Raw genomic sequence first — 218327 nt, forward strand, 5'->3', positions numbered from 1 at the left:
TTACGGTGAGCGCACATCCTTTGGGGAACCAACCTAGGAACCCTCATCCCTCCAGTGCTCAGCAGCCAGCTGAGCAACTGAGAGAGCATGCTGGACCATCCACAAGGTGTGTACCATCTTTCGCCGCTCCTCCCGATGACCGGATGTCGATCGCTGTATTAGAGGGTGAATCAGACTTCTCCAGGGATGATGATTCGGCTGCATTGCCTCCTTCGGAAACGGCAGGTTCTCAGACACCCACCCCGGTTCCTTTCTTCCCGTAGGTGCATGAGGAGCTCACTGCTTCATGGACGGCACCTTTCACTGCCAGAAACCATTTCAGTGGCTCCTCCTTCCTCACCACCCCCGATGGCAGGCTGTCTAAGGGTTACACGCACATCCCTCCAGTGGAACGGGCTGTTGCTATGCAACTGTGGCCTAACTCCACCTGGCTGGGGGGGCCGTGTCTCCCTTCCCGGGCCTGTAAGCACTCGCCTGACTTAACCGGCAATGCTTACCAGGCCTGTGGGGAAGCCACCTCTTCCTTACACACCATGGCGTTGTTGCAGGTCCATCAGGCCAAGCCACTGAAGGACCTGCACGAGGGTGGTCATGATCCCCAAGTTCTCCAAGAACTTTGTGCCACGACGGACCTCGCACTTCGAGCGACGAAGGTGCCTGCACGGTCGGTGGGTCGTGCGATGTGCACGATGGTGGTCCAGGAATGCCATCTCTGGCTGTGTTTGCGGACATGAGGGAGACCGACAAAGTCAGGTTCCTTAACTCCCCCGTGTCCCAGACCGGCCTCTTCGGCGACATGGTCGAGAACTTCGCCCAGCAGTTCTTGGCAGTACAGAAGCAGACTGAGGCCATCAAACACATTTGCTGCCTCCACCCATCCGCCGCCCACAGCACCTCAGTCTGCTCGTCGCCGAGGGTGTCCTCCTGCGTCTGCCCTTACTCCCGTGCCACAGCAGCAGCCTCCACCCAAGCGGCGCCAAGGAGCCAGCCACAGGCTGGCCGCCCAGCCTGTCCAGGCCCCCGCCAAAAGGGGCAGCAAAGTCAAAGGCAAGAGCAAAAGGCGTGCCCTGCCCGTTCAGGTTGCGTGCTCACACTACGAAAGGCATTGCATCTTCCTAGGTGCTGGAATGTGGCGCCTCACTAACAGATATCTGTAGAGCTGTGGCACCTAACACGTTCACTAGGTTCTACAGCCTACATGTAGAGCCAGTCTCCTCCCGTGTTCTCACCCTAAACTGGTAGAAGCAATGAGAGGCTGGCTCTGTCGGCTTGCTGCGCCCTACTGTGCGCTTTTATTGCTTCAGAGTGAAAAACCTGTCGAGTCCTCCACCACCCTCGGAACCGGACGTGGGAGAGTGTCTGGCGCCAGGCCTTTATCTGTTGAACCAGGTTTAGACTGGGTTCCATATGTGCGACCCTGCGGGGATCCCATATGTTTATTCTTCCACGGTTGCTCCTAAATGGAAGCCTGTGTCTTTCCTAAGTCACCCCGTATCTCATATGCAGTACAACATTCGGGTGCGTCCATATGTATATCTCCACATAATTCCTTCGGGGAAGAATGTGGCTTCTGCAGCGTTCTCCTAATGGAAAGGGCATGCTTTCTCAGTGTTATCCAAAGTCTCGCTGTATGGGTTACCATGGAAAAACAGTGACAGACACTATCTGTGTAAGCCCTCTACTATTGTCCTTCCAGGCAAGAAGGGGTAGGAGGCTTGCATAGGGCACTGGAAATTGACAGCAGCTGTGGCACTTTGGTAGGGACTCCGACGTTGCGACGAACGTGACTGACTAAAAGGGAACTTCTCGATTACGTATGGTAACCCTGGTTCCCTGAAGGAGGGAATGGAGACTCACATTTCGTTGCCACAGCTCCTGTACCCCGCTGCGCCGCCGGGCCAACTGCTCGGCTCTTCAGCGAAAAACTAAAGTGCAATCGCACCTCCTGCTCATTATATACCCATGCTGCATGGCAGAGCAGCTGCTTCAAATGATTGCACACCAATGTGCATTGGCTCTTTTATTTACACTCGAAGTAGATTTGCTCTCTAGCGAGATTCCTATCAGTTGGATCACTCTGACGTGGCGTCTCCATTCCCTCTGTTGTAAACTCAGAATCGAAGACCAGGAGACTTTTGGGATCACGTTGAAGAAGTTATTCTTTATTGAGGACTTCGCGTTGACGTGGCTGCAGTTCATCAAAAGTCTAAACTCAAGACAGTTGCCTTGCAAATTTATAGACATTTAGGGGGAGGGATTTACATTGAGGTTGAACAAAGCATGCAAATTAAGTATACAGGTTAAGGAACCCCCCCGACTCCAGCGGGTTACCAGTCTCAATCCAATCATCATAACCATTCAAAAGCATATGTGCTAATCCAATCAGCCTAACGATTCATCGTATAGGGCTGGGGCTCGAGCCATTAAAGACAAAAGGTGCGTCTGGGGCTACGGGCTCGAGCCATTAAAGACAAAAGGTGACTTACAATAGAGAAAAACAGGACTGGCAGAAACTGTTGTTACTATTATCCTAACCTAACCTTAAAATGCTAACTTCAATGTACTCAATTTTTACTGTTGCAAACTAAATTAAACATTTAATAAATTTGTAATCCAACACCTCCTTCAGGGAACGAGGGTTACCATACGAGAAGTTTTCCTCAGACCCAAATAGAATTATTTCAATTTTATTTTCATTTACAGAAAATTACTTGAAAGCCAAAGCTTGAGTACTTTTAAACAGGCCAACAGTGGTTGTAAAACAATTTTATCATTATATTTTAAGGAAAAATAGACACCACAATCAAGAGGTATACTAGAGGAGGACTGATGACCAATTCGAACACTGAACCATCTGTTGGTCAGATAAGAACGGAACCACTGTAAGATTTCGCCACAAAGGCACAAAGATATCTCCAGGCATCTCAACAGGACCTCATGGTCGACCAAATCAAATACAGCACTCAGATCTAATAAAACTAAAGCTATGGATTTCCCAGAAACAGTTTCTGTAAAAATTTCACTTGAAACTCTTAAAAAGAGCAGATTCAGTACTGTGTAAAACATTAAAACCAGATCGAAACGTTTGAGGAGAATTTATAGCCAAATAATATTGTAATTTAGTCAGTACAAACCTCTCAGTTATCTTTGAGATAAATAAAGAATGAATTAAAAATTATAATTATAAATTAGAATTAGAATTATAAATAGAATGAAAGTTAGAAAGAGAGGAAAGATCCATGTTTTGTTTTTTAAGATATGGCGTGATCACAGCCAATTTAAGACTGTTAGGGAGCAGACAAGCATTTGTTAATAATCAATAACAGGCCAGAGCCAACTGTGTCCATGATTTCTCTCAGGAAAAGAGGTAAAATATTATCCTGAGGACAAATAGTAGGTTTTAGGTGACCAACCATTTCATTACATGAAACCAGGAGGTTTCCATGATGGTAGTTGAACAAACTCAGGGTTACAGGATTTCGAGGTTACGACGAGTTCATAAAACCAAACTGATGCAATCGGTTGTTGGCACCATGAAGCTGATCATCAACTTTTTCTGTCAACTCATGCTTTGATCCTGAGTTTAGGAGTTTAGGTGTGATATCAGTAGCGAACAGCCAATCACATGCTGTGGAGCAAGGAGACTGCGATTCAATTCTCGCAAGAGAAGCGCGTTGCGGATTTTAAATACGTAGCAGGGCCGATCTGACGGCGATACCCCCACGTTTGCAGTGCCTTCTCCGGCGAGGTAAATCCACTTGAAACCGACACAGATATGTGGGGGAAGAGATGAACAAGATGAACAAGATGGAAGCCCGAGACGCGGTCCACAATCATCGCACCTAAGCTGGGCAGTGACCGCACTACGAATGTTAAGTAGTGTTAAACAGTCATACACCAATGTAGCATTGCAATTTAAAACTAAATGAGACATATATAAAAGCATAGCAAGTGCGTGAGATAACAACAGGGAGGACCGCAGACGGCATGCCACAGACATTGGCGCCATCTTCCAATCATACATCTATATGTCTCTAACCGGCAGATGGCAGAATTCTGCCTCTAACACCTAGATCAATATCCAGAAACATTTGTTCATTAAATATTTTAAATTTTGATCATCAGTAAAGTGTTTTCTGTTTTCTGCTTGACTGTATGTGACGTGAATTGATATTCAGCGGCCGGAAAATCTCATAAAGATAATCTGCGGGAAGAGGACCATTTACATCCAAATAATAATTAATTTACACAGAACAAAACATAGATTTTAAAACGGATTAATCTGCCATTTTCAGTAAAATTTACTCAATATGAAGTGTTTGTGTGCCTGCTATTATGCATTTAACTTTAATCATGCCCAAAAGATATCTGTTTTATAGGAGTAGGTGAGTTATTCACTCCTTGATTTACTTAATAAAAGCCTACTTTGAGATTCTGTTGACAAATGTGTTTTTAGTGCATTATTTTCAACATTTATTGCTAGCCCTGCAAAAATAGAAGCTAGCAGCTTGCTGCTGCTCTATACAGAAACCTCCATCCATCTTGGGCACTTGCACTACTGGAGCCTGCCCATGGGGATGTAGTATACCTTTACTCAGCATGGTCAATTAAGTTTTGCTTATTGACTGGAATAAGCAGTGCACAGTGTATGTTGACTGAGGGTGGTTGGTCATAGCAAGAAAAAGACACATTGAAAGGTTTCCTTTTCAATGTGTCCGATTCAACGTTTTTCAAAAAATGCTTACTGCACCTTTAATTGATATACAGAGATTTTATTAAATTATTTTGATCAAAGCTGAATTTTCAGCAGCCATTTCTCCAGTCTTCAGTGTCAATCTTTCAGAAATCATTCTAATATGCTGATTTGATGCTCAAAATACATTTCTGAAAGTTCATTTATTTGAAATAGAAATTTTATGTAACATTATCAATGTGTTTACTGTCACTTTTGATAAATTTGTGTCCATGCTGAATATAAGTATTATTGAAAAAAAAACAGTAGTGTATATTGGGAACACTGTAATGCTGCTGAGCTGTTGTTTGTTTCAACTTCAAAGTCCAAACAGGACTTTATTTGGCAGATAAGGTTGATTTTCTACTTCATCTTTTCAATAAAACATGGCTATTTGCTATTTGTGTAAAGTTTCCTTAATTCAATTGCAATATGACAGATATCTTTGTGATATGTCATGATCTTACTGTAATTAAAAATGATTATTACCAAAGCATAAAAAAATACTTATTTATAATAATAATAATAATAATAATAATAATGTAATGAAACAATTCCCTGGTTTCACAGACAAGGCTTAAACTAGTCCCAGACTAAAATGCATGTTTGAGTAGGTTTAACTGAAAGCAACTTGCACTGACAATCTTAAAATATGTCAGTGGCAATGATTTGTCTCAAGATGCACACCAGTAATGTTTTTTATATTTTATTTTTATGGCACTTTTATAAAAACTATTTAAATGCCCTAATTGAACTAAGGCCTAATCCTGGCTTAATCTAACCCATCTATGAAACCAGGCCTATATGTATTTGTATCAGTGTTTCAAAATAATTTGTGAAATGAATCATTAACATATTGCTCCACCCTCCTCTGTTCACTAAAATACATGCAGGCATAGTGATTTTGGTCTCATATAATCGGATCGCTGTATGAAGAAACATGGTAAACTCCCATTATAATATTGCTTATGTATATATATTTTAGGATTTTCAATAGATATTTTTCACAATTACAGGATTCATTAAATGTGTCAGTTGCATGTGATATTTTATACTTTTTTATACCTGTCAATTCGCCATACAATTCCTCTAAATTACTTTTGTAAAGCAAATATGCTTTTATTATACATTATTGTAAAATTTAATTCAACCCAATTCTGCAGCTTCAGGAAAAACTATTTAAAGTTTAACATTGGATCAATTGCTTTATTTGCTTGTGTTTGTTGACTGTGAAGAGGTCTGTGGTTTTGGGTTTGTTTCTGTGCACTGTCCTTCCTCTGGTCAATGCTGCATGCTCCAGTGTGGGACGCAAAAGTACAGGTACATACACACATAAACTTTCCTTTGCTTTTAATGCATAACTAAAGAGTATGATACAATTCTCTTATCCTTTATAGATAAGTTTTGCCAGGACTCAACAGATAAGACATGGCATCCTGTTGGATCCACTTGGAGAAACAGTAAATGTGTGGACTGTACTTGTTCTGCTGAATCCATGGGATGCTGTGATCAGTAAGTATATTAAAATTAGTAACTAGTGACATTACCTATTGATTTCCTCCATCAATACAACAGAATTGAGTTACTAAGGCCCTGTCCACACGAACACGAGTATTTTCAAAACCAGTTAGGCAGTTCGTCCACACGCAAACGCAATATTCGGTCACTGAAAGCAAACTTTTTTGAAAACTCCTGCCAGGGTGAAGATTTTTAGAAATTCTGGTTGCAATTCTGGTTCTGCTGGTCTGAAGTGTTGTCATGTAGATGGTGAAACCGGAGATTTTGGCTTGTGACGTCGGAGTGTGTGCTATCTCCTTTGTTTGACGTCAGATTGTGTGCCGCTATCTCCTTTGTTTACATGAGGCGAGTCTGTGCTAACAGGGCTTATAACATGTACTGTATACAAATACATGCACAGTTCTCCCATTATATTGTGGAACAGAGGCGTCAGAATGCAATACTATGCAGGTCTCTGCTTATGGCAACATGTTGTTAGCTACCTGAACCAGTAATAACCTTTTTTTCTGGCTTCTGATTGGCCAACATGGCTTTACGGTTAGGGTTATATCGCCATCTGTTGGTTTTGCATGCTCTTGACAGAGCTTCATAACTTGTTTTTGTGTTTTCATGTGGACAGAGATTTTTTTTAAACTGTGCTTGTGTGCTTTTTTTTTAACGAAGGAGGAAAAACTCAGTTTATAAAAATACCCGTGTACGTGTGGACTTGGCCTAAAGTAAATGAGACCATTTTGGAAGCTTGAAGCTTGTTTTTATAAAAAAAGCACTTATAACAATTTTTTTAAAATTGTGTATTACTTGAGCTGTAAAGTTCATGGTTCATTTTACGGATGATTTTGAGTTTTAGGTGTTACATTTCATGGCAAGAAATAAAAAAATTTTAATCCATGTGGAGAAATTTTATTGAAAAATACTTTAAGACCCAAAGCCACAGTGGGGGATCACTATTGCCCTCTATTACAAAAGCATTAGGTTAACTAATTCATTTTGGTTCCCTTTTGAGGAAACGTTGCGTCTGTTGCTGACACTATGGGAATGCCTTCAGTGTGTCTGAAGCACGTGTGTAATCACGCCAATTCTATTGGCAGAGGAAATCATGACGTCTCAACGCGCTGGCATGGCGTCTCCTGAGCCTTCTGTTTCTTCCTAATCTCCATGACGAGTTGTCGCCTCGCATAGTCACTGGTTCACCATCGAATTATTTTAATGTGCAAGGGCTACGCAAGCAAGATATATGAAGATGCCTCAAATAGAAAAGCTTGTGAGCTACCTCTCACCTGGTGTGGCGTCTTTGCTGAAAGCTCCAATCTTGCCACCCAAGCCGTGTCAGACCACCTCGCGGCTGGTGGGCAAGGCCCACGCAGCGGTGGGTAAGGCTGGTGCAGCCCTACACACCATGGCACTGTTGCAGGTGTACTAGGCCAACCTTCTCAAAGACCTGGATCAGGTGAGGGATTGGCACCTGAGGCAGTCCTGGAACTCTGTGTCATGAAGAAGATGGCCCATGCAATCACCATATCCAGGGTCCATCTGCACCCGTAGCTCCCTCTTTCCTGCTCCCTGAAACTAGTTCCTGGCAGAAGGGTCAGAAGGGGAGGGTGGCAGTCCGCGCTTCCCTGCAAGGAGTTGGGGATCAAGGCAGCATGACTGGAGGAGGCTAAAGCGGGACCTTGGGGAGATCATTTCAGCTTGTAGGTCTGAGGACCCAAAGCCGTGAGGTCCTGCACCAGGTCTCCTCAAACACACCCCTCCCCCTCTCTGTCTCATAACCCTTAGTGAGGGTGTTGTTTTACAAGTGGTTGTTGGGTCATTGGCCTTACAAGGCCAGTGGTAAGGTAGATTCTTCTCAAGCCTCAAGGGGGTCGAGCAAGCTCTCCCAAAGAAGGTAAAGAGCTCAGAGGAAGAATAATTAAAAGACAGAAGAGGTAAAGAAAGTTTGAAACAGTGGATGTGGTTAAAAATTGCTATTTTGCGATTCACTCTCTGGTTTGTTTTGCCTAGTGGTAGAGGCACATAGTGCTTTCCAGAGGGTGTAGTAGGTGTTAGACCAGGGTTAGACAACTGGAGATCCATGAAGGGGTACATAAGTGGCTAGTTGAACAGAGATAGTACAGAACAAAACTTTCTGAACCGACACCCCCCTGTAGCAAGGGAACTGGACATGGTGTTGGCCTCTCATGAGATTTTTTTTGGGCAGGCATTCTCCTATGGAGGAGCCAAGTGGCAGATTTACGGATGGGCCAGACCGTATTTATGGTACTTGTAGTTTATTGCTTTCTTCAACTTGAAGTGGAGATAAGAAATAGACATACTGTCTGTTCACTCCTCTAGGGAAATGCCACTCATTAAAGATATCCTTTTGGCATATTAGATCTCCTCCATATTCATAGGAGGTGATGTGAAAACTCTTCCCTGATGCAGGGAAACTATGTGGGCAGTACTGACCATTAGCATCCCACTTTCTCATCTGTCGCCCACCTCCAGTACACTGTTGTATGGCGGTATATCAACCCGCTTCCCTAAAGGTCTGCAGGTTAGGCAATCGATATACTGTAGTATAGAGTGCATCACTGTTACCATTCTACTATCTCATCTGTTGCCCCCTCCAGAGTCTTTCTTGAGCCGCCAGTAGGAGGGCGAGTATACTCTCCAGAGGACATAAAGAGCTCAGGAATATTCTAAAGACCATCAGCCTATAGGTCATCACATGTGACCAGTCTCTCTGTGGCTCCCTCTGGTTTATGTAATCAGAGGTAGAAGCAAGGCACCACGCTTCCCCTGTGATTCGGCTGTATACCAGAGAAGGGCTACTCCCGGGCTTACCACCCCCTAACCTGTCGCCTTCCCTCAGTTAATTAACTAGAGGTTGAAGTGTAATCAGGACTGCATTCCCTCCGCTTGGGTTGCTTTTTAGAAACTTTTATGATGCTTGTGAGGGTGGAATAAAATTGGTTGATTGCCACAGGCACTTGGTCTAGTTACGCTCTTTCACATTTGAAATATGTAAATGGCCGTGGCTGATGCTACATCCACAGCTTTCCTTGCTACCTCTGTTCCCATGGGTTATAGAAGTTCTATTGGAAGGGGCATTGAGTTGAGGTGAGTGTTCATGCCTCTGATATCTGTGCTTCAGACACCAGTGCATTCTAAAGGCGTTCCAATAGCATAAGCGACTGACGCAACGTCTGGTTCCCTTTTCAGGGAACCGGGTTACATGCGTAATCCAGAGACATTTTAACATAACACACATACATTTTGTGGCACAGTGTTGTAATAATATGATACATAATAATTTATTTTATTTTGTTTAATTTCTGTAGAATGGCGAAGCCCACGGGTTATGCTGACAAGTGCACAGTGGAGTACGATTACACTACATGCACATTTGAAGTTTTTGAGAAAGTTCCATGTGCTCATGGTGCTGTTGGTAAATGACGGCCATGAATTAGGGAAAGAAATCAATCATAATTTTTCAGTTTTATCTGCTGATTTAAAGGGCAATTACAGAAATGTCCAAATTAACATGAAATTTGTATTTGAATATTTTAGATTTAATGTTTTTGAAAGAAGTTTCTTGCTCACGAAGTGCATCTATATAAAATGTATAATAATTGAGGATTAAATCAGCATATTTGAATGATTTCTGAAGGATCGTGTGACACTGAAGACTGGAGTAATGATGCTGAAAATTCAGCTTTGCCTTCAAAGTAATAGATTTCATTTAAAAATATATTCAGATAGAAAACAGTACTGTTTTCACTGTATTTTGGGCTGGTAGTGTAAGTTAACATGATTTGAGGTATTTAGGCAACCTTATTAACTGCATTTAACAATAAAACTGTAACTGAAATTAAGGGTGTACAGACATAAATTTAAATAATAAATTATATAAATTAAAAGATGTAAATAAATGTACACCTGTGTTTATATAAATAAAGCTGAATCAATACAATGTGTTTGCTAGCATTTATTTATTTTTTATTTTTTTTATTTTATTTTTATTTTTACAGCAGCATAGACCAGTAGGCCTACTATTCTGACACCTTTTCAACTCCATGCCTAAACTGTTAATGGTTGAAATTTGGTGGATAATATGGTTAATGTGATGCGGTCAATGAACATCAACATTTTCACTAACATTTCCTACCACTAGATGGCAAAATAACAACCTTAATCACGCCTTGGCTTTCTTTATTGCTTTAAAAAAAAAAAAGGATGGAAAGTTGTTTTGGAGTCAAGGGGCTGAGAGAGACAATGATTTTGCACTGTCTAGCAAAATCACGCTCACACACACATTCTCAAACATAAACACACACAACCACACTCCCTCCCACACTCCATCAATCTAGCAGCAACTGGGGCAGCGAGCAGAAGTGTGTCAGACTTTTGGGTACATGTACACATTTACATTTGTGCATTTGGGCTCTAGAAACTTATTTCTATCCAGAGACATTTTCTTATTTTTTTTCTGTAAAACATTCACTCTGCCACCACAGGACCCTAGAAGAACAAAGAAGACAAATTCAGTCTTTTGGAGAATGCTTTCTCCAAATTAGGTCTCCACATAAGGATTACGGATTGTTAAGGACCCTGTGAAACCTTATTTCTCTCTCATGGTCACTTTTATATTTTTCCTGTAGTCCTGACATTTGCTTGACTCAAACAGTGCTTTACAACATGTGCAGACTTTGGAGGATAGCAGTTTTGCTCTGTGTCAAATTGGTGGGCACTGCGAATGGAAATACAGGACTTGTGCCGGAAAGAGGGACTGCAGCTTCCTCCTGCTATGGGGGTTTTGACCTCTATTTTGTTCTTGACAAGTAAGTTATCCAGTTATTTACCACTTCCATGCATGGTCAAGCATGACAACACTCCATAAATGCTGTGTTGGCGTCTGCATACCATTTAAGACTCACGATGAGTGAACCGATTAACCTGATTTAGTTATAATAGACAGTGGAATACACATATATAAATTACAAATGCACATTAGAGAATTAGGCTTATTTAAATGCAATGCATATCTATCTTAAAGCTCTTTAGGTTCTGTTACAGTGAGGAATGCTAAATTAAGTGATGCTTTCATGTTGTAACCCATTGTTTTAATGGAAACTAACTCCAAGAGTCACAGCCATCTCTTTAGGATACTTTGAAGATCATTTTAAAATGAATGCCTATGCCATTTAAACACTCACTGACTGAACTTCATTACATTAGATGCAAAATAAGTGGCATCTGCTGACAAATGCTGCATTCTTTTCTGAGAAGACTTTTCTTCATAATTTTTACTCAGTGACTTTTATTGAAGTCAGTTCTCCTCAAGTTCACACAGGTGTCCTATCAGAGGATCCACAGATGTAGATCACAGTAAATATTATCCACTAACGTTCAGCAACAGCAAAGTGCCAAAATAGCCTATATTTTGTCTTCAATATATCTATTGTTTTATACTTATATTGCTGATTTTTTTTTTTGGGTGAAATATTTTGCTTTAGTTTTATATTATATCAGTTAGTGCAGAATGGCATTGACATATAAGAGTTAATGAGAGAGAGAGAGAGAATGATGATAAAGATAATTGTTTTCCTCTATAACATATGTCTCATCTAACATGAGGTGAGAAAATTGCATGTTTGGGGTCAATGCGGACACATTGGCTGGATGCAAGTAGTGCCCTCTGAGGGCAGTTTACAAATATGCAGCTCTGAGCCAAAAGCCTGCAAGGGAATGATAGATTAAACAGCTGGTTTAAGAGGCTATTTGCCATATTAGTTCCACAGGCAGTTGAATAGAAAAGTAATGTTCTTTTATGCATTTTGACTACAAATTAAGGTTGTTTTAGTTTTGTTTGATAGTATGCATGGCAAATCACAAGCTATCTTGACCTAATTTTGGCATGTATTGTGGCGAAAGCCCTAGGACCTATAAGAACACATGGAAAATCAATTACATACGGCTCTGAACTCAATCATCATGTTTGCCTGCGTGCTGTACACAATATAAATACACACACATGGACATACATTAGATTGGATGTGGGTCACAGTTTCCAACTATTTTGATTCTGCCAGTCTAAACTTTGGCTCTACTTGGCAACTTTTCCCCAGAGTGTTATGTTCATGTTCGACGAATGTGTTTTAAGTAAAAAATAACACAGCTGTGTTTCCGAATACATGTAAATCATTCACCATGGATAGCCTGGCAGTTCAGCTGTGAATGTGATGTATTTGTTGGACAGATTCATATTGTTTTACAGTGACATACAGCTGTATCTCAACTCATTTCCCCTTTACTCCACTGCCTTGGATCCTGTGTGTAAATCGAATTCTGTCGGATCTAATTCATTTTCTCTTCGTTCGTTCGCTTTTTTGTATTCAGAAATAACATTTTCATGAATATAACAATGTTGATTTGATTATGGTATTGCATATTGGTGCAAAGAACATGTCGTCATTTTCAGCACCCAATGGCCAAGACACTCACTCTTTCAAGGGTTCCTGTAGACTCTTTCCATGTCTTTCATCATCTACAAGACTTGTGAAGTCAAAATATTATTGTGAGACACAAAATTAATTCTAGAAATGCTATGGGAGAATAAAGTTAATGAATGCACTGATGACAGAACATGCCACCAAAGCAAATAGCTAAATTACATTCATTTCAGGATTTTATTTGCTATGTATACTTTCACTTTAATAACAGCAGCACTCAAGATGACTTAAAAGAAAAACGGATGGCGTGTTCTTCAGAATGATTTGAAATGTGCATCTTGTGCTTCAGTTGAATCAAGGACATCTGTAACTAATTTATTTAACATCATACATTTTCTTTGAATTAAAATTTCAAACTTTGTTCAAAATTTCTAAACGTTTCTCTTTATTTCATAATAATGTTAATAACACCTCTTTTATTATGGCATCAAAGGTAGGGTAGGCATTAGGCAATCTGAGAGGCTAACATTAGCAAGCTAGCTTTGAAAGCATGATTTCCCACCCTCCCTCCAGAAGCCATGCTCTTAAAAGCCACGCCTCCTTCAAAACACATGAACGCAGTCTGCATAGTGTTATGAGAGACGGCGTTAAATTACCTCATGTCTCAAGCCACATAACATTCCAATCATAATGAACATAAACAACTTACAGAGCTCTAGTTGCACCACCTGACTGCTGCAGATTCATTTCGGTGTTGATAGTGTTGACATAGAACACATAAATCTGAGTCTGAGGACGCGACGGGTAGAACGTCAAGGGTTGCCATCTCGTAGTTACTGTAACAATTGACATGGCGTGAACGCAGCATAAGCTCGTTGTTTTGGTTCAGGAGGAACTATAAAAAGCAGCTGCTGTTTGTTTGTGGAGCTCAGTGACTGTCTGTCTACAACTCTGGATAGCCTTACAGAACGCGCTGATGACGTGTGATGTCTGCGTGAGGAGGTATGGACATGCTGACAGGCAGGTAGGACATTCTATTGGACCGAATGCAATTGATTGGACGAAAATATTTGGTCCTGTGACTTCCACAGAATATATTTCTTTAATATAGACCACTTCTATTGATTGCTATCAGGATGTGTAGAGTTTTAACCAGTAGCCTATAACAAAAAGTGTTTATAAAAAAATTGCAGCTACCTTTAAGGCTATTCTGTGCCTGCACAAAATTCAGTGTAAAGATGCAATTACACATAAAAGCCAGACTAAATCATGCATGCTCTGACACACTTCAGCCCCTAGTAATAGACAGTTGTAATTTGATTGTAAATACATACTGTATGCCACCTCTGAGCAGCATTAAATAGTCGATGTAAAGACACCTATATGCCACTGCAAAGTGCCTCTGTGGCACTTTTGTAGTATAAATTTGGCAAGATACAATCAAATCTGACTATTGCAATAGTTTCAGCATTATTTTGCAAATCAGATTCATGCATTTTAAATGCTATATACAAACACAACTTGTCATAATCAGTCAGTCTATTTATAATGCAATGGAATTAATTTAGCATATTATAAAACATGAGCATTGAAGCTATCATGGGACCATTAAGTTCTGGTTATGTTTACACGGGTTAATTTATCAACACAAATCAATCAGCTTTGCCTTGTATCCGAGTTATGGGAAAGTCAGGGTTTGGTTGTTCTACTGATGGGCCATCTCTGTGGCTCCACTTTATAGCTGTGGGCTTGATGGTTTGGCTCCTGTGCTCAGGAGGGTCTGTGAAGGACATTTACTGTTCTCCTCCTTTCATTCAGCTCAATCACTTCTGCAGAGAGTGCAACAAGAGAACAGTTTAGAAGCAGTGCTGGGAATAAAGGCACATGTGTTATGAAACTAATAATATAACTCATAACACTAATGAGCAGGAAGGACTGTTATTGTCTCTGGAATAGTTCTGGAACTTCTGGTCAGTCACATCATTCTTTCAACTAAATATTTGTCCATTGTCCCAAATTTTCAGCATACCGGCCCTTTTTTGTGTCTTCATGGACAAGTTATTATAACTAATTGATACCATTTTGGTACATGTGACACCTGTGAACTCTGACCTGTGAATTGGATCATTGAGGGTCACCAGCAAAGACATTGGTTAATAAAGTGAGATTAAATGCATAAAGTAGGCTGTATTGGTGTAATTTAATATATTTAATAATTGCAGGTTTGTGTTATATACTGAATTTGCATTTTACTGTTTTATTCATTTTGCAGAATACTGAATCTGTTTTTGTGCAAGTGAGATGAGTAAATGCCTGCTCACATTTAGTCTAGATAGAACTACAATAACCATCATTCACACAGCACACACACAACGCCTCTGCACTTACTCCTGATTTTTCTCAACATGAATGAAAATGGGTCAGTCGATAAGTGTCAGTCGATAAGTGGGAAAACAGTAAATTGTGTTACTTATTTAAAGATATCTTGTTGTAAATTTAAAAGTAATGCATTACTTTACTAGTTTCTTGAAAAAAGTAATCTGATTACGTAACTTGCGTTACTTGATTTGCATTACCCTCAACACTGGCCATGACACAACGAAAGTATTTCTTGTGTTTGTGACAATTATATAGCAAAAAAGAATAAAATAATAGCATAAAATGGCATTCATTTTGAAAATAGGTGACGTGATGCAAAAATGAAGGTATTATATAAACTTAATGTTTATGTTAAAGTTTGGTTTTACGTTTGACATAGCTCCATGCTATGCTCGTTGGAAGCAGGACTTGCCTCTATATTGGAACTGACGTCAAATGACGCGTCTCGCTGATGTTGGGGTTGATAGATCTACCTCGAGTTCTCAGGTCGGATGTCCGACTTTGAGTGGCGTTCCAGATGTTATTTCCTAGTAGAGGGTTGAGTGATCTGGAACGCAACATTCTTCGCACAAGGTTGTTTTTGTAAAGAAAAGTTTAGTAAACATCCGAGCTTCCTTGCGAGAAATGTTTCTGAAATCCGTTTTTAATCTTCACTCGACTGTCGAAGTTGGGTAAGTGTTTAGCAGGGGGCACCCTAGATCATTTCCAAAAAAAGAAGCACCTACACTCTTTACACTTCAGATTTCACATGTCTCATACGACAAAGTACCAAAATGTACCACAGTTTTACCATGGTGTTTTGGACATGATCCAGAGGACCATTTTTGTAAGGGGTATTATATTCATTATGTAATTGCAGCTTATATTCATATTAGTGTGTATTTCTTTGATTTAGTGCATTTGTGTGATGCCAAAGCTCTATATATCTTCAGAGACATGATCATGAAGTGAATAATCATTATTCTGGCCGTGGACTGAATTTTGTCATAAGCTGATTATTATTAGCAGTTTCTCTAGTAATGATATTATACTTTTACTTTCTCATGCAAATAATGCAATTTACGTTAATAAAAGACACATAAATTTATGTTTAATATCAGTATTGTAGATTAGGGGCCGGTTTCACAAAGATAGACTTCGACTATGACTTAGATATAGTAGATAGTCATACTTCAGATAGACATCTAAATCAGACCGTTGCACAAAGCACTTAAGACTCTGACTATCTTAAGTAGGACTACACTGCAATGCATTCTGGGTAAAATAAGACACTTTTCGAAACAACAAACATGGCGGATCGAGTAAGCGCACTCAACCGCTCAGTGCAGTTTACCCCAGCGGAAAATATGTGTTTGTATAAAAGTATAACAGTTACAAGGACATTTTACTTGGGAAATTTAGCGGAGAATGTAGCCTGGTTAAAACCAGACCATTCTCAGTAGTAACTGAGTTATGGCCTGGCAAAGCTTCATTAATAACTCATTTCCAAAGGGGCGTCGGACGTCGCTCAAATGCCTCTGGGCACAATTGGATAGACCTAAAACCAATCAGAGCGATCGTCATCGTGTAAAGCCATATGCTGCGTCCCAATTCGCCTAAGTTACACTACGCCATAAAGTATGTACTCTTTTTGTGAAGAAAAGGTTTTTACTTTTGAATGTGTAGCAAAAAAGTAGGCAAGCTTTGGGACATACTACTTCGTCATCTTTATCGGACGGATCTGTCGCGTGCATCCTGTCACGTAAACTGCCCTGTCAATCATCTTGTCACAGTTAAAATCCTCTATTAAATCTAATTTAATTTCCTACCGTTTCGGAGAGAAATGTAGTAGCACGTTCATCTGCCAGTGGGTCTTTCATGGAGACCGTCCTCATGTGTTTGCAATTTGAATATAATAATGCATTGCATTTAAAAGTTGGTGCGCTTCACCAACGGACGTCGCTCAAATGCCTCTGGGCGCAATTGGATAGACCTAAAACCAATCAGAGCGATCGTCATTGTGTAAAGCCCGCCCCAACGTTTCTGATTGGTGCCGCGATTTCGACGGATTAGAAATGGGCTTGAATGAGCTCTTTGCCAGACTACTTGCAGAGCAAATCTAAATTTGCCGGAAGTTGTCTGGGTTTTCCCAGGCTACGGAGAATGTAGTAACAAGAAGAAATGTTTAATTTGGAAAAAGATTGCTACGACAGTTAACAGCGTTAATACGATCGTTGAGTGGAACGTTAAAGACGTACAGAAAAGATACAAAAACATGGTACAAGATACCCTGTATACCACCCGTGACACAGAAGCTTTGCTAAGCCACTGTGTCACCAACAGCATTCAGAAAAGTGAGAAACTGAGAAAATGCACGTCCAGTGTGTGATACCTCGAGTTGTCCTAGACGCGACGTGGCATGGCGCTGCGCTTCTCGTCCGGTCTGCGACCCCCTTTAGACCTAAGACTGTATGGATACTAAAATAGGCATGATTGATACCATGCCATAGATATTTATAAACATTTACTGTACTTTTTTGATACTTAAGTATTTTTTAATATAATTTACTTTAGTATTTTAATATTCTAATAAAATTAAGGATCTTTTTAATTAGCTACTTTAACTTTATTTGAGTCAGTTTATGGTGTTTTTAATTAAATAAGTATTGGATACTTTATGATTTTTTGTGACTGGCTGCCTATACATTATCCATGGCTTACTTTTGCAGTAAGACCTTTAATACTTCGGTAACACTTTACAATAAGTTTCCTTTATTAAACATTAGTTAATGTATTAACTAACATGAACTAACAATGAGCAATACATTTATTACTGTTTTTGTTAATCTTTGTTAATGTTAGTTAATAAAAATAAAGCTGTTCATTGTTTGTTCATGTTAGTTCACAGTGCATTAACTAATGTTAACAAGATTTTAATAAAGTATTAGTAAATGTTGAAATTAACATTAACAAAGATGAACAAATGCTGTATAAGTGCAGTTCATTATTAGTTAATGTTAACTAATGTAGTTAACTAATGAACCTTATTGTAAAGTGTTACCAATACTTCTATAACAGTTTATGACCAAGCATTAATCTGAGCACATTTACTGATTTTGAAATAATATTTTAGGTTTTCTTTTCTAGTTATCTGGCTCTGAACACTAAATTATTATTGAGCAAAGGTTAAATATAATACAAAACATAATTTACCTAATGGTTGCTTGGCTAACTGCTATTGTTTTGAGCCAATAGAAGTGAAATGTCCTCGTTGACCTGTTCTAGGACTGAAATAAAAGCTGAGTGATGTGGTTTGGGGTGGGTTTTGCGCTCTCATCCATTCCCAGAGATTATCTAAACCTTTGGGTTAGGGAGGAACTGAATAATGTGACAATCCAGTCCAATTTCAGTGAAAATGAATAGGCAATATTGGGCCGCTGTAGAAGGCTAGTTCATTAGGAGTTATAGCTATTTAAATAAATCCTTCTCTTTTACACACTCACACACACATACCATTTGCCTCTTGTTAAACCATTTCACCATCAGCTCCAGATGTTCCGAACCCTGCCTGCTTTGGCTGCTTTAGAGCCCTGGATCCCACTAACAATGGAAAAATAATGAGAGAGGGATAAAGACAAGCATAGAGGAGAGCGAGAGGAGGACAGAGGCAGTGCCTAATATCTCACATCATTTCACTGCATTTAATAATTCTAAACATATACAGTAATGAGGTACAGTAGTTGGAGTTGCACCTTTAAAGGGATAGTTCAACCAAAAATGAAAATCATAATTTACTCACCTTCCTGTTGCTCCTAACTTGTATGAGTTTCTTTCAACACAAAGAAGATATTTTGAATAATGTTGGTAACCAAACGTCTCGGTCACATATGGTAACCCTCGTTCCCTGAAGGAGGGAACGAGGACGCCACGTCAAGACCGGCAAATAGGAATGTCGCTAGAGAGGCCAGTCTACTTCGAGTGAAACTAAAACAAGCCAATACACACTGGCGTGCAATCATTTGCATCAGCTGTTCAGCCTCGCAGCGTGGGTATATAATGAGCAGAAGTTTCGATTGCACTTCAATATTTTGCTGAGGAGCCAAGCCTGAAAAGCTGGCCGCACCGGCGGGCAGCAGCAGATGTGGCAACGGGACATGGCGTCTCCGTTCCCTCCTTCAGGGAACGAGGGTTACTATATGTAACCGAGATGTTCCTCTTCAGTCGGTCAGTCGACGCCACGTCGAGACAGTGAGGCTATTGAATAACACTGGGAAAGCGTGCCCTTTCTGTTTAGGAAGGAGAACGCTGCGGAAGCCACTTCTTCAAAGAGTTATGTGGGAAATACATATGGACTAGCCTGAAGGTTGTACTACATATGAATAGTGGGTGACTTAGCCCAAGGGAAAGACACGGGCTTCCGTTAAGAGCAGCCGTGGAGAATATATGCTCTCCACTTGGACGCTCTACCATGTCCGGGCCGAGGGTGTTGGAGGTTTTTCACTCTGGAGCAATAAGGGTGCACATTAGGGTGCAGCAAGCCGACAGAGCCGGGCCTCTCAGTGCTTCTACCCATTTAGGGTGAGAACACGGGAGGCTCTACACGTAGGCTATAGTATCTAGCGAACGTGTTAGGTGTTGCCTAGCCCGCAGCTCTACAGATATCTGTTAGCGAGGAGCCACATGCCAATGCCCAGGAGGATGCAATGCCTCTCGTGGAGTGTGCATGCAACCTGAGCGGGCAGGGCACCCTTGTGCTTGGTAAGCCAAGGCGATGGAATCCACTTTCCAGTGGGCCATCCTCTGCTTGGAGACAGCCTTTCCCTTCTTCTGGCCTCCGTAACAGACAAAGAGTTGGTCTGAGTTCTGTCCACGTACAAACACAGTGCGCGAACGGGACAGAGCAAAGCCTGGGCTGGGTCTGCCTCCTCCGAGGGCAGAGCTTGCAGGTTCACTACCTGGTCCCTGAAGGGAGTGGTAGGAACCTTGGGCACATAGCCAGGCCGGGGTCTCAGTACAATTTGGTTGTCACCCGGCACGGTTGGTTGTCACCCTACTTTTTAGGGTGGAGGGAGACAGTCTACGCTCCAACCCTTGCTGCAAGAAGGAAAGCACGGACCCTATCGAACATCTTCGGGGGTCTTCTCGGCGAGAAGAACACCACTCGACAAACAGGTTCCACTTCAGGGCGTACACTAGGGCTGTCACTTTTTATTCGATATTCGAATATGCATTCGAACATGGCGTGAAATATCCGTAATCGAACTATGAATAAACTATTCGGTTTTTAAAGTGCCATAGTAGCGCATTTTTTACAGTCTATGATTAGACCGTTTTTTTTTTTTTTTTTATTGTTTGCCATCTCATCCAGTAGCGGGCGCTCTAAACGTATTGTAGCGTAGGCCCATGACCAAATCAAGTGAATAATAGCCACCCTGTTTTGAAAATGAAAGATAACACACAGAACGGCCGGCCTGAGCAGACAATTACGACCCCAACTCATCTAAAAAGTAGTGTCTTGAAATATTGTGGGTTGTACACCGTAGATGGTAAAGTAATCGTTAAGCTTTCCTGCACAACCGGTCGGCACCTTTTTTTCCATGTAACGTTAGCCTATTTTTGTGATTGGCTATGCATAGTGCATAGTGACACTTCATATAGATTAAGTTGACAACCAGCTGTTTCAAACATTAAGTTAAAAATTATTTTTCAGACAAGCTATGGCTTGAGTCCTGTTTATGACTGTCAGACTGTTAATAAATTTGTGATTGAATCTCCGTTACGGTGTTTTTTTTTTGTTTTTTTGTTTTTTTGGGGGGAGGGGGATATATTTGAATACATTGCTTGATATTTGATGCCCATTCGAATGAGATTTTTCTCAAAAGTGACAGCCCTAGTGTACACACGTCTCGTGGACAGCGCCCGTGCAGAAGTGATGGTGTTAAGTACCTCTGGGGGTAAGTCACCTAGAACCTCCACGTCCCATTCAGGGACCAGACATGGAGTTTCCAGAGGTCTGGACGCGGGTGCCATAGGGTGAGATGGGGAGACAGGGACAGCCCGAAGGGCAGGACCTTGTACTGATATGCTCGACCCTCGAACGCAAAGCGCAGAAACGGCCTGTGTCGAGGAAGAATCAAGACATGAAAGTACGCGTCCTTCACCAATCTCGGGGACGGATGCATTCGAAAATGCGTTTCTGCGTGAGCATTTTGAATGGTAGCTTCTGGAGGCTCCGATTCAAAACTCGCAGGTCCAAGATCGGTCGTAACCCACCACCTTTCTTGGGTACAATGAAGTAGGGACTGTAGTGCCCTGACCTCATATCATCTGGAGGGACCGGCTCTATCGTGTCCTTCGCCAGTAGGGGCCGTAGGCGTACCCGGAGTGGGGCAGCAAGGTGGAACACAGGGACTCGGCTCGGAAGGCTCTCTCTGGGAGGCGGCCCATAGCGGAGTCTGAGTGTGCTGTGTAACACTTACCTGGTTCCACGGGGCAGGAGGGGCAGGAGGCGGCTTGGTTGCGTTCCCGAACCGCACACTGCTGCCCGCTGGCGATAGAAGAGGCGGATGAGAGTGGTGAGGATTCTCTCCCCCCACTGCTCTCTGGGCCCTCTTTGGACCCAGAGATGAAGTAACAGCCCTTTTATTGAAAATTTGGGTACTGCTGGTTTTGAGGCCAGCGGCGGAACACAAATAAAATGGAACAGAAGATTTTCCGCTTACACTCCTGCACACCTACCAGCTGTGAAAAAACAGCTTTTGTTTGCTCTTAGACAAAACAAAAAATACAGAAAACAAAGATAGAGAAAAAAGCTGCTGTCCTGTAACGCCCGCACCAAAGTGGAGAGGTCCTGAAGAGGCTGGAAGTTTCACAGAGCTGATTTGTCAGGTTTGAAGAGAGCATCGAAGTGCTTGGCTCCGAAGCAAAAAGCTGAAGTGCAATCGCACCTTCTGCTCATTATATACCTGTGCTGCGAGGCTGAACAGCTGATGCAAATGATTGCATGCCAATGTGTATTGGCTTGTTTTAGTTTCCCTTGAAGTAGATTGGCCTCTCTAGCGAGATTCCTATTTGTCGTTCTCAACGTGGCATCGACTGACCGACTGAAGAGGAACAGTTTTTCACCCTCCATACTATGGAAGTCAGGGGCTACTATTAACTGTTTGGTTACCACCATTCTTCAAAATATCTTCTTTTGTTTCAGCTTTATTATTTGGACACTGTTAAAATATGTACGTTTTTCTTCAACTACAGGAATTTTTATGTCCCAGAGGTCGGCTTTTATTTAAACAAACATATTTTAATGTTAAATGTAATGTTGAAAAAATTTACTGTACTATCCCATCACCAATTATTTTGTTGCTTTTCAAATGCCTTTTATGTGTATATGTATTATTTTACTCTTGTTCCAGAGCAATACCTAGTCAGTAGAAAGACATAGTGCCATAACAAAATATTGCTATGCAACAAAAATATCCATATGCTATGAGTACTACTGTGTAGGTGTTATACGCTGTGAATATATTGTGGATTTTATAGCACAAATAAAAAAATAAAATAATATAATAATAATGCAGTACACCCTCTTTTAAATCAAAATGTAACAAAGTTCATTTGGTTTTAAATAGTACAAAAATGTTATACACTTCATACATTTACTAAAATCACATTGCAGATGCTACTTAATTTGATATTTTGTTATCCATGAAATTTACACATTTCAAACAGTATTAAAGTGTAGCAAAACACATTTCTCCAATGTACTTGACATACATGTACTCTAACAAATAAGTAAAATATGGCAACAATGATGACGTCTATTTAATAACTAATATAATGTGCACATCTGAGTAAACCACTATCACTTTGAGATAGGTTTGAGGGCAGGGCCTGGATTTTTAAACAGCATGTTTAAAAACTATGCAAAAACATGATCATCTGGAAGCAATTTAATCTTTGGCAGATTTACACATTATAACAACATGTACATCATTTGAATGAATCAATGGTCGTAGCTCTGCACTAGACATGGCATCATTGAAATAACATCTGGCACATTGACAACTGCATTAAGCAGAATGCCTTCATGAGGTAGTTATACTGGAACTAAAACATTAAATGGCATCTATCATGCTTTTATTTTATTTTTAACCTTTCATTTAGTGTGTAATATAGCTATTTATGCATATAAATGTTCTAAACGTATGGAAACATGGAACAGCAACTTCAATACATGACAAGACAAGGCAAACATGAGAGCTTAAATCCATGCCCATTCATGTATTGAAGCCCTCATGTTTGCCTTGTCTTGAGTAAAATGACAAAAACAACCAATGAACAGACAGAACTAATGAAGCAAGAACCAATGAGGACACGACACATGAATCAAAGTAAACAATTAAAACAATACACATGTACAAAGGAACCAAATGACAAGGGGCCTGTCCAAATACACACACTTGTGGTCTTTGCATTTGACCACTTGTCTACTTACATGACATATTAGCTGTATTTGGCCCAAGTGTTCAAGTGAGCATGAAGATCGCAAGTGTGTTGAGAACTTTTGATTATCCAATGGGACACACTTTAACACAAGTTTAGTCCCAGACTAAAATGCATGTTTCAGCTGTTTTAACTGAAAGCAACTTGCACTGAAATATCTGAAATATGTCAGTGCCATTGATGTGTCTCAATATACACACCAGTAATGTTTTTTTCTAAGACACGTTGTTGTAAAAATGCAATTGTTTACAGAGTTTTATTTTGATTTTCAATACTTTGCATTTTAAAATAAACCGTCCGTTCAGTACTTCCTATGTAACAAACAACAATTTAGTAATTGTGGTGCTTCTAATTAAGTGATAAAAAGCAGTTGCAAATGCACCAATAAAATGTGCAACATTTTTCTGTTCCCTTTCAAGGGAACTCCCGTTGCGTCGAGAATGACGCTATGGGGAACGCTTTGCGTGATGACGTCTTGAAGCACATGTAAAATCAGTCCAATGGTGTGGCGGAACGTCAGAGGCGGGTGACGTCACGTACCAGGAAGCTATAAAAGCCGGCCTGAAACAGAAAACGAAAGCTTTCTGAGTCTTCAGTCGCGCTCTGTGTTGAAATCTGTCCTTGTTATTTGGTGTTGTCTGTCTATATATATATATATTCAGTATGGCGAGCAAGCAGCAGTTTAGAGTGTGTGTTCATCCTTGCCCGCGTTATATAACGGGAGGTGATACTCACACTCTTTGAGTTGTTTGTTTGGGAGAGGAGCATGCCCAGTCAGCACTCGAGGGTGGTGACTGTGAGCATTGCTGTGCGCTTCCATTGCGTACGCTCCGATCCCGCTTGGCTCGGTTCAATCCCGACCACGTTCCCCAGGGCTCGGGTCCCGCCGCGGCTGAGGCTCGGCGGCAATCTCAGACCTGGGGTTCGCAAATGGATCTGTCAGTGGATGTTGAGACGGGCTCTGCCTTATCTCAGCCTCCTTCTGACAGATCCAGTGCCTCTCATCAGGGTGTGGAAGCACGCGTTGCGGTTTCTTCCCCCCCGATGGAGGTACCAGTACTGCAACTATCCAGCTCTGAGGAGTTGGATGTTGTGAGTATTGACGCTGATTCTGAGGATTCGCCACCTCAGTCTCATGCGTTTGAAGAATTGCTCGATGTGGTAACTAGAGCTGTTGACAGACTTTCAATTGAGTGGCCAGAGGATAGGCAGGACGTTCGTTCGAAAAGAATCAGAATCAGAAAGAATCAGAAAGAGCTTTATTGCCAAGTGTGCTTGCACCCACAAGGAATTTTTCTTGGTACTGAAGCTTCCAGTGCACATATACAAATACAAATACAACAAGAAACATAGTAATACAAATTCTAAGAATAAAAATATATAAAAAATAAATAAAAATTGTATAAAAGTAAAAAAGTAGGGTCACAGTTGGGTTTAGTCCGAATAAACATTTACAGATTATGAACATATTTACAGTATTTTGAGTAGTATGAATAATATAAATATAAATATCACCTGAGTTAGAGAATATTGCACCAGACAGTGGGAGTCTAGCGCATGTTACAGATTATAAACATATTTACAGTATTTTGAGTAGTATGAATAATATAGATATAAATATCACCTGAGTTAGAGAATATTGCACTAGACAGTGGGAGTATTGCACTTACAGGCATATGCCTTGGGGGCATGTTAAGTGTTCAGAAGGGAAATGGCCTGTGGAAAGAAACTGTTCCTGTGCCTGGATGTTCTTGTGGCCAGTGATCTGTGTCGCCGTCCTGACGGTAACAGTTCAAACAGGTGGTGTCCAGGGTGAGTGGAGTCTGTGATGATTTTACCTGCTCTCTTCCTCACTCTGGAAGAGTACAGGTCCTGGAGGGTTGGCAGGGGGGCACCAATAATCCTCTCTGCAGTCCGGACTGTCCGCTGCAGTCTCCTGATGTCCAATTTGGAAGCTGAACCAAACCAGACAGTGATGGAAGTGCTTAAAACAGACTCAATGATGGCTGAGTAGAACTGGATCAGCAGCTCCTGTGGCAGATTGAACTTCTTCAGCTGGCGAAGGAAGTACAGTCTCTGCTGGGCCTTTTTCACAATGGAGTCAATGTGATTTGCCCACTTCAGGTCCTGAGAGATGGTAGAGCCCAGGAACCTGAATGACTCCACTGCTTCCACAGTGCTGTTCATGATGGTGAGAGGGGGGAGTGCTGGGGTGTTTCTCCTGAAGTCCACAATCATCTCCACTGTTTTGAGTGTGTTCAGCTCAAGGTTGTTATAACTGCACCAGACAGCCAGCTGTTCAACCCCCAGTCTGTAAGCAGACTCGTCACCATTTTGGATGAGACCGATGACAGTGGTGTCGTCTGCAAATTTCAGGAGCTTGACAGAGGGGTCTTTAGAAGTGCAGTCATTAGTGTAAAGGGAGAAGAGCAGTGGGGAGAGAACGCACCCTTGGGGGGCGCCAGTGCTGATGGTGAGGGTCCTGGATGTGAGTTTCCCCAGTCTCACTAGCTGCTGCCGGTCCGTCAGGAAGCTGGAGATCCACTGACAGATTGAGGATGGCATGGAGAGCTGAGTCAGTTTGGCTGTGAGAAGATCAGGGATGATGGTATTGAAGGCCGAACTGAAGTCCACGAATAAGATCCGTGCATAAGTCCCAGGTCTGTCAAGATGTTGCAGGATATAGTGCAGTCCCATGTTGACTGCATCATCCACAGACCTGTTTGCTCTGTAAGCAAACTGAAAGGGATCCAGCAGGGGTCCAGTGATGTCCTTCAGATAGGCCAACACCAGTCTTTCAAACGACTTCATGACCACAGACGTGAGAGCGACAGGTCTGTAGTCATTAAGTCCAGTGATTTTAGTTTTTTTGGGAACCGGGATGATAGTGGAGCGTTTGAAGCAGCAGGGAACTTCACACTGCTCCAATGATCTGTTGAAGATCTGCGTGAAGACTGGGGCCAGTTGGTCAGCACAGGCTTTTAGACAAGCAGATGAGATGCCGTCTGGGCCTGAAGCTTTCCTAGTCTTCTGTTTTTTGAAGACTCTGCTCACGTCCTCCACGCAGACCTTAAGCTCAGGTTGGATGGCAGAAGGGGGGGGGAGAGGGGTTGCAGGAGGTGATGGTGGATGTGTGAAGTGCACATCAGAGCGGGTGTGAGGTGTGAGTCTGGGCTTCTCAAACCTGCAATAGAATGCATTGAGAGTGTCAGCCAGTTGTTGATTCTCCACAGATGGGGGGGATGGTGATTTGTAGTTGGTGATGTTCCTCAGGCCTCTCCAGACTGATGCGGGGTCGTTGGCTGAAAACTGGTTTTTCAGCTTTTCAGAGTAGCTTTTTTTAGCAACTCTGATCTCCTTTGTCAGTCTGTTTCTGGCCTGGTTATACAAGATTTTATCCCCACTTCTGTAAGCATCTTCTTTGGCATGACGAAGCTGTTTGAGTTTCCCAGTAAACCATGGTTTATCATTAGTGAATGATAAGAATGTCCTGGTAGGAATGCATGTATCCTCACAGAAACTGATATATGATGTTACAGTATCTGTGAGCTCATCCAGATCGGTGGCTGCAGCTTCAAAAACAGTCCAATCAGTGCAATCGAAGCAGGCCTGTAGATCCTGCTCTGCTTCATTGGTCCATCTTTTTACAGTCCTTATTACAGGTTTAGCTGATTTCAGTTTCTGCCTGTAGGTCGGTATAAGATGAACCAAACAGTGATCAGAGAGCCCCAAAGCTGCCCGTGGGACGGAGTGATACGCATTCTTTATCGTGGTGTAACAGTGGTCCAATATATTACTGTCTCTGGTAGGACATGTAACATGCTGTCTGTATTTTGGCAGTTCACGGGAGAGATTTGCTTTGTTAAAATCCCCAAGAATGATTAAAAGAGAGTCTGGGTACCTTTGTTCCATTTCAGCTATATGTTCAGCCAGCTGTTGTAGCGCTGCGCTCACACACGCGTCTGGAGGAATGTAAACATTCGCGAGAATGAATGAGGAAAACTCCCGCGGCGAGTAGAAAGGTTTACAGTTTATGAAATGCGCCTCTAAATTAGGAGAGCACATCTTCTTCAGTGTTGTTACATCTGAACACCAACTTTCGTTAATGAAGAAACACAATCCACCACCTCTCGTTTTCCCCGTTAGTTCCGCGATGCGATCCGCTCGGAACAGCTGGAAGCCCGGCAGATGTAGTGCGTTGTCCGGTATGGCTTCACTCAGCCAGGTTTCAGTGAAGCACAGAGCAGCGGAGTTTAAAAAATCCTTGATAGTGCGGGTGAGGAGAAGAAGTTCGTCCATTTTGTTAGGAAGAGATCGGAGATTCGCAAGATGAATACTGGGTAGTGCAGTGCGGAGGCCGCGCTCGCGGAGTTTAACCAGCGCGCCCGCGCGCTTCCCGCGTTTGCGTCTGACCGCGCGTTTGAACAACACCGCTGCCCCTCCAACGAGAATGTCCAGTAAAACGTCTGAGTTATCAAAATCTGTAAAAAACTTGTCTGGTGTGTGTTTCCTAATGTCCAGAAGTTCGTCTTTGGTGAAACTGATAGGAAAAGAATGACTAAACGCAGAACAAACGAACAAAAACAACACAATGACTGGAGAGCTCCACACCGAGGCAGCCATGTCCAGTAATGTCCAGTATGTCCAGAATGTCCAGTAAAACGTCTGAGTTATCAAAATCTGTAAAAAACTTGTCTGGTGTGTGTTTCCTAATGTCCAGAAGTTCGTCTTTGGTGAAACTGATAGGAAAAGAATGACTAAACGCAGAACAAACGAACAAAAACAACACAATGACTGGAGAGCTCCACACCGAGGCAGCCATCCGCGGCGCCATCTTGGTTTCTTGCAAGCAAGCTCGACGAACGCTTCCTGCCATCTCGTGCACAGCCTCAGCGCAGGAGCCTTCCGTTTTTCCCCGATCTCCACACCGAGGTGTCGAGATCGTGGGGGAAACCCATGTCATATAGAGTGTACACACCACAGACATCACACTACTCCTCCATTTATAAATATAAAGAGTATGGTTATGGGGAGATGCCGAAGGTGGAGGAGACGCTTGCGAGCTATCTCTCTCCAGCAATGGCATCTTCCTTGAAGGCTCCTTCACTTCCCTCTAAGCCAGTTAAATTGACATCATCACTGGTTCATAAATCGTATGCAGCCGCTGGTCAAGCTGCAGCGTGTCTGCATACGATGTCCCTTATGCAGGCTTATCAGGCTGAATTATTGGGTGATTTAGAGGAGGGCGGGGGAATTGGTCCTGACACGGTGGCCGAACTACGCAGAGCCACAGATCTGTCTCTCAGGGCCACCAAGGAGACCGCTAAATCTATCGGGCGGTCTATGGCAGCCCTGGTGGCCACTGAGAGGCATCTGTGGCTCAATCTGAGCGATATAAAAGATAAAGAAAAACACGTTCTCTTAGATGCTCCGGTCTCCACCGTTGGTTTGTTTGGTGATGCAGTCAACAGTGCGGTAGCTAAATCTCAAGAAGCTTCTAAACAGGCAGCTGCACTTCAAAAGCTTCTCCCCCGCCGTTCTTTCTTTGAGGCTGCTGAGCGGGAGCAGCCTCACTCCTCTAAAAAGAGTGCTGAGCACCGTGCCACTCAAAAACAGAGTGTGTCCTCCCGTGCTCCCCCACAAAAATCACGGGGACACGGAGGACGCTCTCAAACCCAGCAGTCTCCGAGGGGTAAGACGGATCTGCGGACCGTCATTACCGCCAAGAAGGCTGCTGGGAAAAAGTCCTGATGTCCGAGGGCTCAGGACAAATGAGGGTAGTCCCCCCCGAAGCAGAGCGGTTAACACCTCTTTTTACGGTGCCCGTCTCTCTTCGGTACCCTCAGGGGACCGTTCTGCCAACCCTGCCGCCTCCGGTGTTACAGGGCGCAGCGGTCTCCGGCGAGCACATATCTCAAGGACCACCCGGAAACGTAGTGGCCTCGGGATGCCCGCCCCCTCCGAGGAGGGTGTTAGAGCAGTCTGTTCGGTTGTTCCCTGCCGGTGCGCCGTTACAGGGCGACGAATTGACTACTCAACAGCAACAAAATCCAGAAACCAGTCTCGAGAGGCTGGTACCTCTAGTAGAATCTTTGACAGCGTGGAAGCTACTGTCAAATGTTTCTCGTTGGGTCCTGCAGACCGTGGAAAAAGGGTATCAGATACAATTCAAGAAACGCCCACCTCGGTTTATGGGGGTCCTGCCCACAGTGGTGGCCCCCGAGCAGGTTCTGGTTATGGAACAGGAAGTAAACACTCTGTTAGAGAAAGGGGCCATAGAATGTGTACCCCCCTCCAACAGGGAAACCGGGTTTTACAGCCGGTACTTCATAGTTCCGAAGAAGGACGGGGGATTGCGTCCCATTTTAGATCTTCGAGTTCTGAACGAGTCAGTCATGCAGCTCAAGTTCAAAATGTTAACATTGAGACAGATCGTGCCACAGATCAGGTCCGAGGACTGGTTTGTCACGATAGACCTCAAGGACGCATATTTCCATATTTCCATCCGTCCGTGTCATTGGAAGTTCCTGAGGTTTGCTTTCGGGGGCAAAGCATACCAATATCGTGTTCTTCCATTCGGCCTAGCTTTATCACCCCGCACTTTCACCAAATGCATGGATGCAGCTCTGGCGCCGCTGCGCCTCCAGGGTATTCGCATCATGAACTACATCGACGATTGGTTGATTTTAGCTCAGTCGCATCAGTTGGCGGTTCAACATCGGGATGTTGTTCTCGCCCACATGAAAGAGTTGGGGTTACGGCTGAACGCCAAGAAGAGTGTGCTTTCTCCACTCCAGAGGACCACTTTTTTAGGCGTGGTTTGGGACTCAGTGTCGATGCAGGCGCGCCTGTCACCGCCACGTATAGAGTCCATCCTTGCAGCTGTGAAAAGTGTAAAGCTAGGCCAGCTACTCACTGTCAAACAGTTCCAGAGACTGTTGGGTCTCATGGCAGCAGCTTCCAACGTGATACCTTTTGGACTGCTGCACATGAGGCCCCTGCAGTGGTGGCTCAGGACCAGGGGGTTTTCCCCGAGGGGCAACCCATTTCGCACAATCAAGGTCACGCGGCGATGCTTACGTGCCCTGGTTATGTGGAAGAAACCTTGGTTCCTGTCCCAGGGCCCAGTGTTGGGAGCTCCTTGTCGTCGCAAACTGCTAACGACGGATGCTTCCCTCACGGGTTGGGGAGCGATCCTGGAGGGTCGCTCATCTCAAGGTCTGTGGGAAGACCATCATCATTCCTGGCATATCAATCGCCTAGAGATGTTAGCTGTCTTCCGGGCTCTGAGGAGCTTTATTACAGATCTCAGGGGACACCATGTGTTAGTACACACGGACAACACGTCGGTAGTCGCCTATATCAACCACCAAGGGGGTTTGCGCTCGCGCCCGTTATCCAACTTGGCACGCCATATCCTCTTGTGGTCCCAGGGGAAGTTACTGTCACTCAGGGCAGCTTACATCCCCGGGGTCCAGAATATAGGAGCAGACACTCTGTCGAGACAGGGGCCGAGGCCCGGGGAATGGAGGCTCCACCCCGAGGTGGTGGAGCTGATATGGAGGGAGTTTGGCCAAGCTCAAGTGGATCTGTTTGCGTCTCGAGAGACGTCTCACTGTCCACTTTGGTTCTCCCTCACGCATCCAGCTCCTCTGGGACTGGATGCTATGGTGCAGACGTGGCCGAGGCTACGTCTGTACGCTTTTCCCCCAGTTGCTCTGCTCCCGGGAGTTCTGGAGAGAGTTCGCAGGGACCGGGTTTGCCTGCTTCTTATAGCCCCGCGCTGGCCGGGCAGAGTATGGTTTCCCGATCTTGTGTCCCTCCTCGACGGGCATCCTCTGGAGCTTCCTGTCAGGAGGGACCTTCTGTCCCAAGCAGGGGGCTCAATATTTCACCCCCGCCCAGAACTGTGGAACCTGTGGGCTTGGCCTCTGAGGGGGCCCAGCTCATAGAGTCAGGTCTCTCAACTGAGGTTGTTGAGACCATTCTACAGTCCAGAGCTCCCTCCACGAGGAAACTTTATGCCCTGAAGTGGAGAGTCTTCACTTCTTGGTGTAGTGACCGTCGGTTGGATCCAGTCAACTGCCCAATTGGTACAGTTCTGGAGTTCCTGCAGGACCGGTTCACTGCAGGTCTGACCCCGTCCACCTTAAAGGTTTATGTGGCGGCCATAGGTGCTTACCACATTCCTTTGGGTGGAATGTCTGTGGGGAAAGACCCTTTGGTATCTCGTTTCCTTCGTGGCACTTGGAGGCTGAGGCCTGCAGTTCGCTCTAGGGTGCCACCTTGGGATTTGTCCGTTGCGCTGCAAGGCCTTTCCCTGGCCCCCTTTGAGCCCATTGAGGAGGTTCCTGAGAAGTTTTTAACTCTGAAAGCTCTTTTCCTTCTCGCTATTTCTTCTCTCAAGAGGATAGGGGATCTTCAAGCATTGTCGGTTGCTCCGTCATGCTTAGAGTTTGCTCCGGGTATGGTTAAAGCGTTTCTTCATCCAAGACCGGGTTATATCCCCAAGGTCCCCACTAATGTGGTCAGACCTATTGTTCTGCAGGCCTTCTGTCCTCCTCCCTTTCAAAATGCTGACCAGGAGGCTAATAATTTGCTTTGCCCGGTGCGGGCGTTAGACGCGTATGTCCACAGAGCTGCCCTGTGGCGTAAAAGTGATCAATTATTTGTGTGCTTTGGGTCCCCTAACAAAGGAGGTCCAGTGTCTAAGCAAAGGATGAGCAAGTGGGTGGTCGAGGCTATCTCACTTGCTTATGAGGCGGCTGGGCAGCCTTCTCCTTTGGCTGTCCGGTCGCACTCGACGAGGAGTATGGCGGCCTCTAAGGCCCTTATTTCAGGAGTTTCTTTACAGGACGTCTGTGATGCGGCAGGCTGGTCCTCACCGCACACTTTCGTCAGGTTTTACTCTCTGGATCTAGACTCTGCTCCAGGGTCTCATGTTTTGTCTTCCTAGTGCTGCCCTCCAGATTACACACAGGACAGACATTCGTAGCTATGGAGGCGTTGGTATAGACGTTCCCCATAGCGTCATTCTCGACGCAACGGGAGTTCCCTTGAAAGGGAACGCCTCGGTTACAACTGTAACCTCGGTTCCCTGAAGAGGGAACGAGCGTTGCGTCGCCCTGCCATATCTCCTTCATGCCTGTCAGCCCGACTTCAGACTATACGAAGCTTTCGTTTTCTGTTTCAGGCCGGCTTTTATAGCTTCCTGGTACGTGACGTCACCCGCCTCTGACGTTCCGCCACACCATTGGACTGATTTTACATGTGCTTCAAGACGTCATCACGCAAAGCGTTCCCCATAGCGTAATTCTCGACGCAACGCTCGTTCCCTCTTCAGGGAACCGAGGTTACAGTCGTAACCGAGGCGTTTTGCTACCAAATTATATGTAATATCTAATTAATGTAACTTATTTGTAAATAGATTGGTGCATGTATGACATCACATTGAAGGCCGTCCGACAGTTCGCATCTGGTTCCCTCGACAAAAACCAAATAGGATTTTTCCATTGGCTTTTGGATTATCACAAAAAACAAATTCTGTGATCAACACAAGTTTATGATACTTACACATTTTGTCCATCAAGATAATTTTCACATATGAACACAACTTTTACAACTATAAACGAACTACACCACAGTGCCACAACTTCAACGTCACTGTCACTAAGCTTCTGACAACTCTTTCAGTTTTTATCTAAAAACATTTTCCCAGAACGTTTGAGTTAGACTAGTTTATAAGAACTAAATAAATAAATAAACAAAATACAAAAAAAAAAACGAAAGTAAAGACGGCAGTTTCTCGCGGTTGACTGCCGCTACACATAATAAAACAAAACAGCAAATAAAATAGTCTATCTCGTCCTTCACGATCGTCGCTCCTCCTTTTATGCTTCCGCTCCTCCGTGAGAGATACGATACAATAAAAAAAGTGTGTTTTGCTAGTTTCAGCCCAACGCAGTTATCTTTTTCTCGTCCTGCGCCACGTTGTTTAAATAGCAAATGCATTTGCACCCATTTGTGCACCCATGGGCGCTGGTCTGAAAACGAGGTGTGTTCAGGCGCATTGTTGGTGCGTTGCTATTTTGAGGCAAACAAATAGAATGCGCAGTATCAATGACGCAGTATTTTTTTTGTTATTTAAAAAGCGCGTCAGTAATATGCGCGTATAGGGGGGTCCACAACGTGCATACACTTACAGATCCATTTCCTCGCTAGAGAAGCGTTCAGTCTTTCCGCTTGCAAATACCGCCATGTAAATAGCGAATCTGCCATGGCACGAGCACAACTGGCTTTTGAAGGGAATGGGAGATGAGACACTGATTGGTTTATTGCACGTTACACCCAAAACACACCCATTACTCATTAAGATAACAGGGACAACCCTTTTAGACCATGCGCGGGGTGCGCCGACCATTTTTCCCGTCATTAAACTAGTGCGCTTGCGTTGTGCGCTTTGGTCTTGTGGACATACAATGGGTGCCACGTACGCCTGTCCGTTAAGTCCATGAGACCGTAGGGTGTACCATTTGTCACTTTAGGCGAGCACCCCTTTTCACGGTCGATATGCACCCTCGATGCACACATTTGCCGAGCCCACACTGAAGCGAGCTCCACAGCAGTCAAAGCATCATTACGTCACGAAAGTGCACATTCGTAGGAAGACCGTGAGTGTTTAGGGTGTCATTTGGGACAGGGCATGAACAGACCCAAGATCACATGAGGGGAACAGGGAATCACATGACATGAGCAAGAAACATGACTATGAAAAATTTCAAAATAAAAGACAAGAAAACTTGAACATGAAATCAAACCCAAACACAGACTTGCACTCTTTTAAAAGGATTCTGCTTTGTCTGTCATCGGTTGTTCAATTATTCAACTAAAATATCAAAAGACAATTTTAAATAGAATATTTGATACAGTATTATAGTTACATTAATGACATATATTAATAAGAATGATATCAAAAGTAATGTATACATTTTGTAAAATGTCTGCCTGTTGGGGGCTTCTTGACCCAGGTAGGAAGTCATCTTACCCTAGTAGCAAATGTTTCGATTTCCATTAATAACACATTAGTTGATGCATCATCATCCTGTACATTCTTAAGTTATATATAAATATGTCACAATTTAAAAGTAAATGCACATTGTTCTTAAGGGGGGCATCCTCCCCTATCTTACCCTACTTCATTTAATTTAATTTAATTTCAAAGTCAGATTCTAATGTGAGGTTTCAGTGCATTACTACTGTAATATTTAAGGATCACAAGTGTTGATCTTTGGCTTAATTCAAAGTCAATGGAATATTAGCAGCTGGCATCACATCATTCAGACAGCTGCTCTGTACTTGAACGATTTCCCTCTGAGGAGGATAAAAATGTGTCGATGTAGTTTTTGAACTGCTGCTTTTAGAAAAAAAAAAACTGTCTTATTCACACAGCTGTAAATCTCAAACTTTGGCTATTCTTCCCAGCTTGTGAATCTTTATTGCCCCCTTGGTGTTCAACTGTAAGTGTCCAATTTGTCTGTTTCACCCTGCAGATCAGGAAGTGTGCAGCATCACTGGAATGAAATATATAACTTCGTGGAACATCTGGCCCATAAGTTCATAAGGTAGGCAAAGACAGAGTCTTACAAAAATGTGTGTGTGTACGTCACTTTATGTAATCTTTTCTGCTATACTGTATGTGGATGAAAAATTCCCTGCACAAACACCACCTCTCTAAAACATGTTTAACTGAAAATATTTAGTGACTAGTTGCATCTTTAACTTCTAGTTGGCTTAATAAACGTGGTCCACTTTAGACATTCTACTAACAATAAGTATTTTTACAACTACATGTCAACTAACTCTCATTAGACTATTAGTAGACTGTTAGTTTAGGGTTTGTAGAATTTAGTCAGTTGGGGTTCCATCAAAATAAAGTGTTAGCAGACAGTCTACCAGTCGACTGGTAGTTTGCATGTAGTTGCAAAGTTACTTAGTAGAATTTTTAAGTGTTGCCAAATATGATTTTAAAACTACTGTATAACACACCATTTCAGTTAATTCAGTCAAGCTACAGTGCACATGAAATTTACATTGAAATAATAATTGAAGTCAAATATACATGATTATACATTATAATTTGTTATTGCATATAGCCCACAGTTGCGGATGTCCTTCATTGTATTCTCCGATCAGGGCAAGATTTTGATGCAGCTTACAGAAGACAGGTGAGTAAACTTTATCTTCATTATTTACCTGTTTAACTCCGGCCGTTTGCACAAATGCATTGTGATAACTTTTGCAGTCTTGAAGTGTTTTGACCATAGTATGAGTTTGTGCCAACAGAAGTTTCTTACCAAAAAAGAAAAAAAGAGCCAAATCTGTGAGAATCGATTATGTGACAGTTAATGACCCATAAAGAACGACACATCTGCTGTGAACATTCCCTGGTCTTGGCGATCGTCTCCAATCTTTAAAACAGCACTTCTACGACTTCAGCATGTGGCTTACAATTTCTAAATAAAAGTCACTTTTGTGGGCTGCCAATGCCAAAATTCATTGTGACTAAGGCTTTTCCATGTGTCCAGAGAAGTGTTGATTTGTCAATGATTGATTTTCAGTGCCAATGAATATTATTCATGGTATCATATCAGTGGGCGGCACTGATGCTACTTACATCTGATTGGTCAAAACGGCCCCATATTCTGTACTTCAGTAATTCATAAAGAGTCAGAACGGTTTAAAGTTTTTTCAACTTTAAAAAAATATTTTGCAAGCCATCACACTACCCATACTATTATAAGCAAAAATATGCTTTTAATGTACCACGCGCAGCCATTTTGAATTTTGTCGGAAAATGCTATATTTTACGAAAGCATTGGTGTATTGTTACCAAACTCAGCATGTGTCTTTGGCACCATGCCCAGAAGGTTCTCAGAACGTTGTGGGGCAGCGTCACCTTGTGGTCAAAAGTTATGAGGATATAAAAAATAAAAAAATGCAAATAACTTTTTATTAGATTTGCCTATTGTAAGGAAACTGTTCTTAATTAGATCCATTGGATCATGCTGAGAACATAGATGCCAATTTTGCCATAGTTTGCCATAATTTTGCCAAACTTCTTGTCCACCATTTTGATTTTCTTTCAAAACCTACTTTTTGAACTCCTCCTAGACCGTTTGTCCGATTTTCACCAAAATCGAATTGTATCATTTTCATACCATGCCGGCAAAAAGTGTTGGATTTTGTGTCGATAGACAAAAAATGAGATAGACAACGTTTTCGTATGATAAGTTGATGGCATGATGCCAAAACAACTCTGAGGCTGTATCTCTGCAATGCTTTGTCATATTGACACCAAACCTTGTACATGTCATTAGGCTTGTTTGAGATGAGCAAAATCTGCGCAGAATCGATCACCGGTGATCAGCGCGAGATGCATGCCGGTTAGAAATGTGTCCGCGTGCGGTCCGCCTTGCTCTGATGTCATGCTGACGTATGTCAAAAATCTCTCGCGATCGCAAGGCGGATGTGTCGGATTCTGCAGGCGAGCGCAGTTGCTCTCCACTGACTGCGCTGATCAAAAGCATGATGGGAAACGACTTGCTGACGACACAGCTTAATGCTCATTGGTTTAAACAACTGTGATGTATTGTTCTCTTTTAAAATGTTTGATTTTAAAACTCTAATATCATGTTTTATGTGTGAATATTCCCAAACTATCTGACAGTGCGATCTCTTTGGGTTATGCAATTAAATTTTTATAAATAAAAAAAATATGTCTGTATTAAAGAAAAAAATATTGATAAACATGTATTTGGAATGGAATTAAATAACAAGTACTTTGGGTGTCTTGTTCATTTTATTTATTTTAATATAAAAGCAACAGAACTTAAATTACATCCAGTTTATTAGCAACACCATGCACGAGCGTGAATATCGTGAATCCCGCGATATCCATCTTTGATCTCACAGGTGTCAGATCCATTGCGAGAAGAGAGATCTGTCCGGCTTGCCTGCGCTTTTTTCACTCCTCTCCTCACTGCAGCCGCCTACTCTCGCACACATTTCAGGCGAGGCTAGGCGCATCTCAAACAAGCCTATTATCACCTTCCTCTGACCACTCCAGATCAATTTTGTAACATCGCCACCTATTGGTCACAGGAGATAAACCATTTCATATTACTAGTGATTGTATTTATGATTTTTCAGCCATTTTGCCTGAAATAATATGTCTTTAATTGCTTGTTGTTGCAATTAGTCTGATGTTCCCAGCCAATGGTGGCATGACTTATTGTGCCTTCTTTGTGCTTGGCCCTGATAATTGCTGCTTGCAGCTATAGTTATGAATTATTATTGTTGTTCTAATAATGGTTCTTATTATTTATTTTGCTGCTTAATATTTTTATGGAAACTGTAATACATTTTTTCAAGATTCTTTGATAAACAGAAAGTTCAATGAACAGCATTTATTTGAAATAGAAATCTTTTGCAACATTATAAATGTATATTGTCACTTTAGAGCAATTTAATGTATCCTTGTTGAATGAAAGTATTAATGAATGAATGAATAAAATAAAAAAATTCTCACCCCAAACTTTTGAATGGTAGTGCATCACGATTTTCACAAAAATATTTAGCAGCAAAAACTGTTTTGATTTCAACATTGATAATAATAATTAAAAAAAAAATCTTGATCAGCGAATCAGCATATTAGAATGATTTCTGAAGGATCATGTGACACTGAAGACTGGAGTTATAATGCATAAAATTCAGCTTTGATCACAGTAATAAATTACATTTAAAATTTATAAAAAAAGAAGAAAAAAAAAGTTTTGCAATATTACTATCTTCATTATTAAAAACTTTTGGCTGATCAAACGTACACTCCATGTCCTCCAGAATTATGTAATTATTATTTAATTATTGTTATTATTATTGGTCATGATGTATTTTTCTCTCTTTTTCATTGTGTGCAAATGTCAGGGACCAGATTCGTAAAGGTTTGGAGGAACTCAAGAATGTCCGGCCAGGTGGAGACACTTTTATGCATGAAGGCATTCAGAGGGTGAGTGAGCCAGTAGTAATCATTTTGGCTCAGCTGTACTTCCCACAGAGCTATGACATACAGTATAGCTCTAAATAGTCTTCAACAAGGTAATGTTTGGCCTCTACTCAGACTGATGAACCTAAAAAAATAATTAAAAAAAACTGTTCAGTGAAATAACCAGTCACGTTGAATGCTGTTTGATCTGCTTGAGATTACAATATTTATGATGTTTTTCTTTGTTTGTTTCTATTTTTTGTTTTGTTTTTACTACTAGGCAAGTGAACAGATTTACTATGGTAACTCTGAAGGTAGGTCAATTTAACTACTATTTTGCTTAAAGAAAAAACTGTTCAGACCAGTTTAAACAATCTTAATTTTTTTCTAATTGGTTTTATATTACTGACAGAAGATAAACTGGCTATAAACTAGTTAACCATTAACCCCTAACAGGTACAGTAGACCAGTTTAACCAGTGTTTCCATGCTAAAACCAGTGAAAGTACCCAAAACACACCTTGTACTGGTAACCAGCAACAAGATGGTCTTAATTGGTTATTTAAGCTGGTTATGAGCTTAACCAATTTAGCTGGTTTAGGCTGTTTCGATTTAGTATAATTACTGTTTATTCCCCTCATATTGTTCTTTTAGATATCAAAATTACTTGCTTGCTAGTTTTAGCATGTTGCATGTTTCTCTTAAAAAAAATTCTATAAAAAAAATCTATCACAATCTGTAATCAAGTTACAAACGTGATAGAAATGTTGTGTCTCTGTGAAGGATACCGCACAGCCAGTGTCATCATCGGCCTCACAGACGGGGAGCTGCATGAAGATCTCTTCTATTACGCTGAGAGAGAGGTAAGAATGATGAAAGACAGGAGAAGGGAAAGTGGTTGACAGTACACTTTATTATGATTTTAAAAATAGTATTTAGTGCTCTCAAATGGATTAAATCGCAATTAATTGCATCAAACATAAAAGTTTGTTAACATATAACATGTGTGTGTGTGTGTGTGTGTGTACATATATATGTGTGTATATCATGATTAATCGCATTTAACAGAAATGTTTGTGTATATATATATATATGCCAATTAATCGATTTGACAGCACTAATAGTATTGTTACAGAAGTAATACTTTAAAAGAATAGACAACTGAATGTAATGTTTTTCGGACAGTTTATTGCATGTAAATGCAATTAAATATTGCACAATTTTTAATTGTTAGTGCTTAAGTGCTTAATTATGTTTGTCAACATAAGTGCACTTTTGAAGCATGACAATAGTTTAAGCAATTAACAATTAAGGGCACTTTTTCACAAGGGGTGTCTTCACTGCAAGCAACAATGTGACGCTTTGTTTTACACAAGGTCAAGATGGAGTCATCGGTGTCCCATTTTAACTCATTCACATACTGGGAATTAGATCACACATTTCTTTTTTGTTCATCATCCTATAACAAGAGGGTAACAATATTACAACCTATTGACCAATATGAACCATATATTTGGGTAAACAAATGAATAAGAAGTAACATCAATTTGAATTAGCATAAATCATCAACATACAATTTTTACATACAAAATGTCAGCCACACTCACTGAAATAAGTGTACTGTACATCAATTTTTCCCATCCCCGTGTTTTGACCCAATTTTCCTCTCAGCTTCAACCAACAAAGACATTATTCAGCATCTCTAATGATTAAAATTACCCAGTGTCCTCTTCATTGATGTTCAGCCAGTGCCAAAGGCAGTTTATGGCTAATAGATTACAGGTGTCTGAAGTGTTTCTGCTCTTGTGTTTCCCTTAGGCCAATCGCTCTCGCAGCCTGGGTGCCTCTGTGTACTGCGTAGGGGTAAAGGATTTCAATGAGACTCAGGTGTGTGTGCTGTGCACAAAAATAGATCTTGGCACTTATGCCATTTAAGTGTTTACAAGGTTTCTGTAAATGATGCTTGGGTGTTTTTGAATTTGCACTTGTTTAAGTAAATACTGTATTTTGTAATATATTTGTACACTTTTCATAGCTGGCCAAGATTGCTGACAGCAAAGATCATGTCTTCCCAGTAAATGACGGCTTTGAAGCTCTACAAGGTGTCATTGATTCGGTGAGTTTTATTGTATGTGGTTTAATACAGTAAATTGTATTCTTTATGAAATATTTAAGTAATGTGAGAAAAGTCACACTGTATTTTTTTATGATTATATAAAATAAAAACTATTATTATGATAAAATATAGCCTTTTAAATAACATCTTTGTTTCCATCCATTTAAAGCTACAGTCCGTAACTTTTGGTGCTCTAGCAGTTTATAAACAGAACTGCATTTGTCTTGTGGAAGAACATTGTAGCCGGAGCTCCTTCTCTGTGTTTGTCTATGACGAGTCACGCAGGTACTTGGATACTCCACAGTGGTTTGACCCGTACCAGTCTAAAATAGTCAGAATATAAACACTTATTATAGGTGTACCGTAGTGATTCAGGATACGACAAAAACACAGTTTAGTTTAGATTCATGATGTACTCGCTTATTATATACATTTTGTACATTTTGAACACAAAAAAAGTCATGGACTGCAGCTTTAACTTGATTTTATTATTTGTCAGAATTTCAGCTTAAAAAAAAAATCCAGCATTAATATAATTCAAAGTGGTTCAAAAATGATTCATCGCTGAAGTTTGTAATTTTGGTAACCACTTAAATATTTTTGATTTTTATCACATATATATATATATATATATATATGTAAGTTTAAAATTTTAATGAGGTGATTTTTTTTTCCATTAATGCACTTTCTATGAATTACTTTTTGCCGAATACAATCAATACTAATTGGACTATTTTCATAAATATCTGCCAAAACCTTTGGTAGTATATGATTAAAAATATATTTAAAGGCAGGGGAGGCAATTTGTTCCAGAAACATTTTTTGTTATGCTGGTTGAAAGTCTCTTCACATCCTGATAGCAATCACTAAGTTAAGCGGTCATAATGTATATATATATATATATATATATATATATATATATATATATATATATATATATATATATATATATATCGTCTGTTAAAGGCGTAGGACCATAAAATGTTTGTCCAATCATTGCATTCAGTCAGAACGTGTCTCTCGTAACTCTTTTGTTCATGTGTTTTGGAGGAGGCATGGCTTTGTAGACGTTCTGAAGGGATGGTGGGATCTTATACTTTCAAAGCTAACTCGCTGTTGCTAACCTTTCGGAAAATTACCTACCCTACTGTATCTTTCATGGCCATCACTGAAGAAAGATGCTTTTCAGATGATTTAGTTACAGCATTTACCAGCAGGGGCTAACAGGGCCATGCCAACAAGCCAATCCTTGACCCCTTGGATAAAATTACCATAAGAAACAGCCTCTTGATGAAAAAACAACAAAAGAAATAAAGAAAAACCAAAGAATAACAAACAAGAATAATCATTGAGTCCCGACTGAAGATGACGGATTGTCTACAGTATCTGAATTGTAACAAAGACCTGCCATGCCCTGCCTGGACCGCTTTGATCCCACGGTCCGCTGGAGTCTGCCCAAACACGATCAAAGCCATGTCCTTTCTTTTTGCAATGAAAGCTAATGATTTATATTTCTTAAGCTCTGAAGGTGGAAGAAAAGAGGAGATATTTGGGTAAAGACTCGTCTCGCCCATGCAGAGGTTGTCTGTTTCATGAGCTGAGACTGGGGTCAGTCCAGCTGGCCTCCATCTGCTCTCAGTTAGCTGCATGCTGAAAGCTCTTGGCTGTGGCTCAGGAGAAGAGTGTCGTAAATCAGCAGGGATCTTGGGATCTGAAGGCATACTTCCATAGATGACAGAGGAAGGCGGCAGTCATGTAGATCAAAACAATCTCGCCACACATAGGTGCTGGTATGGCTGATGAAGGCTATTTCCAGGACGAGAGGAAAGAGACGGAGAAAGCAGATGTACATTTCAAAACACAAGCACCACATGAGGATTGTCCTGTTGAGGCACTCGCAGGAGAGGTGTTGCTTCATTTGATTGGTGGACCCTTCAAGATAAAATAAACTTATTCTGAAAAAAACTGTTTGTTTTATGAATTTAAGGGAATGGAATTGAGTTAGTTTTACTAGGTCAGCTAACCCAGTTGTTTACCTGCTAAATATCTTTGTACTCACCAGATCTTGAAGAAATCATGCATTGAGATTCTTGCTGCAGAACCTTCCAGTATTTGTGCTGGAGGTGAGTACAATTCTGTTCTGCTCAATAGACAAAATGTTTTTTTCAACAGTAGCGAACAATCCTCCAGACTAGTAGGTTTGATAGTTTGATCAAAAGCCTAGAAGTGAGGTTTGTTTGTGTCTGAAAACATTTTAACATCTAAAATAAAAAATTACACACCTTACAGAATTACACACCTTTAACAAAGTGGATTTATATAATACATTACTTGGTAATACTTTATTTTGATAGTCCAACATTCTACTTACTATAAGTAACTTTGGAACTACGTCGGCTAACTCTCTTTAGAGTATTAAATCTGCTTAATATCTGCTAAAACTTTACTTTGCTGCTCCCCAACTGACTTGCAAGTACTTACATAACACCATTTTCATCTAAAACGGAAAACTTTTTATGCACTTTTTAATTACACAACAGTTTCAATTTGTGAAAGCCATATTGCATGTTCGGTTTATAGGTGCGTAGTGTTTTTGTACAAGGTGGCATTGCCAATTACTGGCCTGGCAGCAGAATACAACGATTTAAGTGGTTTTCCCAGAACCCTGTGAATGGGGATCGTATTAACAACAATGTCGTCTGTATGCGAAAAGCGCAAAGGAAAGCCTTCCATTTTTAGTACATCTTTATCAAGTAAACGTACACTTTACTAATACTCTAAATGAGAGTTAGTTGACATCTAGTTGAAAAGTTACTTATCATCAGTAGAATGTCTGTTGGGGAGCATCAAAATAAAGTAGAATGTCTAAAGTGGACTATCGAAATAAATTGTAAACCATTACTTAAATATGCTCATAAGGAGGCTGAAAAGGCACTTAAATTCAATTAAAAACAAAATGTAATAATATTTAAATGCATAATATTTAGTAGTAAGAGCAAAGAATTTCCCCATACAGACCTTTTTTGCTTGTGAAATTTTGCTAATGTGACCACACCTTAAAGCAAAATATTGATGATGTTATCATATATTATGCTTTGCACCATAACATTTCTTCCTCCTTTAGAAAATAAATCTTAAAATAAAAATTGATAAGTGCTTTTCAAAATTTGCTACATAATTTAACATTGTTATATGTTACCTTCCTGTTTTAAAGAGGCATTCCAAGTTGTTGTTAGAGGAAATGGATTTCTTCATGCTAGAAATGTGGACAAGGTTCTTTGCAGCTTCCGAATAAATGACACCCTTACCAGAAGTAAGTACAAATAAAATTCTAGCAATTATTTAATCACCCTCACATCGTTTTAAACCTGTATGCTGTTATTTTTTCTATGGAACACAATTTATTTATTTATTTTTTATATAAGTACAGTTCATAGTGACCATCGACTGTCAATCTACTAAAATACACCAAATAAGCACCGTGAAGTGTACCATAGTGCCTCATAGTGTAAAAAATGTGACTTGTGTGCTTAAGTCTTATGCAGGCATGCAGTAGCTTTGTGCGATGAACAGACCTGAAACAGACCTTCTGAAGCTCTCAAATAAAATGTGGACTTCGGGTTGCACATCAATAATTTCAAACGTTATTGGTTTTCGATGGTCTTGTAACTTGTGGCATATTTGAGTAAAGAGTTGATGAAGACTAATAGGGATTTAAGTTTCAGTCTGTTCCTCACTTTGGTAGTTTTGGACTTTGAACTGGAAAAAATGTTTTGTTTTCCACAGAAAAAAGAAAGTCATACAGGCATGTAACGATGTGATTTTTGATTTTTGGATGAACTATCCCTTTAAGCCCACAATGCTGAATCGGTTGCTTGGTTACAAGATGTATTACAAAGATCATGTATGCTGAACACATCACTGGCTAGAAAAAGTCTACTTAAAAGGGGGTTAAATGTTATGTGGGATGACAGCAGTCTTATATAAGACATTTCCGTGACTTCCTTGCGTAATTACCATATGGTTGGAATGATTTGAGTCAGAATCTTTAAACCCTTCTGATTAGCTATCATTTTTCCACCGAATGTCCCAGCAGACTCGTTTTCATAGAAACCCTGGATCGACCGACCATGCCAAAACAAATGCCAGTCCCATTTGTTTTTTTGCTAATAGCAGTTTTTAAAGGCTACATTAGGAGTTTTACAGGATGGATTCCTGCCAAATGAAGGAGATATAAGAAAGATTCACTGCCACACAAGAGGCTAAGTTTGCAAAGCCCGTCAGGCAAATGTCAGCTCAACCCCTTGCAGTTTTTACTGTAGGTCTCGTCTTCAAACAGGATATGCATCCTTTCCTGTTCACTATAGTATTGCAGAGCTTGGCGGATGAGCCATAGGCATGATGAAATTAACTCTTCGCGCCGGCATTTTTGAAAAAAAGTTGCCAGTCAGTGCCAGCATTTTTGATGCATTTCACAAAAGTTTCCCCCCTGAATATTTTGTTGTATGAATATCTGAACATGCAATATATCAAAAGAAAGAACATACCCTCTGCTTTTACTCTAGCTTTTACTTCTTTTTTATCAACACTTGAATGAGGGTAAGATTCATAAAAAAAAGCAACATTTAGAGCAAAAAGCTGAGAAAATCACATTTTGTCAAAGACTACATCTGGATGGGATTCAGAACGATGATCAAAACACAGATGGAGTGGATCGAGTCCTCACAGTCCTGTAGCTCATTCTGGATCAACATTTCATTCAGTATCATTAGGCAGTTTTGAATTATATGCTGTTTGATGTTGATGATCACATCATTTTACATATGCATATGCTTACATATGCTATTGCTTGTTTCTGTTTCTTCTTCACATGTCTTTTGATCCAGAGGGCCCTATCATACACCCGGCGCAATGCAGCACCAAGCGTGACGCAAGTGTGTTTTGCTAGTTTCAGTCCGACGCAGTTATCATTTTCAAGTCATGCGCCACGTTGTTTAAATGGCAAATGCATTTGCCCCCATTTGTGCGCCCATGGGCTGCTGGTCTGAAAACGAGGTGTGTTCGGGCATATTATTGATGCGTTGCTATCTGAGAGGCAACTGAAACCTGGTCTAAAGTCAATGGTGCAATTTTTTAAATATTTAAAGAGCACGTTAGTAATGTGCGCCAATAGGCGGGTCCACAACGTGCGTACACTCTGCTTATTACACACACAGGGACGCAGCAACACACAAACATGCCAAATATTAAAAAATAAAAGGATTACAATGTAAAAGATTAATATTGTGTACGTAAAGATCCGGCTTGTCCCATAGATGGTCTGCTTGAGCTTTGAACTCGTGCACGAGCGCTCTGGGGAAGCATTCAGTCTTTCCGCTTGCAAATTCCGCCATGTAAATAGTGAATCCGCCATGGCGTGAGCGCAACTATCTTTTAAAGGGAATGGGAGATGAGACTCTGATTGGTCTATTGCACGTTACGCCCAAAACACACCCATTACTCATTAAGAGAATAGGGACAACCCTTTTCGACCATGCGCCGCGCGCCAACCATTTTTCCCATCGTTAAACTAGCAAAAGTGGATTCAGTGCACTTGCGCCCTGCGCTTTAGACCATGCGCTTAGATCGTTAAAATAGGGCCCAGAGATTCAGTACTTTTTCAGAAGATGTCTAATAGCGCCCCCTACCGTATAACAGTGAAAACACGGAAAGCCAGAAAATTCCGGTGGGGAAAGAGTTAAACTAGTACGCAAGCAGAACTACTCAATCTCAATTGATTTTTGCCTCAAGCAATTTCGCATGAATTTGTACGATTTGTATCATTTGATTTTTAGAAAAAGCAACCTCCCCTAACCCCAGCCCTAAACATTACCGTCTCTGGGGTTTAAGCGGATTATAAAAAAATTGCCGTGAGATTGTATTGGTGGCAACATATTTTACAGACCTGTGACACATCTTGGTGTCACTACTTGAGAACCTTTACAATAAGCTTTGCCTTTACAAAAACAAAGAGATGTTTTTTGCCCATCAATGATGGCACAAATTAATTACTAAGGCAGTTATGCAAAAGATGTGCAAGCATTGTATATTTAACAAAATCTGCCTTTTGAAGTTAAACTATTGAAGTGCAAGTGATTCAAATGTTGGCATTTCAAATGCTGCGATTGTGTAATGGTATTAAGCCTTCAGGGAGTGTCTTATTTGATCCAAACAATTGTAATTTCATTAAAATTGGCATTGGATGTGAGATCAAAGCCGAGTCATCTGCTTGCAATTCTATTTTACAGTATCAGTAATAGGTACCAGCTTTGGTGCTTCACTTCTTGCCTATCTTTGCTTTGATTAAAGCTGGACATTTCAAACTAGCACCATGCTAATTGTTTGTGTCCGATAAAGACCAGAACATCCGGTTGATGAGTGTAGCTGTGTGATGAAAGTAATTTGAAAAAAACAAAAAACAAAAAAACAAGAAAAAACATTCAGCAAACCCATCCACTTTCCCATCCTAAAGGCAAATTTTCAGACCTGCAACAAATTTACTCTGACTTTGCGGAGGCCTGCTGTTTATTTACTCTTGACCACTGTAAACACTAGAGAGAATATCCTGTCAATGAATAATAATGTCCATCATGCACAACCTGTTCCACTTACTTTGAGCCCAAGGCTGATTGCAGGCTGTCGGAAAAGAACCCTGCGTGGTTACAGCGTGTTTAGCTTCTGACTTTCAGTCGGAATATGTACTGCAGCTCTTTAAGTTGCCAAATTTGCATAATATGTCTCCTAATTAGAATAGAAGATTAGTATTAATGCATAAAATTTTTGTACTTTTTAAATAGTATGATATAGGTATTTTAACTAGAGTGCCAGTGGTACAGTATGTATCTCTGAACCCCCTCACCCAAGTGTTTGTCAATGTTGGTATCTGTTGTTGTTGCATCTCCAGTAGTCTTTTGTTGTTGTTCTGTCTTATGCGTCTCTTTTATGGCTGTGAAATGGGCCAAGACAGTGTTGCCACCTTCTGGACAAATGAACTAGTGCAAAAAAAAAAAAAATGAAGGTGCATGTGCAAGCTGAGCATACAGACTATGCATGGTTATAAAAAAATGTTTTATGTGTGTCTACCGTACACATACTATGAAGATGTTGATGAAATTTACACAACGTGCATCCTAGCGCATGAAGTATACTCTACTCTGCAGTTTATTCTGGCCATATAAGAGACTGTCTTACCAACATTTAAAGCCACCAACCACAATAGACAAAACACAGGATCAAAGACTGTGATGATGCATTTGCAGTTATTAACATTGTAAATCTTGTTTCATTTTTAAAATATGTAATGGCCATTTTTAACACTGTTGCTTGTGTTGTATTACCTTGGCATTAAATTACAGAAAACTGGTTAAAGGATTAGTTCACCTCAAAATGAAAATTTCCTGATAATTTACTCACCCCAATGCCATCCAAGATGTTAATGTCTTTCTTTCTTCAGTGGAAAATAAATGAAGTATTTTGAGGAAAAAATTTCAGGATTTTTCTCCACACAATGGACTTCAATGGCAACCAGAATGTTGAAGTTCAAATCAATGCAGTTTCAAAGGGCTTTGAAGTGCTTCAAAGGGCTCTGCACAATCCCAGTCGAGAAATAAGGGTCTTATATCTAGTGAAACAATCAGTCATTTTCTAAAAAAAAGTAAAAATTTATATACTTTTTAACCACAATTGTTCGTCTTGTGCTGGTCTGCGACGCGCCATGTATTACGTCATCACGTTGGAAAGGTCAGGAAAAAAAAGAAGAAAATAATAATACTAAATTAAAACAAAGATGTCAGATGATTTTGAAGTTGGAAGAGAAAATGAGATGGAATTTGGAGTACACAGACAATAATAATTAATAATTATATTAATATTTTTACTATTATTAATAATAATTTAGAAAGATGACATGACTCGGGACCTTTCCAACATGATGATGCAATGCGTGGCGTGTCGCAGACCAGCACAAGATGAACAATTGTGGTTAAAAAGTATATACATTTTTATTTTTTTAGAAAATGACCAATCGTTTCACTAGATAAGACCCTATTCCTCAGCTGGGATCGTGCAGAGCCCTTTGAAGCACTTCAGAGCCCTTTGAAACTGCATTGATTTGAACTTCAACATTCTGGTTGCCATTGAAGTCCATTGTGTGGAGAAAAATCCTGAAATGTTTTCCTCAAAAAACTTAATTTCTTTTCCACTGAAGAAAGAAAGACATGGACATCTTGGATGGCATTGGGTTGAGTAAATTATCAGGAAATTTTCATTTTGAGGTGAACTAATCCTTTAAGGGCCGGTTCACACAGGTTGAACTTCTTTTAACTTGAATGCTGCATTTTCCAAATGCCATGTCATGCACCAGACGCTGCAAAAGACGTGAGACGCGAGTGCAATGGTTAAAGACGTTCGTCTAGCACGTGTTTACATTGGAAAACAATGGAAAAGTATCACAATGGAATGGAAAAAATGTGTTTCGTGTGAACAGCCCCTTACACTGCTGTGTTTCAAAAAGCACCCACACACTACAAGATAATCGGCCCCAATTCTACCCTTCTGACAATCCTAGGCAAAGTCCCAATTATCTTGATGGTTCTACAGATTATCTTATCCGATTTTCCTGTGGTGTGAGGTGTGTTAAAGCCCAGGACACACCAAGACGCTGTCAAAGAACTAGCAGCGACGAAAGCTGATTTTGTTGTCGCCTCTCGTCGACATGCTGAATCGGCCCAATAACCCAAACGGCGTCTGACATGAGCCAACAGTGAAAGTGACATGTGAAGGCCAAGTATGGTAACCCATAGTCGGAATTTGTCCTCTGCATGCAACCCATCCAAGTTAGAGCACACACATTAGGAGTAGTGAGTAGTGTGTCCCGGCCTTAAGAGTAATTGAATCTGCTTGGGGCCACACCGATCTCAAATCAGAAATCTTGCTGTGTGGGGGGAACCCCAAGGACAAACGCCCATGCACACTGTACTTTGTCACGTGGAACGAAACGATACCCAATCAGAAAGCGAGCTAACGGAAGCATAACACGACTTCGTGCAAACCTTTTTTTCCACCCCAAATTTTCTGAAAAAAAGCAGTCCAAACACCATTATCGCCATTTATTCTTGTCCGTTGTCCGCCTTGTTTATTTAAAATATTTTCCATGTTCACAGTCGGGACTCTGATTGTTTGTGAATGGAATCTGTTAGTGTGTGGTGTCTTGTTCAGATTGCAGCACGACACAGACTATAGGAACAAAAATGTTAAATATATGATTTTTTTATCCTCTATGGTCTCACATTTCGATAATCTTAAAAGATTTAAAAAATATTTTAGTGTCTTAAGACAACAGCTGAGAGAGTCACAGCAAATTTGACATATTTCTCTCTTCTGACCAGTGTAATCAATCTCTCAATATTCTCAATAACTCTAAAATGTGAAAAGGGTCCATACATTTTTTTTTTATGTGCCATTTAGCAGTGAATAAATCTTAATTAGCTGAAATCACATAAATAGAACAGTGTGGAAAAAAGTGAACAGATGCACAAGAAATGAATGAAAATGTATGTGAACAATTAGGATAGACTTCATAGGATTTACAGGCCAGTTCACTAAATTTCCGGTCAATGCTGCTCATACATCAGTTTTTATGCACCGAAATCTGAACATCTTTTGAAGATTTGATACCATTTACTTTGCAAACTTGGCAAATCCAGAAACGGCTTCTTCTTCAATGGTTTTTGCTTGTGTGTAGCATGAAACTGACGGTCAGTGAATGGACTGGGGGAGGTTTGCGGGTGTCTAGTGTAGCTGTCCTTGACTTGCATTTCCTTTCTTTAACCTCAAGAAAATTCTCAAGCAATTAGATATTTGCAGAATAAGCACATGAGCTGTTGAATTCACCCCTTAGGCTTGAGCCCAGTGCAGGCCATTTCCCTCTCTAAAGGCTCAGATGCAATTTGGTACCAACAATAATTCTTATTGATTTATCACGCAAGTGGAAACCATGTGCACATGTCTTTACTTAGTAGTAAAACATGACTTTCCCTCATGTGCTATGGGTAAACAGCCCATTAAAGCACTCTGCCAGAATTCGGATTCTTTGGGATTTGAGCCAACCGCCTGCACCAACAAACAGCTTCCTACAGGATAAAGTGAAAAGCAGTAGTGCCATATTTGTCTCTTGCTTTGGCTGTGTCAGGTGCTAAAGCACCAATCGACCTCTTGTCCATTTGATTTCTTGCAGTGCAGCAATGGCAAGATACAAAATCACAAAGTTGCAATTACAAGAATGTACCTTTACATCTTCAGTCATTCATTGTTTTTGGCCTCCACTGGCTTCTCAGTTGGAGGCCTTTGACAGTCAGAGGCTCTGGAGCTCTGATCCCATTTCTCCTGTTTTGTAATCCGTGGCCCACTTCCACTCTTCCATTCGGATACTTTAGGGTCACTAGTCTGCATTTCTGTCAGGACCACTATCGTCAAATATGATTGACAAATAGCATACAGTTAGGATTGGCGGTATAGTTCTGTTCTGGGCAAGAACTCCCTGCTCATCCATGCAGCCTAGCATGGATAAGAGCAGGGAGAGCAGCAATAACCCCCCTTAGGGGAAACAGAACAAAACAAACATGAATGTATTGCAGATATCCATAATTCAAGATTTTAAAGTACAACATCATTCGAGAATTTATTCTGATTCAAGGGGAATCAGAATGCCAAATCCTGACTGGGCGACAGGAGGAGCTGGGGATGGAGGAGGGAATTTCCTCCTGAGAAACGCAATAGCTGCTGATAATACTGAAGGAGCTTATATACGTATACAGTGATAGGCGTCGTTTTCCTATAGGTAGACGTGTATCAGCTGAGAATCATGCAAGCTTGACTAACGTGACCTGCCTGAACTGACGCTACTCTAAATTTTTCTTTTTTATTAGTGGTGAAGCCATTGATAGTGGAGGACACGTATCTACTGTGCCCAGCTCCTGTTCTTCGAGAGGAGGGAACGTAAGTGTCCCAGATACACCTTTTTGAATTCTTTGCAGAATTTTAACTTTGGCTTCACTTATGACGGAACGTAATATACTGTTTTCAAAATACTTCAGTAATTATTTCCATGTGAATTGCAGGGCAGCCTCCCTTTACGTTAGCATGAATGAAGGCCTGAGTTTTATCTCTAGTTCTGTTACTATCACCACTGTAAGCTGTGTAAGTATTATTCTAAATTATCTTTCTTTATTTTTTGTGTTTTTGTGTTTGACAACCTATGTTGGTACAGCTGCACTACTGTTGAAAGGTTTGTAGCCATTTTTATTTTTTTTGAAAGAAGAGTCTTATGGTCAACAAGGCTGCATTTATTTAATAGAAATTAAAGTAAAAACAGTAATATTGTGAAATATTATTACAGTTTAAAATGACTATTTTTATTTTATTTTAAAATATAATTTATTTCTTTGATGCCAAGCTGAATTTTCAGCATCATTACTCCAGTCTTCAGTGTCACATGATTATTCAGAAATCATTCTAATTTGGTGATTTGCTGCTCAAGAAACATTTCGGATTATTGTTATTTGAAAATGGTTATGCTGCTTGAAGTGTGGAGGTGCAACAGTTTTTCTTTGGTTACATTATATTTTAAGGTGTCCATAGAGTGTAATTATACATTTAAGTACTGAGTAATATTGATTAACTATATGTACTTGGGTTATATGGTTGGGAATAGGGGTTGGTTTAGTGTTAGTTGCATGTAATTATGCATCATTTAGTTATTAATACAGTAACTATATGTAATGTGTAACAAGGACAGTGTAAAATAAAGAAAGTTTGGAGAACAGCATTTATTTGAAATAGAAATGTGTAATGTAACATTATAAATGTCTTCACTGTCATTTTTGATCATTTAATGCGCCCTTGTTGTATAAAATTAGCACTTTCTTAAAAACAAAAAAGACTTTTGATCGGTAGTGTACCTTTAAAATGTAGCTTGCCCAGTGTATGAAAAGTAGCTAACTACATCAAAACTATGTTAAAGGGACAATATCTTTTAAAATATAACTTTCAGATTATATAAAACAGTTTAGGAAAGTGTATTTTACATAAAATGTCAATGTGACATAAAAAAGTGATGATAATCAAACTGTACTGATATAAGTTGGAAGAAGTTTTAGTTGTTTCAGTTACTCCGCACCACTGGTAATCACAATGGATTCTCTTGCTAACAGTCATTATTGCAGCATTTTAGCTTTTGAAAATGCAGCCAGATTGCTCAGTAAAATATGTGTAAAAGGAAAATAACAGTGTCCAACTACAGTCTGCAGGCTGGGAACTTTTGTGCAAACAAAGGAAAAAAGAAAATTCATTAAAAGGATTGCTGGAATGTCTGATGCCTGTAAAGTGGTGCCAGTTAAAGCTCTTAAGAAGTGCACTATACGTTTCCCACCAGCCAGAGAGGCAATGCGTTATGAGATCTCCCAGTGAGATCACTTGTAACGTGGTTCAATCCCCTCGTTTATTAACCATCTCTGTCGTCATGCATCATCTGTTATTTTCACAGCTAGCACCCTTATATGGAGCCATTGTTTGAACTGGAGGTTGAAGGACTGACTTCATCGTTTTGTTTCATTGCATTTTCCAAATGTTTTTCTGCATGTCATTTGGATCTGATGTGATAACAAAAAAACGGTCCCAGTCAGAGTGGTGTTCATCTGCTCCTCCCTGCAGTCTGATGGTACGATCCTGGCCATAGCGCTACTGATAGTGATGCTACTGCTGATTCTGGCTCTCCTGTGGTGGTTCTGGCCTCTCTGCTGCACTGTGGTGAGTCCTCTGCGTGAAACAGCTCAACTTCTGTGCTAGTTTACTCAGATAGAAGTGCTGCTACAAATTAGGACTTACACCCAAATCTGCATCTGCAGAATTACACAGAAAACTCATGAAAACTTAAATAGATGAATGTGCATGTGCTCAAGTCCGCAGGGGAGGTTTGAAGGAGTATAACGTAAGAGAGAACCCACGATGGAATCAAACATCTGGAAATAAAAAAACAATGATAGAACAAAAATTGCTAAGTATTCCTCAGATGCCATGTTCGTTATTTACAGAGATGATCCTCAATAATAATCTCGAAATGATTAACTAGCAGAATTATTACTCTAAAACCTGCCTGGCGTCATTAAAGACAGTTCTATATTGTTGAACCAAAAGAATTTCGACAAATTTTCTAAGGTTTCGGGAAACAATTGCGACTAGCTTGCTAATTTCTCCAGTGATGTATAATTCTATGGTAGTTAATCAGTTGTTGTATAGGAAATGCACCCCTTGTCTCATGGAACGTGACTACACACATTTCTGCTAAATCTGAGAAAGGTTACACAGTCTCAAATCAGTAATAATAAGCTATTCATCAACTTGTTTTTCCCATCAGTTTTATTCACATTCCTCTCCCTTTGTTTGCTCAGTTACTAAATATTTTGAGTAATTTGTTAATAATAAACAATAATCAGCTAGCAATAGGGGGCCGTTCACATAGAATGCATTTTTGCATTTAATGTGAGATGCAGGACAGTGGAATGAAAAAATAGCAAGGTCTAGAGACAAGTTTTTAAAAAAAATAATATTCTAAGTCCTTTTAACTTGAACGTCATGTTTTTTTAGGATGCTGTGTCATGCACAAGAGACGGTGCAAAAGATGCGATATGTGAGTGTACTCATCCATCTAGCAAGTTTACATAGAAAAACAATGAAAAGTAGCATATTGGACTGCTATTCTGTGAACAGGACTAAGTGTTTAGTACTTTAGTACTAAGAGTTTAGTACCTAATAAGAGTTTAGTATTCTTAATTGTGTTTTTTACCATATTTACAACCTCACAGATTTGATACAACCTTAGATTCTCACAGATTCTGTATGGGTCTATTTATTGGTTGGAAAACAATATAATTTTTTTTTTTAATCTCATTATTTTGCACATAAGTGCACAGCCATGGTTCTTATGTTATGAGGTGACTGAGAATGAACCAATAACAATTTGAGAAGATTTAATTGAAGATTTGGTAATTGCATTAAATGTGGAGAGGACTACTCGTATTCAAAAATGAATATCTATTACAAAGATGAATTACACAGAAAGTTGCCCAATTATAGAAAACCACCCAATGCTTGGAACATATATGTCCCCCTATATGTCCAGATGATTTGCTGACATTGGGGTAAACCCCTTATATGAAGCATACAAGATGCATGTGTTTGTTGAAGATTCATATTTGACAAACCTGTTGGATTCCTCTATTTCCAATAATTAAACAAATATAGAGAGATGACTTGAGCAAAACACAATTACCTAAAGAGACATTTTAGATACCCTAGGCCTAGGGATGTATGGGCAAAGCTAGGTAGGGTTGTGGACAAAATGTACGCCATTATTCTGAATTAGCTTTGGTTGTTGCCATCCTTCAGATTTGTTTGTTTTGACCATGTAATGAGCCTTTCTGTTGCTAGCCTCAATTCCAGTGGTGTGCAGGTTGTGTTAAGTCAGTTTGCATGCCTTATTTGTTCTGTAATGACTTGTTAAGACCTGACTGAGTATATTAGACCCACACAGGGTCAAGGCCACCTGGGATTTATGAACAGATTGGCCCGACAACTCTTGGATCTAATGTCACCTTTGAACTATCAAGGTCAAATGTCAAAAGTGACTTTCCTCATTACGATTCCAGCAGAGGTGCAGATGTGGAACCTTTTTTACAATGAAGAAAGTTTCAATATAAGAATTTAGAGAAAAAAAATAATAGTGTGAATTAGTGGGGTGGGTCAGAATGGTTGATTATGTGGCTAGACATCCAAAAACCAATCAGTGTTGATTAGTGAGATTTATTTCTTATTGTGACCAGACCTAGATCAGAAGAGGCTTGAGTTTGAGTCAAGACAGAGTCCACATGCAACCAAGTCCATGTGCCAGCAATTGCTGGTGTTATCTTGATCTTGTCATGGAACCAGGAGCATGTGGACTCGGTCCTGACTCAGACTTGATGCTTTTCTGGTCTTGGTTTTGACTCAAATGAGCTGGTCTCAACCACTGGGTAATGCTGCTCTTCTACTAGTGTAACTGGTCCTATCACTCAGGGGTGTGTTTCCCGTACAGCGATGTAACTCGCTGCTTTACCATAGTACGAGCGAGTCAGGACTGTTTCTCAAAACCGCATTGTCGCAAATTGGTCGTTCAACGTTGGTTAATGTTGTCACGCACCTGGTGGAGTAATAGCTACTTTTAATGAATCTGTTAGTGATCGAATTAATGCTAGATGTTTTTCTATAAATTACGGACATGGCATCTGAGGACGATTTCTCAGTTATTTTACTTTATTTCCAGATTCATTCATAGGCTCGTCCTTACGTACTAGAGCATGTACGCACTTGCGCACTCTTCAAAAACGGTGCTTTAAATCTCTTGACAAACTAATCGACATAAATTACATTTGTATGTATTCCAAATAAAAGATACAGATTGTACTGAATGTCAGCTTGCTTATTTTGCTCAAAATAAGGATTTAGCAAGTCCACATGTCATGCAAACAAGAAACTATGCTTCTAACCACAGGTGGAGAGCTGTTGTCCCAACCACACAACTTTGCAATGCTGTTTGTGGATGTTCGTTAAAACTATGGTTTCGGGAAACACAGACTCATTAAACTATGCTGATAACGACAGAACTTGCGACCATCGTTGGCTAACAATGCTTTTGGGAAACGCACCCCAGAGCGGGAATCAAACCAGCGTTAACCGGTATGGGAGGTGGGTGCACTAACAAGGGTGCAGCCTCTAGTGTCAGTTGCTAGCGTGCCTCTTAAGTTTGCCTGCACAGCTTTTACCAGCTGGCCTTCGTTGCACTCACACTGTTTACAACAGACGTGAGCGGCGCAAAGTAACAAAAAAACAACAACTAAAGAACCCATTATAGTAAGTGATGCTGTCAACACTGGGCAGAGCGCCATGCAACACGACAAATCCCCGACTGTATACTGATGCTCCATTATATTTCTGACATACTCAAAGCATTTGCAGTACTTGTGATACAAAGGACAAATTCATTTGCAATGGTTGCTTTGTTGCGTCCAGCATAGACACAGTGTCACCCTCTTAAACCTCACTCCCATCCGTGTCACAGTGCCATTGCATCTGGTCAAAGGCAGACGCACTAACAATGGTGCTAAAAAGCTTACCTGTATACTAGTTGGCCTTTTTGTACACTAGCACAAGCTGGTCAGAAGGTCATTGTTGCAGGTAAACTAGCTTGACCAATGTAGCCATAATGGTGACAAGTCAAAACCAGCATGAATAAAATACTGGTCAATAAAATGATTTTGACTGGTAATTTCAGATAATCAACAGCAGAACCTGCGATAGTCTTGGCCCGAGGTGTCAAATTCTGCTCCTTGAAGGCCACCTCTCTGCAGAGTTTAGCTCCAACCCTATTTAAACACACTTGAACCAGAAAATAAAGGTGTTGGCTTAATTAGAACCTTCCAGGCAGATGTGTTGATATTCTGCAGGATAGCATCAGACACCCCTGGTCTAGGCAGGTTTTCCGCAGGGTACAATTTGACCTTTAGATCTTACAGAGATTGAACATTTTCCACAGGACATTGTGCTTCCACTGCTTGAGACCCTAGCCTGGCCTTTTTCTTGATTTCTGAGGGACATATAATAATTCAGACTGTCAGTGAGATACAACTGAGGAATATCAGAAGAACTAGACATGTCTGGAATTTGTCTGGAAAGTTACAACAGGAAAAGAGAACAAATGAGTCATTGCCATGTTAGAAGAGTGTGGAGCTCTGGAGTGAAGTTCATGGAAGGTTGAATCAGCTAAACCAACTAAAATCTTGCTCAGCCACAATCAGTTTCCATGGAGACCAACTGTTGGCTATCATGGACCAAATTAACTTTAGCTTATTGCTATGTTTAAATAGCTTGGCTTTATTTATTAACACAAGTCTTTTAGATTTTAAAAAAACATGTGTGCTAGTCAAGTTCAAACCTGCTCAGCAAAATGCCTTATGAAATGAATATTTTTACAAGTCTTGACCAAAAAAATGGAAAAAGACTTGTCTGTCTGCCACCTGAAATCTCTCCGGGAACTTCCAGGGGGTACGGCTCTGTTTGGGAAATGTTATCCTGTGTTACCATGGGAAATAAAATTATAATTTGACCTTTGAAATAACAAGGAGGAATAGTGTCCATTCTCAATTGCATTAAGATCGATTGCCAAGTAGCCCAATGCTAGCATTTTACTGGAGGTACAGAACTATATTTGCAATGCGACACAACTGGAATGCCTCCTCTTTAATAAATAAAGCTGTTTTCACTGTAGGATAGCCAGCATATGAAACATACTCTATATGCCAATGCTGTGTTCAAGTCTTTCTGCGCAGTTTCAACCAATAAATTCGAAATTTTCGAAAAGTGAATTTGCATGTAATAAAATGGTTAATTTAGTCTTTTTTTAATATCTCAACAAAGACAGGAAACTTTGTAGCAGTACAAAATGAAGAGTATCTTTTACTTTATCTGTATTTAATCCTTCTCAGCCAACAACAATTTTGGGCAGATTTGTTGCACAAGCTTGTCTTAAACTACTGTAGCTAAATGAGCAGTTTTATAGCTGATCTTCATCAGCAGAATATATGTGTATAAAACTAAATGGTACATCAACATTCATGACAACATTTTCAATAACAGTTTCCTTCTACCATTAATTCTTTAATTGACACCCTATACCCTAACTCGGAAACTGGGGGCTTAAAAAAAACGTTTCTCACTGGTAATTACAACTTTATGAACAATAAACAAGTCCAACAGAGGAGGGAAAGAGCGGGCTTAGGAGGTGGGCGCAGGCACAAGGGACAAGCACAGGGGCCATGGTAGTGCAAACAACGGGAGGAACCAGGGCAGAGATCATGGTTGGAGAAAATAGGGTGGAATCCCTAGCAGGTACCCCAGGACTAAAGCCCAAGGCAGAGTCGAGGGAGTGAGGAGTCATGGTGGAGACTTGGCAGATGGAACCAGGTGGACTACCGACCAAGATGAAGCCGATGATGATGGAGACTCAGGCAGAACCAAAGAGTCCGGGCGACACTGAAGGTCCTGGAGACCCAGTCGAAGCCGGGGGGACGAGAAGCCAAGGCGAAGCCAGGGTGCCGGAGGACTGAGGCGGTGCCGGTGCACCCAAGGGCTGAGGTGGTGCCGGAGGGAAGACGGAGCCAAAGGTGTGGAGGGACGAATCGCAGCTGAAGGCCCGGAAGTCCATGGTGAAGGCAGAGCGACGACTGACCAATATGAGGCCGTAGGGACGAGGAAGTCTCGTGGAGCAATAGGGACGACGATCCCTGGTGGAGCTGAGGGAGCGAGGAGCCACAGTGGAGCCAACAGGTCAACGGCCCGAGGTGGAGTGACAGGTACGGAGTTTCTAGGCGGAACAAACAGATCGACAGTCCAAGGCTGAGCTGGCAAACTATCAGCACAAGGCAGATCCACGAAGCACGAGCTGGTAACATAGGACCAGCCGAAGGGCTGATGAGAGGCAGTGCAGGCAGGGGTTTCACAAACATGGGGTTTTCCTGACTGATGCGGGACAGACAGAAATCTCAGGAATGACCCTCGTGGTGGACGTGGAACAGGCAGACATTTCAGGAACGGCTCTGTTGGCCGACTCGGAACAGGCAGAGGAGGTTGGAGTGGGAGGCGGGGCAGGAACACCGACATCAATAACTCGGTACTGGGTGAAGCTATTATCCTCCATATCCTCAAACACAATCTGGGGCTCAGAGTTCAGGTCATCCACACCTGCCTTAGCTAATGGGATGGGGCTCCACTCCCTCCCCTCATACTCCACCAGTATTTCCTCAATGACAGACAATGTGGTGGCAGGTGGCACAAAGTGCACAGCGTGGGCTGTAGTGTGGTGATCCTCCTCCATCTCACCCATGGTAAAGACCCACATTACAAAGCTTCCTGGAGGAAATACAAATACAGGCTGTCGTCGTCATAGTGGACAAGGTGGCATAAATCCAGGAAGGCCTGCGTGTTTCTCTCGAGGGTGCTGTCCCCCTGGGAGAGGAGGAGGAGGATACGAACTGCCGCTAGATGGTCTGTCCTTCTGTCTACTATGGTTGCAAAATAAATATGAATGAACGGATCTAATAGCAGCAGTTTTAATTTTATCAAAGAACTCAAGACTAGAAACATGAACAGAACAACCATGTAAAAAGAGACGAGAACTGAAAGAAACACACACAACACTAAATCACAGAAAGAGACCACAAACACTCAATTAATCAAATAATTTTCCCTTCAGTCCAAAGAGAAAGCAAAGAGTTGGAATTATTACTACACTCTTTTTCAATTTTTAATGTCTCTATCCTTGAAATGTTTTTCACATGATTCCCAGAATTCCAGATGAGTTTCAAAACAATAACAACATGTGCTCTTTTGCATGTGGATAAATACTAGATGTGTAGCACTATTAATATTAGTTTTCCAAAGATCTTCTTTTGGTTACTTGGTGCCTGACTTGGAATTCCACAATATTTTTTTAACTGATGCTGTCTTAAACTTCAATTCATGTCTTTTAAATTATATATTGCATGTCACGTCATATAACTAAAGCTGTAAATGGTCTACCTTTTTTGTGTGTTTTCAGTTTTCCAATTAGCTGATAGCTTAGAATACACTAACCGGTTAGTCTGCTAACCTCATACTACACAAAGTTTTGCAAAAAGATAACAAGTAATGTCATAATGCAACAAGCTATTTCATTTTCAGAATTTTCAAACTTTTTTTTTTCCAGAATTTATTGAGGTCTAAGGAGGGTAGGATTTCTGAAAAACTGTTTATCTTATTTATTACTAAATCAATATAACAGTATAATAACACAATGATATATTATAAAACTATTATTATTACTATTATTATTATTAATTATAATGATCAGTGATCCATACCCAGAGGAACATTAATTTGGGCTGGAAAACATAACTTTTTTTTCACATGGCAATACTGAATGGTCAGCTGAATTATGCATAATTAACGGATTATATGGTTGACTTTATATTCCTGGTGGTATTTTTGTACTGTATTGTTAAGATGTTGTTGTACAAGTGACTTCTGGACAAGTAAACAATCAGTTTTATTATTCTGAAAGACACGTACCTGGAAAAGCTTAATGTTGAGCTCTGCCTTTAAGCATTTAGATATGGGCTCCAGATTTTTAGGTCATTTAAACTTGCTTGTAAACACACTGAAAACGAGGAGGGGAGGGGTGCAATTCCTTAGCCATGTGTTTTTGTGTAACCTGATTTTCTGGCACACATTGAACACATTACTTGGGTCCTTTGACTTGTCAGTGGAAGAAAAAAGGTTTTTGTTTTGTTTTTGTTTTTTACTTTGGAGAGCATGTGGTCTGACATGCCAGCATGAGTGGGCTCATGTGAGATTGTTTATCTCTTTGTCTCTGCAGATTATCCATGAACCTCCACCACCAATAGTGGAAGATAGTACGGTAAGAACTTTTGTTTAATGGTTATTGCCACACAATTGTGACAATCTAATTAAGCAACATCTTATTCTAAACTGGCTAGTTAAGTCATTTATTTCTTCCCTGCCAACAAAAAATAATACCAGAAGAAGCCAAAGCATCAAGGTTTGCCTTCCACGAAGCAGCACACAGAATGAAAGCTGGTCTGGAACAGAATATAAGTGGACCAGCATGAAAGAGATTTCCCCTTTCTGCTCAAAGCATAATCATGCCACCGCTCAAATACTCTGGAACGCAATGAGCACAGACAAGTGGTGTGATAAAAACTGAAATTCTAGTGCTGTTGTACTAAATATCAGCACTTTATCATGGCATTCTGGAATACTTGATTCTGATTGGTCAATTATAGAACTGAGCAGTCAAGTATTTTTGTTTATTTACTTTTTTTTTTTAAAGGAATTTAGAATGGTTCTAATAGAAACTCTAATAGAAATTGCCTCAAAGGACCGTATATATCAAACTTGAATATCCTTTAATATGCATTTTTAAATTTTAATATACTATATACGGTCAGCATAAAAAAAAAATGAAAATTTTGTCTGACCAACAAGGTCCCGATTAGTTGCAGTGTTCATGCCCTGTAATTATGGTATTTCTGTCATAAAGACACAAAGAGCTGGAAAAGAGAGAACTTAAAACAGAGAAAGACAAGTACCTTGGATTGCAGATTACTATTAATACATTATTACTGAGAAAATTCATCTGTAGGTTATCTGCAAGTAAGATGACAAGTATCCTGGTAAGTAGCCGTGTAATAAGTGGGATAACGCATAGCCAGCTGGTCATTATCGTTTAAATAAACTCAGACCAGACCATGAAGTAAACGGAGGGGCGTTATATCACCCTAAACTGCAGAGTTTATGGTGATTGTCTTATTTAACTCTTATTTTTCTTGGATTATATGATTAATCCCTAGGGGTCTCAATGTACAAATCCACACCATAAAAAGTTTCTAATTTTGATGTTATTTTGTAACAATGTTATTTTGACAAACTCTTTCTGAAGGCCAGAGTGATTCAGCTATTTAACAGGGACTTTGGGAGAGACTTTCGACTCTATAAAACTATCCAGATCTTTGTAGACTGTTGTTTAACCATGCTGGCTCTGCTGTGCTAAAATAAATTAGTTCAGTCTGTCCTTATTAAAGACCTGTAATATGATAGCTTTTTATTTTTTTATTTTTTAAAAAAATCTTTCATTAGTGATGTCACTTTTGTAAGACCGTAGGAATGTTAAATGTGGAATGGCTGTGGGTTGGGGAATTTTCCCCAAAGGTTTCTTTAAATTACACTAAACTTTCAGGATATAAAATGTTATGGGGAATCAAGTGGGTGGTCGGAAATATGAAGGGAGGGGACGGCTGTTAAACTTTTTGATTAAGTATAGAGGCATTGATAAAAGATGGCTGTTCAAATCCCGCGGACTGATTGTTAAACAGGGTTAAATTTCTTCAGAGCTGGAAAAATAAACTCATAACTTGAGTGAGCCAAGTTGAACTTATTTTACTGGATCAGGAAGAGCTAGGGAGGGCGTAAGGCATTGCTCGTGCCTTTCTGAGAGGCAATAAATGAAAAAGTCATGTTTTAAAAGAGTGAGTCACACCTCATTTAGGAAAATGCTGTGCCATTTGAATAAGACTACAAAAATATGTTCGTGGAACAAACAAAAAAATCTTTACAATAGTGTTTTTGTTTCATTCAAAACAAGATGTGTATATCAGTTCTCAATGTAGAGAGAACTGAGAACCAGATTTAGTATGAAACCGGTAACCCCTACGTAATATGGTCTGGGTTGTATTTTATTTTTACCTTGTGTAATTTTGTTCTTGGTTTTCGAAGATGAGGATTTTGGCATCTTCTTAATTTGGCTACCTTAGTAATTTGCACCAAAAAAAACAATTCTTTACCTGTTGTCCTTGACTAGAATAGCTTTGCAGTCTGCCGGTTGAGAACCATTGAGCTCTATTTTTGTTCATTGTCTCGTTTGCTGTGTAAGGATGATGAAGAGGATGGAACTCCGAAGAAGAAGTGGCCCACAGTCGACGCGTCCTACTATGGAGGAAGAGGAGTTGGTGGCATTAAAAGAATGGAGGTAAACAACAGTTTTATTACTCACTAGAGGACACCAGCCACTAAATTAGCGCACACTCAGTCACTTAACAGATGTTTTTCATCCAGATGAAGAGGACCGTGTCTCTTGAGGAACCTAGGGTTAAGTCTCTTTCTTAACGGTGATAGATTCTGTCTGTAAATCTCCAGTTGACAGTTTGCCTCTACTTGGAATGAAACCACTGTTGTTTACATTACTTGCCAAGAGACTTCACCACGTCATAATTGAAGTCAGCAATGCTGCTGAAAGTGAATATAAAAGCCTACAACTGTGGAGAAAAACAGGAAATACAGAAGGGAAAGTGAAATGTTTGTCAGATGCATTCACAAAAAGTAAGCTTGAAATAAACAATGTAGCCTACTATGCAAACCTCATTAATAACACCTTACAAATGCCATGATAAAAACAAGGGAAAACAGTTTAATCCAGCCTACTGTTTGGTGGTAAGACTGGTCTAGTTTGCTGGTTTTAGATGGGTTTTGGAGCTAAACCACCTTAAGCCCGGGACACACCAAGCCGACGTCAAAGAACTACACTGTAAAAAATGATAGTAATTTTAACGGTAAAATGCTACAGTGAAAAACTGTTAATTGGTTAACAGAAAGTTTCCGTACTATATACGGTAAATAACTGTGATAGATCTAATGGTACATTTAATGTAATTTTACTGTAAAATACCGTTAAATTTACAGTTTTTGAAAGTGAAAAAGAACAACTCATTGTATAATTTACAGTGAAAAAACGTAAATTGACATTCCCACAATTCCCTGTGTGACACTTCACATTTGATGTATTTTTGTTGAAATAACTATGTTTCTTCATAGTTTTTTTTTCCGTTTTTTCTAATCAGTTATGTACATTAGGGTTTTATGTTACATTTAATGTTGTTAAATTAATGTTTATTGCATTTTTAAAATTTCATGTGTGTTACCATGATGGTGTTTAATGTTTGTGTGAATGACACTGTGCAGCTTCTATAGTATTAACTTTCTTGTGGAAGAGCTGCTTGTGATGAGCTTTGATTGATCATGTGACTATCATCACTGCTGTGATTGGTGGTTATCAGTGTATTACAATGGTACAAAACAGATATTAATACTTCAATAGGACGGTAAATTCACATTACATCAGATAATAAAATATGGTTTATTACTGTAAATTTTAAGTTAAGTCTGTAAAACCAATAACGGGTTGCTACCATATTTTTGACGGTAAAGTTCTGGCAACCACAGCTGCCGTTTTTTTACCGTAAAAATCACGGTTACATTTTTTACAGTGTAGCATTGCCTCTCGTCAGCTGCGTCTCTGTAAAAAACTGCGCTTGAACACACCAAAAGGACTAAAGGCGACTGTTAACTAGCACGTGTTCTGCGCCTGCATGTAAGTAAATATCTGTCTATATCAGCAGGTATCAATAGTCTATTTTCATCATTGAAAAAGGGAAACCGAAACTAGGGCTGCAGATGTAAAAACCGTAAACAAAGAAGCGCTTGCTTACCATTTTGAATATCAATCACGCTGATCACTTTCTTCATTCCAGTCGGCTCATGTTATAATGAAAATATCTGTGGATTTGAGTGCTCAGGTAAGATGTGTTGTGGATTTTTCCCTAAACCTGACTATCTAGCGTCTGCAAATCGACACTTAATAAATAAATCTGTCACGTCTACTGATCGACACCGAGCGTCTACAAATCGACACTTAATAACTTTTATACTCTAGCTCTTTGCGTCTTCCGTCGACAACTGGCTGTCTCTTACTCTAACTTACTTGCTTCCCTAACTAGCTTTCTTCCTGCGCAGGAATAATTGACAAACAGACCTTCAGCAAATGTCCTTTAAATGCCTTTATTAACGGCCGGGAGAGTGTTCGAGCAGTTCTCAGAGAAACTCTCCCAAGAAGAATCAAGGCCGGAGGATCTCAGACAAATTCCATTGAGACAATCCCACAGTGCACAAGAATACAACAGTTTTTATAGTATAGAGGTATGGCATAAATGTCAGGTTGCATTACATAATTTCCCCACTATTTGATTGGTTCTTCATATGCAAACCCCTCTGTTACTAGGTAAAGCAAACTTTGTTTTAATGATGACTTCATTTGTTAATCACAAGATTCTAACAGACTGTCTAGTTTAATTTCCCAAACTATGTTATTTATACACATACACGCACACACTCAAAGACACAAGTTTTCCATTGGTTTCGTACAGTACATCCTGTTCAAATGTTAGATGTTAAATAAGGTTAGATGTTAGAAACATGGTTAGTTTAATATACAGTTTAAAATTTCTACGACAGATGACATAAAATTATAACACACTTCTGTCTGTACTGTCTTGACTTCTTTACTCGCTTTCATCACTTTCGCTTTTATTCTCGTGCATTGACTCGTTAGCTAAACAGCCAATCAGAGTTCTCTCTCTCACCGACGGCCCAACGCTGATTCAACATGCTGAATCGGCCCAAAAAACCCTGACGGCGTCTGACTAGAGCCAACAGTGTGGAACACACCAAAAAATTTGGTGTGTCCCAGCCTTTAGGCTGGTTAAAGGATTTTTTTTTTTTTTTTTTACAAATAGCTGCCGGTAAAGTATCAGAGTTTACAATCACAGCAGGACTTAAATTGAGGACAACAAACGTGTGCACTTTATACAGCTCATCTGCTGTTTGGAATCCTTCCTTCCATCAAACATTCTCCCTAAATTACCAGCACTGCAGAGTAGGCGATGTAAAGGAGCAGTAACCAATTTCTGGTTCGCTGTTGATATTTAAAATCACCAAAACAAAAACGCCCCTACCCAAAAGGATCACACCCCTATCTTGATGCCACAGGCAACGACTATGTTGAACCTGCTGTGCCTGCTGCTATGATTGTCACAGTGTTGGGTTTGTGTTCCCGGGTGTCCACTAGAGGTCCTCCTTCCCCACGGTGTCATTCACATTATGAACTGCATTCCCCACAATCCTTGTCTGTACCCATCACTGTATCATTGCACTCAGCTGTTCCCCATCATCATTGCACTCAGCTGTTCCCCATTATCATTTAGGTTCTGTGTATAAATACCCTGTCTGTTTTAGTGTTTGTTACGGAGTCCTTGTATGTATCACACCACTTCTTAGGTCTGTGTCTTGTCTGTGTCTTGTCTGTGTCTTGTCTGTGTCTTGTCTGTGTCTTGTCTGTGTCTTGTCTGTGTCTTGTCTGTGTCTTGTCTGTGTCTTGTCTGTGTCTTGTCTGTGTCTTGTCTGTGTCTTGTCTGTGTCTTGTCTCATTGGATTTTGACCTCTGCATGGACTGGATTATGATGTAATGGATTGGCCCTTAATAAATATACTGCAATTTGGATCCTACCCTTGTTTTTGTGTGTGGATCGTGACAGAAGGACTCCATCAAGATCCAGCAGTATGGGTTTCCGTATCCTTCCCCCTACTGGGAGGAAAGGAACCCAGCACGGTGGGGTTTCTCGAGCCGGAGAGACGGAACCGCGTTTGAACATTTTTCAGTGTTTTGCGCTGTGGGCCCGTCAGACTGAGGAGGCCATGACGGTCAATTCCCCCGAGTCCCCTTCCATCAGACACAGACAATCATTTGAGGGAACTCGTCTGGCCAGGTTTTCTGGGACCCGTGGAGGTCGTGGGGGGGAAGGTGCTATAGATGTGAGCCTCGGCACCACTCTCCGCTTCAGTCTCTCTTTGACCCTGGGCTGGTGATGCCCAACCCAGAGCTACCTTCACCACTGGTTCTGTCCAGCCCAGAGCCTGCTATTCGCCATCAAAGATGGCGGAGGAGAAGGAGGACTTCCTGCCTCCCCAATGTACCAGAAGCCGTTCCCGAACAGCCCGCTGTCATCTCGGAGGCCGTCCCCGTGCAGCCCGCTGTCATCTCGGAGACCGTCCCTGTGCAGCCTGCTGTCGTCCCGGAGATCATCCCAGAACTGCCCATCATCAGTCCTGCCATGGCCAAGAAGGTGGTCTTCCTTTTCTATACTTTGACTGTTCTGAGTGCATGGAGGAAGCGCATGAGTTCCAGAGACTGTTCACGTCTCGCCTGCCGAGCCTGAGCTTCACGTCACACCTGCCGAGCCTGAGCTTCACGTCACGCCTGCCGAGCCTGAGCTTCACGTCACGCCTGCCGAGCCTGAGCTTCACGTCACGCCTGCCGATCCAGCGTTTCCAAACCAGATAGCCGCCGCCGAGCCTGTGTCCCCTGACAAGATGGCCGCCGCCGAGCCTGTGTCCCCTGACAAGACGGCCGCCGCCGAGCCGGTGTCCGTTCCTGTTCCTGAGCCGGTGTCCGTTCCTGTTCCTGTTCCTGAGCCGGTGTCCTTTCCTGTTCCTGAGTGGGTGCCGCCCGAAGGGTCGTATTCGCCATGGCCGCCCGAAGGATCGTCTGCGCCCTGGCCGCCCGATGGACTATCTGCTCCGCCCTGGTCGCCTGAAGGGTCATCTCCGCCCTGGCCGCCCGATGGACTGTCTGAGCCGCCCTGGCTGTCTGATGAACTGTCTGCTCCGCCCGATGGGTCGTCTGTTTCGCCCTGGCCACCCGACAGACTATCTGCTTCGCTCTGGCCCTCCATCCCTCCCCCTGATCCTCCACCGTTCCACCTCCCTCCTGGACTTTTGTTGGTTTTTGTTTCGTGTCGTGGAGCGTCTGGTAGCCGCTCCGTAGAGGGGGGGTTATGTCACAGTGTCTGGTTTGTGTTTCCCCGGGTGTCCACTAGAGGTCTCTTTCCCTTCCTGTCACCATTCACTCTGGAACCGCAATTCCCATAATCCTTTGTCTGTTCCCATCACTCGTGATTGCACTCAGCTGTTCCCCATTACCTTGTTTGTATCTGTCTATTTATACCCTGTCTGTTTCAGTGTTTGTCATGGAGTCCTTGTTTTATGTCACAGCACTTCCGAAGTTTGTATCTGCCCTGTTCATGTTTGTTTCTTGTGTTTTGGATTGCCTTACCGGATATTTGACCCTTGCCTGGACTAGTTGTGAGTACGGATTACCCAATAAATACTGCTCTTGGAACTTATCTTTACCCTTGTGTGTACCGTGACAATGATGTCATCAATAATTGAAAGCAATCAGGGTTGGAGAGTAACAGAATCCATGCAACAGTGTTACGTAATCAGGATAAGAAAATGTGGTAATCAAAAAACAAAGTAATCAGATTATAGTTACATTTTGTTTAAAAAAAATAAAATAAATGGGAATACTATCAGGATTACAATGGTTTCACTTAAAACTAAATAAATTAGTATTTTGACACAATAACGCTATATTGGCAGTAGTGATGAGCAGATTGAATTATATCCGTGGAGAAAACAGATAATCCGGGTGGGCGGGCCAAGTAATAAAAAAATAACGTTCCAATTAATTGCTGGTGGTTGAGAGATAAATCATCAATGTGTTGATTTTAAAAAAGACATGGAACTCTCATTTCACAGTAAAACACAATGTGATGACCGGGTGCAGATATCTAAATCATAGAAAATCATAGGTTCGAGTGGGCGGCGGGTGGATGATTTATATTAACAGTGAATACGGTTGATGTTAGAACTGATCTGCATATCTCTAATTGACAGCTGGTTCTGTTGCCAGTCATGACTCATGTTTGCATGTGCAATCATTCTCCTGACTATTGCTTTTTACTTGACATTTTTTATGTATGTGACTTTGAAGGAATCCAAAAGTAATCAGATTACATTACTTTCATATTGTGGTTGCTTGGATTATGTTACTGAATAACTTTTTTATGAAGTAAGTTGTAACTATAACGGAATACATTTTAAAGGTATCCCTCCCAACTCTGAAAGCAATTTGTGTTACTATTATAAATCAGGTTGAATGTCTAATTGATATTTAGCTCCTCTTCTCCTTCGATGGCAAAGTCATCCGTTCCATCCCAAAAAACACGATAGTCAAAGTAACTAATATAATACAAATAAAATAAAATAAGAATAAAATAAAATTTGTCATGTGAACTCCTCTTTGGAGAAGGTCAGATGTTCTTGCTCTTCAGATCATTGTTATATCATGCTGGATAACATGATCATCACCATCCTTTCAGGTTCGCTGGGGTGAGAAAGGTTCGACCGAAGAGGGTGCTAAACTGGAAAAGGCGAAGAACGCAAGGGTAAAGATGCCTGAACAAGAGTTTGAAGCTCCACCTTCTCGCATCCTAAATAATGGCATGCGGAAACCACCAGGCCCTCGCAAATGGTACTCCCCTATAAAGGTGAGAACAATTGCGTGTTCTCAGGGTACACATGATAACTTAAAAGCATTTTGTGTTGAGAAATGGCGTTGAGAATTGTGCTGAGAAAAAAAAAATGTTTTATAGGTGCTTTAAAGGGACATTTGGATAGTCAATATGAAAAACTCAAGGGAAGTTAACATGTTGTGCAGTGTTACATGCTAAACTCATTCAATTATTATTTTTTACTATATATAATTATTGTGCATGCTGCTTTTATGAGATCATATTAATTGGAATATTTGTATCTTAAAAAAAATACTTTTGTCATACTGCAAAATTAACTAATGAAGGTAAAAGAGTGACTAAAAACTGTTTTAAAAAAAGTCAAGAAATGTATTTTTGCCCAAACATTCACATGAATTTTAACCTTTAAAGTCCCCCTGTGGTGAAAAGTTTTCTATGGTTTTCTATGTTATGGGCATGTAGATAATGTATTGATTTCTTCTGTAAAGCACAAAAGAAGATATTTTGAAGAACAACAAAATTGGCCCAAATCACTTTCAATGAATGGACAAAAAAACTGAATGTTTGTAAAAAATAGTTTATTTGTGTTCCATTGAACACTAAGACTATGAGACTCTGCTGACAGCTATACATGAGCAGCCCCCCACCATGCAGCTCTCCTGCTGAATTAATATGTTGAGATGTCAATGCTTATAATCAAGTGTCTATGAATCATAACTTGGGGATTTGTAATACAGACCAGAAACTGTGGTGACCTCCAAGAAACTGGGCCTGTGGAGTCAGCATTTCATTACACTCAAAACCAGGTTTCCCTCATTTCACCTCTCTCAGTTCCCTCACTCTCATAGACCCTGCCGTCCAAGAGCACTGAGCATTGCCAAAGCTCTCTTTTTTTTTTACATTTATCCTCTTTTTATTTGTTCATCTCTATCTCATGTGTCTGCCTGTTATTTGTTTATTTGGAGAGAGGCAACGTGATCAGATTTTTGTGACCAAACTTTACATTTAAATACTCCTAGACATTCTTCTGTTCTTCTCTTTCCTTCACCCATTAATTTTCTCTGTTACATCTTTCCCCCCCCCCCCTTTTTTTTGATGAAGACAGCAGCTCTTGTGCAATGAGAGTTGGCTGACTTTATTGGGAAGTTGGGTCAAGGCTGAGGGACATTAGAATGCGGTTTCATATTAATAACCCTGGGGCAGATAGTGAAGCATTGATTCAGTCTAAACTATGGCTTTGAGCTTTATCCGTCTTATCTGAGAGTCCACATGTGGGGTGTTAAGTTCAGGAAATCTCTTTGTTAATAAAACCCATTTCCCAGAGTTTAGTGACTGATCAATGTGAGGAACAAGTTATTAAACACCTGAGGATAAAAAAAAAAACCTGAATTGCACAGCAGAAGCACACTTGCTTTTTCGAACTTAATTTTCATGTCTTTGATGTGTGTGTGTGTGTGTGTGTGTGTGTGCGAATGTGCAGGGAAAACTGGATGCATTGTGGGTACTTCTGAAGAAAGGGTATGATCGAGTGTCCATCATGCGACCACAACCAGGAGACAAGGTAAGACACTTAGTTCATTGTTTATTGTATCATAGAACAATTTGTTTCTTTATCAGGTTATCAGAGACCATTTCTTTGCGAGTATTTTATTTTACACAGTAAGTAAAATACGAAAATTAAAAAATTCTGTGTTATTAGAAGCCAAGAATTACTGTTGTTTTCCCGTTCCCGTGGCTCAGCTGGTAAAGAATAGCATTATAATTGACAAGGTCATGGGTTCAGTTCCCTATTAACATATATATCTTGAATGTACTGTATGTAACTTTTGGGGGAAAAATTTGGTCAAATGCATTATTGGTTTTTGTTTGCACAAATTAGCCTTTGCCCAAGGAGCAACATTAGAAGGGTGTGAGAACGTTGTTTCCTTTGTGAACAGGAATGGAATGATACAAGGTTTTGAGCAGTTGGGATTAGACATGATTTGGATACACAGATATACAGTACTGTATACGCTTTATGAGTTGTTGGTAATATGAGTGAGTAGGATGCGGTTGTTGGGAATATGTGTGAAAAACGGATGGAAGTTGGGGAGTTTAGACCTGAACAGGGTAATTATCTGCAAAGAGTTTGCTGTTTCCACTTAATTTCTTTTTAAACATGAACACACACTCAATGACTCCGAAGCTTCAAAAAAGATATTTACTGACTTTTCTTGATCCATTTTTCACAGTCCAACAGAGCAATCTGTTAAATCGCTATTATAACTGTCAGTTAATTCAATATGACTTGGCTTTACTTAGGTGATGAAAAGCAGAAATAAAAAGATGAATATGGCTTTATTCTACAGCTTGATAGGAAATGAAAACCAGGCTCACACTGACAGAGCTTTACACAGCATGGATATAGACATCCTAGATCTTTGTTCAGTTCGGTTTCAAAGAGCTTTTTTTGGAGCTTGTGTCATTTTTGGAGCTTGTGCTCACTATCCATTTTTGTTTATTAAAAAATCTCCTTTTGTGTCATATGTAGAAATAAAAACATACGGTTTGGAACAGCTTGAGGGTTCAATAAATTATGATAATGTTTGAATAAACTATCCATATAAGTGTGCATATTTTCATATAGTAATGTTTAGTAAAACAAAGGTCAGCTTTGCTAAAACATTTATCATGAACGTTAATGACAAATGTTGAAGTTAGACTTGGCTTCGTCTCTATAGCATGTATTTGCTTTCACTCTGTGCTTCTTTCAAACATTCTTCTATCCTCGTCTGGACGGAGAACAACTACAGACCGAGTCAAAGCCCACCTGTTGCATGCTGGGTCTCCTGGGCTAAGCAAATAAACAGAGTAAATGCATAGCTTATATCCCAGTTGGGGATGTGCATGAAATTAAATATTAAGTTCTTTAGGGTGGACTTGTATGTTATTATGCTACTTATGAAGAGGATGATTTGACTATACAGTTGACTGCAGGTCAAATCCACAGAGAAAAAGAGTTCATCTAAGAACAGGATCCCATACACAATGCTGTTCATAGACTTTTAAATACGGTTTGGACTGTTGGAGATATGATGAACTTTTTCAGGTCACAGTCAGGTCTCGTTGTTCAGAAAATATACAATACACTGGTTCCTGATACTACGATTTTTTTAAACTGATACTAAGAATTTGTTTTAAAGAAATAAATCCAGCAAGGATGCATTACATTAATCAAAATTAATGTTGTTATATTGAAATTTCTTCACTTCAGTTCAAAGTTCCCCTTCAGTCGGTCAGTCGACGCCACGTTGAGACCGTAATCTCGCTAGAGAGGCCAATATACTTCGAGTGAAACTAAAACAAGCCAATACACATTGGCGTGCAATCATTTGCATCAGCTGTTCAGCCTCGCAGCGCAGGTATATAATGAGCAGCAGGTGCGATTGCACTCCAGCTTTTTGCTTTGGAGCCAAGCACTTCGATGCTCTCTTCAAACCTAACAAATCAGCTTTGTGAAACTTCAAGCCTCTTCAGGACCTCACCACTTTGGTGCGGGCGTTACAGCACAGCAGCACGTGCAGTCTTTTTTCTCTCTCTTTGTTTTCTGTTTTTTGTTTTGTCTAAGAGCAAACAAGCTGTTTTCACAGCTGGTAGGTGTGCAGGTGTGAGTGCTCAAAGGCTGTTTTCACAGCTGGTACCAGCGAGAAAGAGACAGCGCGCAGACAGGTGCACATTCCTGTCCGTGTTTGCGGTGACCGTTTCCCTGCGTGCTTCAGCACCAACGAGAGCAGTCCCTAAAAGAGCTTACACAGATAGAACGCATCTTTTTAAAGATGACTTTCTATCTGTCTGTTTCTGGATGTGGTCGTTACCTGGGGTTACGGGATGGCCACGATCGCTGCCTCGTGTGTCTGGGCCTCGAACATGCTGAGGCAGCTTTTGTGGAGTCATGTACCCATTGTGGAAAGATGACCATTGCGGAGCTGCGGTCAAGACTCTCGTTCCTGCGCCTCTGCCTCGATCCAACCCTACCCAGAGGGCATCACGTGGCATCACGGCACACACCGGGTGGCAATCACACCGGCGTGCCGCCAGACCTTCAGCCCGTTGTCAGACCCCTCGTTCCTGTGGGCAGGAGTCCCCTTGGAACAGGTGTCCAGGCATGTTGTCGTATTCACAGATGCCTCTGCCACCGGCTGGGGTGACACGTACAACGGGCATGTAGTGTCAGGGGTGTGGACGGGCCCTCAACTGCATTGGCACATCAACTGCCTAGAGTTGCTAGCAGTACGTCTCGCTCTGAGCCACTTGAAAAGGCCGCTTCAGGGCCGGGACGTGCTGGTCCGTACGGACAACACTGCGACCGTTGCGTACATCAACCGACAAGGTGGTCTACGCTCCTGTCGCATGTCACAACTCACCCGCCATCTCTTCCTCTGGAGTCAGAAGCATCTGAGGTCGCTTCGAGCCATGTATGTCCCCGTCCACGAGACGTGTGTACACCCTGAAGTGGAACCTGTTCGTCGAATGGTGTTCTTCTCGCTGACGTGTATATTCTCCATGGCTGCTCCTAACGGAAGCCTGAGTCTTTCCCTTGGGCTAAGTCACCCACTATTCATATGTAGTACAACCTTCAGGCTAGTCCATATGTATTTCCCACATAACTCTTTGAAAAAGTGGCTTCCGCAGCGTTCTCCTTCCTAAACAGAAAGGGCACGCTTTCCCAGTGTTATCCAATAGCCTCACTGTATGGGTTATCACGGAACAACAGTGACAGATACACTCTGTGTAAGACTCCTCCTATCGTCCTTCCAGGCAAGAAGGGGTAGAGGCTTGCACAGTGCACTGGATGGGGTGCAGAAGCTGTGGCCCTTTGGTAGGGATTCCTATATTCCTATTCAATCGAAGTAGATTGGCCTGTCTAGCGAGATTCCTATTCGTCGATCTCGACAAGGCGTCTCCGTTCCCTCCTTCAGGGATCGAGAGTTACCATATGTAACCGAGACGTTTCCAACAAAAAAAAAAAATCAATCAGCAAAACTATTGTTAACTTTTATAAAAAATATAAGATTTGTTTCGAATCAACCTATTAGAATGATTTCTGAAGGATCATGTGATCATAAAAATTGTATTACCGACCCCAAACCTTTGAATGGAATGGAACCACATTGCAACAGCCTAGCAGCCTAGCAACCTTGGCAGCAACTTTTGCATACGCAACCATGACTCACAATTTCTTCACAAAGTTAGAAAATCCAAATACATCAAATCTAGATTGTATGAACAAGATAAAATCACATTCAACAAAGCACTACCAATAACTTGACGACTCCTGCAAGCCTGTACTACGTGCTGCTAAACCAGGCTTTCATTTTCTCCGCTAAGAAACATGTGCAGCTTTATTTTACCAAAGTAAAAAGATGGGGTCCAAAGTCAACAGAACCATTTGGACTTAACAGCATGTGCAGAGGGTGTTGTCATTTATAAATGTGAAGCACAGTGCAAAACTCAACACCCACACCCTAATTATCTCTGAGGAGCTTGCTTAGTAGCTCTACATGCCATATCCCCACTGTGAGTCACATTTGACTTCAACTTTGGACCTAATCCTCTTAAAGAGATGTTTCACAAAATCACCAACAAATCACTTCCTCACTGTCTTGTGCTATCCTGCTCCACGTATCTGCAGGAAAGATGAAGTTGATCAGATGTTTGCTGAGCGATGTCAAGAATTTGCATCAATTTTTTTTTTTTGCTCGCTTGCATCATAGAATTATTTTTATTAAAAGGACATGCACAGTGATACTCAACATAACCGACTACTCAACAAAGCAATCAGATTTCAAGAAAGAAGCTTAAAAGAGATATGGGCCTAAAAGATCCAACAGAAAAACAGAATGAATAGAGTCTAGACTTGTATAGCATGAAAATTATACAACTGCTTTACAAGAGGACAGCCAAACATAGTACAGTGATTAACACCATCAGGGAGGCGACACCCTCAGAGATTATAGAGTATGATGACATCACAGTATGAGGTTGAAAACATCACCATTTCACCACAATGGATGAAGCCACTTGGACGCATGCCGATACCTAATGGAAAAACACATCCAGATGCTCCAAAACGAAACAGTAAAAGATTTTCAGTGATAACCTGGATGACTGAGTGTTCATATGTAAGTCTTGCATATGTAAAATGACATGATCATCAAAATTAAACCGCATATAATTCAAAACTGCCAAATGTTGACCCAGGACGAGCTGTAGAAGCTTAAGTGAAGTTCAAGGAGTGTTGATGGACTCGATCTACTCCATCTGTGTTTTGATCATCATTCTGAATCCCATCCAGATGTAGTCTTTGACAAAAATGGGATTTTCTCAGCTTTTTGCTCAAAATGTTGCTTTTTTTTTATAAAACTTACCCACATTCAAGTGTTGATTAAAAAAAAGTAATACATGAAGTATGCATGCATTTTAAATCAGAGGCTCTGTTCTTTCTATTGATATATTGCATATTCAGATATTCATCCAACAAATTAATCTGGGGGCCATAAAGCTTTTGTGAAAATGATAGCAAATGCTGGTGGTGACTGGCAACTTTTTTCAAAAACAATGGCGGGGAAAGAGTTAATTACCTAGATTATGGCGGCCTGTCACAGTCTAATCCAGGGGTGTCCAATCCAATCCACGTGTACCAGATGTGGGCCGGATCTGGGCCGACACTGTGTTGCTGTCTGGGTGTACACTTCTCATAATAACATTATTGAAACATGTTTGTAAACCTGTTTTCACAGAAACTTCAGTTTTTTACCAAAATAAAAGCTTGAGGAAGCAACTGCAAGTGAAGAAATTAAGACCAAAGTGTTGTAATATACTGTAGTGTAAAGTATTATGAAACATTATTTTTTAATTTACATTTATTTTACAGTTCAGTTCTATTAAAATAGTAATATATTAGTAGTAGTATATTGTGAATTTAATGAAGACTGAGACACTATATCACAACTAAAAAGAGGTTTGAGTCCACTTTAAAGGTGCTGTATGTGATATTTTTTTTGACTGTACTAAAGCACAAAAAAAAAAAATATATATATGTTTGCAGAGATTTAGGAAACATGCTAAGTTCACATACTCATTTCTCTAAATAACAATGCCACAGCCAGTTATTCTACTTTGAAATGTGCGTTCCGTGTCGGAATGTCTGTTTTTGTTTTGATCTGTGTGATCCCACCCACTGCCAATTTAACCAATCATATTTTGACACCTCAGGGTTGCCTCAGTTGGCACAATTAAAAACACAGCGTATTGTAGCCATTTCAACCACTAGCTGTCAATATTACATACTGCACCTTTAAAGTCCAGGTACAAGTCAATGCAAAGACTTTTTACTCTGTTCAATTTGGACACTGAAAACAAGTTGGAGCTCTTAGTTTTCAACTCTCAAAGTGCACCAGACTGATGCATTTAACTTTAAAATATACAAAACATTTTCCCTCTAGAGGGACCAAGGTCCAACCCCCATAGTCTCACAAAATCCTGTGGGAAGCACTGCTTTGATACCATAGTACTGTATGATTAACATAATATTTAGAATATGCTATTTGAATATGAAAGAATATGGCATAACTTCAAAGAAGACCTTGGTACATATCTCCAAAAAACAAAATAACTGTCTGGAACACTTGGTGTTCCCATGCCATTATGTCCAAAAAATGAATATTATGTAGCTTAAATCCCTAAAATGCTAAATGTTGTTAAGTTAACAACATTTAGTTGGTAACTTAGTAGTTAAATTGATGATAAAGGCGCATATGCAGAACATTACACCGGATAAACAGCTGTGAGCCGTAAAGCAAACACAGACAGTTATGGTGCCGGATAGGGATGTTGTTGTCTGGCAAACTCATCGGAAGATTTCAGTGTCTGAAGCCAGCTTTAAAATATGCTGCTTATATAACGGTGCACAGGAGACAGAGGAATTCTGAGCTAACTTTTTAATGGACTTTGCAAGCTATTGTAATCTTTCATTTAAGTAAACATTCACTTCACCCACCTCACCTAAACACTTGTATTCACATCCTGACTGATTCCTTTGAAAACTGTATGTTCTTTTATCATATATCCACATTAACAAAATTACTGATGAAAATGTTTGGTTGATGACGATTAGAGAAGACACAATGAAAAATATGCATCATGAAGTGAGAGATCAAAATCACAATTTCAGTCAATGACTAAATTGATAGTGATGTTAATTTGCATGCAGTGTCTGCATTTTTAGCACCCAATATCTAAAACAATTATGCAAATTGAGTAACATCGCAAATGCACCCACAAAATCTGTACTGACCCCAATTTGTAAGGTGCAGTTCTACAATTCAGCAGCAATCTGACACACTCTAGAAGCACGATTTGATATACCTGTATATGCACACAGGTTTTTTATGCTGAAAATTTTGTATGTAAAAGTTGCACAACTGTTTAGTGAAACACTGGCTATAGGCTTTAGCTAACATTAACAATAAGCAATGCTATGGTATTTTTTAATATTTGTTAACGTTAGTTTCATTGTTAGTTAATGGTAGCTCAGTTCCATTAAATAATATTAACAGATACTATTGTTTATTTTAATAATGTATTAGTAAATGTTGAAATTAACATTAACTAAGATTAATAAATGTGAATACTATTTTAAGGTGTCCTTGTTACAGTCTAATTATGCATTTAGATACTGTTTAATATTAACAACGTACTTTCTATAGGGTTAGGATTAGGGTTTGGTTTAGTTGCATGTAATTATACATAATTTACTGTTATTACTACAGTAACATGTAACACGCAACAAAGACGTGTTATCATGAATGCTTTAGAAGTATTTTTAATTGTTAGTTCATGTTAACAAATGTACCCAGTAAATGTAGCCACTTACCAAAAACTGCATAGTCAGCACTCTAGGGGATGTGTGTCAGTTGATGGATATGCATTGGAATTTTTTGCAGTGTTGGGTCTGATTCAGATACTTGACATTGTCATGATGTGAGTTCTGTGGTTGTGTCTTCTGGGTAACATAGCAACTGTGGTCATACATGTCTGCCGAGCTTTGATTGAATCAAGACATCTGTCATTTTCAAAAAAGAAACAAAAATAAAATGGGAAATTAACCCGTTTTAATGTAAGTTGCAGCCAAATGCTTCTGTCCAGTGGTCAAGTTGATGCTATATACAAAATCATCGAACAACATGATCTGTTGCTAATTAGAAACAGACATTTATTGAGCCGTCCAGTGATTCATGATATCTTCTATATAATGTTCTCTGAGGTCTACTTATGTTATCAAGACTGTTATCAAAACATCCTAATTTAGAAGCTATTTTCTATCCTATTTTTGACCCTCTCTTTCGATCACTCTCTTTTGATGGGTGTGTCTCATTCAAGACTAAACGTCCACTGCTATGACTGGGTAACAGTTTAGCATAATAAAATAATTTTCAATGTAGTTGAAACATTTGCCAACAATGTGAAACATTTATGCATTATATGTAGTCGTTACTGCATCATTCTTTTATTTTCTCTCCTGCGTCAAACTTTGTCTTGTTTAAAATGAATTTGCAGTGAAATGTAGCGAACAAATGAACAGGATCCTACTGATGTGATCTGTTAAATTCTAATGTCAGATGTTGTCTGGTACAAAATAAAAATCTGCAAGTTCTGCTTACTTAAACTTAAAAAAATTGATGTAACTGATTGATGAACAACTCTTTTTTGAGTTTTGCCAACTTATTTGGTGGAAATGCGGCTTGGTGGCTTTGTTTGGAACTATTTTCATTGGCGAAATAGAGCAAAAATTAGACAAGGGTCTTAAAAATATAAATCACTTAATATGAACTTGTTTATTGAATTGTTGTATAAATCAGCATCACATCTGCAATTGTTCTGATATTGAGGAATATGCTTGTGTAATGTCATTTTTGCTTCAGGTCCCCGCTAATTTATGATCCTGTTTTTGATAATCCAAATGTAATATTTTCAGTTAATTTACCGGCAAAGAAACAACAGCAGCGCAACACACAACTTTTTCACAGTTGCTCTGTTGACTGACGGCAGGAAAACCATCCGATCGCAGTAAACTACTGCACTGTATAGATGCATTATGGAAGTTGTGTTTTTATATTCTGATTGTATTATACTACTATTAATGAGATTTGATCGGGTCACTCCCATCAGTCGCACACAGTCATTTTCAGTCACAAGCGGTCGCAATGTAGAGCCCTTTCATAGCTACTCATTTTTTAATTGATTAGTCCCACCTTCCCCTTGAGTCACTTAACGGCACTTAAGTCATTCTTAAAAAAGGAAGATGTGTTCGTAGTTTTGCCGAACAGATACGGCAAAAGTTTAATCTATCAACTAGCTCCGCTGGTTGGAAAACGCTCTGGTTGGTTGTAGCGCTATCCTATTGCGTGCAGAGGGAATTTGAAAGACAACCGTTTATCCCGCCCCTCGGATTGAGCCGTGCCAATGGTGAGTTGCCAGACCTAACATCTTGATGTAGGTTTGGCTTGCCAGGCTAAGACCATCCAGCATTAACTGAAAATACAATAACACAATTATTGTTATTCCATTTAGCTTTTGTTTGTACATTATTGTTGTGCATGTTTATCATTTTAAGTTTTGTTCTTTGTAAACTAGTCTGAAAGTTAACGATAACAATCTTGCTTCAGTCTGTTAATGCACCATGGTATACTGTACTGTAGCCTATGTCACTTCAGATGTGGCATCTGCGCCACCATTGCAGTGTAAAGATGCATGCATATAATTACATAAAATGTAATTATCCTGTTGGCTGCACATATGCCTAACATGTGCACTGGTTAAATAACATCAGTACTTCCTTTTCAACAGGAAGGTATCGTTATGTTTTTGATTTGTTGTGTGATAATTTTTCTATTCACTCAAGTGGTGTCAGTAAGGGCAGTTTAAGCAGAGCAGATGACAAAAGTCTGGGAAGGAAGACCAGACATTAACAGAGGAAGGCATGTAGGCATGTTGTTATTTAGCAAAAAACTGTAGGGTCTGGCGACTGTAAAATTAAAAAGAAACTACAGCTGGCTGCTGTCCCGGCTACTTCTTAGAGAGACAGCGTGGAGACAGAGAGAAACTCTGCAGATGAACGTTCTGAAATGAAGGCAACAGTGTTCAGATGGAGTACAGAGGGCTGCTTCTCATCTGGTTTTGCTTCAGGACCTAGATTTCAGAGTGCGATGCCAATGTACAATGCCAAACCTGGTTTGCATACAAAAGCAATCAAAAAGTCTAAACTACAATCTACTAAAATCATAAAGGACTGCAAAAGCAAAACTATATGCAAAATTTTAATAAAAAGCCTATTTTGGTCTATAAATGTGTATTAAATTTCAATTTAGTGCACAAAACACAATTCTTGAAAATTCTGATAATTGAACAGAACCATAAAAAAATTAAATACTTTTTTAAGAGTTGACAAGTTGCCAATTTATTATAACTATGGACACTTATATTGTTTTAATAAGTATGCTGAAAGTTTGTCTGGTTGTCTACTTACTGCCAAAGTCCCTTCAAAATTTACCCCAGCTATTTGGGAAACACTGAAATCTCTGTAACTGTTTGTCAAGATATTAATAACGTGTCAAATCACAAATAAAATCTGACAATAAAATTATGAATAAAGCTTATTTGGCTCAAATCACACAGATTTTTTTTTTTTTTCTGTCAGGACCAGATATTATGCATGCACATTCCAAGGTAACCAAACACATGATTGGTTATTTTATTAAAAGGCGGGACTTCTGTTCCTCGACATTTACTATTATGATTTCTTCCATTATTTTTTTCTATGAGAGGTTGGTCTCCTCGACTATATATTGTTGACCTTATATAGTTTCCATACTGGTGCGGAGACCTGGAGGGAAAAATATCCATAAAACTGCATCACAGGCCTGTCAATTTCCCATCTGTTTCAAGAATATTTAAATCACCTAAAAGAAGGAAAACAATGATATGTGAACAAAACTGCAATCCAAGTACAGAACCTGTCACAGTAATTGAATCACTAAAAACATCGGGACATTCTAAAACACCTTACGTGGCTTACCAGAGATATTACAATATCAAATTCAATGTACACCTTATTGATGATGAATACTATATACAGGCAAGCAAATGAGCCCACAATATAAAGGCATCACACTAAATTGTGCAGAATATGAACATAACTCACAAAGTTTCACGTTAAGCGTTTTCCAATAGAAACCCATTATAAAGAAAACACTTAAAGGGTTATTTCACCCAAAATTGGAAATTATGTCATTGATTTCTCACCCTCATGTCGTTCCAAACCCGTAAGACCTTCGTTAATTTTTGGGTGAACTAATACTTTAACGTGAAACTTTGTGAGTTATGTTCACATTCTGCTTCATCTGCTTGCCTATATTAGGTTTTATTAATAAGGTGTTTACTGAATGTGGTCTTTTAATATATCAATGTCTTGTTACATTAGTACTTATTACAAACCTGGTAAAAATAACTGGCAGGCAGCAGAAGAAAGCTTTGTTTTGTCCTCTAAGTGGGCGTTCATAGAGGTTTTATGTCACGTGAAAACTAGTGCTATACATACCAAATGCTTTCAGTCTTTGATGTGCTTAATTACAGTATATAGTACATACCATAAGCTCTTAACTGCATGAACAGTGTGTGTGTGTGTGTGTGTGTGTGTGTGTGTGTGCGCCTTTATGGGGCCAGCGGGGGACTTCTTCATTAGTTGACAGGAAATTGGGACAGAGTGCACTAATTTTCCATAAGCGTTTCTAGTAAACCATCAACAACTAGCTTTTTCCTCTGTTTATAATTAAAACTGGTCTGGCATTTATAACTTCCCTACAGCAGACAGAAAAAGAGGGGAAAGACACCTCTTAGTCTTTCTTAGGAAAGACGCCTCTTAGAGTGTGTTAGTCATGTTGACGGTAAAGTCCATCATTGCAGACACATGCATTTGGAGACTTGAGATGAATGTCCCTGGCTTATTCACTTCATCTGAAGTGAAATCAAATAATGTAATACATTTCTCTTCTGCCACGTTGTCCTACACGATGACATCAAAACAAGCTTTTTACGATCGTCTTCTGAAGCTGAGGCTGCAAAATGACAAATTCAATGGAAGGCGTTTTGCCAGTCAATGCTATGGTTATTTTGAGATCTCTGATGTTCATCTCAACACAAAGCCGTAGTGTTTTCAGCATGAGGGAAGCAACATGCCTGTTTATTATTTGTGCCACATTTTGTAATGAAATATCAATGATCTGATTTACTAATTCCCAGCAAAATTTTACTCAAATCGGTTTAGTTTTTTGCAACACTTTAGTTTAGGATCCAATCTCACTATTAACTAGTTGCTTATTAGCATGCATATTACTAGGATACTGGCTTTTTATTAATACTTATAAAGCACATATTAATGCCTTATTCTGCATGATCATATTCTACATCCCTTATTCCTACCAATACCTAAACTTAACAACTACCTTACTAACTATTAATAAACAGTAATTAGGAGTTTATTGAGGCAAAAGTCGAAGTTAATAGCTATTTGATAGTGAGAATTGGACCCTAAAAACTAAAGTGTGACCTTTTTACAAACCCATCAAAGGGTTTACAGCCATAATTGGTCTGAAATCCAAGTAAACAGAATTTGTTTTGGAATGTCTCAATCTAAATAGTCATATTGGATCTCAAGCTTGAGATACGTCATGATACGCAAAATCTAATTTTCCAATTTTCTGTCCTCTCTCTCCACATGCTACTTTGTGTATTGTATGGAAAAATCTCTTTGCATTGTGCTGATGCTCACACACTGTTACTATAGCAACCCATGCAGATCACCTCATATTGACAACACTGTCTGAAGAAACAGATCCAGTTTCATTACTTTCAAAATGACGGTGAGGCAGTAAGTCCTTAAAACCAAATTGAAAAACTGCTGTGTGCAGGGTGAACAAAGCCATAGAGAATCAAAAAATAATTGCCACCACATAGCAACGCCCTGGAAACTTCCCAGAGCACCCTAGCAACTGCATGTTCTAAAACCCCACAAGAACATGTGAACCCCGCTTAGCAACGCCCTGGCAACTACTCAGAGCACCCTAGCAACTGCAAATGCTAAAACCTCACAAGAACATGTTAACCCCGCTTGTCAACGCCCTGGCAACTACCCAGAGCACCCTAGCAACTGCATATGCTAAAAACCCACAAGAACATGTGAACCCCGCTTAGCAATGCCCTGGCAACTACCCAGAGCACCATAGCAACTGCATATGCTAAAACCCCACAATAGCATGTTAACCCCGCTTAGCAATGCCCTGGCAACTACCAAGAGATCCATTGCAACTTCATATGCTAAAACCCCACAAGAACATGTTAACCCCGCTTAGCAACACCCTGGCAACTACCTAGAGATCCCTAGCAACTGCATATGCTAAAACCCCACAAGAACATGTTAACCCTGCTTAGCAACACCCTGGCAACTACGTAGAGATCCCTAGCAAACTGCAAATGCAAAAAACCCCAAGAACATGTTAACACTGCATTGCAATGCCCTGGCAACCACATAGCAACCGCATAGCAAGTACTAAAAACTGTTTAGAACATTTTAGTACCGAATAGCAATACCCTGGTAAGCACTGACAACACCTTAACAACACTCAAAACATGTTATTCACTGTATAACTACGCCTTGACAACCACTCAGAACACACAAGCAACCGCATAACAAAATATGCGCCACATATTAATACCCTGGCAACCTCCATGAACATCCTAACATCCTATCCACTACATAGCAACACTCTGACAATCACCCATAACATGTAAGCTGCTTCATAGCAACACCTTGACAACAGGAAAAACCATACCACAGCACATTTTCTTCAGAAAAATGTTATGTTTAAAATTCTAAAATACTTTTTTTCTGTCCTATCTTTCTCTCTCAGGGTCGCTGTATGAACTTCACCCGCGTCAAGTCTAATCCTCCTCCACGGTATCCATCCTACAACCAACATTCTTCACCCATCTACACCCCCACACGGACCCTCAACCCACCCCCTCCTCAGGGCCAGCTGCCCCCTCCTCCACGCAGTCCACCGGACTCCCTATCCTCCAGTTTTCCTCCGGTACCTTCCACCCCTCCTCCTCACACCATCAACCCATCTCCACCCATTACTCCTCCTCCATCCTATTCTCCACCCCCCATCTGGTCTTCATTCCCTACCACCATTTTCTTTTCTCCACCCAACTCTCTGCCCTCTCTTCCGCCATCACCTACTTCTTCCCTGCCCCCACCCCCTCAAGCCCCGCCTCCAGGCAGAGCTCCTCCTCCAGATCGTCCACCTCCACGGCCCTGTGTTTAATGTGAGTGGACTACTATGAGGGCCTAAAGATGAAGACTGGAAGCAAACAGGAAATATACATTTTCCACACCCTCAAGATTCCGTTGCTGTGTGGCCAAACACAATAAAATATGGCTCACCTGTGGCATCAAGGGCATTTGCTCCCGTGAAAAGAACAATGAAATGGAGCACAATCCTCCATTAAACTCTAAAGGGAGCAACACAAAGAATCACACACTAGGCATTGCAAAGAAACAGAAAATTCACGTACGAAGCTCCTGTTTCTCAGCAAGAGTGATTTGAGAGTTTAACCAAGCTTTGAGAATGGATGTGGCTGGTTCCATTAATGGATTCATGGATGTTTCACAATTGCATGCACATGGGATCATCTCATAAAGGAGGTTTCCACAAATGAGGAAAGCTGAAACAAAGTAACCTTTCAGGAGCTTTCTTGTTCAGAACAGTTGAGAAAATATATGCACGTTTTTAACTAGTGTCACTATATACTGGTCAACTCATTCGCTAAAAATTATGAGGATTATGCATACTTAAACACACAGGACAACTTTGCACAAAAACATCAGCCAGATTCACAGTAGGTGTGTATACTATGCACACGGATTGTTTTTTAACGTTCCAATGTTAATGATTTGAAGTACTCTAAATGAAAGACTGCATGCCCCAACTGTAATTTGCATAGACACACCCATCTCCATATAAGGGTTTTATGTACGATGTAAGCGTGTAGCGTACATGTGACTTCAGTTGGTAAATTTAGAATAATTTTTAATGCCAACATATTCATGATTTCTATGTGAAAATTTCCATACACTGATTTTACGTGCAGTTATGCACATATCTAGATATGACCCATTGTGGCTGAATCATTCTTGATGTGTTTTTGTTCTAGCGATGGTGAAAAAAAATAAAAAATTAATCAATTTCTTTCAAACTAAATGCAGTTGCAAAATTCAACCACTTTACAAACATTTTTTTTTTTTATGAAATGCTTTACCATAGGAAGGCAAAAAACTGTTGCTCATTCAGGTAATTGACATTTATTATTTTGTGCAATAGTGTTTTTTAGTGGCTTTGATTGGGTTGGGGGGTTTAGGGTGGGAGGGTGGGCATGTTGCTTTTTGGTCTTTGAATTAAGTACCAGACCATGATGAATTAAAGGGATAGTTTACTCAAAAATGTAAATTCTGTCATAATTTTTGGGTGAACTATTACCTTTAGGATGATGTTGAAGAGACTAAGATGTTTATGGGGACGGACTTGAAACATCGAAGAAAAATCTGAAATGTATGTAAACTATAAACATCACCACCTTACTTTTTGCACATGTCACAGTTGTAATGGTGTATGGGTACATCATTTAAAAAATAGTTCAAATTATCATACTTTACACATGCTGTATGTATAAATCTCTGTAGCCCTGTGTAGATTTTTTTTATACAAGGTTTTCTTTTTTTGTGTGTTTTTTTTTGTGTGATTTTTTTAGTTATTATTATTGTGGCATGATTGCAATTTTAAATAATGTAGAAGCAAAACAAAATAAGAAGTAAGAGTTCTAAAGCCTCTGCGTTGTATCCACCATGAATAACCACAGGGGAAGATTAGCTTTTGGCATTGGAAATTATTTTTGCCAAAGAAACTATTTACAACCCAGAGCCCAATGCATTTGATATATGAGTTTGATTTTGTTTCATAATTACATGCTGTATATATTATTGTCATAATGCACCACAGTGTCATTTTTCACAATCATTTGCTTCTAAATAGTTCTTGTCATTTTCCGTTGTACACCGAGTCTAAGTTATTGCGGTCCCACTATGATGCCAGTGTTGTTTATATAACTCCAAAACCCTGTTATGATGATGGTTTTATGGGTAATTAACATAAAATAAATCACATATGTCCATGTTAAATCATATATGCTTTTCAAAGAAATCATGTAAATGAATCTTTCTCCAAATGACTTGGATCATGACTACATTATTATTATTATTTTTTATTTTATTTTTAAGTTCTATTGTTTTGAAATAAAATGTTGTCATAAAAGTCATATACTGGTCCTCCTGTTTGCATGCGTTTCATGGATGGTGTGCCTGGAGTTTTCATCAAGAGAAGAATCGTTGCCTTAAAATCTTTTTGTTCAATCCTGTTCTACAGTGACCTTTAAAAATAATGGCTTGATCATTCTGAAGTCATATTTAAGGGAGTGACATCATAAAAATGGTTTTACCACATGGTTAAAAAGAGGTAAGAGGTATGTTTAATACTATAATGTGAAGAGTTCAACTCTGTTATAGGAAAAACACATCACATTTACAGAAAAAAAAAAGATGTTCTTGGCATAAAGCACCAGAAGCTGACTATAAATCATGTGGTCATTGGATGATGTTTTAAAAGGACATTGGTTGCACTTTATTTTACAGTACATGCACTTTCAATGTATTTACAGTTTACTTACCCACAAAAATACTGTCATTACTACAATAAATACATAGTATGTACAAGCGAAACAGGACTGTAAAATAAAGCGCTACCAGGACATTCTTGGACTGATTTTCAACATGGTTGACAACATGCTTTGAAAGAGTCATAGGTTACTTGGATTTCTGCATAATTTGGTTATAAAATATAATCTGATCTTTAGGTGATCTTAAGTCTGCTCAAAGAAATAAACAAAAAATGATACAAATGATTTCTTCTTTTTCCTGTGTTGTTTTGAATCTGACATTTCCGGCAGCTCGGCCTCCTCTCCTGAACTGGTTCCCTTTAGACCAGGTAAAATTGAGTCCAGAGTCCGCTCTGTCAACATTTGCACAGAGAGCTGGCGTCTCATGAGACAGAGACTATAAACCACTCTCGCCATCAAAAGCCAGTTTTATTCAGTGAAATAAGCACAAGCCCAGCAAGGTTTGGCATGACATGTTTCAAGAGCAGCCAAAGATAAGCAAATGAAATTATTCTGGAAAAATAAATTGGGATTAGTATGCATTTTCTCCAGCAGTGCAGTGGGACCTGTGTAACCTGTTTTGTTCAGATCTATTACAAAAATATAATGTGATGTTCTGTATAGATGGTGTTAATTCACGTCTTTGACCCTGATATCTGTTTAACTTTTTTTTCACCATTATCCCATCCTTCCCTCTCCCTGGAATTTAAGTATGAGTCATGGATATAATTGTCATATTTTATTGCATTCATTTTTATCCCATCATTTATTGAACAAAATTAACATGTCAAAATGACACGCCTAGTTTATTGTAGGCCTGATTGCGATAGCTGCAATAGTCGAGTGAAACGGCTTCTTGAACAAGAAATGCACAGTAGGGTGGGACTTGATTTTAAAATGATGTGCACAGATAAATCGTTTAAATAAACATTCCATAAACATAAGAACTGTTATATTTTGATCATTATGAACAGGAAGGCCACATCTGAATTGTTGCTTCTTAATGCCATAGTAGGCAGAAAACAGTAGGCCTATGTGAAAATAGTATCTGAATTCTTAATATTTTTGTAACAGTAAACGAAAAGTGTCTGGATCACCTACTATTTCTGACGAGATTCTGAAGTGTGCATTCAATAGACACTTTACTATCCCATGAGGCCACGGAAGTGGATTTGTGAATGGCAGTGAAGCGTGACTATTCAAGTCACATGACAATGACAACATGGTGAATGTAGTATGCCCAGATTACATTCATACTACACACATTCATACACTCTAAAAACTGCTGGGTTGTGTTAACCCAATTTTGGGTCAAATATGGTCTCACCCAACGTTGGGTTAAAAATTAAATTTAAAAATGGACAAACCCAGCCGTTGGTTTACATTTTTAGTGTAACCAATGCAATTTGTCCATTTTTAAATTGCATTTTTGTCCATTTTTGATTTTGTCCAAAATGCAATTTGTCCATTTTTAAATTGCATTTTTTAACCCAACGTTGGGTGAGACCATATTTGACCCAAAATTGGGTTAACACAACCCAGCAGTTTTTAGAGTGTACTATTGAGAACATCCCTTTTTAATGGTCGCGAAGTAAGTATTTAATTAAAAGAGAATCCAACTCAGGAAGTATGACTTTGGACACAGCCCTGTAAAACAGATGGTATTAAGAAGTGTTTTGGTCGATCAGATCACTAGTAGACGAGGGAGACGCATTCCTGTTTACACCTGGTGTTTTAATCTGTCTCTTTTCTCCACTTTCAACCGCTTCTGTTATATGGGCAGGTAAATCTATGTTTTTTTTTCCAGATCTTTCGATCTAATGGACAAAACAAGCTCATGCAATTTACATATGAGCACACCCGGGGACGACGGAAAAACAGAGAGCAGCTTTTTGTTTCTGCTCTGGAATTATTAATTTCTGCATCTTTTGCGGCTGTACGAACACATTCGATCACATGAGCGTTTACACTCAAAAAGCAATGCGTTTTCGACTACCTCCGGAAGTGGTCAAAAGTGGCATTTTAGACCCATTTACACCTGTATTTAGTGTCATTCACTTGTGATCTAATCGACTAAGATAAATCTTAATTCCAGGTTTAAACAGGGCCATACACATATAGGGCCCTATTTTAACGATATAAGCACATGGTCTAAAGTTCACTCAAGGCATGTCTGAATCCACTTTTGCTAGTTTAACGACGGGAAAAATAGTCGGCGCACGGCGCATGGTCTAAAAGGGTTGTCTCTATTATCTTAATGAGTAATGGGTGTGTTTTGGGAGTAACGTGCAAAAATCCAATCAGAGTCTCATCTCCCATTCCCTTAAAAATATTAACAATAATCCAGACCGGCTTTCAGTCAGTAGGCCTAGTCTGCTTAATCACACACAAAGATTGATGATTTGGCTTGTTTTGGAACTATTGGCAGAGAAAAAAATATACAAACTAACTGGCCAAATATGGTCTGAAACTCAAGTCATTAACCTCCTGTTTGTAGAACTGGTGTATAAAAACATTACCACAGTCGATCACACTATGAATCTGAATATCAGCACAAGAGCAATCTTGCTTGTGATAATGTTGGTGTTACTGTATAGAAAGATGGCTGAACACAATTTCAGAAATGTTTTGATAGGCCAAATTTGTATTCTCACAGGAAAACTTTTCAATTATTATCTTTTTTTATTATCTATTATTATTATTATTATTATAACTTAAAAGGCAGCAAGGCCACTATACTATTTACATTTATGTTCCTGGCAGACGCTGCACCCAAAAGAAAAATAGTTGTGGCTGGATAAACAGTGAATTTAAACACACAATGGAGTTAAAGTGAGCTCAGGCTTGGCAGTAAACTGACATTTCACCCAAACTGACAAAGTGACCATATACAAAGTGGGTGGCATGCCAGTGATGTGTTACTGTGAGTGACAGGCCATTGTTGGTTGGCTTTCTTTCTTCACTCATTCGGTGAAGTTTGAGTTTAGTATCACACTCCCTGACCCACTTTCTGCTCTAGCCAATAAAGCAATCCAGTCATCAACAACAACGACGACGACACACGGTTTCAATCTATCCACACCGCCAAGATCCTTTGAGTCAGAGCTTAAACATTTCTCTGCTCTTAAAGAACTATATTTTCAAAGGACAAACAGGTCATATCATCAAAATGTCTCGGTTACGTATGTAACCCTCGTTCCCTGAGTAGGGAGCGGAGATGTTACGTTGTGACAACGAATGGGGTTCGCTTAGAAAGCCTCTCACCTTCGAGTATTTCAAAACGAGCCAATGGCAAGGAAATGTCATGGGTCTGCAAGAATACACATATGACCCGAGAGGGGGCTGCATATGGAGAAACACTGGGGTGTCCAGCCTGCAGGGTGGAATGTTTCAACCCCTAGGGGTGGCAAGGTGGCTTGCCAAGGGAAAGACACATGCTTAGAGAGGCTTACAGTGGAAATACACATGTGGGGGTCGCCCAAGGGGGGAGCCATGCACATAGAGGCACGTAGCCAACGCGAAAGCTGCTGGTGGCATAACTCTGGCGTTGATGTCAACAGCGCTGGAGGAACTCAGGGCTTCTCGGGGAAGCTCACCTGAGGAGAATATCGCACGTATCCAGTCCGAGGAGTGGAATGGCGAGCAAGCGAAGACACCTGAGCAGATCCAAAACATTTAACGACTTAATCTCCTAAAATAGTTAAATTAAAATATCAAATTATGTAAAGAAAACTTTACTAGGAGGAACACATTGCGTTCATATTCTAGGTTAATTTGCTTATCTGCACATAGTATGGTTTCTTAATAAAGTGTGTACTGTGTACATAAATTAAGCCACGTTAAAGTGCCTTAAAAGCGTTTTAAAAGCTTTTTTCACGTTAAGCATTTTAGAATGTCCCGTGGAAAACCAACTTGTTAACGTTGGCCGGCAGAAGTGCGATCATGGTTTTCCTGATGCTAAATCCAGCCTTGGAGAATATCCTTTCTGATGGTGTACATTCACACTTTAGATTTTCTTATCCCAGACATTGTTAAAGATTTAAATCCTTGCCGCCAAGATGCTCCTCTGTCGGTCACGGATTGAAAGTGAAACTTAAATCTGTCACGGGGTGTTTTGATTTATTCACGCACGTTAAAAAATATTTATTAAAAGCTTCTTTCTTTGCACATTTTTATATACAGCATTATCATAATAGGCTGAATATTAACGTATTGACAGAAAACCGGTAGTTCTATGTGAAATCAGACATTGAGCGCCCTCATATAGCCAAAGTGGCATGATCCTCGTTTCATAACACCTCTGCGAAGATTCGACCATGAGATCGGTAGTCAAATCAGGCTCCTCCAATCGAAGCATCGAATCTTCGACTATTCGGGGTCACCCCTAGAACTTAAGCTCCACTGATTGCAGAGGCTCAAAGAGAGCACTCTGCAGGGCATTCAGAATCACTGAGATGTCCCAAGAGGGTACGTCGGGGCAAAATGTGCTTTATAGCCTCAGTCTGCTTCTGGGCGGTCGAGAACTTTTGGGCGTAGTCCTCGGCCGCGCAGCCAAAGAGGCCAGCCTGGGATATGGGAGTGTCGAGGAAACGGGTTCGCTTGGCATCTCTCATATTGGCCAGGTTGAGCCAGAGGTGTCTCTCCTGGACCACATTCGTGGACATCACCTGGCCCAGGGAGCGTGCAGTCACCTTCGTCGCTTGGAGAGCGAGGTCGGTGGCGGCACGCAGCTCATCAAAGAGCCCTGGGTCAGTCCTACCCTCTTGCATGTTCCTGAGCATCCGTGCCTGATAGACCTGCAGGATGGCCATGGCATGCAAAGAGGCGGCTGCCTACCCCGCAGCTCTATAGGACTTCGTGACAAGAGTCGATGAAAACCTACAGGCTTTGGAGGGGTGCTTAGGGTCACCACGGGAGGAAGCGCTTTGAGGACGCAGATGCATCACAACAGAACGTTCCACTGGGGGAACCCCAGTGTACCCTTTGGCAGCAGCCCCGTCGAGGGGAGGAAAGGCATAGAAGGTCGCCAAGCGATCGCGGGAAGACAATGGTGCCTTCCAGGACCTCCTCATGCACTTCCGGGAAGAAAGGTATTGGTATACCCAAAAACCAATCGTCCAGCCATAAGCGCTCAGGACAGGGTGGAGGGTTCTACTCGAGCCCGATGGTGTGGAGTGTGGAGCGTGAAATAGTTGGCGCTTTGTTCCACACCGTCACCCTCAGGTCACCCTGTCCACCAGCCAAAGTACCACCTCTCGAGGAGGGGGTAGATCGGGGTGTGGATGTGGGGACTCTACCTCTCCCTCAAAAAACAATATGCTCTCTCAATAAAACAACTCTTGGCTTCAGTTTGTATATTTTATCAGTGTAACTTATCTGCTAGTTGCAAAGCTTACTCATAAAATAAATAAAAAAATTCCTGTTGAATTTATGAATTCTTTAATTTTTTGGTCTATTCTGCCATTTGCAGTGTGATTATTTTAAGACCTCTAAGAAGTTCTTTGATGATGTTTGTGTAAAATTCTCAGCAAAGTCACTAAGGACAAGAATATATATAAATATATATATATATATATATATATATATATATATATATATATATATATATATATATATATATATATTAATCATAAATCTACTTTAAAGATCATTTTGATAGTTGATAGTTTTAACAATATTGCAAAACAATAACAATGTACCCAACATACTGTAGTTGACGGGTAATTATTACACTCCTTGACAATAGGTCATTGGAGATAAACTATAGAAAATTAAGAGGATTTTTCCACGTTCAAAATACCGCAGAAAATGACATCACATGATGCTGGTCATTTGTTTTTGGGATAAACACTTTTTTGTCTTTTTCTTTTTTTCAGGGGGATGTTTGGTTAGTAACATAGTTTGACAAAATATTTGCGGAAATGGATAAAATGAAACATTTTATTATTTATAATTTGGAAAAATTTAAGTCTTGAAATATACCCTAAATTATAGAATGGCCCATCTAAAAAAAATAATAATCATTGAATACATTTAATGTGTATTGCCTGTTTTGTTATATCATGTGAAAAATTAAAACAGCTCACCTCCCTGAAAAAGAGTTGCATGCCCTGTTTTTTTACCCTATTCCTGGAAAGTATTTTTTCCCACTGCACGACTCTGTAAAAGCCAAAGTTGAATGAATGCAGCCAGAGAGTTACAAAGTCTGAACGTTTTATTAACTATTTTGATCATAATTTTAAATCTTGTACACACTGCCCAAACACATTATTTATGACATGCTTTAACCAAAAATAAAAAAGGCTGGACAACTTTTTGTACTACACAAAAATGTGTGTGGATGGCAGAACTGATCTGGAACAAATAATCTACCGCACAATCCTTTCAGGTGAAAAGATAAAGCTACACATATTTAAGATGCTCTTGCAAAAGCAATGCAAAGAGCAATGCTAGTATTTTAGCCTGTGAAATACTTAAAACCATTTCTATGAGCTGGCATAACTTATATGTTTAGTTTTAGAATGTAATAAAAATATAAGCACAGAACTGTAATCGTACCTTCATAGTTATTGCCCCATATGACCCTTCTTCATCCTTTTGTTACATGACATTAATAGAAGATATTGGTTGCACTTTATTTTACAGTGCGTGCACTTACAGTGTACTTACCTAAGAAAGTACTGGTAATATAAGGCAACTACATGGGTTAAGGTTTGGTTTAGGGGTAGGTTCAGGGTTAATACCTAGTTATTGTAATTAATAAGTAAATAGTATGTATATGGGGAACAGGACTGTAAAATAAAGTGCTACCAAGAAATTTTTGGTTAATGCTTTGAACGGAAGTTTCAGATGATATAATCTTTATTCATGTTTATGCATAACATAATAATGTAATCATGAAATTTAAAAATCACAATATTTGAATCAAAGGAAGTACATAAGCATTTTAATCCCAAATAAAGTAGTATATAAAATATAACCCTTTTATACCCAATAAAAACAAAAAACATAAGTGAAAGACAGAAGACAACAAAATGGTCCCATGGAAACGATCAAAACTGACGGTGGCGTTGTATGGGGCAGGCGCTATGAAACGCATCATACTTCATGTTCTCGCTTTCTCCTCTGCGTCCTTTGGTAATACTACTGTAAACCGGAGACACACTCACAGTCTCCTTTGTAACAAGACCTCTGAATCTCCCAAAATAAAGGAATCAAAGAATAGAAGCCATGCACATATTTCAAGCACATGACTAAAGTGTTGATCTCAGTAACTGATTATAAATATTACACTCATACAGTAACTACAGATACCGTGTTGAGTCACCAAATGCAGTGATTCACAATCAATATCTGGGTTTAAAACATCCTTAAGAACGGACTTTTTTTGTGAGAACCAATAGGTCTATTAGTATTTGGTACTTCAAATACTACAATATTCAAACAATTCATTCTCTTCATCAAGGCCAGTAGATTCCCTTGTGCGAAATCAAACCTAACATGACCAAAATCACATAGAAACTTCATTAAAATGTCACCATATACTGTAAATCAGATCATACATTCACGTCATATTTGACCCTTTGTGTTGTAGTCATTTTACCTTCCTTTCCAGCAGGGATTTCATTCATTTCTTTGCAACCAGAATGAAGAAACCACTAAAGATAATAAACATGTATTTTAGGGTAACAGTAAGTCTCCATTTGCTATCATTAGATCTTTCAGTAAGCATCATGAACATTTTTTACAGCATTTATTAATCTAGGTTCATTTTAAGATATAAATATACTATTCATTGTTAATTCATATTTGTTCATAATACATTAATGTTAATTTATACATCATTAAATTGTAAACAATTGTATTAGTATACATAGAAATAAACATGAACCAAGATTAATGAATGCTAATAAAAGTACTGAACCTTATTATAAAGTATTAGCCTACTATTTTACAAACCATGAAAGTTATGTTTTAAATCACTGGATTGAGAAGACGTGATCTCTAGATCGAACTCTAGTGGACATCAGCATTGGTTTAATATCAAATTCAGATAAAAGCACAAATGTATCAAAGCTCCTAAATGCCGCTTTATGCTCTGAGCAAAGGAGGTTATCTATGGAAATCCCTGTGGATATGAAATCAGTAACAAGTGCATCCCCTTAAATAGCAGCAAACCGGATAAACTTAATAGTATGCAAACTACCACTAAGCACTGATTCACAGTTGTTGTTTTCAGTGCCACATATCACTAGAAACATGGGTTTTTTCTTAGAGAAAAGCCTCTCGTGTAACTAAACGCAAACTGGAACGCCATCTTTGCTACACAAATACATGTGTATTTGATGAGAAGCATCTAGATGTTTTTCTGGGACAAACAAAAATGATGAATACAGCAATAAACAGCCGTAAGAGCAACGTGTTATTAGCCACACAGTGTGTGACATCAAGTGTCGCCACCCCATACCACGCCACCACTAAAAGACAAAAATAAAAATAAATCACATTCCAGTCAAGAGCAATGATATGAAGCCAGAATCATGCTCTGAGACAAGATACAGGTATAGGAGGTACACTTCAGGTTCTTTACGATCGTTCAATGAAAGCTGGCATGTATAAAACTCATTGTCTTCATGTTTTGATGTTCTGTACTTGCGCATATATGCGTGTGTGTGTGTGTGTGTGTGTGTGTGTGGCATTGATCAGGAAGTGTTTACTCAACAGTCACAGACTTGGCCAGGTTTCTTGGGCAATCAACCTGTGTGGGACAAAAAGAAAGAAAAAAAAGAAAAAAGAAAGAAAAGAAGAAATATTATTACATTTTAAAACATTTTTAAGATGTAATTCATTCCTGTGACGCAAAGCTGAATTTTCAGCATCATTACTCCAGTCTTCAGTGTCACATGATCCTTCAGAAATCAGTCTAATATGATGATTTGCCACTCAAGAAACATTTCTTCTAATTATCAATGTTGAAACAGTTGTGCTGCTTAATATTTTTGTGGAAATCATGAATGTTTTTTTCAGGATTCTTTGATAAAACATTCAAAATAACAGCATTTATTTGAAATAGATTTTTTGGTCACACTTTAGTTTAGGCCCAATTCTCATTATTAACTACGACTTTTGCCTCAATAAACTCCTAATTACTCCTTATTAATAGTGAAGGTAGTTGTTAAGTTTAGGTATTGTGTGGATTAAGGGATGTAGAATATGTTCATGCAGAATAAGACATTAATATGTGCTTTATAAGTACTAATAAACAGCCAATATCCTTGTACGGTAATGTAATACGCATGCTAATAAGCAACTAGTTAATAGTGAGAATTGGACCCTAAACTAAAGTGTTACCGTTTTTAAAAAAAATGAAAAGCCTTTACGGTCACTATTAAAAATGGCCTCCACAATCACCAGACCTCAATCCAATTGAGCACCTTTGGGATGTGGTGGAACGGGTAATTCGCATAATGGATGTGCAGCCGACAAATCTGCAGAAACTGTGTGATGCTATCACGTCAATATGGATCAAAATCTCTGAGGAATGTTTCCAGCCCATTGTTGAATCTATACCACCAGGATTAAGGCAGTTCTGAAGGCAAATGGGGGTCCAACCCGGTACTGGCAAGGTGTACAGTGAATTCAGGGTGATTAGGACACTTTTTGTATTTGAGATGACTTGGAAAAAGTGTCCCAATCAGCCTGACTTCACCCTACATAATAAAGTGGCTGGTGAGTGTATATCAGTGAGAGGAAAGCGAGCGCTCGAGACTCACGTCGAATCCGCGCAGCACAGCGAGGTGGAAGGAGAGCAGCTGTAGAGGAATGACACAGAGGATTCCCTGCAGGCAGTCCAAACAGTGAGGCACTTTAATGGTGCGACTGGAGTTGTTGATGGTCTCATAGTCCTCCTTATCGCAGATTACGATTGGACGGCCCTACAACAGCAACAACCATTTCATATTAAACAGCAAAAACTGCAGAGATAACTAGGGTTGTACAAAAATAGCAAGCTTTTTAATGATATTCAATCTATTCTTTCTTAAGCCACGGGCATAGTAGACGCCTTATGTGCTTTTGTGTACTGAAACTTGGTTAACAACATATTTAATCACTATTTTCTATTAGTGCAAGCTGTTGCAGGACAAGCAAATCTAGTAATGATAAATCTGAATGGCTCTTACCTGTCTCGCCACCACCTGCTGCAGTGCGTTTTGGCATTTGTTGTACGTATGGTCTCTCATGATGATCATTATGACAGGCATGAGTTTGTCCACTAGAGCCAGCGGCCCATGCTTCAGCTCTCCAGCTAAAATCCCCTCTGAATGCATGTACGTGATCTCCTTGATTTTCTAAATGACACACAAACAAGAGCAATATCATGCTACCTGAGAAGACTGACTAGACAGGAACAATTAAAACAAACTAAAACAAAGACAAAACCCAAAACACAACTGTACATTATCCTAATTAGGGAAAAAATAGCTGCATCACATCTTAGGTTCAAATGCACATTTTTGTGGTCAGAGCTGGCTAATGCCTCAATGACAGTTTCCCCATCCTCACTTCCAGAGTAAGTGGGGGGTTTTTCTTAACCAACACAGTCAAATTGCTTCCTGTGTTTATCTGCGGTTAAAATAAATCAGGCCAAACTTCTGGTAAAGTCCATCAGTTAGGACTCTTATTTTCTTCCTTGTTCTTCCTTTCCTAGTAAGACTTAAATGTACAGGTCTAATTATTCTTGAATGCGTAAATTACTCTCCAAACAGAACTAAAGCTAATCACCTTCATGTCTTTCCAAACCTGTACTTTTACTTTATTCTGCAGAACATAAAAAATATTTTGAAGAATGTTGGTAACCAATTTTGGTGAACATGTATGGATGAAAAAAAAAAAAAACTGAGACATTTCTCATAATATTTTCATTTATGTTCAGCAGAAGAAAGAAAATGACGATGTAAATGATGACAACATTTTCATTTTTGGGTGAACTATCGCTTTTGTCCCCTTTTTCCCACTTGCACACTGACACACACACACAGCTGATCGCATGTGAACTGAACAAGCACAAATTAAATGTGAGAGCTATGGAGGAGGAAAATTAAAAGCTTTCTGTGAAGAACAGACCCAAATTAAAGTCATTATTCACTACCATATGGCTTCAGGAGACTTGAAACAGAAGTAAGAGGGGAGTGAGTGATAGATGAGAGGAGGAGAAGAAGAGGGATTGTGGTCTAACCAAAGCTCCCTCCAGACAGGTGGCGTAGTGGTAGCCTCGGCCCATGATGAGAACACTCTTCTGTTGATACAGCTCAGTTGCCAACTTCTGAATCTCATCGTCCAGACTCAACACCTCCTTGATCAGATCTAGAAAAAGAGACACAGTGTAGCTTGTAAATTGTGCAAAAATTTGTCCTTTTGCACATTCACACATGAAATATTTAGTAAAGGTGGGAATCACAGGGTACCTCACAATACAGCAATTCTGTGATAATCAATATATTTCTAGACAATAATGATACATCACTATAGCTGTCTATGAAAGCAACATGCCCGTGAAAAGGTTAAGTGCAGGTTTAAATTAGATTGAAAATTTTAAGTAAATTAAACATTTTCAATGAAATCAGGATGATGCCGTTGCAAGTGGCTTTGCGTGTTCATGGTATTACCTGTGCACTTTACTTTTACCAGGCAGTTCTTGTATGCCGCGTACTCTGTCAATTTTGTTTGTCCCATCAATGGTATAAAAGCCTTTAAGTATAAAAGTGGGTGCAGACTTTGGACTTAAGTGGCTGGGGCACCTATTTTAATTAATCATTAATGTAATTTTATGTTTTATTTTTTCCCTTTAAAGGTAGGGTAGGTAGGAATTGTCTAAAAAACTTCTTTTCCAAATTTGTTTAAACTTTATTTATATATCAATACATAATTAAAATGTAAGTACTCTGAAAAATAAAGTATAAAAATCGAGTGTCTGTAGACCTCTAACGACTGTTTTAAAGACAGCTCATTATTTCCATTCACTCCACCCCCTTCCCTTCTGAGCTCCATCCAAAGCCACGCCCCCAAAACACATGAACGCGCGATGCCGACCGCTGAGCTGAAGAGGCATTATTTACCCGAGACGAGCGGAGAGGAAGGAGCACAGTGCATGTAGTGACATCATGTCAGAATCACATGTAATAAAAAAATCTAACTTTATCATTATGAATATAAACAAATAAGATGTATTTTAGTACTCACTATCAAGCTAGCATATTGATATTGGTAAAGTTTAAAATATATATTTTTTGATTCGCTAACGAGCTAGTTATATCTATAAGGCAAAGCTAAAAACAGGTTGCATTGCATACACGTTTTTCCATTACCATCATTTACACTGTGATGAAGATGAATTTCGTGTAAGATTCATAACATATACGGTGTTCTGCATGTAAGAGCTTCCACGATGAAAGCATTGTTGACTGATGAGGACTAACGTTACACTCCAGAGACAAGTACCGCATCGTCAGCTCGAGGACATGGTCCGGGGTCGAGGGCGAAGCAGAGGAGGTCGTGCAAGAGGCCGTGCAACTAGGGTCCGAGGATATTGACACGCGTTTTATTCAAAGACTTTTTGTTCATTACCTTTTCTAGTACTGTCTTCCTTTTTTGCCTTGTTTGCCTTCGCTAACTGCATATGCCGGTAATGTGATTTTTTGATTGCTCTTTCTCTGCCATTGTTTTGCTATTCCTAGGTTCCGTGCCTCTTGAATTCCTCAAATCAAACGGGTGCGCGCGCATATGGGCAGATCCTGTGTGGCAAAAGAGTGGTTGCCATGGTTGCGAGAGAGTGACAGTCGCCTAAGCCAATCCTTTGTTTCGTCCCGAATGGAAATAATGAGCTGTGTTTAATGCAGATTAAACGGTCTAGAGTCACTCGATTTTTATACTCTTTTTTTTCAGAGTACTTACATTTTAATTATGTATTGATATATATAGAAAGTTTAAACAAATTTGGAAAAAAGTTTTTTATAAAATTCCTACCTACCCTACCTTTAACTGTTTGTGGTTTAAAACTGGATGCTAGCTATAAACATGTGCACAGTTTAACTAACTTGCAAGGATCTTTCCAAACTGCTGCTCTACCACGACAATAGTTGAACTTAAAAGGAAACAACAGATATAATACCTGCTGCAGCACCCCTTGTGGCAAGACTGAGAATACAATACATACATGTGTACACATTTCAGAATATAAATATCCTGTACTTGCATGCAAATGTTTTGGGCTGTAAATACAGTGACCAAAACATGCAAGCATTAATGACAGAATCAGCAGTTTTTAGCATGAATAGTAAGCTGGAGTGCAGGGGGATCTTTAGTAACTGGTTGCCAACACATTCCCGACCTCATTGGCTTGGAAGCAGAACGAAAAATCCACAGAGGGAGAACGAAAGAACTGGAGAAAGGAGAGGGAGGGGCGCCCCAGCAGACACTTGTGGTCCAATAAAGACTTCCAACAATGACTGAAAGAGCTGGCCGAGGCCATCTGCTCCTCCCTGCACACCAATCCGTGAACACACTTAAACACACACAGCTCTATGACATCAGCAACTCGCCAACATAAATGTACACAAAGAGCACATGTGTACAAAAAAAGAGGTCTAGAATTCATATATTGTGAATTATGACTGGGACCACATTAGAAGCCATTCTTGCAGAATTCCAGACAATACTAAAACATTCATTCATTCACACACACACACACACACACAGCTGTATTTGAGTTTACCTGGCAGCACTTTGAGGCCTTGTATGATTTCTCGTCTGCGTGGCTGCACTGAGATTCTGTCATCACACATCAACAGGGCGAACATGATGAGGGCCACAAACTGACTTGTGTACGCCTGCAACAGACAAAACAAACAGAGCAAAACAGACTTCATATGAGCTCAACATGCAATTGGTTTGTATTGTCACATATGGTTGTCATTGTGTATTGACCCACAGTGGCCTGCAGTGCCGGAGACAGATCAGACATGAAATTATTTGTTATATTTATTGAATAATCCACAATACCGCGCACCAAACAAGCAAACTATGAATTAGACTTTCTGTGTAACTCTCAAAATGCAACTAACAACCATATGCAGCAGCAGCAGCCAAAAGACACATCAGCAACATGAGACTTCCACTCTCACTTCATTCTCTTTGAAACAGAAAAAAAAAGAATTTTTTTTTTTTTAAATCTCATAGATTCTATATATAACCATTTGAGAAATGTATACACGTTTATACATTTCCCAGCTCATGATTTTTCTTTTATATCGTTTTGCCTATATATTGATTCGAACACTAGTAGTATAGTAGTATTTTAGTATTGCATAATGTAGTTAAAATAATACACAGTTTTTTGTAATTGTTTGCAGATCTGTGTGAAAGGGGACCGTTGTCGTCTGTACGTGAAACTTTTCAAAAACTTACTGTACATTGTTGTCATGTAAATGTACCCTCACACATTTTGAATAGTGGCTTGAGTGTCCCAAGATGCATATTTGATATATACGGCCTCTATCATTTAGAACGTTATGATCCACATTCTACACCTGGTCAAATGATAAATTGAGAGAAATTGGGTTGCCAAAGACACTAAAGAGGTGTTATAAAAAAATACAACAAAAAAAAGAATTCTGACATTCTATCAGCTTCTTGTTTGTCTCCTTGCCCCCATCTCTTACACGCGCCTGTGATCCCAAAGCCTCCGTGGTTATAAATCACTTTAACAGCATTCCTCAGTGCATACGTTGTCACATTACATGTCTAACTGTAATCCAGCGCAATGCCATCATCGTTCAGAGCATATTAAAGCCACTCTCAGTCAAATATGAAGCACATTTATAAAGCATTCAGGATGTCTGACAACATGCTCTGGCTCACTTAAGGTTCTGTGAGTTCACGCAAGATATTTCCAGTGACGGTGGAGGAGCCATGGACAATAAACCCACCCTGACAAATCACTAACACATGAGAGCTGATCCATGGACATTACTGTGTCTCTTATTGTTTGCAGATGCTTTTCATCTGTGAAGGTTCACTACCTGCACTAAATCTGAAGTTAAGTAGCTTGGTCAAAGGTGTGATAGTAATTAGGGTTGACAGATTGATCTTGGTAAGTTGCTATAACTCATTAAACCAATTTAACCAATTTACCAGCACCCCAATCCATAGTAATCCAAACCCTCTGCGAGTTTTGTTGAATCTAAACAAACCCAAACATGTAAAAGAAAACTTACACATAAAAAAAAAAAAAGACAAACTCAAAACCAATCATTTTGTTTTGGTCCCAGTGGATTCAGGTCAAGTAACAGAGCTCTACTACCTTGCAGTTTGTTTCCTCCAGTTGTCTCCAATGCAAACAAACATTCTGGCTTTTACAATGCTATGTGCAGAGCTAAATGCGCTCACTGTATGTGCATGCATATGATGTTATATGATGGAGCTGACAACTCGTGAAGAGCTTATTAAATGTGTAAAGTATTCAAAACAGCAGCCGTAATCCCTCAGTCACAGGCACAAACGAAGATCTGTCCTTTTTATGGTCGCATCTTGTGACATCATGTCCTGTTTTTAGTGCATTTACATGTAGGTATTGGTCCGTGTTGTGTTCATATTTCAGTCAAACCAGACTTCGTTTGAAAGCAGACCAAGACCCATCTGTTCAGTGGTCTCGGTCCACTTGTTTGGTGCACACCAGGGTTCAGATGGCTACGTTCACACTTATTCAAATGAACCGCACAGACCAATCGCTCCAGAGTTTGTTTTAATCTAATCAAACCTGCCAAATGTGAACACACCCTAAAAGAGGGGTTGACACTGACAGTGATTTGCCGTGACAAAGCGAACAGACACCAAAAAGGACAACCGTTTGGCAATGAAAAAAATTAGTGTTCAACTTTACGCACATGAGCAGCAATGTAAAGCAGGACTAGTGTAGGAAGTAATCCGCCCATTACTGATACAGTTGGATACCATTGCAAAGTTCAAGTTCTACTTATTTCAGTAGTAGCTGAATATGAAGAGGCAGAAAAGGATTCAGCGAGGGACAAGCAGAGCATCAATAAACTTGGTTTTGAGGGGGGAGGGGGGTGGCGGGCTTTGAAAACGGTGACATTCCAAAGAAAAGTAAAAAATTTAGGGGAACACTGATGTTAAGTATGGAATCTTGAACGAAATCAAAGCTTGCCACAGCAGGAATATTCTGGAAGAAAAGTGGCCTCGTGGAAGAGAGAGTACTGCAATCACAGCAAAATCAGGCAAACCAAGTAATAAGTCACATCTACATCAAATACAGTGGCTCACAAGATGGGCCAGGCATGAGCTTACAGGCTGCAAGCTGTGCTGCAAAATGGTGCATTTGGAAGTGTGTGCATGTGGAAAAAAACAGTTGGAGGGTATTGCCTGGAAAAAAGATGACTGCAAAGTGCAAACACGTTTGACCTGCAGCTCAACATTACCTATAGGATGTTTTGAAAATGAGGTCAAAAGAGTCAGGAAAAGAGAACTGCCGTGTACTAGACACTCCTATTTTTCAGTCAGCAGAGAGTTGTCTTCTCCCCCAAACTTAAACTTCCCAATTATTACAGCTGAAATCTGGAAACCCAGGAGCGCAACACTCCAAAGTAGTTGTGGGTGTGTGTTTAGAGATTGCCCTGAGGGACTGCTCTGGTGCTGTGTAGACATGGGTGGATAGAGCAACTGCATGCATCTGTGGAGCAATCCCACAATTCTCATGACATTTAAAAAATGTGGTTTAAGGGTAATTTAGACAAGCAAGAAGGCCAGATAACTTTCGACTTGAGAGAGCATGATTGTGCATGTTTGGTGGGTGTTCTGTAAAAACACCCACTAAAGTCCTGTGCTGACACTTAATGCCCCTGATCTGGAAAAACATGAATCTGGAACCAAATGGTAGGAGGATAAAAGAATGGAAGGATGGATTTCTACTTTCATTGATGGATAGATGTGAAAGTCAGAGTGTCATTCTCTTTGTGATGAGAGTTCCAGTTGGGAAACAGCTTCCCGAATGATCATGGTGTTCTGTAATCCCTCCGAAGGGAATTCATTTGAGACTCTTGAGAAATTATTACAATGACAATGCACCACAGGAAAGAGACCACCATTTTACAGAGCAACAAAAGCCACTTTTCCACCATCCGGCCAAACCGTTCTCATTGATTAAACCGCTCCATTCTGTGCCGATCCGGTCCAGCCGGTACGGATATGGTTTCATTTTCCACAGTGGGGCTGATACCAGAGCTCTTTGGAATGTAATACAAATGTGTCAGTCATTGCCCTGGTACAGCAAGGATTTACAGATGATATGAGATGAGAATGATCAGATATTTTATTTTATTTTTTTATAAAATTGCGTTAACTTCGCTCAAATAGCGCACTTGGCCAGCTACAGAGAAACTGGTAGCCAGGCAACAGACAAGTGACCAATCCTGAGTGGTAACATCACGGTTTGTAATCGTGCCGTGCCGAACTTTGCTTAATTGGAAATATAACTGGAACTGTTCCTTACTGATCTTAGAAAAAGTGCCTAAGTGTCAAATTACATTACATTAAATACAGTAACAAAACACAACAGAATCTTAATTTATCACCACATGACCAGGGCCGGTGGAACTGATTTCCAGTCATTTTACTTCCTGTCACCTTAGACTGGCATCATGAACCTTTCACCAGGACAGACAACCCCGGGAACCTCACTCAAGGAGACAGAGGTGATGGTTCATCATGGATCACTTCTTGGAAGTAGCAAAAACCCAATTACCAGGTTTTCACCTTAATCACAACATGATTGTATGTTTATCATTAACATAACCAGTAATCTTGGATCTGCAAAAGTGGGCATCAATGCCAGAATGGAACGAAATAAGATTTTGCAGCTGACTGTGCAAACACCATCTGTGTAGTAATATGAAAAGGGCCCATTTTGATTTCATACTGACTTTAATATAACTTAACGAACAATTGGTTATATGATCAATGCATATATTCACTGCTATGTGACTATAAATCCAATATAATACATATAAATAAATTGTTATGGTAAGAAGGGGTCCTTTTACAACTATGTAACACCTGGTCTTTAACAACCTTTGGGAGTTTCTTAAATCACAACCTCATTATAATTGTTTTTGAAAACAGAAACAATTAAACCACAGATAAATCCAATGTAATGTCTATAAATACATTTTTATTGGGGGGGGGGGGGGGGGGGGGGGGGTTACATCGAGGGAGTCTGTAACATATCATTTAAACTCATTGAAAATGGCATGCACAGAAAGTAGAACTAAATACCAGTGCAGGATTTTGCCAGATGTTCTGGCTCCTCACCCTCATTATTTTACTCTGATACTTATATGAGCAATTATATCACCTAATTCAGCCTGCAGGCATCCATGTTTCTATCCTAATGAAGCTCTACCATAAATCGACTGGAGCTCTCATCTTTCTTGCATGACACAATCATCTTCCTTTTAAGAAGGGTGAAGGAAAGTAGGGGTAGAGAAAGGCTGAAGCAGCAAGAGTATGAATAGTGCAGTCTAATATGCATTCATATTTCTTCTCTCCATATTAATATCTCTTATCCAGCCAAATCCAGCTGCTCCCCAGACTCAAGATTCCAAAAACATCTTTTTCTTTTCACATATTTGTTGTGACTTCATTTGACTTGTATGCATTGGCCGAAACAATAGAACAGTGCTTGAAACAAATTCTCTAGATCTATTGAGCTGTAGTGTGCTCATACTGGAGAAACAGGTTTGACATCCTTTTTCTTGCGCTTTTAATTCTCTGTAACTTGTGTGTGTGTTTTTTGCTCTTATTTTTTTCTTTCCTTTTATGTACAGCAGTTTGGCAAACCAGTGTTCTTCTCTTGGGTATAAATAAAAGTTTAAATTACACTGATAATAGTGAGAGTTTTAGAAAGTGGTCTACACAATAATAAATTCCCTTATCAGTATCAAATAGAAGCCTGTATACATAAACATACATAGTTTAAATTTGCAGCAAACTACTGAATGCAACTTCAATTTTTTTTAAAAAGTGAACAAAAAAGACAAAATTATCAAAGCTTAGAAATTTATGTTCATTTATTCACTTTGTAGAATAATGGATAGCCAAGCACCCATACTCTAGTACTACTGCAATATAGGGCTGTGGATTGACACAAATTTCACAATTTGATTCGATTTCGATTAACTTGGATATCAGGATATATATCAGGTACAGAACATTGGAAATTTCCTCAACGAAAAAAAAAAAAACTCTCTCAAATAATGCTATAAACTATAAAATATTGAAGGATTGAAGGTTAAAATTAACGTTTTTTTATACGTTTTTATTTCTACTCCAATTGAGGTTTGTTTAATAAAAACATTTAAATGGTGGCTGTCATAAAAACTTGACGGATTTATTCAAACATACACTGAATATTGAGGAACATTAAAAAATAACAAAATGCTCCTCTGTAGTGTTAATTTTTCCAGCTGACTAACAAGTTTATGGTCATTGAATGGCTTTTCTGAGGTAAATGTAACGTGACTGTTTCCACGGTTAAAACACTGATTTCAGTAAGTTGTACTGTATCTTTCAACATACCTTCTGATCATTCATGCTTATTCCGTGCTGTAACTAGTGAAGCGGAAGAGAGGATCAGTTCAAGTGATCCGTGGCGTCACATTAAAGAGCGCAACTGCTGTATTTATTGTTTGAATAAAATGGACAGAATATAAAATCTGAGACTTTGTGTCATATTAACAGTGAATGAATGAGGCATTTATATAGCGCTTTCATATGTACTACTGTACACCCAAAGTGCTTTACAATCATATCAGGGAATCTCTCCTCAACCACCACCAGTGTGCAGCATCCACTTGGATGATGCAATGGCAGCCACAGTACAACGGCGCCAGTGCGCTCATCACACATTAGCCGCTTTCCGACCGGAGGAACCTTTTCACAGTTCCTAGAACTATTGGCTAAAGTACCCGGATGTCGGCGTGTTCGCACCGCAGGAACTAGGAACGATTTTAGTTCTAGGAACTCCATTTGTAGGAACTAATTTGGGTCCTACTTCAGAGTAGGGTCTAAACCAGCACTATAGGAACTATCCGTGACGTTAGTGTACGCTGATTGACCGAACGCACGCGGAACATCAGCACCCGCCATTTTTAAAACAGCTAGAATGTAAACACACAGATTATAGCCTATATATTTACTCCATAAACTATACGAACATGGAAAACAGTGATAGATGGGTCTCTAAACCTTTATGCTGAAGAGAAAATCCAACGCAACTTTGAGGGGACCAAGCCCAACATGATTATGTTTATCTGCCCAGCTAGCAACACTGGACATCAACCACACGGCATAGGCTAATAACCTTTTTTCATATACTGTCTACTTTCTATAACAGTTCTATCTAATAAGATATTAAACAGTACTGTTAGACAGATCGCTAACTAATAAACACAGAGAATGCGAGCATTGTTTGCTCTGGCGTTCTCAGCGCCGCCAAAATAAAGGTCCGTCGCGCCGTCAAAATAAAAGTCACCGTGCTTGCGTCACTCCCTTACCCCTCCTACCAGTTCCTATGGCCACTTGGCCAGTGCGAACGCAAACAGCAAAACCGAGTTTGGGGGAGAGTAGTTCTTAGAACTGTTTAGAAGTGGACAGTTCCTAGAACTAAGTTCCTATAACTACTTGGTCGGAAAGCGGCTATTGAATAAAATGGGTGGAGAGGAGAGAGAGAGTGATAGAGCCAATTCAATTGATGAGGATTATTAGGAGGCCATGATTGGCAAGAGCCAATGGAGGGAATTTGGCCAGAGAAGTGCCATGGGATTTTTAATGACCACAGAGAGTCATTAAGAGAGTCAAAAGTAACAAAGCCAAAAGCTTATTGGGATTTATTGGATGGGAGGCACGCTAAAATGTTCCATCCTTTTATCAACTGAAAACAGCATTGACTAAAAGATCGATTCTTGAGATTTAAGAATCAATATCAATTCATAAAAATGAGAATCGATTAAAAGAGAAATGTATATTTTTTTACTCAGCCCTACTGCACCATATTGAGCAAATTGGTTTCTTGAACAGGTCCCCTGGCTATGGGATAGCTGCGGGTAATAGGCCAATTTTAAGCACATAATGAGGGTTGCCATGTGGGACGTTCATTTGGTCATACAAAGTGAATGGTTAAAAGAATCTGTTGTACAGAGCATTGGATGCTAGCAAATTGGTGGAAATGGGTTGGAGAATGGTATGAATTACGAGGGGGTTTGTAGGGGGTCTGACATCCCTAATTAAGGCTTGAAATACCCAAGTGTTAACTGTTTTAATCCTATATGCAACATATGGAACATTTCAAAACCATTTTCAAACAGCATTTCAGTAACCTAAAAAGTTAAGATTACAAGAAAAAGTGTGTATTTTCAGAAGCTTGTGAACAGAACAGGAAATTCACCCGTGGGCTGCTTGAGCATTAGTACCAGTATCAGATGGTATACAGATAAAAACAGAACTATCATTATTTATGACTGGAATATACATTTACTAAGTAAATTAGTTACAATTTTAATAAAATGAATTGCATAATATGAGGATTGATTTATTGTCAATTAATCACAAAGGCTCAAAAGTAAATACATTAAAATTATATATTTATTTATATATATATATATATATATATATATATATATATATATATATATATATATATATATATATATATATATATATATATACACTAATAAACATGTTAATTTGAATGTCCAAAATCTTTTTTTTTTTTAATGGCAGACGACAAAAAAAGTACTTGATAAATTAAGAAACAAACAAACAAAAGAGCAGAACCCACCTTGGTGCTTGCCACACCAATTTCTGGGCCAGCGTTGATGTGAACGCCACAGTCTGTTTCCCTTGAGATGGAGCTGCCCACAGTGTTGGTGATGCCGACCGTCAGAGCGCCTCTCTCCTTACAGTAGCGCAGAGCCAACAGACTGTCTGCAGTCTCTCCTGAACACACACACATCAGAGTTCAGAAACCTGCCTTTTCCCACAAACACAATACACAGCTTCACACACAGACACACGAGCTGACCTGACTGACTGATGAAAAAGCACACATCATCTCGGAAGACTGGTGTGTTTCGGTCCAGGAAATCACTGGCTAGCTCCACCATGACAGGAAGTTCAGTCAGTTCTTCCAGTACCTGACGAGTCTAAGCAGGAAACAGAACCAGCAGGAACCAGTTATTATGTCTAATCAGACATTTTATTTGTCATATCTTTTTTTTTTATTATAATTTTATTGTTTTTACTCTGAAGTCCACTTATGACTTAATCAGGCCTTTCTGCAGCTAAAGGTTTTTTTTTTTTTTTTTTTTTTTTTTTTACAATTTCCATTCTTTCTGGTGAAATTTCGCACGCAAAAAGGGTTTATTGTTTGTAATCAATGTAGTAGTGTATGAAATCACTTTCAAGCCTTTTGGTAAACACAGTGAATCTGAGTAACCAACTTGAACCAATCACAAAATCTGAGTTGTGAAATCAATCGCCTTCATGCAAAATTCCACATCATGTCGATTTCTATTGAAATTACTGGATTTCTCCCGCAAAAATTCAAACAAAGGCAAAAGAGAATTTTTTTTGTAAATTCCCTCTTTGCATGTAAAATGAGTAAAAGCAGGTCAAATATTCAGCACTTCCCCATCTTTTCAAAGCAGCCCATTGACATATCATTATAATGTTTTTGCAGTGGGGGCGCTACTGAGGTGCGCATGGAGTAGACGTGTTTCATCAAGCTCCTCCACTCCAAGTTTTTAAATTGGTGAAATTAGGTGCCGTCTTAATATTTTACTTATTTAGTGTATTGTGAACTTCTACTTAGCTTGTGTCCCTCACGTGGTCTACACCTGGATACGCGAAAATGCTTTTAAAACCAGCAAAAGCCTTGAAAAGTTCTGGCCCTCAGCCGATGGCTAACGTTAGCTATGACGGAGCAAATCTCGCCGATAGTCATGCTTCTACCGACGATATGCCACTGTTGAGGGAAAAGATATCAAACAATATTCTTGCAACCATAAATGAAAGATTCGACAAGTTTGAGGAAGACTTTCGATCTCTACAGGCATCGGTAAGGGAATTTGCAGAGAGAGTGGAGACTGTCGAGGGTCAGACACGGGACCACTAGGGCCGCTTATGCTCTCTCGAAGCGGCTTTGTCAGATTTGCAGAAGAATAAAGCTCTTCGTGCGAAGGTCAACGACTTAGAAGGACGATCGCGACGCAACAATATACAAATAATTGGTATCCCCGAGGGAGAGGAGAAAGGGAGACCGACTGAGTTTGTTGCAGCATTGATCCCAAAACTACTGGGCGAGACTCACTTTCAGGTACCGCTGGTCATTGACCGTGCTCACCGTGCTCTCAAGCCAAGGCCGTCAGATGGGGAGAGACCCCGCATCATCATTGCACGAGTGCATTTCTTTCAAGAAAAGGAATTAATCCTTCAACTTCGCCGAGATCGCACCCTGGACTACAATGGACACAAGGTGTATCTTCCCAGACTATACTGCAGAAGTGATGGAACAGCGAAGAGCGTTCAGTGATGTGATGCGTGAGATGAGAGAATTAAAGGTGGCACACAGTCTCCGCTTTCCTGCGCGCCTCCATGTTCAGCACAACGGACAGTTCAAGACCTTCACTGACCCTGCAGAGGCTGCGAGTGTTATTAAGAGTGTTTACAAAACGCATATACATGTATGGCGCTACTGTTAATTGTTCTAGAACTTGAAATGTTTATTACTTGGAAGGGGAGTTGAGTGGAATCGAAGTGACTGGAGATGTATCCTCTTCTTACATGTGAGTGGTGTTCTCGGATCGAAAAAGGGACAAAGTGCTTCATTTCGGGGAAGCCAGATGTGTGTGGGGGGTTGACTTTGTTCTACAGTAAGTCCTGAAGAGTTCTGTAGAGTTCAGTGACTCATCAATGCAGACTCTCAGGACCAACTGGGTATCTCAGGTTTACCAGGCCCCATTCAATGCCAAAGCCGTCATGGTTGCTGATCCTCAGGGTAGATATATAATGGAATCTGGGCATATCAATTCTCTCCTCATAACTTTGCTCAATATTTATGGCCCCAATTTTGATGACTCAGAATTTTTTCGCAAAATCTTTAATGTAATTCCAGATGCAAACACTTCAAATGTAATAGTAGGTGGTGATTTCAACTGTTACTTAGATCCCTATATGGAAAGACTTTCCTCAAAACCACCACCTACAATTACCTCCATACAAACACTTCATAACTTTATCAAATCTAGAATGGATATGGTTGATATTTGGAGGCTGCAGCATCCGACAGTTAGAGATTATTCATTTTATTCTCATGTTCACAAATCATACACTAGAATTGATAACTTTTTGGTAACGTCTGAATTGGTTTCAAGTATTAGTAATACTAAATATCATAATATATTAATATCTGATCATAGCCCGGTTACATTTCAACTTGAAAGTATTTTGCCAAATAAAAATTACTGTTGGCATTTCAACTCAATGTTAATCAAAGGTTCAACTTTTATATCTTATTTAACTGGAAAAAAATAGATGAGTTTTTTGCAACTAACGACAATGGAGAGGTTTCAGATTAGATTTTGTGGGATACATTTAAGGTTGTTATGCAAGGCCATATCATATCATTTGAGTCATCCAAAAATTTGAGTGTCACTCTCAAAGTCTGACTATAATAAAAAAATTAAATTAAAGTATGAGTATAATTCAATCCTGAATGGTCAAATAAATGAAGCAGAACTCCCCAAACTTAAGCATAATAATTTTGAATTAGGGGATAAACCCGGAAGGTTGCTTGCAAGGCAATTGAGGGGAGGACAAGCTAAGGCGGCGATTCATATGGTAAAATCAAAAACGGGCAGTTTAATAACTAATCCCAAGGAGATAAATGAATGTTTGAGGGATTTTTATTCTGAATTATATACTTCTAAAGTTAAAGATTCGGACCCTAATTACGATAGTTTTTTTTTTCCAAATTAAGTCTTCCAAAACTAAGTAAATCCTCTAGGTCTGATCTAGAATCTGAACTCTCAATTGAAAATTTATTAGAGGCAATTCATGCTTTTCCATCTGAGAAAGCTGCAGGCCCGGACGGGTTTGGCTGTGAATTTTTTTTTAAAGCTTTTAGTAAGAGGCTGGCTCCTTATATGCTAAGAATGCTACAGGATTCAATCCAAAGGAAGAAACTTCCTGATTCTTTATATGATGCAAATATTTGTGGCATTTTGAAAAAAGGAAAACCTGAGACCGATCCAGCTAATTATAGACCCATTGCACTCTTAAATTTTGATCAAAAAGTATTGACTAAAATATTGGCCTCCAGGTTAGCGCAACACATCTCAACGATTATCCATCCTGACCAAACTGGATTTATTCCAGGAAGGTTTTCATTCTGTAATGTCCGCCTACTTCTTAATATTTTAAATGCAGACCGTCAGTTAGCCAACAATTCTGCAGCTATAATTTCACTAGATGCCCAAAAGGCCTTTGATCAGATTGAATGGCTATTATGTTATAGGCATTAAAACAGTTTGGATTCAGGGACAGATTTATCGACTGGATCCTCATCCTCATCAATTTTGACCAATGGTATTAGATCCAGCTCTTTTAAACTGCACCGGGGTGTACGACAAAGTGATCCTTTATCACCTCTTCTTTTCAACATTGCACTTGAGCCATTAGCTGTAGGAATCAGAACTCATCCACATATTCATGGTATTTCATTGGGCAATGCTGAAAGTCTGATAAATGTATATGCAGATGATCTTTTACTGTGTGTTACTGATCCTGTGGTCGCTGTCCCTAAAATTTTAGATTACATTGACACTTTTAGTAAACTTTCAGGATATTCAATAAATTGGAGTAAAAGTGAATTTATGCCCCTAACACATAACTTAAGTGATACCTTTTTGAACAGTATACCATTTAAAATAGTGAAGGATCAATTTACATATCTTGGCCAGAAAATTCCACAGAACCCTAATTATTTGTTTAAATCATTTTTTTTTAGACATGATTAACAAACTCAAATTAAGCATTGAAAGCTGGAAACTGGTTCCTCTATCACTAATTGGCCGTGTGAATGTGATAAAGATGGTTACTCTCCCTAAGTTTCTATATCTCTTTCAAAATCTCCTTATTTATTTGCTGGCAACCTTTTTTAAACAACTCGATTCAGTTATTCTATCATTTGTACGGAACTATAAAACACCTCGCATAGCTAAAGCCCACTTGCAAAAACCTACTGATTGTGGAGGCCTCGGCCTTCCTATTTTTAAGCATTATTATTGGGCAGCAAACGCCAGAGCTCTCACTTTCTGGCAAAGATTTATGCTGTATAGGAGATCTCTATATAGATGATCAATTTGCATCTTTTTCACAACTTAAAAGTAAGTTTGCACTCCCACAGTCTCACTTCTTCTGTTACTTGCAAATTAGAAATTATGTAAAGAAAAATATTCCACAGTTTATAAATAAACCTGAAAACCACATTATTCACAATCTTTTATCTTCTAATCCTGAAACCAGACATTTTATATCTTGTTTTGTTTGTGCTTTTGCTACATCTATATACACCAACCACCTTAAAGTGGTCTGGTCTACTGAACTGAACGATGAAGTGTCTGATGAGATCTGGGAGGAAGGCCTGTCGAGAATAAAGAGCTGTTCTATAAATTTGAGATATAAATTAATCCAGTTCAAAGTTATACAACGCATTCATTACTCCAAAACTAGATTAAACAAAATATTTCCCTCCATATCTTCTCAATGTGATAGGTGCAAGATGGCGGAGGGGACATTGGCACATTTATTTTGGTTTTGCCCTAATTTGTATGATTTCTGGTCTAACATTTTTTAATTGTTTTCAAGCGCATACAGAATTAACATTCAACCTGACCACAATCTGGCTATTTTTGGCTATTCTGATGTAATGGATACTATCCCTCATACTCTTCAGCATGCTCTAATGGTAGGCCTAATTGCAGCCAAAAAAAGTAATACTCCTCAATTGGAAAACTTCACAAGCCCCTTGTTTCCAGAGATGGTTAAATGATATGCTGTATATTATTGAAATGGAACAGTTATATTTTGGTGAGCTCTGCTCACAAAAAAGATGTGAAGCCACACGGGGACCTCTCCTGAGACTTTTGGAAGTTTAACAATGCTATATTCTGTAAGCCTCCCCTCTATTTATTTATTTTTTATTTTCTTCTCCTGTGGTGAAGATTTATAAAACAATTGTGAATATTGTAATTTATGTTTATATTTTCAATAATTATTTTGCATATTTGCTGACTGAGTCAATCCAGATAATTTTTTGTTTTTCTCCGTTGTGTGTTAATGTATCTTTTGTTGTCCTGACTGTTTTATGCTTTTGTGTTAGTTAATATAACTTCAAAACTTTAAACTGCAAAAACATTATTATTATTATTTTATTTAGTGTCAGTAGATGATCCTTTCAAGATGAGGAGAAATGCATTTCTCCTAATACGAGCCCATTTAAAAGCTGTACTCAAACTTGTACATATCTCTGTGGGCCCTTCACACCAGACATTAACATGTATTTCATATCCGGACAGTCTTCATCTGGATTGCATTGTCACCTCGGATTCCAAGTCTCCAATGTGATCGGTTTTCAAATATTTCAAAATTACTTCTTTCATATGACAGACAATAAATAAGAAATAGTCTATTGCGTTTTCCTACTTAGAAGCTGTCTGTGAAGATTCAGCAAATATGGAAAACTCACACACAGAGAGAAAGGCAAATTCTATAATACTTTTCATACATTTACTTTCTTTGTTTAACAATTTGGACAAATCATTTATTAGCCAGTACTGTTAAACAAAGAAATCTAATAAAGATGGAGAAAAGGTAATGTTCTCAGCGTGGTCATGTTAAAAGTCCTGCCACTGTCAATCATCATTATGCAAATTATCGAGGAAACAGAAAAACCTATCAGCTGATAATTAAGAAATAATTTATATTATATTGACATTTCAGCCATTGGCGATATATTGGTTGCTCACTAAATGAAACTTTTAAAATCAAATGTTTTCATGAATGAATTAGCATGTACAACTCTGTTGAATGTTGTTAGAATCTGTCCCTGAATAGCTCCGAATGTGGCGTCACACTGTGTCTTCAGTGCATGATCCATTTGCTGGAAAACCCAAAATTATGTCAGGTGTGAAATGAGCCTGTGTTTGTTTGTTTGGTGATGTACATACTGCAACTCCAGCATGATAACTGGTCCCACAGGCGATCAAAATGAGCCTTCGACATCTCTGGATCTCTTTAATGTGATCTTTCAGCCCTCCCAAGGTCACTGCACACACACACAAACACACGTTAAGAAAATCTGGCACAAGTAGAAAATCCAGGACAAATCAGCTATTTCCAGTAAATTTGCTACTAATCATTCTACTGAAATCTGACACATTGCTACGGAAGCCCTGAACCGCAACGTAAAAAAAAATAATAAAGTCGAAATATTTACAGTAGAATGATTAGTAGCAAATTTACTTTAACAAATTTAAGTCGAAATATTTCGAGAATAAAGTCGAAATATTTCGAGAATAAAGTCGAAATATTTCGAGAATAAAGTCGAAATATTTCGAGAATAAAGTCGAAATATTTTGAGAATAAAGTCGAAATATTTTGAGAATAAAAGTCAAAAGTCGAAATATTTCGAGAATAAAGTCAAAATATTTCGAGAATAAAGTCAAAATATTTCGAGAATAAAGTCAAAATTACGAGAAGTCTTCCGTAGAAGGGTGTGTGTGTGTGCGTGTGTGTGTGTGTGTGCTCGTGAAGTCGAACTGCTTCTGACATGGATCTAAACAAAATAGTAGCTTTTTACTTTTATCTGAGCTTTCAACTAAAGGATATTCTACAGGTGCTAATCTAACAACATGGCATTACCATTTGTTTTAGGACATTACAAAATATACTGCGCCAGAATAGACTTTACAGGCGAAAACACTTTTCAGACTGGATGGAGTTATCCAGCTTTATATCTGAGGAAAGCACGGGATCCGGCCAAATGATTATATACAGAATGAGGCACTTTAAAATGTGTCCAGAAAGGATTTACGGTGGAGAGGGAGAGTGCGGTTACTGTTAAGTGTTCTCGACCCAGATGGCGTTGCCTATAGACGAGCACGAAGGCACATAGGCTTTGAGTCAACGTGCCACATTAAGTTTGGACCAGGATTGTGGTGCCTACTCCGGCGGAGTCTTCGTGCTTGTTCATAGGCGTCCTAAGACAAATGGTAATGCCATGTTGGTAGATTAGCACCTGCAGAATTTCCTTTTGTTGAAAGCTCAGATAAAAGTAAAAACCTACTATTATATTTAGCAGTTCGACTTCACGAGCGCATCTCTTTACAAAAAAAATAAATAAGAACTTTTATGGAAGATGGTATTCTCGAAATATTTTGACTTTATTCTCAGAATATTTCGACTTTAATCTCGAAATGCTAGAAAAACTTTTTTTTTTTTTTTTTTAATTAAAAAAAAAAAAGATACACGCAAGTGTAAAAAAAAACATTAGTGTCATTGGTGAATGTTTGGAAATCGTTCCTGTTAAATCCATGTAATTGTTTCTAAGGAACTGTAAATTCCCTAGAAACGTTACCCACGTCTGGTCTGGAAGTGATTAACTGATCTGAGCACAGCTGGGCTCACCTGTGTTGTTCTCAAAGTTAACTCTTCCTCTCATGGTGTTGACCACTGACTCTGGCTGCTCAAAGATCTCCTTCTGCATGAAGGAACTGAAGTTTCCTGTTTTATAAGAACCAGAGTGATGTTAGCAAGTGGTAAACTACATTAGAATTTCTAAGAATACTGTAGCGAAGCATGAAACGGAGTTCATTCGGTTGTGTTGAGTGAATTGTCATATTTTTGAGGAAATATCATCTGGAACTGTTCTCGTCTCAAATGGCATCCAGGAGGCGTTGTAAGCCACCACTGAAAAACTATAATCATAAATTGTCGATTACAGACAGTCTCTTTGACAGGATTAAGAGATTTTAGCCACTGACACCAGTCAAAAACAAAGCCCTTAATGTTCTGCTCAATTACAATCTCTTAATCAATTATTTTCTCACATAATCATTGAGGAACACAGCAGGAATGCGAAAACAACTGAGGGAATGCTATACCCCGAATTTAGGTCATGAGAATTGGGTTATTTCACAATAAGCCAGATGAAATGTAGGGGGTGAGGAGAAAGGGGGGAAGGAGTGGATGGAGGAGGAGGAGGAGGAGGAGCAAAAAAGGAGGAGAAATACATAACAGTGCACATCTGAAGCGATGTACTGCCCTCTGGTGGCCAGAGAGCAAATTGCACATTTGTTCTCTAATACACGGCAACTCCACAAGCTCAACAGTGCTATATAGACTGCTATGTAGTCTCCATCTCAGTCCTCAGTCAGTCAGAATGCTCAACTGCAATGTCGAAACTCTTCCCTGACAGGAACGACCTGGACGGAGACATCTAAAGAGGAACCTCAGCTGTACACAACCACAACCTTTTGTTGTGTTTTCACCATTTTTCGAACGACAGCTTTATGAAACATGTAGGTCAGATGTTATAAATGACAGTTATAACAAGAAAGGTATCAAATAAAGAATTACCACTGTAAAACGTCCTGAACAAGTTGTGGTTGCGAAGGTGTATTGTATGTATTATATTTAATATATGATGTATTATGTCTCTTAAGACACTTTTTATTTTTCAAGAAGCTGTGTCACTCAACAATAGGGAAGAAAATACAATTACAACTTTCGGTTCATGCTGACTTCAAATCAAAACTTATATATTAATACAAGTGCACAAGACATGAATGACCCATTCTTAGACATTTCTAAGCTGCATTTGATCTTATTAAATAATATTAAATTGTAAATAAATTAAAAGATTCATCTATGACTGTTTAGTTTTTCCCAAATTCTGTTTTCTGTATTTCATTTTAATGTTTTGATTCCATTTTATCCAAAAAGGATGACTAATTTATTGAATTCATTAAAAAAAATGTTTTAAAAAATTTTTTATATGTATATGTATTTCTTTCTCTCTTTTTTTGAATATTAACAATAATAGTTCCCAATGAAATGTGTTTCATTTTCTTTCTTTTTTTCTTTTCTTTTTTCAGAAATTCTTTGCTCTGTCTGTTTGGATTTTGTTTTATACTTTAACACAAATTTATTATCAAAAACAATGATAATCAAATGAATGTATAACAATTTAATTAATATTTTAAAATGTCACCAATTTCTTTGTTTTGCAAATGTAGTGCCACACAAGAGTTTACCATTTAAATTAAAACATATAATATATAATAAAGTAATATTCCTTAAAAAAATACTGTTTTAATAAACTGTATTATTATTATTGTTAATATGCTCTGTGCAAGAGCGAAGGGAATCCACGCGCGAGTGGAGAGATACACACTCGATCCTTACTTTCCAGAAAAGGTGGGACATTTTGTACAATGTAATAAAATTAAGAATCTTTAATTTGTTTATTCTCTTTAATCTTAATTTAACTGACAAAAGTACAACAGAAAGATTTTCCATATTTTCACTGGCCTATTAAACAAATTTTGATTTTGATGGCTGCAACATCACCAGTTTGTCCTTAAACATCCTGAAAAGAACCCATTTTACCCCTGCAAATGTGGGTCACACAGGGTGCGGTTGTTTCATATCCAATCATCTGTGTATTTCTCCCGTGACATTTCTGTAATGTGAGTTTAATCACGTCTAAAAGGCTCTTCGATTTCCAAGAAAACGTCACTCAATCAAGTCAGAGCAGACTTTACAGGGGAAATATGATCAACAAAATGAAGAATACTTCAAACATTGCAAATAATTAACACAAAACAAAAAGATTGCATGTGTGCATGTCAGTTTCTGATTATTCTCATATAACCAGACTGTTGACTATTACCATAAAGAGCCATTCACACCAAGAACGATAACTATAAAGGTTTATTAATCGTTTAATTCTATGAGAATAGGGAAGTCCACAACACAATGATAACGACACAGAGGAACGACATCTTTAGAATCGCTTTCAGAACTTTTTTTTTTTTCCAGCTGATGAATGATAAAAACATTGACAGCCAATCAGAATCCACCAAAATTTGAAGAGCTCAAGCACTTAAAGCGGTTGATGGCAAAACTGTAGCATGCTTATTATAATAAACAAAGTTATCGTACATTGATGTGAACGCTAATATAGTTATCGTTATAGTTATTGTTCTTGGTGTGAACGGTGAATTGTCCTTAAGTCTGATCATATTCTTGCCTACCAATTGAAGTGACATGTTTGCAGGCTCGGCATATCTGTGTTTTTAAAACATTAACGGCAATAAATTAATGACTAACTGAATTTAACACATATATACATACAGTGAGGAAAATAAGTATTTGAACACCCTGCTATTTTGCAAGTTCTCCCACTTAGAAATCATGGAGTGGTCTGAAATTGTCATCGTAGGTTTTTTTATAATTTTTTGTCTCTCACAGTGGACATGCACCTACGATGACAATTTCAGACCCCTCCATGATTTCCAAGTGGGAGAACTTGCAAAATAGCAGGGTGTTCAAATACTTATTTTCCTCACTGTATATACACATATATACACATATATATAATAGGCTATGAACACATGGTATTTGAAGTCCAGAATGTGTGAGTTGTACTAAATGCCAATTAAATTATGAATTACTTAAAACCAAACAACCTTTTCCTGAAAAGAGACATGAACTTTGCAAACAATGTTAAATCTATAGTGCTTCCCCTGAAAGAAATTTTATCCAATTTGGATATCTATAATTTATAGTACATATACATTTTTCTCAGTGGAAAAGAAAATCTCACAACTAATGCTGTAAACTATAAGGGGAACCCTGTAAAACCCTATTAAAGGTTAAAGTTAACAACTGATTTGTGTACAAACATTTTAATTGCAGGCAGGTTTTATAACAATAAAGCTCCTCTCTAGAGTTATTAATTTCATTCTATAAACAGTAAAGAGGAAGAGCCAGTCAATCAGGTTGGATCTGGGGATTTCAATCAGCTCTTGCCAATTTTGTGTACATCATGCATCTGTCCTTACCCTTCATGATCTGCTGCAGTTCCATCTGAAGGGTCTGGATGGCGCGGGCCGGATGGTCTCCCGCGGTGCGCTTGATCCGATGAATGGAGAGGCGACCATCACTCACTGCCGCAATATCATCGTCCTCGAGGAAGATGACCTGATTGGTGTGCTCGATGACAGCACTGCAGTGACAAAAGCACAGTCATATAAAAACCAAGTTCGTCATGAAACTCTAGATGGCGCAGGCTGATGGGTCCTTAACGCGACACTACAAACTACACGGCAGAAGCTGATTGGTTTCTGTAGCTGATGTGCTTACTGCTCAACATTTAAAAAGTAGATCAGTGTTGCTGTAGCAGTTTACAGCACGCTATTTGTGCAGCAGCAGCATGTCTTATATGCTCACAGCAGCGTGTATGTATTGGCAGTAGTAAGTTTCTGTACTTGCTCTACAGCATAGCAGATCTATTCCGCCAAGACCAAATACATTAACAGTCAAATCCACTACCATGCAAAACTTTTCCAAGAGTTGCCATGATTTAAATGCATTTAAACACTTAGGGCCCTCTTACACCCTGCGCAATGCAGCACCAAGCACAACACAAGTGTGTTTTGCTAGTTTCAGTCTGACGCAGTTATCATTTTCACATCCTGCGTCACGTTGTTTAAATAGCAAATGCATTTGTGCGTCCATGGGCGTGCTGGTCTGAAAACGAGGTGTGTTTGGCACATTGTTGGCGCGTTGCTATTTTGAGGCAACAGAAATAGACTGTGCCATTGACCAACTGAAACCTGGTCTAAAGTCAATGGCGCAATATTTTTTTTGTTATTTAAAGAGCGCGTTAGTAATGTGCACCTATAGGCGGGTCCACAACGCGCGTACACTCTTATTAAACACACAGGGACGCACAGCAGCACACAAACATGCCAAATATTTAAAATAAAAGGATTACAATGTAAAAAATTATTATTGTGTAAAGGGTGTAAAGATATGGTGGAATCTGGTTTGTCCCGTAGATGATCTGCTTGCGCACTTTTACCTCGTGCACGAGCAGATCCGTTTGCGCTCTGGAGACGCGTTCGGTCTTTCCACTATCAAATTCTGTCATGTAAATAGCGAATCTGCCATGGTGCGAGCACAACTGGCATTTAAAGGGAATGGGAGATGAGACTCTGATTGGTTTAACGCACGTAAATCCCATAACACACCCATTACTCATTATGAGAATAGGGACAACCTTTTTAGACCATGTGCTGCGCGCTGATAATTTTTCCCGTCGTTAAACTAGCAAAAGTGGATTCGGACACGCCCTAAGTGAACTTGCACTGTGCGCTTTAGACCATGCACTTAGATCGTTAAAATAGGGCCCCTATTCTGTTTAAATCCACTCAAATCTTCTTGGGTTTTGCCCCATTGGCTTACAAAACAGTGCAAACGAATAAATTCTCTCTGAAATTGCACAATATATGGATAAAACCAACAAAGAAAGAAAATGGATGAAATAGAAAGGAATGGACCTGGCATCAGATGCGAAGTAGTATTCCACAGCTTTCTCATCCACAGGAAATAGACACGTGTCCTGGTCCAACCTGGGCAGAGTACTGCAGCTCTTTTTATCTTTACCAGCTATAAAAAAGATACAAACAACATTATCATTCAATATAGAACATAACAGGGGAATTTAACAGAAACTTGCAACATTTGTAACTTGTAACTCTACACTTGTATCTCTAAAGAGAATATATGCAGGAATGATATTTATGACGCAAGTAAAAGTTGCATTGAAGCAGGATAATGCATGTAAACTACATGAGTTATAAATGACAACATACTCAAAAAAGGCTATCAAATTTGACTTTATTTTTGGACTTCTGGATTCTGGATATTTAACAGAAATATTTGAAAGGAATTTACTTCCATTGGACAAAGACGGGCCAATGGAATCTTGCTCAATTATACACAGAATGTGTCAGTTGTTTTGCAAATGTAAATTGTGCTGAATGCAGTGTGAGGTCTGTATGAAGACAGTGTGTGCAAACTCACAGGAGCGATACAGGATGGGGATGTGATCCGTGGAAAGCTTGTGGTCACTTCTAACTCCAATCAGCAATGGACCTCCTCTCCTAGATGGAAGCACAGAAACATCCGTTTGAGAAATTAAAATAAGACTTTTGTTTAAAAATTGATTTGGCTGATTTGCTTTTAGTTGTTTTGTAGCCATTGACGACTGTCAAGCGATTGGTCTTTTTTTTTTTTATGCATTCAACCACATCAGTTCAAATCAGTTTCAAAATAAAAGTCTGTTTGAAAGGCGATATTTGTGTTTGAACTTGATTTGAGGATGGCTTGAGTTGATTTGAACTTGACGTGAAGTTCTCCTGTGTGTATGAATACAAATATTCCACGCAATAATAAACAGATTGTATATTTCTCAAACTGCAACAAAACATGGGGAAAAAACAGAAATCAAAGCAAACCTGAAATAATTTAATAATAAAACTACTTTGCTCACACTTTTTGGACATCAGCTTACACGTGTAAAGATAATTTTATAATGTAAAGATGTGTGTGTGTGTGTGTGTGTGTGTGTGTGTGTGTGTGTGTGTGTGTTGCTCAAAAGGTTACGATCAGGTCTTCATCCGAATAGAAAGAAACACCTGAACTGAATAAATGCACTAAACGTATTTATTTAAGCACATATGTTAACTTTATCAGATTGATGTTACCTGCTGCCAACTGTCTCTCCTGGATAGTGCACACTTTTGAAGACAAGGACGAAAGCTCCTTCCTAAATAGAGAAGGCATTTATTACCACATCATTCTCATTATTCATGACCTTCAGATCCTCTCTTGTCAAGGTGACAGAAAAGGCGTTTACTAGTTGCTGGGTGACTTGTTCCACGAGGGTGGCGAAGGTGATGTCGCTCTCCCGGTTGTCATACATGTACTTCAACAGCTTAGCGATGGTCTCTGTATCTGTCTCAGACTCAAACTCATAACCTTTACTCTCCTGTAAAAACACATCAAAACAGAAGTGGTCAAAATACAGCCATATGTTGGTTGTTTGGATGAGTGGATGGATAGATGATGCCAAAATGTTTTACTTGCCAGAAACTTCTTCAGGTCTTTGTAGTTGGTGATGATTCCATTATGGATGACAATAAACTCTGCAAGTAAATAAAATAAATCACAACTATGAAATTATCCATTCTTTCACATATTTGTCAAACTAAATATCTGTAATGAAAAGCAGGCTGTTGTTAACAGACCGTTGTTCTTATCTGATCTTTGCGGGTGGCTGTTGACGGGACTGGGGGCTCCATGAGTGGCCCATCGAGTGTGAGCGATTCCCAGGTGCACATCGAACTCCACATCAAGATCAACATCCTGCTGCCCTGTGGAACAGATGTTCAATACAAAATGCTAATCTCATATCAAACAAATAGTGACATGATCACACTTAGACTACAAAATAGAAATATTCTTTACACAAGTATGCATGCACTTGGCCAAGGCACTTCAAGTGTGCAACCCATTGAACATATTAAAGAAAAGGAGAAATCTAGTTTAAAACGATTACCATAATTATCTCAATATAATTTTCCTCGGTAAAACGATAACAAGAGTTTGATAAATGTTCAATGTAATGTCATTTATGCGGCAAAAGCGGAACGAAACAGCGCTGCTAATTTGAACCGCGCCACACGAACCATTCATCTGCTCGGCTAAAAAGATTTATTAGAGCTACTAGCTTATTAGAGCAGATGTGTTTACTCGATGATCGGTCTCGGTGATTTAAACTAGTTTCAATCTAGATTGAAATAGTGTTGTCACGGTACCAAAATGTCAGTATTCGGTACCAATACCAGTGAAAATCCACGGTTCTCGGTACCAATTTCGGTACCAAAGGGCTAGAAATCAATAAGTTATTTGCTGATACTTCCTCGTCATCATGGAGAGCGCAGTTCGCACCGTTTCAAAAATAGTCAATCTCCGAATGCGAATGAACTTAGTCTGAATTAGTATTGTTTTTATACAGTATGAGGATCCTTTTTCAAATACAAGGTCAATATTGATTTTCACTAACGACAAAACAACAAATTATCCATGAACTTATATGGAACTACCCACTAAACATTGGACGTCGGATAGACGTGCAGATCATGTCTATATTGGGTCCGTCGGTCCATGACCAATTCTGGACATCTATTCGACATCCAAACTAGGTCCACTATTTGGACGTCCAACCATGACCCAACTTGGACGTCATATTGACGTTCAACATTGGACCTTTGAACTGGGTAATTTTTTGGAAGTCATCTGGACGTCTATGACAGGTGCAGGAAATTTACATGATTACTAGGGGTGTAATGGTTCACAAAATTCACGGTTTGGTTCGATATATATGATACACTTGTGTCACGGTTCGGTTCGGTACGTTTTTGATACAGCAAAAAGAAAGAAATGCCAGGGAAATTTCCTTGATTTAATTTTATTAAAACTAAAATCATAAAGTATGATTTTTTTTTTACTTTGAGCAATTCTAGAGCTATAATTGACTCTTCTTAGGAGCATATAAAACAAAACAGCTCCTTGGAAAAAATGAAATGTAATATTGTAGTAGTTATAAACAAAGGTTTATTTTAGTTCAGATTAACATTTGAGGGCATCAATTGTATTCATAATGTCAAAATAAAACTGACGTAATGTTACTTGAAGGCATTATGCCTACTATTCCTGCCAAACTTCCATGGTTGCAGTTAGTGTTACTACAGTAAATCCATGGTGAATGTTGCTGATCTGTGGACACTGGATAGTTCATTCATGGCACAATGTTTCTTCCTGGTTTCCACATCAGCGCTGTTTGATCCGTTAATAACGGAGAAATGTGAATGTTTCTCACTAGATCTCGCAGCGATGTTATTACTTCTGTGGCGAATTCAAATGCTTTCTTTACTGGATCTCTTAGCGCTGTTTAGTAACAGTGTCGCATGATCGCGATCGGCTCGCGCTGCACTGGTCCAAACTGATAAACGGTCCTTCAACCACACAATAACGAGCAGTTTCGTTCCGCTTGCATTACGTTTGCCATTTGATGTTGGGCAATGTTGTGGTCGCGCCGGCGCCTCTTACATTATGAGCGTGCTTGCCACGCGCAATGCGTGTGTGTGTGTGTGTGTGTGTCTCAGCGCTTTAATAAAGAGGACACGCAACAGCACACGCTCAGTGCATGCGTGCATGCATGCGCATCAAGGAACCGGGTTTGAACGGGTCCTCGGTACCACCGGTACTTAAGAAAACTTGGTACCGTGACGTTTACGTTTTTTTAGTACCGACTTGGTACCGAAGTACCGGGTCTTTTGACAACACTAGATTGAAACAGTGCTGACAAACAGGAGAGACACAGGGCCCTATCTTGCACCCAGCGCAATTGACTTTGTACACCGACGCATGTATCTTTCCTATTTTGCACCCGCGCACAGCGGACTTTTCCCTCCACAGATGCACATCGGTAAACTAGCAAATGAACTTGCACTCCCGGGGGCGGTTCAGCGCAAAGAGGAGGCGTGTTCCGGCGCAAACGTTCCCTGGTGCTATTTTGCAGGTTTAGAAAACAATTCCACCAATGACCAGGATAAACCTAGTTTAAAGTCAGTGGCGCGTTGCGCATGTTATTCAAATGCTATTTTAAGGGCGCATGCTTGGCCATAATCAATGTAGCGTGTGCACAACACGCATACACTTTGCTTATCTCATCTACACACAGACGCAGCAGTTCTCATTTTTAGAAAACCATACATTATTACAAGGAAAAATATTAACACACGAGGGAACATCTTGTTGTATCCATGAAGATGTGAAAAAATAGGCATAAATCTAGCTTACACATTTACCAAAATTATTATACGCCTGTTTAACCGAAGCTAAATTGGGTGGGTTTCTCACATCCCCATACAATGTCACTTCTCTGTCTTTTATGGCCCTGACGAGAACGTCGGTCTCCTCGGCTGTGAACCAATCCTGGCGTGCGCCTGGCAAATCCGCCGTTATAATATCAAGCCACCATGGAACAAGCGCGCCTGCTCTTAAAGGGAATGTGAGATGACGCTCTGATTGGTTTATTTCACGTTACGCCCAAACCACACCTATGAGTAATGAAGCTACTTCAGACCCATTTTAGATTTGCGTCGGGCGCAAGAGTCATTTATCCCGCCGGTATAATAGCAACAGCGCCTAAGACCCGCCCAAAAAGTTACTTGCGCTTCGCGCTTGATACTTGCGTTTCAGATCGTTAAAATAGGGCCCAGAGTGTCATTCCACATATCGTCATCATTTACCATGGATTTACTGCAGGAATACTAACTACACCGTGGTATTGTAGCAGAAATGTGGGATATTCATATCAAATTTGATTACATTATTAAATGTAGACATGTATTAAAGGAGTAATGGAATATAATTGCAGTATTTTTTGTGTGATTAAGCAATAGCATTTGTGCAGAAAAATGAGGTTGTTACAATTTTTACAGATGTTACCGTTTTGGTTAATGAACAATTTACATTGCATCCTAACTCAAGCACCTACTGTCAACTCAATCTACTGTCAAATGTGCAATTCTAAGAGACAAAACATGTAATATTATTAATATTGCTCGCTGCACAGCAAACTGTGCTGAATATGCGTGTCATCAAAGTCAGGCAACACAGACCTGTTAGAACATATATCACCTGTTAGAACATGCAGAATAAATAGGATACATTTTTCAATTAAGATATTTATTTTGCTAAGGAAAAATGATTGGAAAAACACAAAGAATTAAAAAATGTGAAGTGTTTGTCATGTTCTGACAAAAAAGAGGTTCCTACAAACTTTCACTTAGGAGCAAAAATCTGCCTTTAACGGCTCTTTAATATGCTAGAAACTCAAAAGCTAACTAAGTTGTGTTCCAAATTTGAAGGTGATTTCAGAAAAATTCAGCCCGCTAACAAGTTTTAAAGTACCATTTCCATGATAACGCAATGTCCAACTTCAAAACTTTTTCAAACTTTACATTTAGAGTGTTGAGTGGGAAAAAAGCAGTAAAAAAAAGTATGCCAAGTGCTTGAGTTTAATGACTCATGTGATGTAACCAAGTAAAAGGTAACAAAAAAAATTTACCACACCTTAAATACACGTGAATGTGCACCACTTCATATATTTTCCACAGTAAAAAGTATTTTTACAATATAGGCTAATGAATCAATAAATGTATAAATTACCACTGTTTTTGTGGGCCACACAGCACATGACTTTGATTTTAAGGACAAATGTTTTTCATATATTAATAAACAGGGAAGCAGATTTGTTAAAAAGTTTGTTTTTTTTTCTTGCAAGGAATGGATAGGCATGTCATCTTGACATTTTTACTTGTCATTGTCACATTGTTTAAAATTTACAGCTAAATCTGTAACTTGCTCATCAAGATTATTAACTGTTCATTTGTATGAGAAAACAGAAACTAGAAGACACAGAACTTCTTGCAGCAATGTTGAGAATGAGCTACATGCTTGAATTTGTGTTGTGGTTCACGCTGTGACATTTCAAAGCACATTAACTTGTCGACTAGAAGCGTTCTCATATTGGCATGGGGTGTGTTTTGGGCCTTAACCTGAACCTGCAAAATGAGCACAATTACTTACTGTGGATTTCATCATCCAAGGCTTTCACTTTTCCTGATTGTTTGATCAAGTGGATGCTCTTGGAGTTGGTTTCCCATTCCTTACTGTTTCCCCCATCAATGCCCACACCTGCAAGACAGAAAGAAGATGCTAGTTTCAAGATCAGTGGGTCCTGTTCCTCATTTTAATTGTGTGTGTGTATGTGTGTGTATAATCAGTTTTATGAGCCGTTTGTTCCTGACCTGCGGAGTCATAGCCACGGTACTCCAGGCGATGCAGACCTTTGATAAGGACCTCAAGGATCTCACGCCGAGTGCGAGGCACGTGATAATTCAGATACGCAAAGATTCCTTCAGAGAGAAAAAGAAAGTGCGTTTTTCAGGATGGACAGTGCAGTCAAACTCTTCTGTTTATTTGTAAATTCAGTAATCAAATCAAAAACTAGAAATACGATGCATAGAGTGATATCAGATGTAAATGCCATTTCATTAATTTTTAAATAGTCCTAAAGGACCTTAAAAGTGATTAGTTTATCTAGATATGTGAAAATGCAACAAAACTGGTTTGTGTATGGCATGTAAAACAGGTTGAGTGAAGTTTTTAAATTGCCGATACAAAGTTAAAAGAAAAGATGGGTGATGTAATACTAGGGGTGCAACAGATGACTAAACTCACGGTTCAGATCATATTATGGTTTCTGAGTCACAAATCGGATCATTTTAATGTAACTCTGATTTTCATTTATCACTTAAAATCCACTTTAAGTACTTCAATACCACTGCAAAAAACTAGCTTTAATAAACATTATCAAATAGAAGTGAACAGCCAATAATAAAATGGAAAACAAATACACAAATTACAAGCATATATAAATACAATACAACAGAGTTACACATAAAGTAATGTCTAACAGTAGTATTCAGGTACAGAAATATAATCATTAAACGTAAAACTCACTGTAAGAGTTCACTGTATAAATTAAATGGGTCAATGACATGAAGTGCATTTTTGTGTCCAGCTGTAATATTTACTTTTAAAATAATTTGATAAAATGCATAGCCTATCACTTTAATCTATAAAACCTATTTAGTTTTAATTCATTTTTACATTTAAATACATTTTATTTGATGTTTTGTTATCTTAAACCCCCAAAATGTCAGGTGATGCAACTGTCCGAACAAATGAACAGACTAAGGAACTATTTAAAATGGTGTCTTAATAATACAACATTTAAAAACTAAATACTATGTAATCATTTTAAGTTTGAAACCTTTCATATAAACAAATGTGATAAATATCAGTAGTTTTAAAGCTGTTGGGATAACTGAAAAACTTTTGTCCAGCGATTTGTATGTCAGGGTGGCACAACTGCACACATCATGGCTCTTTTATTATGAATTGACCAGGTAATAACAGTAGACATGATAATACATCATCCAGAGAAGCCTGACTGATCCTTGTGGCGGAGTGAAAAGGTTTGTTGATCTCCCTCAAAAACTGGTAAAAACTGCTAACTTCAAGAATGAGTACGTTGGTACACTTTCCATGGCAGGTGGTACAACTACAGTATGCATACAACTATTTAGTTGTGCCGCCTGACATATTAAAAACAGTAATAAAAAAATAAATAAATAAATGTTTAAACATTGTTTATGACTCAAAAATATGCATTACATCAGTTTTGAAAAGATTTTTAAAAACACCTTTTTTGAAGCTTTATTTGTCAATGACCCAAATATAGATTAATCTGTGTTAAAGTGGTGTTTTGTTGTTTGATAAACAACGACGATAAGACAACCGGTTTGACTCCTTTTAAATAACACTGAGGACAGGCAATAGAAAAAGGCAAATCAACAAATACATTGCCACAAACAAAGAAGTGATACTATGAGTATGCAATTAAGAAAATCAAGAAGCCTAATGGAAAGAAACACCCATCTGTGTGGATACACACAGTCGGAAAAAAAAACAATGTTCAGCTCAGCAAAATCTGGTGTAAACAGTGAGATGAGGAAAGTGAATATAAAGAAAATGACTGGTATAAATGTTCCTATCTTCATAGGGGATAAATATACTCCCAAGTACAGCACTATGAAGGACAGAAACGTCACAGAAGCACCATTCAGTGCAGTGTGTGTGTGTGTGTGTGTGTGTGTGTGTGTGTGTGTGTGTGTGTGTGTGTGTGTGTGTGTGTGGTAGTCAAACAAGGCTCTGCTTTATTAAGACAGATGACTCGCTAAAATGAATGAAGGATGGATTGTTAATAGTTTCATCCCCCTACCTTTAAAAATAAATAAACCTGAGACTAAATCGATCAAAAAGATGTAAAGTTTAAACATACTGTATAGCCTATTACTGTTGAAAAGTTTGAAGTCTGTGAGATTTTTATGTTTTTTAATGTATTTTATGCTCACCAAGACTGATATTGTGAAATATTATTACAATTTAAAATAACTGTTTCCTATTTTTAATTTCCATACTCCAGTCTTCAGTGTCACATGATCCTTCAGAAATCATTCTAATATGATGATTTGCTGCTCAAGAAACATTTCTGATTATCATCAATGTTGAAAATAGCTGTGTAGAAAGTTATTTTCTTCAGGATTCTTTGATAAACAGCTCAAAGGGAAATAAAAACAGCATTTACTTGAAACTGAAATCAATATAAATGTCTTTACAGTCCCTTTTGATCAATTTAATGTGTCCTTGCATGACAGTATTAATTTCCTCTTCAAAATGTTTTACTCATCCTAAACTATTGAATAGTGTTGCTTACTTTAGGGGAAAATTCTTATAAAACAGTATGAAGAGTAGTACTTCATGTTTTCAAAGAACATACATTAAAAGGAACATAATCTAAACATTTAGCATTACATTTTCACATTAGTTACTAACAAGTTAATGTTTCTTGTAAAATATATATATATATATAATTTAGATTTTCACAACTATTTTTCAGCCCTGACCTTCATGACCTTTAAAGTAGGCTATGTCTACGTAATATATTGAACTCTTCCCCCCAAAAAGCAAGGAAATGCTGTTCTCTATTTCAGAGTTCAGACTCTGTTAGAACACATCTGATCCAAAACTAGTCTATTAATCATTTTGTGAGTTTGTGACGGCCAAAAATCCCTGCCGTTCGTCAAGGTTGTGTCTGCAAACCCCTGAATGTCTTGTCTATCTTAAGGAGAGGTCATACAGATTTAGCTTATCAGGAAAAACCTCTGGGAAAAGAACTTCCAGCTGGTCGTTCTGCCTCTCTTTATCACTTCCTTACCTCTAACAAAGACAAGAGATATTCAAGGCAGCCCTTCTCCTAAGAGGTTTTAAACGCACAAACTAAGTTAAAGGGATAGTTCACCCAAAAATTAAAATACTGTCATCATTTACTCACGCTCTAGTTGTTCCAAATCTGAATACATTTATTTCTTCTGTTGAACACAAAAGAAGATATTCTGAAGAATGTTGGTAACCAGACAGTTGATAGTAGCCTAGTTTTTATTTTTTATTTTTTAACTGGAAGTCAGTGGCTACCATCAACTGTCTGGTAACCATCATTCTTCAAAATATCTTCTTTTGGACTAAAACAGTCTGTGACTGCCACCAAAACAAACCTGAATTAGAGGTGTGGTCCTTTAAATGACGTTTTGTGACCTGTTCCACTGGAAAGAGTGGTCTGATCATCTTTAAATAATGGGATGTTTCATGTTGAATGTATAAACACTATGGTGAGTTATATTTATCTTATCAAACAAGATTACACAGTGTGCTTCGCGATAATATAATTATAATCTAGATGGTTTATACACAGAGTAATAAGAAACAAGAAATATACAACAAACTCATAGATTCAAAGCACTTTAAATATTAATAAATTAAGGACATGTCTATCTAGAAAACATTTTAGCAACATAACCGCGTTCGTGATGCCCAAAAATGCTGTCTATGTAGTATGTAGGCGGCTCACTATTGTCGATTTTCAGACACAGCCTCTGTCAGATGCTAAATGCTAGTAGAGTTTCCCTCCAACGGCATTTCTATCTGACTATTGCAGCCCAAACGTCTTTAATCTATGACGCGTGTAACTTAAATAAATGTCACGTATATTACCAGTGTAAATAGAACATAAAAATGTAGCTTTCGTTGCTGTACTCACCACACATGTCTCCGTTTCTGCTGCCAAAAGCTGTTTAGTTCCTCGTTCTGAATCGCTGTCAATGAAAACCCGCCCACAACGATTGTTATTGGTTGAGAAAGAAGGCTGCGCCTTGGTCTTGGGCCCGGTGATTGGTTGATTCGGCTGTCTGTCCTTCAGTTACCTGCCAACAGAGTGAGTTTAGACGTGGCAGCAGGATGCGAGTCCGCCGTGTCGCGGCCAGTGATGTCAATGGCATCAGCTTTAGGTAAATATTTTCATATCTGGGAAATATGTTAAAGTTGTGTATTTCAACGGTATATATATATATATATATATATATATATATATATATATATATATATATATATATATATATATATACACCCCCTGACGAAAGTCTTGTCGCCTGTCCAAGTTGTAGGAACAACAAATAATAACTTGACTTCTAGTTGATCATTTGGAATCAGAAGTGGCTTATATGAAAGGCAAAGGCCTCTAGATTACGCTTATTTTACCAAAATAAAATCTTATCATGCCTTGATTTTTAATTATTTAATTAGGACAGAAAAGTCAGACTTTGCTTAGACAAAAGTCTTGTCACATCGTTAAAGGATTCAATTTATCACAGATTAGAGCGTCACCTGTGACAAATACTGTAATTAACACATTCCCAGGTGTGTAGAAGAAGAACCCCAGCACACCCAACCTTCATTTGAAATGCATCCTGACCTCTGACAGCATGCCAAAGATTGATTCTACCACAGACCAAAGTGCTGATCATCAAGAGCCTGAAGACCAAGTCTCCTGCTGAGGTGGCAGACATCTTTAATGTATCTAAACGTCAAGTGGAGAGGATAAGAAAAAGATTTGAAGAAACTGGTGAAGTTCATGACAGGCCCAGGTCAGGCAGACCCCGTAAGACAACTGTTCGAGAGGACTGTTTGTTGGTTCGACAGTCCAGGGCCAGCCCTTTTTCAACTGCAGCAGAGCTACATAACAACTGGTCACCAGAAACCCCAGTATCTACAAGAACAGTTTGTCGAATTCTCTCACGCAGTGGTCTCAATGGCCGAATTAGTGCTCAGAAACCAGCATTAAACAGAAGACAACTAAAAAATCGTGTTGCATTTGTCAAGGCCCACAGCTTGCAGGAAGGATGGACTGTGGAAAAGTGGCAGAAGGTTGATTTTTCTGATGAATCATCTATTGAACTGCATCCCAAATACTGCAGAAGACCTATTGGAACCCGCATGGACCCAAGATTCACACAGAAAACAGTCAAGTTTGGTGGAGGAAAAATCATGGTTTGGGGTTACATTCAGTATGGGGGCATGCAAGGGATCTGCAAAGTGGATGGCAACATCAACAGCCTGAGATATCAAGACATTCTTGCTGCCCATTACATTCCAAACCACAGGAGAGGGCAAATTCTTCAGCAGGATGGCGCTCCTTCTCATACTTCAGCCTCCGTCAAAGTTCCTGAAAGCAAAGAAGGTCAAGGTGCTCCAGGATTGGCCGGCCCAGTCACCAGACATGAACATTATTGAGCATGTCTGGGGTAAGATGAAGGAGGAGGCATTGAAGATGAAACCAAAGAATCTTGATGAACTCTGGGAGTCATGCAAGAATGCTTTCTTTGCCATTCCAGATGACTTTAATAAGTTATTTGAGTCATTGCCGAGACGTATGGATGCAGTCCTCCAAGCTCATGGGAGTCATACACAATATTAATTATTTTTCCACTGCACCATGACTTTATGTTCTGTACTGTACATTATTTCTGATAAGTGACAAGATTTTTGTCTTAGCATAGTCTGACCTTTCTGTCCTAATTAAATAATTAATAATCAAGGCATGATAAGATTTTATTTTGGTAAAATAAGCGTAATCTAGAGGCCTTTGCCTTTCATATAAGCCACTTCTGATTCAAAATGATCAACTAGAAGTCAAGTTATTATTTGTTGTTCCAAGGACAGGCGACAAGACTTTTGTCAGGGGGTGTATATATATTATTTACTTACTTATTTATTTACTTTATTTTCTGTGTTAAATTCTGCTCTAAATCCTCCTGTAAATGTGATTTCAAATCCCTCAGAGTATCATTATGTGAAGGTTTCTCAAGGTTTTTCTATGATAAGATGTGTGTATATATATATGTATGTATATATGTACGTGTGTATATATATATATATATATATATACGTACTACATATATACATACATATATACATATATATATATATGTGTGTATGTATGTATGTATGTATGCATGTGTATATATATATATATATATATATATATATATATATATATATATATATATATATATATATATATATATATATATATATATATATATACATGCATACATACATACATACATACACACATATATATATATATGTATATATGTATGTATATATGTAGTACGTATATATATATATATATATATATACACACGTACATATATACATACATATATACATATATATATATATATATATATATATATATATATATATATATATATATATATATATACATACATATATACACATATACACATCTTATCATAGAAAAACCTTGAGAAACCTTCACATAATGATACTCTGAGGGATTTGAAATCACATTTACAGGAGGATTTAGAGCAGAATTATGATGACTATGATGATTTTGTGCAATTAATTTAGAAAAATACTTAGGCTACTCTTTGAAAAGCACTAAGGATCCAGGATTCAGCATCCAAGTCAGGTAAAGATGACTCCAGGGACAGATACAGACACACCTCATTAAAGGTGTTAGTGAAGTCATCACGGAAACAGGGAGAAAAGTAACGAGTCCATTGTGCAGTAGTAATGTGCGATCTTTGACCTCTTCTCATGCTACCATGGGCTTTTCATTACAAACATGCACATGTGACATTTTAAATAGTTCAAAATTGAATTTATATTGCTTCAATTATATTGCCTTGTTTTTTTAGCTATCCACCATCAGTCTCCTTATGGAATCAAGTTTTAGTGATTATGGGCCCTATCTTGCACCCAGCGCAATTGACTTTGTACACTGACTCATGTATCATGCCTATTTTGCACCCGTGCCCAGCGGACTTTTCACTCCACAGACGCATGTCGGTAAATTAGGAAATTAACTTGCGCTCCCGGGGGCGGTTCAGCGCAAAGAGGAGGTGTGTTCGGGCGCAAACGTTCCCTGGTGCTATTTTGCAGGTTTTGAAAACAATTCCGCCACTGACCAGGGAAAACCCTAGTCTAAAGTCAGTTTAGCGCGTTGCGCATGTTATTCATATATGCTATGAATACGCCTGAATTTATTTACAATTAAACAAAAAAATGTATTATGTGTGTTTCTGGCTCCAAGCTGATGCTAAGTTAAGTTGAGATTGTTAATTTGTCTATACCATATAGAATAGATATAAATTTAGGTATGTTGCAAATTAGCGACAACAGGCATTTAGGGTAATTTTTTTTACAAAATGGTCAAATTAATAAAACACATTTTCCCATCTCAGGTATGTAGATTTTATTCATGGCACAAAGTTATTAGAACTTATACACTTTAATTGACAAATTAATGAATCTTGACAACAGCAAGAAACAAAACTCCCTAACATTGACAGTAGTTTTTATACATTCCATGTTACACTCTGTTTAACTCTTTCCTTGTTTCTCCAGTGCATACATTATATATTCTTATAGTGTTATATCCTAACATGCTATTTTTTGTAAAAAAAAAAAAAAAAAAAAAAAAAAAATGTTTTGGCTGAAACCATCTAAATACAGCATTGGCCATTATAGCTCAATCCAGCCGTTATGGACAAATGTCACGAATTTGCTACAAACAGAAATCTACAAAGTACGTAAAAAATATTCGTCACATGAAGTCTATATGAATAACATAGCTATAGAAGCAATCAATAAGCTGGTACATATTTTTATCTTAGCACAACTTAACTCATTTTGGGCAATTTTTCCACATTTGCGCCCTTGATATGCGGATTTTGCAAAACAAAATATTAGCTTCCGTGAACCGGATGTAGTTCCCACTCCGACCGCTCCTACGAGAAACCAGTGCGTGCAAAAGGTTCCTAGGTATGTATCGAATGTGCACAAACAGGCATTGGGGGAAAACACACGCTATCTCGCCTGCAGTCTGAATGGAAGGGGTTTGTTGCGAATTCGCGACAGTGGGCGTTAAGGGGTTAAGGGCGCATGCTTGGCCATAATCAATGTAGCGTGTGCACTTTGCTTATCTCATCTACACATAGACGCAGCAGTTCTCATTTTTAGAAAACCATACATTACAAGGAAAAATATTAACACACGAGGGAAATCATTGCTGTGTCTATGAAGATGTGAAAAAATTGGCATAAATCTAGCTTACACATTTACCCCAATTTTTATATGACTGTTTAATCGAAGCTAATTTGGGTGGGTTTCTTCCATCCCCAAATGTCACTTCTCTGTGTTTTACGGTCCTGACGAGAATGTCGGTCTCCTCGGCTGTGAACCGCTCCTGGCGTGCGCCTGGCAAATCCGCCGTTATAATAGCAATCCGCCATGGAACAAGCGCGCCTGCTCTTAAAGGGGACCTATGCAAAATTCACTTTTGCATGCTGTTTAGACATAAATGTGTGTTGGCAGTGTGTGTACGCAACCACCCAATAGTGATACAAATCCACTCACTCCTTTTTTATTAATCCCCATAAATCATAAGCAGTGTCTCCCAACGACCTGTTTTCAGAATGCGGCTTTAGTGACATCACTAAAGCCACAGGCCCCGCCCACGAGTGTTGACAGACACTGCCGTTTTAACATAGACCCGCCCTGATCAAGTTCACAGCTGCTGCACTGACGAGAATGTCTCCCAAGCGTTGTAGGTGTTGTGTGGCTGGATGTATTAATCCACATCTCTATTTACTCCCGAAATCTGAGGCAGCCGCTGAAGATGACGTGGAATTATTTTGTTTTCAAAGAAAATGCTCCCTCAACTCTACCGAAATTCGTTTATGTAGTTGCGCACTTCTTATACTGTGTTTACTCAGCTCTTACGGTGATTTTCTGGAGTAAAACTGACACTTCATCTTTTGTGTGATGTACAATAAACTTTATTAAATTCATCAGTATATTTTTGCACTGATCTAGTTTCTGATGAAGAAGTAGCTAGTATTAGTGGAACTAAAAAGTGGGAAAGTGCAAAGGATGAAATTGAATCCGTCTTGAATAATGTGGAAATGGAGAAGGAACAGTCTGGTGATGATACTGTCTGCATCACAAGTTTCTATGTGTGAAAATGATGGTAATTCACAGGGAGTTGTATTTAAAGCTACTTTGTGTAACTTTTTAAGTTGATTCTTTGCAAAAAACACTTTGTTCTATCAAAAGTATATGTGCTCATTCATGTGTAATTACTTCCACCAACTAATAAAGTATTCTCGTACTCGTAGAATCTGCCATTTATAATACGAGTGAGACGTTCGAATGGTGGCAGCCATGTTGCGCCTCCATCTGGAAAATACATTCGCCAAAGAGTGACATACCTGGAAATTCAAGCTTCGCCTTTCGCGTTTTACACTCATTGACACTCATGGAGGAAGTCGAACTGGAAGCCATGTTAACCTTGGAATAACATGGCCACCGTAGGAGTTAAAACGCACTCGGAATTGAAAGGAACAGAAATTAATATTCACTGGGTAGTCATATACCTGTAATGTTGCTGAGAAAGGCAAGCGAAGACGAGGATCTAAACGCAGGGTGATTTAATAAAGTAACAAGAAACAGGGAACACAGAACTCAAAGATCAAAGGAACAAAACCAGGGGAATCACAGAGGCAACCATTACACGTACAACAACTGACAAAGTAACAAGTGAAACAAGATAATAAGGGGGTGTGGCTAATTAGAAACACCTGGGAAGACTAATAAACAAGGAAAACTACAAAGGACTACAAAACATGGCACAGAACAGGAAATAACAAGTCCACACAAGACAGGAATCATGACAATACCATTTCACTGCTAGATGGGGGAAAATATCACACAGTGTAGCTTTAACTCTGGACCATTTCGACATCTAAGTGCACTTCACCTCACACTGATTAAAAGCTTAAACAAATACATATACTTAAATAAATGTTATCTTATTTCATATTTCTTTTATGTTTTATTTGTCAGTAATGGTTTTATTTCTTAAACTCATTGTTTCATTCTCAGACATTACAAATTGAACCAGATAGACGCATAAAGATCACCTCATTATGGTAAATTCAACATGTTTAAAACTTACTTTAAAATACTTATACTAAGACTTGATAATTTAACATCTTATTTCATTTATTCACTATTTTATGTTTTATTTAACCGCAATGCTTTTTCTTTAAACTCATTTGTTTCATTCACAGACATTATGGACGCTTCAGCCCCAAATCCCCCATCGCCAACATTCCTCTGTTCATAATTTCTTCATACTGTGGCCATTATCCTGCTATAATAAAAATATTCCCTGAAAAACTTGTCACACAAGCAGAATTGGGGTCACAAAACACCTGGTGTCATAAAACCCCCATAAGAGGTCACATCATTTCATAAAAATAAATCCCCTGAAAAAACATTCCTTATCACACAACCAGACTGGGTCATAAACACACACACACACACACCCCGGAAGCACAGCGGGGCAATATGACAATATCTGAGGTTATTTTGAGAGAACCACCGGCTGGATGTACATTATCCCTTACTTTAACATGTCTACAAATGGGCTCACAGCGGACAAAAAGTTCTCAACGAATGTACCAGGGGGAAACAAATACAGCCCAGCCTTTATGATAAAGCAACCCAAACCGAACATTTTCATGAAATTTGACTCTTTGTCCTCTTTGTCTTGCTGTGCTTTGATGGCGTCTTGCTGTGCTTTGATGGTGTCCTGCTGTGATTTGATGATGGTCACCAGAATAAAAATGATCACGAGACACACTGCCAGCAACACCATACATCTTTCTCCTGACAAACAGAAAGAAAACACACAAATCAATGAAGAACAATTCACTCCATATTATAAGCAGTGGGGATTTCTTTAAGACTACAAGGGAAGCTTTTGGCTTCCCCTATAATGTCAAAAAATAAATGGTCAAATATGTACTATTGTGTTAACATTGTATTGACTAAAAATGCGTTAGAACACGTTCGTTCAGAATCAGTTACTAAAGCAGGTTGGCTAAATGGATTTCCTTCTCATACATTCAGGTAGTGTCACAATGGATTTCCCTGTTGAAGCCCAGCGTCCATTGACTTATATGGGGCTGCTTTGAACAGTTTTTTTCAGTGCTTCGAAACTAGACGGTCAATGGATAAATGCTGCAATTATGTCCCGCCCACGGAAGCTCAGCTTCTCTGGGGGTGAATGAGGAGTGGGCTGGCCTGGACTCTGGGTTTCTGCGTGATGATTGGAGGGTTTGTTGAAAGGCTGCATCTCCTTTTGATTGACAGCGATTTCATACAATAAAAAGTCGCTGACGTTGAAGCTGTTCGAGCTCAGTCCCATCGCGGATTTTGCAAGTGTATTCAAACTTCTTTGTATTTGCTTGTCGAAATTGCTAGCCAATTTTCATAATACATTTCACACAATTTTACATTTATATCTTTATTATATTATTACTTATTATATTTTTTATATTATTATTAATACTAATAATTAAAAAATAATTATTAAAATAATTTAAAAAATATTATTGTTAGTAGTATTATTTTACTTTATTATATTATTATTTATACTGTTTAGATTCAAGATGAATGGCGTGCTCAATTCACTTTGAGTTTGATTTGGGTGCTCTTCTGTCCAAGGTAGAACATCTAAGAGGCAGTGTAGAGAAGGAATTCTCTGATAACCGAGGCACTCCTTAATTAAAATGTCTTTATTACAAAAATGACATGTCCTAACTGGACAACTTTAAAATGCCCACGCGTAGCGGCATGGGGCCTTCTTCAGGGCATAGTGAAGCAGATAGAAAACTGATCTTATAATGGCAAAGACACACAAGTAGAAGCAAACACACAGGTGCTGACAATCAGTGTTGAAGGTCTGCAGGTAATTGCTAGGACACGCCTCTCACACGGTTCTCAGCACTAAAGCCATAGGTCACAATAATAAACAGAAACACAGGCAACAGATAGCATGCATACATTCATGCATACACATGCATACACATTCATGCATACACATGCATACACATATACATATGAAAAGTGAGTAGTCACAGGAAAAAACAGTGTTACAAAATCACAGAAAAGGTCTATATCTATCTCCTCATTTAATCCTGGATAGTCCATTGCTTTAAAACTCCATATCCAAAAGGTTTCACCTTGCAATAACTGTTTTAAAATGTCACCTCCACGTATTGATTTTTTAATAATTTCAATGCCCTGAATTCTCAAAGATGATGGGTCACTATGGTGTATTTCTTTATAGTGTTTGGCCATAGGGTAATCTTCGTTGTTGACTCGGATTGCGCATTTGTGTTCATAAAACCGCTCTTTTAGTTTTCTTTTAGTTCTGCCCACATAGAAACACCCACATCATTGTAGGCGGTAGACCACATATTCAGAGTTGCAGTTAATAAAACCATTAGTCTTAAATTCTCTCTGCGTTCTCAGATCACAAAAAGTCTTACGTTTGGTCTGGGAATGAGGAAGAACTTTTGCAGTTTCATGAGTACATCAATACAACTAACCCAAATATAAAACTGGCAATTGAACATTCAAAAACATCTATTAATTTTTTGGACTTGACTATCTCCATAGATGACAATAATCTCTTGTACACAACAATGAAAAGCACAGATAGAAACACTTTATTGAGGGCTGACAGCTTCCATCCAAGGAGTCTGAAAGATAACATTCCTTTCGGACAATTTCAGCGTCTTAGACGCATCTGCAATAATGACTCTGATTTCGAAATGCAGGCTCAAGATTTGTTCAGTTCAGTTCAGTTCAGTTCGAGTTTATTTATCCCTTAGGAAATTGGTTTTGCACAGGTGCTGCACATCACAAAAAACACTCACATAGCAAACACTCACATAATAAACACTCATGATTACAGATTATTTAACATTAGAATAGCAGTTGGTATGAATGAGTTCTTAAACCTCCTTGTTCTCCCTCCCATTACTCTATATCTACGTCCTGATGGAAGAATAACTAACTCTTTGTGTAATGGGTGTGTTGGGCAATTGATTATCGCAAAGGCTTTTTTAACAACACGTCCTTTAAAAATGTCCGGGGGCAGTATCTGCTGAACTCCAATCACTTTCAAAGCAGTCTTTATCAGTTTGGTTATTCTATTTCTGTTGGACAGGCTAATACAATCAAACCATACAATGTCACAATAAGAAATTACGGATTCAATAAAACTCCGATAAAACAGTGTCATTAACACTGAGCATACTTTAAAAGAGTTCATTTTTCTTAAGAAAAACATACTCTGCTGAACCTTTTTACAAATGGCATCTGTGTTAGCATTAAAATTTAATCTATTATCAATAACTGTACCCAGATAACGATATTCATCCACGAACTCAATATCTTTTCCATTTATGACAGTAGGAGAGACTGAAATGGCAGATTTTCCAAAATCTATGATCATGTCTTTGGTCTTTGATATAGCCCAGCAAGCAATAGCCGTCATTTCAACGTCTCGGTTAAATATAGACCCGATATAGTCCGGCTATGTGTAACCCACTTTTAGCCCAAATAACATTTAATCTGGATAAATGTATTTTTTTCCCCAAAATAACTCGTGAGATGTATGATATTCCATCATGTAAGCAAAGTCAACTGTGATTACAAGTTGTTTGGTTTGCTTTATTTTACATGTTATATGTGTAGGCTGTGCGTAGCCACGATTTAGCTCGTATTCAGACCCGGCTATTGTAGCCCACTTTTAGTCAAAACTGATTAATTGTAGTTTTTTTGCCAGGCAGTGCATGAAATGGTTGATATTCCATCATGTTCGCATTGGTAATGATATCTACAAGGTTCAATGTGTCATTTCACGACATGGTCGATCTGTAGTCACGATTTAGCTCCGAATTGGACGGGCTATATGCGGTCTGCTTTAGCCCACCTGGCGAAATCAAGGCAATCTGGTCTACGTACGGCTTGGCTATAGCCCCGATTAAAATGTTTTCGCTCACACAGCTTAATGTTTGCTGTCACACATAAACATAACATTCATACACAATCTACGATATGACTGTCTATCATTTCAAATTAAATCAAATGCAATTGCATTTCTCAACCGCTAGATGGCACAATCGAAACACTACTGAGACATGACTACTGGGACTACTGGCATGCGACTAGATCACTTTAGCCAGATCTCGCGATAAACATTTCCGCTATTTTCAATTTTATTTTACACGAGGCAGCTGTCAGAGAGCAACGGGCGAGCGACACTCTGAAAACCTTCAAATTTCTACTTCGATCTTGTAAGTATGCGTGTTATTTTTGTTATGTTCATTGTTTAAATTAGTTAGTTGTTATAATGTGTAGAAACCGTAACATTTTAACATTACCATTGCAGAGTACTATTTTTCTCCAACAAGTTAACGTTTACTGCACGTGTTATTGCAACTGTGTGCCCTTAATCTAAAATGTATCTAAATTCAAGGTGGTAAGCATGAAACTATGAAACTTATCATTACTATTTTTTATTATTATTAAAGATACCAATATATTTTTGTTTTTAGATTAGAGTAAGAAATAATAGTTTTTGATTTAATGCAAATTTTCAAAGTATACTTTACATAAAACTTAACAGCAACATGAAAAGAAATTATAAAAAAAAAAAATCCTTTCCGATTAATAAAAGGTAGTGTCAAACAGTAAAGTCTTTAAACTTGATTTAAAATAATTAAAATATGCAGCATACATTAAGTTTTAAGTGAATTTGTTTCAGATATATGGTGCATAAAAACTGAATGCTGCTTCTCCATGTTTTGTTTTGACTTTGGGGATATAAAAGTAGCTGGCTACTGTCCCAGATGACCTGAGAGGTCTGCTCTGGATGGTTCATAATGCATCAGAAGATTAGAAATTTACTTTGGCCTTAAAATGTTAATTAATTTAATAACCAGCTGTAGTATTTTGATATGAATTCTTTGACAGACAGATAGCCAGTGTAAAAACCTCAGAACTGGAGTGATGTAATCCACTTTATTTGATTTAAAGACACTGTTTATTGCAAATTATCCAGCAATCAGACAACAAAGTACAGCAATTGAATATACAGAACACTTGTCATTGACTACCATTAAATGTCTTGTTACCAACATTCTTCAAAATATATATTTTTTGTGTGTGTTCAACAGAAGAAAGCCATACAGGTTTGGAACCAAGTGAAAGTGAGTAAATGCTTACATGATTTTTTTTTTTTTTTTTTTTTAAAGTGAACTACCCCTATAAGTATATTTTTATGTTCATTAGAGTTATATGAGTAAGTGATAAAGAATGATTTATATGGATAGTTCACTTTGAAATTTTGGTATGTTTTAGCTTACCTTAAGGGCATCCAAGATGTAGGTGTCTTTGTTTCTGCAGTAGTTTCAATTTTGATATTTTTAGGTCAAACTGTTCTTGTCTGTCAGTCAGTCATATAATGCAGGTCTATATGGTCACTACCTGAAAGAGCACGATTGTTGTCACGATTTGTTATGATTTCTCTTTTTCATTTGAGCGCGCTTTTTGACGTGCCTACATTTGTAATTAAAAAATTTTGGTCAGCAGGAAAAATTGTCTAACGAACATTTCTTCTTAAAAATCCGTACTGAAATCGAACCGAAAGCCTCGTACAGAATGGTTCAATACGTGTATCGTTACACCCCTAAAATATATGTATGTATGTATGTATGTATATATATATATATATATATATATATATATATATATATATATATATATATAATTAGTGCATCACCATTATGCAGGCAAAAAATTTCAATTATTGATATTAATTTATTAATAATATTGATATAAATTGTTGTCTATATTGATATAAATTATATAGTCTCAATCTATATTCCGTTAACTCTATATTGGCCAGCTCTAGTGTGCATCCTAGCAAAAGTGAATGACTGTAATTAGTTAAAAATGATTGTCAACAATGCTTTTCTTGAGCAATAATTTTTTTCTTTTTCTCATTTGGCAGACGCAGTGATGACCAACTTTCCTTTGGCGACTGAATGGGAAATAAAAAATGCAATTTCTGGTAATTTTGAACAAGCACCAGGGAGAGCAGGCGGTGGTGGTTATGGATATAAAGCTAACAGTTAATTCTTAAAATTTATAGTATCTTAAGTTGTTTTACATATTTTCCAATATTTTATTTGTTCATTTTTATGTTTGAATGTTGTCTAAGTTGTTAATAGAATTGTTCTAAATAAATCCTTTATATTCAATTAGTTTGGATGGATTTTCATTTATGAGAACCTGTTATATTTGAGTGAAAAGAATCCTTATGCCTCATTTTGTTGTCTATTACATGTATATGTAGTGTAATTGACTAGTCTATTCTTGGGCTATGGTTAGACGTCTATTAGACGTATATATGTAGTCATTCAATAGCTGTCTATTCTTGGGCTATGTTTAGATGTCTATTAGATTTTCACTGACAGCCCAAAATTAGCCTAGTTTTAGCCTAGACGTCTGGGCTGTGTTTTGACGGCTATTAGACGTCTATTAGACGCAAAATTGCTTGCTGGGAGCCTATTTAGATTTAGGTTACATTTTGCACACCAGGAGACAAAGTCCTCCACCACTGGGCCATGAGATGTCTCCTCATTTACAAGAAGACTCACAATCACAGTATCATCCGCGAACTTTAACATATACCTATTGTCAAATGTGCTCCTACAATCATTAGTATACAAAATAAAAAGAAGAGGGGAAAGAACACACCCTTGAGGCGAGCCAATAGAAGAACATAATTTGGAAGAAAGCAGACTGTTGACTCTCACACACTGGGTTCTATTTGATAAAAAATTCACGATCCATCCTACTAGATTAAGATCAAGGTTAAATAATCGAACTAATTTTTCGGCTAATACATGTGGCTTGATTGTGTTGAATGCAGATGAGAAATCAATAAAACGCTTCACAATTCAGTTTTCAGACCATACAATGCAAATGCAAAAATGCAAAATTGAAACCAGACATTCATTTTTCTTGTTTTTCCAGTACATTATCAATGGATATTTGCCTTTTTCTCCCCTTTTTCAATTTTACGTTTGCTAAATTGTGACTTCAGAAACAAACATTCGAATAAATGAAATCTAACCGATTTTCTATTTTTCCATTTTTCGTCTTGTAATTTGCGCCGTGGTCGGTATAGCCATTAGCATGGGGGTGTGGCCGTGGACTAACTTTACTATCATTTCATTGATGTAACTGCTTTATTTACACTGCATGCACGTTTGAGGAGAAGTTTAAAAGACGGAACACAGGACGACATTTTTCACCCGAAGTGCCATCATTATTATTATTCTGTGCTAAATTATAAGGCAGTCTCGGACCGACCATCGGGAGCAGCCGGGAAAAGTGAAATCCCGGTGGCCTGGGTATGATTTGGCACATTGCCCTTGTTTGTATTTGCCTATTCATTCTTACTTTATTTTATTAATAGCCTATATAATATAATATAATATAATATAATATAATATAATATAATATAATATAGCCTAATATAATATAATATACATTTTACATGGTACAGTAGCCTAGGCAGCCACAACCACGAGATCCCAGTTCATTTTCAGTGCAGCAGAACGGGGGTGGCAGCGCTTTTCAAGATCCTTCACGGGAATCTAGTATAACGATAAAAATTATAGCTAGCCTACTAAGCAAAAATATAGAAAAAATAAGCATATCCCCCCCCCCCCCCCCCCCCCCACACACACAATTTTTTTAAGGTTTTTAGCTCTCGTTTGTAGGCTAATACAATATTTAATGTCTATAGTGCTGATTCATTATCGAATGGGGAATTTAATGTGCTCGAATAAATAAATAAAAAACAAGCTGGGCAATGTGCCAAACGTAGCAAGGTATTTCTGTTTATTTATTGAAAATAAATTACTATTATTGCTCTTGATTGGGAGCACCATAGTTAACTATAGCCTAGTATCGCCTCATGCTCATATCCTGGCAAACTGCTTCTATTGTAATGAACAGACTAGAGTTCTACAACTGTGCTAGATTTAAGGGCATTTTAAGGGAACGAGAAGCGGTGTAGAGCTAAAGCACACAGAAGCTCAAGCGGATGCCGTGGTAACGAACAATGCCCGCTATAGTGAAAACATCTTCATCTTTATTGAATTGTAGGCTATTACAAACGAGAGCTAAAAACCTAAAAAAAAAAGAAGCTTTTTTTCTATATTTTCGCTTGGTAGTATTTTTATTAATAAGGTCAATACAAACAGGGCAATGTGCCAAATCATACCCAGGCCACCGGGATTTCACTTTTACCGGCTGCTCCCGATGGCCGGTCCGAGACTGCCTTATAATTTAGTAGGGTACACGTAGACTATTAGCCTAATAATAAAAGTTATGGCACTTCGGGTGAAAAATGTTGTCCTGTGTTCCGTCTTTTAAACTTCTCCTCAAACGTGCATGCAGTGTAAATAAAGCAGTTACATCAATGAAATGATAGTAAAGTTAGTCCACGGCCACACCCCCGTGCTAATGGCTATACCGACCACGGCGCAAATTACAAGACGAAAAATGGAAAAATAGAAAATCGGTTAGATTTCATTTATTCGAATGTTTGTTTCTGAAGTCACAATTTAGCAAAAGTAAAATTGAAAAAAGGGGAGAAAAAGGCAAATATCCATTGATAATGTACTGAAAAAAAAAAAAAGAATGTCTGGTTTCAATTTTGCATTTTTGCATTTGCATTGTATGGTCTGAAAACTGAATTGTGAAGCGTTACACGGACCCCGTGCCCTTGTTTTTGGGGTCTCCAGATGTTGGGCTACTAAGTGTACAAGAGTGATTATGGCATCCTCAACCCCCCTCCCTGCTCTGTACGCAAACTGGAGTGGATCTAAATTATCTTCTACATACTTCAATATCTCTATTCTCACAATTTTTTCAAATGTTTTCATCACTAGTGAGGTGAGGGCTACCGGTCTAAAATCATTTAAAACCTTCGGACTCCTACATTTCGCCACAGGAACAACTATGGCATGTTTTCAGATTTGTGGTACAATTTGAGTTCTAACTGACATGTTAAAAATCTCTGTGAATATGCCACTTAGCTGTGAACTACATGCTCTCAACACCTTACCACTAATATTATCTGGTCCAGGGCTTTTATTTACTTTTACCCTTTTAAAAAACCTAGCCACCGTAGGAGCATCGATACTAAATACAGTAAGCCTATTGCTTTGCCCAAAGTCATACTTCACATTATCGTCATCCACATCAAATCTTAGATAAAATTTGTTAAGTTCATTCGCTAAACACGCATTAGATGTATACCCATTTAAGGATATCGTAGTTCTGCTTCCCTGTATGCCTGTCATTAGTTTCATTCCGTCCCACACCGCCCTTTGATCAGCATTTAAATATTTTTGTTCTATTTTTTCTTTATAATTATGTTTTGCCTTTGCAATAGCAGCTCTTACTTCCTTCCTAATAGCAGAATAAGCAACTTTATCACCACTTTTAAAAACAACACTTTTCTTCTTAAGAAGATTTTTCAGTTCATTATTAAACCAAGGCTTATTATTTGAATGCCTGGTGATAACCTTGGTATCAATCACATTATCGACACAGAATGAGATATAACTAACCACCACACCAGTCAACTCATTAATATTGTCAGATGGTGCATGAAAAACAGACCAGTCCGTGCACTCAAAACATCCTTGTAGAGCCAATATACCATCCTCATTCCATACCTGGACTGTCCGTGATTCTGTGCCTTTCCTTTGCAGCACAGTCTTATATGTTGGAAACAGGTGCACCACGCTGTGGTCAGAGGAGCCCAGAGGGGAGCCCAGGAGCCCAGAGGTAGCCCCTAGCCCTGAACATTAAGGTTCAGGGCTAGGGGCTACTCACCAATGATAATAGAAAAGGCAATAATAAAAGCACGCTCTACAACACGCTCTGACCTACTAAAGAAGAAAAAGAGGAGGAAAAACATGGCTAAAAACAACTCCAGACCTGTCTTTGTTACCCAATATAGTAGTAGTGCCTCTGAAATGAAACAAATAATTAAGTCCAATTGGGGGTTAATTCAAAGTGATCCTATTCTGAAAGACGTTTTTCCTATGACTGTGTTCAAGAAGGCACCATCCATAAGGGACAAACTTGTAAGAAGTTGCCTTCCAGGTCCTAAACAAAAAACATGGCTAGAAAAAGGGTTGTGGGGGACCTATAGGTGTGGATCTTGCAGTCATTGTGAGGGTGTCATTCAAAGTAAGACTTTTTGTGATCTGAGAACGCAGAGAGAATTTAAGACTAATGGTTTTATTAACTGCAACTCTGAATATGTGGTCTACCGCCTACAATGCCCATGTGGGTGTTTCTATGTGGGCAGAACTAAAAGAAAACTAAAAGAGCGGTTTTATGAACACAAATGCGCAATCCGAGTCAACAACGAAGATTACCCTATGGCCAAACACTATAAAGAAATACACCATAGTGACCCATCATCTTTGAGAATTCAGGGCATTGAAATTATTAAAAAATCAATACGTGGAGGTGACATTTTAAAACAGTTATTGCAACGTGAAACCTTTTGGATATGGAGCTTTAAAGCAATGGACTATCCAGGATTAAATGAGGAGATAGATGTTAGACCTTTTCTGTGATTTTGTAACACTGTTTTTTCCTGTGACTACTCACTTTTCATATGTATATGTGTATGCATGTGTATGCATGAATGTGTATGCATGTGTATGCATGAATGTATGCATGCTATCTGTTGCCTGTGTTTCTGGACAGAGCACTGATTATAAGATATTATAACCCCCAAAATCAACCTTCGTAAGTAATTGATAGAGCTTTTAAAAGTGTTCCTTTGAATGCTCTTTTATAATGACAATCAATGGAAATTAATGTATGGTTAAATATGCAAAAAAGAAGATATGCTAAAAAAGTAAAAAGAAAGCATCTTTGTTAACACATTAACATTGATGTATTGTTTTTAGAGAACAATGATTGAAATTTTATGTCATATTTCTCAGTATGTAATATTCCTCAAAAACGAACAACATCGCTGCTTCAGAAAAAACCTTCTGCTTACTGAACATTTTCTTCAGCTTGTCCTTTATCCTGGTGGCGACTCCGGTATCGTGGTCCAGTTGCTGTGCCGCAGGAAGTGGGGGTGCTGAGGGTGCTGCAGAACCCCCTGCTGTGAAGCACAAGAAAAAAATAGGTGGGGGTGTTAAAGGTGCCTTGTGTAATGTCCGCCAAAAAATCAATTCATACTCCACATTCCATACCAGATGGGGGCAGTATACCGCCAGAAAGTGAGTTGGTCTACTCTAGAGTAACAATCGAGAAACGGCATAGTCTCTATGCTCCGCCCCTACCTTCACAACGACCCTAGAGCCATAGCCGAAGCCGAGCCCACTCCGACGTTTTGACTCCAGAGGAAAGTTGGTTGATGTCAAGTGATTTTGAAATATGACATCTTCAAGCTACTCCCCTTCACCTTTACCAGTGAATATGTTCATATTCGTTTTGTTCATATTACATTTTTATTGTTAGTTTGAATTACATTAATTTGACAGACAGCATTCGCTGATGTTGACCAAGCTAGCGCCAACGTAACCAGAGCTGCATGCCAACTCTCACGCATTCACCATGAGACACACGCAATTGACACTTTTCACACGCTCTCACGTCACACATCAATTTTCTCACGCACAGAAAAATCGCGAAGCAAAGAGGACACGGAGACCAACAGACTAAACAGAGCAGGTTACTTATGATATTAAAAAATTTCAGCTCTCAGATTCTGTCAATTTTATTACGCAATTCAAACAATAAATACCGTTTTGGCGCTTGTAAATGTTACACGACAGATCGATTAGGTTACTGACGTAACCCAGGTTCTCTGATAACATGAAGTGAGGTATCTCACTATGGGAACGCCTCTGGGCGTGACCGATCGCGGAAGCACCAATTACACCATGTCTGCCAACCATGGCAGACCAATCGCTGCAGCGATTAGGGAGTCCTGCCTCCCTGTATATAAACCGCAGCTACCTACCGTTTCGTCATTCTCCGCATATCTCTTCTCCGTGCGAAAAGGCAAGGAGGGCAATGTTGTGAGATACCTCACTTCATGTTATCAGAGAACCTGGGTTACGTCAGTAACCTAATCGTTCTCTTTCTAACATTCGTTCGGTATCTCACTATGGGATATAGACAACTCCCGTATTGCCGATATGCTGACGAAGCAGACTGAAGACGAGACGGTTAAAGTAAAAATACTGCCTCACTGACCCAGACGGAGAAACAGAATAATCTGAGAAATCCGCCCTTATGGAACCATCTTATACCACCTGACTACTCACTCCCAGAACTGAGTGGGCCAGAGAGGGTTCTGTTACATCCAGTCTATAGAAACGAATAAATGTGTGCGGAGAGGACCAGCTGGCTGCCACACAAATTTCTTGAATCGAAATGCCTTTAAATAGAGCCCAGGATGTAGACATTCCTCTAGTAGAATGCGCTCGTAGACCTACTGGGGGCTCTAAATTCATGCTATTGTAACATAACACGATCGCCTCTACCACCCAGTGGGAAAGGCGTTGACGGGAGATTGTAAGAGTCCCTTGTAAGAGTCAGCCCACGAGACAAACAGCTGGTTGCTCTTACGCAATGTGCGGGTTCTCTGTACATACATATACAGCGTACGAACCGGACATAAACAGTTTAGCCTCTCCTCCTCTGGAAAAGAAACAGGAGGTGGGTGAAAAGCCAACAAGTCCACAGGTTTTATTCTCTCCGCGTGATCGTAAACCTTGGGCACGAACGCCGGGTTAGTTCTCAAAAGTAGTCTTTGACCACCCGGAGCGAACCTCATACATGAGAGGTGAACTGATAAAGCATGCAGTTCACTCACCCTCTTTGCTGTTGTAAGAGCGAGTAGTAGAGACGTTTTTAAAGCGAGCAGCTTTAAGTCCATCTTATCAATGGGCTCGAAAGGGGGTTTAGAGAGCGCGTTCAGGACCACAGACAAATCCCATAGTGGGACCAGTGGCTTTGATACTGGGTGCAATCTGCGTGCACCTCTCATGAATCTACAGACCAGGGGGTGTTGGCCCATAGTGCCTGAATCAATACCCACATGACATGCCGAGATAGCGGACAGATAAACCTTAACCGTGGAAAAAGCCCTGCCTTTATCCAGGAGGTCCTGAAGGAAACACAGCACGTCCGAAACAGAACACAGAAAAGAAACAATGTTCTTCTCTGCGCACCATTCCTCGAAAACTCCCCATTTGAGATTATATAAAGAACGTGTCGAGGCAGCCCTCGCGTTCTGAATCGTCTCAATAACCCTAGGAGGTAACCCGGCTGTGCTCAGATTCACCCTCTCACGGGCCAGGCCCAGAGAGCTAGTTTCTGAGGGGAGGGATGGAAAATTTCCCCCCGTGCTTGTGAGAGAAGATCCCTGCGCACTGGTAACGGCCATGGCCGGTCGAAGAGCAGTTGCGCAATCTCCGCCACCCACAGTCTCCCCGGCCAGTAAGGCGCGATCAGAATCATCACATGTTTGCATTCCCGAACCCTCCGTAATGTCGGCTCGATCAAGCTCAATGGCGGGAACGCGTACAGCAACACGTCTGGCCACTCGTGGGCTAGCGCATTCACACCCAATGGTGCATCGTCGCCGGCTAGGGAGAAGAACCGGGGACAGTGCGCGTCTTCGCGCGATGCGTAGAGATCTACGGCAGCCTGGCCGAATCTCTCCCATAACATGAGGACCACCTGGGGGTGGAGTCTCCACTCCCCATACAGAGGATTCCCTCTGGATAGTAGATCCGCTCCCCTGTTCATTATTCCCGGGACATGCGTCGCGCGTAATGAGAGGAGAGACCTGCTGCTCCACATTATTAGTTTCTTCGCTAACATGTGAAGCATGTGAGAACGAACTCCTCCCTGCCGATTTATGTAGGCAATCACCGTTGTATTGTCTGTCCTGACCAATACGTGATGATTCTTGAGAAAATGCACAAAATGTCTCAGAGCTAGAAACACTGTCAGTAGCTCTAGGAAATTTATGTGCCTCTCTCTCAGTGCCGGAGACCAAACTCCTCTCACTGTTCTGCCCTCGAACACTGCGCCCCAGCCTGTGAGAGATGCATCCGTCGTCACCACTTTTCTCAGTACAATAGGACCTAGAGGGCATCCTGTCCTGAGAAAGGATGGGGCTCTCCAATGACAGAGAGCGCTCGCGCATTCTGGTGAGACCCGCACTCTGCGGTTGAGGCGGCTCTTGGGGCGAATGCCTTGTGACGCTGTCCAGTTCTGAAAATCTCTCATTCGCAGTAGTCCCAGGGCAACCACTGACACAGTTGAGGCCATCAGTCCTAGTAGCCGAAGACACATCCTGAACGAGACTGATCTCCCTCTTTGAAAAAGGGAGAGGCAGCTGTGAATCGTCTTGATGCGATCCTCTGATAGGAAAGCTCGAAACGTCACAGAATTCAATCTGAGACCCAAGTAGACTATTTCTCGGGACGGAGATAGACAACTCTTCGTCTGGTTTATTTTGAAACCTAATCTCTCCAGATGTGTCACTAGTGTGTGTGTGTCGCTCTCTGCCTGCCGTTGGCACGGCGCGCAGATGAGAAGATCGTCCAGATATGCTGAAACCCTGAGCCCTAATCTCCTCAATGGAGTCAGGGCCCCTTCCACACACTTGCTGAATACTCGAGGGGCTAAAGCCAGGCCAAACGGTATTCTCGTAAACTCGTATGCTGTGCCCTGATAGGCGAACCTCAGATATTTCCTGTGGCATATACACCAGGCTGTAAACATGTTTTTTTCTGCTGTAAAGTTGGTAATTTTAACATGGGGGAGATACAGATTTGACTCACTTTTGACACCAGCCTCAAGCGGCCAGTCAACGAATTGCAGTTTAACTCACTTCCGTGTTGGTTTCAAGAGAGAGACGGGGAGGTTGCCGCTTGGCAGCGGGTGGTTGTGTGGTGGTAAGGGTCTCTTGCCAAGGGCTTCAGCCATTCTTCCGCTCTCTTCCCTGAACTGAAATGTAGTAGTGGGCTGTACTTTCCACACTATTGACATCAGGTTCAAGTACGCCCACAAGCCGTGCGAGTTATTCGTGTATTGCAGTTTGGCTGGTGGTTATGTTGCCGCATACCGCCTCCCATGGCCGAAACTGGTATTATGACACCTGTCAGGCTGTGGCTAGTAATTTAGCATGCTAATTCAGGTTGATATCTCTGCATCACTATAACTTGTCATTTTTTTAATGACATCATCGCCCTTATTTCTTCTCATTCTTTTGATGCGTGTAGCTCATTTTTTGGATATTTTTACCTCAATTCTTACACATGGCACCTTTAAAGCTGCCGTCGGCAACATTTTTTTGATCATATGCAGTGAAATCAACACTATAATCCGACAGAACAACATAAATAAGGTGGTTTTAGAAAAAAATCCGAGCTTCTAACTCCACCTGAAGCGTGTTATTTGTTTTGCAAAAATCCACCGCTCCCGGATCATCGGGTCCAATCAGCGGGGGGATGTGAGATCTGACTGTCAATCACAGGTCGTGCACACGCCACAGATCCCCCCTCCCTCGAGCACGTTACAATATCACATGCACACGACACGCCTGAAGTTCGCCTGAAGATTAGACGAAGCGTGATGGCGGAGAGAAAATCTACTAACAAGCTTCCAATTCCTCAGTTATTGCTATCTATGGATAGATTAGCCAGGGCGGCCTACCTCCGAGTCCATGGTGTTGATTGATGCTGAAGAGACGGACTCGTTCACACAAAATCAGGTACACACCACACACGCACTGACGAGCACGACCTCGATGGGAGGGTGCTCGCTGGTAGTGGGGGAGGGGCATGAGAGTTGTAAACATTCAAAATTTTGGCTAAGTCGACCCAATCTGCCAGACTTGCAGACTGCAGCTTTAAAAATAAATAAATAACTGTTTGCATGCTTTGCTCGTACTTTTGCCATTGCGTTAACTGGATTCCCTCTTTGCAGGGTTCATCAGAGTTCCTCAGGGACAGGGGCTCAAATGTAAAAAAGAGGCATTTATATATTGCTCATCAAGGTTGCATTTATTTGATAAAAAATACAGAAAAAAATACAATTTAAAATAATGGTTTTCTATTTTAATATACTTATAACCTTCGATACCTTTTCAGAATTCTAAGTTTAAAAAGTAAAAAATAGAACATTTATTTCAAACAGAAATCTTCTGTACCATGAAAATCACTCTGCCTAATCATTCACATAAAACAATACATTGATTTAAATTTTGTAAAACACTTTTTATTTGGAAAGGCAATATGCGCAGGGGCCTTTCATTCAGGTGCGTCACACAAGAAAGAATGTGAGGAGAATATAATATAATATATATAATATAAAAAAATATAAATATATATAAAATCCAAATATAAATGAAAGTCAAAAGCACATTTTTAGTACATAGTCATACCTGGAAACAAATCCTGCTCAAATAGGCTATATGGGCCATTCTACAGAATTGGTTCAAAGTTAGAGTTGGAAACTTTTTTTTTTCACAAATGTTTTATACATGCAAATTGTATAATATCCATGGTAAACATTTCTAGTAATTATGCAGTTAATTCTCTGTATTTTCAGAAAGTTTTGGAATACATCCTCTGCCCAAATGTGTCACTAATAAAAAATAATAATAAATAACTTAATGAGAAGGGTTATATTGACCTATTAAGATTATTTTACATCTACCTTGTAAATATATTTTTTGCTATTTTATAAGTGTTCACATGTAAATCAACAACAATTACAATTTTAACAATATTTCAAGTGTAATCTTTCTTTTTTTAAAGTATACATTTTATCACACATATTTCAAAGTTAAGGATTCATTAGTTTGATATAGCCTAACGTTACATTGGAACAAACACTATAACATCTTAGTTGATTAGTTTATTTTTGACAAAACATACTGTATATTTAACATATGAGCAGAAACTGGCTAATAACAAAAGCTTATTTGATGTCTATTTTACAGTAAAAACTTTATAATCTATCCAAAACTAGTCACAACTAGTAACAACAGCGCGCATATGTGCCGTTCATTCATTCACACACAGAAACGCAATTCACATTTAACAGTCTTTTTGCGGTTTACAGATACTATTCCATATCGCGATTAGAACAAAGCATATTGTTAGAAATGAAGAATTCCAACATGATAGTGCCTTTTTGTCTCCATCTTTATTAGGGTATGAATGAATAAATGAAAACCAGCAGCTGGGAAGCTAAAGCTCCCAAAACTCTGGGTATGGAATATATAGTAAGAATATAAAGGGAGTATCTCGTTATTCAACCAATAAAATCATACATGACATCATACCATTGTATAACATATCTATAAATGGTCAGTAGCCTATCCGGTAAGATTTCCTTCTGAGCCTTGCGGTCCGAAAAGACTGATAATGCATATGATAGAACACTCTCCCCATCCGAATATTGGGGTCCTTATAATTAATGGATAAACAGATAAACAGATGTGGATAAACAGATATAATAAACAGATGTGGATTATATACATACAAAGTAATCTGGGCAGGCAAAGCTGCTCTCTGGACAAAGCTGAGATAGGGGGAAAACTGTAACTTCTAACACATATAAGAATAAAAAACTAATCCTCAACTGGATCCATTGCTCCTCGAAGTGAAACCAGCACTTCTGAGGTAAGTTTCCCAGGATTATTCCTCACAGCCTCGCAAGATGACATAGTACATTAATCTGATTAAACTTGATGTGTTTTATCGAGCTGATGTGGGCGTTTTGCATGTTTGCATGTATTGCCTCAGATCATTTGCGTTTGAATAGCGCGTGCTCTCCGTGGGCATGGTCACATTATAAGATAACGAGCTGTAATGAGCTGAAATGAGAACTCTCTCTTTTTATATATGTGGCAGGGCGGGGTTAGATCCCGCCCTAGTAAGTGTTGTCATCTAATTGATGGGCGTGAGCGCCTATTGGCGGCCGTCCCTGGCCTATTTAAGGTGGAGTTCAGGCCACCTGGGTATGCGTCATTGTTACGATCGCCTCTGTTTGGGTGCGCTCGCAGCTCTGCGGGAGCCAGGTTATGGCTGGGACTGGTGTGACCTTGCTTTTTGGTGCAGGCTGTCTTTCACCACAGCTCATGTGTATGATCGGATGGAGCAGCTGTACATTTGTGAGTTTCCTTTCATGAACGAAGCTGTGAGTAACTGAGTTATCTGTGGGTCTAGCGATCGACTTCTGGTGCATCAATCCGCTCGTGAGCAGTTCGTCTCGGTGGACTGTGGGGCAAATGCTTCCCAGACAACGCTGTTAGGCTGCACTGTTTGTTCTGCGGCCATTTATTCTACGGTGTGACCGTTTTTTTGTTATATTTTTCTGATACGTCCTTGTGATTTGTTTGTCTTTTGTATTGTTATAGCTTATGCTAATGCTGGTGGTAGAGGTGTAGAGTGGCTAACCATGGTCTCGGTGTTGTCACTTAAACGCGAGCCAGTTAATGGATATGATTAGCCCCACCTGTTATATCGCCACCAGCAGTTTGTGTGTTTCTTTGGGTCCAGGTTTTTCCTGGTGACTAGGGAAAAGTGAGTAATATCCTGCACCTGAGAAAACCAACTGTTTTGTTTAATGTTTTGATTTTTCTATTTTTATTTACTAATTACTTTTGGATGTGTTTTGTGTTTTAATTTGGTGGAAGCCCGAATAATTGGGTGTTCATTTGTATTATTTGATTTATTTTGTTGTTCTGTCTGTTATAAAAACTGTTTCATCATTTGGCCAGTAATTTGCCAATTGTTGATCCTCGTAGGTTGAATTTACTTTACTATGTTTTGTTAGAATGTGTGTGTGTCTGTTGGTCAATTGTGATTATATATTGTGTTTTCTTGTCCCTTTCTAAAGCTGAAGGCCTCCGGTGTAGGGAGGCTAGCTGCCTTTGTCCTGTTGGTTGTGGTGTCTCCTTCACTGAGTGTTTTTGCCGTTGGCATCTGCGTTTCCATCACTTAGCGAGTGTGAGCGTGTTTGTGTGGAGTAGAGTTTGGTGAGTGGTGTGGTTTTAGGATACTCACTGCCCAGCTAGCCGCCCTACCGGTAAGCCTCAGCTTGAACGTCATTTTGTTTTCTTTATTTTGTTTGGTACACACCATAGTGGTGTAAACTCTTGCCCTCTGAGTCAATTTTATACATTTTAAATTATTGTTGTGAAAATGTATTCAGATCCACGTCTCTTGTCCTCTGTGGTAGCGAACCTGTGTGTTCTTGTGAAATTTCCCCGTTCAGTGAAACGGGGTGGCGTAGTCTGCTCTTTATTCTGCTATACTTTCTCATAAGTGTAACTTTTGCCCTTCCACCACCTCGCCACATATAGATTACATAAACAGAGAATATTTGTTTTAGTTTTGAATTAGATAATTTAAAAGTACACACTTAAATGATTATAAAGATATATTGCTCATGCCTGGGTGAATAGTATTCACTGAGTTTTGTTTAAGTTTAGAGACGTGCACCAGAAAAAAAGTTCATGGAGACGGAGAGGCAGAAATCACACCCTGTTTATTTTCTTTATTTTACAAAAGCACAATGTTTTATTTCGATTCTAAGTGAACACATAAAAAAGTAGACATTTAACAGCTTATTTTTTCATATTTCTTAAGTCTGAATGACCAAAAATGACAGAGTATTTTATGTCTATTTTGCTGCCCGTAAACACCTCCCTTTATCCTTTTTTGCCCAGGTAACATGGGGGATGGGGGACCACCCTCAAATGGCTTCTATTAGGCCTTATCTCTGAGTTTTCTCTAAACTTCTATAAACCTTATTTCCTTTTATTTTATCTATCTGAATATGAGATATCAGTACCACTCACTTTGAGACATTTCAAATGACACCAAAAACATAACAGTCAATGATAAACATTCACATTAAACCATGTTCTTGTGTGAGTTCTTAGTTGTTTCTGAGAAGTCAGGTCGTGTGGGGGAGGTCGAATATTAATTAGCCAGTAGGGCCCTTTTGTCTCATTAGACGAGGTCCCAACCAGTATTTTCAGTCGTACAGCTGCTATGCAAAAAAAAAAAAAAAAAAATGAGCAAAACGCGCCGGCGCGTTTGCCGACCCCAGAGGGTTAAAGTATATTAAAATAGAAACCCATTATTTTAAATTGTAATGCATTTTTTTGTTCTGTATTTTTGATCAAATAATGCAAATATGCATAAGAGACTTCTTTAAAAAAAAACATTTTTGATCGGTACTGTACTTAAAAAATATTGAAATCAATATTATTAATATATTTAACACACACTAAGAAATTGAGTAAGTTTACTAAATTAAAACACCCCCAAATCAATGACAGACATAATAAATACAGAAGAGAGGCTCATGAATATTAATTAGACAGGCCAAAATCGACCTGTTTCTAAGCAGAGCTCCTGAGAAAGGAGCTGTAAAAATATATTGGGATGGTTTTTGGTACTTATACCGCAAATATAATAGCCTATATATATATATATATATATATATATATATATATATATATATATATATACACGTATATATACCGCAGTATCTCCATTGTCAAGGACGAGATCGTAAATGAGAGGTTCCACATCATTGACGAGCTGATACCAACTATCCTGGAGAAGCCCATCAGAAGCCTTGGTCGGAAATCCAAAGATATTTCCAGATTTACAAAAATAAGAGTTTATGAAGCCTTGGTACTTAACATACTATTGTACAATTCAGAAACATGGACACTAAGAGAAGCAGACAAAAATAAACTGAGAGTGTTTGAAATGAATTGCTTACGGAAAACCCAAGAAGAGACCGAATAAGAAACGTCGACATAAGATGAGAATTGGGGATGGAAATCGAGGTGGTACAGCGAATTCAGAAAAAGAGGCTTGGATACTTTGGACACTTGGTCTGAATGAAATCAGAATGTCTTTCAAATGTCGCTCTATTCGGTCACGTGCATGGGACAAGGAGGAGAGGGCGACCAAAGAAAGGATGGTTCAACAACTTGGAAGAGGATCTGGAAAAAATTAGGCTGAACATCGTCGAGGCCTGCAGACTTGCAGCCTCTGACCGAAATGGATGGAGGGACTCCGTGTTGGGGCTGTCGGAGCGTGGGCTACCATCGCCATGCCACACACACACATTTCTATGTAACTGACTTAAAAAAGTTAAGAACAGTCTTCAAGAAAAAAAAATATGACTAACCTGTAAGACTAGTCTTAGCAGTTTATGGAACTGGCCCCTGGTTTCACAGACATGGTTAGATGGCTAAACCAGAATTAGGCCTTAGTATAATTAGGACATTTAAGAAGCTTTTATAAACGTGTCTTAGAATAAAAAATTACTGGTCTTGAGACAAAACAATGGCACTGACATATTTGAAGATATTTCAGTGCAAGTTCAGTGCACTTTAAAAAAGCAAATTTCACAAGTGACGTTGTTCCAAGTGAGTGAATTTCACGAGTGACGTTGACCAGCTGAAGCTTAACTTTCACAAGGCGGCTGATCTCACTGCAAGAGCCTGCCACTTTCCTCTCTGCGCTTGCGGCTAGCTCTCGTTATGTCAGTGAGTGACCCCGTTCCTCGTGCCCTCCCCGTTTCCTTCCTTCCTTGAGCCTCGGAGGAAGAAACAGTGGCGTCAGAGCACCCAGTCCCTGCGTGCCTCTCTCTCTCCAGAGAGATTCCTCGCCTGTCCTATTCATCAAGATGGATCAACGCCCCCCCTCACAGCGGCAGGTCTCGTCTCGTTCGGGGGATCAGAAGAAGATCATGATGACAGCGTTTCGTTGGCTGCATCAGAGAAAGAGGAGTGGCCCTGTCACGGACCCCCCCCCCTTCTCAGTTTTTCCCAGAGGTGCACGACGAGCTGACGAAATCATGGAGCGCTCCGTACTCAGCCCGCCTGCACTCGTCAGCCTCACCCACGCTGTCAACCCTCGACGGCGCGGATGAGAAAGGGTATGAGAAACTGCCCCCTCTGGAGGAAGCGGTGGCCGCTTATCTTTGCCCGCCCACCGCCGTTGGATGGAGAGCCATGGCGGATCATCCATCTAAGCCCTGCAAGGCCACATCAGCTCTCGCCGGTCGAGCGTACGCCTCCGCCGGCCAAGCTGCTTCGGCTTTGCACACGATAGCAGTCCTCCATACCCTGGAAATCCAGAGTTCTCGCGAGAGCACAAATAGAATTTGTTCAGCGAGTTGCTCTGGCATCGAGTAATGATGCTCATTACCTATGCCCTTGTATCTGAGCTGCACCAATCACATTGGTGTATCTGATATAGGCAGGCCAGAGATGAGCTCAGAGGACGACAGCGCTGCTACGTCGGTTGGATTGATGTGGTGTGGGCATGGCCTAAATACGCTCTGTCTCTATGGGGCTTAGTTGTGATTGGTCGTAGTGTTATCCAATTGCGTTTAGTGAGATTTCCAGGCTAAGTCCTCCAGGTATTTCAGGCCAAACTCCTCTGCTCCCAGCACCACTGATTCAGCCCTGCGCACCACGAAGACCACCGCCCAGGCAATGGGCAGAAGCAAAGTTTTAAATTGGACAAACTAATTCAGAGCCGCCTTATTGCGCCATCATTCCTATTAATTGTGCATTTTCTCGGCCGCATCAGAGGGTGTGTTAAAGTGGACATTATCCCATTATAGAAGAGCTGTTTATCTAACGAAATCCAAATTTTAAGCAGTTTTTACTGTGGAATTATTGTTTTATGAAGCTTTGAACTTGACACATTACACAATGAACAAAGAGCAGTCTTGCATTTTCTGCATAATTCATGACGCTGTTTCTCACCCGCCTCATAGGGTGCATTAAAGTGGACATTATTCCATGATAGTACAGCTCTTCCTCTAACAAAATTCACATTTTAGGCAGTTTTTACTGTGGACTTTCTTTTTTATGAAGCTTTGAACTTGACACATTACACAATGTACAATGTGCCGCCTATTGCATTTTCCGCCCATTTCGCGGCGCTGTTTCTCGGCAGCCTCATAGGGTGCGTTAAAGTGGACATTATCCCGTTATAGGACAGCTGTTTGTCTAATGAAATCCAAATTTTACTCAGTTTTTAGTGTGGAATTATTGTTTTATGAAGCTTTGAACTTGACGCATTACACAATGTACAATGTGCCGCCTATTGCATTTTCCGCCCATTTCACGCCGCTTTTTCTCGGCACCTCAGAGGGTGCGTTAAAGTGGACATTATCCTGTTATAGGACAGCTGTATCTCTAATGAAATCCAAATTTTAAGCAGTTTTTACTGTGGAGTTATTGTTTTATGAAGCTTTGAACTTGACGCATTACACAATGCACAATGTGCCGCCTATTGCATTTTCCGCGTCGTTGTTTCTCAGGAGCCTCAGAGGGTGCGTTAAAGTGGACATTATCCCGTTATAGGACAGCTGTTCCTCTAATGAAATCCAAATTTTAAGCAGTTTTTACTGTAGAATTATTGTTTTATGAAGCTTTGAACTTGACGCATTACACAATGTACAATGAGCCAATGTGTCAATGCCTATTGCATTTTCCGCCCATTTCGCGGTGCTATTTCTCGGCCGCCTCAGAGGGTGCGTTAAAGTGGACATTATCCCGTTATAGGACAGCTCTTCCTCTAAAGAAATCAAATTTTTGAGCAGTTTTTACTGTGGAATTATTGTTTTATGAAGCTTTGAACTTGACACATTACACATTGCACAATAAGCCGCCTATTGCATTTTCCGCCTATTTCGCAGCGCTGTTTCTCACCCGCCTTACTGTGCGTTCACACCGGACGCGAATAGCGCGTCAAATTCGCGCCTGCCGCATCTATTTATACGCTTGACCACTTTGTGTGCATTCGCGCGTCAAGAGCGAAATTGACGCGCGTAAAATCAAAAGTTTGAAGCGAAATTTACGCGCGTCACACGCCTCAGAGGACGAAAGTTTCGAAACCTGTTGGCGGCCATCTTTTTTTTGTTTATCGAGCATTAGCATTAATCGAGAGAATCACCGCTCGTATACTCTGGAGAGCAGAAACAGCTGCGTAGGGGACATCGTCGCTGTACTCGGGTCCACCAAACCCTCCGGAGGGTTTCAGGAGTTTCACAATTTGCTCCAGGAGGTAGGTTTGGTGGACCACGGTGAGGACGCTGACGAGGACAGCGTAGGCCGTATAAGCCTCGGCCTCGAGTGGTCGCTGCCTGACGAGCCCGCGCTGTACAGCCCAGCGCGAGGTTCACCCTTGCCCGCACCTAATCTGTGATTTATTTTTGTTTTGATAATAAATGGAGCCAGCCTCCAAAAGTGAAACCTGTCCTGTGATTTTTGTTTGTTTTTATATACTAAATTGTGTTTGTTGTCTTTACATTAGATTAATAATGTTTCATATAATCTAGAATAGATATGGAATAAATAGCATTCAATACAAAATGAGTATCTCTCATATATTGAAATCGAGTTTTATGTTTTTATTTGCTTTATTGTGCATTTTAGTCATATTACAAAATAATTTATTGAGGCCAAACATAAAATAACATTATAAACTGTCACTTCACCACGTGACAGCAGCATGCAAGCAAGCATGAATCAAAAGTAGTCGATTGCCGAGTTCACGCGCATAGGTTTAGTTACCTATGATCACACGCGTGAACTCGGCAATCGACTACTTTGGACTTCAGCCGAAAACAGGATGTAAATACAGGTATGAGCGCTGGCTTAAATAACATCATTTTTATACATATCTTTCACATCTACTGCAGTCAGATTCACCCGTGTTCACTCTGAAGGAATCACTCACATTTTCTGTGCACTTGTAATGACACATCAAGGATGTTAAGAGGCTAAAAGCAGGTTTAAAACTTGCCCCATAGAAGTCAACAGGGTGCAAATTTTAAAAATAGAATAACTCGGTGTAGGCAACACCGATTTTTGTCGTTGTTCTCTGTATTGACAGCACTCCAAATGTACAAAAAAATGAGCTCAATGTTAAAATTGACCGGAGTTCTCCTTTAAGTTATCAAATTATTTTAAAAGGAAATAATGCACTTGCCACAACATAACTTTGTGACAATGTTTAGAAAAATATACAAGCGATTTTTAAACAAAACTGTCTGCTTATACAGATTCTATCTTTCAGTGCTAATTGCTTTGTGTATTTAAATGTTAAATGGGAAAACACTCAACTGTTCTTTTTTCTTGCATTTTTCTTTTCTTATTCTTGCTTTGTTATTAGGGCCACCAAAATGAAGACGTGTAGGAGTAGTTTGATGTTCAAGCTTTTGAGGAAAATCTTGTTCATTTAAATGTATAACCTGTTTCAAACTGTTTTTACTGTTTGGGCTTTGTTCTATAGTAAATGAACTGAATTAACCAAATTTTGAGTCTGTATATCGTTCATATGTCGTTGAAAAAGTCTCTAAAATAGTTTTGGGCCAATGAGGACAAGTTAAATTAGACCACTGCATGTCCGCCCATATTATTAAAAACTAAAATGACCAACTGGTTACCAACACACGACTGTCGATCCACAACGTTGCCACGACGTCGCCGTTACCTGCTGACAACGTTACAAAGTTACGTTGTAGCAACGTATCTGGGAATTTCACTTTTCCGGTTGCCACGACGTAACTAATTACGTCGCCACGCCGAAAGTTTGGTCACCAGATTACGTTGCAGTTACGTAACAGTCACGTATTTGTGTTAGCTGGGATATCCGTCATCGCAAACGTGCACGGTGCATGATAGAAAACAGAATGTTGGTCAATATATTGTGTTTTTTATTGATTTGGTGCTATTATGTGCAGCTGAGTGAACAACAGGTTTACTGTGTGTCATAAGGTGGCTGACATTGGATTTCCATTAATTTGTTGCCCTGATTCCATGCGCTATGCTCGAATACACTGCGGGCTCACTCTTGCTCGTATCCAAGGTAAATCATCAACACTATTATCCCTTAGGCCTACATGTGAACATAAATAAATGTATTTATCGAATACATAATAATCTGCTAAAACGCATGCGTTGCCAATCCAAATCCACGTCTTCTGAAGAGACTTTATATGATGAGCAGAATTACAGAAACACGCACACTGCACGGGCGTTCAAATGCTTGCGGTGATCAATGTTTGCTTGAGTTTTTATACATCAGTTTTTACAAAAATACAAGCATGTCTTACTCAAGCTTACAACTTTGAGTAAAACATGATTGAGAAATTGAATGCAGTCAGTTTAATGTTAACATGTTAATTGATTGAGTAAAGTATTGCTTAAAGTCCAACTGAAATCAAAATTGACCCTATTTACTTTGTTAGCGCATATTACTAGTCTTGTGGTGAACAATTAATCCGTGCAAGTTAAAACACAGAAAAAAATAGTTTGCCGTCGTAATCTTTAATCAAAGTCTGAAAAGTTACTTCCGGTCTGGAATGGCGTCCCTTCTCTGATGACGTAGGTTTGAGGACTTGGGTTGGGAAACGCTTAACCACTCCCCTCAAATCGTTAGTCTGTTATGAGCGAGAGATGGAGAGGAGGAGCGCTAGAGTAAAACCCTGCCCTCTGTTCAATATTCCGTTTCACTGGGAAATACGTCACAGCACTGGAGAAAAGTCGTTTGCAACTTCCGGTTCACGCGGACTTTAAAGAATTTTCTTGTTAATTTAGCATAAAATGACTTCAAGCTGAATTTACTTAAAAAAAGTGTTTAAGTAAATATGTATTTAAGTAAATCTGACAATTTTTTTTTTTTTTTTTTTTTTTTTGCAAAATCTAAAGAACTGCATGAGCAAAATGTGTCTCAAAACGGCATAATCCAATATATTGACTCACGTGTAAGTGAAAGTGGAGGATTATCCATGCTGTCCTCAATGGAGTCAGAGTCACTCTGATGGTCCTGCATTTTTACTGCCTCTTAATAAGGTAGGCTACTCAATCAGTGACGTACTGTCAGACCCTTCAAAACCTACAGAGAAAGGGTGACAAAAATCAGGATGCGCAAAAATCTAGAAAAAATATCTTGATTAACTCAAATGGATTCACAATTACATTGTCTCTCCTGTCTGAGAGTGTAAGAGGCTTGGATCTGAGACAGCCGTTTAGAACTGATCATTATTTCATTCGGTTTTATAGCCCATTGAAGAGGTACTGTTAATGCACGCCACTGAAACGTATACTATGTCCTCAATATTCATTAACAATGTATCACAAACATTTGATCTAGCCACATTGTTTGTTTCATTATTATGCTGTCATAAACCAGGTTTTATTTTTCTAAAAACAAATTACTCGAGTGCCTTGGATGGTTTCTTCGTACTATCTAAATATGTTACAGTCTAATGGTAAATCCAGGGGTGCATCTCCTATCTTACCCTATATTAACATGAAATCTAAATCCGTTCACTCAAAATGGGGATTTGTGCACATGATGATCTGCATCATAGACTTAAAAAAATGCACGAGGAGAATCTGTCACCCAATTTGACGCTAAGCTAAAAATCAATTTCTGAAGCTGCAGCAGCGTAAAATCCATGCGCGGAGTTTGCGGGGGGGCAGGGGGAGCATTGCCCCCCCTGTTGGCTGAAACGTAATTGCATTTTCTCAACAAAAAAAAATTATAATTGCATTGTTTAAAAAAAAAAAAGATATATTATACATATTTTAAATAACACAAAACAACTAAATGGTGGTAGGTAATACATCTGATTTCATATAGCCTACTGCTTTAGTAAAAAAAGATAGCATGTAATAGCGTTGTAGTTATCTCGGACTCGTTACACCAAAACTGTAAGTTTTATTTCTCTTCCAAATAACTGCTTAAGCTGGAGAAACTCAACACACTGCTTTCAATATGCTGTTCAATATGTTTCAAAAGTGGAGAGTATTGAGTGTTGAGTGACTGTTCATTTTTCCCGTGTCTCAAAATGTTTTAAATGTTTTATGAAGTACAACAAAATGCGAAATATATCTTGTTTTTTAATCACTCTCATTGCCACAATGTATTTCCGCCACAATTCCGTCAGAATTGCGTGATATAAAGTCAGAATTCTGACTTTTTTTCTCGCAATTGCAACTTTATATCATGCAATTCTGACTTTATAACACGCAATTGCGAGTTTATATCTCGCAATTCTGACATCGTTTCTCACAATTGTGAGATATAAAGTCCAATTCTAAGGGGAAAAAAAGACGGACTTTTTTTTTTTTTTTTTTTTTACCTCAGAATAGTTTATATCTCACAATTCTGACTTTATAACACGCAATTAAGACTTAATTTCTCAGAATTGCTGCTTTATATCCCGCAATTGCGACTTTATATCTCACAATTGCTACTTTATTTCTCTGAATTGCCACTTTATTTCTCACAATTCTGACTGCAATTGTGAGAAAAATAGTCAGAATTTCGAGATAAAAAGTCGCTATTATTTATTTATTATTCAGTGGCAGAAACAAGCTTCCAACAATGTGTTTTGAAAAAAGGAAAGAAACACTTTAAAAATCTTTTCGTTTTGGTTAAAGACAATATTTTAACAGTGCAAAAGTGGTCCACATTTTATTGATCCTAACTGTGTCCGAACGAAGATGCGATGCGAAGTCAAGTGGCTGTTTATGCAAAGTTCTACGGCCTGTTTACAAATATGATTGTATTGTTGTAGCCTACTGTTTTTTATCGGGTTAACAATTTATGTGTTTATTTAGCATGTTTGTTTTGTCCATATGTGCTAGTGCTGAGTTCCCCAATTGATAGGCCATGCAGGTCCCAGCTGCTACAATGTTTTTTTTTTTTTTTTTTTTTTTTGCCCCCCCTGGCTCGAAAGTCAAACTCCGCCTATGGTAAAATCATTTACAAAAAAAGAGCAAATGTGAAATCATCGACAAATCTTACAATATTTAGAAATTGATTGTTATTCCAAACTTTTTGTTTTTGTGTTTAGTTTCGGTTTCCCTGCATCACTAACCTAGATTACCATCACAACTCCTAATACAATTTAATAATGCAAATTTATAGTCCAACATTTATGCAGTCTTGATAGCTAAGTTAGTGTGTTTTGCCTCCGAATGAAAGTGGAGAATGAACTGTTTTACAGCGTGACGAGAAAGTAAGTTACGCCTATTAACTAAACCGATCCAATTTATCTTAAAACTATGGGGTGAGATTTCGGTCAGAATTCTGCGCGCGCAAGATCACATTTTGAGCGTGCAAAAGGGCATTTCGCACGCGCGTGAACTGAGTTTTGCGGAGAAATGTTCGTCTCGCAGATAAGAAAATATTGCGGGCGAACGAAAATCAATTTTGCATTTAAAATAAGTATTTGGATGTGCGCGGACGTTCTCTTTCGCGTGTGCAAAGTTTCACTTTCTTGCTCCTTTCATACCAGCCGTGAGCGCTCTCTAAGCGCAGACGGCTCGCTTGCTCAACACAACCCAGCGTTACAATATGCCATAATTCCAGCCAATCAGAGATGAGACTGCTAAATTCTGATTGGCTGGCTTGAAAACCAATCACAAGACTCCCTGCATCACCGACTGCGGAAGAGAACTAGTGCAGTTGAGTAAAGTTGGCAGTAAATTCACAGATTCGATTGTTGTATAACCATCAGGACAGCAGTGATGGGTGAACTAAATTTGGCAACAATACAGTGAATTACAGTTAAGTTATTAAATATTTTTCATAAAAATCATAAAAAAATCACAAATGTACAATTGTATATACAACTTAAAATATATTTTCCCCAAAATAAGTGTTGTTGTATAACCATCAGGACAGCAGTGATGTGTGAACTGAATTTAGCAACAATACAGTGAATTACAGTAAAGTTATTGAATATGTTTCATAAAAATCATAAAAATTATACATTTACAATTGTATATACAATTTAAAATATATATTTTACCAAAATAAGTGTTGTAGTATAACCTTCGGGACAGCAGTGATGTGTGAACTGAATTTGGCAACAATACAGTGAATTACAGTAAAGTTTTTGAATATTTTTCATAAATAATAATCATGAAAAATATGCAAAACGATATTTATACAAAATAAGTGTTGTAGTATAACCATCAGGACAGCAGTGATGTTTGAACTGGATTTGATGACACTATAGTGTGTGACAGTGAAGTTATTGACTGTTTTCGTAGTAACGCTTTTCGGGTTTTGCACTTTTCAGAAGGTCCCTTCGGATCTGTCTCGCTGCCGCCTGCGCATAGAGATCAATGTATTTTGTCCACTGCGAGGGAAAGCTCGTTTGGAGGAAAATTAAGTTGTAGCTGCTTGTCTACATTACTACGATTAAAAAGAGATGTTATTTGTGCAGTAACAACGTTTAGCTCACGAGTTATTGACCCGGGAAGTTCGAATCTGTGAATTTACTGCCAACTTTACTCAACTGCACTAGTTCTCATCCGCAGTCGGTGATGCAGGGAGTCTTGTGATTGGTTTTCAAGCCAGCCAATCAGAATTTAGCAGTCTCATCTCTGATTGGCTGGAATTATGGCATATTGTAACGCTGGGTTGTGTTGAGAAAGCGAGCCGTCTGCGCTTGAGCGCTCACGGCTGGTATGAAAGGAGCAAGAAAGTGAAACTTTGCACACGCGAAAGAGAACGTCTGCGCACATCCAAATACTTATTTTAAATGCAAAATTGATTTTCGTTCGCTCGCAATATTTTCTTATCTGCGAGACGAACATTTCTCCGCAAAACTCAGTTCACGCGCGTGCGAAATGCCCTTTTGCACGCTCAAAATGTGATCTTGCGCGCGCAGAATTCTGACCGAAATCTCACCCCATATAAAACTAATTGTATAACACAAATAAAAGAATATCATGTCATTTATTTTATACTTACCTTATACACAATATGTCTCCTAGTTTGTTTGTTTTTTGTCAGAATCTCTCCGTTTTTGTCTGACTGTATTAGAGAAAGAGAAAGAGAAACTAAAAGCGTAGCTGGCAACACATTCACAGATTCCAACTTTCTGGCTCAATAACTCTCGAGCTAAACGTTGTTACTACACAAATAACAACTCTTTTTAATCGTAGTCTAGACAAGCAGCTACAATCTAATTTTTCTCGAAACGAGTTTTCCCTCGCAGTGGACAAAATACATTGATCTCTATGCGCGGCGCAGTGCCGTGGTGGGGTGCGAGGCCCTGTGCGAACTTGAAACGCGAGGCCCTGCTCTTTGATGCGGATGCTCGATTGCGCATGAATAACGGTCACGGACGTAGCTGTTCTAGTGCTATTACACGCTGCAATACATTTTTATCAAGTAGAATAATACAGCATAATCATGCACATAGTCTCAGCTATGAATTTTTGCTATTTATTTCAGAAGGGAAAAAAATCACCTGTGCACATGGCTGTACTTTTTTTTTTTTTTTTTTTTTTGTTGTTGTTGTTGCTAAGGACATACAAAATCAATGCCAGGGGTAAATACAATTGCGAGTACAGCTACAGATTACATAGTATGCAAATGACACAGTGAGACAGTTTTAAGGGCTTTGGAATTGCTGGATGTACTGAGAGTGCCCAGGTAGGATTTAAGTTCGTTATAAAAAAAAAAAGTAGCCTAGGGCTTACATCCTGAAATTTACATTTGTATAAAATAAAAAAAATCGCTAGAAAAATAAATAGGTTTATCAAAAAATATTGGTCCTTTACATCTTTATCAAAGTTGTGCTGACCAAATAGAACATCTTTGTATAACAAAGAAAAACTCTGTGATGAAAAGGAGCTAACAAAGATACAGAAATCCTTCCAGAACTGACTTGTGTATGTGCATTCCCAGAAGAGATGAGAAATAGATTCATGTTCAGCACCACAAAAAGAACATAATGTTTCAATATCAGAAAACATCTTTTTTAAGTAAAGCTTCACAGGATAAAAAAGATGAAGTAATTTGTAAGACACATCCTTAACCTTATTGGTTATTAAATATTAAGATGACAAAATCGACACTTTCTTCCATGGAATATTGACAAACTGGCCATTCCAGTACGACACAATGTATGGGAGAGAAACAATCTCATTTTGATAGCTGTCTAATTCTTCTTTTCCGACTACAAGAGTTAGATAAAAACAAATATTTCCAACCGTTGTATCAAAAGGATGAGCTACTGACAAAGAAATCTGGGATCTAGCTGAATCTCTGAGAAGAGTTATTGCTCCATAAGGGATGGCATCCATTACAATAGCAAACTCTCGTGGAGTGACAGGTATATTGTACTTGTTCAAAAACTCTGAATATGAATACAGGTATCCATCAGTATTGATTAATTGAGAAACCAAAATAAAATTATTCTTAATCCAGTTTGGGAAAAACAATGACTTATTTTTATAGATGATAACACAATTATTCCAAATAAAGTACTGGTGAGGACTAAAGTTGTGTTTATAAATTAGGTGCCAGGCCAAAAGCGTTTGTTAATGAAAATCTATCAATTTAAGGGGCAATTTGGTGATGTTGTAGTTACATAACAATAGGAAAGGGAGACCACCCACCTTAGAGAAAACAAGTATAGGAAGAGTATTCTAGAATGAATCAGGGTTAAGTACTGTTTTAACCAATTTATCTTGAAATCATTTAAAGAAGTAAAATCTAGAAAGTTTAGACCACCACATTCATAATTATTAATAACCACAGACTTTTTAGCATAATGCCTATTATGCTTCCACAGAAAATCGAATATCTGCACATGCAGATTTATCCACATATAAGGAGAGAGCAGGGTAAGTCATTCTTGATATACCCTCAGCTTTAGCAATAAGAGTTCGTCCTCTCAGAGATAAATCTCTCTGTAACCATGAATTGAATTTCCTTTTAGCTTTCCCAACAACTGGGTCAAAGTTCAGTCTGCATCTGACTTTATCATCCTTACATATGGACATACCCAGATAGGTCACCTGTGACTTAACTGGAATACCGTAAAGAGAGAGAGAGGGACAGGTTTTAACAGCTAACAGCTCACATTTATTAAGATTTAAGTTTAAACCGGAAAATTAATGTGTTGGATTGCAATCGGAATCTGTAATTCATCTTTTAAAAACAGGGTAGTGTCTTCAGCTAGCTGACTAATAAGTATATGTTTGTTGGCAATAGTAATACCTTGCAGATGAGTGTTCAGAAGAAAGGAGGAAAGAAGTTGTGCAGCCACAAGAAATAAATAAGGGGATACAGGGCAGCCCTGATGAACTCCTCTTGACAACTGAAATCTAGGTGAGGTACCCGATTTAAGGTTGATGGAACAGTTGTCATTATTATAAAGAGTTAAACTTGCAGAATGGATCACCAAACCCAAGCTTTTGGGGAGCTAGAAAAATAAACTCATGTTCAAGAGAGTCAAAAGCTTTGTAAAAATCTACAAAAAGAATAAGACTGTCATCATCAACTAATTCGCTATAGTCTAATAAATCTAGAACAAGTCAGATATTGTTTGCTATATGTCTTTTTGGCATAAATCCTGATTGAGTCTCATCAATAACTGAACTCAGAACACACTTAACCCTTGTATGGTGTTCGGGTCTGTTGGACCCGTTTTCATTTTTTATCAAAAGAAAAATGATACAATTAATTATTTTTTCAAACTGAGACTCATTGGCCTTGGCTCATTTTCTGTGAGGAATATATATCAGAACACATTTTCAATGAAAACACTCCATACACCCCCCCTACACATTTATATTACACACAGGATGTTCGGGTCCACTGGACCCGGGGCTAATAAAAGTGTGGAAATTGTAGGTCCTGTGTACCTTTACTCTGTCCTCCTCCTGTCAGGGCCTGCTGTTAGTGTGTGTATGTTCTTGTATATGGTTTATGAGGACACAAATGTGTATAATGACATGGGTATTACAACGTAAACATGGTTTATGACGACATCTGTGTCCTCATACTAAAACATACTAAATGGTGTTTTTTGAAAATCAAAAAATGCCAAAAGTTTTCTGTGATTGGTAGGTTTAGTGGTAGGGTTAGTGTAGGGGGATAGATTATACAGTTTGTACATTAGAAAAACCATTATGCCTATGGAGAGTGACCGTACACCACATATCCAAGTGTGTGTGTGTGTGTGTGTGTGGGTGTGTGGGTGTGTGGGTGTGTGTCTGTGTCTGTGTTGTGGGTGTGTGTATGTGTGTGCATGAGTGTGTGTGTGTGTGTGTGTGTGCGTGCGTGTGAGAGAGAGATTGTGTGTGTGAAAGAGTGCAAGAGTGAGTTTTGTGTTTCTACTCCTGCCATTCCCACACGAGGTTGCAATTCTTAAATGTGATCTAACAAAGGTAAAGAGAAAATATTAACCATATATGCTGTTTATATTGCTAGTAATTGGGATGAAGTAAACATCTGTTGAGTATTTTAACATAACATTTTTGATTGTGTTGAATTAAAAACCCAAAAATGCAGCGGGTCCACCAGACCCACGAACACTGGCTGAGTAACAAAAATATGAACACCACACAAGGGTTAAGTCTTTTGGCCAAAGCCCAAGCTAATATTTTATAATCGTTATTAAGACAACAGATAGGCCGCCTATTACCTATCAATGTTGTATCTTTTTTAGGTTTAGGTATCAGAGTTAAAAGCCCTTGTGTTAAACTAGAAGGCAAAGTTTCTGACTGAATACTCTCCAAAAACATCTTTAGTGTCAGGTTTAGAGATGAATCAGACAGTTGAGTAGAATAAACAGTAGTTTATTTGGAACAGAAGCACGGAACCATCAGTCATGTATCATGTATCAACCATCATGTAATTGAGTTGATATTGGCAATGTGGAATTGAATAATGAACTTAGCTGGAGAAATAACAGAATGTCTTTTGCAGATGGAGGTAGACCAGGCTGGAGAATGGAAAATGAACGAGATCAGCGGTAATGGCAGAGATGGGGACTCGAGTTTGAGACTCGGACTCGAGTGCGACTTAAGTCGCACACACAGTCACTTCAGACTCGACTTGAGACTCGTCCTCGAAAGACTTCAGACTCGACTCGGACTCGAGCTGCGGGACTCGTGAACAATGTTTATTTTAAGGAAACTTCTGATGAGCTCGCTGTTATTCCAGAGGACACGTAGACCGACAGACTAGTCAGAGCAGGTTATTTATGATATTCTCAAATTCTGTCAATTCTATTACGAAATTCAAACAATAAATACCGTTTTGGCGCTTGTAAATGTGACGTGACAGATCCCTAACGGCACGTGAACCGATCCAACATACAGATATTAACCGAAAAGTAAAGCATTCTTGGTGTTTTTGTCATGTTGCAATAGCCTGTTTACACTGATTATATACCAAAATGAAAGCTGATACTGTATGCTAATAAATAAAGGAGTCATAATAACATATTACATGCTCTGAATTCCTTATAGCTATGCAGTGTTCTAAGTAGCCTGGATGGGTCGCTGTACGTGATGCAACACTTATTATAACCACAAGAGACTTGAGACTTGACTTGGACTCCAGCTCAGAGACTTGAGACTTGACTTGGACTCTAGCTCAGAGACTTGTGAGCATCTCTGGGTAATGGCAGATGGTAAACAGGAACACAGACTGAAGATGAGTATCGCAGGTAAGTAGAACAGGTAAGTCTTGGGAGCGAGTCTTGCATGTCTTGGTAGAGACGAGACTAGACAGTGAACTGATGGTGAAGTGGTGTTATATAGGGTGTTGATGATGAGGTGCAGGTGAGGTAAATCAGTAATCAGGGGAGAGTGAACAAGTGGGTGGAGTGAGCAGATCTGGTGAAGGTCCCGGGTTGAGAGCCAAACCTTCTGTCCAGGTTGGTACTGTCTGTGAATTGAGATGACGGTAGTCGATGCACGGCCTCAAGCCTCCGTCCTTCTTGGCAACAAAGAAGAAGCTTGAAGCGGCAGGGGAAGTAGCTGGACGGATGAACTGTTGTTGCAGGGCTTCCTCAATATACTCCTCCATGGCCTTCTGCTCCGGGATGGACAATGGGTATACTCTAGGGATGGAATGGTACATGTATTCGTATTGAACCGAAACGGTACGGGGGTCACGGTTCGGTGCATGAATATACACGGAGAATACACGGTACAAAAATAAATAAAACTCGCATGCGAATTAATGTAATGCGGAACTACTGTTAGATGTGCGGGTTCTTTAGGGACACCTAATCTGTAGCTCCGCCTTCGCTAGTTAGCTCTGAAGCTCCGTGGCTATAATGAACAAGCTGCGATATCAAGATTGCAATGCTGGAATATGGTGTGTGTGTGTGTGTGAGAGAGAGAGAGAGAGAGAGAGAGAGAGGCGCGGGCGCGATCAAACAGTGGAAACATAAAAACATACTCCATCATTTTGTTCATACAGGACATCATTCAAACTGCAAAGTGTTTACTTATATTTGTGTACACTCGCAATAAAACACAACATTGTGCTTTTGTCAAACTGTAAACTCTTTTCAAACTGTAAAAACAAACCTACAACTGTTACCCAACCAAAATCACACACAAACTGTTTAAAAGCAAAAAATATTTATCCAACCCTTAAAGACAGTCTGTGGGTGCCATCTTTTGGACATTCATCATATTGCATTGGTTTTCATTTCTTGTCCTCAAACAGAGGACTAATCTGTTTATTTTTAAGTTACACATTCTAATCTACATTGACTAAAAAAGAAAATCAAATGTGTTTTTAATGATAGTATTATTTTATACAGAAATCAATTATTTATAATTCAGATGAGAATAAAGTTAGTGTTAATTAAATTAAGGAAAACAAATATATGGATCTGAAATATAGCAAATTAATTTAAAATTCATTCAGGTACAATTACCAAACATACAGTGGTGTGAAAAAGTGTTTGCCCCCTTGGTAAATATGATCAAATATGTCTGTAAAAAATAAATCTGCATTTTTAATCCTTTTGATATTTTATTTAAAAAATGTGCAAAAATCTAACCTTTCATTGAAGTAAAATAATTGAAAGTGGGGGGAAAATCACATAATGAAATAAATGTTTTTCTCCAAAACACGTTGGGAAAAATTGTTTGCTTCCTTTTATTAAATACTTTTTGCAACCTCTTTTTTCAAAGATAACAGCTCTAAGTTTTCTCCTATAATGCCTGATGAGTTTGGAGAACACCTGACAAGAGATCAGAGACCATTCCTCCAAACAGAATCTCTCCATCCTGTTCTCCGTTATAAGACTTCTAGAACAGGCTGTCAGGTTTAGATTTTTTATCTGTTGGTATTTGAACGAATCCGTGATGCCATGTATCTGAACAAGATGTCCAGGACCTCTGGCAGAAAATTAGGCCCACAGCATTAAAGATACAGCAGAGTATTTCATTTTACACATGGGGTACTTTTTTTTATCCCTGTGAGTAGTCCTTATACTGGACCTTGTGTCAAAATGATTAATGGCTTTGACCTTTGACCTTTTGACAGGTTGAACTTCCTGTGACCTTTTATGATTGATGGGTTGAACTTCCCGACTGAGGTCATGGGATTAACCTTTGCCCTATCGATCATGTAGTATGACAGTTAGTTTTGCCCTATGACCTATGTAGTCCTAAATAGTTTTGACAGATAGTTTTGAAGGAAAGTTTTGCCCTATTTAAATAGAACAGATGTTTTGACAGCCGGTGTCATGTGTGTGTGTGTGTGTGTGTGTGTGTCACAGACAACAAGCTTTGTGTTATATGTGAGTGTGGTTATATGGTGTCAGGTTCAGTTATGTGTGTGTGTGTGTGTGTGTGTGTGTGTGAGTGTGGTGTCACAGGCATCCCCAAGCATCGCGCTCCCTCCCACCCTCGCATTCCAGAGCAACGGGCACTGACAGCTGTTTGGTCACTGTGCTGAAACAACTTCACATCCTTTTTAAAGTAAAATCTATACTGAAACCAATTCTTTCAGTTTTAGATGAATTAAAAAACACACTAACAAAAGTTGAAAAACATACCTTTAAAAGTATAAGTGAAATGGTTATAAAATAATTTTACTAAGGTTGAAAAATATTCTGTTCTTTTAAAAGTATATAAATGAAATGCTTATACAATATATCTTACTAAAAAGTATATAATGAAATGCTTGTAAAAAGAATAAACAATCGCAATGTTTAGATAAAAATAAAATTGTCTTACATTATTTTAGAGAGAGTTGAAGAAGTAGCTCCTAACACATCATTGTCCATACGAAAAAATATTCTGTTCTTTTTAAAACTATATAATGAAATACTTATAAAATCTACCGAACCAAGTATTTCAGTTTTAGATAAACAAAACTGTCTCAAAACATAGGGAGCGCGCCTCTAATGTATGTGTGTCAAAAAGTAAAACACACGTGTCTGCGTCTCTCTCTCTGTCTCTGTGTGTGTGTGTGTGTGTGTGTGTGTGTGTGTGTGTGCGCCCCCCCTATTCCTGCGTGCTCTGACATATGAAACAGGACCCCACTCCACATTCCTGAGCACGGTGAAAGTGAGATTAAACATCATATACAATAATATAAAATAAATATCTTACTAAAAAAAAATCTACTGAAATGCTTGTAAAAAGAATAAAATTCATCTTACATGGTTAGAAACTTACAACTCTTGAACTTACATGTTCAAGAAGGTCTTAAGAGAGTTAACATAAATCACAGAGTGGTTCTCTCTCACACCAGCGTCTCTGACTCAGAGGAGTGTATTCAGTGATGGGATGAGACATTGTGAATGTTGTGTTGAATTTACTTCAAAGTAAAATCTTAAAAGTTTAAATGATATCTTTTAAAAATAAAAGATGTTTTAAATAAATGATTAAAAGTCTTAATAAAAACAAATATTCTACAACGATGGTCTGTGGAAAAATTCGACTTGAACTTAAAGTATTTTTTATTTATCATGGGTATGTCAAATAATTTGAAGCGTCACAAGTCATCTCACACCTGTGAAATGTTCAATAATTTCTTAAGTTGTATCTGTGAGAAAATGACAACAACATAGGTCTATCTTCAGAGAGAGCAACCATGAGAACATTTAGAGACTGTCCCACTGATAGGCTGCTTATAAGGTCCTTCCGATCAGCGCTGAGAAAGAAGTTACTTGACCATAATGATAGCTTCGGGATATCGGGTGACAGACCGAGCCTCTGTGCATTGTGTCAGAGCGTATGTCATGTTAGTCTGCTAACGCCTTTCCATACTAAATTCATTTCGAAGCATAACCTTAAAAGTTTACATTAGATATTTTAAAAGATTGATTAAATCTTTAAAGTTTGAATACATACTCATCTTCTATTTATCTTTTAGAAGACTTATGTATGATATAAATTATTTTGCTTAACGGTAACCTAAAGTATAATTGTTATTAAACAATGTCTGTTCAAAAACTGTACTTGGTCGTCTTAAATCTCATTTATATGAAAAAGATTCAACCAGCATTTTTTAACCAGACCAGATGAGTCTCGGGGGACAATGTTGCAGTAAATCTAGTCTGCGTTTCAGAGCATACTACATCCAGAGTTTATACGAAATTCATTTAAAAGCATAACCTTAAAAGTTTAAATCAAATCTTTAAAGTTTTATTAAAATCATATCTTCTATTTATCTTCTTAGAAGACTTGGATATTATTTTTACTAAACAGCGTCTGTCCAAAAACTTTAGATTGTTGAAAAACTGTGCTTAGACGTCTTATATCTTTTGTCCATGAAACATGTTGTCAAAGTTTGTCACAATGTTTTGCTGCTGCGTTGTTTTTAAGAAATCCGAGGACTTCACATTGCTCTTATTTAGACTAAGTTGTATCATTTGGAAAATCACCACACAATTTGACAGATGCAATGTGTGATAAGTAAAAATCACACATCGTCTTAATTCAAAGTATAAGATCGTATAAGATCATTTTTACTTGTATCTCCCGAACTATCCTTAATCAGTGCGGAAATATATCAGTGTGAGAATATACTATCGGTCATCTACTCAAAATACATGTAGAAGTTTCAAATGTTAGCATTTGTTGATGGTGGCCGCATGAACAGACTTTGGGGAGAGCTATAGCAGGAAGCTATGCCCTTTGACCTCTTCGATTTTGCAGGCCTTTTTGTTAAAGACCCTACTACAAGTTAGTTCTCCCAAAAGAATTTCTCCCATCTAGCGGTGAAATTCTATTTTGCATTTAAACGAATAGTGCTTTCTAGCGGTTCTCCCATCTACTCGCTTTTTCAACTTTGGTAAATGTGCCAAGAATCTATGACAACATGTCTTCCGATAGCGCTTCATTGAGTTTAATTGTACATGTTCTACCGTTATGCTGCCTATATAATGATTTACACAACCAAGCTTGTCATTTAGACCGTACCTTTGACTTACCCGTCGAGAAGAAAGCAGGCAACTTCCCTTTCAAAGTCTTTCTCCTTCATTAGCTCTTTCCACCTGGGAAAAGCTATCCCGATATTTATTTACATACCGATAAATTAAATTTGAATTTAATTAAAACTTCTCCTGTGGCTCGGCATAACTATGATCCTGCATTATATTGTACCGTGCAGTGCAGCCTTTCAAATGTGCCGCGGGAAGTATCAATGTCTCCCATATGGTCTAGCGGTTAGGATTCCTGGTTTTCATCCAGGCTGCCCTGGGTTCGACTCCCGATATGGGAAGACAATTTTTTTACATTGCCAACAAAATTCAAGTTATTCAAGTTCATCAATAATCATTTTTAGTTATTCATAGTCTTAGAGGCCTACACAAACTGCAGAAACATGCAGAAGATATGTAAAAACTCATAAATGCTGTTTCAGTACTGAATCATTTTCACAAATACAATTATATTGAATTCAGAAAATTTCACTATGGAATATTTACTTTATCTATCATAATTTCAATTTAGTACGTCATCATTTAAACTTTTCATCTCATAATTATGACGCATCGTCATAATTTCAACTTGTCATAATTTAAATTTTTTGTCAATTACGCCTTTTTAATGTAATACTTAAAACGGTTTTAAGTCATAATTTGGTTGTTGACTATAGTAGTGTTGCACCTGCATGCCCACTAACTCGCTTGTGAGAGTCAGAGTGTGTAAAGTAAACTCTCATTAGTGTTAGTAGAGTATTAGTGGACTGGTAGGGTTAGAATAAGTAATATTAGAATAAAATATCTGTTGGGGAGCATCACAATAAACAGTTAATGTTTAATGAGTTAAATGACAACATACCATTTTTTTCAACCGAGCGAATCTGCGCATGAGAGGCCTTCAGAAGTCATAACTTCAGGGGTAGGCCAGTTGGCGAAAACACTGCGTGTGTAAAAATCAAATACTGTATGACACTTTTCAAAGTTAGAATAAAAAGTTAAGTGTCACAAAGTCTGACACAAGGCCATTAACTTGTTCTTTTTGTTTTATAAATGTATTTTGCTTATTTCTACAAATATCAACCTGATAAATATGAATACGATTAAACAAGATCATTTTTAAGAAAAAAAGAAAAAACAGTGATTTAAAATACAACTAAACCATGATAATGTTTAGTTTAGATGTGGATGGCTAAGTTTCAGGCATAGTGCAACCACACAATGTTAGATTTCTCTAACATCTCACTCACAACGCAAAACGTTGTAAATAAACATTTTCAAACTGTAATTTAACCATATTTTATTTATTATGTTGATTTAAAGTTTTTGTTATTAACTAATACCTTTATCTTTTAACTAACATCTGACCCCAAATAAAGAGATAATGCAATGTTCACAATCTACAGTTATATATTCTCCTACTTAGTATCTTTGGGCGTATTTTTACACGCCATACTGATGCAAAGTTCCACACTCTATGGACTAACTTTAAAAAACAAAAAATACTTATACATAAATATATATAACATACACATATAATTTCTTAAATAAGCAACTGTTTCTTAAATGATCAGACACTCACCACACTGATGTTAACATCACCATATATTGTCTTTTCTACCATGATTGGAGCAACTATTGTCCCACCATTCTTCTGGTCAATTGTGAAGTTAAGCTGATTAGGGATCTGAATTAATAGCCGTCCGAATGATGTAGAATTATTAGTATTATTATGCTGTCGTTGTAGATGGTTGTTAGGCTGTTGATTTGTCATGTTTCCAGAATGTGTTTGAACGCTCAGCGTTTGAACGTCGCCATCTGTTAAAAAAAATTAACAATTAAATACACAACCAAAACCATGTAAACGTTATAGTAAAGCTTATTGAAGATTGAGAAACATATTGACTACTAACAAAGTAAATTATAAATCTTTTCCTACGTTTGATATTCTTTTTTCTGATTTTTTTCACTATGGACTTGATCCTTTTTAATGCAGTTTTCTCTCCATATTTATTCTGTAGTTCCTCTACTGTGTCTTCCAACCTCCCTGTTGTTCTTCTCCAGCTGTGCTAACCAAAGACAAATAGAAGAATAAAATGTATGTACAATAGCAAAAAATAAAGTTGGTCATTAGTTGTTAGGGTTAGATACACCTGTAGACACATTCATACACCCGTTCGCCTGTTTTCATTTAGCATACACCAGAGTTCAAACATTCACTTTTTCAAAGGCCAGATAAGCTCATAAATATGGCAACCAAAGTCAATGGACCGGCTGATGCTGCAGTGTTAGAGCACATGATGGCCGGTGAACAGACGCACAGCAGGTTAAACCAGAGCTAAAATAATAGTCTATGTTAGGACAATAGTATCTGATAATAGCTGATAACGGTCATAAAGTGTGAGATATAGGTGCAAGTAGCTAAACTAAACATTTCATATTTGTCAGAATACAACGACAAAAATAATCAACTTTTTTCTAATTTCACCATTTTGAACTTAAAATAGGCCTATATAATACATGTGATTTAATGTGAGAGGAGAAGAAATAAATAACAGCCATTTTCATCATATTAATAATGAATGTGTACAATTTAATAAACATATTTACCTAACATCCATAGCCTTCAGTAAATTAAGGCTAGACAAAGTTCCTTTTTGTGGACAAAGTGAACTTTGGAGCGCTTAAAAGTGTGGGGCTCAAAAATAAGTGTCATTTGGAACTCTTTATAGTTATTTTTATCAAAAAATATGTTGATAATGATTAGTTATGCCAAATGATAGTTTGGCATGCATGGGATTGTGTGTCCATAGTGAGAGAGAAATACTTTTATTATAGAAATACCTATTTTTTATTCTATTCTTTAATCCACAAATAAAATAGGTTTTTATACCTGCTCAAGTACTTCTTGATGAGTTTCTTCTGTATTGAACAGCGAATCTTCTCAGTCAGATCATCGCAAGATCTCAGGAATCCTCTCACACTGCTTGTGTTCACGCGCTCCATCGCTGCACTTGTGTGTATGACTCGAACGATTCAAACTTCTCTCTGGCGACATGTAGGACTTGTTGGTTATGCAGGAACTAGTTATTTATGGCTTTCCTGAGGCCAGCCTCCGTACATTTTACACACAACAGTGGGGCAGACCCCAGCCTGATAAATATTTCATGCACGCTCTAGCTCTACTAGCCTCAGACTGCTGTGCTACTGCAAAAAGTTGAAAGTCCTGTTTGCCTGAGCCTGACACAAGCTTCTGACCCAAAAACACAAACTTCCGAGCATTAACCCTGGACGACTGTGCCTCAAGGACTCAGGAGATTCCAGGAACATTCCAGGAGATTCAGGAGACTCTTCGAAAAGCTGAAAAATGGCGACGCAAAACCTAAAGGAGAGAGACTCCCCGTTGAGTTCTGGCGATGCCGGGCACAAGTATCATCCGGCGTGTGAGTGCGCCACGGGCAAAGAGTGTCGTTTAAGAGCTGCGCTGGACTGTATGTTTAAAGATCATTTTAGAGGCCAAATGGTCGGCTTGATGCACAGGATCATCGACGCTGCGTGTGATATGAAAAACGATTGTGCGCAGGATACCAAACGTGTGACAAATCTCAAAAATGAAATGGATGACGTAAGAGGCTTGATAAAGTCATGGCCTGATGTAACACCCATGTTTTTTAACGGCAAAGAGCCGATCGGCGTAATCCTCAGAAAAGTTCTGGATGTGTTGCGTGAATGTAGTGACGAATTCCAAATCATCGAGATACTCGCTATTCTTACATTCGTAACAGATCTCTGTGTGTCACTGGTGTCAAAAAATGCTAAAACTGACGTTGGTGAATTAGTTGAAAGTCTTGCCAGCTACATCGTAGAGCAAGACATGATAGCCTGCGGATATTTTCTATTCTGGTTAGACCATCTGTAAATGTAATGCCGGTCTATCATTTTCTTCAATGTATGAAAGTATAATGTTGAAATAAAAATTTCTGAATGAAAAAATGTCTGAGCTCATAAAAATAGAATATATAATAATAATATTTAGAATACTACATGATTTAAAAGATTAAATATTTGTTTTCTGCATTTTAATTACCGTATTCCCGAGGCGGCAATACAGTTGTATCATATCAAATGATACAACTAATTTGCCCGCTGTGTACAGAACAGAAATTTGGTACAGGACAAATTCGATTTTGTTCTTGTTCTCATTACATTTTTTAATAAGATGATGTGTTCTGTCATGGACGACTAGACACTAGGCATGGGATGTCCGGCAGAGAGAAGGGCTTGAGTGGACGCCCTGTGGTCACATTTTTATGTCTTCATCCAGAGCCTTCATCAAAAGTGCCTTTTCCCCGCTTCGCAACGTAGCCATCCTACAGCTTTCCGCCCCTGCGACACCCGTAACAGGCCAAACGGAGGAGCGGGTGGGTTACCTGGATATGTCTCACCAGGATATGTCTCACCAGCGCCCTCCGGCTTGTCAGAATCCTGACATGCGTCGGGAACAGGAACGCCTTGACACCTTTCAGAATTGGACTCTTGCACCAGTAGCTCCGGCCGAGCTTGCCAAAGCTGGTTTCTACTACCTAGGCCAGGGCAACAGAGTGGCTTGCTTCAGTTGTGGAGGCCAGCTTAGCAACTGGGAACCGGGAGATCGTGCAGTATCAGAGCACCAGAGGCATTACCCCAACTGCCGCTTCGTTCGAGGTGACCGTGCAGATAATGTACCTTTATCTATCCTTTCCAATGGATCGGCAATGCAACAGTGTGAAGACAGGTTGCTCACATTTGTCTACTGGCCCTCAAGAATAACTGTTCGACCAGACCAATTGGCTAAGGCTGGTTTTTACTATGTTGGTCGTAATGATGACGTGAAGTGCTTTTGTTGCGATGGTGGACTCAGATGTTGGGAGTCTGGTGATGATCCATGGGTAGAACATGCCAAGTGGTTTCCAAGATGTGAATACCTGCTGCAAGAAAAGGGCCAAGAGTTTGTTCATCAGATTCAAGCAAGATTTCCAAGACTATTTGAGCAGCTATTGACTAATGGAGACAGCGACTCAAGAGAATTTGTGAGAGAACAAGAGAACAATCCTGTGGTGAAGTCTGCTTTAGAGATGGGATTTGAGCGTGGCCTGACGGCCCAGACAAATGAAGCTGCATCACCGAGTCAAGATCTTTCAGACTTGCCTATGGAGGAACAGTTAAGAAGACTTCAAGAGGAGCGCACATGCAAAGTTTGCATGGATAAGGAAGTGAACATTGTCTTCATCCCCTGTGGTCACCTAGTTGTGTGCAAAGAATGTGCGCCTTCTCTGAGCAAGTGCCCCATATGTAGAGGATTGGTCAAAGGCGCCGTCCGTACTTTCCTATCATAAAGTGAAGATATTCATCATCCAAGTAACAAACAGTTTTTGGATTTAACTTGATGCATAAAAAACAAAGGAGAAGTTTATTATTTTCACTCGATCCAGTGACAAAATCTGATTAAACATGGTGAATTGTTCACCATAAGTTCTGTAACAAACATTTAGGATGTATTTCATTTTTAAGTTAATTTGACCGACTATTGTTAAAGACCTTTAGCGCATTCAAATGTATTGAGTTAAAATTAAAACGTGATATCCATATCGCATCATTACCGAATTCAGGGGGTGTTTAATAACTTCAATAGTGATCAAGCACCAGCTGATTTAAGTTTTTCTTCAAACAAAAGTAATTTCCTGATAAATCTTCGTACATGTGTTTTGTTGTATGCACAGATTTTGAGGGTCGCTTATAGAAAGAGGCGTCCTTGTCTTTGTTTCGTTGTATTTTTAAAAACCTAGAACCAGAGAACAGAGAACCGTGCGGCATATCCGCACAAAGGGTTAAAATATACATTTTAGCGCTATTTAAAAACTAGGACGGTATAATAATATAATGTAAATGTCTTACGTATCAAATCAAGATACAAATCAAGCCAATTCATGTGAATACTGTCGTATATGATCAAAGAGAAGACCACTAACATTACAGCTAACCCTAGGAAACACAAGAATCCAACTATAATGCGACTGCGCTTGTTTCACATATAACTGATGATTGTTAGATATAATAGTTAGATGATTTATCTAACCATTGAAATTTACGATATGTTAAAACATGTTGGCATTATGCAGAATAAAAAGAAGATCATAAAACTCTGGTGTCAAAGTGTGGACAGAATAAAAAATGAATCAACCCACCTTTCACGTAAAAATACCACGTATCAACCGTAATAATAACAAAATAAGTTAGGGTTAGTCTAACCCTAACCCTTAGACGAGTTTGAAGTGTAATAGGTAACAGAAAAACAGCAATACTCATCTTTGTTTCGTAGACATAGCAGAAAGATTCACTCGCATAATAAACACTCTCGTGTAGAAGGAGGACCTATAATGTATAGGATGCATTCCTATATGAACATGTTTGACCACGCTATATGTACTTTTTGCAAACTGTACAAAAACTAAAGAAACAAGATGTCAATGACAGACATTCAAAAGCTAAAACGGATCACTATAGTGGCTTTTCTGTATTTGTTTTAAATGGCTCATGATGATGAACAATTAATTAGAATTTACTTTTGTGCAATTTTATCAGCAGGTTTTACCAAAGTGTGGAACTTTGTTAAACAGCCTCAAGCTTTGATGAATATGCCTCTCTCGGTGCAATAGTTTTAGTGTAAAACAGCATGTGTGATTCGTATTTGTGTGATTGATATCAATTTAGTCAAACTATCACTTAAATTCTTAATCGTCATTTATTTCTATAAATGACTCTCAAAGAAAACGTCTTCACCTAAAACACATACAACATGTGAAACAGTGTCGTCTGCTATCTGAACAAGATGACTAAATCTAGCGGGGTAATAAAACCATCATTTGGAAACTTTTCTTAGTGATTTGGTCTTTTGAATCTTACACATGTGATTCCTGTATAAAGATTATGTTTTTAAGTTAGTCCATAGAGTGTGGAACTTTGCATCAGTATGGCGTGTAAAAATACGCCCAAAGATACTAAGTAGGAGAATATATAACTGTAGATTGTGAACATTCCATTTTTTTTAAATAATACATCTCTTTAATTTTGTGTGTTGAAGTGTTAGTAGGCATTAGTTAATAACAAAAACTTTAAATCAACATAATAAATAAAATATGGTTAAATTACAGTTTGAAAATGTTTATTTACAACGTTTTGCGTTGTGAGTGAGATGTTAGAGAAATCTAACATTGTTGCACTATGCCTGAAACTTAGCCATCCACATCTAAACTAAACATTATCATGGTTTAGTTGTATTTTAAATCACTGTTTTTTCTTTTTTTCTTAAAAATGATCTTGTTTAATCGTATTCATATTTATCAGGTTGATATTTGTAGAAATAAGCAAAATACATTTATAAAACAAAAAGAACAAGTTAATGGCCTTGTGTCAGACTTTGTGACACTTAACTTTTTATTCTAACTTTGAAAAGTGTCATACAGTATTTGATTTTTACACACGCAGTGTTTTCGCCAACTGGCCTACCCCTGAAGTTATGACTTCTGAAGGCCTCTCATGCGCAGATTCGCTCGGTTGAAAAAAATGGTATGTTGTCATTTAACTCATTAAACATTAACTGTTTATTGTGATGCTCCCCAACAGATATTTTATTCTAATATTACTTATTCTAACCCTACCAGTCCACTAATACTCTACTAACACTAATGAGAGTTTACTTTACACACTCTGACTCTCACAAGCGAGTTAGTGGGCATGCAGGTGCAACACTACTATAGTCAACAACCAAATTATGACTTAAAACCGTTTTAAGTATTACATTAAAAAGGCGTAATTGACAAAATTTTTTAAATTATGACAAGTTGAAATTATGACTATGCGTCATAATTATGAGATGAAAAGTTTAAATGATGACGTACTAAATTGAAATTATGATAGATAAAGTAAATATTCCATAGTGAAATTTTCTGAATTCAATATAATTGTATTTGTGAAAATGATTCAGTACTGAAACAGCATTTATGAGTTTTTTTACATATCTTCTGCATGTTTCTGCGGTTCGTGTAGGCCTCTAAGACTATGAATAACTAAAAATGATTATTGATGAACTTGAATAACTTGAATTTTGTTGGCAATGTAAAAAAATTGTCTTCCCATATCGGGAGTCGAACCCAGGGCAGCCTGGATGAAAACCAGGAATCCTAACCGCTAGACCATATGGGAGACGTTGATACTTCCCGCGGCACATTTGAAAGGCTGCACTGCACGGTACAATATAATGCAGGATCATAGTTATGCCGAGCCACAGGAGAAGTTTTAATTAAATTCAAATTTAATTTATCGGTATGTAAATAAATATCGGGATAGCTTTTCCGAGGTGGAAAGAGCTAATGAAGGAGAAAGACTTTGAAAGGGAAGTTGCCTGCTTTCTTCTCGACGGGTAAGTCAAAGGTACGGTCTAAATGACAAGCTTGGTTGTGTAAATCATTATATAGGCAGCATAATGGTAGAACATGTACAATTAAACTCGATGAAGCGCTATCGGAAGACATGTTGTCATAGATTCTTGGCACATTTACCAAAGTTGAAAAAGCGAGTAGATGGGAGAACCGCTAGAAAGCACTATTCGTTTAAATGCAAAATAGAATTTCACCGCTAGATGGGAGAAATTCTTTTGGGAGAACTAACTTGTAGTAGGGTCTTTAACAAAAAGGCCTGCAAAATCGAAGAGGTCAAAGGGCATAGCTTCCTGCTATAGCTCTCCCCAAAATCTGTTCATGCGGCCACCATCAACAAATGCTAACATTTGAAACTTCTACATGTATTTTGAGTAGATGACCGATAGTATATTCTCACACTGATATATTTCCGCACTGATTAAGGATAGTTCGGGAGATACAAGTAAAAATGATCTTATACGATCTTATACTTTGAATTAAGACGATGTGTGATTTTTACTTATCACACATTGCATCTGTCAAATTGTGTGGTGATTTTCCAAATGATACAACTTAGTCTAAATAAGAGCAATGTGAAGTCCTCGGATTTCTTAAAAACAACGCAGCAGCAAAACATTGTGACAAACTTTGACAACATGTTTCATGGACAAAAGATATAAGACGTCTAAGCACAGTTTTTCAACAATCTAAAGTTTTTGGACAGACGCTGTTTAGTAAAAATAATACCCAAGTCTTCTAAGAAGATAAATAGAAGATATGATTTTAATAAAACTTTAAAGATTTGATTTAAACTTTTAAGGTTATGCTTTTAAATGAATTTCGTATAAACTCTGGATGTAGTATGCTCTGAAACGCAGACTAGATTTACTGCAACATTGTCCCCCGAGACTCATCTGGTCTGGTTAAAAAATGCTGGTTGAATCTTTTTCATATAAATGAGATTTAAGACGACCAAGTACAGTTTTTGAACAGACATTGTTTAATAACAATTATACTTTAGGTCACCGTTAAGCAAAATAATTTATATCATACATAAGTCTTCTAAAAGATAAATAGAAGATGAGTATGTATTCAAACTTTAAAGATTTAATCAATCTTTTAAAATATCTAATGTAAACTTTTAAGGTTATGCTTCGAAATGAATTTAGTATGGAAAGGCGTTAGCAGACTAACATGACATACGCTCTGACACAATGCACAGAGGCTCGGTCTGTCACCCGATATCCCGAAGCTATCATTATGGTCAAGTAACTTCTTTCTCAGCGCTGATCGGAAGGACCTTATAAGCAGCCTATCAGTGGGACAGTCTCTAAATGTTCTCATGGTTGCTCTCTCTGAAGATAGACCTATGTTGTTGTCATTTTCTCACAGATACAACTTAAGAAATTATTGAACATTTCACAGGTGTGAGATGACTTGTGACGCTTCAAATTATTTGACATACCCATGATAAATTAAAAAATATATATACTTTAAGTTCAAGTCGAATTTTTCCACAGACCATCGTTGTAGAATATTTGTTTTTATTAAGACTTTTAATCATTTATTTAAAACATCTTTTATTTTTAAAAGATATCATTTAAACTTTTAAGATTTTACTTTGAAGTAAATTCAACACAACATTCACAATGTCTCATCCCATCACTGAATACACTCCTCTGAGTCAGAGACACTGGTGTGAGAGAGAACCACTCTGTGATTTATGTTAACTCTCTTAAGACCTTCTTGAACATGTAAGTTCAAGAGTTGTAAGTTTCTAAACATGTAAGATGAATTTTATTCTTTTTACAAGCATTTCAGTAGATTTTTTTTTAGTAAGATATTTATTTTATATTATTGTATATGATGTTTAATCTCACTTTCACCATGCTCAGGAATGTGGAGTGGGGTCCTGTTTCATATGTCAGAGCACGCAGGAATAGGGGGGGCGCACACACACACACACACACACACACACAGAGACAGAGAGAGAGACGCAGACACGTGTGTTTTACTTTTTGACACACATACATTAGAGGCTATGTTTTGAGACAGTTTTGTTTATCTAAAACTGAAATACTTGGTTCGGTAGATTTTATAAGTATTTCATTATATACTTTTAAAAAGAACAGAATATTTTTTCATATGGACAATGATGTGTTAGGAGCTACTTCTTCAACTCTCTCTAAAATAATGTAAGACAATTTTATTTTTATCTAAACATTGCGATTGTTTATTCTTTTTACAAGCATTTCATTATATACTTTTTAGTAAGATATATTGTATAAGCATTTCATTTATATACTTTTAAAAGAACAGAATATTTTTCAACCTTAGTAAAATTATTTTATAACCATTTCACTTATACTTTTAAAGGTATGTTTTTCAACTTTTGTTAGTGTGAGATTTCACCATACTCTGGTATGCAAAGGAGGGGGTCAGAGCTCACATGCGAAGGGGGCGCGCACAGACAGACACACACACACACACACACACACACACACACACAAGTGTGTTTTACTTTTTGACGCACATACATTAGAAGCGCGCGCGCTCCTTATGTTTTGAGACAGTGTGAGGTCATTCAGGAATGACTATATGAATTCAGTTGTGTAAAACAATTTTGAACCCATTCATACATTGCATTTTTGTGGACATCGATGGTAGGACATCAACTTTCTAAAACATGTAAGATGATTTTATATTCTTTTATCTAAAACAATTGGATCAATAATATACTTTTAAAGGCATGTTTTCAACTTTAGTTTAATTATTTTTGTGGACATCAATGGTATGGACAAAAAAGTGTTAAGAGCTTATTCAAATCTCTAAAATAATGTAAGATGAATTTATTTATTCAGCTAAAACAATTGGTTTTAGTAAGCTTTTTATATACTTTTATTCAGCTAAAACTAAAACAATTGGATCAATAAGATATTTATATTATACTTTTAAAGGCATGTTTTCAACTTTAGTTTAATTATTTTTGTGGACATCAATGGTATGGACAATAATGTGTTAATTTTAACTCTGTCATTTTATATTATTTTATTGGTTTTAGTAAGCTTTTTATTTTATATTCTTTTATTCGTCTAAAACTTAAATAATTGGTTTTAGTAAGCTTTTAATTTTATATTCTTTTATTCGTCTAAAACTTAAATAATTGGTTTTAGTAAGCTTTTTATTTTATACACTTTTATTCAGCTAAAATAATTTGATCAATGAGATATTTATACACTTTGAAAGCTATGTTTTTCAACTTTAGTTTAATTATTTTATTTTATATATTTTAATTTATACACTTTTAAGGAACAGTATGTTTTATGTAAGATGTATTTTTTATTTATCTAAAAGAATTGGTTTTAGTAAGCTTTTTTATTTTATATACTTTTAAAGGATGTGAAGTTTTTGTGTGACATACACTTCTCACTTTCACTGCGGAGGGTGGGAGGGAGCGTCTGTGACACATGCCATATAACCCTTCTTGACACCACACTCACACACATGACACAAAGCTTGTTGTCTGTGACACACACACACACACACACACACATAACTAGAACATGACACCATATAACCACACTCACACACACATTTAACATAAAGCTTGTTGTCTGTGACACACACACATGACACCGGCCGTCAAAACATCTGTTCTATTTAAATAGGGCAAAACTTTCCTTCAAAACTATCTGTCAAAACTATTTAGGACATTATATGTTAAGATTATTGTGTGCACATCCCACCATCTGGCAGGTGCTGGACAAAAAGGACTACTGAATAGAAAAGATTGAAATGTCCGCAACACTGCTTACTCCCATATTTTAATAAAAAAAGGGCAACGTTTCAACCCTACTGGGTCTTCTTCAGGCAAATGGTAAAACACATTTGATACAGAGATATATAGGCCTTACAATCAACTGACCCACCCTGTGATTACAATTAGCTTGATTGGGTCTGAACAAGCCTAATGACCCCACTCATTATTGAATTAAGAGAACAATTGCATGGAAAAAACAATCAACATACACAGGAAACAATTCCATATATATATAAGTTAACCCCAACAACACATATTAACCCCACAAAAAGAATTTTTGGAGAAAAAGCCCCACATATGCATATAACTTGCTAAAATGTAGTCAGAAACAGGAAATTACCTAAACAATCAGTAAATACTCACATACATGCAGTGGCGTCATGCCCATTCAAAGTGAGGGGGCACGTGCCCCCTCAGATTTTTCCTCCCTGATAATTTTTTTTGTCACAACTTTATTCCTATTATGCTCCATAATATACCAGAGCCTATAACGACTCAAATGTATTCTTCTGGATGTGTAATAAATTGGTCAGCATCAGCCCGCCCCTTTTTCCTAATATGGTGTCTGTGTATATTGCTGTGTATGTTCAAGCAACTCACTCGCCTCGCACGTTGAGCTGGCAATGTTTTACAGATGGTCTTGAAGTGGTAAGTGGGCAAAGCAACAAATCGGCATTGAATTAGTTATCGGATGATATTAAAAGGTAGTGGGATTATTTGTGGCTGACCTGGAAATTTTAACTTGATCAAAAAGTTATGGATTTGATATTAGCTGCGAATTCAGAGCATTAACTTAAGTTGTGTCAGTGTAACGTTATCGATAGCTAGCCTAGTCTAACCGTAAACTAGTTGGCTAACGTTACTGCCATACAAAGCCATAGTAACGTTATCTGATCGGTTTTGAAACATCTGTTCTGTTTTGTCTTGTGTCAAAGTCTCCAGCTGGTTCAATTGTTTTCAGTTTCATAGAAACGAGGGTGTTAAATTTGTTGTAGGCTAACTGCAAAATCCAACCTAACGTTATCAAGGCATCGACTTGATGTTTCTCCCATAGACTGTTATTCACGGTTCTTCACAGATCAGGCAGCTAATTCAAATGCAGTGAAAAAAGATAGGCTACCCGTTCGAAAGCTACAGCATAGTTGTTATACAGATCGCTATGACCGTGATGTAGGCTTGGAGTGCACGAAAGTGTAGCAGTCAGCCTCTCTCTCATGTGCTCATAACTTCCGTTATTATTATCAGGTCACTTTACTTGCTCATGATTCGCAAGTAGCAACTTACAAATGAGGTAGCCTACTACATAAACTTACAAAATAGATACTTTAACTTAGTCCTCAGATAGAGGAGGGTTGCTGCTAGCTCCATTAAGGTATTTCTGTCCCTCCCAAACTGCATTGAAATGGTATGTTTAGCAGCCAGAATTTAAAAAATTTCAGGGGGAGAAACCCCCTGACCCCTCCTAACATGATCCATATCACCCGTCAGAAAACAATTGCAACGTCTCAGATTGTGCCCCCCCAGAATTTTGGCTTGCATGACGCCCCTGCATACATGTCATGTATATATATAAACCCACAATCAATTACATAGGCTACATAAATACAAATTATATTATGACATATAACATGGCAAAGTCATACATTATAAGAATGGCTTTATATCAAAATCTTCATTCAGGCCGTAAGGAGATATTGTGTTTAAATAATAAATCCAAAAAGTTTCCCGTTGGAGAAGCCTTTTACCGTGATCTCCTCCTCTAAAAGGTTTATTGACCCGCTCTACCCCGATATATCTAAGGGCGCTGACATTATGCCCAGCTAATTTAAAATGAGCGGCAACAGGACTGCGTTCATCTCCTTTTCTGATGGTGCTTCTGTGCTCGCTGATTCTAGTCCGTAGCGCTCTCGTTGTTTTACCAACATATGATAACCCGCATGGGCAACTGATTAAATAAATAACATGTGTGGTGCTACATGTAATAGTGCCGCGAATAGATAATGTCTTACCAGTGTGTGGATGATTAAAATTTTTGCACTTATACGTGTACGATATGACTTTGCCATGTTATATGTCATAATATAATTTGTATTTATGTAGCCTATGTAATTGATTGTGGGTTTATATATATACATGACATGTATGTGAGTATTTACTGATTGTTTAGGTAATTTCCTGTTTCTGACTACATTTTAGCAAGTTATATGCATATGTGGGGCTTTTTCTCCAAAAATTCTTTTTGTGGGGTTAATATGTGTTGTTGGGGTTAACTTATATATATATGGAATTGTTTCCTGTGTATGTTGATTGTTTTTTCCATGCAATTGTCAATCTTTTCTAAAACTATTTAGGACTACATAGGTCATAGGGCAAAACTAACTGTCATACTACATGATCGATAGGGCAAAGGTTAATCCCATGACCTCAGTCGGGAAGTTCAACCCATCAATCATAAAAGGTCACAGGAAGTTCCCTTTCGTTGTCACTCCGAGTTACGTCGGATGACGACGAATGGGGTTTCGCTTAGAAAGCCTTTCATCTTCGAGTATATAAAACGAGCCAATGGCAATGAAATGCCATGGGTCTGCGGAATTTGCATAGCGTATCTCCGCCCCACGCAGGGGGTATATAAGGAAGTGCGCGAGCAACATGCAGATATGTTTTCGCTTCGGAGCCAAGAGTTTTCTTCACTCCTACAAGCCATTCTGTATCATCTTCACTCTTCGAGACGAGCGGCTCTTCAGTGTGTTGGTGTGATGGCGTGTTCCAGCGAGATCGCATTGCCTGCTGCTGGTCTGTGCAGTGATCTGCCGACAGTGTGTGTGTTTCTCCCTGGGCGCTTCAGCACTCTGCTGAGCTTTTCCTCTCTCTAAAAGAGCTGCACGCGGCACGTCTTTTTCAAGACGGCTCGCCCGTGTATTACTGGATGTGGGCGCGTGACTAATCTGTTTTACGGTCGCGAGCGCTGTTTTGCGTGTTGGGCTTAATCACGCTCGGCAGCGCTCGTGGATGAGTCATGTTTTCATTGCGGGAACATGACCATCGCGATGTTTATAGATCGAGACTCAATGATCTCTGTGTGGGTAGAGTCCCCTCTGCCACACCCCAATCTATCTCTTCCTACGAGTGGGGATACTTTGGCTGGTGGCCAGGGTGATCTGAGGGTTACAGTGTGGCATAATACCGACGAGCATTCCTCGGGCCACGGCCCCCTCCACATCGCAAACCGTGGGGCTTCCGTGTGTGCCTGGTTCCTCTCGGGGACCCAGTGTTTTCATTCGGGGCTCCAGCAGGTGATGTCATGTCACTCACAGCATCACAAGGCGGGCTTGATTCCTCTGGAAATGAGGATTCGACTGCGTTGCCTCCCTCTGGAGTGTCAGCGTTAGTCGGGTCAGATCCAGAGCTGATGGCCATGCTTTCCCGGGCAGCTGAAAGCATCGGTTGGAGTGGCGCCGCACTCCCCCCGAGCGCTGTAGGCTTCCCGGATGTGCATCAGGACGCTTCCGGTCCGCGGGAGTCCACGTGACTTTTCGCGGCCCGCGGGCGTCCTCCGCCTTCGCTGCCCTTGATCGTGAGGCGATCTTGGTCTGTATGTTCTCTGTCACTATTGTGACACAGGCATGCGGTCCTGTGTGTCGCCTTCACCTTCGAGGCAGTGCTGACTCGGGAGTTCTGTCTGAACCGGCCGCAGTGGAACGCTAGTCCCTCCCTGGCCAACACTGACAGAACGCGGAATCTCGACCACGCCCCCTTGCTGGGACGCTATGCCTCCCATGCCCGGCCTGGTCGTTCCGCCGCGCACACTACTGACCTCGCTCTCGGGCGACATTGGTACCTGCGTGATCCCGGGGCCAGGTGATGTCCACAGCTGTGGTCCAGGAATGGGCTCAGCCAGGTTGATGTGAGGGGATCTGAGAATTAATTTTCTCAGCTCCCCCATGTCCCAGGCTGGGCTCCTCGGCGGTGTGGTTGAGGACTGTACCCTACAGTCTTTTGACCCCCCCAGAAGCAGACCGAGGCCTTCTGCACCGACGGTCATCCGTCCGTGTGGTCTCCTTAGTCTGCTTCCCGCCGAGGCCGCCTCCCTGCGGCCCCTCCCCTCGAGCCTTCACTGGCCCCGAGTAGGAGAGGGTTGCAGGAGGGCGGCACCACCCGTCTCCGCCCCTTAGCCGGCCAAACGCCAGGCTAAGCAGCACTCTCGAGACGGGTGGCTTGCTCGGCGGTGTGGTTGAGGACTGCGCCCAACAGTCTTCGACCCTCCCCTGAAGTGGACTAAGGTCTTCTGCACCGACGGTCATCCGTCCGTGCGGTCTCCTTAGTCTACTTCCCGCCGAGGCTGCCTCCCTGCGGCTCCTCCCCTCGAGCCTTCACCGGCCCCGGGCTGGAGGGGGATGCAGGAGGGTGGCACTGCCCGTCTCCGCCCCTTAGCTGGCCAAAATGCCAGGCTAAGCAGCACTTTTGAGACGGGAAGCTTGGAGTTAGGGCTCAATTCTTCTTAGGAGTTGGTAGCAGGGCCACTCGGTCCCCCGTTGGAGGGCCGGGGGAGAATCTCTTGTTTCAGAACTGATGCCCCTTCCTCCGAGCCCCAAGAGGTTGTGGATGACAGTGCGCTCCGCTCACGAGCCTCACCACTTTCGTCCCCCTCTGTCGCCAGACCCCTGCCAGAGCACGCCCCCGTGGGTCGCTGGTCCTCCCCTGGCCTCCTCTGGCAGGGCGCGGCTAATGACCGTGCCCCCACACCGGGCCGCTATGCCACCCACGTCCGGGCCGGTCATTCCACTTCGCTGCTCCTTCAGTGTACGTCTGGTTCCCTTGACCCCGCTGGTACAGCTTTTGGAGCTTTCCCAGACTGTCCCGTTGGGTCGCGAGAACCATCAGGCTCGGCTACGCGATTTAGTTTGCGCGGTCTCCTCCCCGCTTCAGGGGAGTCCGCTTCACTATGGTCGGTGGCAATGCCCCTGTCATGAGAGTGGAGGTCGCCACCCTACTGGCGAAGGGTGCGATCGAGATTGTCCCTCCAGCCGAAATGAAGTCCGGCTTCTACAGCCCCTACTTCATTGTACCGAAGGCAGCAATCGACCTGAAGGACGCCTACTTCCATGTCTCCATTCTTCCTCGACACAGACCGTTTCTTCGGTTTGTTTTCGAGGGGCAGGCATACCAGTACGCGGTTCTCCCTTTCGGGCTAGCCCTGTCTCCACACGTCTTCACGAAGGTCGTCGAGGCAGCCCTTGTTCCCCTACGAGAACACGGGGTTCGCATCCTGAACTATCTCGACAACTGGCTGATCCTAGCTCACTCTCGAGACCAGGGTTGCGAACACAGGGACCTCGTGCTTCGGCACCTAGCTCGTCTGGGCCTTCGGGTCAACTGGGAGAAGAGCAAACTCTGTCCCGTGCAGAGGATCTCTTTTCTCGGTATGGAGATTGTCTCGGTCGCCATGTGCGTGCAGCTTACGAGCGAGCGCGCGCAGTCACTGCTGACTTGCCTTCGTCAGTTCGAGGGCAAGAGTGCGGTTCCACTGAAACTTTTTCAGAGGCTCCTGGGGCATATGGCATCCGCAGCCGCAGTAACGCCGCTCGGATTGCTTCATATGAGACCGCTTCAGCTTTGGCTTCGCGATCGAGTCCCGAGGTGGGCATGGCAACACGGCAAGCTCCGAGTTCCAGTGACTCCGATCTGCCGTCAGACCTTCACCCCGTGGTCGAACCTCAATTTTCTACGGGCCGGAGTGCCCTTAGAACGAGCTTCCAGGCATGTTGTTGTATCAACAGATGCCTCCACCACGGGCTGGGGTGCCATGTGCAATGGACATGCTGCCGCGGGCTCCTGGACAGGACCCCAGCGCCTTTGGCATGTCAATTGCCTCGAGTTGCTGGCCGTACGCCTTGCCCTGCACTCAAGGGTCAACACGTACTAGTCCGATCAGACAATACCGCCACAGTAGCGTACATCAACCGTCAAGGTGGTCTACGCTCCCGCTGTATGTCGCAACTCGCCCGCCACCTCCTCATATGGAGTCAGAAGCATCTGAGGTCGCTTCGAACCATTTATATCCCGGGACACCTGAACCAGGCGGCCGACGAGCTGTCTCGAGTTCGGCCTCTCGCTGGAGAATGGCGACTCCATCCCCAGTCGGCCAACTGATTTGGGATCAGTTCGGGGATGCTCAGGTAGGTCTGTTTGCCTCCCACGACTCGTCCCACTGCGACCTGTTCTATTCCCTGTCCGAGGGCACGTTCGGCACGGATGCACTGGCGCACAGCTGGCCGCGGGGCCTACGCAAGTATGCGTTTCCCCCAGTGAGCCTTCTTGCGCAGACCTTGCGCAAGATCAGGGAGGACGAGGAGCAGGTAATATTGGTTGCCCCGTATTGGCACAACCGCACCTGGTTCCCAGAACTAGTACTCCTCGCGACAGCACCTCCCTGGCCTATTCCTCTGAGGAAGGACCTGCTTTCTCAGGGACGGGGCACCCTTTGGCACCCTCGTCCCGATCTTTGGAACCTCCACGTGTGGCTCCTGGACGGGAGGAGGTAGGTTGAGTATCCTACCACCAGCGGTGGTGGCTACCATCACTTCCGCTAGAGCATCGTCCACGAGACATGTCTATGCGTTGAAGTGGAACCTCTTCGTCAACTGGTGTTCTTCTAAACATCAAGAACCCACGAAATGCCCGATCAGTGTTGTGCTTTCCTTCCTGCAACAGGGGTTGGAGCGAAGGCTGTCTCCCTCCACCCTGAAAGTGTATGTTGCCGCCATTGCCGCACATCACGACGCAGTTGATGGTAAGTCTCTGGGGAAGCACGACCTGATCATCAGGTTCCTGAGAGGAGCGAGGAGACTAAGTCCTCCTCACCCTCCTCTCGTTCCCTCTTGGGACCTCTCAGTGGTTTTAACTGCCCTGCAGAGTGCTCCCTTTGAGCCTCTGCAATTAGTGGAGCTTAAGTTCCTGTCAATGAAGACAGCGCTCCTGGTTGCATTGGCCTCCATCAAGAGGGTAGGGGACCTGCAGGCATTTTCGGTTGACGAAGCGTGCCTGGAATTCGGACCGGCTAACTCTCACGTGATCCTGAGACCCCGGCCTGGATATGTGCCCAAGGTTCCCACCACACCCTTTCGAGACCAGGTGGTGAACCTGCAAGCGCTGCCCTTGGAGGAGGCAGACCCAGCCTTGGCACTGCTCTGTCCAGTACGCACCCTTCGTGCTTACGTTGACAGAACGCAGTGTTTCAGGACCTCAGACCAGCTCTTTGTCTGTTATGGTGGGAAGCTGAAGGAAAGGCTCTCTCCAAGCAAAGGTTGTCTCACTGGATAGTGGACGCCATTGCTTTGGCTTACCAGCAGCAAGGTCGACCGTGCCCCCTTGGTGTGACGGCCCACTCCACTCGGAGTGTGGCATCCTCTTGGGCTCTAGCGCATGGCACCTCGCTAACAGACATCTGCAGAGCTGCAGGCTGGGCGACACCTAACACATTCGCGAGATTCTACAATCTCCGAGTAGAGCCAGTTTCTCCTCATGTACTCGCTTCAACTAGCCGGTGCTAGATTCTGCTCAGGTGTCTTCGCTTGCTCGCCATTCCTCTCCACGGACGGGATACGTGCGATATTCTCCTCAGGTGAGCCTAATAAGCCCTGAGTCTCCTCCAGCACTGTCGACGTCAACGCCAGAGTTATGCCACCGGCAGCTTTCGCGCTTGGCTAGGTGCCTCCATGTGCATGGTTTCCCCTCTGGGCGACCCCCACATGTGTATTTCCACTGTAAGCCTCTCTGAGCATGTGTCTTTCCCTCGGCAAGCCACCTTGCCACCCCTGGGGTTGAAATATTCCACCTGCGGCTGGACCCCGTATGCAGCCCTTCGGGGTCATATGTGTATTCTAAGTCCCCCCCTTCGGGTTGGGCATGATTGCATATTCCACTGAGATATGCTTCCCAGTGTACCTTGGTATTCCTGTGTTAAAGTAGGAGTCCTTCGTCCGTGCCAGTCTCACGACAGGGAGCTCAGACTTACGCAGGGCACTGGAAGACAGTCGAGAGGTGGCGTGATTACACTGGGAACCCCATTCGTCGTCATCCGACGTAACTCGGAGTGACAACGAAAGGGAACGTCTCGGTTACGTATGTAACCCTCGTTCCCTGAGTAGGGAACGGAGACGTTACGTCTCCCTGCCACTTCCGCTGTACCGCTGGAACGCCTGAGTTCAGTCTCGGCTCCTCAGCGAAGACATATCTGCACGTTGCTCGCGCACTTCCTTATATACCCCCTGCGTGGGGCGGAGATACGCTATGCAAATTCCGCAGACCCATGGCATTTCATTGCCATTGGCTCGTTTTATATACTCGAAGATGAAAGGCTTTCTAAGCGAAACCCCATTCGTCGTCATCCGACGTAACGTCTCCGTTCCCTACTCAGGGAACGAGGGTTACATACGTAACCGAGACGTTCAACCTGTCAAAAGGTCAAAGGTCAAAGCCATTAATCATTTTGACACAAGGTCCAGTATAAGGACTACTCCTGTGTGCACCAAACCCATTTTAAGTGTTTGCTGCCAAAAAAGCTATAATGTTTTTGTTTCATCTGACCATAGAGCCCATCCCGTTTGAAGTTCCAGTAGTGTCAGTTACTTTTCAAATGTTCTATGGTCAGGGACACATAGACAAATCTCTTTTACCATACACATAATACATTATAGACTTATATAATTCAATGTTAGGCTGCATAGATTATGTCAGCTGGAACCGGGAACACTTCCCATAAATCCTGATGTACTCGTTACATCATGAGAAGAATGGCATCTACGCTAATTTTAGTGTCTTTGTTTATCCCGAGGTTTTCCCGCAGCCTGCCGGATCCAGGCTGTATCCAGATCTGACGAAGGACCTTCGCCTGGACCCAATGACAATGCAGTGCTGAAGTGCCAACTAGTCTCTCCCTATGGAGGATCCATTTACCACTCTACAGATAAAGCGGCGTCGGGAAAACTCAATTTGCGTATCTGCCCGAATTGATCAAATAAAATCAAATTCTGTATCAAAACTATAAGGAAACACCAGTACTTTGTTTACACCTTTGCCATTATCATGTTTATAAATAACTGAAAAAAGCACAAATGTCATGTCAAAACATCCCAAGGGCCCCAAAAACACCTTAGACCCCAGAGGGTTAATTACAGACATGTTTTATACATACATACATATATATATATATATATATATATATATATATACATAATTATATTTGTTTTATACATAATATTAATATATATATATATATATATAATATATACTATTAATAATATTATAATATATACTGTTAGACTTTTCAAGTTTTTTTTAGATTAAGATTTACAGTACCTAACCGTATTTCAGTATACAGTGCATTACTGTAAAAAACAAGCTAATCAGTACATTACTGTAATTATTTTTATTTTTACTAAATATAATTTCATAATTTTGATATAGAATTCATTTTATTTGTATCCTACATAAGTACTACTGACATTCAAATCAATTACACAAAATTATTACAAAATACATTTTTTTTATTTAAAACATTTCATATACATCACAAAATAAACAGACTGCAATGCTGGGAATGATGTGTTACATTTTTACACATTAATGGGTGAGTTTAGGGTTTTGTGTTAATTTTAACTCATTCATTGTGTTAATGATTTTAACAAAGTGAATATGTCAGAAAGGTTAGCACAAAGATGTGTAAACGTGTTAAATTAACACATTATGTGCTGCCCTTCACTGCACACATTGTTAAAAAAGTACATAAAATCCTAAACAAAATGTTAGCATTTGACAAAATGATTGTAAAGGTTATTTAGATAATACAGTTATTATAATGAAATATCAACCATTACATTCATAAAACTGCAGAATATAAATACATTAAGCAGTCAAAAAGGAAATGTCAAACACAGGGCAAAACACAGTTCTTTTCACAATACATGACACATAACCCCACCTTCAAAATAATTTCACTTATTTCCAAAAATTTGTTGGATTCATGTACACTGGTGGCCAAAAGAAATATTTAAGTGTCTTTTAAATGTTTTTGAAATAAGTCTCTTTGATGCTCAAGAAACATTTCTTATTATTATCAATGTCTGTCGACTCCTCCATCTTTTCTACAGCATAGGAGTAAAAATCATCATCAAAATTATCTTTAAAAACCCAACACAATGTTTTTGTCCACCTTTGTGAATAAATGAACTTCTCCAAGGATTGGTTCCTGTTCAGAACTTGACTGACAACATCAGAATGTTCCCTGGTCTGTATGCATGTCCACAAACACAAATGTACTCAGTCCTTCAGAGATCCCGGTTCCAACACTATATAAAACAGAGAGAGGGGAAAAAATTCCATTTTTTATTTTTTTAGCGCAATTTTCCAACGGACAAAATTGCGATTGTTAACTCATGATTTCTGTTCTGTCTGTGCGCACCAATCTTGCACTTCTATCTACTCCTCAACCAGACCACCTAGAGACTTCGGGTTTTCGGCATTATGTTAAGGAAGGTCTAATCTCGGGAACGCACAAAAATAAATAAATAAATAAATAAATAAAAAAACATAAAAAGATTTACTATCTCTTAGTGTTGTGATCCCATGACGTCAGAAAATTGCGCTAAAACACTCACTGAGTTTTTATTACTTGTTTTTTTTATTATTATTATTTTTTACTAAAACTTAAGAATATATATTTGTAAACAGCTTTGTCAATAGCATTTTCAAACATTTCAGATGAACTAAATTAAATTATGCCAGATTAAATTTTAATACTTACATATCCTAAATTCTGTCCAAAAATGCTGAGATCCATATGAGAGAGACTGCATCGATGACTTAGCCCATTTCAGCTTGTCTGCAGTGGAGGGGTACCTGTTTGAGACAAATACACAGTAAGACACATGCAAGAAATCACTGAGTGATGATCGTTCTCCTTCCTACAGTAGTTAACCCACCTGTGCACTGATATAGGACCTTCCTGGTCAGGTGGGACTGCAATGGTAGAGAGTCTTCTGCCAAATAACATAACAAAATAATGTAAAAATATATATAAACTTGAGTTGTTAAAATGCTAGAATTGGTATGAATGAATTTGCGAGTTTTACTGCAATGCTTACCTGGATACATTTAATCTGGTGAGACTGAACATAGAAAATGGTCCATCTTCTGATTGGTTCATTTGCTGTGTAATAAATATAAAGTTAGACATGATGCAAAGGTAACTCTGATAAAGTTAGCCAGTTTTATAGAGATTTTATAAGATATTGTATGCTACCTGCACCAGTGGCTCCAAAGCACTTATCACATAATGCTAATCATTTTAGCAAACTTATGTCAAATAAAAAATTTTGATTTCAAGTACAGTTTAGGCTTACCTCAGGAATCTTGCTAGACGTTACTGGCGCGAATTGGCGCTTTGTTGCAGTTGCCTTTAAACACATACAAAATTGCAGTAAATATTAAATTCCATTAAAATATATATATATATGTTATAGTTTGCAAACTAATGCTAAAAAGCTAACATACAATGTTATTTTCTCAACAGTAGGCCAACATTAGCTACAACCAACAGAATTTCACACATTAGTTAATTTAACTAGCCTATAAATTGCTCCTTGGCGTATTTTAACAATTCAATAATCTAACAATTAAATTCAATAATCTAACAATGTCTGTAAAATGAAACGTAGCGCAGTTTGTGGTAAAGTTCGTTACCGATGTTGACGACGAGAATAACATAGGTTAAACTGGGCACAATCCTGTCAACACACACAGAATGGTTTTTTTTTTACCTTGCTTGCTGGTCTCTCTCTCCACAAGTCACCACAAGTGAATTCCGTCTCTTCCCCGGGCCAGACACGAACGGCGCGGTCCAACAAAAGACAGTCAGACCCCAGTGATATTACACTGAATGCTCCAGCACGACGTGATAAATCCCAGACAGTGTATAGTGATGCGCCGTTATATTTCTGACGTACTCCGAGTCCAAGCGCTCACAAGGGACAAACAGGTTTGCATTTTGCATTAATGGTCCAGTCGCTTCAATGTGTCCAATATAGATAGCCTTTGACTGTTATAGCGTTGTAGACACGCGGTGTAGCCTAAGGCAAAAAATAGGAAATAAAAAGCACGATGGAATGGTGCCAGTCAGAGAGGCCGTTATGTCAAATACAGTAGTATACAGCACATTTTTAAAATACAGTAAGTCTCTGTATGGGCTACATGTCGGATTCGTCTAATTTATGGGCTACTTGATATTCTTTTTAGAATAAGTGATTCGTTTTGATATTATTGGACTCCTATCTATTTATTCTCAACTGTTTTCTATAAATATATTTGTATAGGCAAACATTTATTCATCTATGTCCTGTTTAAAATGTGCAATGTCCAAATGCAAAGACATGCAGCACATCACAAATAGAAGCCCTTTTTAATGTGGGATTTAGTATCATATTTGGATATTGGAATAATAAATTAAGTAGCCTATATATATATGTACACAAAATGTTCCTATGTTGCTGTTTTTTACTGTTTTCTAGGGGTTTCTTAATTTTAGACAATTTGACCAGCACACATTATCTGCAATGCAATATAATGCATGTAGGGAACACATTTAAACATAACTAGTATTACTAATACTATTTATTATTTGTTTATTTATTATACAAAGCCATTTTTGTAGATTTTTGAGAATAACTACATATATAAACTAGGTCTATATTGTGAAATATATCGTTAATATATATCGTTGTGAAATAAAATTAGTCATGTAGTGAAACAGAATTTTGGTCATACCGCCCACCCCTATGCTATAGCAGCAGTACCTTTGTGGATATTCACTGTTCTACATTACATAAACTCTCATTTCCTTAACTATAGCTATGACTATTCCCAAGTTACTGCAAGTTCAAGTGGTTTGTCAGTAGGTGGCACTAGAGCATAAAACACCAGTAAACAGAACATCTCTGGAACAGATTTAAGCCTGTTGTTGGCTTACTTTTACTGTATTTTTGATTAAGTTTAAAATATTGCCATCAAATAGAGTTTGATGTTAGAATACATACTATCATGACCAAAAATACATAGCACACACAATACTGGCCAAGTATTCTATTTTTAATTAGAATTAATTATATGAATTATATGGCGGGGCTAGTTGTAACACACTTGTTTTAAATACTTCCACACGTGCTAGCATGACGAAACTTGGTGTATTTACTAGTTGCCATATCCAGGGCCAGTGTAGTGCCGAATTTTGACCCCCGCCAAATTATTACCCCCTATTGGTAGGTTTAGGATTAGTTGTGGGGGAGGGGTTAGGATTAGGGGTGGGGTTAGGATTAGGCAATCAGGTACTGACTTCAACGAGGGGGGTAATAATTTGGCAGGGGGTTGAAATTCGGCTATCAACACTATATAGAGAACAAATTGCGGCAATTTTTTTTTTTTTTTTTTTAAGATATCCATAGACATTTATTAAACCATAGCAAAAGTAAATTTCTTACTTAAGTTCATTTTTCATCTCTATTTTTTGTGTTTATTTAAAATGAGACAAATCTGATATTATTTTAATCTCCAATATGTTATTTAACAGTTGAGATAGTTCTTTAATGCTTCGCTAACTAGCAGAAGGGTTTAAATCCCAGTTGTGCAGGCGGGGGCATGTTGTAACACTGCGTTACAATGTGCCCCTATTAGAAATATGCTATTATATTCTATATAGTTTTATTCATTTTATTGAGAAAACGTGAGAAAAAGGTGAATAAAGACAGAGTCAATGTTCAGAAATGACTAATTATTTATTTGTTTTGAACTATGTTGTCCTGTGCTCGTAGTCAAAACTCAAAAATGAGTTTACATTTAATTATTAAAAATTGCCATTATTTTTTATGAAATTTTTTTAAATTGTATTTTATTTCGAAAATATTTTAGTTTGTCTTGTATATTTTTTTTATTTGATCAGATAACATTTTAAGCTGTCATATGGTCGTGTTAAAATGTACCCCACCTATGGGGCATGTTGTCACATTTCACTTCCATTCTTTCGGGGTATATACAGAAAAAGGTATATACTGTATTAATAAAACAAAACCACATAATTGTACTAGACATGTGGGAAATTAATGTGGGAAGAAATAAATACTCTGAAACATAAGTAGATTTACACAAACTGAGAAAGTCAAAAAGCGTTACTTTGTGCCCCGCTCTCCCCTAATTATGTTCTCCTGTCTTCCATCTTAAATGTATTTTTTTCATTAAAGGCACACTGTGAAACTTTTCAACTTTCATAATATATTTCCAAGACCCTTGTGATGGTACATCAACTTACAATAGGTTGAATGACACGTCTGCCATAGCCTGACGGGGTCTGTATCGCTTTTACTGGCACTATGTAACTTCGGGGTTCGGGTAGTAACCCAAGCACAAGAAGAACTACAAAATTCGACTGCTTTACGGCATACGTCACTTCCCTCACCACTTCGTCAAATTTGGACGTGAGAGGCCAACCAGCGTTTGTACCTGGAAAAAACATATTGAGGAAATAGATAAAAAATGCAGGAGGGTATTAAATGTGATGAGGGCAATAGCTGGGAAAGAATGGGGAGCAGAAAGAGACTCAATGATAATAATTTATCAAGCCTTGATAAGATCGACAGTTGATTATGGATGCATGATTTATGGGTCAGCGTCAGAATCATTGTTAAAAAAGCTAGATAGAATTCAATATAGAGCTATTAGAATATGCTTAGGAGCAGTTAAAACAACACCAGTCAATGCATTATTAGTAGAAGCGAATGAAATGCCATTGAAATTACGGAGAGTTAAATTGTCTTTGGTATTTTGGACATCTTTAAAGAGTTACACTGAGAAAGTATAGCTAAAGATGTTTTAAATAATTGTTGGGAATACTTAAGTAACGAGAGAGGATATGGATGAAAGATAAATCAGTTAGCAGAGAAATATCAGATTGCTAATATGGAATGTAATGTGTCACCTGTATGGGGAGAGGTTAAAATTGATTTAGGAATATTAGATAAGAAACGGGAATGGGAGGAAATGGGTATGATTAAGTACCAAGTTAATAAATACATACAGGAAATATTTTATGCAAGTATGCACATCTATACTGATGGATCTCTAAAGAACCAAGATCTGGAATTACAGGAATAGGAGTGTATATTCCAGAGTTTAAAATATCAATAACTAAACGATTAACATCTAAATTGTCAATTTATACTGTTGAAATGGTTGCTATTATAATAGGATTAACATGGGTAGAGGAGGTAAAACCGGACAGAGTAGTCATATGCTCTGACTCTGCTTCTGTCTTAACATCACTGTTTACTTATTGTACTGCTAGAGAAGATTTGATGTGTGAAATATTTTCATTATTATGGAGAATACAAAGGATAGGAATAGAAGTTGGATTCTGCTGGGTGCCAGCGCATGCAGGAATAGCTGGTAATGAATCTGCTGATGAATTAGCAAAAAAATGCTTTAAAAAGGGAAGAAATAGATTTTAATGTTCCATTAAGTAAATGCGAAATCAAATCTATTATTAAGGAAAATATTATTAAAGAGTGGCAGGAAAACTGGAATACAGATAATAAGGGGCGGCATTTATATAATATTAAAAAAATGGTAGGTAAGAAATGTATAAATGGTAGAAATAGGAAAGAAGAGGTTATAATGACTAGGATGAGACTTGGACACTCAAGACTGAACGCATCGCTCTTTATAATTGGAGTTCATGAGACTGGTTTATGTGAGAATTGTGGGGAGAAAGAAACAGTAGAACATGTGATATACGATTGTAAAAGGTTTGATGAGGAAAGGAAGGAGTTGATATATTTAAACGAAAGAGGGAAGGTTAATAAGGATTTGGCATATTTGTTAGGTTATGATTTTAATAGAGATAGAGTAGGATACAGAATGTTAATAGAATACATATATACTACAGGATTAAGTGAAAGGATTTAATATAAGGATGCTTTGGTCTATTCCAGATTTCATAGGCCGGTCTGGAGGAGCTGAACACGCAGCGCCAGATCGGATATGGGAGATGGAATGAGATGGAGCATCAAATAATTATATATAAGGATTGATATGGGAGGAAGAGGCAAGTGAGAATGAAAAAAGAAAAGAAAAAAGAAAAAAAGAAAAAAAAGGAAAAAAAGGAAAAACTGATCATAAGAAATCATGACTGCATAACAGCAAATGTAGGTGGCGGTATGCACTGAGAATGCAATGCGCCAAAAAACCAGGGGGGCAGGGTTTTATATTATTTTGAAGTAACCCCGGGCGCCGCCATTGGCTAGCGGACCCCCACCTGCTGTTAGCATCCCATTGACTCCCATTCATTTTGGCTACACTTTGACAGTGAATAACTTTACAACTGAGGCGTTTAAAGACTCCATTTGTCCATTATTTATTTCTAAAGAAACACGAAAATGTATAAAAGGCTCCATTACCTTGTAGCTTACATTATGGCCCCGTAGAAGCAATTTTTGTAAAAATAGGCTAACGATTGCGTCATAACCACGCGACTCTCTGTCGCACAGTAGAGAATTACCGTATGGACAAGAGGAGAAGCTCGCGGGCAATCGGGGGGACGTGGAGGCAAAATGACAAAATAATTAATCAGAATACATAGCAAAAGTTTCTCCTGCTCCTAGCTCATGGACACCTCCTACTCACACTCTCCGTCTCTGCAAGTTTCGGAAGGGAATGATTCAGATTTCTCTCGGCACAGCTACTAGAAGACAGACGGGTTGCTCACGTCACATCTACTTCGTCAAGCTCAGTTTGAGTCTGCGCAGTACGCTCGACCCCCAGGAAGTAAGAGTTTCTAATTGACTTCACTTTGTCTCCGTTGAATCCAATGGGGTCGCTGTGTCCATTTCTTTTACTGTCTATGCAAAAAACGAAAGAAGAAGAAGAAGAAGAAGAACCAGCGTTTGTTTTCAGCTTTCGTGCGTATGTTTTTGTCATGGGGCTGTTTACACCTGGCCACTTCATGCGTTTTCTCAGATGGGATAGCTATCCGATCGTGAAAAGACCAGGTGTAAATGTCCTCCGAAACGCATTCAAGACGGATTTGAATCCGACCGCTCAAACCACTTCAGGAGGAGGTCTGAGACGCATTCCAGACGAAACTGGACAAGTGTAAATGCATCTGGTTGTTGAAACCACATGTAAATTGTACTCCTCTCAAAAATGCTAAAAATAAAAACGTGTGAGAGCGTGTTATAGTCTATATGTTATTGCCAGATATGACGACGCTACTGGAACGCATCACCGCAGATGAGCAACTGAGCATAGTCATCAAGACAACGTGCAAACTATCGCAAATCAAAGTGAAAGTAAGTCGCAGACGCTTATCACACAATCATCATCATTAAAAGTAAAGAAATGAAATGATCTTACCAGGGCTGTTACTGCTCTCTCTTATTGCGGTCTTTGATTTTGAAATTTTAGCTGATGATCAATAAAATGCAGTTCACATCTGTTGCTTTCGGTGACGTGCACTCCATTAAATCTGCATATAGCGCGGGAATTGAAGATCGGATTTAAATCCGTTTCGCAAAAACACATTTATGTGACCAGGTGTAAATTGAATTGTTTTGATAAATCAGATAGCTATCCGATCTGAGAAAACGCATGAAGTGGCCAGTAAATAAATCTATTTACGACAGTGCAAGTATTCCATAGCGACTCTAGGGGTCGCTGTTTGACAAAAACACAATTCCTTCACAGTGTGCCTTTAAGCTCATTGCAGTGCATTCTGGAATTGCATTTTCAGCTAATGATATGCATGATAATCTATTATAGTATAATAAAACCTGTTTCAAAAGGTAGGCAGAATCATGTAATTATTCAGATATTTATATTCATCTTTATTTTATTACAAAGTGTAAAATTATTTTCGATATGGGTGTTGACAACAGACGCAACAGACAAGGAAACACATGGCAAGATCACATGACTAGAACAGGGGATCACATGACAGACTAGATTAAAGGAACAATAAACAAACCCCACAACGTGACAATATATATATAGTCATGTTGTGGGTTTTGTTTATTTTTCCTTAATCTACAAAATCTACAAAATGCTCTGTATATATATATATAATATATAGTTATATATAAATGATTTTGTAATCTTTCCTCACACACCACACTCTTTTTTTTCTTTAGATAGTTTCCTCTTACCTGCAGCCTGACATGCATGTTTTGCTATGACACTTGGCATCAGAAAATGATTAGTGGAAGGCTCCAAAGAATGCACCCATAAAAATGTTTGGTGTTATGTGAATAATTCCAAATACCCTTGTTATGTTCAATGTTTTCTCAAGTTGTGATGTGGAGTGCCCGTGTGAGCCACTGGAGGGCACTCTCTCCCTGCATTATGTTTCACCATGGACTCATTATGTTTAATTATGTTTCAGTGGTGTTTGATTATGGGTCATTGAGTTCCTTATTTAAGCCTGAGTGATCCCTGTGTCTGGTGCGAAGTCTTGTCACACTGTAAGCGTACATCTCTGAGCATTCTGCCCTGTTTGAGTATTCCGTGTTTCTCTGGACTCTTGACCCTTGCCTGCTTCTTGGACTGTGTATGAACCTGTGCTGCCTGCCTCGACCTAAGCCTGTTATCACCACGAGTTACTGGATTGCCCCTTGTTTAATTGTATGCCGGAGTTTATGTCTACTTGTGTGTGAGTTGAAATAAAGTGCTGCATATGGATCCGACTGCCTCTGTCCTTACGTTACAGAAGACTTCGCCACTACAGGATCCAGCAGACTTTCAGCATCTATCCATCGTGGCCAAGACCCAAGTTTCCATGCTAGCCTCTCACCATTTACAGCTGGCAAGACTAACATCTCTCCTTGAGGAACTTACAAGCTCTATGCAATCTGTGTCTCCCCAGAGCTTAAGCACAGTCACTAATCAAGCCCAAGCTCCCACTGCACCTGTTCCACCGCAACCCAGTGTGAGTACTGCATTGAACTATTTCAGTCTGTCACTTCCTGAAAAATGTAATGGCTCACCTGTGGCGTGTGAGGGATTCCTTCAGCAGTGCAGCTTGTATATGAATCTTCAGCCCCAGTTTTACTCCTCGGATGATGACCGCGTTTCCTTCATTTGCTCACTGTTCACTGGAGAGGCTCTGGAGTGGGTAGGCGCGTTCTGGGAATCAGGTCGGGTATCGTTCCCTTCTTATGATGTGTTTATCGCTCTATTCAGAGAGGCTTTTGAACTCCCCGCAGGAGAAGAGGATCCTGAAGAACTGCTCTTGTCTCTGCGTCGGGGAGATTCGTATGTGGCGGATTTCTCTCACTCATTCCGCACGCCACTAAAGCCTCATCTCGCCAAACTGTTCGATCCTCCCTTGATGACCGTTAGAGGGGCTTTCAAGTATACAGTTTCTGCCAAACCCATTCATCGTGTCGGACCCCTCAAGCCCGTATTCCGCACTGGTCTTGTTGAACTTGTTAATCCAGAGACAGCGGAGGTTTCGCCGGCCGAACTGGAGTTTGAGCGCGTGCCAGCCGACTCGAAAGAATCGAGTACCGAGTCGAGTGAATCAAGTGAGTCAAGTGAACCGAATCCCGAGTCAAGTGAACCGAATCCCGAGTCAAGTGAACCGAATCCCGAGTCAAGTGAACCGAATCCCGAGTCAAGTGAACCGAATCCCGAGTCAAGTGAATCTAGCCCTGAGTCAAGTGGATCAAGTCCCGAATCAAGTGAATCCAGTGTGGAAAGTGAGTCAAGTTCGGCTGAATTTATGGAGTCAGGTCCAGTTAAGCGAAACGAGTCTGTTCCCCTGGATCCAGAGTTATCAGTTCCAACAGCGCGCCGTCGCAGGAGGAAGAGGAGGAGGACTCACTCGGCTCGCCAGGCTCCAGTGAGCGTACCTAGACTCCTCGCCCTGCCGGCCCCGCCTCTGCGCCTCGCCCTGCCGGCCCCGCCTCTGCGCCTCGCCCTGCCGGCCCCGCCTCTGCGCCTCGCCCTGCCGGCCCCGCCTCTGCGCCTCGCCCTGCCGGCCCCGCCTCTGCGCCTCACCTCGCCAACGCCTATCAAGCTCTGGGAGCCTTTTCCAGAGGCTGTTTCCAGCCCGGAGGCTATAGCCTTAAATTTCCCCAAGAACTTTTTTGGGGGGGGCAGTAGGTACCCTGTGAGGGCCATGGAGGTGGCGCTGACATGGACCTTGTCTGTGCTATTTCCACTTGAGCTTATGCCGCTAGTCCTGTCTGGTCCTGTGCTTCCCATGCCACTGGTCACGTTCAGTCCTGAGTCTGCTTCGTCCTTGTCTTCGTTTAAGTGTGCTTCGTCCTGGTACCCCTCCAAGTGTGCCCAACTCTGGTCTCCGGTCAAGTGTGTTCCACCCTGGTTGTCTACGACACGTGCTTCCCCATGGTCTCTTGTCCTGCTCTGGTTTCCAGGCCCCAGGTCTCTCCATGGGCCTGTCCTCCTGCCTTTCCACGGGCCTGGCCCTCCATCCCAGCCCCCGATGACCTCCCCCCAGAGCTCTTAGGAGCGTCTGGAAGCCGCTCCTTTGGGGGGGGGCTATGTGATGTGGAGTGCCCGTGTGAGCCACTGGAGGGCACTCTCTCCCTGCATTATGTTTCACCATGGATTCATTATGTTTAATTATGTTTCAGTGGTGTTTGATTATGGGTCATTGAGTTCCTTATTTAAGCCTGAGTGATCCCTGTGTCTGGTGCGAAGTCTTGTCACACTGTAAGCGTACATCTCTGAGCATTCTGCCCTGTTTGAGTATTCCGTGTTTCTCTGGACTCTTGACCCTTGCCTGCTTCTTGGACTGTGTATGAACCTGTGCTGCCTGCCTCGACCTAAGCCTGTTATCACCACGAGTTACTGGATTGCCCCTTGTTTAATTGTATGCCGGAGTTTATGTCTACTTGTGTGTGAGTTGAAATAAAGTGCTGCATATGGATCCGACTGCCTCTGTCCTTACGTTACACAAGTCATTCCAAGTCAAGTCATCTTCATTTATATAGCACTTTTAACAATGTAGATTGTTCCAAAGCATTTTTACAGTGATAATAGGAAATTAAAGTAACAGAGATTGTTTTGACTTTACAGCAGCTCTAGGATAAAGTTATTGTCCAGCTAACGTTAGTTTGATTGATTCACTTCAGTCGCAATTCATTAGTTATTAACGTAGGGGCCACTAACACAACACCGTTTTAACAGAAAACTCTTAAGTTCTCAGATCTAGGCTGTATCCAGATCTAATGAAGGTTGGCTTGTAGGGAAGGACACGCCTGTGCACATATATTCAAACGCGCTTACCTATAGACTGAACTCGTAATACGCATGTGCACGCCATCGGCATTCTCACGGGTTTGCGTTTTTGAAGTTTGCGCACCCATTTTTATGGGTGCATTCTTTGGAGCCTTCCACTAATCATTTTCTGATGCCAAGTGTCATAGCAAAACATGCATGTCAGGCTGCAGGTAAGAGGAAACTATCTAAAGAAAAAAAAGAGTGTGGTGTGTGAGGAAAGATTACAAAAGCATTTATATATGACTATATATAACTATATATATATATATATATATTAGGGGTGGCACGGTTCACAAAACCCACGGTTCGGTTCGTATCACGGTTTTAGGGTCACGGTTTTCGGTTCTGTACGGTTCTTGTTTTTATTTTATCTTTAACACTCCAGAAATGTACTTCAGCATATTATATATAGCTTAATTATCCACAATTTAGGATACAGTATTTAAAAAAAAATTATATCTTGTAATCATGCACAAACTGAATTTGACTTGACTTTAAGCACATTATTGGGACCATCTCTGAGGGAAGCTAGATGAGATTTTGATACAGCAAGAGAGAAGACATTGATGACATACTTTTCATTTATTTGGCAAAAAAGGAGAATGTGTATTGCCATCTCAACAGGAACTTATGTGCCTTTTAGCACACAAAGATTGAAATTAACTTGCATTTATCAAACTGCCAACTTCAGTGTAGCTCTTACAAAAATTGTATCTTTTAAAAGAAAAAGAGAGGAACTCTTAAAGCGCTGTCTTTTAAATAAGTCAAAATACGTTAAACATAATTGCCTATGAGGCTATAACAAAAGCAAAGGCCATAATCATAAAGTGAAGCATAAGTTCAACCAGCTCAACACAAAAACAGTATCAACAATGCTTCTATTCCCTGAGAGTGAGGATAGATTTTTTTTTTTTCACTTGAAATTAAAGTGCAGTATTTGGAAACATATGACTGGAGTTCTTATCTAAACTTAAAGTGCTACTGTATATAAATATTAAAAACAAAAATGCTGGCTATCAATACAAAATGTTGCATAAAAATCAAACACACTGCACTGTTTAAAACAACACTCCTCTGTTCACTTAATTTTCCTATTCTTCTGCAAGAATATCAGTTTGTCCACATTTCCTGCCAAGAGGCGAGACCTACTTGCAGTGACTATGTCCCCTGCCGTTGAGAAAACACGTTCACTTGGCACAGATGTACCTTGGACAGCGAGGTTACGTTGGGCCAACTTAGCAATGTGAGGATACTTATGCTCTTTGTTCTTCCACCATACGAGTGGGTCTTCATCCACAGAGATGCAGCCTGTGGCCTTGTATGAGGTGACCTCTTCATGAATGATATCTGACAAAGGCTTTGTGCTTCTTTCCTCTGTTGTAAAAAAATCTGCAAATACCATTGCCATGGCTGATTTTTTCTGTGGAGGAGAGGTCTCTGATGGCCCTGGCTCCGCTCCTGAGGATGAACATGGCCGCTTGGGCTTCACTGCATTGACCCTGATGAGTATATGACAAAAAAGCCATTTTGGAAATGTTAATAACAACAAATAGCTCTCATGGCAGAAAATAAATAAATATTAAAAATAAAAATAAATTTATGTTATACAAAACAAAAACACAATACCTGCTTTTCAATGTCCACAATGTCCGTGGTGAGATCATCATAGATTTTCTGAACACAGGCTTCTTCCAGGTAAGGTGCAGATAATCCTGAACACCTGGGTCATTGTATCTGCCTTTAAGGTCTTTAGTGATGGCTGCCTTAGCTTCTTTGATGGTGGTACTGTCCTCTGCACTCGATGTCATGGATTTCAGTATCATCTTCTGCAGTGGGATAATCATTGAAACTGAGGGGGATGTTTCTGTGCTCATGAGGGTGATTACATTCTTCAGAGGTTTGAGAATATTAATGAGGTCTTCTGCCAGTTTGGTCTCACTTTCAGTTAACAAGGCAATGTCCTTGACTTTCTTCTTCATATCCTTGTCCATCAGGGCAGAGTAGATGGCAGCCTGTTGCTCCACATAACGTTCTAGCATGTCATATGTGGAGTTCCAACGAGTTGTTACGTCGTGTATTAGTTTGTGAACGGGCAATTCCAGCATATCCTGCTTGGTTTTCAGGGCATGGGCAGCTGTTGTGCTTTGGTGAAAGAAGCTAATCACCTTCCTAACCTTCCCCAGGAGTCGGGATACTTGGTTTAGTGAGATTGCACTCTTGGCTGCAAGGTTAACTGTGTGTGCGAAGCACCCGATCTGTGGCCCAAGTCCTGCTGCTAAATTGATAGCATTCACTATATTTTTAGCATTATCTGTAGTAACAGGAATTGTGCTATTGGCCCTCTCCAGTTTCCATTCCGCCACCGCGTCTGTCAGCATTTCAGAGAGATGTTCTATGGCCCCTTTGCTCAATAGTTTCGCCACTTCGGCTCGAAGTAAATGTGCTACTTCTGTTTTTACCGTGGTCTCGACGCGCGCCATATAGCGGCGAGGGCGTCGGCGAAACTGCAGCGAATAGCCTCTTTTTATAATGTCTAGCACCCACTTCTTATAATGTCTAGCACGCGAGATAGCGGGCACATTTACCACACCGAAAGCATTGTTCGCTTGAGTGAAGCGAATGCACGTTGGTTTCGTTTTTACAGAAACGTGAGACATGCATAACGTAGTGTTTGTGGGCACTGGGTAGTGGGCACATTTACCACGTTTGATGCGCATTCGATCTGAGTCGATTTTATGTGCGCGAGCCCTGTGTGACAGGCTGTGCTTGTGTGTAGAGATGGGCACTGGGCAGTGGGCATTCTTTCTACACATAAAACACCATCGGCCGTGGCCGGGACACCAGAAAATACACTCTCTTGGGGATTTATCTGGGTAGCCGTGAAAACGGCATTTGTGTGCAGGCAAGCGGGCGACAGAACCGGCTTGTTGGCTGCAGAAAACACTGGACCAGTCACATTTGCTGGAACTGGACGAGCGAATAGTTTTGGTGGAAGTCCGTCCGCGGCGGGACTCGAACACCGTCGTTTTCCTAGGCGTGCTAGGACGACTTCGGGGCCTCGGGCTTTACCACAATCCTAGGCCGCGGGCCACGCATGGTGGGGCGGCGGCCGGATGAGCGAGAGCGCGGTCTCGCGCTTCGGGCCTGGCGGCGCTGCGAAGTGGCGACAGTGGGCGGTGGCTGGGACTGTGAGCTCTGTGCAGACGGTTTTGCACGGCCTGCTGCAGAGCTGGAGCACTTCGGGAGGAAGTGCTTCATAGCCTGTGACGCTTTCTGTACCTCAGCGAATCTCTCCGCAAAGTCCTTCACGGAGGATCCGAAGAGGCCAGCGGGAGAAAGCGGGGCGTCGAGGAACGCGGTGCGCTCGGACTCGGCCATCTCTGAGAGCATCAGGTGCCACTCAGTCACAGTGAGAGAGGCCATACTCCGTCCAATGGCCTGTGCTGCGGACTTAGTGGCACGGAGAGCGAGGTCCGTGGCGCTTCTTAAGTCCGGCACGCAGATCGCGTCAGGTCCTTTCTCATCCAGCTTTCGGAGGAAATCGGCCTGGAAGATCTGGAACGTGGCCATGGTGTGCAGCGCTGACACAGCTTGCCCGGCAGCGGAGAAAGCGCGGCGGAGCAGGCTTGACGTCGTGCAGCAAGCTTTTGAGGGTAGGGCCAGCTTAGCGCGCCGTCCAGTGGAGGGCGGGCATAAGTGGGCCGCTATCGCCCCTTCGACCGGCGGCAGCAAATGGTATCCCCTGTTCTTGGCATCGTCAACTGCAGAGAATGCCAAGGAAACAGATGGACGCACTCTAGCTGAATAGGGGGCGTTCCAGGACTTAGCGACTTCTTCATGTAGCTCAGGAAGAAAAGGCGCTGGTCTGGATGCAGGCGAAGTGCGCTCCCCAGGCAGAAAAAAGCCATCCAGCCGGTTGTGAGCGGGCTGCTCGGGTGAAGACCACTCGAGGCCGAAGCTCGCCGCGGCCTGTGCGAGTACTCGCATGAGCTCCATCTCGATGGACGCTCTCTTGCCTGACGATGTGCGGGCAGGGGGCGCGAGATCCTCAGAGCTCGCCCAATCCTCACTGCCTGACGCCAGGATAGAGCAGGAATCATCCTCTCCCAGCAGGGCTTCCTCATCAGCGATGTCGACGGAAGCGGCGGCAGACAGCGGCCGCTGTCCGTTAGGAAGAGAGGCTGACGAAGCCGGTGAAGCAGGCGGGCGAACCGGCGAGCTTTGGCGGCTGGGGGAAGGTTCCGGGACCCGCTGGGCACGGCGCTTTTTACGGCGCGACACCGCGGCGGGCGGGGAGCAGTCTCGGCGAAGAAAGCCAGGCGAGTCCTCAGAGTCGCCATGGGCAATAGCTCCACTGTGTAATGGCGCTTTTCCATTACCAGTACCAGCTCAACTCGACTCGACTCGACTCGCCTCGCCTCGGCTCGGCTCGCTTTTCGCTCCGTTTTCCATTGCAGATAGTACCTCCACAATAGTACCTGGTCGTCATAGCGACGCCGCAGGAAACTGCCGTGACTTAATCTTTTACGCGAGACACACCCGCTACCCACACACACAGGACAATGGAGGAAATCGAGTGTATGCTGTTTTTGGATGTTTTTATTTTTGTTTTTGCTGTTTTTTTATTCAGGATACTCCGTCTGGCGCGTGCAATGATGACGCAGTGAATAGTGACGATTCTCTCTGACCAATCAGCAATCTGTCGTATTTCACGTCACATTTTAGTATCGCCTCAGCCCGCTTAGAACCTCGCCGGAGGTGGTACGAAAAAAAGTACCTGGAAGCAGGTACAGGTACAACTTTTACACAGTGGAAAACCAAACAGAGCCGAGTCGAGTCGAGCCGAGGCGAGCTGGTACTGTGTAGTGGAAAAGCGCTGTAAAAGTTGTACCTGTACCTGCTTCCAGGTACTTTTTTTCGTACCACCTCCGGCGAGGTTCTAAGCGAGCTGAGGCGAGCTGAGGCGATACTAAAATGTGACGTGAAAACACGGCAGACTGCTGATTGGTCAGAGAGAATCGTCACTATTCACTGCGTCATCATTGCACGCGCCAGACGGAGTATCCTGAATAAAAAAACAGCAAAAACAAAAACAAAAACATCCAAAAACAGCATACACTCGATTTCCTCCATTGTCCTGTGTGTGTGGGTAGCGGGTGTGTCTCGCGTGTCTCGCGTAAAAGATTAAGTCACGGCAGTTCCCTGCGGCGTCGCTATGACGACCAGGTACTTTTGTGGAGGTACTATCTGCAATGGAAAACGGAGCGAAAAGCGAGCCGAGCCGAGCCGAGCTGAGTCGAGGCGAGGCGAGTCGAGCTGGTACTGGTAATGGAAAAGCGCCATAAAAGATAAAACTCTACCATATGGTTGAGCTGTCAGTTTATGGTAAATATTACTTTACATTTGCAGAACTATTTTATGGGCTTTTTTGAATAATGAACATACCTGTAACAATGTTTGTAGGTTTTAGATACCTTCCAATTATCAGGGTCCACATTAAATAAAATGTATTTTAAAGTGCCCTTATTATGTTCCTAATTGTGTTTTGGAGGTGTCTTACAATAGATTTACATGCATGATTTGAGTTGACTTTCTGAAGTCTACAGAAG

At 39.6% G+C, this 218327-nt stretch overlaps 5 protein-coding genes and 1 long non-coding RNA gene across 8 annotated transcripts; 3 read left to right on the forward strand and 3 right to left on the reverse strand.

Moving 5' to 3' along the window:
• The first annotated feature begins 5610 nt into the window (after nucleotides 1-5610).
• Nucleotides 5611-10202, forward strand: msmbl (microseminoprotein, beta-like). The gene is made up of 4 exons (XM_084138342.1): nucleotides 5611-5675; nucleotides 5968-6052; nucleotides 6130-6244; nucleotides 9571-10202. Exons 1-4 carry the CDS (start codon nucleotides 5673-5675, stop codon nucleotides 9683-9685), a joined length of 318 nt encoding a protein of 105 aa, XP_083994468.1. The 5' UTR covers nucleotides 5611-5672; the 3' UTR covers nucleotides 9686-10202.
• Nucleotides 10203-10535: 333 nt separating this feature from the next.
• Nucleotides 10536-85958, forward strand: antxr1a (ANTXR cell adhesion molecule 1a). The gene is made up of 18 exons (XM_084138343.1): nucleotides 10536-11070; nucleotides 35091-35162; nucleotides 35694-35765; nucleotides 38524-38605; nucleotides 38862-38895; nucleotides 39364-39443; nucleotides 40399-40467; nucleotides 40616-40696; nucleotides 42759-42819; nucleotides 43911-44009; nucleotides 51661-51730; nucleotides 51853-51931; nucleotides 53444-53539; nucleotides 61236-61277; nucleotides 63309-63404; nucleotides 69487-69654; nucleotides 71120-71200; nucleotides 84645-85958. Exons 1-18 carry the CDS (start codon nucleotides 10928-10930, stop codon nucleotides 85059-85061), a joined length of 1842 nt encoding a protein of 613 aa, XP_083994469.1. The 5' UTR covers nucleotides 10536-10927; the 3' UTR covers nucleotides 85062-85958.
• Nucleotides 85959-93700: 7742 nt separating this feature from the next.
• On the reverse strand, nucleotides 93701-132628 carry gfpt1 (glutamine--fructose-6-phosphate transaminase 1). Its single transcript, XM_084138778.1, has 19 exons — nucleotides 132557-132628; nucleotides 128643-128750; nucleotides 128422-128529; nucleotides 124011-124136; nucleotides 123850-123908; nucleotides 123620-123751; nucleotides 123468-123529; nucleotides 122785-122864; nucleotides 122259-122367; nucleotides 120759-120922; nucleotides 117319-117414; nucleotides 115860-115957; nucleotides 109655-109775; nucleotides 109412-109569; nucleotides 101276-101390; nucleotides 98741-98868; nucleotides 97686-97853; nucleotides 97278-97439; nucleotides 93701-96262 (listed from the first exon to the last, which is right to left on the reverse strand). The coding sequence occupies exons 1-19, from the start codon at nucleotides 132561-132563 to the stop codon at nucleotides 96218-96220; spliced, it is 2046 nt and encodes a 681-aa protein (XP_083994904.1). The 5' UTR covers nucleotides 132564-132628; the 3' UTR covers nucleotides 93701-96217.
• Nucleotides 132629-138296: 5668 nt separating this feature from the next.
• On the reverse strand, nucleotides 138297-177142 carry LOC311098545 (uncharacterized protein). 2 transcript variants are annotated; one of them, XM_084138779.1, is made up of 4 exons: nucleotides 176912-177142; nucleotides 165647-165779; nucleotides 149852-149959; nucleotides 138297-139554 (listed from the first exon to the last, which is right to left on the reverse strand). In XM_084138779.1, the coding sequence occupies exons 2-4, from the start codon at nucleotides 165714-165716 to the stop codon at nucleotides 139289-139291; spliced, it is 444 nt and encodes a 147-aa protein (XP_083994905.1). In that variant the 5' UTR covers nucleotides 165717-165779; nucleotides 176912-177142; the 3' UTR covers nucleotides 138297-139288. The 2 variants fall into 2 exon arrangements, with proteins under 2 accessions (XP_083994905.1, XP_083994906.1); XM_084138780.1 differs by lacking the exon at nucleotides 176912-177142 and adding an exon at nucleotides 169659-170019.
• Nucleotides 177143-180660: 3518 nt separating this feature from the next.
• LOC311066043 lies at nucleotides 180661-182139 on the reverse strand. 2 transcript variants are annotated; one of them, XR_014603012.1, is made up of 3 exons: nucleotides 181997-182139; nucleotides 181043-181167; nucleotides 180661-180921 (listed from the first exon to the last, which is right to left on the reverse strand). It is a non-coding gene; the product is annotated as an uncharacterized lncRNA (long non-coding RNA). The 2 variants fall into 2 exon arrangements; XR_014603013.1 differs by having other exon boundaries at nucleotides 181043-181172.
• A 1274-nt stretch (nucleotides 182140-183413) lies between these two features.
• On the forward strand, nucleotides 183414-184502 carry LOC311066425 (putative inhibitor of apoptosis; the record flags this gene model as incomplete). The annotated part of the gene is made up of 1 exon (XM_084087610.1): nucleotides 183414-184502. One exon carries the CDS (start codon nucleotides 183414-183416, stop codon nucleotides 184476-184478), a length of 1065 nt encoding a protein of 354 aa, XP_083943736.1. The 3' UTR covers nucleotides 184479-184502.
• Nucleotides 184503-218327: the final 33825 nt, after the last annotated feature.

Source organism: Abramis brama (assembly GCF_963993115.1).
Source record: "Abramis brama genome assembly, chromosome: 16".
Lineage (NCBI taxonomy): Eukaryota > Metazoa > Chordata > Actinopteri > Cypriniformes > Leuciscidae > Abramis > Abramis brama.

Coding starts and splice junctions, on each gene's coding strand:
- msmbl (XM_084138342.1), top strand. Junction 6,053..6,129: donor TGTGGGACGCAAAAGTACAG/GTACATACACAC, acceptor TATCCTTTATAG/ATAAGTTTTGCCAGGACTCA. Junction 6,245..9,570: donor TCCATGGGATGCTGTGATCA/GTAAGTATATTA, acceptor TAATTTCTGTAG/AATGGCGAAGCCCACGGGTT.
- antxr1a (XM_084138343.1), top strand. CDS start 10,928: ATGTGCAGACTTTGGAGGATAGCAGTTTTGCTCTGTGTCAAATTGGTG. Junction 51,932..53,443: donor CTATCACCACTGTAAGCTGT/GTAAGTATTATT, acceptor TCCTCCCTGCAG/TCTGATGGTACGATCCTGGC. Junction 71,201..84,644: donor GACCACAACCAGGAGACAAG/GTAAGACACTTA, acceptor TTTCTCTCTCAG/GGTCGCTGTATGAACTTCAC.
- gfpt1 (XM_084138778.1), bottom strand. Junction 123,752..123,849: donor AAGACCTGAAGAAGTTTCTG/GCAAGTAAAACA, acceptor GTGTTTTTACAG/GAGAGTAAAGGTTATGAGTT. Junction 109,776..115,859: donor GTTATCATGCTGGAGTTGCA/GTATGTACATCA, acceptor TTTCCTGCTTAG/ACTCGTCAGGTACTGGAAGA.
- LOC311098545 (XM_084138779.1), bottom strand. CDS start 165,716: ATGCAGGACCATCAGAGTGACTCTGACTCCATTGAGGACAGCATGGAT. Junction 149,960..165,646: donor TCCTCCACTTTCACTTACAC/GTGAGTCAATAT, acceptor TGTGCTTCACAG/CAGGGGGTTCTGCAGCACCC. Junction 139,555..149,851: donor CAAGCTGAAGAAAATGTTCA/GTAAGCAGAAGG, acceptor TCTGTTTGTCAG/GAGAAAGATGTATGGTGTTG.